The sequence below is a fragment of the Mesoplodon bidens genome, assembly GCF_964165515.1.
Source record: "Mesoplodon bidens genome assembly, contig: HAP1_SCAFFOLD_186, whole genome shotgun sequence".
NCBI classification, from domain to species: Eukaryota; Metazoa; Chordata; class Mammalia; order Artiodactyla; family Ziphiidae; genus Mesoplodon; species Mesoplodon bidens.
Window position 1 is genome coordinate 168,107 of NW_027671824.1, and position 288,358 is coordinate 456,464.

The 288,358-nt window shown below is 43.0% G+C and overlaps 3 pseudogenes across 3 annotated transcripts; 2 read left to right on the plus strand and 1 right to left on the minus strand.

Moving 5' to 3' along the window:
• Window positions 1-27,426: 27,426 nt before the first annotated feature.
• LOC308610970 (transcription termination factor 1-like) lies at window positions 27,427-49,460 on the plus strand (annotated as a pseudogene). Its single transcript has 11 exons — window positions 27,427-27,763; window positions 28,202-28,867; window positions 30,198-30,424; window positions 31,537-31,722; window positions 32,661-32,739; window positions 36,021-36,151; window positions 39,221-39,455; window positions 42,184-42,273; window positions 43,866-43,931; window positions 48,148-48,233; window positions 49,115-49,460. The product of its transcript is annotated as a transcription termination factor 1-like (transcript).
• An 8,075-nt stretch (window positions 49,461-57,535) lies between these two features.
• LOC308610971 (putative helicase senataxin) lies at window positions 57,536-127,369 on the plus strand (annotated as a pseudogene). The gene is made up of 25 exons: window positions 57,536-57,709; window positions 66,217-66,400; window positions 67,663-67,873; window positions 69,842-69,951; window positions 73,467-73,686; window positions 74,460-74,579; window positions 77,241-77,412; window positions 77,547-77,634; window positions 78,132-81,296; window positions 90,793-90,892; window positions 97,616-97,789; window positions 100,100-100,332; window positions 101,393-101,560; window positions 102,231-102,381; window positions 107,537-107,638; window positions 107,807-107,943; window positions 109,142-109,213; window positions 110,910-111,059; window positions 112,236-112,343; window positions 115,598-115,785; window positions 116,404-116,496; window positions 118,184-118,348; window positions 121,798-121,896; window positions 122,502-122,589; window positions 126,593-127,369. The product of its transcript is annotated as a putative helicase senataxin (transcript).
• A 12,739-nt stretch (window positions 127,370-140,108) lies between these two features.
• On the minus strand, window positions 140,109-197,880 carry LOC308610972 (ubiquitin-like modifier-activating enzyme 1; annotated as a pseudogene). The gene is made up of 23 exons: window positions 197,737-197,880; window positions 184,034-184,071; window positions 183,228-183,603; window positions 172,622-172,796; window positions 155,757-155,891; window positions 150,961-151,058; window positions 150,727-150,873; window positions 150,428-150,603; window positions 150,204-150,308; window positions 150,033-150,113; window positions 149,548-149,702; window positions 146,936-147,102; window positions 146,617-146,813; window positions 144,922-144,986; window positions 144,505-144,700; window positions 143,782-143,843; window positions 143,473-143,659; window positions 141,729-141,815; window positions 141,227-141,319; window positions 140,922-141,103; window positions 140,532-140,633; window positions 140,300-140,427; window positions 140,109-140,199 (listed from the first exon to the last, which is right to left on the minus strand). The product of its transcript is annotated as a ubiquitin-like modifier-activating enzyme 1 (transcript).
• Between the last annotated feature and the right edge of the window lie 90,478 nt (window positions 197,881-288,358).

Here is a 288,358-nt window from a genome sequence, read left to right on the forward strand (position 1 = left end):
TCACAAGGCTCCATGACACCTGTCATCACAATGCTCTGTGACACCTGTCATCACAATGTTTCGTGACCTTTCTCATCACAATGGTCCATGCCCTCGACATCACAAGGCTCTGTGACCTTTGTCACCACAATGATCCATGAAATTTTCATCACAATACTCTGTGACAAATGTCATCACAATACCCCATGCCTTTGTCAGCACAATGCTCCATGACCCTTGTCAGCACAATGCTCCATGTGCTTGTCAGCACAATGCTGAATGACACATGTCATCACAATATGCCATGCGCTTCTCATCACAATGCTCAACAAACTTGTCATCACAATGCTCCATAAACATTGTAATCACAATTCTCCAAGCACTTCTCATCAAAATGCTCTCTCACCTCTGATATCACAATGTTCCATCACTAGTCATCACAATACTACCTCACCCATGTCATCACAATTTCCCATGGCCCCTGTCATCACAATGCTACATGCCTTGATCATCACAATGCTCCATGATGCCTGACATCAAAATGCTCCATAAAACCTGTCATCAAAATGCTCCATGACCCTTTTCATCACAATGCTCCATGACCCTTGACATCACAATATTCCATAACCCCTGTCATCAAAATGTTCCATGACACTTTTCATCAAATTTCTCCATGACCCAGTCATCACAATGCTCTCTGCCCTTCTCATCACATTGCACCACGCCCTTGTCATCAAAATGCTCCATGACATTTGTCATCACAAAACTCCATGACCTTTGGCATCACAATGCTCCACGCCATTGTCATCACAATGCTCCATGAACACTCTCATCACATTGCTCCATGAACGTGTCATCTCAAAGCTCCATGACGCTTGTCACCACAATGCTTGATGCCCTTCTCATCAATATGCTCCATGCCATTGTCACTAAAATCCAACATGACCCATGTATCACAGTGTTCCGAGCCCTTGTCATCACATTGCTCCATACCCACTCTCATCACAGTAATACATGAAACATTATAGACAATGCTCCATGTCCTTGTCATCACAATGGTCCATTACCACTGTCATAACAATGGTCCATGACCCCTGCCATCAAAATATTCCACCACCTTTTCATCACAATGCTCCATGCCCTTGTCATCACAATGCTCCAAGACCCCTGTAATCACAATGCTCCATGCCCCTTTTCATCAGAATGCTCCATGAAAATTGTCATCTGAAGGCTCCATGGACTTCTCATCACAATGCTCCAGGGTCTTGTCATCTCAATGCTCTATTCCCTTGTCATCACAATACTCCCTGACCCCTGTCATCACAAGACTCCATGAACATTTTCAGCCCAATGCTCCATGACCTTCTCATCACAATGCTCCATGACCCCTGTCATCACAGTGCTCCATGACTTTTGTCATCACAATGTTCAATACAGTTGTCATCATAATGCTCCCTGACACTTCTCATCAGAATGCTCCTTGAAACCTGTCATGAAAAGGCTCCATGCCTATTTCATCACAATGCTCCATTCCCTTGTAATCACAATGCTCCATTACCCCAGTAATCACAATGCTTCATACCGCTTTTCATCTCAATGCTCCAAATCCCCAGTCATCACAATGCTCCATGCTCTTGTCATCACAAATCTCCATGACACATGTCCTCAGAATGCTATTTGGCCTTCTCATCACAATGCTCCATGCCCTTGTCATCACAATGCTCCAAGACCGCTGTCATAACAATGCTCCATGACATTTTTCATCTCAGTGCTCCATGAACCCTATCATCACAATGCACCATGCCCTTCTTCATAATGCTTCATGCTATTGTCATCACAATGAAATCAAAATGCTCCATGACCTCTGTCATCACAATGCTCCAAACCCTTGTGATCACAATCTTCCATATACTTGTCTTCACAAAGCCCCATGACGCTCGTCATCACAATTATCCATGGTCTTCTCATCACAATGATCCATGACCTTTGTCATCACAAAGCTCAATACACTTTTCATCACAATGCTCCCTGACATTTGTCATCAGTATGCCCCTTGAACCCTGTCATGACAAGGCTCCATGCCTTTGTTATCACAATGATCCATGCCCTTTTCATCAAAATGCTCCAACACCCCTGTAATCACAATGCTTCATGCCTTTGTCATTCACAAATCTCAAAGACGCATGTCATCAGAATGCTCCATAGCCTTCTCATCACAATGCTTCATCCCCTTGTCATCACAATGCTCCAAGACCCCTGTAATTACAATGGTCCGTGCCCCTTTTCCTCTCAATGCTCCATGAACCCTGTCGTCACAATGCACCTTGCCCATCATCATAATGCTTCATGCTATTGTCATCACAATGAAATCAAAATGCTCCATGACCTCTGTCATCACAATGCTCCAAACACTTGTGATCACAATGATCCATATCACTTGTTATCACAATGCCCCATGATGCTCGTCATCACAATTATACATGGTCTTCTCATCACAATGCTCCATGACCTTCGTCATCACAATGCTCAATACACTTGTCATCACAATGCTCCCTGACACTTGTCGTCAGTATGCTCCTTGAACATTGTCATGACAAGGCCCCATGCATTTTTCACCACAATGGTCCATGCCCTTTTCATCACAAGTCTCCAAGAACCTTGTAATCACAATGCTCCATGCAATTGTCGTCACAAAGCTCCAAGACCCCTGTAATCCCAATGCTCCATGCCTCTTTTCATTAGAATGTTCCATGACACTTGTCAACACAAAGTTCCATGGTCTTCTCATCACAATGCTCCATTCCCTTCTCATCACAATGTTCCATTCCCTTGCCATCACTGTGCTCCATGACACCTGTCATCACAATACTCCATGAACATTTTCAGTCCAATGCTCCATGACCTTCTCATCACAATGCTCCATGACCCCTCTCATCACAATGCTCCATGAGCACTGACATCACAACGCTCCATGCCCCCTGAAAACACAATGATCCGGGACTCTTGTCATCAAAATTCTCCATGACACATGTCATCCCAATGATCCATTCCCTTGTCATCCCAATGCTCCATGAATCTTGTAATCACAATGCTCCATGCCATTGTCATCACAATGTTCCATGAACCCGCTCATCACATTGCTCGATGTCCTTGTCATCACAAAGTTGCATGACACTTTTCATCAAAATGCTCGATGCCCTTCTCATCACAGTGCTGCATGCCCTTGTCATTACAATCCTCCATGACCCATGTATCACAGTGTTCCGGGCCCATGTCTTCACAATGCTCCATGCCCACTCATCACAGTAATCCATGAAATATTTCACACCAATGCTCCATGGCCTTTTCATCACAATGCTCCTTTATCACTGTCATAACAATGCTCCATGACCCCAGTCATCACAATGTTCCCCGGCCTTGTCATCAGAAGGCTCCATGACCATTGTTATCACAATGTTCCAAGACCCCTGTAATAACAATTCTTCATGCCGTTGTCATTCACAAATCTCCATGACGCATGTGATCAGAATGTTCCATGGCTTTCTCATCACAACACTCCATCCCCTTGTCATCACAATGCTCCAAGACCCCTGTAATCACAATGCTCCATGCCCCTTTTCATCAGAATATTCCATGACACTTGTCTACACAAAGCTCCATGGACTTCTCATCACAATGTTCCATTCCTTTCTAATAACAATGCTCCATTTCCTTGCCATCACAATGCTCCATGACCCCTGTCATCACAATACTCCATGAATATTTTCAGCCCAATGCTCCATGACCTTCCCATCACAATGCTCCATGAGCACTGTCATCACAACGCTCCATGACCCCTGACAACACAATGATCCGGGACTCTTGTCATCAAAAGGCTCCATGAAACTTGTCATCCCAATGATCCATGCCCTTGTCATCACAATGCTCCATGAACATTGTAATCAAAATGCTCCTTGACGCATGTCATTACAATGCTCCATGACACTTGTCATCACAATGTTCGATGACTTTGTCAGCAAAATGCTACATGACCTTGTCATCACAATGCTACATGTGCTTGTCATCACAATCCTCCATGAACCTTGGGATCCTATTGCCTCATACCTTTGTCATCACAATGCTCCATATCTCTTGAAATCAAAATGATCCATGACCTCTGTCATCACAATGCTCCAATCCCTTGTGATCACAATGTTCCATAACACTTGCCATCACAATTTTCCATGATGCCTGTCACCACAATACTCCATGCCCTTGTCATCACAATGCTGCATGACATTTTTCATCACAATGCTGAATACACTTGTCATCACAATGCACCCTGACACTTGTCTTGAGAATGCTCCTTGAGCCCTGTCATGAAAAGTATCCATGCCTTTTTCATCACAATGATCCATGCCCTTTTCATCACAATGCTCCATGCCATTGTCATCACAATACTCCAAAGGCTTGTCAGCAGAAAGTTCCATGACCTTTTTCATCACAATGCTCCATGAAACTTGTCATCACAAAGCTCCATGACACATTTTCTCACAATGCTGTCCCTTGTCATTACAGTACTCCAAGACACTCGTCATCAAAATTATCCATGGTCTTCTCATCAAAATGCTCCACGGTCTTGCCATCACAATGCTCCATTCCCTGGTTGTCACAACGCTCCATGACGCATGTCACCAGAATGCTCCGTGGCCTTCTCATCACAATGTTTCATGTTCTTTTCATCAACATTCTCCAAAATCCCTGTTATCACAATGCTACATGCTCCTTTTCATCTCAATGCTCCACGAAAACTGTCATCACAATGCACCATGCCCATCATCTTAATGCTTCAGGCTATTTTCTTCAAAATGAAATCAAAATGCTCCATGACCTCTCTCATCAGAATGTTCCAAACGTTTGTGATCTCAATGTTCCATAACACTTGTCATGACAATGCCCCATGACGCTAATCATCACAATTATTCATTGTCTTCTCATCACTATGCTCCATGATCTTTGTCATCACAATGCTCAATACACTTGTCATCACAATGATCCCTGACACTTGTCGTCAGTATGCTCCTTGAACACTGTCATGACAAGCCTCCATGCCCTTTTCATCACAATGCTCCAGGAACCCTGTAATCACAATGCTCCATGTCCTTGTCATCACAAAGCTCCATGATACATGTCATCAGAAAGCTCCATGGCCTTCTCATCACAATGCTCCATACATTTGTCATCAGAGTGCTCCCAGACCCCTGTAATCAATATTCTCCATGCCCCTTTTCATAAGAATGTTCCATGAGACTTTTCATCACAAGGCTCCATGGTCTTCTCATCACAATGCTTCAGGAACTTGTCTGCACAATGCTGCATTCCCTTGCCATCACAATACACCATGACCACTGTCATCACAATACTCCAGGAACAGTTTCAGCCCAATGATCCATGACTTTCTCTTCATCATGCTCAATGACCCCTGTCATCACAATGCTCCATGACCACTGTCATCACAACGCTCCATGACCCCTGACAACACAATGATCTGGGAATCTTGTCATCAAAATTCTCCATGACCTTGTCATCACAATGATCCATGACCTGGTCATCCCAAAGTTCCATGAACCCTGTAAGCACAATGATCCTTGATGCATATTATCACAGTGATCCATGACCCTTGTCATCACAATGCTCCATGCCTGTGTCAGCAAAATACTACATGACCTTGTCATCACAATGCTCCATGCGCTTGTTATCACAGTCCTCCATGAACCTTGGGATCTCATTTCTTCCTGCTCTTGTCATCACAATGCTCATGCTCCTTGAACTCAAAATGATCCATGATCTCTGTCATCACAATGCCCCAAACACGTGTGATCACAATGATCCTTAATACTTGTCATCACAGAATGTCCTCTAAGATTTGCACAAAATGAAATATTAATCAGCCAACAGCACTGACTGAACTAAACATGTCTTTTAAAGTATGTTTTGATGTAATAAATAAACTGAAGTGCCTATATCTTACAAACTTCTCATCACAATAAAAAAATATATAATACAATGCACGGTGACAGATGTTAACTAGATTTACTGAGGTGATCATTTCACAATACGCACAAATATCAAATCATTATGTCGTATACCCGCAACTAATATAATGTGGTCTGTCAATCATACCTCAATAAAAATAAATAAATAAATAAATAAATAAATAGATAAATAAATAAATGCCTGAAATGTCATTAGCACAGCTAAACAGCAAACCTACACTTTCAAGATTTGTAAATATAGATGGGTCTGATGGAATCCTTTGTATTCACTGGAATAACAATTTTGTCCAACTGTTTCACAAAGCTGTAATATTTATACATATACAATTACTCCTGTCAGCAAAAACTAAAAGGGTAGAAATGTCCCCTCCCATTCCTTGAGGGTGGGAAGCCCTGGTCTGAAGGTAACTGTCTAAGAACTGGCTCCACTGCCACTTCTCATCAGTGGCGCCAGACAGGGCCAACTAGGGTGGGAAGAATCGGGCTCTTGTTTCTGGAAATCAAAGGACTAAATAGGAGCTGTGCTGCTGTTTAACAGGCACGAGACCGTTCATCCCCTTACGGTGGATACAAGAGCATGTTGTTCGTTCTTAGATCACAAGGCTTATCCCTGACTAATTAGGCAGAGGAAGACATCCACTCCGTGCCCTACATCATTTTACTCAGAAAGAGAACACTATGCCTGAGTTACTCTTCTGCCTCTCCTGCTAAAATTATTCTACAAAACCAATATTGGAGTAAACTAGGCAATTAGATTTCTCAGTTCACCTGGAAAATAGACTGAAGTTTAAACTTAATCATATTTTCCTGAGATAATACTACTTCCAACATTTAAAAATTCCTATGAAAGGATTTTAGAAAATCTGGCCTAAACCTTCTTGTAAAAACTTGAAAACACCTGTTTACCATCTTCAGTCAAAGTCCCAAGAAACCTTCGAGTAATCTGATCTAATGAAACCAGAACTTTCTACCACTTAAACTTGTCCTTCCCTCTTCCATTGTACTTTGACGAAAATCCAGGGAAGAGCAAGAAAACCACTTGATATCAAGATTTGTAAGTAATGCTTTCAAAGGAACTGTCTTGTTTCTGTCACATTTCATCCGTCTTCCATGACCCCCAGGGCCGGCTTCTTGCGTGTGGGCCCGTGCTGTGTGGGACCTGGATTTACCCATCATTTAAATCTCAGGGCCTACCTAGCAGCCTACACAGCAGGCTTCCAACACAGGTTACTTAATTCTCTGGCCCCCATCCAGCAGTGCAGCCCACAGGCGGCCTCAGGAGAGCACCATGAAGAAGAGGCTTCTGCTTCTCACACCACTGCCTTGGGCGCTCTGTCAGCTCTTTCTCTCCCTCACTCCCTGACAGCACCGCGAGGAGGCGCGATGGAGCTTGCCTGTCATTTCTGGCCCTTAAAGAGCTCGGGCCAGTCTGATCGAAACCTAGACGCACTGTCTTCCCGCCCTTAACACACAGCTTCCCTCCCCCGGCCGTGCTGGCCTCAGCGGCGTGCTCTGTTCCTTGACTCTCCTGGCTCCACCCCTCCTGCGCTTCGCCCCTTACCTCCCCGCAGTCCTGCTCACTGGGGGATGGAAAAGGGAGGTGGGAGAGGGCGGGGATCCGACAGGAGAGAAAAAGGCAAGCTTCATTTTCCCAAGCCAGGCTCCTTGTGCTGCCCGCTGGCCGCTGGTGGCTCCTGTCGGGGCGGGTCCTCGCGTTCTCCACCCAGAGTGCACCCGGGGGGGCTCAGGAGACAGGTCTGGGGGCCTGCGCACTGCCCCTGCCCCTGAAAAGGACGACACAGTCTGGCCGAAGGCTTCCATCTCGCCCCTCCCTGCCCGCTCTGCCGCCTTCCTTCGGCCCTTCACTTGGCTCTCGGGCCCCACAGGCAGCGACTCGTGCAGCTCCCTCCGGAGGCCTCTGCTTGTCCCCGGGCAGCCATCCGAGTGCAGGCTGTTGGAAAAGCCGCCCTCTCTCACCCAGCCACGGAGCCTCAAGCCAGCCTTTGCCCTCAGACCTCTCCAGCTAAGAGCTAGGCGCCAGTTTCTGTTCCACCCACGGGATAGTCTCAGTGGCTGGGGACACCATCACGGTGGCTCGCGCTCCAGGTGCTGCTACTCTGGTGGCATCAGCTGGAAGTGGCCCTGGGAACGTCTGCAAGCTGGGGAGTGATGTGCCCCTCTCTCCTCTCACAGACGGCTCCTCTCTCTACTAGCAGCGCTGCCTGACCTGAGGTGGGCAGGAGAACACGCAAGGGGTCCACTAGTGTGGCCTGGGCGCTAACTCATCATATGGACCCAGCTTTCAGCTCCCAGCCGGCTGCGTGGTGCACCCACACTGGGGCCCATCCCCGCCCCTGTCCTGTGGGGAAGGCCGTGGACACACCACACCCTCTCTGCAGGGCCTCGCCCTCTGCTTCTCGGACCATCGACATTCTCTTCCACTAACCGCTTGGGGTCATGGTGACTGCACCCGTTCAGCTCTCCTGCAAGTCCTTCATGGATGTGGCCAGGACCTCGCTTTAGAAACAACACCCTCTTGCAGAGTCAATCCAGCTTATATTGGGTCAAGGGTAGGCTGGCGGTAGGTTCCCAAATATGCAGAGGAGACACTGAGCCCTGTGTCACTGGACGTCATCACGCTCGATAGGAGATACCATAGTTAGGACTGGGTGAAAGGTGGGACGGAGAGTCTTCATTACTCTGTTCATTATTTGACTATCTTTGGTGAGTTACTCTTTACATCTTCCACCCAGCGCATCTCAGTAGGTCTGAGTTTTCTGCAGTATCCATAGAATAAGCAGTGACAGGATAGGAAAAAATAGATGTAAAAAACGGCCAATGTTCAAGATTTGAATGTCTAAAGCCATCCTAACAGGCATTCTTCCCACTCTGTAGAATCCACTCTGCCTCACACTGGCACCAAAAGACCTCTGAAAAGCATGTTTAAAATCTGATCCATTTGCCAAGCTAGTGGTGTCTTTCTATTACCCACCACACTCGGGAGAGCCAGCCTGTCTGGGAAGCTGTTTCCAATTCATCTTGCATCCTGTGGTGCCCTTTCCCATAGAGGAAACCTGCTCATGTAAAGAAGCAGCCACTATTGGGGGGCAGCACGTGTACTGCATCTTAAACACATCCTGATTCATGAGGCAGCCCCCAGCCCCCTGAGCACAGTGCTGCTGGGACTCCAGCTGCCTGAGCGTTCGCAGGAAAACAATTTGTTGACCCCAATCTAGGTTTGCACTTTTCAATTTTTCAACTGACACTGGCAACAAAAGCCTCTATATAGCCTATGCACCCAGTTCCAATTAAAACACCTTTGCAAATAAACCAGATTACATATGCAAAGACTCCTACAATGTCTGGGTTCCGAAAAATAAAATTCCCGAAGTCAATTCCTCAAAACTAATCTGAAATGTTACATATTTAAATTAACTTTTACTAAGGATGGAAATGTGATATAACACAGTCAGTTACAAGGTGTAATTTAGGTACTAAGAGGAAGTAATAATACAATGAACACAGCAATGTATAAAATCTGTTGATCAAACATGACAATAAGATAAAAAGAGACTAGCTGAGGGGCTAGCATTGTGAGATGACCAGAGGCTTTTTTCCTTATATTCTTCTCTTTTTTTTTCATCTTTTAAAATTGAGGTATAGGTTTATGTACAATATTATATAAGTTGCAGGTGTACACCACAGGGATTTACAGTTTTAAAGGCTATAACTCCATTTATAGCTATTATAAAATACTGGCTCTATTATCTCTGCTGTATGATATATCTTTGTAGCTTACTTATTTTATATATAGTAGCTTGTACCTCTTAACCCCCTAACCCTATCTTGCCCCTCCCCCTTCCCTCTCCCCAGTGGGAACCACTGGGTTGTTCTCTATATCTGAGTGTGTTTCTTTTTCTTATACTCACTACTTTACTTTTTAGATTCCACATATAAGTGATAACATACAGTACTTGTCTTATTATTTCACTAAGCGTAATAGCCTCCCAAGTTCATCCACATTGTTGCAAATGGCAAGTTTTCATTCGTTTTTTTTTCGGTTGAGTAGAATTCCATTGTATTTGTATGTGTATGTGTGTCTCTGTGAGTGTGTGTGTGTGTGTTTGTGTGTACACCACATAATCTTTATCCATCCTTCTGTTGATAGACACTTAGGTGGCTTCCGTGTCTTGGCTATTGTAAATAACACCGCTGTGTACTTTGGGGTGCATGTATCTTTTTGAGTGAGGGATTTTCTTTTTTTCTGATATATACCCAGGAATGGAATTGCGGGGTCATATGGTAGTTCTATGTTTAGTTTTCTGAAAAACCTCCATACTGTTTTCCACACAGGCTGTACAATTTACGTCCCCACCAATGGTGTACATGGGTTCCCTCTTCTCCTTATATTTTCCCTTTCTCATTTCTTGGAAGGCAACCTTCTCATTTTTTATTTTTAAAAGGTTATTATAAATTGTTTTGGAAAGAATGCTTCTGTTTAAAGCATAAGATAAAGGCAAATATATCTTTTCTAAAAATCTATAAAACAGGAGTAAAGTTCACGTAGGGCATCATTTGTTTTTTTACCTTACACCTCCTTCTTTTAATTTTTTGAATCATGTGAGCATGTTACGTATCTTAAAATACATACATGTGCTGTGTATATATGTGTGTGTTTGTGTACACACAAATCCACATATCATATGTTTATATTGCTCCCCCAAATGTTACTCTTCTCTTTTATCCCTTATATTCACAGTCCATGCATGATACATTTTGAGTCTGAGGAAGACAATAAATAGAAACCCTCTTTGTCAAGTTCTCAATAAAATTAAGACAAAGAATGAAGCAGACAGGAGACCACAATAAAAGGCTGCGTGGGAGGATATGACTTTTATCGGGGGGCAAGTTTCCTTCTTAATTTTAAAAATATCCTGTGATGAGATAAATTCATCTACACTGACCCAAGCAGAGCTGAACCGAGGCAGGTATCACGATATTCTGGTGTAATATGCAAGATATTTAACACCTTAGGATCTGGCCCCTACCAATCTAAACAGTCTACAGCTACAGACAGCACGGACAACCATGTGGGTGTGTGAGCTTGCCCAGGCAGGGCTTGATTCTGTACTTAGTGTGGGGAGCAGCACAGAAAAATGTGTGCAGAGGGCAGGCCGTCTCCTAAAGAGAAGGGAACCAATGCCCCGTTTATCCTTCCAGCCCACCAATCAAATCAGTCATTTCACCTCTCAAGGGAAGAGTGAAGTAAGGGAGTAGAGAGAAACCAGGAGTGTTACCCTAATCACAAATGGAGATGGACGGAAACATCACAAATAGGGAAGATTCCTTCGGAAGAACAGATTCAAATGTAAAACTATTAAAAGTTGGACTAAGGCTCTGAAGAAAATAAACAAGGTGCTGTGACAGATACCAACAGTGCGGTGAACCAATACATATGTAAGTTATTTTCAAAAGGAGTGCTGTGCACTTATCCCCTTGGCCCCAAGTTCACATGTTGAAGTCTTAACCCCAAATGTGAATGTATTAATATTTAGAGATAGGGCCTATAAGGAGATAATTACAGTTAAATGAGGTCATAATGGTGGAGCCATGATAGAGAGGATTAGCACCCTCATCCAGAAAGGCACCAGAATGCTCACTCTCTCCCCTGTCACTTCCCCCTCAACAAAGGAGAGATCATGTGAGCATACAAAGATTTGGTGTTGCCTACAAGCTGAAAGAAGAGGCCCCAGAATGAAACCTACCTTGTCAGCATCTTAATCTTCAAGTTCCCAGCCTCCAGAACTGTGAGAAATAAATTTCTGTTGTGATAAATTTCTGTTGTGTAAGCCTCCCAGTCTGTGGTATTTGGTTATGGCAGCCAGAGCAGACCAATACAATGAGAAGCGAACTCTTTTCTTTCTATCTTTATCTATCTATCTATCTATCTATCGTCAAGAAAAAATATATATATATATTATATATATATATATATATATATATATAATACATATATATATATATATATATATATATATATATATATATATATATAATACACACACACACACATATATATAAATGTAGAAAGCTTATGACATGTAACTACAAATTTTTGTATTTATCTTCATAGTGCCTATTGAATGAAGATCATTGTTAGAACATGATATAAACTATAAGCTGAGCTAGATTATAAAGGTTCTTTTTAATGTTAAATTAAAAAGTGTGTCCCTAAAAATTTGAGGTATACATTATTTTCAAGATTGAGTTTTCAATCAACGTCCTGTCTCAAATAATGCTGCAAACAGTCAATTTAGACTTTTCATTGCTTACTTACTCAGTTGCTTCTCTGTTGGGAACTCTTCTCATGGAGAAAGACACCATCGCTTTGAAGAGATATTCTTCATTTGTATCCCAGGCCTACTGAAAGAGAAGTAAAACCGAAGGTAAAGTGAAGCGGCATGGGGTAAAAATTGGCCCATTGGGTTCTAAGTGTGGCCACACTGCTGTTGGTGTGTGTCAGTCTGTCTCTGTCTGCGTCTCTCTCTGATCTTCCTCATACAATAAAGACTGGAGACCATGATAAATCATGTCACCATAAAGTTCAGGATAGAGTTTCCTGGCTATTCTATCATTGTAAGTGTGGTGTGTTTCCCATGGCATTATCTTCTTCCAAATTTGCAGTATTAGTAGCCAGTCAACAAATAGGTCATTTGGACATCTCATCCTGGACATAAACAGTTGATTCCCTTCTTTCCTTTCACCTTTCCCTCATAAACTGACTCCCTTTCTCAGCTTCCTTCCCTTTATTAACACTGGTACAATTTTACTTTTTATATTCTTAGCTGAAAACTTGAGTGTACGTGTGTATATTATGGGCTGAATTGAACGCCCCCTGCAGAAAAATTCATATGCTAAATCCTACCCCCCCGGTACCACAGAATGGAACCATATATGGAGATAGTGTCTTTACAGAGGTGATTAGGTTACAATTAGATGACTAGGGTGGGCCCTAATCCAATATGACGGGTGTCCTTGTAAGAACAGGAAATTTGTCACAGACACATACAGAGGGAAGGTGTGTAGACACAGGGAGAAATCAGCCATCTAGAAGCCAAGGGGAGAGGCCTGAAACACCTCCCTCCCTCACAGAACTCAGAAGGAACCGACCCCGCTGACACCTTGATCTTGGACTTCCAGCCTCCAGAATGAGAGAAAATAAATTTCTGTTGTTTAAGCCACTCAATCTGTGGTACTGTGTTACAGCAGCCCTAGCAAACTGAAGTGGCTGACCCCATATTTTAGGTGGTAATCAAGTGTAACTGGAGAAAATCACAAAACAGCTTTTGTGGCTTAACTCTAAACTCATGATGACCTACTCCCAAATTTCTGGGATCCCCTTAGTAGTCTCCAACAGTTTTCTCGCTCTCATGAATCACAATGACTATTTCAAAGCTCCTTCAGGCCTCTCCAAATCTCAGTGCTGCCCTCAAACCTCACTCTCACTAGGCACTCTTGTTTTATAAGTTACTGATAACATCTCAAGCCATCCACTTACACTCCCCCGCCCTCCTGACACCAAGTACAAAACTTCCTCCATAGTCACATGTCTTATCCACACCCTCCCCCGAAGGGCCAGATGTGGTGTTTCTCGTCCTGTCAAAGGCTGTTCTGTCCACCTCTATTAGGAACACTTCCATTCGGCCCTTCCCGGGATCTAAACAATACAGTTTCGTCCTCTCTTCTGTGCATTCAGTGCTGACTGGAGGCTCTCCATTGACTCTGAACCATGCTCAAGTCTTTCCCATTAAAACAACAGCAAAACTAAATCACTTTATTCAGTCCTCCTTCTTCTACCCATTGCTGTCTCTCCCCTGCCCTTCACAGCCAAAATTCCCAAAGGAGTTATCCATCCTTCTGTCTTTACATGGTCACTGCCCACTTACTCTTTTTTTATATAAATTCATTTATTTTATTTATTTTTGGATGTGTTGGGTCTTTGTTATTGTGCGTGGGCTTTCTCTAGTTTCGGCGAGCAGGGACTACACTTCATTGCGGTGAGTGGGCCTCTCATTGCGGAGCACGGGCTCTTGTTGAGGAGCACGGGCTCTTCTTCTGGAGCACGGGTTCTAGGCACGTGGACTCAGTAGTTGTGGCACATGGGCTTCAGTAGTGGTGGCTTGTGGGCTCTAGAGCGCAGGCTCAGTAGTTGTGGCACACGGGCTTAATTGCTCCGCGGCATGTGGGATCTTCCCGGACCAGGGCTCGAACCCGTGTGCCCTGCATTGGCAGGCGGATTCTTAACCACTGTGCCAGAAGGGAAGCCCCACTGCCCACTTATTCTTACCCTCCTCCACCATCTGCCTTCCAATCCCTCCATTCCACAAAGCAGCTCTCTCACATTACCAATGACCTTCACGCTGCTCAACACAATGAGCAGTTTGCAGTCACGCCTCGCTTGGCCGGTCAACGGCATCTGATGCTCTTGAACAGTCCCTTCATCTGAAAGCGCTCTCTTCCCTTTCGTGATATACAGCGTCGTCCTGGTTTTCCTCCTGCCCCTCCGCCTCCTTTGCAGGTTCACCCTCCTCTACAAGGCCTTTAAGCTTTCGAGAATCACTAAGCTCAAGGCTAGCCCCTCTCCTCTTGCCACCCTCCGCTTTCTCCCTCAGCACCGTCATTACCACCTCAATGCAGGTGACACAGGAATGTGTATCTCAAGCCACTTCTCTCCTTGCCTGTTTGTCAATAATATGTCAAAGACAGTAAGTCCAAAATTAAAGCCATGATTTTCTTGTTGGTTCTTTGTTCCCTGACTCGTAAATGGGCCATTATGCATCCAGCTGCATAATTAGAAACCAAAGCTTATCCTTGACCCCTCGTCCTCTCTTCCTTGTCAACCCATCCCCGTGGCTCTCAAATCCTTTCACTGCCCCCTCTCTCCACCAACACACCGTACTCCAAATAGCCATCACCTCCCACCTGCACTACTCCAACTGCCTCCCAATTGGCTCCTCCTCTCTACTCCAGTCCCCTTGACTCTGTCTTCCACACTGTGGCCAGAGTGTCTTGTAAACACAAATTCTGTCATGACACCCCTCCCACGAAACTCCTCATCGCTTTAAAGATAATATCAAGGACTTCCCTGATGGTGCAGTGGTTAGCAGTCCACCTGCCAATGCAGGGGACACACGGGTTTGAGCCCTGCTCCAGGGAAACCCCACATGCCGTGGAGCAACTAAGCCTGTGCTCCACAACTACTGAGGCTGTGCTCTAGAGCCTGTGAGCCACAACTACAGAGCCCGCATGCCACAACTACTGAGCCTGCATTCTAGAGCCCGTGTGCCACAACTGTGGAAGCCAGCATGCCTATAACACGGCATGCCCGTATTCTGCAACAAGAGAAGCCACCACAATGAGAAGCGCGTGTGCAGCAACAAAGAATAGCCCTGGCTCGCCACAACTAGAGAAAGCCTGCACGCGGAAACACAGACCCAACGCAGCCAAAAATAAATAAATAAATATTTTCTTTTAAAAGAGAAAGAACTAGGGGGTTGAAATTTTGTCCGCAGGCCCAGTCATAAAGCAAGAAAACTTTGTCTTTCAAATACAGGAAAAGGGGCCTAAATTCTACTATGAGCAGCACTTGAGCCTGGAAGATTCTGGAAGGTCTGGAAGCCACTGCCGACTTGTTCATCGAGGACTCAGAATTCTTCCTGGAGGAACGGCCTTCCCACCACTGATCTGTGAGGAGTGTTCAAAAGGGGGCTGAGCTCATCCCCCAGGAACCCACATTCTGTGGTCTTCATTAACGTTGCAAAGCCAAAGCCCCCCTTTTTTAGAGAAACAAAGAGGAAGGTGGGCCCCTCCTCCAGCAGATCTTTCCCACCCCCCCACCCTGGCCAGTGGTAAAAAGCCTGGTAGGGAGCAGGTCTCCTTTCTGAACCGACCACAGGGCTGGGCACTGCTGCAGCCCCTGCTTGCTCACCCTTGCTCACCGAAGGATGTGCCTGGGCGCCAGGAAGCTGGAAGCTTTCATTTAAAAAGAAGAAAAAAGAAAAAAAAATGGACCGAGAGAGAAAGAGTTGCAGGGATCGACAACCACAAAGCTTTCCCTAGAGAAATGACAACTGCCCACCAGCCTGCCAAGACTGGGTCATTAAGGTGGGTAGCTCAGTTTCAGCCCCCCTTCCTTGTGTTTTACCTTCTCCAGTTACATTGTAAATTGAACATAAAAGGATCTGAGCAATCAAAGGCATATTCTCTGCAATACATAGCGGAATATAACGTTTTCCCATTTCATTCAAACATGATAAAAATACTGACCAACGGAGATTTCCCTGGTGGTGCAGTGGTTGAGTGTCCGCCTGCCTACCGATGGAGGTGACGCGGGTTCATGCCCCGGTCTGGGAAGATCCCACGTGCCACAGAGCAGCTAGGCCCGTGAGCCATGGCCACTGAGCCTGCGTGTCCGGAGCCTGTGCTCCGCAACGGGAGAGGCCACAACGGTGAGAGGCCCACGTACAGCCAAAAAAAAAAAAAATTACTGACCTATGATGGATTGTTTGCCCGACTGTGTGTTTGTCTGCCCACCTTCTTTGCATTTGTCTCTACCTATGTGCCAATGTTCACCAGCCTCAATATTTATTAGAGATGTTAGGCTCTTAGTGTGGTTGAGTGTGGTTGCCTAATTTTGTAGAGCATCCAATTTGGACACACTGGCTCTAAATAAATTCTTCCCCGTGAAGACGATGATAAGAATCCCAGCAGCGGTGCTGAGTCTTAGGAAATAGAACTCGGGTGGGGGTGAAAGTCTATGAAACCTTAGGATCTAAGGAGGGGCGAGTCATCTGGCCCCAGAGGGCTGAGTTTCTCCCAATCTCCATTCCTGATCAGAGTCTACATTTTCACCCTTCAAGGTCCAGTTTCAGGACTGTTCCTTTATAAAGCCTCCTGAGTCGTGCTCAGGGTTTCCTCCCCACAAATCTGAACCTTTCTGGGTAGTGCAGAAACTTGAAACTTACAGGGGGGTGACCCATGACATTGTTTGTCTTATCTGTGTGTGTGTGTGTGCACGCGCATGCACAAGAGTAAGAGCTAATGTTTCCTGAGAGCTTTCTTTGATGCAGGGGCTATGCAAAGCAATATATATGTCATACATATGAAATACATATATATAATGATATAGATAGATATTCTGTCTCCCCAGCTAGATAATTAATTCCTTATGGGAAAGAGCTAAGTTCTGAACTTGGTTCTATGCCCCCAAGAGAGCTTAGGTTGGTGCAGAGTACTCAGTAAATATTCAATAAATATTTCTTGGCTGTCAACCAATCCCAAGAAATTAGCAGTGTTCACTCTGGAAGGAATGTTGAGTGAAACAATAATGGAACCGGATTCAGCAATGAACATTTTTTTGACTGCCTGATGTAGAGATATAACCAATCTGGCTTGTCATTCATTAACTAATTGTGTATCGCGGCCAAAGAGCATGGGTCTGGAAGTCAGGTGACATAAATCTCACCCCACTTCTGTGACCAGGTCAGGGTAGTGCCTTGGGTGAGTCTCTTCCCCTCTCTGGGTCTTAATAGCCTCAAGCTTCCTTCCAACCCCAGAATGACGTGATTCTATAGCTCTATCTACAAATGTACACGCTTCTTGTTTGTGACACAAAGCCCCACCGAAAAACAGAGTCGGTGAGAAATTATGAAAAACATCGGGTGCCGTGATCATTTGCACACTCTAAGGATGCTCAATTCAATAAATTCCACCCCTGTACCTAGCCTGCCTCTCCAGGGCAACAGAAGATTCAAGGCTGTCAGTGGAGCAAACCAAACAGTCTCTCCCCACAATTGTATTGACAGGATATCAGTCGAGTTCTGATGGCAGGAACGGTGCACCCTGACAGGTTCTGTAAAGGAGCCTTGAAGGCGATTGTCGCAGAATCCTCTGTTGAGTCACAGAGTTCTGGGGAAATGAGAATCAGGCAGGGAGAAGCCTGGCTCTTTCTCTATTTAATTTTATTCTTCCCAGAGAGTCACATTTGAAGGAAAACTGGCTAACCACACGTCACTTTATACAATAGAATAGATGCCCTTTCTAATGGAAAACACCTGCATCTTCTTGTGGCCACATTAAAACATGCAGTTGTTTCAATCAGCCCCACTCAATAGCCAGCTGGCTTGGTTTTAAATGAGGCAAAGAGTTGTTGAGCTCTTGCTGATAAAATATCTGCTTGGATGTCTGAGGTTTTCACTTTTCACTTGGTTACAGTGACATCTGGCAGACATGTTCTTGAATAACTGATGTGTGTACGTCCCGGTAAATTCCATGGGTGTGAAACAGCAGTGTTGTGTTCGTTCAGGCAGTGTGTCTGCATTTTAAATGAAAAAGAAAATTGCAATCCTATTCACTGGAGAAAACAATCTGAGCAACAACCTCCCAACATGGGGGAGTCAATGACTCTTTCTCAGGTGCTATGTTCCCCCAATACAGATGCAACGTTCAGATTCAGACGGAGACAAAACCAAAATATACTTCAGTTCCAATCATTCTCCTGCAGACACCCCAGGCAGAGGGCACTCCCACCTCTGCTGCACACAATGAGAACTCGCACAGAAACAAGGGTTTGAAAATCTGGGATTGTGAAACTGACATGCCACAGTCAAGAAATCCACAAGCCATGCCTCAACAGAAATTTCAGCAATACATTATTGTTTAAAAAGATTTTTTTAAAGGCTCCACCATCTTGGATACTTTCAATCTTCCTTTCTTGAGAGCTGAAAACCTCAAAGTTTTTTTTCATAATTTAAATTTCCTTTAAAATAGAGGAAGCTTTTTGGAGTGGTAAAAGTAAAGCTGGGCTGGGAGCCAGTGAACGAAGCTTATACCACTGGCTCTGCCAGAACCTGGCACAAAGAACCCACCACAGACCTCCTCAGCGTCGCCAGTGTAAGGAGGGGTCTGAAGAAGGTAATAATCAAGGTTACTCCTTGCTCTCAATGTTTCTGCAGCTTTTACTTAGGCCAGATTTTAGTAGAAAAATCTGGTGGTGGTGGTCAGTATTGAAATGTGGACATAATCTTCACTGCTACTGAAACTACCTTATGGCCATTCAAGAACTGGAGGGAGAAAAGTAAGAAGGAAACACCTGCTTTCCTGACAGGAGACAAGCTGGGCACGATCACCAGGGCGCCCCCTGCTGCTTGAGCCGAGTCACCGCTGACGGGGCAGCCCTGCTCTGTGTCACATGCTCTGAAGACAGAACCCTCGGTGGTGGGTCAGTGTCTCCCGCACGTTTTCCAACCCAAAGTTCAAGTTCAGGAATTAGGACTGAATTCATCTGGAAGCTGTTCAGCTAGTGCCATCCAGAGGCCAAATACTGTCTTTCTTGATATGCAGCACGAGCAAAAGGAAAAATGGGAGGGAAAATGTTTACTTAGAGATGTATGTTATACATGTTAAACACATGTATATTGTACATACACATGTGTGTATGTGTGCATACATATGTGTATATACAAGGTGTATATATCTATGCATATACCTATATGTATGTATGTGTCTCTATGGCTATGTTATAGCTTGGGGTGTGCATCACACTTAATTCACCATGGAGAATAACTCCATTACACTGTCCATTTTGTATTTAACTAGGAAGGCGTTGGTCCCCCAGTAACTGCTTGAGTAAAAGCAATGATCAGAGGTGAGGAAATTGATTCTCCCCTTGATCCGAGTGGTGAACCCCATCTGTCTGTGCCATCTGTCCTCTGAGAGTGGCTCTTCTCACCTATAAATAAGTGAAGGATTTTGCTCCACTTTGGGAGGCCTAGGAAGGGGAGGTGTTAGATGGAAGGGTGCCTAGTGTGATAAGCCAGCTTCTCCCAGCTGCTGGTCCAGGAAACAGTTTGGGTAGGGCAAGAGCAGAGAATCCATGTTTTCACAGGAGCCAGTTAACTCAGCTAATTCTACCACGATGTTAAGAAAGCCCAGGTTCCCTGTACGAAACAAACAAAAAACTAACAACAACCAAAACCTCTGGGCTCTAAACAGCTCCTGGCGTTCAGATAAATAATTGTTACTGAATCCACGGTTGTCACCTGCGCCGTCCACCCCCGGAATCTGGGGAACTGCGCACATTTTTAAAGGCACACTGCCCTCCAGTGGCGCAAGGTAAAATTGCTCCATGACCAGCTTCCCAAGCGCCAAACTTCAACTTGACCTTCCCTGAGGCCCCGGAAAGGGGCGTAGATGCCACGCCAGCGTTGGGTGATCACCATTCCCAAAACGTGACTAATGTAAGGGAGCGTGCGATCAAAGAGGCGGCGACCTAGTTGGAAACGGCGGCTCCCTCGCTCGTTTGTGTCTGTGGGACCCCTGGGGCAGAGATTCGCGCTTTTTGTCTCTTAGGGTCGTAATTCTGGTTAAGAGTATGATTGGGTGGAAATTAGCGTGTGATGTGATGCTTCCAAGGGACGTACAGAACACTGGCTACATAACAGCAGCCCAGGCATGCAGGGGAATCGGGACAGGCGGCCTGCACCCTGCGAGGGCTGGCTGGTGGTAAGGAAGCTGGTGGTAAGGGTGCTGCTACCTGTCTGTCACCCTGGGGGTTCACCCTGCGTGAATACATATGCAAATAGCCGCCAACGTGGAGCACTTACCACGTGTCAGGGATCTCGCAGGGATTACCTTATACAATCTTCCCAGTCACTCCCTTTAATGTGTGCCATTATCCTCCCACTTTGAGGATGAGGAAACTGAGGCTCAGCGAGGTGATGCGGCCTGCCCATGACCGCCTGGGGGTCCAGGTCTGTCTGGACCACAGCTGGAGCTCCCAGTGCCAGGCTTGGAGCGGGGCGGTGGGGCTGGGGCAGGATGGGTGGAAACCCCCGGCCGCGTGGGTGCCCAGTGAGGGGACGAGTGCAAGAGGGTGAAGGGCGTGGGGGCGGCTCACCTTGACGATGAGCGAGCGGGTTCTGAAACATGGAATCCCGCACGACCCCCAGCCTCTCATTCTCCATGGCCGGTTGGATGTCGGCCACGGTCAGGGGCCGCCGCGGGGGCAGGCAGATCTGGCTGACGGTGTGGCGCACCGGCTGCTTCTTCTTCCGTCGCGTGAGGTCGTGGCAGGAGGTCCTGGCCTCTGGCATCCTGGGGATCGTGGCGAGTCGACCAGCCGGCTGGATCGAGCGGCCTTCCCAGGTGGGGGGCTGGTGCGGAACTCGGAGGGGCCCTCCGCCGGTCCCGGGACATACCACCCGGACGCCGGGGTGGACACCAGACGCCGGGCTCCCTCCGGAGCGAGGCACACCCACCTCGCGCCGCCCCCTCGTTGCAAGGAGCACTAAGACCTACAAAAGCCCCTCTGGCTCCTGAGAGCGCCTTCTGGGCTCTGCGCTGTGGATTCGAAAAGGAGAGAAAATCACGACCACCCCTTGAGGAAGAATGGAACCGTCCGTTTCCATGGTGACAGGGGACCAATGGCACTGGAACAGGGCTGGTCGATTTACTTTCAGGAAACTTTTTGGCGGCCACCTAAGTGGACGTGTTTTGAGTTTTCTTAAGTAGACCTGAGAAAAACCCAAGAATCACCACTGGGCTGTGTTAAAAGCGACGGAGTTCTAGAAGGCCAGCTACACTTGACTTCCAAGTCAAAGACACATACACCCCCCCACTCACCACGACCCCTCTCACCGCCCCTTCCCACTTCTCCCAGCGACACACACACACACACACACACACACAGCCCGGGGCGGAGCATTACGTGTTTCAGAATGAAATAGAAATCCGCATGCCAAGCCTGATGTTACAGCTAAACCACTGTGTGATCTCAAATTAGTCACCTTTTGGGTCCTCGGTATTTTCTTCTGTGAAATGTGTAGGGGGGGAAAGGCTAGAGTTGAATGAAATCAATGGTACCCAACTTTGTGCAACAGAAAAAAAGGAAGTTGAGAAATACAGATTCACTGAATCAGAATATCTGGAAATGGGATCTGAGAATCTGTATTTTAATCCTTCTTCCCCTTTGGATTTTTTTTTTAAGTTCAAAGCTATGGAAACTTTGAAAGAAGAGTACAAGGAAAACCCATATAGACTTCACCTAGATTGACTGGTCCTTAGTATTTGCCACGTTTACTTTCTGTGTGTGTGTGTGAACATGCACACACACACACTGCTAAACCATTTTGAAAAGATCTGCAGACAGCATCATATCTGACCCTAAATACATGTACCTGCCAAGAACAAGGACAGTCTCACACAGAACTACAATGCTATTATGTCTATGGATTTCAATGTCACAATAATGGTGCCTGGTATGCAGTCTGTATGCAAAGTGGGAAATCTGCACTTTTTAAGAGCTTCCCGAGTGATTGGTGCAGTGTTTTGGGAACCACTAGCCTGGATGATCCCTAGTCTGCCTTCTAGTTCCAGCCTTTAGTGCTGTCATTCACCCATCATTATCATCTTCATTAAATGTGCAGATATCCACAAGGCTCTGGGTAAAGGGTTCACCACAGAGAAGTTGCACAGACAACAAACCTTCACTGCACGGCCTTGCACAGCAACAGTGGACAACACCAGCACTGCCTTTCCAGAGCAAATCAGACAGACTTCCGACTGTCCATCCAAGGCCTGAAGAGGCCCTTGGGTGGTGACAGGTGTATGATGTACGCTTTATGGTTTCTCTAGTCTGCTTCACTTTCAGACTTTCACATAAGTGCGTGTTGTGCACTTTTTAATCAAAGCTGCTTGGCAGCTCACACAGAGGAAGTCAGGTGGTGCAGCAAGGCGCAGGATACTGCAGTAGTAGGAAGATCACAGGTTTGAATCCTAGCTGGGGCCACATAAGTTCCCCGGTGACAAGTTACATGAAGCCCTAGTTTTCTCATCCACAAAGTAAGGCTGATATTACCTAATAACGATTTCCTAAAACAGGGGGTTGTTATAGGATTCCATGAGAAATCTCTTTGCTGGTGTGATTGTCTTCACTATGCAGTAAGACTAAAAGTTTGGGTGGCATGTATACTGGCCTCGACTTGATGGCCTGCTTAAAGCTTTACTTTTAATCATAAGCTAAGTTTCTTCAGGACTCAGTGGAAATGGGAGAATCGGAATAGATCTACAAGGTTTCTTCTACCTCTAACCTCCACCTAAGTTCAATATGCATTAGACTCCACACCACTGACCCCCTGCCATCCCCTGACTTCACCCCTTACCTCTGTCCCCGTCACTCACGGTGCTCCCGCTACCCTGGCCTTCTTTCAGTTCCTGCAGCAACCAAGTTCAGGGCCCCTGGATTTGCTCCCAGCCTGGAACACTCTTCCATCGATTTTTTTCACCCTTTTCATTTAGAACTCAACTGTCACTCGTCCAAGGGCCTTCCTTACTATCTAACCTAGCTCTCACTGTCCCTAGTCGCTCCCTATCACATTACTCTGATCTATTTTCCTTAGAGGATAATCTGAAATTATCTTGGTTGATTAGTTTGTTTTCTGTCTTCCTCAGGTTAGCCCTCAGCATCTTGTTCACTCCTAGACTGCAGACGGACCTCAGCAAAAAAAACTGTTGAATAAATGGCATGCATGCACGAATAAGCAAGTCGGCGGAAGGGCTCTGTCCCACTTTCTTAGTTTTAGGATCCCGCTCTACCCTGTCCCACCCCACTCGCAACAAGCCCGGGAGCAAATTGGGCAGAAAACGACGCGAGTCACAGCCCCACAGCCAGCGAGCTGCTACGGCAGGGCGATGCCGAAGGGGGCGGGCCGGAAGTGACACACCCACTTCCGCTTTCGCCACACCAGCACTTCCGGATTGGAAGGCAGGTGGCCACGCGTTCGGAAGGTAAGTGAAAGCGCCTTATAGTTGCTCCGGCTTTTTTCCCAGTTGGCGTGTCTGAGCCGAGAGGTGTGTGGCTGCTGTCTTCACCTCCCCGGAGGCCTGCCTTTGGCCCAGGTCCCCAGGGATGAGGGTGGCGCCTGTTTTCTCCGCAGCCGCTCCAGGCCCCTCCACTCGGGAACCTCTCGTTCGTTCCTCCCTCTCAGCCCCGGAACGCCCACCTCGGGGCAGAGCAGCGTCTCCAGGGCACCCCAAAGTGGGGAGGGGATCGGGACCAGGCTTGGGCACGTCCCTGAAAGGCGGGAAGTGGTATGTTCCGAATAAGTGTGAATAAATGTATATCCATACATATCGAATGCCGGGGAATCATTTGGGAGCCAGACGGACGAGAAGATCCCAGCCCTTAGGAGGCCGGTTCTGTCCCAACGGAGCGAAGTGCAGTAGGCAAGCAGCTGGATTGTTGAGAAACATTGTAACGAGAAGGCGGGACCCAGAAGTGATGAGAGAAAGTGAGTTTCAAACTTAGACCAGTTATAGCGCAGAAAGGTAACGGAGGAAAGGCATTCCTGGGGAAATGAGGTGCTTTTGTAAAGTCCCTGATAACGAGAAGGATCACGGTGTATTCTGGGAACCGAAAGAAGACAGGATGTCTGAAACCCAGGGAGAAATGAGCGGTGGAGGGGTAGGCATGGACTAGACTAGCTCATGAAGGGCATGGTAGGTCTGTAAGGATTTGGAACTTTATTTTAAGAATAATGGAGGGACTTCCCTGGTGGTGCAATGGTTAAGAATCCACCTGCCGGTGTAGGGGACACGGGTCCGAGCCCTGGCCCGGGAAGATCCCACATGCCTCAGAACAGCTAAGCCTGTGCGCCACAACTACTGAAGCCTGCGCTCCTAGAGCCCGTGCTCTGCCACAGGAGAAGCCATGGCAATGAGAAGCCTGCACACCACAATGAAGAGTAGCCCCCGCTCGCGGCAACTAGAGAAAGCCCACACACAGCAACGAAGCCCCAGCACAGCCAAAAATAAATAAAATAAAATAAATAAACTTACAAAGAATAATGGAGAAGCCATAAGAAGGTTTTAGTGGGACGTGACTATATATTTAAAACGTGGTGCTGAGTTCAAGAGACCAGAAGGAGAAGCATAGAAGGTATTTACAAAAAGAAAGAAAGAAACTAATGGAAGGTAAAAATACTAAAAGGAATTATCTGCTCTGTTCATTGTTATTGAGAGATCCTGAGGGAATTCCCTGGTGGTCCATTGGTTAGGACTCTGTGCTTCCAGTGCAGGGGGCACGGGTTCGATCCCTGGTCAGGGAACTAAGATTCCGCCAAGCCTCGTGGCGCAGCCAAAGAGAGAGAGAGAGAGAGAGAGAGAGAGAGAGAGAGAGAGAGAGATCCTGAAAGATGGGCCAGGAAAGTATCTCTTGAATTTAGTGGCTCTAAGGTCATAGGCACTCTAACTGGAGCAGTCTCAGGGGGCGTGTCTTGGAGATGGAAGCTGCAAAGAAGTGGGTTAAGAAGGGGTTTCTGTGCATCTCTGGGTGACACCAGGGAGGAAGGCCTTAACCAAAGCTCCTGTTGCCTCCGTTGGAGGTGAGATCCTGAGGCTGGTAGTTTTGGCTTATAGGTATCAGTCCATATGTTTGTTATTCCCCATCCTTCCAGCTAGACAATTCTTATAGCTTCTTGACTACCGAGGAGAAAGTAGGTACCTTCTGGTAGAAAAGGTGCTTAAGCATTCAGACTTGAAAGACCACTGACACAGAGAGGTCTCCAGGATCTGTTGTTAAGTGAAAATAGCAAAATGCAGATCAGAATATACAGATGCTGCCTTCTCTGTGAGAAAGGAGGGAAAATAAGGACAGATTATTTTGATGTTTGAACCATGTAAACGTATTACCTTTAGTATTACTTTTAGTCGCAGAGAAATAAAATCTTAAAAATTGAAACCCAGAAGCAATACGGAGCAAGGAGAGTTGTAAGATGTGTTTGTAAAATTATATTTTTAACCATGTCTTTTGTGAAGTACATTTCTATTCCTGTACTTAAACTCCAGGATGCACATGCTCTGTATAAGAATTGACATTGGAGCCTTATTAAACTTCATTCCAACTTATTGCAGAACATGGACATTTTGTTGGACACTAACAAGGCCCATTCAGCCTCTTTCTCAAAGATGCGATCTACTAGTTTGAGGTCAGTGGATACTTGATGTTCCCGCTCTGAACCACAGCTGGGCTAAATGCTACAAAAGAAAAATAGTTTGCTATGAAAGTATAGCATTTGGGGAATGGACCAAGCTCAAAGGGTCAGGAAAGGTTTCTTTCTTTTCTCTCTCTCTCTCTCTTTTTGGTAAATACTTGAAACAGTATGTTTACATCCTTCAGTTGCTTGTTTTTACGCTTGTATTTTTTAAAAATAAATTTATTGATCCATTTATGGCTGTGTGGGGTCTACGTTGCTGCCCGCAGGCTTTCTCTAGTTGCAGCGAGCGGGGGGTTACTCTTTGTTGTGGAGCATGGCCTCTAAAGCAGAGGCTCAGTAGTTGTAGTGCAAGGGCTTAGTTGCTCTGTGGCATGTGGGATCTTCCTGGACTAGGGCTCGAAACCGTGTCCCCTGCACTGGCAGGTGGATTCTTAACCACTGCGCCACCAGGGAAGTCCTTAATGCTTATTTTTCAGTGAAAGGAGTCTGTATTCTTGTTCTGCCCCTTGCTTTTTAGAAAGTGAACTATTTCAGTTCACTTTAAAAGAGTAGACAAATAAGAGTAGACAAAAATATAACAAATACCCCTGTACTCGTTACTCCAGTTAAGAAATAAAAGATTGAAGATATAAGAGTAACTGGCTCTCTACTTGTCCCTAATCCCTGAATTTACCAGTTATATTCCCCATGCTCTATTCATAGTTTTACTACATATGTATCCATTCAGAAAAGATACATGAAACGATTTTGTGTTTTGAATGTAATATACATGGCATCATAATGTATGTATTCTCTTAACTCAATATACACGGCATCATAACATTTATATTGTCTTAACTCAGGATGCATGGTATCATAATGTTTATATTCTTTTAAAGCTTTCTGGAAGAAGCGATGCTCAAGCCAAGCTCTGAAGGATGAAAGGAGGCAGGGAGGGGTAGGAGACAGCGGAGAGCGGCCCAGAGTGAGGGAGTCGTGATTTATAAGACCTCAAGCCAGGGAAAGGAGTGGAGCATGTTTGGGGAACCGAAAAAAAAAATAGTCCCGTGTAGCTGGAGCAACAGAGTTTGAGAGGAGAGGTAGAAGATGAGGCCGTGGGGGAACAAGGGCCCGATCATGGCAGAGCACTGTTCTCAATTAACTATATTTTTTCCATATCATAAAGGCAATGGAACCAGACAAGTGAATTACAGTGAGCTTGCTACACATTTAGAATAATGGAAAACTTATAATCATGACTCCAGGCTTGCCATTTGTCCTGCAGTTTCGTTTTTGTGTGATTTTTTTTTTCCTCCTGAGGCTAATGTTTAAAATGCTCTGCGAAAAGAAACCATGTGGTTCTGTTTCCCTATAGGAGTAAAATGGAAGGAGGATCAAGCAGATTGGAAACCCACACTCCAGTTTTCGTCTAGAAAAAGATCAAGCATTCTGTACATAAGGAGAGACATGGGAGGCATCCCCATGAAAGATTCAGAGACTCCTCCCTGGCAAAGGAACCGGCTGACATAACTAAGGGTAAAAAAAAAGAGAAAGGATGCCCAGCATCTTGTTTCTTCTGCTTTGAAACAATCAGAAATGTGTGATGAGCCTGAAAAGACCACTTCTATACCGAAAAAGAATAAAAAGAGAAGAAAAGGTGCTTTGGGAGTCTATAAGGAAACAGGTATTGTGTACATCCTGGTGGATAAAGAAAACATTGTGGGGGCTTCCCTGGTGGCGCAGTGGTTGAGCGTCCGCCTGCCAATGCCGGACACATGGGTTCGAGCCCTGGTCTGGGAGGATCCCACATGCCACGGAGCGGCTGGCTCTGTAAGCCGCAATTGCTGAACCTGCGCGTCTGGAGCCTGTGCTCCGCAACGGGAGAGGCCGCGATAGTGAGAGGCCCGCGCACCGCGATCAGGAGTGGCCCCCACTTGCCACAACTGGAGAAAGCCCTCTCACGGAAACGAAGACCCAACCCAACACAGCCATAAATTAAAAAAAAAAAAAAGAGCTGGTGACACGTACGTGCGCCGAGACAGCGCAAATTGGAGGAAAAAAAAAAAAAAAAAAAACTCAATAGGTTACCAGAGTAATTCAAGGTAAACTACAAATAAAGGAAAATTGAGACAGAATTTTTAAAAAAAAGAAAACATTGTGAACACACCCAAGAATTTTAGAAAGCATGTCGATGTCATTTACATTGATGTAAGCAAGCGGCAAAAGTCAACAAAAGGGCCTGAAGCACATTTAGTTACTAAGTCACGTGAAAATGAATCAGAACTGCATGATAAAGTTCGGGGGAAAAAGCATAAAAAAACATCGGAGGAAAGTCACGTCCTGTGATGCTGTCCAGGAGAGTCTGGGTGCAAGCATCACCCTGCCCAGATCAGAATCCCAAGAGCAGGAACCCCAGCCTCCCATGGGCCAAGAAGGTGAAATCGCACAACTACCAGTGTCTGCAGATCAAAGCAAGTCTAAGACAAGAAAGAGGAAGCGTCCAAGTGACCAGGAATTCGAGGCCTTGCCTGCGCCTGAGAGCGCTGAGAACATATACTCAGAGGGATCTCAAGTGATTGGTGAGGTCGGGACTGCAGGGGGCAATCAGGAGTCCAGTGGCCTTAAGAAAAAGTCTAAGAAAAGGAAGAGAAGATCTTCTGTTGATACTGCCGTGGCACCTGCTGGTGAGTTTTCAGTGCTCAGGACGAGCTCTGAGGACACGCGCTTTGATTCAGTGGAAGGTACTGGTACCTTGATTGAAGAAAGTGTGAAACCCAGGCCACAAGAGGAGAAACCCCAGGCCTGTTCGGAATAGGTGCAGAGGTAACGTGTGGGTGTAGAGCCTTCTGATGGTGTGCGTCTTGGGTGTGAAGTCTGCCCGTTACCTCTTTGTTCAGCACGGCCATAGGAAGTGGCAGAAATCATAAAGAGATAGACCATCGAATGTATAGGATGTTGTGCACATTTAACTGAGTAACTTGGCAGGTACCTTGCGTTCTTCATGTACAAAATAAGGCAGTTACAGTCTGTTTTCACTAAGAATTATTCCAGCCCTGAAATTCTATGTATAAGTTTAAAAAGAATTTTAAGACCCCACAATTACCTTGTCTATATGTACAGAGAGAGGAGAAAGGATCAGAGAACTTAGAATGCTACAGAACAGGAAAAAAAACTTGACTTAGGGTTCTCCCTAATAAAAGAAACTTAGATATCGTTCTTTATATAATTATCATTTAAGTATACTGGCCGATGAATAGATGCAGGAATTTTTTTGAAGCACTTTATTTCAGTTCCTGGGAGTTGGGACAGGTTTTCTCCCCTTTTCTACTCTGTGATGTTCTTACATTTGCTAGATTGTCCTGGCTTAAAATAGTTTCACATAGAAGTTAAATGGCAGAGGGCCCAACTCACATCATCCTCTGTGCCCTCTCTTTGGGGACATTTTTAGATCACTGATAATGATGCAGGAATGTTCTCGGCCTGTGGTTCTTAACTTGTATGGGGCTGTGGACCTGTGAAAGCTGTTGACCCTTTGCGCAGACAAATGCGTACAGTTTTGTTTTTGTTTTTGTTTTGTTTCAGTTTCCTGTCTGGGTGGTTAGCTGATGCCCTTGGCTAAGAACACCTTTGCACATCTGGCAGAAAGTCTGTGGGAATGAATTAGTGATAGATACATAGAAGACTATGTTTTCTTTATACTGCCAAGGGGAAAATATGTGGCCATTGTTAACAGCAAGGAAGCAATTGTAACGATGTAAACCCTGAATATTGACTTAACTAATTAGTAACCATTATTATAAAACAACTCATTGGTGGGGGGGAGGTGTCTTGAGTATCCATGGGTGTAGAAGAGGGCTGAGCTTATGAGGAAGTCAATATCTGAAACAATACAGTTGAGAAATAGTAACATAAGCAATGCCTGGTGGAAATAGGGCTTAAGGCGACATGTTTACCTTCCAGGCAGCCTCTGAGGTGTATCCAAGTTAGTAAAGCTACATTAAAGAGTTCAGACATCACAGACGGAATCAACTCCAAGATCCCTTCCAGCTTTAATGCTGTCTTAGTCAAAGGGAGAGTCACTGTAAGGAAAGAATCTGAAAGCCATTAGGGCACGTGACCTGTCAGTGTTAATCAATCCACTTTTTCTCCTTAGATTAGAACCCACAAATGAAGAAGAAAGCAATTTGGAGTCGGCTATAGATCCTGAAACGAAATATTTATCTGAAGATTCGAGAGATTCAGATAATTCAGACGTGGATTTGGATTCCACTGTGAGGCAGCTCCAGGAGTTCCTCCCTGATATCAAGGAGAGGGCTGCCACTACAATTAAGTGAATATATCGGGATGACTTGGGACGCTTTAAAGAATTTAGAGCCCAGGGTAAGCTTGTGGGACTTGAATATTTGTTGAACTTTTCTATATGCGTAACTAGCCCTGACTTTCTTTTGTGAGTGGTTCATATTTATAGATTCACAAAGAGCATCCCTTAGCTACTTTCAGCTTTATCTCCTTCCAGAATCATTATCTGCACTGTAAAATTACCAAACTGAAGTGCACTAGTTTTCCTCCTCTGTGCCCAACTTCTGGTAGGGGAGGCGAGGAAAAACGGGACTAATGGATCCAGGTGATCCACAGACTAGAAGATCAAGCCCGGAAGAAGAGGGGGAGGAGGTTAAGTGGTTGAGACACTGGGAGGGGGGCACAAGTGAAATCAAATTAAAACACGCATATCAACATCATCAGCTTTGATGAGGTGTAATTTCAAGGATATTAATTTGAGGGTGAGCTGGTTGTAGTGGGCATGGCTTCAGGCAACACCCAGCTTGGTCTCCTTCTTGATTTCACTGTGTTACAAGAACCTCCCAGAAAGCTTATTGGGTTTCAGAATGAACTACAAATGTAAGGTTGTGTACTGCAAGTGATAAAAGATTTTTAAAATAAGTTTAAGATTAGGAAAATGTACTGTGTAATGCAGTCAATAATAATGAGACTTGAGTGCTTTGAGTTATGACGAGGATTAGAACGTAAATTGCAGTGACATTGTCCCCACCTCCCCCCAACATATATTCGTAGAGAATATACATGTTCATGTTTGTGCCAGCCAGTTCCCAGCACTGCCTTGGGGGGAGGAGGGGCAGAGGATAGTGAAGTGTGGGGGGGGCGCTTCTTTTAAACTTTTATTTCAACACTGTTTGAATTTTTAATGAATATCTATTACCGTTAATTTATTTCTTAAATAACTGTGTAAAAAGGAATTGATGACACAAGAAAGGTCACATTGGAGTAGGATGGCCAGGGAAGACTTTGGGAGGACAGTGTGGCTTTGGCCGAACTCTGCAGGAGAGCCAATGTCAAGGGCACAAGCAGGGGCTGCTCCCCGATAGGTGGGGAGGAGCTGACGGGTGCTGTTGTGATTGCTAAAGACAAAACGGTGGTTCGCTTTCATTCATTGTTGACAGTTGTGTACCTTTTTCTCCTTCCCCAAATCCTAGGTGTCGCTATTAAATTTGGCAAGATTTCCGTGAAGGAAAATAAGCAGTTAGAGAAAAATGTGCGAGAATTTCTGTCTCTGACAGGAATCGAGAATGCAGACATGCTGCTGTACACAGACAGATACCCAGAGGAGAAATCTCTAATCACCGACTTAAAAAGAAAATACTCGTTTAGATTGCACGTTGGTAAGTTTAGAACTGTGGCCTCTTTGACCATCTGCAGCCTTCCAGCCTTGCACAGATAACCATGGTGAGTATTGAACACAATGCCTGGCCTGTCCAGTACATGCAGTGCATGTTAGCCGCTGCTACGTTAATAGTATTTTTATTGCCAGCCTATACGTTCAGGGATTTGGAATGTGTTCACGTCTCCCAAGGATAGTGCTTTTACAGATTTTCTAACAAATTAGATGATCAGCTTCCAGCTTTCCTACTTGGTAACAATTACGGTTTTGGTTTCTCTTCTTGACCTCTATTGTGTATTTTTTGCATACACTGCACAAAGTACTCTGGTATACACCAGAGTCTCAGACGTTTTTTTAAGTAGAGCCATTTTTGCGCTTTGAGCTGGAACCCTCCTCTTGGAGGTATCCTGGGGAAGTTAGAAGGTCACGAAGCAATGTAGGTTTGGACTGGAAAAAAAAAATCTCTCTTGAATTTAAAGAGGATAATTTCTAAGGTGAAATGCACAAAGGAAAACAGAACAGTGAGCCCCTGCTGGGGGATCCTTTCATCTTTAGAGTGGCAAAGCAGGAAGAAGCTTATTCAATTGCAAAGTTTTTTTGTTTATCTTATGGGGAGCTGCTGGAGTGTGTCCTGCACCTCCAGATTACGGTAAAAGCTCTTTGCCTAATAAGGGTCTTTTCCGTGAATTTAGCAGAACAGAAGCTAGAGCCCCTACATACTAAGCATCTAGTTTCCAGAGATGGCCACGGAAACTGGGGATTTTGTATATCTGCTCCCCAAGACGGCTTTCTGCAGGACATAGGAAACCGCACCCTCCACCTGGGGTCTAGGATAGCGTGTGCTGTAAAAAGGGGCCCTTCTGGGTTTCTTTTATAATTGCGACTGTGTTTCATGCCACGCTCCGGTTGTCCCTCTGACCACCTCTCTTCCGACTTTAGGTAAGGGCATTGCCTGGCCCTGGAAACTCATATACTGTCGAGCAAAGAAGATGTTTGATGTCAACAATTACCAAGGCAGGTAAGAAAAAACTTGAGCAGAGCATTTCTCTAGTCTTTGCTGATACTGTAAATCAAAACGTACACAACAAAATCGTGAAGAGTTTCGTGTGTGAAACCAGATGTGCCGTCAGGTGTATGTCTCCAAAGTCCCTTTCAGTTTCCACATCTTGAATAAATCTTCTGTCATCTTCCCCTTTCTAAATCCCTGGCTTTTACTTTATGCTGTCAATTGTAGCATTCTCCACGCGCTGCCTCTTAGCGTCACCTGTGCAGTTTTCTCGGCAGTCTCCTAAGTTGTAAGCTCCTTGCGAACCCAGACGTTCCTTCTCAGTGTGATGTGTGCCCTTCAGCACTGAGCCCAGTGCTTTGGGTTTTCAGTAAATATTTGAAGGTGGGGGTGAGCATTTGTGTGAGGTCATTTAAGTGTGATTCGGTAACATCAATGCAGAGCTTCATGTGGCGGTAGCCTTTCTGTCCTCCCTTTTTTCCTAAATAAAATACCCAATTATGTTCTGTTTCCAACATTCCAAATAAATCAAATGTAGACTGAGCGTCAGTGGTGGGTAAGCACTCTGCTTAAGGACAAAGGGATGAGGGAGAAAGCATCAGCTCCTACCCTTGAGGGCCCAGACAGCCACCTAGGGCTCAACTACTGATCTCACTTCCAGGAGGCAGATGGAGTGAATCTGTCACGGCCAGTTGGGTCCTACTGAGCGCCGTGATCTTGAATCAGGACATAGGTACTATCAGAACGTAACATTGATATGACCTCGGCTTCTTTTTAAAAATTTTTACCAAAAGAAATAAACCGGAAGTAGAGGAAAGGCGCCTCCACACAGACTGAAACCTGCCCTCTCTTTTTCCCAAGCCCCCGCCATGTACTTTAAGGAAATTCACTAAGGGTGACATTTTAAGTGGGACCAAAATGATGCTTTTGGTAAATGAATGAGGTAACCTGTTTTTCTACCTGTTACATCACTGTGGGAAATGGCATTTTTCAAATAATGAAGGTCTGTCATTCTGATAATAAAGTTCATTCACTGGTACCATATTACTTGTGTTGTGCTGACCATTTACCCTTAAAGTATGTTTCCAACTTAAGGAACTCTTAAGTGAAAAAACCATAGAAAGTCAAAAATCAAAGAATTGTAAGGCTCCAAGGGGCCATGGAGGTCAGTACACCTGTTTCCTCATTTTCGTACACTCTGTTTTTCTCTCATGTCCTCTTTTTTGTTGCTTCAAGGGTACTTTTAAGTCTTGTTTAAATCTCAGGAAGACCCTGCTTGCCTTATAAAGGAAACTGCTAAAAAGCTTGATTCTTAATGGTGAAGGATTTCACATCTGTGTTCACCATGCTCTGCATTTTAGATCCATTTCTGAGAATGCTAGGATCTTACTGTCCCCCGGTAGTTGTGGATCATCCTCATTAGAAATGGTTAGTATTTTATTAGGGCTGCTTTTGTGTTGCATTAGTAATAACATAAACTACCACTTCTGACCCCTCTTCCTTCCCACCAAAAAGGAATTATAAAATGTCATAATGATGGCTTTTTTTCCCTTAAACATTTAAGATGTTTAATCTCAAAATCTGCATATATTATAGTGCACTTTAGTTCTTTTCTTTTAATGTATTTGCTTTTATGTGGGATTGCTGCCTCTTAACTTCCTTAAACTGTGACCGATTTGTGCTAAGGCATCTGTCACATCTTTTATTTTTGTCTGTGTTCGGTCTTTGTTGTTGCACACGGGCTTTTTCTAGTGGTGGCGAGCAGGACCTACTCTTCGTTGCAGTTTGTGGGCTTGTCATGGCGGTGGCTTCTCTTGTTGTGGAGCATGGGCTCTAGGCGCACGGGCTTCAGTAGTTGTGGCTCCCAGGCTCAGTAGTTGTGGTGCACAGGCTTAGTTGCTCCACAGCATGTGGGATTTCCCAGACCAGGGATCGAACCCATGTCCCCTGCATTTGCAGGCAGGTTCTTAACCACCGCGCCACCAGGGAAGTCCCTGTCTCATCTTTATTGAGCACCTGTTGTCTGTCAAGCATTACCGGGTTCCAAAGTGTAGAAAACTGACAGGGTCCCCACCCTCCGAGGACTTCCCCTCCAGAGCTGTGCTGTCCATCCATGTGACCACCAGCCTCATGTGGCCATGGAGCACTTGAACTGTGGTTAGTCCAAGCTGAGATGCGCTGAAGAGTGAAGTATACAATGGACTTAGAAGGCTTGGTGTGGAGAAGAGAGTGTAAAGTATCTCATTCATACTTTTAGGTTCTGATTACATGTTGAAATGGCTGCATTTTTAGTATATTGAGTTAAATAAGATATGTTATTAATTCATTAAAACTAAATAAAATTAGGGACTTCCTTGGTTGTCCAGTGGTTAAGACTCCGTGCTTCCACTGCAGGGGGTGTGGGTTTGATCCTTGGTTGGGGAACTAAGATCCCACATGCCGCATGCTGCCGCTAAATAAAACTCCCAAACACATGGAAGGCAGAGTGGAATGGTGGAAAGTGGTCCTTGGTGATTTGACTGAGCTCCTGGATTAAGCTCACCCTAGGGCCCACTTGTATCTGGACTTTTCAATTGCCTGAGCCAATAAATTATCTTTAAAAAAATTAATAAAATTAATTTTCACCTGACCACTAGAAAATTCTAAATGACATCTGTGGCTCATATTTCCATTGGCCAGTGGTGGCCTAGACGAAGGGTCAGATAAACCAGGGAAGCCACGAGCGTACAGTTGCCAGTGGTGACGGGGGCAGTGAGAGAGCAGCAGAGTGTCCTGTGGGAGAGGACAGCAGGACACCTCCAACCAGGTGGTCAGGGAAGCCCTCTCTGAAGATGCACCATTTAAGCTGCTTCTGAAGAGCTTGCAGGAGCTTTCCAGCAGTGGAGGGAGGCCATTCCCACCCAAGGTCCAGAGGCTTTGAGGTGAGAAAGGCCGATAAGACCAATAGGGTTGAACTTAGGGAGCACCGAGCTTTGCAGGCACAGTCAGAAGTTTGGGTTTTATTGTGTGAAGCCTTTATGGATTTGGCTGGGGAATAGCATGATCAGATTATTTGTCCTGGCCTCTGTGTAAGTGAGCCAGGGACTGCGGTGACTGACTTACAGGATGCTCATGGTTGTGATGCCGAGACAGGAAGTATCTGGGCTCAGGACCTTGGTAGGACTGCGCTGAGCAGGTTTCCTGACAGCCCGCCCTATACAGCTTCTCCCAGCGTCGCAGCATGCTGCAGTGAGAATAGTGGTTTTAAGCTTGTGGTTAACGCTTAGCTGTGATCTGTTTTCCCTTCCTCTAAGGTATAGCAAAGGAGATACCGAGAAGCTAAAGATATACCAGTCCCTCCATGGAAACGACTGGAGAAAGATTGGCGAGATGATGTCTGGAAGTAGCCTCTCTGTGGCCCTGAAGTTCTCCCAGATCAGCAGTTGTAAGTCGTGGTCTCTAGAGCCCACTTTGGTGAACAAATCAGCCCACAGTGGCCCAGGGCCCAGGCATCACTGCAGGCCTGTCTTCTGAGAGAGTCATCACTCTTTCAGCCATTCTCTTACTGATTCATTTATTTCTTCATGCATATTGATGCAGCCTTTATTCACCAGACTGATTTCTGCCACACGTTATGTCAGTAGCTTTCAGTGTGACTCCAACTGCCAGGTAAACTGAAACCCACTCAGCCGGTGGGCAGGAGAACCTGGGCCACCAAGGTCCTTTCCCCCAGGTGACCAGGGAAACCATCAAAGGGAGGGCCTGTTAGTCAGGGACGTTTCCCAAAGCCAGTGTCAGTCGTCTCTTGTCTGTTCTCTTCTTTCATAAAAAGCTTCCTTGGTTATATTCTTCACCTTAAAAAGTCCCCAGTTGCTTTCAGAAGACAGTCCTTAGTGGGTGTTAGCTTCAGCCCAGAGGCTCACATGCTCCGGCCCTGCAGGCAGAGCCGTGCAGCGGGTCCCAGCAAGGCGTCTGCATGTCCGCACGTGGTAAACTCTGAGGTGGTGGAGACCACGCCTTTTGTGCCACCAACTCTGGCCACCGGTGCCACGCGAAGACTCAGCACAGCCAATTCTGCCAGTTTCCAAGAAGTAAAGCAAACATCTGGATTTGCACGTGTGTGTGAAATCAAGGTCTTTTTTTTCTTGGGACTCTCTTTTTTAAAATAAATTTATTTATTTATTTATTTATTTATTTATTTATTTATTTATGGCTGTGTTGGGTCTTCGTTGCTGTGAGCGGGCTTTCTCTAGTTGCGGTGAGCAGGGGCTACTCTTTGTTGCAGTGTGCGGGCTTCTCAGTGTGGTGGCTTCTCTTGCTGTGGAGCATGGGCTCTAGGCGCGCTGGCTTCAGTAGTTGTGGCGCACAGACTCTAGAGCGCAAGCTCAGTAGATGTGGCACATGGGCTCAGTAGTTGTGGCTCGTGGGCTCTAGAGTGCAGGCTCAGAAGTTGTGGTGCATGGGCTTAGTTGCTCCATGGCATGTGGGATCTTCCCAGACCAGGGATTGAGCCCGTGTCCCCTGCGTTGACAGGCGGATTCTTAACCACTGCCCTACCAGGGAAAACCCTCTTGGGATTCTCTTGATTTTTAAATATTCATCCAAATTGTTATTGGGGAAATAGTAACAATAACATTCTGTAGGCCAGATCGAAGATATCTGTAGCCTTCCAGCTTGAGGCCTCTTCCTTAGCATGACTGTGAGCATGTAGACAAGAAGAGCGAATCATAGAAGCTTTTGATGCCCTGCACCAAGGACTGGCTTTAGGAATTTACAGGTGCTGGGACTTCCCTGGTGGTGCAGTGGTTAAGAATCCACTTTTCCACTTCAGAGGGCATGAGTTTGATCCCTGGTCAGGGAACTAGGATCCCACATGCTGCAGAGCAACTAAGCCCACTCTCTGCTTCTAGAGAGAAACCTGTGTGCCACAACGAAGGTCCTACGTGCTGCAGCTAAGGCCGAACACAGCCAAATAAATTTTTTTAATTAAAAAAATAGCTTAATGAGTGCAATATGTTAAAAAAAGAAAGAAAAAAAGAAATTCACAGGTGCCTTCATCAAGTACTGTGGTGACGCCATTGTAGCTGTTAATTTCACTCCAGAAACTCTTGGGGAGAGTTATTTATATAACATGAAAGTCGTTTGGTTATTCTCTTTCCACTAAATGTTTGGGAACCTCACAATTTCTTGCAGTAGGTATTACTCTTAGAAACAGGAAGAACAGCTTTCTCGAAGATAAAAAAAAAGGTTGCATTAAGAAAGGATTTGTTTTCTTTGCAGTTGGTTGTGTATGTGTGTGTGTGTGTGTATGTGTGTGTGAGTGTGATTGGTCCTTAAAAGGAATCTATGGCCACTTTTGTAGTTTCATTTTGATTTGCATGTAACTGATAGTTTTTTTGGTTTTGTTTTGTTTTGTTTGGCTGCGTTGGGGCTTCATTGCTGCGCGCGAGCTTGTTCTAGTTGTGGCGAGCGGGAGTTACTCTTTGTTGTGGCGTACGGACTTCTCATTGCCGTGGCTTCTCTTGTTGCAGAGCACGGGCTCTAGGTGCGCAGGCTTCAGTAGTTGTGGCATAAGGGCTCAGTAGTTCTGACACGCGGACTCTAGAGCACAGACTTAATAGTTGAGGCGCGTGGGCTTAGTTGCTCCCCGGCATGTGGGAACCTCCTGGACCAGGGCTCGAACCTGTGTCCCCTGAACTGGCAGGCGGATTCTTAACCACTGCACCACCAGGGAAGTGCATAACTGATAGTTTTATGTTTGTGTAATTGAGATGTTGCCCATTGTCTTCTGAAAAGTGTCTGATTTACCTTTTTGTTTATAAAGGCTTTATTTTGGGACTTCCCTGGTGGTCCAGTGGTAAAGAATCCTCCTTCAGATGCAGGGGACGCTGGTCGGGGAACTAAGATCCCACATACCGCAGGGCAGCTAAGCCCGTGTTCCACAGCTGCTGAGCTCACGCACCCTGTAGCCCATATGCCACAAACTACAGGGGCCATGCACCACAACTAGAGGGAGAAAATTCACACGCCACAACTAGAGAGAAGTCCGTGCACCATAACAAAGAGCCTGCGCTGCAACAAAAGATCCCACGTGCTTCAACAAAGATCTCATGTGCCGCAACTAAGACCCAACACAGCCAAAAAAATAAAGAAAATAAATAAATTAAGGGAAAAAAAAGACTATTTTTCTAGAGCAGTTTTGGGTTCACAGGTAAAGTGAGAGGAAGGTACAAAGACTTCCTACTTATCTCCTGCCCTACACATGCACGGCACACCCCCATTCTCAACAACCCCCAGCAGAGTGGTCCATTTGTTACAATCCGTGAAGCTACCTTGACACATCTTAACCCCCCAGAGTCCACAGTCCACATTAGGGTTCACTCTTGGTGTTGTAGCTTCTGTGGGTTTGGAGAGATGTCAAATGACAGATACCCCTTATCATCATTTTGTTGTTAATATTGTGTTTGAAAGCAAATAGATGAGCAACTTCAAGACCATCCTTTTATGTCAACAGAAAGAAATCATGGTGCTTGGAGCAAGACGGACACCCAGAAACTAATCAAGGCTGTTGAAGAAGTGATTCTAAAGGAAATGTCTCCCCAGGAGCTAAACGAGATGGATTCTAAACTCCAAGAGAATCCTGAAGGTCGCCTGTCAGTTGTTTGGGAAAAACTGTACAAAGGCATATCCTGGGTAGAAGTGGAGGCAAAAGTGGAAACCAGGAATTGGATGCAGTGTCAAAGTAAGTGGTAAGTTTGAGGCTTCTTACATAAATTTCAACAAGAAGCATTCCCTGCCCCTCTCTCAGCAACTTCCGGAGAGGGGTGGACTGCTGAGGTTACTAAGAATATCTGTAACTAACACGTGGAAAGCCTTACAGTAGGTCAAGAATGATCCTCTCTAATCCGCTGCTCCAACCACTTCAATATCGAAAGCTGATTTAAGTTAGCATTTAACCACCCCTGATTCATTGTGTGGCTTCTTCATAAAGAACTTGGACCTTTTTATTCTATTTATTTATTTATTTAATTGAAGTAGAGTTGATTTACAATGTTGTGTTAGTTTCTGGTGTACTAAGTGATTCAGTTGTGCATATATATTATTTTTTTTGATTCTTTTCCAATGTAACTTATTACAAGATAGTGAATACAGTTTCCTGTGCTGTACAGCAGGACCTTGTTGTTTATCTATTTTATATATAGTAGTTTGTATCTGCTAATCTGCAATTTCAAATTTATTCCTGCCCCCTTTCCCCTTTGGTAACCATAAGTTTGTTTTCTGTATCTGTGAGTCTGTTTCTGTTTTGTAAACAGAACTTGAATCTTTTTAATATTGAATATTGACTTCTGATTTCTTCACTCTGTCCCTTTCTTCATAAAACAAGATTGTTACCTATTTATAGCATGAAAGAAATACAAAATTAACGTCTGGATATTTAGGAGGGAAATCACAAGTGTAGTGATCAGTAATACCTCCACCTTTTTACTTTTGCTTTCTAATTCAGCAGTTCCTCTGTCTTCATCCAAAGCAGGGCAGTCATACTCTTTCATCCTAGAACATCTTTAGGTACATCCATCATGAAGAAGTAGTTTTGGTCCAGATGTTGCTGCATGTTCTTTGCCCAACGTAGCTTTTCCCAGCCCTGGAGGGATTCCGAGCTAACTTTCAGCTGCAACATGACAGCTTGAAGCAGTGGTTCTACAGCCCACGACCCAGGTCTCCTGTGTAAACGGGGCTCCATCATCCTGCATAAAGGGGGCTCCATCATCTTGACCATTAAAGAAGAATGAAATCCAGAGTGGGCATGTTGTACGTTAAAAGCAAACTGCTAGATTATACTGAGTATTGTTTATATACCTTACCGTTCTGCTGTAGAATATTTATCTTACTAGAAGACTACCCTCAGGAAATAAGGACAGATAATGTTTTGGGGGGGAAGTGTGTAATATGGAGGAACCAGAGCCCTTTCTACCCCTATATCTTAGGCTTAAAAAAAGGAGTGGGGACTTCTCTGGTGGTGCAGTGGTTGAGAGTTTGCCTGCCGATGCAGGGGACATGGGTTCGTGCCCTGGTCCAGGAAGATCCCACATGCCGCGGAGCGGCTAGGCCTGTGAGCCATGGCTGCTGAGCCTGTGCATCCAGAACCTGTGCTCTGCAACGGGAGAGGCCACAACAGTGAGAGGCCTGCGTACCGAAAAAAAAAAAAAAAAAAAAAAGGAGTGGGGGCTTCCCTGGTGGTGCAGTGGTTAAGAATCCGCCTGCCAATGGAGGGGACACGGGTTCGATCCCTGGCCTGGTAAGATCCCACATGCCGTGGAGCAACTAAGCCCGTGTGCCACAACTACTGAGCCTGCACTCTAGAGCCTGTGAGCCATAACTACTGAGCCTGTGTGCCACAACTACTGAAGCCCACCTGCCTAGAGCCCGTGCTCTGCGACAAGAGAGGCCACTGCAATGAGAAGCCCATGCACCGCAATGAAGAGTAGCCCCTGCTCGCCACAACTAAAGAAAACCCACGTTCAGCAATGAAGACCCAACACAGCCAAAAATAAATAAATTATTAATTAATTACTTTTAAAAAAAGAGTGGGTTATGAAGCCTCGGTTGGAAGATGATATGTCAGTGTCTTAAAAAGGAAATGATGAAGGGGAGCCGTGCTTCAGAATCAGCATAATTAAATAACATGCAAGGGTTCTTTTTTAATTTGAAGAAAAAAGTAGGAAACTTGAATGCTGAGCATAGGTTTACTTCATGAAACATTGAAATGGCATCAGCGGGTACATTTCAAACCAGTGAACATGGGCGGCTATTCGTAAAAACTGTCAGTTTCTCTGTGTGTGCCTCATGTACCTCCCTGCTCAAGAAAGTAAATGTCACAGCTCATGATCTGTCCATCAGATTGTGACAGATTTCACTCTTCAAGAGAAGCACTTTTTAAATATTTTTAATTGGGCTGCTTCTCTCATTAGGAACTTCAGGGAACCCTTTCCCTCAGCCTTGAACTTGGGGCCTTAGAGGAATCATGGAGTCATTGATCACTTTAGTAAATCTGTGTAGTTTGGTGTTTCAGCAGCTATAATGGTAATAAGAGCAATATCTCTCTGTTTGATAAACAAGCAAAAATAAATTGAGTCTACACAGCATCCTTTAGCACCTGCAAGCAGGCTTATTCTTTTTTTTTCCTCCCTTTTATTATACTGTTTATTATGGAAATTGTGTAACACACACCAACTTAGAACTCCTTGTATCCATCACTCATTTTCAATAACCATCAACTTTCTATCTCTTTATTTACCCTCTCCCACTTTAAAAAACTTTTAAAAAGGTATATTCTTGATGGTGGTAAATCTTAGCTGTGATGAGTTGCAAAAGTTATAAAGTGGTTCTGAATAAGGACAATTTAAATGAGGAAAACAAAGGACATTTTAATGGAAACTTTACCCCGAAAATAAACTGTTTTTCTTTCTTTCAATGTAGGATGGAAATTCTAACCAAGAAGAGGACAAATGGTCGGGACGTATACCGGGGACTTAATGCCCTACAGGCCAAGATCAACCTCATTGAAAGGTACAGAAATAGAAAGTGACGATATTTTACCCGTTTTCCTCTCTAGCCAAAGAGTAATTGTTAAACAGCAGAATCTGCAGTAAGATTACCACGGTTCATATTCCTGTTCCAGCTCTTTCTATGTGCATGACCTTGGATGTGTTTCCTGCCTTTCTAGTTCTTGGTTTGTTCATCTTAAATGAGGATGATAATAACAGTACCTGCCTCTTAGTGTTATTGGCCGAAGAAATGAAAATGCATGCAAAACGTAGCATGCACTCAATAAACATAGCTCTTTGAGTCTTTAAGGCTTTCACATAGACATTGCTTACTTCTGTCCATTGGAAAATGGAGGTAAATACTTCAGGCCGAGCCCTACTGCTCTCTAGCATGCATTAGTTGGCGTCACTGCTGCTTGGTCTTTAGTTTTGTCTTTGAGTTCCTGGTCCGTGCAGAGTCCTCCCTCCCCTGATCGACAGGGAGACACAGAACTGTTTTACAAAGACTGCGAGTCTAGTGGACCTGGCCTCATGTCCAATGAGGAACAGCAAAGAGCAGAAGAAACCTTTGGATTCTGGCCGCCCTGTCCAGCTTCATTATTCTTGCGCTCTGTCAGGAAGCCTGCTTCTCCTTCATTGGTGGGCTTCCTCGTTCTCCACGCTGGCCTGGCTGGGGTTTTTCTCCTCTACCAGAGACAGCAGAGACTAGCAGAGCCAAGGAGGGCATCTCACGTCAGGCAGGCCTGGGTTCCAATGTGGGTACCCCCTATGAATCATGAAACCTTGAGCCAATGACCCGAGCTCTCAACCCTGATTCCTGGCCTGTGGAAAGGACATAATCCCCTAGCTTCATCAGGTGGTGTTGAGGGTAAATGGATTAGTGGGTATCAAGGTCTTAACCCAGTGTTTGTCACTTAGTAAGTGCTGAGTACACATGTATACTACTCTTGTGTGTCTACATTGAATGGTGAAGTTGTGTTTTTGTTTGTTTGGTTGGTTGGTTTTTAATATTGTATTTATTTATTTGGTTGTGCCGTGTCTTAGTTGCAGCAGGCAGGTTCATTAGTTGTGGCATGCAGACTCTTAGTTGTGGCATACATGTGGGATCTAGTTCCCTGACCAGGGATCAAACCCGTGCGCCCTGCATTGGGAGTGTGGAGTCTTAACCACTCTGCCACCAGGGAAGTCCCTGTGTTTTCTTTTTTTTTTAATTGAAGTATAGTTGATTTACAATGTTGTGTTTAACCTTTGCTATACAGCAAAGTGACTCAGTTATACATATATATATTCTTTTTCATATTTCATTCTTTTCTATTATGGTTTATCACAGCATATTTAATATAGTTCCTTGTGAAGTTGTGTTTTTTACTAGGCTTGGTGGGAGATGCAAAGGGCTCAGGAGGAGGAAGGGTGATTTTTTGGTCTGTAGCTCACCCCAAGACCTTGGGCTGACCTTGGGTTAGCATGCCAGTGACACTGGGCCTGTGTAACAGGGGAGCTGGAGCAGGGGTGAACACGCTGAGGCCTTCCAGCTCTTAATATTCTGTGAGCCCATGAAGATGTGGATCCTGTTGATTTTTGGCTTGAAAACTTAATTTTTATTTTTTCTCATAGGTTGAATGAAATAAATGTGGAAGATGTTAATGAAATAGACTGGGAAGATCTTGCTAGCACCATAGGGTAAGGCCATTTGTTTAATATTAATCTAATGAAAAAATCAGAGAGGAGTTCTAATAAATGCCTCTCAGATTTGAAGAACAGGACTGAAATTCCTGCTGCTTATGGAACTCATCTATAAATTGTATTTGTGTATATATGTATTGGGAACACCCTGTCTACGTACCAGACCAGGTAAATCAGACCAGTCCTCCCTCCGCTCCAACCACCACCTCCACCCCAAGACACCTGAGAAGAGTGAATGAAATGTGTGCAGAGTCTCTTAAAAGCTTCATGGAGCACACCAGCTATGACTGGGATGAAGAACCCATGGTCCCTTTGCCCATAATTAGCCTTTTACCATTTGCCACATTGACTTTATCATCCCTCCCTTTCCCGCTCCCTTCTACAAGGGAATAGAATTCTTTCCCTTAACCGTTTCAGTGTTAGTGGTGGACGCCATGTCCTCAGCAAGGCTGTTATTCTGCATCAGCACAGTGATCGTACTGAGGGCACCTGACACTGATGCACTACTATTGTCTAAAACACAGCCCCCATGCAAATTTCACCCAGCGTCCCAGTCCTGTCCTTTATAACACTTTCCCCCTGATTTAAGATCCAGTCCAGGATCTGTCTCCTTAGAGTCTTCTAAACAGCAGAGTTGTTCTGCCTTTTCTTTTCTTTTTTTTTAATTATTGGAGTATAGTTGATTTACAGTGTTTCAGGTGTACAGCAAAATGATTTCTGTTATAGATTTTTTTAAATTTATTTATTATCTTATTTATTTAATTTTGGCTGTGATGGGTCTTGATTGCTGCGCGTGGGCTTTCTCTAGTTGGGGCGAGCAGGGGCTACTCTTCATTGCGGCTCGCGGGCTTTTCATTACGGTGGCTTCTCTTGTTGAGGAGCACGGGTTCTAGGCGCGTGGGCTCAGTAGTTGTGGCTCGTGGGCTCTAGAGCACAGGCTCAGTAGTTGTGGTGCACAGGCTTAGTTGCTCTGCGGCATGTGGGATCTTCCTGGACCAGGGCTCGAACTCATGTCCCCTGCAGTGGCAGGCAGATTCTTAGCCACTGCACCACCAGGGAAGTCCCTCCATTATAGGTTATTACAAGACATTGAATATAGTCCCCTGTGCTATACACTAGGTCCTTGTTGTTTATCTATTCTATATACAGTAGTGTGTATCTGTTAATGCCTTTGTCTTCTACGATGTTGAAATTGTGGGAAAATACAGGCTAGTCATTGTGGAGAACTTGCCTCAGCTGGGGAGTTTGTCAGACGCTTCCTCACTGTTAGATTCGGGTTTTGTATTTTACACGGGAATCAGTCACGGGGGAGGCTGTGTTTGTGTCACCAGGTCACATCCCATCATGAGGCATGTGGTTCTGATTTTGATCCCCTGGCTCTGGCGGCCTCTGCCACACTGCCCCACTGTAGAAAAGTAAGTTTTTCTCTTGGTGAAAAGAAACGGCCACGGGGAGATATTTTGAGACCACATCAAGCTCCTGTTCCTCTTCGGATTTGCCTCAGTGGTTTCGGTGTGCTGTTCCTTTGCATTTCTCCTCCGAGGAGTGAGATTTCATCGGTTGTCACTGTCTGTCTTCATTGCTATGGTCCTTGCATTTTCAATCAGTTCCTGCCACTGGAGGAGAGGCCATCACTCTGAAGACCTGAGTTCACTGCTGGCCAAGCAACAGAGAGCTGGCTGGCAAAGCACAGTCCCTCTAAGCAATGCAAACTGTTGAGCATCACAGGGCTCACGGGTTGGTGGGCTTTGGGAGGTGGGGATGTTGAGGGACTGTCTGGCCTTTAGTTCGGGAAGGGTGCTGAGGGGAACAGGGCTGCCACAACCTGGCTGCCTTTCAGAAACGTGGCTGCTGGCGTGAGGTTGTCACTGATCCATTAGGAAGGGTGTAAACTGGTTCTGCTGGTTAGTTATTTACACCTTGGGATTATGGACAAAGAACAATCAGTCCTTTTTTTTTAACTTGGAGAATTGGAATCTTTTCGTGGCAGGCCCTGTTGGGAGTCACAGACACATGCCCATGGTTCCAAACCCTTTCCTCTTCTAGCTCGTCTCAGGGGTGGGGCACCAGCTCTTGGGTGTGGGTCCCTGAGAGGGGAGGGTGTTAGGGGCTTTGAAGGAAGGCTGTCCTGCTGTGTACCCCACCAACTCCCATCCTAAGAAGTATTCATGTCGACAGGTCCCTCCCTTTGTAATATCAAACCCCTTTTGAAAAATCTGAGTTTTCAAATAAATGTTTGTGTATCTTGTGACATTGCCACAAATCACATTTCTTAAATTAAAATGGGTTTTTAATGATTTTAAGTAGAATTATATACTTAAATATTGATTGTTCTGGTTAAGGTTTAGAAATCTCAAAACTGTAAAACAGACATCATGGCATCCAGTCAAATACCATTGGAAATAGTACATCCTCAAAGTTTTAATAACGAATTAAAACAGTGAAAATAATTAAATTAGAAGTTCGGTCTCTTCAGGTTCTTTAAGCCTCCCTTGTGAATTGTTTAGGCAGGATTTTAAAGAAAGCATCTCCACCTAATGAGATGTAACACCTACTTCGTTTGAAAATGTCCAGGTCAGTTATTGTTGCTTCTTGAAGCCTGAGCTTTGATCTGCAGAACAACCTGGGTGTGGGGCGCTGTGGGAAGAGGGAAGGCATAGATGCCCTAGATCTTGGGCTTTGCAGTCAGGTGGACCGGGCGTCAAGTCCTGGGACTCTGCTCATAATTTAGCCAGCCTTGGGCAGGTCATTCCCTCACTTGCCTCTGCGTAACGGTTTCCTCATCTGTGCAGCTTTGTAACAGCACCGTGATGACGACGACAGCAAGGAGACAGTGCGTGTCATGCCATGCACACGCGGCGGGCAGCTGCTGCCATGAGGAGGCAGAGAGAGCCCAGCCATCTTGTACTTCCACATACCTAGCAGATCCAGTTATTCCCACTAATCATATAACAACTAGATTAATTAATTACTGAAACAAATATGCCACGCTTTTGTGGCTTAGGAAGTGAGTGCCCAGGAAGTGAAGTTAGTGATTTTCACTTTAAAAAAATATTTAAGATGTGGTTGTTTCTGTCCTACTTATTGTAAATGAAAAGTGGATTCGACTCACCAGAATATCGTAAGCATCCACTTTATTTAGCTTTGTAAAGTAAAAAATCCAGACCCCTGCCTTTGCATTGTGACAAATATATAGTTAGCCTGAAGGTAGTGGTTAAGAGTGTAGGATTTGTGAAATGTTGCCATTGGCAGCAACACGGATGGACCTAGAGATGATCATACTAAGTGAAATAAGCCACACAGAGAAAGACAAATAGCATAGGATATCAATTATATGTGGAATCTTTAAAAAACTGATACAAATGAACTTACTTACAAAACACAAATAGACTCACAGACATAGAGAACAGACTTATGGTTACCAAAGGGTTAGCGGGCGGGAGGTAGGGGGATAACTTAGGAGGCTTGGATTAACATATACACACTACAGTATGTAAAATACATAAACAATAAGGACCTACTGTATAGCACAGGGAACTATACTCAATATCTTGTAATAATCTATAATGGAAAAAAAATCTGAAAAAATTATATATATATATATATATATATATATGTACAACTGAATCTTTCTGCTGTACCCTTGAAAGTAACACAACGTTATAAATTAACTATACTTCCATTAAAAAACACTGATATCAAAAAAAAAGAAAGAAAAAAGTAGAATTTGGAGTGGACCCAATTGAAGTCCCAGCCCTTCCCCCCTATTCACTGTAAGATCTTGGGCATCTTCTCTTGGGTTCCCCATCTCCAAAACGAGGGATAAGCATAGGAGGCCCCACACAGAGTGGTCGTGAGGGTTATTTGTTGCTCTGCGGAGAGCCCTCAGGGTGGGGCTGAAGACAATGTTAGCATCAGCCCCTGTGAGCTAGTGTTACACCTTGTCTTCTCAACTGGTAGTTTAGATTATTCTAGTTTAGACAGAATCCGTGTTGTTGTACTTCTGTATTTCTTCCTTTTGTGTGTGTGTGTTTAACCAGATGAACAATAGCTTTTCATACGTGTCTTATTTTTCTCACATGTGTAGACATGAGGATTAAGAAAGCTGCTTAGGTCTGTAGACCACCCCTCAATCAATGCACTTAGTACACAGGACTGAAATGATTAATTTTTAAACTGCCACTAACTTTTTGACACCTTTTCCTTTCTAAAGGGGTGTTCCTCCATCTTACGTCCAAAGTAAATTTTATAAGCTGAAAGCTTCCTGTGTTCCGTTTTGGCAGAAGAAGACTTTTCCAGGTCAGTATTTTCGATATCTGAATAGTTAAAAACGCAGCATATGGGGACACACGCTGGTAGTGTGACCTTGGGTAGTGACTTTTGGGAACCTCAGATTCTTCAAATGGAAAATGGTAAAAATTGGCAAATTATAACCCCTACCTGACAGGACTTTCAAAAGTACTAAATGAGATAATGAGCTTGAGAAGTGTGGTCACCAGGCGGCCGGGCGTTTAGCAAGCACTGGGTGAGGAGCTGCGAGTGCTTCTGGATTGCACAGCACACATGCTTACACCACATGCCTGCACACACACTGATCCACAAAAAACTGGAGGTACAGTTTCTTCTCTGCAGCCATTTGTAGGTGGTTTACATATGTAATTCCCAAACCTGGACTATCGGAGTCAGGTGGGGAACTTGGGAAAAAAGATACATACCTGGGTCTCATCCCAGACCCAGTCGATCCTAGTCTCTAGTCTGGGTCCAGAGGCTAGATTTTTCTCTAACAAGCTCACAGATGAGTCGCCAGTGGCCTGCCCAGCATCATTGTTTGGGAACCACTGGTTCGGGTAACACTGCACCCTGCAGTGTGTGACAAAATGCTCCTTGCTTTCAGCGGACAGCACTTCCTGGGTTTGAATCCTGGCTTCGCCCTCCTGACTCTATGACTTTGGATGAGCTTCATGTCTTTATGCCTCATTTGAAACACGGGTGAACAATAGTGCCTACCTCATAGCATTTTTGAGAGGATTGAATGAGTGACTATGAATAAAGCAGTTAGAGCCAGGTCTTGCACACAGTAGTGCCAGTAACAATGCATTGTCATCATCTGTGCCATCCGTCCTTTGACCTTGGGAAGAGGCTTTGTCAGATCATCTCAAGATTCAGTTTCTTTTCTTTAGAGATTATAGACTACCTTCATGAGACTAGTCTACCGTTGCTTCAAGAAAAATTAGAGAAGAAGATGGAGAAAAACGGGACTGAGATCCAGACTCTGGCAACCCCCAAGCCAGTCTTCCTGTTTCGAGACATCTTTTGTTGTGACGATGACAGTGAGGGAGAAGACGGAGATGAACAATGTTAAGCGGCTGATACTCTCTTGTCCATTTTTCTAGGTCTGGTTGTGTTTATGTACGTGTCAATAATGCTATTTCCACTATTGATTTTACTGAAGAAGGTGCAACAGCCAAAGGAAGGGTATGAAAATAATAACATACTGTGGAACATTAAAAATTGATTCACATTTCATATTCAAGTTTGTCTGAATGTGAAAAGAAAGGCGAGTACATGAGTTGATTTAATATTTTCTGTGCTATTATATTGAAAATTATCATATTGAAAATACTTACAACTAATGGTTTTCATACAACAACAGGATCCCAAGTCCCTCTAATGGCAGCAGAGGGTAGTCATGTCCAAGGAACATTTTCTTTTTGTTTTTTTTTTATGGCTGTGCCACATAGCTTATGGGATCTTAGTTCCCCACCGGGGATTGAACCCAGGCCCTCGGCAGTGAAAACGCAGAGTCCTAACCCCTGGACCGCCAGGGAATTCCCCAATGAACATTTTCATGGTGTGGATTCAACTATACGTGCATTCAGCAAAACAGAGAATGTTAACAATTTTAATAATGCATGCCATTTTTTTCTGTGTTTCAGTTGTTTAGATGTATATTTTAGTGTGTGTGCGTATTAGGTAAGTGGTACAGGGACGTTTGTGTTCCTGGAAGCTGGTTTCGGTTCCCATGTGCCTGTCATGGTGTGCGTATCTCATCTTCCCGAGTGTGATTCTAGTGTTTAAAGATAAGTATTTTTCATACAAGATGCCCTCTCAAAGCCAGTCACAGAATTCTTCTGGTGTTTAACTGGAAAAAACAAAGAATCCAGCAGTCTCTTCCATTGCTTCTGGAAAAACTGCCTCTGTTAGACTTCCCTTGCTGGCAAGGGGAATAAAGTGCCCAGGCTTCTAGCCTCATCTGTACAGGGGAGAACATAGAAAGGAAGGTGTGGGTGAGCAATATCCCATACAGTGAGGCCACCCTCTGGGCCAAGGTGCAGCACCCTTGTCTCCTGAGTGTAGCATCATGCTGTGTGATGTTGGTTAATTCATCCACAAAGCTAGACATGTTTCCAAGCTTGCCGTCATCAGAGAAGGAAGAATAGAGAGAAACAAGTTTAGGAGTCCTCATTCACCAGTATATCCACAGCACCTATCATGGTGTTGTGCAAATAATAGACACTCGATAAATATTCAGGGCACAAATGAGTATTTTCTTTTTAAAAGTTAATTAATTACTTTATTTTTGGCTGTGTTGGGTCTCCGTTGCTGCAGAGGCTTTCTCTGGTTGCGGAGAGCAGGGGCTACTCTTCATTGCAGTGCACGGGCTTCTCACTCTGGTTGCTTCTCTTGTTGTGGAGCACGGGCTATAGGTATGTGGGCTTCAGTAGTTGTGGCCCATGGGCTCATTAGTTGTGGTGCACAGGCTTAGCTGCTCCGCAGCATGTGGGATCTTCCTGGACCAGGAGGTGAACCCATGTCCCCTGCATTGGCAGGCGGACTCTTAACCACTGCGCCACCAGGGAAGTCCCAGAACAAATGAATATTTTCTTTTTAATAAGCATCTTGCCTTTAGTCACCTCCTTCTATCTGTCAAACATACCAATCTTCAGGCTGATGGGAATATAAATTACATGTTCCTTTTGGAGGACAATCCGGTAGAATACATCAAAGCCTTAAGAATGTACATATTCTGAGGTCCAGCAATTTCACTTCTAGGACCTAAAGAAATAACAGAACTAGTGTAAAAGAATGGCACATTTATAATATGGAAACTAGAAAAATGAATGTTCTTTCATAAGAAATTTACTATATATGATGGTGTATTCCTAGAATGGAATATTAGGCAGTAATTAAAGAATGATAATGAGGGACTTCCCGGGTGATGCAGTGGTTAAGAATCTGCCTGCCAATGCAGGGGACATGGGTTCAATCCCCGGTCTGGTAAGATCCCACATGCCACAGAGCAACTAAGCCCATGCACCGCAACTACTGAGCCTGCACTCTAGAGCCCGCAGGCCACAACTACTGAGCCTGTGTGTCACAACTACCGAAGCCCACGCTCCTAGAGCCCGTGCTCCACAACAAGAGAAGGCACTGCAATGAGAAGCCCACGCACCACAACAAAGAGCAGCCTCTGCTCGCAGCAGCTAGAGAAAGCCCACACATGACAACAAAGACACAACACAGCCATGAATAAATAGATAAATTAAAAAAAATAATGATAGTGATAGATTTTTTTAACATACAAGGTAAACAGTATCATCAACTAAAATATATACTGTTTTTCATTCAGAAGTGTACATATTATCTTCTTAATTTTGTAACAGTAAAAAAAAATAGGGACTTCCTGGTGGTCCAGTGGTTAAGACACCTTGCTTCCAATTCAGGGGGCACAGGTTCGATCCCTGTTGGGGGAACTAATATCCCACATGCCGCGTGGTGCAGCCAAAAAAGAAAAAAAAAATGTGTAAATAGAGATGCATTACAGAGTAACGGAGGAATTAAACCCAAAGTGTTGACAGTGGTTCTCTCCGGGGAGTGGGATTGTGAGTTTATAGGTTAGAAGTCTTGACTTGCAAGTGCCAGAAAATGAGACTCAGATAGCTCAAAGGAATCTGGGGACTCTCAGACTGAAAATCCAGAGGGAGAGGATGGATCCAGCTACTCGGAGTCCCCAAAATGTGTTTTCTTGCTGATTCTCAGCTCTCCCTTCTCCAGAGTCCACTTCATCTTCAATCCACACAAGGGGCCCCTTGGTCCTGAGGGGTGCCTTCATAGAGCCCCATGTTATAGCATCCTTATTATTACTTAAATAGAGGATGCCATTCAGAGAAGAGAACAATAGCTCTTGCTTAAGTCCTGGGTTTCGTTCCTAGTGCCCAAGTTAGAGCTTGTGCCCAACTCTGAGCCATCACTGTAGCCACAAAAAATAGGATGGTCTTCAACCCATCTGGGCTCATGTCTGGAGCTCGGATTTAGCTCAACCTGCCTTAAATGGCTGAAAGGGTAAATACCCCTGTGGACAATTGTTCCCAATTGTCATCTCTATTCTGCATTGTTATCACCATACAAACAAGCCATGGTGTTAGCTATCTTTTTTATTTTTATTTTTATTTTTGCGGTACGTGGGCCCCTCAACGCTGCGGACCCTCCCGCCGCAGAGCACAGGCTGCGGACGCGCAGGCCCAGCGGCCATGGCCCACGGGCCCAGGTGCTCCGTGGCATGCGGGATCCTCCCGGACAGGGGCACGGACCCACACCCCCTGCACTGGCAAGCGGACCCCCAACCACTGCGCCACCAGGGAAGCCCAGTATTAGCTATCTTTGATTCTATACAGGTAGAATCAATTACCACTTTCTGCTACACTCCCCCAACTGCCCCCAACTTCTAAATGCTCATGTTCCTCGAGACTTTTTGGACTCTTCACATTCTCCCGGTGCCTCGAAATAACATCTATGTGCTGATGGCTCCCAAATGTGTAGTTATAGGTCAGATTCTTCCCCAAACTCCAGGCTAAAATATTAATCTACCTACCTGCTATTTCCATTCAAACGTCTGAGCTGTTTGACCATAAGGTTAAAAAGGACTTTAGTTTCTCAGAGCAGTTTTAGGTTCACAGCAAAATTCAGAGGAAGCTACAGAGATTTCTGATATACCCGCTGCTGCCCCCCGCCGTATGCATAGTATCCCCCATTACCAATATTCCCTACCAGTGTAGTACATTTGTTACAACTGAGGAACCTGCGGTGACACGTCATTATCACCCAGAGTCCATAGTTTTCATTAGGGTTCACTCTTGATATGTACATTCTATGGATTTGGACAAATGTATACTGACATGTATCAGTCCTTTAATATCAGAGTACTTTCACTGCCCTAAAAATCCTCTGTGCTCTGCCTGAAAGCTCAGTCAGTTCACAAAGAAGATACAATAATTCTCAATCTGCACATGAATAGATTTTCTAGGGCTTCCCCAGTGGCGCAGTGGTTGAGAGTCCTTCTGCCGATTCAGGAGACACGGGTTCGTGCCCCAGTCCTTGAAGATCCCACATGCTGCGGAACAGCTGGGCCCGTGAGCCATGGCCGCTGAGCCTGTGCGTCCGGAGCCTGTGCTCCACAACAGGAGAGGCCGCAACAGTGAGAGGCCCGCATTCCACAAAAGAAAAGAAAAGAAAAGATGTTCTACATCATTATTCATTAGGGAAATACAAATGAGGCACCATTTTAACCCATTGGGATGACTGAAATTTAAAATACTTACAATAGGGATAGTATTGACAAGGATGTGGAGCAAATGGCAGTCCTATACTTTGTTTATGGTAATTGAAGATGGTCAAATCACTTTGGAAATGGCTTGTAAATTCTTGTAATGTTAAAGACACACCTACCCTGTAATCCAGCAATTCCACTCCTGCATATTTATACATGTTAAATGAAAACATATGAGCATAAAAAGACTTGTACAGTAGTGTTCACAACGGCTTTATCTATTAACAGTGGAAAACTTGAAACCACCCAATATTCATCAGTAGATGACTAAAAGAAAAAAACCCAATCGTGGTGTATTCATTGAATGACACCCTTCTCTGCAATAAAAATGAATTGCTGATACATACAGTAACATCTGTGGACTTCATACACTTCCTGTTGAACAAAAGCAGATGGTCAAAAGAATACATAGTGTATAATTCCATTGATAGAGTTCTAGAATAGTCTAAATTAATCTATGATGATAGATATGTTGATAGAAGTCAAATCAATGTTTCCATTGGGTGAATGGGGAGAAGATTTTCTGCCAAGTGTCCCAAGGGCACTTTTCTGGCAGGAAGAAAATGTTTTATATCATGATTAGAGATGGTTACATGAAATTATGGAGTTGTTAAAATCTCTCAACCATACACCTAAAATGTGTACTTATTGTGTATAATTGTATATAAATTATATAAAGTTGACAGAATAATGGACTAAGAGGCTACAATGAAGGTTAATGATGATGAAGTCAATAGAAATTATAATATAACAAATATGTTAGTAATTCATTAAGAACAGATCCATTTCAAATAGAAATAATGTGTAACATGTTCTTGGAATGTTGATGATCCAAATAATGATGAGTAATGAGTCAAATGATCAAACTGGAAAAAGTACTGAAATTTTGACATAAAATACTGACATATAAAACTCACAATCTGTATCTAAAAATGAGAAAATCTATGACAACCTAGTAGTAATGTGTTATCAATTCCAAGTACTTAGGTTCAATCATTACACCAGAAACTTTATGTGTTCTGAATTCTTACAGCTTATCTGTGAAAAAAGGCTTGATCCAAATTTTTTAAACTTGACAATCCTAAAATGTGCATATTATCAAACGAAGTATTAATTTGAAATGTTCATAAACACAATAAAATTTCATCAATCTTACTAGAAAAGAGACTGAATTACATTTGTGTTCCTTGTATAGAAAATGATCTTCAACCTCATTGCTGAGATAAAAGTGTATGAAGCCCAAATATATAACTTTTATAGAGTTGTGTTTGCAGCTTAAATATTATTTTTTTCTGAATTTTTAGTATTTGTGGGGTTTGTCCATTTAAAAAATTTGTAATTTGTGCTATTCATTTCAAATAAATATTAAAGACACCCCTCAAGTTGTGTAAACTTTGGGCTCTACAACTCCTGAGCATACCTTGGGTCAATAAATCTCTGAGTATAAAAAGCAATTCACGGAAAAATGCATTCAGTCTAATTTGATAAAGCTCAAAAACACGCTAAGCTTCAAATATTTACAGATTAAAGACAAACGTGGTAATATTATAAGGAAAGACCCACAGCGGGCTCCAAAGCAGGATGAAATTATGGCTTCAGTGGCCCTAGGCACTTTTTGCCTTCAGGGGCACTCTCCTCCTTAAAAATACCAAAATTTATATTTTATGACTGTATTGGTATAAAGACAAATAAATGGTAAATATTACAAGATTTTCTTCAACGTAATATTCCACTTGTTTTTCTGATTTTATAAGAAGTTAAAACATTTCTGTGTGTCCCTAGCCCAAGCTACCCTGTAAAATGGAGGAGCCCCTCTGTTCAGGATTCACGGTAATATTCCGTTTCTTACACTGTGGTGAGTAGCTTAGCATTTTATAAATATCCTTTCATGGCTACTTTAATAAAAACGTATGTAATACATTCTTCAAGGATACACATTAAAATGGTTATCTCAGGGAAATAGAGATTCCGGTGATTTTTTTTCCATCTTCTCTTTCAGAAAAAGTTTTTTTTTTTTAATAGCCAGCCAGATCCCTATTTTACAAAAGTATTAATATTATTTTAAAAAGGATACCTACCCAATTTATAGTGCAATATAGTTCCGCACAGTTTTGTAACTTTCGTATTTAAACACTGGATTTGAATTTGGCCAACACAGTCCGCCTGACAGAGAAAAATCTAGAAACGAGAATAACAGTCTTTGCCTCCCGCTGGGATTGTTAAATTTCCATAACAGGCATCGGGGCTTTCCGATAAGCCACGCCCTCTTTCTGGAATGTTCTTCAGCAGGACCCTGCCCACTTCTTCCCTGGCTCACCCCTTCTCATTCTTTGGTTAGGGTTTTCTGCTCAGTAAGATCATCGCTGGCTGACCGGTCTGGATCGGGCCTAACTCAGCCTCTGCTTTCCTTTAGAGCCTTGATCAGAACTAGTAATTATTTGTTTTTCTGTCTCCTCTATTAGAGTATAAGCTAGTGGTGACGCCTCATCGTCGAAGTCAGCAGTAAGCGTTAAAAGAAAAAACAAAAAATGGGTAGGCTTCCCAGGGGGTTTTACTGTTATATTCTGTACTGTTTTTCCTCTTTCCAATACTTAATGTATCCCTTTTCTATGATACAAAGTATATACTTCCCCCAAAGTACGTGTTGATTACATATTATATTTTAGGTCTCTAAAGGAAATCGAAAGAGAAAAACAATTCCTTCGCAACCCGTAACACCCCTGCTGAAACTCCTGAGGCGTCTAAAAGGGAAGAAAAAGGACTGGGCAGAAAAGACAGCAGGGTAAGCGTCCAGGTCGAGCGGGGTGGGCGCATCGGTGGGCGGCCGCTACCGGAGAAATCCGGGTCAAGGCCGTGGTGGAACCTCGGCCTCAAGCTTTCCCCCAGACCCCGCCCCTCACGGACGCTCCTGATTGGGCGGCCCTGGGAGCCCGGAAGTGACGCCACGCCGGGCTTCCCGGCCTCCAGGCGGAGCCCGGGTGTGTCTCTTCCCACGCCCCGCCCCTCGGGGCACCAAAACAAGAAAGCGGCGGCCGGGGCGGGGCCTGCGGACGGCCGACGCCACGCAGAGGGCGGGTCCTGCGCTCGGGGCTTCTTCGGTTGGGTGGTCGGTTACGGATGTTGGCGACTGATCGCAGGCCCGCACTTCCGTTCTCGGCGGACTGTTGAGTTGAGGCACGGAGGCGGAGGCTGGTTAGCGGCCGGGGGGAGGCCGAGACGGGTGAGGAGAGCGTTGAACTCACGGCTGCTGGCCCGGTGAGCGTGGGAGTGCGCACGGTGTAACCGTCGCAGCGTGTGAGGCCCGGGCGGGTGGGGTAGGGGCGGCGTGAGCTCGGCCGCGTCCCTCAGGACAGTTGCGGCGCCCATTGGGGCGCCCTCCGGTCCTCTCCCTTCGCGTCGTCTGCAGTGCCGTCCCGTGTGAGCTCTTCTGAGTCTGGGCGCTGCGTAGTTTCTGTGGGAGTGAGTGGGGTGTCTCACTACAGAAAGTCTCTGTCCGCTCGGCGCCCCCTGCTTTCTCCTGCTGGGGTTCGTGCCTTTGGAGAGTGTGCCCCTCCCGAGTGGCCACCTGAGCCCTCCCTGCCCCACCTGAAGGCGATGGAGCGCTGACAGCCAGCCAGAGGGCCCTTTGCCGTCCTCCCCACCTTCCAGGAGCGACGATGTGCCAAGACCTGTGTGGCCCAGAAGGAATCGGGCCCGAGGCTCGAAGGAAGAAGAACCCTTGGCTGGTCAGTCAAAGCGGCAGAGGTGTTAGCTACTGACGATCGTAGGGCTGAACTCACCTGCTAATTGCGGGACTTAATGACAAAGTGCCTCGCTGTCCCCAGCGTGGAGACGAGGTCCCCCGTGGAGCCACTCCCCCTGTGGAGTCAGAATGGCAGTTGCACTGTTTCTTCATTCCTTGTTAGATCCACAGGCATGTTGTCTAACCTCTGGGAGCTTGAGCCCTGTCATCAAATGGTAATATTGGTGGTTCTTTATAAGGATTGATGTGAAGCCCAGGTGAGAGAGCGAGTCTAAAAACCACTTCCTCAGTTTTGTTTTGTTTTGCTTTTTCAGAAATGTTGGGGGCCAGAGTCTGGTTATATATGAATGCAGATCCTCACCCATTCTCAAATAAACCCAGGAATCTCGACTGAAAGGATGGCTTCGCTGTAGGCCATTACCCCAGGTAATTATTTGTTTTTTTTTAATTTTAAATGTTTACATGTTTTATTATTTATTTGGTTGCATTGGGTCTTAGTTGCAGCAGGCGGGCTCCTTAGTTGTGGCATGCGAAATCTTAGTTGTGGCATGCATGTTGGATCTAGTTCCCAGACCCAGGGATCGAACCTGGGCCCCCTGCATTGGCAGCGCGGAGTCTTAACCAGTGTGCCACCAGGGAAGTGTCGGCAGTTATTTGTTAAATAGACATTTAAGACTTTTTTTTTCAGGCACTTAATATGTGCCAAGCACTGAGAAGTAAGACAAAAGAAAAAAAAATACAGAACGGATCCTTGCCCCCTAACACACGCAGAATTGCTGAGGATGGAGCTTGTAGGTGGGAGACAGATAAGTAAACAGCTCAGCCTAACATGGTAAATGCAGTGATAGAGACCATGTACAAAGTCCTGAGGGGATAGAGAAAAAAGTCATCAAAGACAGATTGGAAGGGAGGGAATGAGTCAGACAAGCCTCCAGGCATGATGATGCTCAGAGGTAATTCTCAAATCTGGCTCCTCCCACCCCCGCCCCCGAAATATTTACTTATTTATTTATTTTGGCTGTGCTGGGTCTTAGTTGTGGCTTGCGAACTCTCAGTGGCGGCATGCATGTGGGATCTAGTTCCCAGACCAGGGCTCGAACCCCGGCCCACTGCATTGGGAGTGCAGAGTCTTACCCCCTGGACCACCAGGGATGTCCCCCAAATCTGGCTTTTTATCAGACGTACTGGTGGAGTCTTCTTTAGAACGCATCTGAATTTTCTCAGTGGTATCTCACCATGTGCCTTTGCTAATTTTTTTTGCCAAGTTCCTTTGGTGAGTCTGAGGCACATCCAGGGTTAAGAAGCAGGCAAAGGTATGAAGAGTAGGTGTCCAAGGCAGATGGAAGAGCTTCCATAAAGGCAGGTAATGCCAAACACCAGGAAGCATTTTAGGAAGTGCAAGTGAGGGGGAATGTCAAGAGATGATGCTGAAGCCAGGTCATGGAGAGCCTTGTGTGGTGAGGTCAGAAATTTTAATTTTATCGGCCAAAGGTAGAGGAGTCATTTGTGCTTTTAGAGTCTGGTTTTGGCTTTGGCCTTTGGCAGCACTTTGGAGGAAGAATTGATGGTGGATCAAACAAGAGGCAGATCATTTAGGTTTCTTCTGTAATCCAGACAAATAATGAAAATGTATTGAACTAAGGAAATGGCAGTCTCACTGAGAGTAAAGTACAGAGGTAATCAAGGTGGTAGACTCTATAGAACTTGTAGAGATGGGGGCTAAGGGAGGATAGCATAGGAGAATTCACAGGTTACTGGTTTGAAAAGTGAAGTCATGGTAATACCGTGGATACAGAGAATACAGGACAGATAACACATTGACGGGAAGGACTTTGTTCTGTTCTGGTCCTGTTTACTTTGAGGCAACTGTCAAGTGAGTATAGATTCACTGTACAGTTGGATATTGAGTACGGTCAGCCTTCCATATCTTTGGGTTTCCCATGTGTGGATATAGAGGGCCAACTGTGTTCCCTGTACTCCACTATTTTATGGAAGGGACTTGAGCATCTGCAGATTTTGGTGTGCATGGGGGGTACTCCTGGAACCAATCCCCTGCAGAAACTGAAGGGCAGCTGTATATCTTTGTGGAATTCTAGGCTAGGCTATCATTTATTGAGTAGCTGAAACACAAACATGGCATTGAGTTTTACCTACGTTCTCAGTCTTTGGGGAAGCTTCATTATAAATAGTAGTTGAAGAAATAGGTTGAATTGTCACCCACAAAGAGGATATTGAATGAAGGGTTAGAGTCCTGAGGACAAACCTTTGGAAATGTTGATATGAAGCAGGGGGAAAAGGAACAGATGATTATGGGGGCTGGGTAGAGGAAGTGAGAGAAGAATGCTGTGTTGTCGTAGCTAAGGAATACATGCTTAGCAGTTTCATATGCTTTAGAGGAGTCCATTAAAGAACCTACTGGATTTGGTATTAAAGAGATTATTAGGGACTTTTGTGAAAACATTCAGTGAAACATAAGGTAGAAGCCAGAGTGCAAAGGAGCTAAAGAAGTGAATCTAAATTATTTTTTCAAGGGGAGTTCCCTGGTGGTCCAGTGGTTAGGACTCGGCGCTTTCACAGCCGTGGCCCGGGTTCAATCCCTTGTCAGGGATCTAAACTAAGATCCCTCGAGCCGCTCAGCGTGGCCGAGGAAAAAAATAAATAAAAGCAATTGTGAAGAAGTTTAAAATAAATAAATTTTCAAAAAGTTTAGCTAGGAAGGATAGAAGAAAGTGATTGTTATTTGAAGTTTCTGGCCAGCTATTATTGATAAATGATATCCCCTGGATAAGTCAATAGAAAATTACAGTTATACCTCTGGTGAAGCATCCTATGTTATTGGCAAAAATACTGTCTCTCTGATGCACAGGAGCCGCTCTTACTTCTGTCATGCAGCTTGAGGATTCCCTGGACTCCCCCATTTGTGGTTCAGTAATGATTCCAAGCAGTAAAAACACTGATGAACTTAACAAAACTGTCCTCCAGAAGAACTGAATTGTACAAAAATTTGCAAGATTCATAGTCATCTACCAGCAGTTTTCCCTTAAAAGAAAAATTTCAGTATACCCTGTTCAGATTTTTTTGGGCTTAGCTATCAGGCCAATGATGATTTTAGTTTTAGGAACATAACCACACCCACTTATGGCCTTTGAGAGAACTATGGAAACATGTTTCTATTGTTGATTTGCTGTAGCACTGTTCTCTCTGTTTTCTAAATTCCATGGCACTTACCTGTTATATGGCAGTAACTCCTATCTACATTGAGAACATTTAGTTTGCTTTCTGGAATGTGGAAGTAAGCCAGCTCTCTGAGTGAGTGAAATAAAAAGCAGCCTCCATAATTTTTTTTTTTACTAGAAAGTTTATTTTGGTAACTAACTTCTCTGTTAATAATTATTTTAAAGTATACAACATTTTGGGCTTCCCCAGTGGCGCAGTGGTTGAGAGTCCACCTGCCGACGCAGGGGACACTGGTTCGTGCCCCAGTCCTGGAAGATCCCACATGCTGCACGGAGCGGCTAGGCCGGTGAGCCATGGCCGCTGAGCCTGCACGTCCGGAGCCTGTGCTCTGCGACGAGAGAGGCCACCGCAGTGAGAGGCACGTGTACCGCAAAAAAAAAAAAAAAAAAAAATGTATACAACATTTTATTTGTACTTCAGTACCTTGATTTTTTCAAAGTTGCAGTTGACTGCAGTCTTGTTTCCTGCTCAAGTCAAGCTTGAAACAACTGATGTTTGAGAAATCTTCCCTGAGTTTCATTTTCTGTCCTTGCATTGTCTAGAAGGGTGAAACTTGTTGAATTAGATTACATCACTGGAAAAACACAGCTTCTGCAGACTTTTAACTTCCTGGTATTATATTACTGGTTTTTCAAGTATGAGAAGTTCTTTGAGTGAAATTTATATTCTGCAGAAACATAGTGTCTATTCTGTTACTTCATATTCCCTAGTTTGCAGCACCCTTAAAAAATGTAATTGAATTAGAATTAGTGTTAGGAAAGGGCAGGTCTCTCCAGCCGAACTAGCATATTACTTTTTTTAATTTTTCACACAAGGACTGTGTAACTCTTACTATTTTTCTGCTCTACTTTTCAGGAAGCTCCTAAATTAGGCCTTACTGAAATTAAATTTCTTCTACATAAGTTTTGATTTCTCTCCCTTTCTAAATTGCCTTCGAAAATGTCTTTTTCTTTATACTTTAATGTTGAAAGCTGCCCTGAATTCTTTTCAGAAGCCTGAAGAAAGTATACAGTTAATATTTAATAAATTTTAAAAATCAGTTCACAAGACAAATCCATGTTTTTGATTGTACAGAAACTATAAATACTGTCAAGATGTGATCAGTTTCCCATTAGCAGAGCTTATTATGCACTCTGAATTTTTGGGTGGTAATGCATTCAAAAATGTAACATTGTCAAGTTTCTGTACCCAAGTATTCAATGACTTGGGTCATGTTTCTTAACCTTTTATTGTCCCTTCTCCCTCTCTGAAAGGAAACGTTTAAGACATTTCTTTCCTATGAATTTCCCGTGAATTTTAATCCCACCAATATATATTATATACTTCTTTACGTAATGTCCATATACCTGTGCTTTATATGTAAAAAGAGTAGGATGTGTTCCACTAACCAGTTTTCATCTCCTTGAGGATGATGTCACTCCTGATGAGAATGCATGGGTTAGGATCATCCAGTTAGGCAATGAACTTCATTGGGTTTACAGTTGGGTTTGTAACTTTTTTCCCATCAGGCTGATATACATTCATTAGATAATGAAGGTCAAGTTTTCAAGACCGGTTTTGTTGGGTAATTTCCTGGCCCAATTCCCAATAAAATGTTTCCATACGATAGAACACTTGGTTTGATTTCCCTTGGGTGTGGTTTTCTCCATTTTTGTCAAAGACTGGCTAATAGCTGTTTGGCTAATACATTGAGTTTGTCTGATGTTTTTCGCATGAATAGACTGGGGTTGTGGGTTTGGGGAAGCATACTGCAGAGTTGAAGTTCCTGCCTCATCACTTTGTGTCAGGGGTTACCAACATGACTTAACCACTGGTGATGTTAACCTTGATCACTTGGTTTGAGGTTGTGTTTGCCAGGTGTCTCCACCATAAGTGTGATTTTCACTTTGCATCCTTTCTTATTTGGAAGTGTTTCACCAAGTCCAGCCCTCGCTCAAGGTAGGGTGGGATTAAGCTCCACTTCCTGGAACGGGGAGTATCTGTATATATTATTTGCAATTCTTCCATAAGGAAAGTTTGTTCCTTCCCCCACATTTGTTTATTCATTCATTTGTATCAGTATGGATTCATGTATATTTATACTGTGGGTTATAATCCAATATTACATTATTTTGTTACTCAGATTGTTTCAGCTTTGGCCGCTGGGAGCTCTTCAGGTTGGTGTCTATTATGTCCCTTTGACATGCCCCCATCCTTTTGTGTTTTGTGCACGTTGTTTCTGTTCCGGGCTTCCCTGGTGGCTCAGTGGTTGAGAGTCTGCCTGCCAGTGCAGGGGACACGGGTTCGAGCCCTGGTCCTGGAAGATCCCACATGCTGCGGAGCAACTGGGCCTGTGCGCCACAACTACTGAGCCTGCGCTACAGAGCCTGCAGGCCACAACTACTGAGCCTGTGCTCTAGAGCCTGAGAGCCACAACTACTGAGACCGCATGCCACAACTGCTGAGGCCCACGCACCTAGAGCCCGTACTCCACGAGAGAGGCCACCGCAATCAGAAGCCCACACGCCACAACAAAGAGTGGCCTCTGCTTGCTGCAGCTGGAGAAAGCCAGCACGCAGCAACGAAGACCCAACACAGCCAAAAATAAATAAATTAACATTAAAAAAAGTCCCCCACTATTATTGTTTTACTGTTGATTTCCGCTTTTATAGCTGTTAGCAGTTGCCTTACATATTGAGGTGCTCCTATTTTGGGTGCATATATATTTATAGTTATTATATCTTCTTCTTGGGTTGATCCCTTGATCATTGTGTAGCATCCTTCCTTGTCTCTTGTAACATTCTTTATTTTAAAGTCTATTTTATCTGATATGAGTATTGGTACTCCAGCTTTCTTTTGATTTCCATTTGCCTGGAATATCTTTTTCCATCCCCTCACTTTCAGTCTGTAACTGTTCCTAGGTCTGAAGTGGGTCTCTAGTCGGCAGCATATATATGGGTCTTGTTTTTGTATGCATTCAGCGAGCCTGTGTCTTTTGGTTGGAGCATTTAATCCATTCATGTTCAAGGTAATTATTGATATGTATGTTCCTATTACCATTTTCTTAATGGGTATGGGTTTGTTTTTGTAGGTCGTTTTCTTTTGTGTTTCCCACTTAGAGAAGTTTCTTTAGCATTTGTTGTAGAGCTGGTTTGGTGGTGCTGAATTCTCTTTGCTTTTGCTTGTATGTAAAGCTTTTGATTTCTCCGTTGAATGTGAATGAGCTCCTTGCCAGGTAGAGTAATCTTGGTTGTAGGTTCTTCCCTTTCATCACTTTAAATATATCGTGCCACTCCCTTCTGGCTTGTAGAGTTTCTGCTGAGAAATCAGCTGTTAACCTTATGGGACTTCCCTTGTATGTTACGTGTCGTTTTTCCCTTGTTGTTTTCAGTAATGTTTCTTTGTCTTTAATTTTTTGTCAATTAGAGTACTGTGTGTCTTGGTGTGTTTGTCCTTGGGTTTATCCTGCCTGGGATTCTCTGCGCTTCCTGGACTTGGGTGGCTATTTCCTTTCCCATGTTAGGGAAGTTTTCGTCCATCATCTCTTCAAATATTTCCTTGGGTCCTTTCTCTCTCTCTTCTCCTTCTGGGACCCCTATAATGTGAATGGTGTTGCATTTAATGTTGTCCCAGAGGTCTCTTAGGCTGTCATCATTTCTTTTCATTCTTTTTTTCTTTATTCTGTTCCACAGCAGGTGAATTCTACCGTTCTGTCTTCCAGATCACCTATCCGTTCTTCTGACTCAGTTACTCTGCTGTTGATTCCTTCTAGTGTATTTTTCATTTCAGTTATTGTATTGTTCATCTCTGTTTGTTCTTTAATTCTTCTAGGTGTTTTTTCTTTAATTCGTGTAGGGCTTTGTTAAACCTTTCTTGCATCTTCTCGATCTTTGCCTCCATTATTTTTCCAAGGTCCTGGGTCATCTTCACTGTCATTTTCCTGAATTCTTTTTCTGGAAGGTTGCCTATCTGCACTTCATTTAGTTGTTTTTCTGGGGTTTTATTTTGTTCCTTCATCTGGTACAAAGCACTCTCTGCCTTTTCATTTTGTCTGTCTTTCTGTGAATAGGGTTTTCCTTCCCCAGGCTGCAGAATTGTAGTTCTCCTTGCTTCTGCTGTCTGCCCTCTGGTGGCTGAGGCTACCTAAGAGGCTTGTGCAGGCTTCCTGATGGGAGGGACAGGTGGTGGGTAGAGCTGGGTGTTGCTCTGGTGGGCAGGGCTCAGTCAAACTTTAATCTGCTTATCTGCTGATGGGTGGGGTTGCATTCCCTCCCTGCTGGTTGTTTGGCCTTAGGCGACCTAGCACTGGAGCCTACCTGGCTCTTTGGTGGGGCTAATGGCGGACTCTGGAAGGGCTCCCACCGAGGAGTACTTCCCAGAACTTCTGCCACCAGCGTCCTTGTCCCCACGGTGAGGCACAGCCACCTCCCCTCCTGCCTCTGCAGGAGACGCTCCAACACTAGCAGGCAGGTCTGGTTCAGTCTCCTATGGGGTCACTGCTCCTTCCCCTGGGTCCCAGTGCTCACACTACTTTGTGTGTGCCCTGCAAGAGTGGAGTCTCTGTTTCCCCCAGTCCTGTCAAATTCCTGCAATCAAATCCTGCTAGCCTTCAAAGTCTGATTCTTCAGGAATTCTTCCTCCCGTTGCCGGACCCCCAGGTTGTGAAGCCTGACATTGGGCTCAGAACCTTCACTCTAGTGGGTGGACTTTGTGGTATAAGTGTTCTCCAGTTTGTGAGTCACCAGCCCAGCAATTATGGTATTTGATTTTATTGTGATTGCGCCCCTCGTCATTGCAGCTTCTCCTTTGTCTTTGGATGTGGGGTATCTTTTTTGGTGAGTTCTAGTGTCTTCCGGTTGATGATTGTTCAGCAGTTAGTTGTGGTTCCGGTGCTCTCGCAAGAGGGAGTGATGCACATCCTGTACTCCGCCATCTTGAACCAATCTCTGAAATTAATTTCATTTAACCCTTTTTACTTGAGTTTGGATGGTGGAGGCTCTGATGGTAGTATAAAACCCCAAATTGGAGACAGTTGAAAACTGTACGTTTCAAACTTAGTAGGAATAGGTTTGTAGCTATTATATTTGCAGCCATTACAGTTTATACTGCCTTGACGAGCAGTGAGTTATGGGCAGCAGTTCATACACACATGTGCAAATTCATGTGTATATATACTTCCAAACCAAGAGAAAATTCTTCTCTATATGAGTTTTTCTTATTGGTATGGACTAATATTTGGGGATTTCTAAGGTTTTCAGGGATTTCTGGAGCAGGGCCTCAGGGAATGTGAAAGGTTTCCTGAGCTTTTTACTTGACTCCAGTACATGATTAGAACACTCCAAAATCTGTACTTTGAAAACATTGATAATTCTATGTCTCTGTGTATAATTTCCCATCAGTACTGTATAGTTTTGAGCCGGCTTTATAACACAGCTGTATGTTGCCTTATGATGTTTATTACTAACTGCTTTCATTTCATTATTTTTCATTATTTTTCATGTGTCACAGGTAAAGTTTTTACGAGTAAGCCCAGATTGAGTTTAGCCAGTGATTGATAAGCTGGCCAGCAGAATGTTCTGGATGTGGTCGAGGCACATTGTAAGTTGAAGACATGATCATTAGTAGGAAATGTACCCATTCTCCACCAGAATAGGCCTGAAGTGTTGTGTGTTTTTTTTTTTTCTTTAGTCTTTCCATGTCTTCTTTTCTGGATACAGGTACAGAATGAGCACATGTTGTTGGTGTACACCAGGTGGTATTTCCACCATTGACTTCCTGCAACGCTATGCATCCAAGACCCACTCCAGTGAATTTCAAACAGCTGATGAAGACCTCTGCTACTGCTTAGAATGTGTGGCGGAATACCACAAAGCAAGGGATGAATTGCCATTCTTACATAAGGTACTTTACATTAATTGGGCGGTATTTTTCAGAGCTTGATAACTAGGAAGAGAATAAATTTAAACTCTGTTGGAAGCATTCAGGGAACTGAAAACTTGATTTAAACTGTGAATGCTAATATACGTGTAGTATGTAACTCATAGCCTGGTAGATAGTAGGTGCTGAATAAATGCTTATTGATTGATGGAATTGAATTGAAATCTAAAGCAGAATTTTATAATCCTCCACTTTTAGACATTTTGATGTGAAACAGTTTCATGAAATGAAGTGACGTATGGGTTTTTTTTGGGTTCATGTTTTAATGTCGTTGTGTTTGACTTTCTTAACAGCCAGGTATCTGAATGGCTTGGGTTATTCTTTTATTGGCTAATAGTTCTTTTTTTCCCCTCTTTTCATTTTTTAATGTTAAGTGCTATAAATCAATAAAGACAAACATTTTTTTCATTCACAGGAACCAAAGTGAAACATATAATTTTAAATATGTGGCTTTGAATATTGGTTTATTATATTTATCTGATGAGAAATGGAATACAGACCATAGAGTTACGTATAATAATATAGAAGAGAGGAGGGGGATGATAAGTTATGAACCTTTTGAGGAAAACTTTACGTTTACAAAGTTGCCTAGCGATGAACCTAACCAATGCCTTTATGCTAAAGCTGATGTTTCAAGGTAATTACCTATGGCTGGAACGTAGGAGGGAAGTCAGAGAAGGCCCAGCTTGTGTAAAGAAGCTCCAACTTCTCATTTCCTTTTCAATAGAGTATAGTTGACAGTGCTGTTGATAACAAAACTCTGCAAGAGCAATGTTGTAAACATCTCATGCTCTATGTACTCATGTTCATGTATCATAAAAGCCACTTTTATGTTCAGTGACTGTTTTCTTTAAATCTAATATAAGAGGTTGAGTCGTTTTTTTTTTTTTTTTTTTTTTTTTTTTTTTTTTGGTACGCAGGCCTCTCACTGTTGTGGCCTCTCCCGTTGCTGAGCATAGGCTCCGGACGCGCAGGCTCAGCAGCCACGGCTCACGGGCCCTGCAGCTTTGCGGCATGTGGCATCTTCCCGGACTGGGGCACGAACCCGTTTCCCCTGCATCGGCAAGCAGACTCTCAACTGCTGTGCCACCAGGGAAACCCTGGTACTTCTTTAAACTTCTGAATTTTTATGCTTAGGAAAAGGCTTTCTAGAAGGATCGTCATATCCAGTATATTTTGTTGCTAATAAGATATAAAGCACACTGCCCGTTTTTCTTTTCCTGTAGGTTTTATGGGAATTAGAAACCTCACGTCTCATAAATCACTTTGAAAAGGCCATGAAGGGAGAAATTGGAGACGATGACGAGTTATATATAGTAGACAACAATGGAGAGGCACAGCTGTTTGACCTTACTGGCCAAGACTTTGAAAATAAGCTTCGAGTTGCTCTTCTTGAAATACTGAAATATCCTTATTTGCTTTTACATGAGCGTGTTAGTGAGTATCTTGGGTGTTTCACAGTTGTATCATTTTTATATTTTAAGAATTGTAAGAATTTGGGTTTATCTATATTGAAAATCTGTTTCTTAAACATATACTTAGGATACATTTTTTTCCAAACGTTTTATTTTGAGCATTTCCAAACCTAGAAAAGTGAATTACACAGTGAATACCATATACACACCACATAGATTGTACAGCTGCTGATATCTTGCTGTATTTGCTTTATCACATATTTATTCTTCTATCCATTCAATTAATTTTCATTCTTGGAATTTGTCTGTAGCAGGGTTTTTCATACTTGGAACTGTTGACATTTTGGACTGGATAAATCTTGGTTCCTGAGGGACATGCTGTTTATTGTAGGATGTTTAAAAGCATCCCTGGCCTCTCTCCACTAGATGCTGGTAGTGACTTGCTCTCCCCATTACCCTAGTTGTGACAAGCAAAATTGTCTCCAGATATTGCCAAACGTCCCTTGGGAGTTGGGGGTCAGGGCCAGTGGGGGACAAAATCGCCAGGTTGAGAACCACTGGTCTGTAGTAGTTTTCAGTAATCACAATGGCATAGCATATTATGTCTGCCTAGATTTTGGCCATTTATATTTGCATTTCTTAATATGAATCTCTTGAAGACATTTTCCTGATCTGTCAAATCTAACGAAATAACAGTACCTTTAAGGCACCCACTACTGTATCTAGTCCACATTCAGATTTTCCCAGTAGTTGCAAAATGTGTTTTTAGGATGATTTATTTAAATTAGAGTCCAATCAGGGACTGTGCATTTGGTTCCATTTGGTTCCATATTTCTTACATCTCTTTTAATCCAGAATAGTTTACTTTTACGTATGTGTGCACAGGTATAGATATAGTTAGGTAAATAGATAGATGGATAGATAGATAGATAGATTTTTTTTGTCATAACTTTGACTTGCTGAGACCAGATGGTTGCCCTAAAGAATAATGTGCTTCCTGGACTTTTCTGATTTCTTCCTTGTCATGTTATTTGACTTGTTTCTCTATCCTCTGTATTTTCAGTAAATTGAAAAGTATATCTAAAGATTTATTAGATAAATCAGTTCTTTCTAAATAAATTCAAAATAACTAGATTTTTAAATTCGAACAAGTCATTTTTCAAACATTTATTAAAGAGTACCATATCCAGAAAACTATATAAGCTTGATTTTTCATAAACTAAGCATACTTGTGTAGCTGGCACCCAGGTCAGAAACAAATCATCATCAACACACCAGAAGCTCTCCTCTTACTTTTCCAGTCATTGTCCCTCCTTCCCAAAGCTAACCACTGTCACTACAATATTCTTTGAATCTTGACAAAATAAAGTTGATTCATCTGATATGGTAAACGTATGAGTCTATTCAGTATACTTTTGAAAGAGTGATGTAGAAATTTCCATGAAGCAACAGGGATTAAGATAGTGCTGGTACAGATAGACTCATGGAGCAGTGTAGAGACTCCAGAAGTAAACCGAATATATTTGGGGAATTTACTCTTTGCTGATGATAGCATTTCAAACCAGTGGAGAAAATGGATTACTCAGTAACTGAGAGTAGGACAAAATAGCCATTTGTGGGGCAAAGCTGATTTTATCCCTGTGGTACAAGATAAAGTCCTCATGGATCAAAATGTAAAATGCTAATGGAATTGGACCTATAGCCATACTTCTAAGAAGGTGCTCTCTGGAGATAATTATGCCCAGTGTGAAAAAAGATGTTTGTACTAGGAAAGTCAGAGCAATTCATAGGCACACACTATGATCAACCTACCGGTCTTTCAGCAGCTAAATATCATTCCTACATTTACAGCATTTTTATGCCTCAGTTTAAAAAAAAAGGAGCAACTTTTCATTTACTTACAGAGCAACTGAAGGAGCCAAATTTAGGGAATCTTGATACGTTGATAAGATTTATGTCTTATGTTTACTGCCTTATTTTTTCTATTTAGATGAATTATGCGTTGAAGCACTTTGCCGGATGGAACAAGCTAACTGCTCCTTTCAGGTTTTTGACAAACATCCAGGGATCTATTTGTTTTTGGTCCATCCCAATGAAATGGTGAGTGTGAGTGTTAGGCAGTGGAAGAGGGGATATTTTATTTTTGCACCTATATTACAGATAACTATAATAGAGGTTTTTGATGTGTACTTTGTTTAAAATATTTGCCAAAGTTATTCTCTTGTTGTTGTAACATTACTGTAGTTCAGGAGGGGGTGCTGGGGGGCTCAAAGAAGAGGGTTAAAAGAGTAGGGAAACAGTTCTGACAGGTGATGCTTCAGTTTAAAAGACAAATGAGGGAATAATCTGAACTTTCAGTGTGTTGACCTGAACTAACGAAGAAGGAGAGTTCTCTCTTGCTTTTCTTGCTTGCCTGCCCCGCTCCAAGCACATGGAAATACCAGTTAAAACACTTGAAATAATTATTTTGCTAATAGATGAGATTTTTAACAGGTGATGGGGTAGAGGGGAGAACAAGGAGATTCAGTTCTTAGGTGCCAAACAGGAAGAGGAACATGAGAATCAGAACAGTAGGTAGACAGAAGCAGAGAGCAACACCAGAGGCTTGGAACCTGACTTTGAGCTGGTTGCTCGAGTTTGAGGACTTAACATCATGTGGCGAGGCAGCGTGTGCAGTAGGACCTGTGCACATTGGCCTCTAGAACTGAGTTACAACGTTAAGACAATAGCCACGAAGGGTTGCTCTGCCAATAGAAGGATAGTAAAGAGGCTTTTTTTTTAAGTGGCGAAGAAAGAACACGGTAATGGGGTTTCCAGTCAGAATGGTGGTGAATTTCTGTCTCCTTTGTGCCAAACCCAAACAATGATAGAAAAGAATTCAAAAAGTGGAATTCTAAAAGGTATAGTCACACTTTTTAAAGGGTAAATGTTTCTTTGGACCAGTAATGGAACAGAAATACAAAGTGATACATGGTGGAAACCTGTATGTCGGCCTGGGTAGCTGTAGGTAGCAGGGGACTGAGTTTGTGCATGATAATAAGAATTACAAGTCTACTCCAGGCAAGGGTAGAACCAGAGTCGAGGCCTGTGCTTAAAATAAGGGTGGGGCTTTCCTGCCTGTGAAAGAAGACTGACAGAAAGTACAGCCAGCTGCTCTCCGGGACTGGCTTTCTTAAAGCTGCAAAGCAGTAGAGGAAGCAGGTCCAGCTGAGCAACCAGGACCTGGGCCAAGCACTTGCAGACTGGGTGACTGGGTCTGCAGGGCCAGGAATGACTGTATTCTTCATTATATATGTGTTTTTGTAGGTGAGGAAACTGAGTCAGGAGACTTAACCACAGTTACACAGGGTAGTATGGTGACTGGGATTTGTATATAGGCAGCCTGATCCAGAGCCCTAATGCTTTTTTTAAAGTTTTTATTTGAAAATACTTTAAAATTTTCAGAAAATTCTCAAAAATAAAAAAAAGTAGAAAACACCTGTATATTCTTTAGCTGTATTCACCAATTACTAATGTTTCACTCCATTTGTTCTATCATTTGCTTTCAGTTAACTACAAAGCTGTTTGTTTTCTGACCATTTGAGAGTAGGTTGCATGTATCATAGCCTTTTGCCCCTAAATACTTCAGTGTATATTTCCTAAGAATAAGTATATTCTCACAATATTATAAACTTCAGTGACTTTAACATTGACACAGTAAGGTCTGTTTTCCAGTTGTGTCGTGTGATCCAGTGTACTTTGTAGCATTTTCCCCCTGTACTCCAGTATCCAGACCAGGATCAGGATTTACATGTAGTTGTGTTACTTTAGTCTCTCTTAATCTGTAACATTTCCGCAGCCTATCTTTGTCTTTTATGACAATTACATTTCTGAAGAATAGTCATTTCTGCCTCCCTCCCATTTACAAAAAATAGAATGCTTTTCATTTTGGGTTTGTCTGATGCTTGCACATGGTTAGGCTTCGGTTATACGTTCCAACTGGAATACTACATAAGTGAAGGATGCTATGTCCTTCTCAGGCTGTCAGATATACGGCATGCCATATCATCCGGCCTCTCATGGTGATGTTAATTTTGATCATCTAGTTGAGGTGTTGTCCAGTTTCTTCACTGTACAATGTCTATTTCTTAAGTACTCTAAGATCACATAAATACCTTACTCCTCACCAAAATGTTCTCCTAAATTTAGCATTACCTGATGGTTCTTCCCTGAGCCAGTTTTTCTAAGATTGCAAAATAGTTTCAACCCCAGCACTTTACACGTTTACCAGTCAGCACTTGACATTGATTATACTATAATCAAGAGCCATTTTCCCTGCTCTTCATTTATTCATCTGTTTATCATAAGTTATAGACTCATTGATTCCTTTGTATTTTTTTTCGATAGCTTAAAATCCATTACTTAATTATGTTGGCATAGAGCCCATTCTTTTGTCCACTAGTTCTATGTTTTGCAAACTTTTCTGCCCATAACCTAAGTAAAAATATTCTTCATCGAGTTCACACACATATAGACATACGTGACCTAAACATTTCACAAAACAGTACTTACTGTTACTATGAAGGACGCCCACTGATTTTTTTTTAAAATTTTATTTAGTTTTTAAGGTTGGTTGTGATCACTAAATTCAGTTTGTAGTGCAGAATAAATTTAAAATCACTTCCCTATGCTATATCGCCATGTAGAGGTGACCTTTGATTTCTTCTGAGGTTTCTCTTTTCATTTTTCCTTTTTTAACTTTCTATTATGGAACATTACAAACATACAAAAATAGATTGGTGTAGTGAACCCCCACATATCCATCACTGTGCTTCATCTGTTATCAATATGTGGTCAATATTCTACTCCTGTTTAGTTACCACAAATCTTAGACATCAGAGCATTTCATCCATAAAATACTTTAGTTCGTGTATCAAAAAGGTAAGTGCTCTTTTAAAAGAACAATTACATCGACACACTTATAATAATAATAATAATATATTTCTAGTCAGTATTTGAGTGGAAGTTACTCTCTCAAAAATGCTTTATCAGGGTTAGATCAAATCAGGATCAAGTAAGGTTCACATGTCGCATTCCAGTTGACCCTTGAGCAACAGGGGTTTGAACTGCATGGGTCCTCTTATACACAGATTCTTTTTAATAGCATGTAGTATAGTACTACACAGTTCGAGGTTAGTTGAATCCATGATGCAGAACCAGGATATGGAGGGCTGCCAACTATGTTATATTCGAATTATATTAGTGTATTCAACTACGCAGAGGGTAGGTGCCCCTAACCCTTGTGTGTTGTTCAAAGTTCAATTGTAATTAGTATCTTCCGTCTTTTTTTTTTTTCTGTCATCATGGACCTTTTGGTTTATTTCCTTTAAATGTCTGAAAATCATGTATTTTTCCTAAAGTACTTTATTCTATATGATAGTTTTTTTCTTCCAGTTTTATTGAGGTATAATTGACATACAGCACTGTATAAGTTTAAGATATACGGTGCAATGATTTTTTTAAAGTATTTGATGTATCTTGTGTCCTCTGTAATCTGTAGAGAATCTTATTTTAACTGTATTCTTTCTGTAGACAATTGTGTGTTAAATGAAGTAATGAATGTGTTACACTTTTAGGTTTCACGTTGGGCTATCCTGACAGCAAGAAACTTGGGGAAAGTGAACAGAGATGATTATTATGACTTACAGGAGGTTTTGACTTGCCTTTTTAAAGTTATTGAGTTGGGGCTTTTCGAAAGTCCAGACATTGATACTTCTTCTGTCCTTGAGAAGGGTAAACTGATTCTTCTGCCTTCACACATGTATGATACTGCCAACTACAAAAACTATTGGTTAGGTGAGTATTGTTCCTACACACATATAATTAGTATTTTCCAATATTTCTTACGATTATCCTGCAAGGGAAGGGATCTCTTCTGGTAATCTGATCAAAATTGCTAAATAAAGGATTTCATAGTTCACAATTCTTGTTCTGTCATTAAATTGACTATTACAACATCTTGTCTTTAAACATTTCTTATCCTAGAAATCATCTGTGTAAGAGGTACATTTTCAAGTATGGCAAATAGATCTTTTATTTAAGGCAGTATTAGATGTTACCGTATTAGCACAGCAGCTGAACTTAATAGGGTTTTGATCTCTTGAAACAGAGGTTTAATACCTCTTTTCCCATCTGTAAAATATTTCCTGGGAGAAAGCGATACTAACTTTGGTTTTCATCAAGTTGTATATTGACTTAAAGTAGTTCTGTCCTACTTCATTGATTCAGAGTCTTACAGTCATGTGTATATTTGGCAGTGACTGGTACTTGAAATATAGTGATCTTAAAATTTAAGGGGTCTTTGATATTATGAGATGCAAATTGTGTGGTAGTCATTTTGGAAATGGTTTTCTAACCAGGTTCGTGCCATTTTCCCTTTTTATTCAATCTAAAGTTCTGTTCTTAGGAGGAGGAGTTGTATATGAATATCTCAGACTTCAATGTCTGAGGCACTGGATACTGTTTGGTTTCATCTTACTGCCTTGTTATTCTTTTTGCCAACTAAACTGGAGAAGACATTAGAACAGTTTTATTTAATCAATTCAAGAAAACTATACGTGATCTTACAGGTATCTGCATGTTGCTGACCATTCTTGAGGAGCAAACCATGGATTCACTGTTGTTGGGCTCAAACAAACAGAATGATTTTATGCAATCAATACTTCACGCCATGGAGAGGCAATCAGATGGTAATAAACTTTATTTGCTGACTATTGTGATGATGGTGCACTTTGAAAATACTAGTGTCACGGTAAGAACTTGGGTGTATGATGTGGAGGAAAGAAAGAATGACCGTTTTATGGTTTTGGTCACAGAGTCAGAATTTTTAATTGGAAAGGACCTTCAGAGTTTAACTCAGCACGTTACTTTCATAAAAGAAGAAACTGAAGCCCAAGGAAGTTAACTTACTTTTGAAAAAATTAATTAATTAATTTTTGGCTGTGTTGTGTCTTTGGTGCTGTGCATGGGCTTTCTCTAGTTGCAGCGAGTGGGGTCTACAGATTCCTTCTTTAACATCTTTATTGGAGTATAATTTCTTTACAATGGTGTGCTAGTTTCTGCTGTATAACAAAGTGAATCAGCTACACATATACATATATCCCCATGTCCCCTCCCTCTTGCGTCTCCCTTCCACACCCCCATCCCACCCATCTAGGTGGTCACAGAGCACCAAGCGGATCTCCCTGTGCTCTGTGGCTTCTTCCCACTAGCTATTTTACATGTGGTAGTCCATGCCACTCTCTCACTTCGTCCCAGCTTACCCTTCCCTCTCCCCGTGTCCTCACGTCCATTCTCTATGTCTGCATCTTTATTCCTGTCCTGCCCCTAGGTTCTTCAGAACCTTTTTTTTTTAGATTCCATATGTAAGTGTTAGGGTACAGTATTTGTTTTTCTCTTTCTGACTTACTTCACTCTGTACCACAGACTCTAGGTCCACCTACCTCACTACAAATAACTCGATTTCGTTTCTTTTTTATGGCTGAGTAATATTCCATTGTATGTATAGCCACATCTTTATCTGTTCATCTGTCGATGGACACTTGGGTTGCTTCCATGTCCTGGCTCTTGTAAATAAAGCTGCAGTGAACATTGTGGTACATGACTGTTTTTGGATTATGGTTTTCTCAGGGTATATGCCCAGGAGTGGAATTTCTGGGTCGTATGGTAGTTCTATTTTTAGTTTCTTAAGGAACCTCCATACTGCTCTCCATAGTGGCTGTATCAATTTACATTCCTACCAATAGTGCAAGAGGGCTCCCTTTTCTCCACACCGTCGCCAGCATTTGTTGTTTGTAGATTTTTTGATGATGGCCATTCTGACTGGTGTGAGGTGACACCTCATTGTAGTTTTGATTTGCACTGCTCTAATGATTAGTGGTGTTGAGCATCCTTTCATGTGTTTGTTGGCAAACTGTATATCTTCTTTGGAGAAATGTCTGTTTAGGGCTTCTGCCCATTTTTGGATGGGGTTGTTTATTTTTTTGATATTGAGCTGCATGAGCTGCTTGTAAATTTTGGAGATTAATCATTTGTCTGTTGCTTCATTTGCAAATATTTTCTCCCATTCTGAGGGTTGTCTTTTCATCTTGTTTATATTCTCCATTGCTGTGCAAAAGCTTTGAAGTTTCATTAGGTCCCATTTGTTTGTTTTTATTTCCATGTCTCTAGGCGGTGGGTCAAAAAGGGTCTTTTATGTCATAGAGTGTTCTGCCTATGTTGTGGCAGGCGGATTCTTTACCACTTCACCACCAGGGAAGTCCCCTCTTTAAGAAACATTCCATAATTGTCTTCACCTAACTAATGACTTTCTTCCTTATTTGAGAGCTTCCTAGACATAAGACAGCTTCAGTAGAGGATAAAAAAGTATATGAGCAGTTCTACACGAACGACTATGATAAAAAAAAAGTAGACTCTAAGAGCCCTGAGGGAAATAAAGCAGAAAGTTCTAAGGCTGACAGTAATTGGGTGAGTTAGAGCACTTGCCCCCTAAGAATACTGCGGAAGATGACAGGTGGTGCTAACAGTGAAGCCATTCTGGTTCTCACTTGGAAAAAGCCAGCTATCTGTTTTTTTCTGTAGGTGGTGTATCTTTATGTGAGTGTCAAAAATAAATCTGGAAAGAAAGAATAGAGTAAGATCTTACAGATGCTTGACTGAGGGCTTCTAATTTCCTTAGAAGACATTAAGGAGCAAGTGAAGGTCTTTGAGCAGGGCAGTGTTTTGCCCCTGCATGTAGAGAAGAGGGGAAGGACCGGGCATAAGAGTGTGTGAGTAATGGGAATTCCTGCCAGTTGGATGGAATGGAGATAACAACAAAGCCATGTTGAGAATGGATGGATAAAGAGTATGTATCTCTGCTTATCCAGTGGATGAGGGGTTCAGTCCTTTATTCCAACCGAATGACACACACAATTCAGGATTTCTCATATCATGGACTTTGTTTAGATCTGAAAATACCAAGTTTTTCTTTCTCTCCCTTTTTTTTTCTACTTTACCTCTGTTATTTATTGAAGGATGGGAGTATAAAGGTCTGGAAGAAGCAGAGGAGGAACGATTCTTTCAGGTTGGCAAATAGGGTGAGAAAGTTGAGTTTATCTGGACTATCTCAGTTTGTTCCACACTACAAGATTTCTTAACAGAGGTGTATTGCTTTAAAAAAAAATGCAGACATTATTTAAAAGTTTGCCAGGTTTCTAAAACCTGTAGTTGACAACACTTTACTTTAAATTACTTCCTGCTTTGCTTTCAGTTTTGTTGCTACCCAGGTAAAGAATGCTTAATTCTCAATATATTTTAGTCCCTTTCTCTAATTGTGTTGTAATTTGGCAAATTACTCCATTGTGTTTCAGATGATAGTGTGGATCCTTTCTGGCCAGCGTTACACTGTTTCATGGTGATTCTGGATCGTCTTGGATCTAAGGTCTGGGGTCAACTGATTGATCCTATTGAGGCATTTCAATCCATTATCAACAATGTGAGCTACAGGAAAGAGATCCAGAACATACGGAACAGCTCTGTGAGGTTCGTTCAGTTCCTGTGTCAGGATTTCCGACAATCTGTATGAGGAAGTCTACTATAATTGACTTTAACAGTAGGATTTTTCTCTTCTTTTTACCCTTCATTTCAGTAATTTCTATTTGTTCTTAATATTTAAGGACCAAGTCAGAACCGGAGTCATATTTAGATGATATGGTGACTTGCAGCCAGATGGTATACAATTATAACCCTGAAAAGACCAAAAAGGTATAAAACATTTTGAGAATTCAGATGATATTGTATTGCCTTTATATTGTATAGTCAGTGTTTTACGTGGTTAGTTGCATTGCTGATTTTATGATATGTAGCTATTCTGAATCAACTGTTGCATAAAACAGTTTCTGATTGAACAGTAGCTCATGAGGAAAAATGGTCTGTAATGAGAGCATGCACAGTTTGAGAGATTAATTTTTAAGTACATTTTGGAAGGGTAGAACATTTATGGCATGAGGGAGATAAATCACATGACTAGAAATCAAAACCAACTGAAGGAAAGAGGTCCAGAGTACATGGAGGTTTTGTAAATTTAACCTTTTCATGAAAGCTTCACCTCAAAATTGGACTGTTTTCAATTTCTTGGGGGTCCATATATGTACATCAACACAAGAAAGTTGAGCAGTGTATTTTCTTGTTGGCAACTATTGTGTTAAACCTGTCATGAATGGTGCTTGTTTATCTGAATGTCAGTATCTCTTTCATTTTAGGATTCAGGGTGGAGATCAGCCATTTGCCCAGATTATTGTCCTAACATGTATGAAGAAATGGAAACATTAGCTAATGTGCTTCAGTCAGATATCGGTCAAGACATGCGTGTTCATAACAGCACGTTTCTGTGGTTCATCCCCTTTGTGCAGTCCCTCATGGATCTTAAGGATCTGGGTGTGGCCTATATAGTGGAGGTTATTCATCATCTGCATTCTGAAGTCAAAGACGTCCTCAACCAGACGGACGCCGTGTGTGACACAGTCACTGAGTTTTTCCTTCTGATTTTGGTGTCAGTGATTGAAGTGCATAGAAATAAAAAGTGTTTGCATTTGCTGTGGGTTAGTTCCCAGCAGTGGGTGGAAGCCATCGTAAAATGTGCCAAGCTTCCCACCACCGCGTTTGCTCGGAGTTCTGAGAAGTCATCTGGAAACTGCTCCAAAGGCACAACAATGATATCTCTGTCACTGCATTCAGTGCCATCTAACTCTGTACACCTTGCTTGTGTGCAGCTGATCAGAAGTCTCCTTAAAGAAGGCTATCAGCTTGGGCAGCAGACTCTTTGTAAGCGATTCTGGGATAAGCTCAACTTATACCTACGAGGAAATATATCTTTAGGTTGGCAGTTGACTAGTCAGGAAACCCATGAGTTACAAACTTGTTTAAAGCAAAGTATTAGAAACATAAAATTCAAAGTGCCTCAGTGTAGCACTTCTGTGGATCTGACTCCTCCATGTAAAACACCTCCTGCATCTTACAATAAAGAAGAAAGTGAACAAACAGGGAAGAAGTCTAAAAAACAAAGGCACTGTCTGGAAAACTCCAGCCCAACATTCTCTAAAGAACCGATGAAAGCTGATGCATGTCAAGTGAAAGAGAGTATTTTCAGCAAGGCACATAATGCCATAGAAGAGGATAATGAGCAAACTTATCTAAAAGATTTGAAACTCAAAGACCATCTCTCAGCTGAGTTGTGCTTGAAGCCGAGTAGTAAAAGGCTTGTGAATGAAAGAGCTCGAGGCCAAGTTAAAATAAGTACAGGGAAGCATAAGTCTGTAAAAGAGAATTCCTCATATACCCCACAGAATTGTACTTCAAGAAATGGTCCAGAAAAGGTATTTGACAGAGGAATAATCACATCAACAGGTTTGTTGACTGATTCTAGCAATGACTCTCTGGAAAAAGTGTCCACATCAGATGAGGATTTCTCTTTAAAGGATGATGCTCTTGGCAAAACCTCAAAAGCAAACACTAAGGCACATAAAGATGAAATCTGTGCTAAGTTATTGCATGTAATGAAAAAGCAAGACAGGAAAAGTACCACTTTAGAGGAAAACCTGACTGTATCTAGCATTGAAAGTTTCTGTTCACAGAAAGATACAGGAGCTCAGAAAGGAGATGGCTTCATACACAATCTCTCTTTAGGCCCTAGTGGTGTTCTGGATGATAAAAATGGACAACAAAAACCTGAAAACAGTTTACTGCTGAAAAAGAAACAAGTACAGGAAGAAGAGTTGGGCATTTTCTCCACCCCTGATATCAGTTGTCAAATACTAGAATGTCATGTTGGTAATAAAGATTTGGTCTCATTCACAGAAATGACCGATATTTTTGTGGAGAAAACACCTCCCTTTAAAGATCCTGTGACTGGACTTGAATCAAGAGATACGGGAATTAGCAAGAGTACTGTTGAGTTTTCTTCTGATTTAAGAGAACAGGTCCTTAGCATCAGTCCTAAGTCTGACCCTTTAACAGATTCTCAGATAGACAGAGACCTCCACATATTATCTTTAATAGCTCAAGCCAGTGTTATTAAGTTCCCATCAGGTTCAACCCAAAGAAGTTTATCCCAGCTACAAAGAAAAGTTAAAGATGATAGAAGATGTTTGACAGCCAACCAAAATAGTGTCAGGGAAACCTGCTCTGGACACGTCATTATTATTTCAGAATCTGATGAAGATGATGATGATGATGAAAGAATTGTGGGTTTTAAGAAACACATTAAACAGGGTAAGACATGCATTGAGAAAGGATGTCCAGAGCATCATACTTCAATAGCTAACACAAATGTGGAACAGAATGTAATAAAGGAAGAAAATACAAGGTCCCTTTTGCGGTTTGAGGAATCGGATTCTCATTTTTTTGAGTTTGAAAGTCCATGTGAAGTGTTTTCAGTTCGGCAAGATCAGAGACCAGACAACAAGAATTCAGTTCAAGAGAATGAAGAGAATTCGTGCTTGACTCATGTAGGGGATATCACAGATGATTGGGGTTATGGTCCAGCTTATGTACCTGAAGAGGTCATTAAAAAAGCAGCAGAGGCAGCTTTGAAGGAGGGAGAACCTGAATGCAACAGTGACATAGAGGAGGATAATATATTTTTAACACAATGTGATCCAGAAGATATGGATTTATGTTGACAAATGGAGAAAGAGAATGATGAACTCATTGAAGTAGTTCATGGAAGAGATACAGTCCAGGTAGAAGAAGATTCTGTGAGTCGGCCTCAGTTGGAATCTTGGAGTAGCACAAAATGTAAATACAAAGATTGTGTGGAAACACTGGAAAACCAGGGTGAATACTGTTCCAAACACTCTGAAGCTAAAGCAGCAGATGAAGATACATTTCGTAGACCTGGCTTGCCTCTCTCTTCATCTAAACCTTCGAGACCTCCCACTGCTAAGATATTTACCTCCAGTAGTACTTCACGAATTGCTGGTCTTTACAAGTCTTTGGTAAATACGTCAGCGCTCTTACCAACTCTGCAAAATAAGTCAAGTGGGGTACAATCTGCTTTGAAAGTACCACAGCCAGTCTCTGTGGTGTCTCAGAAGCCAGTGGCTGAAATGAAGGGTTTGTGCAACGTTCTCCAGTGTCATACTCCAAATAATTCCAACAGGCAAGGCTACAAAGTTCCATTTTGTGAAAACAGATCTTTTTCACCTTCCTCTCCGGTAAACATTTTCTTGTCAGCACAGTCCATCTCTGACACCTTCGTTAAAGAGGTCTTAAAATGGAAATACGCAATGTTTGTGGACTTTGATCAGTGCGGACCCCCTTCAACTCTTTGTCAGTCCATCACAAGACCTGTGCCTGTGAGATTTCAAGATGGTAGAGAATATTTTAATGTGTTTTTCCCTTTGATGATCCTGAATACTTTTGAAACTGTAAGTATATGTTCTAATCGTATACCTTCAGACTTTGAAATTACGTTTCTTTACCATGCTGAGTACGGCTAAAATAACTGATCGCATTTTGATTTAGATGTAGCTTGTAGATTTCATGTTGAACAGACATTGTGCCCCACAGTGTTCTAGATGCCGGTGATACAGAGGAAACCCTTAAACTCTGCCCTTCTGGAGCTTACAGACACAATTCAGAGTGCTAGTTTACCAAGTCCAGAGGTGGCACAGGAGGAGGAAACGTTTTTCGGTGTAAAATAAGGGAAGACTTCTCAGAGGACATAGTCTCTCATCTGCGTTTATTTTTTTGAAAAGTAGTGTAAACCTTTACTGAAGTTTTCTTGAGGAGGTAGCAAAGGGCAAGTTACACTGGTCAGCACAAAGCAGTAAATCCCAAATTTCTCATCTGTCTTCCCAACTTCTTAGGCCTCATAGCAGCCTTTAGCTGCCCCCCTACCCCAACACATCCCATTCTGGTTCTTCTCTCTTTCTTACTGCCTGACTGGGATTGCCAAGAAAAATATAGGATTCCCAGTTAAATTTGAACCTCAGAAAAACAGTAATTCTTTAGTGTAAACATCCACCTGCACTTTGAAGGATGTTTTTGGTGTTCTCACAGCAGGTCGATTTTTCCTTTTTTTCAAATTGGTTAAAAAACAAAAACCCAAAAGGTGAGTGTGCAACAAGACTCTTCAAAACCAAGAGCACTGAGGTAAATACCCACGTATTCAGTCAGCAGATCCTCGGGTGCCTGATACTTGCCCAGTACTATCACAGACCTGGCGGGGGTAAAGTGGTGAACACGACAGACAAGGCCTCTGCCTTCTGGGAATGATCATTTCAGATCGGGACAAAAGGCTCTAGAGTGCTCTAGAATGATCTAGAACAAAAGGGAGCAGGCACTTGAGACTGAAAGGTGAGACGGCCTCTGTGAGCGATGGTATTCACACCGAGACCAGAGTGAGCAGAAGGAGTTGGCCATAGGAAGTATATCACAGGCAGAGAGACTGCAAAGATCCAGCTTAGAATTGTTAAAGGCAAAGGAGATGTACTGCACAAAGAGGCAAGTTGGTGTCAATTTATGCCCTAAATTTCAGCCATTGTCGTAAGAATTATTTTACTAGTGTTTCAGAACCATTAGAAACAACTAACTGATAAAGGCTCTTCAGTCTCTCTCCTTAAGAACAATGTGAAATAGTATTACAAGAATGATTTTCTTACCTTACAAAATCGTTAGTTCAGTGAACAGTGTATACAGTTAAATAAGCTGGGGAATATACAGAGATTTTCTTCATCTTGGAGCTTACTTTTTTCTTGAACGTTTATCCTTTCCAGAAAACACTAAATTGCTTAGAGGCCATTCATAGCCCTTAAATTTAGGACACATTTGTGATTTTATTTTTCCCTTAGTTCAGAAGTATTTATATGTTTATCTTTAAGATTTCTTCCTTCAGGACATTTCTGTAGCTAGAACTTTTTCAAAGCAGAATGAGCACAAGTTCCGTTTGTATATACACAAAGTTTAAGATAGTCAAATACTTGTGGAAGGCCCATTATTAAAAAAAAAAAATCAGCCACTCTCACCTCCCCAAGTAATTATTTTTGATCCTTGAGGGATCCTTTTGTTATTTACTTCCATATTTCTAAATAACATGCCACTATTTTGACTTGTTAATTTTTCAGTACTAGACATTTTCTGTAATTACCCACTACAGGAAGTACCCTCTCTTCCCAGCCCTGTGTTCACACACACCTCTCCTGTTTTCCCATCCTCACTATGGAGTAGTCTTGTAATTTTTAGGTCAGTATTTGTTATTATTTTGACGATATAAAAGGTGTCCACTGGGCTTCCCTGGTGGCGCAGTGGTTGAGAATCTGCCTGCTAATGCAGGGGTCACAGGTTCGAGCCCTGGTCTGGGAGGATCCCACGTGCCGTGGAGCAGCTATGCCCGTGAGCCACAAGTACTGAGCCTGCGTGTCTGGAGCCTGTGCTCCCCAACTAGAGAGGCTGCGATAGTGAGAGGCCCACGCACTGCGATGAAGAGTAGCCCCCGCTTGCCGCAACTAGAGAAAGCCCTCGCACAGAAACGAAGACCCAACACAGCAAAAATAAATTAATTTAAACAAAAGAGAATAAGGTCTTTGAATTAAAAACAAAAGTGTCCGCGACTAAGTCATGTGGTAGTTGTAACTACTTTTCGTTTCCGACTCTTTGCTTTCTCTGGATTTATTGTTTACTTAATTTTCTATGTACGTATTACTAATTTAGCTTCAGGCTGTCTCTTGGATGTTTAGGCCTCTCAGTATGATCAGGCACATCAGATAGTTGATAAATTTCATCTTCTTGGTTTAGGATGGTTAACCTGAAATGCTCACCATCCTCATCCTAGGGCTTGCATTTCCTTCTTTCCTGTGTTGGATCTTTGTCTCCTGTACCCAGGGTTGTCTGTTTTTGTCACCCTCTCATTTTAGTAAGGCACATCCTTCAAGCTTCCTGAGAAAAGAATGTGTAGGAGATAAATTTTGAAACTTTGCATGTCTTAAAATTTCTTTCTATTTTGCCATCTCTGTCTTTGTTGTTGTCATCGTCATTCTCCTTCCTTGGAGACTTTCTCAGCGTCCAAGTCTATTGAAACAATTTTTGAGCATATTTTTAGTTTCACAGTACTCTTGTCCTCTCATTATTCCTTTTTATAGGATTGTGTGCTTTCTTCATGTGCACAGTATTTTTTACTACCTGAAGTTAATTAATGATAAGTTTAAAGTTAGTTGAATGTTTTGTTCTCCTTTCATTGTCCCTGTTTTCCCAGTTGCTTTTTTCCTATTCATTTTAGTGTCTACAGACCTTTCATGTTAACTCCTTTCTTCACATGTCTAATGATTTTTGTTGGTTTACTCACATTTAAGAACAGGATACTAACAAGCAGATTGGAGCATTGTTCATAATAGCCAAAAGTTGTAAACAGCCGAGATGTCCATCAGGAGATGAATGGGTAAACAAAACATGGTATATGCCTACAATGGAATATTAGTCTACTATTAAAAGGAATGACCCGTTCTATGTACTTTTACCTGTTCTTTGATGAGCCTGGAAAATATTATGCTAAGTGAAAGAAGCCAGGTACAGAAGGCCACACATTGTGTAATTCCATTTATACGAATTTTCCAGAATAGGCACATCCGTAGAGACAGAAAGTGGATTAGTAGTCGCCAGGGGATGGGTGAGGGAGGGGTGTGGGAATTAGGACTGACTGCTAATAGGTATAAGGCTTGTTTTGGGATGGTGGGAATGTTCTGGAATTAGATAATGGTGATGGTTACACAAAATAGTGAATGTACTAAAAACACACTGTAGTGTGCACACTTTAAAGTGGTGAATTTTATATTGTGAACTATATCTCAACTTTTTAATGCTATAAGAAAAGAGGATGCATTTAAATAATGACAGGTCAAAAGAGATGCTTAGGAAAAGAGATACTTGTACTAAAATGGTCCTTTATTATTTGCACTGTGGAAGTCAAATGTGATCTGAAGGACACCATCACATGGTGAAATCCAAATTAGTTTCATTCTTTATATTAAGATTACATGCTTGGGTATAGTTATAATCTATATTTTGTTACATGTAAGATTTTAAAACAGATTAGAAGCTCTGAGTGAAAGGGATAGGCTTGTTGACCATTTGGCATTTTATTGGGAAGCCTCATCCCCACCCTCATGTCACTGTTTTTAGTCTTTTCTTTTCCCCTCTTAGGTCAGATTTCCCCAAGAAGAGTCTTCAGATCGATTGCCTGGAAAGCATAGGCTTGATGGGGAGCTGACTGTGGGGTGAGGGTGGGGGCAGAGGGAAAGGTCCAGGCATTCAGTATCTAAATATTTGCTTAATTCCCTGTTTAAAAATTATTTTATTTTTAAAATTATTTTATTTATTTTTGGCTGTGTTGGGTCTTCGTTGCTGCACGTGGGCTTTTCCCTAGTTGTGGCGAGGGCTTCAGTAGTTGTGGCTCAAAGACTCCAGAGCGCAGGCTCAGTAGTTGTAGTGCATGGGCTTAGTTGCTCCACGGCACGTGGGATCTTCCCAGACCAGGGATAGAACCCGTGGCCCCTGCATTGGCAGGCAGATGCCTAACCACTGTACCACCAGGGACGCCCCCCCCCACATTTTTTTTTTTAAGTACAGTATCCCCTCTCTATCTGCTGCCCCACAGGCAGAGACGGTCACACTTTATAGAAGTGAAACCACTCTAGCTTTTTGCTAGGAACAGGGATGGGCAGTCTCCCTTCAGCCCTCCTCCTCCTAGAGGTGTATGTCAGACACTTCCTTCTTAGAGTTCAGCTTCTTGGACTTGCTGAGTTAGTTAACCATTCATCCATCTGCTTACCAGCTTCCCAGATTTTGATACTCTTGCCTCGTCTTCTGTTCTCTTCATCCTAATGAATTAATCCTGTTGTGAAAAATCCCTTGGGTGTTTTAGTGGGGTTTCAGGGGAATGAAAGGAAATGCCTGTGTTCAATCTGTCATCTTTACCGTGAAGTTTTATCTTGTTCTTTTTTTCTTATTTTTGCAATCTTGTTCTTTTTCTTTAACCATGTAGTGAAACAGCATTGTTTTAGCATTTGTAGTTTATATAGGCCAACATTTATTAATGGTATTATTAATATACCTTGATTCCTTTTTTTTTTCCCACTGTAACGTGTGGCTTGTGGGATCTTAGTTGCCTGACCAGGGATTGAACCTGGGCCCTCAGCAGTGAAAGCACTAACAACTGAACTGCCAGAGAATTCTCAGATACCTTGATTACTTTTAATGTTTATTCTTTCTTATAAGCCAGAGACTGTGGCATCAACCACAGTCTTGGGCCAAGGCTTCTTATCCTCATTTGGATGTAATTTGACTTCGTAATATTGTTTGTTAATGGAATGCTGAAGTGTGTTTAGAGTCCTTTGACAGAAATGTGGTTGGTATCCTATTTAGGACATGAAACGCAGTGTTTGGTTATCCAGTTCTTATGTCTTATTGCAGGTGGAATGCAATGACATTGCGTAGAATTATCCCTTGCCCCAAAGGGCAAACGAGCAAATTCAACTTTTAGAAATATGAGTCTCTTGAATAAAAAAAAAATCCCACAGGACTCAGAGGCAAAAAGTATACAAGTCAATTTTCACAACAAAGTAAAGGAGCTGTTACAGTGGAGGATTCCTGGACTGAATGTCAATATTATGACATAGTATGAGTCTGTTTCGTGTTTGGTAATTGCAATCATTGTTGCTTTTGTTGTGGTCATCCATTTGCAATGCTTGGTGTCAGTTTATTTATCTCTTGTAAAAATAAAATACAGTGTGTGGGGGGAAAAAAGAAATATGAGTCTTTTGTGTACTGATGTGACTGATAGAGGATATATTAGTTTTTAATCCTTACGTTTAACACACAAAAATATTAGATAAATGTGCACTATTTTGACAGGGACCAATTTTTTGGGTCAGTTTTGGCAAATACTCTATTTTCTTAAAGTTTTGGTTTGCTGGCTCTGTCTGCAGTCCCCTTCGGTTACCTGTGTGTGCATGCACGTGTATGCAGAGTGTAATTGGCAGCTGCTTTTTAGGTTGTGTAGACAAGGAGCAGGCAGAAAGGGGGCCCTTCTGGAGTACCAGCTGTGATTCTTAGTGCCCACACCCCTTATAGGGAGAGTGCACCATTTTTAGCTAATTTCCTGTTATAATTTGTTCTGTGAAGGAAACAAAACAGGTTGATATGATGAGCGACATTGGGAGGCTGCTTTTGAGATCGGGCTGAGAGCCAGGAGAGGAGGGTTTTGTGCAGAGGAGGGGGGAGGGTCAAGACTATAATGCTTTGAAGTAGGCCTAACTGAGCATATGTGAGCAAAGAGATTAGGCTGATGTGACTGGAGTGAGGTAACTTAGAGGTAAAGGGAAATGAAGTAAGATTGCAGAAATCAGTCAAGAGCTGGATGGTATACAACCCTGTAAGTGCAGGTTGGGGTTTCATTCTCAGTACAGTGAGAAGATGTTGGAGGATTTTTAGTTGGTTGGTGTTTAGGCTGGGGGAGTAGCAATATGTAATAGTTTACTTTTTTGTTTTAAAGAAAACATTCTTAGTTGCTCATTAGAGAATAACTGTAGAAAGGTAAGCATAGATGCAGTAGACCTGTCGGGGGCTATTATAATAGCCCAGGAGAAAGATGATGGTAGCTTGATCTAGGTGGTAGCTATGGAAATAAAGAGAAGTGAATTCATTGGGCGTAAATTTTGGAGATAGTACTCAGTACTTATCTTTTTTAAATATATATAGAAATTTATGTGATTCATTTTTGGCTGGGTTGGGTCTTGGTTGATGCACACAGGCTTTCTCTAGTTGCAGCGAGCTAGAGGAACTCTGCATAGCATCCCCCATTATCAACATCCCCTACCAATGTAGTACATTTGTACAACTGATGAACCTACATTGACACGTCATTACCACCCAGAGTCCATAGTTTTCATTAGGGTTCACTCTTGATTTGTATATTCTAAGGGTTTGGACAAACGTATAATGACATGTAGCAGTCCTCTAATATCAGAGTACTTTCACTGCCCTAAAAATCCTCTCTGCTCTGCCTGTTCACCCCTCCACAGTCTCAACCCTGGCAATCACTCATCCTTTTACTGTCTCCATAGTTTGCTTTCTCCAGCATGTCAAATAGTTGGAATCACACAGTATGTAGCCTTTCCAGATTGGCTTCTTTCACTTAGTAATGTGCATTTCAGTTCCTTCTGTGTCTTTTCATGGCTTCATAGCTCATTTCTTTTTAGCACTAAATAATATTCCATTGTCTGGTTGTACCATAGTTGGTTTATCCGTTCACCCACTGAAGGGCATCTTGGTTGCTTCCAAGTTTAGGCAGTTATGAATAAAGCTGCTATAAATATCCATGTGCAGGTTTTTAACATAAATGTAAGTTTTCAGTTCATTTGGATAAATAGTGAGGGCACTATTGCTGGATCCTACAGTAAGAATATGTTTAGTTTCATAGGAAACCACCGAACAGTCTTCCAAACTGGTGGTACCATCTTGGGAATTTCCTGGTGGTACAGTGGTTAGGACTCTGCACTTCCACTTGCAGGGGGCACAGGTTCGATCCCCGGTCAGGGAACTAAATCCCACAAGCCACGTGGCTCAGCAAAAAAAAAGAAAAAAAAAAAAAGGTGATGGTGCCATTTTACATTCCCACGAGCAATAAATGAGAGTTCCTACTGTTCCACATCCCCGTCAGCATTTGGTCCTGTCAGTGCTCCAGATTTTGGCCATTCTAATACGTGTGTAATAGTATCTTGTTGTTTTAATTTGCATTCCTTTGATGACATAAGATATGGAGCATTTTTTCATATACTAATTTACGGTCTGTATATCTACTTTGGTGAGGTGTCTGTCCAGGCCTTTTGCACATCTTTTTCATCAGGTTGTCTGTTTTCTTACTGTTGAGTTATTTTTTTCTTTTTTAAATAAATTTAGTTTATTTATTTTTGGCTGCATTGGGTCTTCATTGCTGTGCACAGGCTTCCTCTAGTTGCAGCGAGCAGGGGCTACTCTTTGCAGTGTGTGGGCTTCTCATTGCAGTGGCTTCTCTTGTTATGGAGCACGGGCTCTAGGCATGTGGGCTTCAGTGGTTGTGGCATGCGGGCTCAGTAGTTGTGGCTCACGGGCTTAGTTGCTCCGTGGCATGTGAGATCTTCCTGGACCAGGGATCGAACCTGTGTCCCCTGTGTTGGCAGGCAGATTCTTAACCACTGTGCCACCAGAGAAGCCCTTCTCCTTCACTATTAAAGGATAATTTTTCAGCATTCCGAATTCTAGATTGGTAGGATTTTTTCTTTCAACAGTCTAAATATTTCACTACTCTCTCCTTGCTTGCATGGTTTCTGAGGAGAAGTTAGATGTAATTCTTATCCTTCCTCCTCTATAGATAAGGTGTTTTTTCCCACAGGCTTCTTTCATGAATTATTTTTCCTTTATCTTTGATATTTCATATTCCTGAAGGTTGAATATGATATGCCTAGGTGTAGTTTCTGGCATTTATTCTGCTTGGTCTTGGAGCTTCCTGGATCTGTGGTTTGGTGTCTGATGTTAATTTTGGAAAACTCTTGAGTCATTATACCTCAAATACTGCTGCTTTTTCGCTCTCTCTTCTTCTCGTATCTCCATTATGTGTATGCTGCATCTTTTGTCATTATCTCACAGTCTTGGATATTCTGGGGTGTGGTTTTTTTTACCCATTTTTTTCTCCTTGTTTTTCAGCTTTGGTACCTTCTATTGCTGTAGCCTCAAGCTCAGAGATTGTTTCCTCAGCAATGTCCAGTGTACTAATGAGGCCATCAGAGGCATCCTTCATTTCTGTTACAGTGTTTTTGATCTCTGGCATTACCTTTTGATTCTTTCTACTTTCCATCTCATTCATTACATTACCCATCTATTATTTCATGGCCTCCTTTTTTCATTAAACTCTTAGTATATTAACTATAGTATAAAAAAAATCCTGGTCTGATAATTCCAGTATTCCTGCCATATCTGACAGGTTTTAGTGCTTCTTTATTCTGTGCAAACTGTGCTTTTTGCCTTTGAGTATGCCTTGTAATTTTTTGTTGCAAGGCAGACGTAATCTACTAAGTAAAAGGAACAGCAGTAAATAGGCCTTTAGTGATATAGAAATGAGGTATGGGGGAAGGAAGACCATTCCATAGTCCTATGATAAGGTGTCACTCTTTTAGTGAGCCTTTGCCTCTGGACTAAGAACTTTACACCACATGCTTCTTAGTTTCCCCCCACCTCCTTGGGTGAGACAGGATGGTTAGAATGGGCTGGAGCTGGTTTTCTTCCCTCAAGTAGTTTAAGCTCTGATAAAATCCCAGCAACTTTGACTCCGGAAAAATAGCATCTCATAGATCAGGCCTTGTTAAGAAGGTCAAGAATGCTCTGGTGTATTACACAATGGTTCCTTTACCCCAGTCCCCACCAACCCCCCACCCCCGCTGGAAGCACACAGGGAATTTTCTCCAGTGTTCACTGTGAGGGCCTGTTCGAGCTCCTAGAGGTAAGACTCACCAAATTGTGGAGTCCCTTTTATGACTGGGTCCCCCTAGAGTTTTTAAGAGAGGTCATGCTGAGCCTCCAACAGTTTGTCGCATCCAGTTCAGGATTTCCTCCTGGCCTGGAGGTTTCTACTTCAGAGTTTTCTGCGCTGGCAAGTTGTGATTGTCTGTATCCACCTTTTTGTCTCTTTTTACTTGTTAGGATGGAGTGGCGACTTCTAAGTTCCTTACATGCCAAGCTGGAAACCAGAAGTCCCAAATTAATTTTTAATGTTTGTGTCACACAGGAGTTCTAGGTTCTGGATTTTATGGTTGCTTACTTTGGAAAATTTTGCCGTTTAACATTGGCTTTTCAGATGTTTTTGCTCTCTTAAGTTGCTTTTTTTGCTTTGCGTAGGTGGCACAGGAATGGAACAGCTCTCCAAACAAAGAGAAATTCCATCAGTTGCATTTACGAAAATTTCCTGCTGATTATAAAAAATACTGGGAGTTTGTGGGTAAGTTCTTTTTTATGTAACTTGGGCTCTATCATATAATAATTGGAGATTGCTATTTGAGGGAACATAATAATTGCTTGAATTTTCTGGGATATAGGTTTCCTGAGGTGAATTTGTAAGCTCTTACAAAGAGTATGTTTAAAGTCTTTACTTAATGAGGATAATTACTGGGACAGTTATAAAATTCATGGTTTTAACCATTGTGCTAGCAGAATACCACAGGCCAAAGTGTCCCTAGATGCTGGGCAAGGGAGAGAGAAGGTGAGTGAGGGAGTTTGATTGGCGGGGGCGGAGGGGGTGTTGACATGGTCGTGCGTACAGATTCTGAGTAAATCTCTCTGCCGTCTCTGCTCTCACTTCATGAGTTGTCTGGAGCATGTGTCACAGTTATGTCTTAGTTATAAATAAACCAAGCATTTAGAACCCTTTAAAATAAAAAGTATAAATTCTCCGTCTGTCTCCTTCCCCCTTGCAGTCCATCCCACTCCATAGATTCACTTAAGAAAAAAAGCGTGTACATATATTTGGGGGGGAAGGTATTATATGTTCACTGTAGATTATTCAGATAATATTAGCCAATAGTAAAATAAACATCACTCACAGTTCCCATCATTCAGAGATCATCTTATGAACATAGTAGTGTATATCTTACTGCTAGACTTTCTATTCATCTGAGTGAAGGGTGGGTGGGTAGGGTTATTTTACCTAAGTGACTTTTTTCATGTATTTATTCAGCAAATATTTACTGACTTTATACTACCTGATAGTGTATGATTCTAGATGCTAGGTATGTAGCTGTGATGAAAACATAAAATTCCACCTTCGTGAAGCTTACATTTGACTTATTTTCATTTAGTCTATTATAAATGTCTTTTCAGAGATAAATAATAATAGCATGTTCAGTGTTTGTAGTTATTCCATTGTAAGTGTATTCCATAGTTCTCTTTAACCAGTAATTTCTAGTTAGACATGTACATTACTTATGATTTTTTACTGTTACACTGAATAAATCCCTTTGCTAGATCAAACAGTGTGTGCATTTTAAGACTTTCGGTTCATATTGCCTCTGTCTACCAAAAAGAATACCATTTTCACTTCTGACATAAGAATGTAAGAATGTATCTCTTCTCATTTGCTAGTTTAAACTTATCCCCCAGTTTTATATGGAACATGTATCTCATTTGAAGTTGTAGTTTTTGTCCTCAAATCTTTATTGGTCTTTTATATTCTTGGGGGGGGGGCGGATAATTGTCTGTTCATGCCTTTTGTCCTTTTTTTTTCTCTTAGGGAGGTTATTTTCTTACTTGTATGCATTGTTAATTTTTTTTCAATTTCATTATTTGCTGTTCAGTTTCACATGCAGTTTTTGAGGCAGACAATTTTTATCTTCACATGTTCAAAAATACCGTATTTATTTCTTTACTGTTCAGTTGGTTTTAGAAATCAGATAAATACTTCCATATTTTCTTGTAGTAGTTTTATATTTCTTTCTAATATTTAAATCACTGATTTATCATCCATTTATCTTGATGGTATGATAGAATCACATAGCATTTACTCTTGTGTCTGACTTCTTTCACGTAACATGTCTTCGTAATTCATCAATTTTGTGTGCATCTTTGGTATTTTTTTCTTTGCTGTGGTGGTATTTCAATATGTGACTGTGTCACAATTTTACTGTTGATGGACATTTTTGTTATTATTATTTTAAAGAAGTTTTTTTTTGTCAGTGCCATGCAGCTTGTGGGATCTTAGTTCCCCGACCAGGGATTGAACCCGGGCCACAGCAGTGAAAGCGCCGAGTCCTAACCACTGGATCGCCAGAGAACTCCCGTTAATGGACATTTTTTCAGCAGTTTAGGCCTGTGTGTCAGGGCTCTCCAAGTCCATGCCCAAGTTCAGTGATTCGCTAGGAAGACTCACAGGAATTATATTCCTGCTCATGGCTGTGACTTACTATGGCAAAAGGATACAAAGCAAAATCAGCAAAGGGAAAAAGGAAACCAGGAGCAAGTTTCCAAGAGTCATTTCCCAGCGAAGTCACACAGGACACACTTAATTTTCCCAGTAGTGGGCTGCGACAACCCATGTGACACATTATCTACCAGGGAAGCTTAGAGACCCAGTGCCTAAAACACCCTCTGCCTAGCCCACATTCATGACTTTCACAAGTAAAGTGGGTGTTTGACATAAGCTGTAGAGAAAAAATTTGGCAAACAGGTAAGGTACAGTGAGCCATTGTCATCAGCAAATGATGAGAGCTGTCTGGAAAACCAAGTTCCCAGATTCCAAGGGGGCCAACCTTGTAAGCAGGCCTTTCTAATGATAGCAGCCTCAGGCCTTCTTCTACACACAGCATTTTATGAATAATGCTACTATGGTCATTCATGTGTCTCTTCGTGTTATGCGAGGGCATTTTTGTGGAGTCTGTCTCCTGAAGTGGGTCTCAGAGTCTCAGGGTATTATGCATGAGCTTAACATGAGTAGATAATGCCAAGCTAGTCATGCAGAATGACACACCCCACCAGCGTATGGAAGTCACGTTGCTCCATGTCTCTGCCAACACATTTGTGTTGATTGTGCTGTTCATTTTAGCCATTGTAGTGTGTGTGTATTGATGGCCATTTGTGGTTTTATTTTGTAATATCCTGGCTATCAGTGAGATTGAGCACCTTCTCATATATTTAGTAGATGCTCAAGTAACCTCTCTAGGGAAGCACCTATTAAAGACTCTTGTTCATTTTCTGTTAGTTGTCTTTTCCTTACTGATTTGTAGCAAGTTCTTTATGCAATCTGGATATAAACCATCCTCCCACTTTGGCTTGCATTATGTCTCTCTTAGTGATGTCTTTAAAATTCTTATTTTATTCTTGTTTAGACTTTATTTTTTAACATAACAAATGCATCTGTGTATTTTTTATGGTTAATGGTCTGTGCCAAAGGTTTAAGAAACCTTTCCCTGCTGCAGGTCATAAATATATTATCTTAACATCTAGAACAGGTGTCAGCAAACCACAGCTTGCAGATCTACCCTGTATCCTGTTTTTATACTGCCCAAGAGTAAGGTTCTTACATTTTTTTAAGCTTTTGAAGAAAAGATGATGATGAATATGCAACAGACACCATGTGTAGCCTGCAAAGAAAAATCTGGCTCTTTACAGAAAGTTTGCCAATCCCTTTTCTAGAGGCTTCGCTGTTTTGCCGACCTGGAATGGATTTTGTACACGAGTAAGATGTAGGGGCCATGTTTCATTTTTTTCTCCCTAATGGAGATGTAATTACCCCAGTAGTGTTTATTGAAAAGATTATCCTTTCTCCATGGTCTGCAGTGTCATATTTGTTACAAATCTAATGTCCATTTAATGCACTCGCCTTTTTCTGGACTCCTTTCTTCTTTGTTGGATCATTTGCCTACCTTTCTGCCCATATCACATTGCTTAATTTTACTTAATTAAGCTTTATTATAAACATTAATGAGCAAGTCTGCTTACCTTGTTTGGCCTTAAGAGTACGTTGGCTATTCTTGTCCCTTTGCATTACCATGTAAGTTTTAGAGAAAAAAAAGATGTGGACATTTGTTAAGAATTGACATCTTTCTAATACTGATTTGAATACGATACATACTGTCAGTTATTTAGGTTTACTTTCAGTAATGTTTTACAGTTTTCTAGGGAGAGGTTTTGCAGATCATCATTGGTTAGATTTTTTTTCTTTTGGTGTCATAATTATTTAAGTGACTATCTCTAATAGAGATGGACCTAAAAATTCATAGTATTTTTGCTGATAATTCATTATTTTGTTGCTAAAGTATGAACCATGATTTCTTAATATTAGATAGCTAGACAGTGTTCAAGTTTTCCGTTTCCTCATAAAGAACAATTTATTTCAGCCTGCTTGAATTAAGATCCAAGTTAGGTCCACTCACTGACATTGTTAATATGTCTTCTTCAATTACAATTGTCTCCTTCATGGATCCCTCCCGCTTTGTAATTTATTTTTTGAAGAAATTGTGTTGTTGACCCTGTAGAATTACAGGGTCTGTGTCTGTGTCTTGCTGATAGCATCCCCCTGGTGGTGTTTAGTATGTTTTTCAGTCCTTTGTACTTTTTGTAAATTGATAGTTGGATCTAGAGGCTTGATCAGTTTCATTGGACCTAATATTTTTGGCAAAACTAGTTCATAGCTGAGGTTGGTGTGTTCCTTTATCAGGAGGTGCTTGATCTCTAATTTCTCTTTTTGTAATACTTATAACCGTTGATCCTTAATGCCTAGATTAATTATTTTACTAAAGGATACAAAATGGTGATATTTTTATTTGATCATTTCTTCATTTATTTGCTATTGTAGTTCTGTAAAGAAAAAGTGCTCCATTTTATTTGATTACTCAGTAGTATACTTTATAAAGAAGGGTAGAATAAGTATTGATACTTGACTCCTGACCAGTTTTCAAAATAATGACTTAATTCTCTGCAAGTGCTGGGTTGACCAGTGAACTTTAAAAAAATGTTTTTTCGTTATGAACACATGGCCTTAAATACACTTGTTTCAAGTCTTTGTAATTGGTTTCTTCAAGTTGGCTCCTGAGCCCTTTAGACAGGCTAGTCTTTGAGAGCTTTCTTGCTACCTGATGTAACCGATACCATCTATATGTTTTATCCTGTATGTGAGCTTTCAATTTTCTAACTAGCCGTAGTATCTTTGGGTAGAAAAAGTTATTTCAAGATCAGTATTGGCATGTTATATGCTGTTTACAAGTAATACATGTAAACATAAGGATACAGAAAGGTTAGAAGAGGAAGATTGGAGAAAGCTACTCATGCAAACCCAACTAAAAGAAACTTGTTTTGCTCTGTTAATACCAGACTAAATAGACTTTACGGCAGAAGAGCATTATTTGAGATTAAAAGCGAGTATTTCACAATGATAGCAAGTTCAGTGAACAGAAGATAGGACCATTTTGAATACCTAATAAAATATATAAAGAAAAAACTGATAGAACTAGAGTGTACTCTTTACATATATGTGAGACCTTTGAACCATTCATTTTTTCTTTTCTTTTAGTTTGGAAATTATACGTCAACTTGTACCTCTTTTGCCATTTAGTAGTTTAGGTGAACACTTAGAGCGTACATGATTCAAAGTTTACAGATTTCATCGATACTTTAAGTGTCTCCATAGATAAGGCAAAATCTTAAAAAACTTTAACCCTGTTTATCTGTTCCACTTTGTATATTATTATTGTTACGTATTTTAACTCTATATTTTAAACTGTGTTATACATACAGTTGGTCCTCTGTATTTGCGGGATTTGCGTCATCGGATTCAAGCGTGGATTGAAAATATTCAGGGAAAAAAAATTCCAGAAAAACATGTTTGCTATGCACCAGCACCTATTTACATACCACTTATGTTGGATTTACAACTATGTCCATAGCGTTTGCATTGTATTAGGTATTATAAGTAATCTAGAGATGATTTAAAGTGTACTGGAGGATGTGCGTGGGTTATATGCAAATACTATGCCGTTTTACATAAGGGACATGAGCATCTGAGGATTTTGGTGCCTGCGGGAGTCCTAGAACCAATTCAAGGACTGTACTCTGTGTAGTGCCTTGTGCAGCCCTTTTTTGTTTGTTTGTTGATTCTAGTAGTTCATGTATTCTCTCCTGGTGCTTTGCTTATTTCTAATATGTTGGTCATTGTCTTTGGAAAGCTATTTAAAAAATAATCAGGGGCCTAGGATGATAGGATGTCCTCTTCCAGAGAGGATTTTTCTTTGCTTCTGCCAGGATTCTGGGAGTACTAGCAATGTGGGATCAGCTTAAAGGATTGAGCTTTCCTGAAGTACTCGGGTGAATTGAAGCTGCCTTCATTGTTGGGTGTAGTCCTTCATGGTCCCTACCTGAAGCTTGAGGGCTACCAGGATGCCTACTTTATCTATGCAGGCCCTGGACTCCAGTTTTTGTCTCTTTTTTTGTACAAGGCTATCCCAGGTACTGCTCAAATTCCTGGCTGCCACTCCCTGAAGAGTTCAGATGTTTCTAGGTAAAATACTGGGCTGACCCTTACGGATCTCCACCTTGTTCTGGATCTCAACAGAGTGATTCTTCATTGTTGTATTTGCTCTCTGATGCCTTCAAATAGACATTTCTTACATGATGCATTTTTAAAATTCTTTTTTGACTTAGTAGTTCAGTCTACTTAATCCTAGTACTTCGTGCTTTGGTTCAATATGTTGCTGCTGGATTTGGCAGTTGGTACTGAACTTTTTTTTAATTTTAGAGCTTGCTCTGTTTTCCCAGCCCCATTTATTTTACTACTGTCCTTTCCCCCTTGTTTGAAATGCCACTAGTAGGCTCAAAATTCTTACGTGTACATGGATCTGTTTCCAGATTTTCTCTCGGGATTTTGAAAGCAGGGCACAAAAGTGAAAATTCCTTGATTAAAAACTAAGGTAAACTTCAAGGAAAAGAAATGTATTAGCTACTTTTGAATATTATGACTTCATCTATTTTGGCTTTGTAGCAGGTTTTAAGAAGACTTTTATAATGCTGTGTGATCAATATTTGTCAATGCTGACTAGCTTAGACTATCATTTTGAAGTATGTACAAAGTCCGCTAGTGCTGTATACTTGCTTGAATTTAGTACAAGCGTTTAATATCCTTTAATCTCATGTAAAATAATTCTGTTAGAATAAATGCTGGCTTCTTCTTGTGTTATAGTTTATCTTGAGGAATGTGAACTAGCTAAACAGCTTCATCCAAAGGAAAATGATTTGGTGTTTTTGGTTCCTGAAAGACTAAATGGAGAGAAGAAGGATATAGAGAGACATCGCCTGCAAGTTCCCCGTGAACATTACTGTGGCTATGTTCATACGTTCCGCCGCACTTCAGTCAGTAAGTACCTAATGAGACATGGAAGAGAAATCTGTCAGCAGCTCATCTTTTCATCTCCCTCTAAATTAGGCTTTACTAGCCATGTATTTGCTATACATTTACCAGCCCTCTATTTGCTGTCCATTTACCAGATGTATGTTTGCTCTATGTTTACCAGACTGTATTTGCTAGGTTGATTACTTACCATTCAGAGTCCTCTTTTAGTTTTTCTAGACTCAGCTGGAAAAGGCCCAGCACGTATTGCTTTAGACTTAGGATTTTAAAGCTTTCTTTTGTAATGTCTTCTCCTTCTAGTAAATGCCTTCATCTGTCAGTGTGTTTGTTATAAAACAGACAGTTTGCAAACCATCTGTTTGTTAAATCACATTCCAGCCTTGGTTTGGGGGCTAATTATTGATGAGCAGACCAAACACAGAACTAATTGTAAGGCAACTGGAGGGGTTTACTGTTTCATCACTCCCATCCACTGTGGTGTAGGGACTTCTCTCCCTAAGGTAGCATAACAAAAATAATGTTAGCTTGAATTTAAGGACTACTGACTGTGTGCCAGCCAGTGTGCCCTGTCCTTCCTGTACACATTTATCATCTTTTCCCAGAGCCCTGCAAAGCAGAATGGTTTGTTCCCTGCTCATTGGGAAATCAGAGTTCAGGGATGTTAAGTAACATATCCAAAGGCATCCTTACTATTAAAACACTCGGTCCAGAATTGAAACCTAATTTTGTTTGACTACGAAGTCCACATGCTTGATATATGCCAAGCTGCCTTTTTGACATTGCTGCTCTCTTAGTCTCTGTTACGGGAAGAGAATATGTGATCATTATTCCTTCCCCTTTTTGTATCATATCTTAAAAATAGCAACAAAGCTCTTAGAGTTTAACATCGTGCCGCATCATAACTGGTGTGCCATGTCCACTATTGTGTGGTCAGAGCTCAGTTCTTTGTGCAAGATGCATTGAGCACTAGCTTCATCTGTGCTTTCAACTCTTACAAGTGGTTACATTTGCCAAAGTTCTGTTTCTAAGATTTAGCAATGGTTTCTGTCTCCTTCCCGGAACTCCTCATGCATCCAACTACCTGACGTCTCCATTTGGAGATTATTAGACATTTCAAACCTACTCCAAAAGGAAGCACTTGATTTACTGCCTGACACCTGCTGTTGCTCCGTTTTTTCCCAACTCAGCATGTGGGACCTCCATCCCATTCTTCCAGTTGCTCAGCCCAAAACCTCAGAGTCATCCTTGAGTCCTGCTTTCCCTCGCATGCTCCATCTAATGCATCAGGAAGTCCTGTCGGATCTTCCTTAGCCATATATCCTACATCCAAGTGCCACCTCTCCTGCTGCCTCCTGGCCCACGTGACCATTCACTTTTACCTAGATTTTAGCCTCTTAAGTTGTCTTCTTGTGCTTTTTCCATTGCAGTTTATTCTTCATTTGCGATAAGTGATTCTTTTAATGTGTGACTTAGCGTGTGTCACTTACCTGCGCGGAGCTGTCCTGTGCTCTTGACCTGACTCAGAGTCATGTTCAGAGTGGTTAACTGCAGAGCCCTCTGAAGTGTAGCTGCATTTACCGTCTTGGTCTTCTAGCTCGCTTCTCCCTGCTTTTCCTTCTAGCCATTCTGGCCTTCTCCCTGTTGTGAAAATAATCCAGGCACCTCGCTGCCCCATTGTCTTTGCAGTTGCTGATTCTCTGCCTGTAACCCACTTTCCCCGGTTACGGGCATGGCTCACTCACTTAATGCCATGGCTCTGCTCAAATATCATATCAGGAAAACCTCCCCTGACTCTCCTGTCTACAACAACACTCCCTCACAACCCTCATCACTTCCTCATCCCCCTTCTCGGCTTTCTTCCTAGCACTTACCATCACCTGACATGTTTATTTGCTTATCTGCCCCCTTCTTCTAAAAAATAAGCCTCCAGAGGACAGAAATGTTGCCTGGTTCTTAGGAGGCAGTCAGTAGATACTTACTGAGAAAATTATTTAAATGATGTATAAAAAACATGTTACAGGGCTTCCCTGGTGGCGCAGCGGTTGAGAGTCCGCCTGCCGATGCAGGGGACATGGGTTCGTGCCCCGGTCTGAGAAGACCCCACGTGCCACAGAGCGGCTAGGCCCGTGAGCCATGGCCGCTGAGCCTGCGTGTCCAGAGCCTGTGCTCTGCAACGGGAGAGGCCACAACATTGAGAGAGGGCTGCATACCACACACAAAAAAAAGTTACAAAACACCTTGTTCTGAATAACCTTTTTAACTGGACACTGTTATTCACTGGTAACTGAAATTGCTTTTTCTCCTTCTTGATAATAGTGCGTAATGGGAAATCTGAGTGTTCCCTTTCCATCCAGACTCAACATAATTTACCCGTCAATTTAAATGAATTCGTGAAATGTCTTGTAATCAGCTCTCTGGTGACTACACAGAGGAAGTTGAAAGCCATGTCTTTGCTGAGTGGTCGGAACCAACTGGCCAGAGCCGTTCTGAATCCAAACCCCATGGACTTCTGTACAAAAGATTTACTAACTACAGCATCTGAGAGAATTGTGAGTGACAGTCATTTGATAACAGGGAAAGTCAGAACATTTCATGTCAAGATGTTAAAGCATGTTATTTTTATCTGTCACACATTCCCTGTTGTCTACAACAAAGACATAGTCACCATGTGTGCCCAGTGACGTTTTTAGTGCTTAGTTTTCTTTAATATTGCAAAGTAGTTCTTTGTGTTAAGTTAGTCAGCTTACCTCAGGAAAAAAGGTAGAGTCCAAAAGGGAATTGAAAACATGCTTGCAGAGCAGCATTAAAATGTGAGGTGAACATCCTACTTAACTGTTTGTTAGGTAATTAAATACAGGAGTAAGAGGAGGTTTAATGGAATGACTTTTGCATTTGAATGATCAGTGGAGCATTGACTGGTACTGTTGTCAGTGCGACGACGAAGTTGTGATTTTTGTGTGAACACATATTTCTCATTGTTGTAAGAGTTGGGTGTAAGTTCCAGGAAATTAACACAGAGACAGGCGGAAGGAAAGGAATGTTATTTGAACCCCTGTCTTGTGTTAGGACTTTCATATGCATTTTCTCAGTCAGTTCCCACCCTCTAAGGAATCCCAGATTTAATGATTGTCAAAGCCTGAAGCCCAGAGAGGTTAGGAGTTTAGAGACCTAGCGTTTGAGTGAATCTGAGGTGTAGATTCAGATCTGACCCCAAATCCCTGTTGTTTTGACTGTATCACTTGTGTTAGGAAAGGAAGTCTTGGAATGTTTTTACTGTCTAAAGAGAGGATTGACTAAAATGGGAAGAACCACGGAATAAAAAGAAGAAAAGTACAAAACAGTTTATTGTGATCATCTTTATAAGAATCACAAATAAAAATATAGTTGTTGTGGTTGTAGGTGGACTGAGGCCTGTAGACTCATCAGTAGCTCTTTCCAGTAGTGAAAGTGGTTCTTAGATTAAGGGTCATTTTGGGGTTTTGCCTGATCATCACCAAAGCTTCTGTCTGACAAAGGTCAGCAGCAGTTCAAACAGATGTCTTCCACTCTCTCGCTCTCCTGTGCCATCCCAGGAAGAACCGCTCGTTTTCACTAGTGTCTTTTGTATAGATTGCCTACCTAAAAGATTTCAATGAAGACCAAAAGAAAGCGATAGAAACTGCATATGCCATGGTGAAACACTCCCCAGCAGTTGCCAAGATCTGTCTGATTCATGGACCACCCGGGACAGGAAAATCAAAAACCATTGTGGGCCTCCTGTACCGCCTACTGACAGAGGTAGAGTGTGCACGAGGGCATCGGTGCCCTTAATTGAGTATGTTGTTTTACTTTACCGTGTAAATAAGTACTAAAGTGTGTTTTTCCCTTCACTTCTGTGTATCTTTTTGATACTGTGTGGAACTATATCAGATAAAGCGGTAGCAGAGGTAGAGAAGGTTATAAGAAATAAAAGGAACAGAAAATGTTATCTTGTGTGAAACTAATTCTAAGGGCTAGAATAGTGGTCTTCGGGCTTTATTATAGGTCACGGCTAATCCCAGGAGACAATCTTGAATGTATTCCTGGGTTACATTTTGGATTGAACATTGAATAAAATAAGTGGATAGTAAGGTAAGGCTCAGAGAAGTTAGATTTTATGCCAGAGTAATTTATTTTTTCGGGCACACCATGCGGCATGTGGGATCTTAGTTCCCCGACCAGGGATCAAACCTGGGCCCTTGGCAGTAAGAGCACTGCGTCCTAACCACTCGTTGGCCAGGGAATTCCCAGCCAGGTTAATTTTTTAACATCAGTGTAAGATGTAGGTGCTTTTATTTACTTTTAACTAGTTATTAGGGGAACTTTCAAATATATGTGACAGTAGAGAAGAACTATAACACTGCACAATAGAGCTTATCAGTATTGTTTGTTTTCTTGTTTGTTTATTTGTTGCAAATTGTCGAACCAGAGGAGGGGGCATTCAGATGAGAACTCCAATGCCAAAATCAAACAAAACCGTGTCCTTGTGTGTGCACCTTCCAATACAGCTGTTGATGAACTTACGAAAAAAATTATGCTTGAATTCAACGAGAAGTGTAAAGACAAGAAGAATCCTTTAGGTATGATACTTATGTGGGCTTTTCATTTGTTTTTGTTTTCAGTGTTTAGTGTGGTAACTTTGAATGACAAAGAGCAAGCCAGTTCTGGTCATTTTTTCTACTTGAGGCTGTGGCCCATGTGTACTTACTGCTTTGTTTACTGAATATTTTGGAGCATTTATTCTGTGCCAGGCCCTGTGCCGTTTGAAACACCTTAGAGCAGCCCTTGATTCAGTTGTGTAGGGGTTAGGGAAGACTTTTAGAGGAAATGATATCTAAGATGAAACGTGGAAGAGCAATGAGGAAGTGAAGTGGGGAGAGGACTCTGGTGGAACTTACTGTACATAAAAAGGACCAGAAGCCAGAGAACCGTGGATGGTTCAGTCTAGCTAGAATATAACGAGGTCCACCAAGGCAAGGGCTTTTAAAAATGTGTTCATTGTAGTAACCCCCGTGCCTGGAACAGTGCCTGGCACTCAGTTGGGACTTAGTAGATGTTTAGTGACACAAAAGCTAGAGCAGTCATCACTTATGGTTACCGAGTGCTCACTATGTGTCAGTACTCAGAGTAATGCTCTGAGCCATGCAATAAATAACCTATCTACATTTTATAGGCGGAGAAGCTGAGGAGTTGAGATGTAAAGTATACCACAGGGACAAGTCTTTTCAGTACAGTTGACAGATTGAAGAGCATTGCCACCGAGGATTCGGAATGCTTGAGCGAATGTGTAAAGTCATTTCTGTGCACTTAACCTTAACACCTCCTCTCACACCAGCCATCCTGAGTGGCATGGTTATGGCTCTGGGTCGGGCTGCTCTTCTAAGCACATGTATCTCGTCTTCCCTAAGCAAATTTTATTTTCCTTGATGTTACCTGGCAGTGACCTAAATCAGTTAAGATTCAATTGGGTTGCAAATAATAGACACTCCAACTACAGTGGCTTAACTATGATAGAAGTTTATTTCCTTCTTACTCAGAAGCCCAGAGATGGGCAGCTGAGGGATGATACTGGCGTGATGACTCTACTTCCGAGTCTTCAGAGACCTAGGGTCTTTCTACCTTGTTGCTGCACTACGTGGGACCCCCCACTCCTTAGTGCACCTCATGGTCAGAAACAGCTGCTCCAGCACCAGTATTCCCATCTAGCAAGTGCAAGGAAAAAGGGACAGATATACTAGCTGTGCTTTAAGGAAAGTTCTGAGACGCTGCCAGTAGCACCTCTGCTTATTTCCTTTTGGCCAGAACTTAGTCCCGTGGCCACACCAGCTGCGGAGCAGCCAGGATGTGTCGTCTGTCTTCGCAAGGATCACACATATTTCCCCTTTTATTGCACATGTATTAGCTACATCTAGAGGTCATTTGCTTTTAAAACTGAAAATGCATTGTGAACGGCAACTTTTCTACTCACCATTATGTTTGTGAGAACTATGACTTTATGTATCGCTGTATATGGATACGGTCATTCATGTTAACTGCTATAGGGTGTCTCATCTATGAGTGCACAGTTCATTCGTTATCCATTGATAGAAATGTAAGTTCTTTCCCTTTTTTTTTTTGTTATTTCAAACTTAATTCCTGTACTTGTGCCTGTTTCTCCAGTGCAGGATGAAAACGTTTACTGCAGTGACTGAGTTGTATTGTGTTGTACTGTACAGCAGCTGAAGGGAGTACACTGGAGTACTGTGTTCTTACTCACGTCTCCTGAGTATTCATACAGGCTGCTAGGGCAGTGCTTTCACACTGTGGCTTGTGACCAGTTAGTGGATTGTGAAATCAGTTTAGGGAGATCAGAACCAGCATACTTACACAAGATAAGATAGAACAGAAGAGAACAGAAAAGATTAGAGTGTAGGTAGTGAGGGGTAAAGTATTGTTTTGTGAAACCTGTTTTATTGGTGAGGTATGAGTGTACTGGCTTTCAATGTGAAGTGTACCTCATACTATAGATCACGGTCAAAAGAGTTTATAAAAACACTGGTCTACTGTATATATACCTAGAAATGAGAATGCTGGGTTGAAGGATTTGTGCTGATTCTAGATAGTGCCCGGTTCTGCTCCAAAGTAGTTGTATCAAATTATACAACCGAGAACAGTTCCCGCGTGGTTTTCACTTTCCTTTCCCTGAGGGAGGGTAATAAGCCCTTTTTCAGGTGTGGGCTGACAACACGAGAAGGCTGGGATGAAGGTGGCACAAGTGTAGTGTCTAGGTTGGATTTTTAATATTTTTGTTAGAGAGAAAATGACATCTCTTGTCAGTAAAGACGGCTTTTTTCTTCTTATTCAGTACTTTCGTTTTTGCTTCTTTTCACTATGTTCAGTGGTCCTGGGTGTCCTTTACAGAAATACCTTGGACATCTCACCATTAAGTGTGATGTTTGTTCCTGGGGTTTGGTATATACGCTTTTATCAGGTTAAAAAAGTCCCCACCTAATTATAGTTTTTTAATTAATGGGTGTTGAATTTTACTGCATGCAGTATTTTTTCATTCATATAACCCTCCCCCTCATCATATGGCAGTGCAAGCACAGAGTCCTAACCAGGGAATTCTGCTTTTCTTTTCTTTGTTTCTTTCATTCTTTCTTTTCTTTCCTTTCTTTTCCTTTCCTTTTTTTTTTTTTTGTGTGTGGTACGCTGGCCTCTCACTGTTGTGGCCTCTCCCGTTGCGGAGCACAGGGTCTGGACGCCATGGCTCCCGGGCCTAGCCGCTCCACGGCATATGGGATCTTCCCGGACTGGGGCACGAATCTCTGTCCCCTGCATCGGCAGGCAGACTCTCAACCACTGCGCAACCAGGGAAGCCCCTTTTCTTTTCTTTCTTTCTTTCTTTTCTTCTTTCTTTCCATACCCTGAGGCTTAAGGGATCTGAGTTCCCCGACCAGGGTTTGAAACCAGGCCCATGGCAGTGAAAGTGCCGAGTCCTAACCACTGGACTGCCAGGGAATTCCCTACAATGCTTTACTAATTTGAAAATATCTTTGATTCCTAGAATAAGGTCTGCTTGGTTGTGTACTATTATTTTTTTACCACATTGCTGGATTGCTATTGATTTTTTTAACTGACGGCAGCCTATAATTTTTCTTTGTCATATCTTTGGTTTTAGTATTGAAGTTATACAGACTTTAAAAATGAAGTTTTCAGGGCTTTCCTGGTGCCATAGTGGTTGAGAGTCTGCCTGCCGATGCAGAGGACATGTGTTCGTGCCCTGGTCCGGGAGGATCCCACGTGCCACAGAGAGGCTGGGCCCATAAGCCATGGCTGCTGAGCCTGTGCGTCTGGAGCCTGTGCTCCACAACGGGAGAGGCCAGAGCAGTAAGAGTCCCGTGAACCACAAAAAAAAAAAAAAAGGAATTATACAGACATTTATTTGGGATGTTTCATATATGACAGGGAATTACCTGTTATTTGAAGGTTAATTTGTTTTTAGTGTTGTTTTTTGGGGGGCTTCTTGTTTGTTTGTTTTTTGTCTGTTTTTTGACAGATGGGTAAGTTTCTGTGTGCTGAATGTCTTTAATTGTTGGTTTATTCAAGTTTTCTACATTTGAGTGAGTTTTGCTAATTCATATTATTCAAGAAAAATCTCCACTTCACCTTAGGTTTTCAAATATATTGGTATAACATTGTTCACTGTATTCTCATTTTTAAAATCTCAACTGTATTTTGGTTGGGTCACCTTTGTCATTCTCTGTATTATGTGTTTAAGCTCTAAGTCCACATGTGGCATGGGCCTATAGTTGGAAAGTCCTAGAAGAGAGTTTTTTTTCCCAGCTAAGCCCAGGCCAATATAGATTCATGTCTTTTTCATCCCTCCAGCACTTGCATGCCCTCTTGCTTTCTAGTGGACGTTAAAATCCAAGCCCCCATTATACAATTTCTATATGTTGATTGGAATGGTAGTTTTGCTGATGTAGATATTTGTCAAACTCTGTAGAACTAAGGATTTTTAAATCTCTGCATTTGATTGTATGTAAATGAAAAAACAAACACCTAAGCATCTAGAGAGTGACCAGCCCTCACCCTGTTCCCTCCAGGGAAGCCACAGCAGCTCAGGGGCTTTCACCTCTGTTTTTCACCTTTCTCTTTGTTTTTGGCCCCTAGGAATTTCTCTTACATCCTTCTGAGCTCACCCTGCAATTTAAAGGATGTCTGTTTTAATTTCTAGAGCATTTTTAGATGCTTATAGTGGCTATAAATCTCATCCACCTTTCTGGCAGAAACACAAGTTAGCAATTTTGACACCTTCAAGTAAATGTTGGTCAGAGAAGATGGCTTCAAATTTTAGAAGAATGAGCTGAACTAGGAACAAAAATATGTGTGAACAGTTGTATAATGAGTTCATTTATTCATTCAGTGTATGTTTATTGTACTTACGTGCCAGCTGCGCTTCTAGGCTGTGACCAAAACAAAACCTGGTTCTTATGGGACTTGGATTCAGTGGAAGGAGATAGCAATCAAGTATGTGATGTGTCAGATTGGGATAAGTGCTAATAAACGCTGCATGATTGCTATAGTTTAGTAGTTCAGTGAAGCATTGGGAGACTTTTAGATTAAATAATATCTGAAATGTGCTAACCTAAAATTAAAATGTGGTTAATAAACCAGTTAAATGATGCTGACAGTTTTTGGAATTACCATATTCCAGAATTTCCAGCATCTTGTGTCCCTTAGATCCTGGAGTGGCATTGTGATGTGGAACAGTGTTTCAAAACCGTGGTTCTCAGTATTCTGCAGAAAAGCATTTGATGGTCCTGTAAGATTCTGTTTGGGGAATTCAGACCTGCATTAATAGAGAAAAGTCTTCATCTTCGAAATATCCTATGGTCAAGAAATTTGTTTTATTTTCACTCGCCATTTCCCAAATACATTTTACCATGGAGTGATGTATAGAACATAGTTTGAGAAGCATTAGTGTAATAGAATCTCAACTCTGCAGTGTACTGCTTGTGCAACCTCAGTAGCTTTTATTAGGTGGAAATAAATCCTTGCCTTATAGGATTCTTATGAAGCAAATCTAAAAGAATGTGTGTGGAACCTCTAGCGCAGTTCCAGGTATTTGGTTGATTAATAGTTCATGTTAGCTCCTTTCTCTGATTGTTAATATATTTGCTTAGAAATAATTATTATGTACAGAAATTGACAGCATTCTTATTAACCTCTAAGTGTGACTTCTATCAACAGGAAACTGTGGAGATATAAATTTAGTACGTCTAGGTCCAGAAAAGTGTATTAATACTGAGGTCCTAAAATTCAGTTTGGAGAGCCAAGTTAACCACAGAATGAGTAAGTACTGAATAAAGGTATATATAAATCGATTTCTGTTTCTTTTTGTATGGTAGAAAATGGCATGGGCATTAAAGGTAATTTGGAGACCCTAGAAGTAGTCTAGTTTTGAAAGCTAGTTTTCCTTCTCATTTGTATGCATATGTGTGTATTTGTTAGAATCAACAGCTTTTTATCTTTTTTTTAATGAAAAAGACTTACCTTCTCATATTCATGAGATTCACAGAAGAAAGGAATTTCTAGATCATCAACTAGATGAACTTTCTCGCCAGCGTGCTTTATGCCGAGGTGGAAGGGAACTACAGGTATCTAAACATGTCTTGATCAGTGTTTTTTAAAAGCTCATAGATAAACTAGTTGGTGAGTATTTGATGCCATTCTTTCATTGTGGAATAGCATAATTTGTGTACAAAAATGTACACAGAGATGGTATGCCTTACATTAGGGGTTAACCTTTTTTTAAAAGAACAAGATAGTAAGTATTTCAGACTTTGCAGGCCACGTGCAGTCTGTTTTAGCCACTGAACGCCACTGTTAATAGCATGAAGGCAGAGTAGATAACACGTAAGTGATGCCCCAAGGGTTGGCCTGCTTAAGCAGAAAGCGTACCTGCAGTACTCTGAACAGAACTGAATCATACACACTATTAAGAATTTATTGGACTTCCCTGGTGGTCCAGTGGTTAAGAATCTGCACTTACACTGAAGGGAGCTCAGGTTTGATCCCTGCTCAGGGAACCCTAGTTCCTCATGAGCATCCCTCATGCTGCACAGGGGGGCCACAAAAAATAAAAGAATTTATCAAATTAGCACCTACTGATTGAAGCATGGGGTGCTGGTTGTCGGGTTGCTGGACAATGAGCTGATGTTTAAAAACAGACCACAAGAGAAAGCGAAATAGAGAAGTTTATTTTCACAGGTCTTGAGGAAGGTATAAGGCATGTCTCGTGGGGCATGACAGGCAGGTCAAGGGAGAGTGCAGACAGAGAGAGGCAGGCCCTGGCGCACATGTCATTATCAGAGTCCATGCGTGGAGTACTTTGGGGTTCCCAGGCTAGGGCTGGATTGGCCAATTTTAACTGAAAGAGCAGGGTTTTGGTAAGTAGCTTAGAGGGTCTCTTATCTAAAGGGCATATAAGGGGAATGCACTGGATGGCAGAGGAGACTGTTGATCACAAGAGCTTATGTTGGCTGGTGGGCCGGTGACTCCACGGGCTGCCATCTAGGGCGTGCATGTGTGTGAAGGGGCCTAGTGTTAGTTTGGGGTCTCTGCAGGCTGCTTGGCCAAACAAAATGGATGCCAGGGCATCAGTACCATGGAGTAGCTTAGCTAAACTCTGACACACAGCAATACAGAAAGACTGGTATAGAGAAAACACACTGGGCGAATCAGTTTTTCATTGGTAAAGTACTGGCTCACCCTTTTGAAATGTGAGGCAGTCCATTGGAAAGCATTTTAAAATGCTTAATTTAATTTTAATGATGGCATTCTGATTTTTTCCAGAGGCAAGAATTAGATGAAAAAATGGCCAAAGTTTCACAAGAAAGGCAGGAGCTTTCTTCTAAAATTAAAGAGGTAAGTAGTTCACCTGTAGCACTTTACTGGTATTACTTTTTCTTTTTTAAAATTATGAAATAGTTCAGACAACCTGTGGTCTTTTCTCAATTACATTTAAAAATTTGGGGGAATTCCCTGGCTGTCCAGTGGTTAGGACTCTGCTTCCATTGCAGGGGGTGTGGGTGTAATTCCTGGTCAGGGAACTAGATCCCATGTGCTGCAACTAAGAGCCCGCATGCTACAACTAAAAGATCCCTCATGCTGCAACTAAAAGATCCCACACGCTGCAGGGAAGATCCCACATGCCACAACTAAGACCCAGCGTAGCCAAATAAATAAATAAATAAGTAACTATTTGAAGATACAGGAAAAAAAAATACACATCTGAATTCAGGTAGAGTGACAGTGGCTGGGATGTGGCCCAAGAAATATAAGCACCTTTTTTCTCAGTTTTTGGCTGAAAGCATACACTCCTTTTACTTGTTTCTGATCACAAAAAATCCTTCTATAACATGTATAACTTTTCCCAGTTTTCTTTGGATATAAAAATATCAACTAACATTTATATTGGTCAAAGCTAGAATGAGCCAGGTGTGTACCCCATCACCAGTATGCAGCCCTTAATGAAATGAATTAGCAGTCAGGGAAAGAGAGGGTAATACTCAACCGGTAATGGTATTTGTATATTTGAGCTGAGGTTTTCCTCTTGAATGTATTATTGACTTCTCTGTGTGACTAAATAAATATAATTGAACTTAATGTGTATTTCCACTAGCAGTTTGTTTATTTAAATCAAAAGTTATGTGGAAAGCTTTTTAATAAAACTTTAAGCTGAGCCCAAAATTAATCTTCCCACATTTAAGGATGAAGTCCATGTTTACAAGTATTATGGTTTTTGCCGCTGATCACATTGTTCTGTGGGCCATTAAATTAATTGTACTTGGCAGTTTTACTCATTAGATAGCTGAGAGGAGAGGTATGTGACAGTTAACATGTGAGCACCAGAAGGCCACAGTTGCCACCCTCTCTTCACATACATGCCTTGGCATCCATGGTTGAATCTATCACATGTTCAGGGATGATTCACGACAGCTTTTTCAGGAGGGGAGATAGGCTACCTGAATCTATGATGAGAGTACTAGTTTATTAATTTGAACACTGAATGATATGCATTGTGAGGTGTCATTCATACTGTTAGTCTCCATCACAGTTTATTCCATTATAGTCTGGACCAAGGTTGTTGGATTTCACTGTGGAACTAGAATGCTTGTCAGTTTCACAGGCGTTTTTGTTGGTACTATCCCTTATAAAAGAACAATATTACATACTTAAAAACTAACAGCAAAGTGTATGTTCAGGCTTAGTTCTGATCCTGGTTTTACTCAGATAATTGCTTCACAACTCAGTAGAATTACTTAATCTTTGCTTATTCTGATACCTTCCCTCATACGTCAGGCTGTAAGAATTGTAATCCACTTCGACCAAATTAAACCTGAATAAATTTTTCTTAAAGTGCTTATTATTAACTCATGTTCTGAGATTAGACTCCACTGCAAAGTGTTCTTTCTGGTGGCTCCTGATTATCTTGAATGTTTCTTCTCTTTTCTAGGCTTGAGGTTCCTACCTAACATTTACTAGACATTATTCTGCCACATAATAAGTGTAGTTAAGAATTTATATACAACTGAATGTTGATGAACTTTTATTCTCTTAGGTTCAAGGATGCCCACAAAAGACACAGAACATCATCATCTTAGAGTCCCACATCATCTGCTGCACACTGAGCACGAGTGGTCGTTTGCTGCTCGAGGCTGCTTTCCGTGGGCAAGGGGGTGTCCCCTTTAGTTGTGTCATTGTTGATGAGGTCAGTAAGCAGTCGGCCATACAGCTTTGCTAGGAGTAAAGAGTAAGTCTTAGATGAAGAGTGGCTGCCGAGATGTTGACAAAGTGGTCTTTGCATCTGATTTTGACCTGCCATTACATATGTATTCTCTTATGTTGAAATACGCTGCTAATGACCCACCACGATGAAAATTGCTTTTTCAGTATTGGGACTGTAGTCTTAGAGATTCCTGATTGTTCTTCATAAAATCCCTCCCAAGGATTATTCTAGCTCCTGCTTGGGATATCTCTGGTTACCTTTTGTTTTTTTTTTTTTTTGCGGTACGTGGCCCTCTCACTGTTGTGGCCTCTCCCGTTGTGGTGCACAGTCTCTGGACGCACAGGCTCAGCGGCCATGGCTCATGGGCCCAGCTGCTCCGCGGCATGTGGGATCTTCCCGGACCGGGGCACGAGCCCGTGTCCCCTGCATCGGCAGGCGGACTCTCAACCACAGCGCCACCAGGGAAGCCCTCTGGTGACCTTTTGAAGCATTTTTAATATAACTCTGGACAGCTCTGAGCCACCGTATTTTCAGCTAACATCTTTATTTCTACTTCATTCATTGAGCAAACATTTATTGGGTACCTACTGTTTGCCAGAATGTAGAGCCAGAAGACAAAAGAGATGGAAAATGAGGTACAGAGAACCCATCCAGGAGATCCAAGATCCAGTATTCACCAAAACGAAGGAATAGAAAAGATGGAAGTGATGAAATAATTGAAGGAAATGTCATTGAATTGAAAAGAAGCTTGAGTCTTGCAACTGAAGTGGCCTACTGAGGAGCAAGGAAGAGAGAGGGGGTGGGGCACACAGACACACAGTCCCCCCAGCCATGTACCCAGCAGGGACAAAGAAGACAAACTGGGGACATGACATGGCCCTTCTTGCTTATGGGCTGCTTCCCAGGTGGTAGTGGCACCTGAGTGGTGGCTGACTTCAAAACGTGTGTGGGTTTTTTTCCCCCGCTTCGGCATTTAGAATGTTTTTGTTGTTTTGTTTTCTAACCAAAGGAAGTTCTTATTTTTGATCTTTGGTGCAGAAGGAGAAACTGTATGTTTCTGAATGGTTAGGACACTTGTGAATTGGATAGACTGTATATGGATAAATAAATAATAGAGATAATTCTGATTATGTCTCCATTCTGTACTCTCTTACCAAGGCCGGACAGTCTTGTGAAGTTGAAACTCTTACTCCACTCATACATCGTTGCAACAAGCTCATCCTTGTAGGAGATCCTAAGCAGCTCCCTCCCACAGTCATTTCTATGGTATGTTTTTTCACATTCGTGTTGCTTTAAAGTGGAAGGGGCTTGTTTGGGTTTTTTTTTTTGTTTTGGGCGGTGGGGCGGTCTTTCTTGGATCATCATCTCTTATTTGCAAGGATAAATAGGGAATGGCTGAGAAAAGAGAACCACTGTTGAGAGCCTTCATAGTGAAAGTCTCCAGAAATGTTCCTTTGTTCATAATGTGCTTATGTGTGTGTGACAGGAGCAGTGTGAGTGTCACAGACCAGAAGTTTAGGAGGAGGATGTCCCATGTGCAGTGGGCTGTTCCTTTGGGAAAGGCAGTGTGCAGCTGTTCTAAGGGCTGTATCTGATTTATTTTAGTAACATAAACACCAAAACAATAATAAAAGAAAAACTTTAAAAGCAGGGAATAGAATCCAACCTCCTGATTTATCTTTCAATATGTGCAAATTTGAGGAAAACAGTATAAAGAGAAATTATTCTTACAGTAACGTTTTCAATTTTAGGATTCTGTATCCTATAGCACAGGAAAATGCCGGTGTCCCTCACATCCTCTGAAAGGGAAGGTGGTGAAAGGAAAGAGGTTGTGGGCTGTGCTTGTGGGAAGATGAGCACCAAAGTTGTGGTTCCCTTCACTTCGTTTCTTAAATCTCACTAAAGATGGCTCCTAGAAATGCACAGCAGAATCAGGATTCAGATGTTTTGGGTAATCTTCATAGGTCTAGATGACGGTTTTGAAGTTTAATGAAATTTGAGCATTTTACTGATACATAGATTATTTGTACAAATATAGAGTAGTGGCTGCATAAACTGTCCCAGAGAACAGACCATTTTCACAGCATTTCTGTTACGTTATGGAAAGAAAGCAGGTTTTTTTGGTTAGTATTGTTTTTGACTTTGGAATCATCAAAATGATAGTGCAGTTCTTTGACGTCTGGACACTCGTGCGTGACTGTTCAAGGGAGTAGCCTAGGAGCGCCCATGTCCCTGAGTGAAAACCTTGTCCATAGGACAGAGCTGCTGTGGGGGGTTCTGCTTGTGGAGACCTAGGAGGAGCCAGCTCTGCCCTGCATTCTTTGAATAGTGGCAGTATTTCAGAAACCTACTGATTTAACTTCCTGAAGGGCCTTAGCACGTGGTTAGTGAAAAGGGTTGTCGATAGGCCTCAACTTCACTGTCTCCTTTGGTGATTGATTAAGAACAGCAGAAATGAGAAAAATCCATTCGGGCTTTTCTTACTGTTTCAAAAATAATAGAGGCTTATTGAGAAGATTCAGAAAATAATTACAAAGTTAATTTTCTCAGCATGCCTTTCTAACCCTACAGATAAGTACTATGAACAGTTTAGTGAGTATTTGAACAGTTTGTGGGCATGTGTGTTGACTTTTTTTCAGTCTGTGTTCATTGAGTGCCAGGCTAATTCAAGCACTGTTTTTAAGTTCTGGCGTCATGACAGTGACGAAAATTGACAAAAATCCCTGGCCTCTGGCTTCCCTGGTGGCACAGTGGTTGAGAGTCCGCCTGCCGATGCAGGGGACCCGGGTTCGTGTCCCAGTCCGGGAAGATCCCACAAGCCACGGAGCGGCTGAGCCATGACTGCTGAGGCTGTGTGTCCAGAGCCTGTGCTCCGCAGCGGGAGAGGCCACAACAGTGAGAGGCCCGCATACCACAAAGAAAAAAAAAAAATCCTTGCCCTCATGAAGCTGACATTCTAGTGGGTAACAGACAGTAAATAAGTTACTAGATTCAGAATGTCAGATGGCTATAGGGAATGTATAAATTTGTGTATATGTATGTAGTTTTTTTTTTTTTAATTTATGGCTGTGTTGGATCTTCGTTGCTTTGTGATTGCTTTCTCTAGTTGTGGCAAGTGTGGGCCACTCCACATCACGGTGCGTGGGCCTTTCACTATCGCGGCCTCTCTTGTTGCGGAGCACAGGCTCCAGACGCGCAGGCTCAGTAATTGTGGCTCATGGGGCCAGCTGCTCCGTGGCATGTGGGATCTTCCCACACCAGGGCTCGAACCCTTGGGTCCTGCATCGGCAGGCAGACTCTCAACCACTGTGCCACCAGGGAAGCCTTGTATGTAGGCTTTGACCTTGTTTAAAGGTGGAAGAATCAGTCTGTACCAAATTACCTTTTTTTCCAGTCAGTAAATAGATCAGGGATATATGTTCATGTCAAAACATAAAAATCTCCATCATTTTGTAGGATGGACTCAGGTTTTTTTTCTGGAAGTAGATGTGTTACCTCATATAAACCTCTTTCTTTTTTCACAGAGTGAAATAAATGCGGTTTTTTAGCTAACTTGAATAGATAAACTTTGGGGGGTATAGATGAAATTGCCAAATGTCTACTAAAATATTCTCTTTAATTATACAAACCTATTTAATATCACATATGTAAATAATCACATATATAACTAATATAAATAAGAAGTAACGCCTGTTTTCTCCACTCTGATAGTTTGTGAAACAGGTTTATTAAAACTTTGCACATACATCTTCAACGCTCATATTGTCAACGTCACTCATAAAGATTGCATCATCCTAGTGGGTTTTCCAGAGCACATTTTTTGCTTCTAGATTATTTAAGACGTAATACTTTTTGAATCTTGATATGATGCTACCATTGAAAAGTATATCCCGAGGCACGACCGTGATAACTTTAAGACAGTTTTCTTCGTTTGTCAATTAAGTCACTGTGTTTCAGATCACAGGTTTGTAACCCTTTCTTGGATTTATGAAATCAACTTAATTGCCTGTGTCCTCCACTAGAATGTAAGCTCTGTGACATTTGATCTTCACTGTAGACTGACAGCACCCCAAATTTTAGCTGCTTGGTATATGATGGATGGATGAAGAAAGTGGTCTTTCAGAGGCTTATTTACAATGGCATTCATTATTTCTAGTTGTGATAGCATAGCCCAGAAATAATTGTTAAAATCTGGGTTACAGTTCTTTGCTGCTTTTATCATTGATTCTTTCAGGGGACCCCTGTTAGCACCTATAAAATAGCGAGAGTTGTGGTCATTCACAAGATCACATCTCGTTCATAAGCAGTATGTGGGTTTTCTAAATAAGGGGAAAATACCTTAACTTTTGTAGTCAAGCTACATGGCTTTTCTAGGGCTGGAGTCGGAAATATCTTCTCTCTCTGAATCTTTGGTTGTTGGTAATACCTTGTATATTTGAGAGGTCAGTGATTTTTTTTTTAATAGTGGGAAAAGTACACATGAATTCTTGCAGATTATTGTTTTGTTTTCCTCCTTTCAGAAGGCCCAGGAGTATGGCTATGACCAGTCGATGATGGCCCGCTTCTACAACCTTCTGGAAGAGAACGTGGAGCACAACGTGATTGGCAGGCTGCCTGTCTTACAGCTCACCATTCAGTACAGGATGCACCCAGACATATGTCTCTTCCCTTCTAATTACATTTATAACAGGAACTTGAAAACAAATAGGTGAGCTCTGTTCATTGCATGTTCACCTGTTTTATTTGTAGGTTTGGCTGCTTAGGAAGAATAGCTCTTTTGTTGTGCTTTTAGGTCTTGTTATTAAAAACACAAAGGTTTAATAATTTTAATTACAAAAGTCCTATTGATTGTAGCAAATGCAGATAAATGAAAAGAAAGGGATAAACCCAACCCCTATTGATACTACCCAGAAGTAATCACTGGTAACATTTTGTTATATCTACTTCCAGTCCTTGTACTATGCACATCTTTTTTTTACTTTTTCTCCTTTTTTTGGAGGAAAAAAGCACACCATGCTCTACATAGTATACTGTAGCATGCTTTTTTCACTTACTGTATTATGAGTAACTTTCCAATCATGATTGTTATATTTTAATTTACATGGGTCATTCTCCCTAGTACTAGAATAGAAATGAAATTCACCTGCTACCTCTCACTAAAATATGTTATTTACAAGTATTTAATTTTATTTAAAAAGAAGGTCCTTCTTGTCCTCTTAACTTTCCCTTGCTCTCTTCCACAGAAAGAACAAATAGTAATAATAATTCTAAAACATTTTCTCTTGTAATTTGACTTGCATTCTAAATGGTGGCTGCTCTTTTGTAGAATGACAGAGACCATTCGGTGTTCATCTGACTGGCCATTTCAACCCTACCTCGTGTTTGATGTTGAAGATGGTTCAGAAAAGCGGGATAATGAGTAAGTTCTCCTTTTTCTTCAGTCCCCACTGATGGTCCCAGAATTTTTGTATTGTTTCTGTTCATATTTAAATTCAAAATACTTTCCATATAAATCTCTCTGCCTAGTGCCAGTGCACAATCATTTTCTTTTAGCTGGGTTGATAACTTCACCTTTTCAATCATAAATTACTGATGTCTTTATATATTTCAGTCTTGATTTTTTTTTTCTTAACTGGGTAATGGGGGTTATGTTACCTAAAATGCGGTCAGCACTTCAGTAGATCCATGCTGAGATCCCAGCTGTGAGTAAAACAGACGTGGCCCCAGTGCAAGGCTGCTGTGGTCCAACAGGCGAGACAGACATTAACCAGGCCATCACCGTGGTGATTAATGGTTCCAGTTGGGTTAAGTATTGTGACGGATAAGTACAGATACAGTTGAATCAAGGTGTGAGGCAGAGGGTGGACAATACTTCCAGCATGTTGGATTGTGAATCAGGTGGTTTGTGAATGACAGCACAAAAGGAGCAGTGGTTGCTAATTAGCAAGCACCTCAGAGGAGCCGGGGCTTCTTGTGAGAGAATAAAGGAGGAGGAGCCCGGAGGCTGCATTTGTTAGCACAGATAGAAATGCCACCCCTGCATCATGACGTATGAAGAAATAGAAATTCCACCTCTGTGTCAAGAGAGAGCTGCAAAGCAAGTGGTGTCCTCCATGAGAATAAGATATTAGTTAATAGTGGTGGAAGGAGGGGCCCCTCAGTGAAGAAGTTAGAAATACGGAGCAGTTGGCTGGGGGGTTGCTATTCCAGAGGGACTGTGGAAGTTGTAGTGGGGTCTGTTGGAATGGAGCAGGGGATTGAGAGTTTACCGCATAAGTATTATGGAGATGGATGTTCACGGGAAGAGAGTTGGCCTGAGAGGTGACCAAATAAAGCTTTCAGGTATGGAAAAGAAAGCTAGCTGACTGGCTTGTCCGTATAGTAAGTCTTGAAATTAGAATAGTGAATATTTAAGGCTTTAAAGTGAGACAGATAAGGTAGCCTCGGGAATAAAGTTGCGCGTGCAGGGCATCCCCCAGTGTGCACACATGTTGCATTTGGTATGGTGATGAGGGAACGCATTGTAGTTCAGGAGATGAGTTGGGAGTGCAGGATGAGGCCAGCAAGGACAGAGGACGTGATCCTGCTGTAGGGCCCCGTGTTTGTTCATCTCTGGGAGCCGGGTCACATTTAGTCCGTGTGGCTGCCATTCTCTCGGTCATGTGGTGCATGATCTGCATGACCTGTGGTGGGGAATGCAGGAAGGTAGTACATCTGAAGCACTTTTCTCAGTGTTGGGAAGATAGTCAATCCTTAATGTTAGCTATTCATTAGTCATATCTTCATTATTATTATGAATACTTTCGTTCTCACTGTGGCTATCCCTGTTTTAATAAGTGAAGAAACTGGTGCCTTAACATCACGTAACTCGAACCACTTTTCTCTCCTACAACTTTGTGTTTCACTGGGCAGTTATTTTTATATTTATTCATATGTACAATATTAATGGTCATTATAACAGCCTCTTTGAATCACTGCTGACTGAATAAAGATGAAACCTACCTATGTACCCTTTACTGTAGTGGAAAACCAAGTGGAACTTAACTTAGCAATTGGACTGCTATTAGTTTTGATGTGTTGTATTTTTTTGTTTTCATCTTATTTAGCTCATATGTAAATGTTCAAGAAATAAAACTGGTAATGGAAATAATTAAACTTATGAAAGACAGAAGAAGGGATGTTACTTTCCGAAACATTGGCATAATAACCCATTACAAGGCTCAGAAGACGATGATTCAGAAGGATTTGGACAAAGAGTTTGATAGAAAAGGGTGAGGCATCTCTATTTTTACAGAGATTTTGAGTTTTTCTGTTGAATTAAAAAGAAGAAAGAGGGGATAGAAGGAAAGAAGCAAAGGAAACTTAACTCTAGGGAGTGGTCTTAGACCCTGGTAGTATAGAACAAGGAGACTAGGACCCTGGCTCCATAGACTTGTGCTGGGAGGGAGTGTGGTTACACGTGTAGCCCCTGCAGATGGAGTGCCTCCTGCCAGTTCAAATGTCATCACCGTTACACTTGACAATGGAAGTGACTGAGAAATTCTTCAGGCCTTTACCTTTAGTTGGATGACTTGTTATCTGAATTCTAACTCTACTGAGAATCATGTATTCACATTTTCACTTACAATAAATTATTTAACCCTTTTAGTGCCTTCATGTATAGGGTGAAGATCATGTTTTTGTCTCCTTTATGCCTCAACAGTAAAATAAAAAAATTAAATATTAGAAATCCATTAACTCAAAAGTTTCTGCACCTAGAAACACACAAAGTACCAAAATTGACTCTAGGAAAAGCCAGAAACTTTGGATAGACCTATTAAATGTAAAAAGAGTGAGTTAGTAATCACTTTCCAACAGAGAAAAACAGAGGATCAGGCTTCACAGGTGAATTCTGTCCAACATTAAGAATTAGCACCAGTCCTATGCAAATGCTTCCAAAAAATAGAAGGGAACACTTTCTAACTCATTTTATGGGGCCATTATTACCCTGATACCAAAGCCATGGAGACATCACCAGAAAAGAAAACTATGGACCAATATCCTTTATGAATATGGATGCAGAAGTTCTCAACAAAATAATGGCAGCTGAACTCAACAGCATATTAAAAGGATTATTTACCACAGCCAAGTGGAATTTATCTCAGGAATGCAAGGTTGGTTCAACATATGAAAATCAGTCAGTGTGATATACCGTATTAAAGGGGGAAACCCCACATGATGGTGATCATCTGAATAAATGTGGAAAAGACATGTGACTGAATGCAGCAACCTTTCATGATAAAGATACTCAACAAACTAGGAAGAGAAGGGAACTTCCTCAACCTAATAAAGAGCATCTATGAAAAACCCACAGCTAACACATCATACTTGATGCTAAGATTGAAAGCTTTCCCCCTATGATGAGGAAGGATGCCACTCTCTACTCTCTCTACTTGCACTACTTCTGTGCAGCACTGTATTAGAAGTTCTATGCAGAGCAATTAAGCAAGAAAAGGAAATAAATGGCATCCATATTGGAAAAGAAGTAGTAAAAGTGTCTCTTAACAAATGGCATAATCTGGGACTTGCCTGGTGGTCCACTGGTTAAGACACCATGCTTCCACCGCAGGGGGCATGGGTTTGATCCCTGGTCAGGGAACTAAGATCCTGCATGCTGTGTGGCCACAAAAAATCCAAAAACCAAAAAAAAAAAAAAAACACAAAAAACTAACAACAACTACAAAAAAAAACAAATGGCATACTCTTACATCTAGAAAAACCTAAAAAAAATCTATGCAAACTACTGGTCCTTATAAACAAGTTCAGCAGAGTTGTAAGGTACAAGATCAGTATACAAAAATCAGTTGTATTTCTTTACACTCTAGAGAAGTCTGAAAAGGAAAATTTCTTAAAATTCCATTTACACTAGCATCATAAAGAACAAAATACTTCGGAGTAAATGTAACCAAAGAAGTGTGAGCTCATACACAGAAGGACAAAACGTTGTTGAAAGAATTTAAAGTACTAGATAAATGTAAAGACATTTCATGTCCATGGATCGGAAGACTTAATATTGTTAAGAGGGCACCATTCCCCAGGTTGATCTACAGATTCATTGTTACCTCTGTCAAAATTCCAGCTACCTTCTTTTACAGAAATGGACAAGCTTATTCTAAAATTCACATGGAAGTGCAAGAGACCCTAAATAGCTTGACAGAGAACAGTGTTGGAGGGCTCACACTTCCCTCTTTCAAAATTTACTACAAAGCTATCAACACTGGTACTGTCATAAGGGTAGACATATATAGACCAATAGAATAGAAGTGAGATTCCAGAAATCAGTCCATACATTCATGGCCAGTTGATACTCAACAAGGGTGCCAAGCCTACTCATTGGGGAAATAATAGTTTTTCAACAAATGGTGCTGGAATAACTGGATATCCACCCGCAAAAGAATGAATTTAGACCCCCGTCTCACACTGTATAGAGTAATTAACTCAAAATGAATGAGTGCTCTGAGTCTAAGAGACAAAACTATAAAACTTACAAGGAAACAAAGGTAAATTTATATGACCTCAGATTAGGCAACAGATTCTTAGATATGATACCCAGGCACCAGTAACCAAAGGAGAAGTAAATCGGCCTTCATAAAAATTAAAAACTTACGTGTTTCAAAGGACACACTATCAAAAGAGTGAAAAGACAACACACAGAGTGGGAGAAAATACTTGCAAAATATTTATCTGACAAGTCATATCCAGCATATATAAAGAACTCATACAACTTAATAAAATGATAATCTAACTTTTTAAGCGGGCAACGGATGTGAAGAGCATTTCTCAAAAGAAGATAAACAGAAATCCAACAGACACATGAAAAGCTGCTCCACATCATTTGTCATGAGGGAAATGCAGATCAAAACCACAGTGAGGAGATATCATTTCACACCCACCAAGATGACTATCATTACAAAAAAAAAAAAAAACAATAACAAGTTTTGGAAGGGATGTGGAGAAATTAGAATACTTACACATTGCTGATGAGAAACTGCAGAAAACAGTTTGGCAGTTCCTCCTAAAGTTGAACATAGAATTACCACGTGACCCAGCAATTCCACTCCTAGGTACATACCTGAAAGAATTGAGAAAGGGTTCACACAAAAGCTTGTACATGAATGTTCGTAGCAGCATTATTCATGATAGTCAAAAAGTGGAAACAACCCAAATGTCCCAAAATGGTACCTAGGTAAGAAGTAAATTGTGTATCTGTACAAGCGAATAGTCAGTCGTGGAAGGAATGAAGTACTGTTACCAGTCTACGACACGGATGAACCTTGAAAACATTATGCTAAGTGAAGGAAGCCCAACACAAAAGGTCCCATATTTTATGATTCCATTTATATGAAATTTCCCATGTAGAAAATTCCATAGAGACAGACAGTAGATTAGTGGTTGCCAGGGCCTGGGGAGGGGGAGATAGAGACTGATGGCTGATAGGCACAGGGCTTCTCTCCTGGGTGATGGACATGCTATGAAATTAGATAGCGGTGATGACTGCACACTGTAGTGAATGGACTCAACACCACCAAATGGTGTGCTTTAAAATGGTGAATTCTGTGTTATGTGAATTCTACTCCAGTTTTAAAAGATAGCACTACAAAAGTAAGAAATACTACTGTATAAATATGTATATTTAATAATTATCTTTTTTCAGCAAATATGTTTCTCTCTTCGTAAATAGGCCAGCAGAAGTAGATACCGTGGATGCCTTCCAGGGTCGTGAGAAAGACTGTATTATTGTTACATGTGTCAGAGCAAATGCCATGCAAGGCTCAATTGGGTGGGTAACTGTCATCATTGATTCTTTGCTTGTTTATGATCCAGAGTTAGATCTTTTTAATCACTGTTAGAGAATACCATCATTTGCTCTATTTTCTTATATAAAAAATTGAGTAATATCATGAAGGTTTCTTTTTTAAGTAGTGAAGTTGATCCACTGTTAGGTCTGCTTCTCTTGGTACCTTGTGTATTAACCCATGTCACAGTGTGAATCTGTTGTTTCACTTGATAAGAGTGAAACAGATTATTGAATCCAGTATATTTTGCAGGGGCATGCTCCTCTCCATGGTATGTGTCATAATTGATCTACTATCATATTTTTAGGATCTTTGAAGGCTTAAAAATCATACCATTAAAATTTCCAATATCTCATCCAAGTCAAAATAGGAAATCGACAGACAGATGCATCACTTTGAAGGAAAGCACTGGGCCTCTTGTTTGTTTGCTGTCCTTAATGGGAATTGCTTCTGTGTCGGATCCTGCACCACGAGCTTAAAGCAGGAGCCCAAGAAAAGCTGTCTGAAATGCCTGTGTCTCACCTACACTGACATGCCGAGTCTTTCTGAAGAAAGAAGTAACTCTTTTTTTTTTCCTTCTATTGCTTAGGTTTCTGGCAAGTTTGCAGAGATTGAATGTCACCATCACACGAGCCAAGTACAGCCTCTTCATCCTGGGACATTTGAGGACCCTGATGGTAGGTACATTCTAGAGGACCGGGGAACTCCAGAGTTTGCTCATGATGACTGATACCGGGTTGAGGTTTTGTTTTTATTTTTCATCAAAGTGGAAATGATTTTGAGGCTACAAACAATAATGAGCCTCTTCCCACTGGTTGTTTTGTCCTCCAGCAGCTTCTTCCTGGGAGCTTTTATAATGCCTAAACCGCTCACCCTTTCTTAGCCCAAGACCCAGGTATCCGTAGTGTACTCTCAAGATGAGCTTTAAAAAAATTGTATCTACATCGTAGAATTGTTAAGAAGACATGTAAACCCATATATGTAAAGTGCTAGAAGATGGGTTAGCACTTAGTAAACACTCAGTAAATGTGGCTATTAGCCTAGCTTAATGCCAGAGAGAGGGGGAATTTGCAGGAAAGTGCTTGGATCTTCATTTCTGTCTTGGCACTTAGAGCAGCACTGCTTGCTGTTTCCCTTGAGGGGTGAGTGGCATCAGAGCTCATCCATGCGTACAGATACTCCTGTAGAAGGAGGGGCAAGTTTACATGTGTAGTCGACAAATAGTAATAGTACAGCTTAATTTGGTGAACCACAGCTAGATAAAGCATGTATTTGCCTGCCTCATTAGGTGTAATAACTCAGTTTCTCTAATTTCTGTATTTAACAGAGTCATTGTTTTATCTCAGGAGAGGTGCCAACTCAGTAGGATTTTCCCCTGTTTTGGTTAGTTCCACCAGAGGGCGCCCAAATACAGTCTTTCTCATTCAGCTCTTACCTAGATTTGTGGTCTTCAACCTTTGTTGTTTGTGTACCCCCTTGAAAGAATGTTTAAAAGCTGTGTATCCTCCGCTTTTAAGTTTATATTGAAAATGTTTCATCGTTAAGTGTTGATAAAGATTTTGTTTCTAATGTATTGTAAATATTTGACATTTTAAAAGAAAGCTATTAAAAATAAATCCATTATGCCACTCTTAAATATATCCAGTGGAATAGAGAGCAGTGCTATTCTTTCTGCTCTTTAAAATTGAATTACCATTTATACTGTTTAGGATAAAATTCAGTGGGGGTAGTTTATATATTTTCATAATTAAAAGGCTTTCTGTTAATATGACTATTAGGCTTTTCTGCCACAAAAACTTTACATGTAAATTTGAAAATTTAAAGAATTGGTTTTCATAACGATTTGGGGAAACTGTGTGAAGGGTGTGTGGAACCTCTGGACTGTTTTGGTAACTTCCTATGAATGTATAGTTACCTCGAAGAGTTTTTTTAAAAAAATATATTTTTCCTGTGACCATAAGGATCTGAGTATTAACAAATGATATCTTGTCAGTTGAGTAACATATTAACAATTACTCTTTTCACACAGTTGAATTTTGATAATGTTCAAACCCGAAAAGTAAAATGTTTATAGAGTTGTGTCTCTTAGATGCCCTGATTGCAGGAGCCTTCATGGGCACCCCTCTGTTTACCACCCCCTCTATTTGACACCCAGGCGTGTTTACCTCCCCTAGCTGTGTGCCCTGTGGTCAGATTTGGGACAGGTGAGACTTGTGGTTGTGAAGGATGGAGTGGAAGGGCAGAAAAGCCCCAGGAGGACATAGGGAACTGGGGTTTGGAAGCTGAGGTTTGGAAATTGATTCCCAGAAAACGTGCTCACATCCCCCCGAGTAAGTCTCTGTGAGCCCCAGAGTCACCGTCACGCAGATTTGAAGACCACTGACGTCTAGCTGCAGTATAGACGTTATTATCTTCACTCTGGGAAGCCAGTGTGACAAAAAGAGACTGACAGAACAGAGTAGAAAAACTTCCACTTTATCATTTGGACTTCGCAATCCAACTTGCGTATTTGTCCTTGGGCTTCCCCCTTCCCGAGCCTCTTTTTTTTTTTTTTTTTTTTTTTGGTTTTTCAGCCCAGTTTCCCTTATGGAGATAGAATCAGTGATTAAGGCACTCGGTTTCCTCTGAGAAATCAAGACTAATAGCCCCTTCTCAGAACTGTTTTTGTGATCTAGGGATTGGATTAAACAGCAAGTTTAGGTGCAGTAGAATTGGCAGAAATAGCAGCAAGGCCATCTGCTTTACATCTGCTTTCCAGCCACAGGGTAGGACTCTCAAGAGCTCTCCTGAGTCAGGGAGATCTGAGCCTGGTACTGCTTACATGCACCTTCCTGATGCATGCGGTCACCGTACCGTGCACTTGATTTACGTGACTTACTTTAAAAGGCCCTGTGAGGTCTGCATTGCCACCATAGTTTATCAAATCCAAGAAGCCAATAGTTATATAATGTGCGTCATTATTTTATGCTCCACTATTGAACTGTGACACTTTATTTTCACTTAGAATTTTTGTCTTATAGTGACTGAAAGAACTCTTTAAGACTTTAGACAGATTTTTTTTGGGTTGGCCAGAAGGTTCATTTGTTTTTTTTTCTGTAGCATCTGAATGAACTTTTTGGCCAACCCAGTGTCATACCACTCTTGTTCATACCTAGGAAAAACAGCAAAATAGGTAGACTAAGATACCCCTGAAAGCATCTCACTCTCAGACTAACACTCTGGTCGTCCCCATTCACCATCCCATGTACCCTTGCTGACGCTCGAACCATTCCCTGTGCAGTCAGAGGCGTGTCATGAGAGGGCCCCACTGTGGTCCCGGGGTTTTTTCCAACTTCTGATCTCTATTCTCCAAGTTGTAGTGCTGGTACTTTCTTGTCTTATCAGAGGATGTCTGTGGAAAGATTTTTCAGGCAAGAGCCAGGACTCATTCTTTTTAGAAGTGGTTTGTTGACTAAAAGTCAAGCGGTTGTAGTCGCCCAGCCATGAATTCCTCCAGGATTACATACATGGAAACTGCTGTCTGGCCTAGAGGCACCCTAAAGTCAGAAATGGTAAAATGTGAAAATAAAGTGCATTTTATTTATTTTATTTTATTTCAACGCACATTTTAGAGTCATTTAAATAAAATACTATTCATACCTTACAATGAGGAAACAGGCTCAGAGAGGTCAAGTGATTTGACCAAGGTCACACAGCAGGTCAGTACTATGTATGCAGCTTCACTGCTATACCCTTACCCACCTTCATGAATAGTGCAGGAGCCCCCATGAGGGGAGCTATCCTTTCCTTCTCTTTCCTTCAGTCTCTGTCTTTTTTTCCTCCCTCATACTCTCTCTTTCTTCTGTCTAAAGAGGCCCAAGTTCTGATGGTTGTAAAGAAGCAATTTATTGCTGAGGAAACTCTAAAAGGAAGAGAGGAGAGATGCGTGAGTTGGGTTTTTGTTTTGTTTTTCCGTTTAGATGTGCTTTTCATAATTTAAGCTCTTCTAGAAAAGAGACACAAGTGAGACATCTTTGGAATAGTTATCTCAGCAGATTAAGATGGTTTAGCCCTTGGGAGTTTGGGAAGCCTTTGGGAATTTGATGCAAGCTGTGGTCCTCTTTTTAGAACAGTCAGCATGCACTCAAGAGTTAGAGCTTTCTGAAACCAAGCCTTCCTCTTCCAGAATGTTAGCCTTGGCCGGAGACAGGCAAGACTCTAGGGTCAGCAGTGTCAAAGGGAACTTGGTGGGATGACGGAGCCCTTCTGTGTCTGTGTTGTCCAGGATACTAACCGTAGTCACATGTGTCTGCTGAGCACTTGAAATGTGGCTGGTGCAACTGAGGAAATGAATTTTTAATTTTATTTAATTGAAGATTAAAGAGCTACATGAGGCTACCGGCAGTTGGTACAGATTTGCATGACAGCTAATTCACCACGTGGCCTGAGTATCAGTGGTAAAATGATGGAAGTACTTTCTTAGAGGTGGTTCCCAGTGTTCTGTTCTAGCAGCATGGCTTTATAGTTTTGTATTCGACCTTATTTTTCCTTTCAGCCTTGTCTGAAAAGTAATGGATTCTTGAGAATCTGTTCACGAAAGTATACTTACTATTTGTTCAGAAGTGAAAGCTGGAACCTCTGCTTCCCAAGCATATGAGTGTTTCTTTGGGATGTAATTTTCTTCCTTCTCTTTGTTTCAAGGAAAACCAGCATTGGAACCACCTGATTCAGGATGCGCAGAAGCGTGGTGCCATTATTAAGACTTGCAACAAAAACTATAGACACGATGCAATGAAGATTCTGAAACGCAGGCCCGTACTGCAGAGAAGTCTGACTCACCCTCCTGCTATCACCCCAGAGGTGTCCAGACCCCAGGGCAGAGTGCCCAGCAACAAGCTAGACAGTGAATTTGCCAAGATGTCTCTTGCTTCTTCCCTGTACCCCTCACCCTCTGAGTCCAAAGAAGCCACTGTCACTGTTACTGCAAAGGACCCTGAAAGGCCACCCCTTCAGGACTGGCTTCGGGACCCACGACTGCTTAGGAGGATGGGCTTGGGCTGTGAAGCCAAAGGGAAGTGCCTCTGTGAGCTGCAGCCCTCGAGCCCCCGGTATCCTGGAGCAACGCCTCCCTCTGGAGAGCCAGGCTCCCCCGGAAGTCACCAGGATCTGACCAGTATCAGGCAGCAGGCCCCCGCCAAGGGAGCTGCTGTGAACAACCACAGACCTCATATGCAGTGTGATCCTCCAGCTGCTAGTACCAGTACTTCCACGAGTGAGAGAAGATGTGCCCAGGAAGGGGAGGCACTCAGCCACAGGAGGGAGACCAGGGCCTTCACCAAGGGGGATCAGGAGAGGCGTGGCTCTCTGAGCCACCACACAAAGAGGAACTCAGGCTGGGACGAGAGGGGACTGGAGGAGGAGGACAGTAGCTTGAAGAAGAGGAAGCTTTTGTAGTGGAGCCAAATGAGACTGTCAGCCACAAGCATTACTGCACATTTCAGATGACCAGCTAGTAGGAATGTCCAGATAAGATTATATTTTTTTCCTTAAAGGAGTTTGTGTGCTGTTGGAAAACAGAAAATGTATCCTAACACATGGGCCTCTTGGTCATCTTCAGTACATTTTGTCAGTTGCAAAAGCTTTCACAAGGCATTTGTGTATCAGTAATAATGTCCTCGAAGTCGAAGACTTAAAATGTTGATCTCTTGTTCTTCTGTAGGAAAGGTCAGACTGGAGGATTTTAAGAGGATGCTGTAAAAGTTGGAATGTATATTTGTATAGCAAATAACAGAATCCTCTTAAAATTTAATCTGGTAGACAGCTTTTCTTTCCCCTGCTTAAAATGTTAATCATTTTCAACGGAACCAACCTTATATTTAAAAAAAAAAAAAGATGGGAGCAGGGCAGTTCCTTTCAGAGATTGTTGTAGCAAACAGATGTTTTTAACAGCCCAGGTGGCCTGAGAGAAGTGAGTCAATGTGTTGAGTCAGAGTCCTGTTAAACCAACTGGAGTGTCCTGGGCAAGACCCTGGGAAGCAGAGCTCTGTTAGGTGAAGTTCCACTCCTGCACCTTTTTAGACGAGGCACCTTGGCACAGGATGTTACATTTCTGTGATGAGTTTGTCTGCCCATTGTAGTCAGCACGTAGTTCTCTAGCTAAAATTCTCATTCTTCGTGAGATAGAAGAATGTGAAATGAAAGAATAATTCTTGAAATGTCATTCAGATCCCCCCAGCATATTGTGAATTTCCTGCAACTGGTGGGTTACAAATCCAGTGGTTGCCAAGTATTGGAGCAGTGCTGGGGTGGCTTGTGGAAGCCTGGGGATCACCAAGAGAATCCAACTCATGAAAATCTGGATGTTTAACATCTTCCCAAGGGATACTGGTCACCAGGCAGCTTGAGAACCAGTTAGGGCAGACCAGATACAATATTATAGGCAGGAGAGAAACATCCTCTAAGAAGCGAAGGATGGGAGAGGAGTGCAAATGCTTGGGAGTTGAGAACAGGGAGAGAGTTGACAGATTGCCTGTCATCTTTGGAAACCATCGTAAGTGACGCAAATACACCGCTGTGGTGGAAGATCTGGTTAGAGGGGTTGTGCTTCTGTGAAAGGAAGTGGCCATGGTGGGTGGTGATTTGAGAGACTTGATGGAGGGCAGGGCTGCCTAATGTCAAAGTCCAGTTTTCCAAGCGCACACACACTGATGTTGAGGTATCACAGACTGAGAATCTGTGTTAGTAACAGTTGACCATTGTTTGAACTAGCGGTTTGTAGTGAATGCTTTGCAGCCCTAGTTAATTTGGGGGAGAAAGCATGCATTCCTGAAGACGAATGTGCACCATTTGAAACTTTTTCAGTCATCTGCTTTTTAAGCAAAAAGGGCTTTGTGTTCATCAGGAATTCTACTGAAGCAGGTTATTAAGAGCTTTCAAAAAAAAACATTTGGTTCCCAAAGGTTTAAGCATGCTACTTCTTTGTTACCCTTGTCCCTCCCTCTGGTTTCCAGACCTCTGCTGATGGGATTGAACAGTCCTGTCACTCGGGGAGCACGTGCTCTGTCCCCACAGTTAGCCCCTGCTCCCTGTTGACAGAGGCGGGCTGAGCCCCACTCTGGGTAGGGGCTTCGTAAGCTTCCTGCCTGGCCTTTGGCAAGAAAGCTCATTGTTTCTTTAAGTTTACTTTCCTGCGATCTTGGTAAAATGCTTCATTTAGCAGACACTTGTAGTGACAATGTAGAGAATCTAAAACCTGTAAGCTTAGAGAAGAGGCATGCTGGAAAGAGCTGGGGTCAGGAACTTCTCCCACTCCGCTCACACAACACGTGAAGTAAGTGCTCCCCACCGTACGTACTTTGCTGCCCCACCCAAACGATGTTATTTCCAGTTAAGTTTGGTGCCTGTTCTCACACGTTGTGTTCACTTTTGGTCCACCTTCCACCTGGTCTGGCAACGTGAGAATTAGTGCATCATCTCTGGTAATGAGCAAGCCTGTGTCCTGACAGCCTCTCCCAGCAGGAAACAGTCATACCTGACATTGCATTGGAATCGATTGGTGGTTCCTGTTGATGTATGTATTTGCATGAAGCATTTCATATGTACAGTGTGGCCTTTCCTGATGTGGCTGTCAGTGCAGTGTTGTTGATTGGTGGTTAACCTTACTGCAGGTGAAAAATGCAGCTGTTAGTTTCGTCCTTGCCCTGGCGTTAAAGAAAGTGGCCTTCTTTCAGTCTTAGTTCTTTGAACATGCATATATTGTACTTAAAAATTTGTTTTGCTTCTTTGTATATAATTTGCTTTGGATTTACTATGCATAGTTTATTGAGTTTTTGTTTTCATGTATTATCAGGAGGAAATTTGATAAGTACATGTGATTAACCTGTAAATGAGTTATACAACAAAATTGTACTAAACTATTTTCTAAAGTTAGTTGTACAGATAATTTTTTGGCTGTAGTTTTGATTTGTTCTATGCTCTGAATTCCTAGCTGGGATTTGGCAAGCAATAGCCCTGTTGTCTTTGTTAAAACCTGAACATTAAGGGAAAATGGCAGAATTAAAAGTGGAAACAAGAAAACTGACGTGGTTTAGGAGTTATGTGTTTTTGAATGAAGGTTCAAGGTACTTCCCAGATACTCCATTTAGTCTGCCATTAGATTTATTTTATGCCACAATTATCTGGTGGGGATTTGTTTTATTCAGATTTCTCATCTAGTCCACAACCCCAGCTCTCCTTGCTTCTCAGCTGTTCTTGGAATCTTACCCGTAAGGTTGCAGGGTGCACTGTGGCTAGTTGTGGTGTCAGTTACACGTTGACGTTTGGTCCAGAAACGCACGCTCACCTCCAGGCTAAGATTGGGGAGCGGGTGAGAGAGGAGGGATGGATGAACAGTGACCCACGAAAGGAGCTCCCGGGGCACCAATGGGGGCGCAGGGAATAGATGGCCAAGTTGGGGTCACCACTGCTGGTTACAAAAGTACAACTCGTTTTATAAAAGCAGTGGCTTCAGGGGGTGCAGTCAGATGTGCTGTGCTCCGCCAGGACATGGGCACCATCAGCTTCGCTGTGCCTCCCACTCATTCCGGATGGAGGCACCAACCACCCACGAGCGTAAAGTGACATACGTGTTCTGGGGCGAGATCAGCTTGCCAAGTGACCTGATGGGAGGTGAGCGCTCTGCGATGGCCATTTTATTTGTGGAATTTGTTACTGCAGCAGCTGGAGCAGTGATTTTTAAAGTCCCTCCTGACCAACACGCGCTGTCACCACCATCTCCTGGGGTTCACCATTTATTTTTTGAGGAATAAATAATTCAGGGAGGAAACTAAAATTTAGCTTCAGCTTAAATAGAATTCCCAATGTTCTGCAGCACCGTGAAGGCTGGTTCTGTACACAGGGGGTCCCTCCATAACTCTGAAAGGACCTGAGTTATCGTCACCCTGTCCTGCTGTACAGAAGGCATTTGCCAAGTCAAATGGCATAAATGGTGTCTGCAGTTGGAAGGTGCTCGGAACCACAGGAGCTGCCTTTGTGCTCTCTTCGTTAGAGCTTGGGCCCAGCCGTGCTGGTGGACACTGTTGCCTTTGGTCTAAGGAGTCTTGCTGCAAATCAAATTGTTAGTAGTTTTCAGCCTGGGAGGTGCACTTTGGAGTCACCTGGGGGAACTTCAGAAAAATTCCCACTCCCGGGCCCTACTGTAGAATTCCTGATTTCATGGGTCTGGGGGCAAGTACTTGTCGCCTTTTCCTTTTTTAAACTTAAGCTTAAACTCACTCCCAGGTGTTTCTGTCGAGTGACCAGCCTTGCGGCCTGGCTCCTAAGGGTTCAGGAGGGAGGGGGAGCAGCCTTGGGGCCCATCAGGGTCACGTCTGCCTTCCTCAGTAATGGTCCCCCCACGGGCCCTGAGTGGGGCGAGGCCCACCACCAAAAACCATCTGGCCATCTCTGCTTTTGTTCAGAAGGAGATTCCCAAGGGCCGCAGAGTGGGGCTGGGGAAGGAGGTCTGGGAATATATCCAGAGAAAACCATAATTTGAAAAGATACGTGCACCCTGATGTTTATTGCAGCACTATTTACGATAGCCAAGCAACCTAAATGTCCATCCCCAGAGGAATGGATAAAGAAGATGTGGTACATATATACAATGGGATATTACTCGGCCATAAAAAAGAACAAAATAATGCCATTTGCAGCAACATGCGTGGACCTAGAGATGGTCATACTGAGTGAAGTAAGTCAGAGACAAATATCATATGATGTCACTTATATGTGGAATCTAAAAAAATGGTACCAATGAACTTATTTACAAAACAGAAATAGAGTCATAGATGTAGAAAACAAACATGGTTACCGGTGGGAAGGGGAGGGGGAGGGATAAATTGGGAGATTGGGATTGACATGTACACACTACTATGTATAAAATAGGTAACTAGTAAGGACCTACTGTATAGCACAGGGAACGCTTCTTGTTAGTCTGTAACGGCCTCTATGGGAAAAGAACCTAAATCAGAATGGATATATGTGTATGTATAACTGATTTGTTTTGCTGTACAGCAAAAACTAACACAACATTTAAAATCAACTATACTCCCATAAAAATTATTAAAAAAAAAAACACAAAACAAAAACCACACTGCCACCATTCAGGTCACAGGGACATCTTATTTGGGTTCCTCTGGTCAGAGGGATGGGTTTTCTATGAGGATTTTCCCACAGTCCCCGCTCACACGGGCCTCTTTTCCTGGTCCTCCAGAAAACTACAAAACATTGCTGCTGCTTCCTTTACCAAATACCCACCCTGGTCATTGCAAGTATCTGAAATAGTTAATTCTGATCTTTTTTTTTATCGTCTACTGCCATAAAAAGGCATAAGGGCATCACTGTTTTTTTTAAGTGCATTTATAAATTAAATCTTTTATTTTTTTAAATTAAACTTTTTTAAAGAAAAAATTGGAAAATTTTATTTGAGCCAAATTTGAGGATTCTAACCCAGGAAGAGCATCTCAGAAAGCTCTGAGAACTGTTCCCTAATTTTCTTTTTAAGCCCTTTAATTGCCACCTCTTCTAGTATTTAACCTGATCTAGTGAATCTAATAAACTCATAAACACGGTGAATCTCTAGTTCTTTTAAAAATACCATTTACATACGTACACTAATATGTATAAAATGGATAACTAATATGAACCTGCTGTATAAAAAAGTAAAATAAAATTCACAATATAAAAAAAGAAACCAGAAAACCTGAGGTTTCTTTTCCTCACATCAAAAAATAATAATAATAAAACAAATAAATATCATTTAATACAATGTTCTTAAATTTTCCATTTAATCCTAAACTGAGTTATTTAGTAGGTTTCTAATTGAAATAACAAAACTAATCTGAGATGAATATGCCAAATTCTCTTCAATGTTAAAAACGAGCCATCAAACACACTTTAACACATACAATTTGATCTAAAAACATCACTATCGTTTTAATTTACTACATCATCTCAGATTTAATTTTCAGTCTTTACAAAGTTAGAAAGCAGCCACTAAGGGAAGTTTTTATCTTCCTGCGTGAATTAAGGTTGGCATCCAAAGCAAGTTAAAAAACAAATATGTGACCTGGGAATGGTGTATGTCCACAGTGATTCTCAGACCACTGATTGGCACAGACCTGGCTCTTAAAACTTTTGTGAAATAAATCATACACATCAGAGTGTATATAAGTGATGTAAAAGGAAAGACATAATAAAATAGACACTCGTGTACCCCCCACCCCATCGTAAGTAACGGCACTGCTGACATCTGGAAAGGTCACTCCGTGTTTCTTCCAGACACTCCGCCCCACCACCCCCTTCCACCTAGTTGTAACCCGAATTCTGAATTCTGTAGTTTGTATAAAGTTTCACTGCACACCCCCAAATTATATTTACTTAATTTTGAAGTTTATGTGTTATATACAATGGGTATTCTGGAGCTGACTTTTCTCCCCCTCATCCTTATATTTCTGAGATGACTAGCCGTTATCCACTCTTTTTGGGTGGAGGGTAGTATTCCATTTTAGGAACACACCCCAGTTAGCCCGTTCTACTCTGATGGACTTTGGGGTTGTTACTGCTTTTCCTGTCACATTCCTCTGGTACCCACGTAGAAGAGTTTTCCCAGGCAGTGTTCAGACCTTTGTCACGTAGGGACACAGGACAGGAAGGCACTCCAGAGCACCCAGACGTGGATGTTTCTGGGCTTGAGGCTGTGACATCAGAGCTCCAGACAGCAGCACGGTCAGATGCTCCCTTCCCCAGGAAGCAAGCCAGGAGTACTGCATGCCAGATGGGGACTGATTGGAGCCCCGCCCTTTGCATCATAATCCCCTTATCCCACCAGTAAACCCCTTGGTCACAGGAGCCAGACTTTGTGGGTTCCATTCTTAGTAACATAAGTGCCTTGATTGGAGTACTCCTTACCTAGCAATCTAAGGTAGTTAGGGGTCTAGAGACACATCCTGTGGTCCTAGCGATGTTGGAGTTACACCCACCTCTCTGGGGCAGAGTTTCAGCGCCAGATGTAAATAGATCCCGGTAGCTGGGAACTGTCCACAATGTTATGGCTAGGTGGGGGTTATAGTTTTTTTTTCTGTATACGTGTATATATGTGTGTGTGTGTGCGTATATTTGAACAGAGTAAAGAGGCAATGGAACAGGAAGCATAGGAATTCTATGGAATGGGAGAAAAGATTTGCCAACTACATGACAGCTAAGGGACTAATGTCCAAACATAAAAGGACACAATTAAAACAAAAGCTGAATAATCTAATTAAAAAGTGGGCTGAACACTTTAGCAGATATATTCCTCTCATAGGAGACCTATGAATGACCAACAGACACATGAAAATTTGCTCAAGTTCTGTACTAGTAAGAGAAATGCAACATAAAACCACAAAAAGATATCGACTCACACATTTTATAGTGGTCATTATGAAAAAGACAAGACATAAAAGTGTAGTCAAGCATGTAGAAAAAAAGAGAACACTTACAGACTGTTGGTGGGAATGTAACTTAGTACAACCACTATGGAAAATAATTCGGATGTTCCTCAAAATAGTAAAAACAGTACCACCATATAACCTAGCAATTCCATTTCTGAATATACATATTTGAAGGAAATGAAATTAATTACTTTACTGAGATATTTGCACTCCCTTGTTCACTGTACTAATATTTACCTAAAATATGCAAGGCATAGTCATTAACTATGTCATTGTTTATCAATGGTTAAATGAATCCTTTTAATGTGCTGTTGCATTCTCTTTGCTAGTATTTGGTGGAGGATTTTTGCATCTATGTTCATCAGTGACATTGGCCTGTAGTTTTCTTTCTTTGTGACATCCTTGTCTGGTTTTGGTATCACGGTGATGTTGGCCTCCTAAAATGTGTTTGGGAGTGTTCCTCCCTCTGCTATATTTTGGAAGACTTTGAAAAGAATAGGTGTTAGCTCTTCACTAGTTGTTTGATAGAGTTCGCCTGTGAAGCCGTCTCGTCTTGGGCTTTGTTTGTTGGAAGATGTTTAATCACAGTTTCGATTTCAGTGCTTGTGATTGGTCTGTTCATATTTTCTATTTCTTCCTGATTCAGTCTTGGCAGGTTGTGCATTTCTAAGAAGTTTTCCATTTCTTCCAGATTGTCCAATTTATTGGCATAGAGTTGCTTGTAGCAATCTCTCATGATCTTTTGTATTTCTGCAGTGTCAGTTGTTACTTCTCCTTTGTCATTTCTAATTCTATTGATTTGAGTCTTCTCCCTTTTTTTCTTGATGAATCTGGCTAATGGTTTATCAATTTTGTTTATCTTCCCAAAGAACCAGCTTTTGGTTTTCTTGATATTTGCTGTTGTTTCCTTCATTTCTTTTTCATTTATTACTCATCTGATGTTTTTGATTTCTTTCCTTCTGCGAACCTTGGGGGTTTTTTGTTCTTCTCTCTCTTATTGCTTTAGGTGCAAGGTTAGGTTGTTTATTTGAGATGTTTCCTGTTCCTTAAGGTAGGATTGTATTGCTATAAACTTCCCTCTTAGAACTGCTTTTGCTACATCCCATAGGTTTTTGGTCATCATGTCTCCATTGTCATGTGTTGCTAGGTATTTTTTGATTTCCTCTTTGATTTCTTCAGTGATCACTTCGTTATTAAGTAGTGTATTGTTTAGCCTCCATGCGTTTGTATTTTTTTACAGATCTTTTCCTGAAATTGCTATCTAGTCTCATAGCATTGTGGTCGGAAAAGATACTTGATAGAGTTTCAATTTTCTTAAATTTACCAAGGCTTGATTTGTGACCCAAGATATGATCTATCTTGGAGAACGTTCCATGTGCATTTGAGAAAAATGTGTATTCTGTTGTTTTTGGATGGAATGCCCTATAAATATCAATTAGGTCCACCTTTTTTAATGTATCACATAAAGCTTGTGTTTCCTTATTTATTTTCATTTTGGATGATCTGTCCATTGGTGAAAGTGGGGTGTTAAAGTCCCCTACTATGAATATGTTACTGTCGATTTCCCCTTTTATGGCTGTTAGTATTTGTTTTATGTACTGAGGTGCCCCTATGTTGGGTGCATAAATATTTACAATTGTCATATCTTCCTCTTGGATCGATCCCTTGATCATTATGTAGTGTCCTTCTTTGTCTCTTGTAATAGTCTTTATTTTAAATTCTATTTTCTTCTGATAAGAGAATTGCTACCCCAGCTTTCTTTTGAATTCCATTTGCATGGAATATCATTTTCCATCCCCTCACTTTCATTCTGTATGTGTCCCTCGGTCTGAAGTGGGTCTCTTGTACACAGCATATATATGGGTCTTGGATTTGTATCCATTCAGCTTGTCTGTGTCTTTTGGTCGGAGCATTTAACCCATTTACCTTTAAAGTAATTATCAGTATGTATGTTCCCCTTCCCACTTCTTAATTATTTTGTATTTGTTTTTGTAGATCTTTTTCTTCTCTTGTGTCTCTTGCCTAGAAAAGTTCCTTTAGCATTTGCTGTAAAGTTAGTTTGGTGGTGCTGAAGTCTCTCAGCTTTTGCTTGTCGTTAAAGTTTTTAATTTCCCCATCAAATGTGAATGAGATCCTTGTTAGGTAGTGTAATCTGGGTTGTAGATTTTTCTCCTTCATCACTTTAAATATGTCCTGCCACTCCCTTCTGGCTTGCAGGGTTTCTGCTGAAAGATCCACTGTTAACCTTATGGGGAATCTCTTTTGTGTTGTTTGTTTGTTTGTTTGTTTTCCCCTGCTGCTTTTAATATGTTTTCTTTGTATTTAATTTTTGAGAGTTTGATTAATATGTGTCTTGGCGTGTTTCTCCTTGGATTTATCCTGCATGGGACTCTGTGCTTCCTGGATTTGATTAAATTTTTCCTTTCCCATATTACGGATATTTTGAACTATAATCTCTTCAAATATTTTCTCAGTCCCTTTCGTTTTCTCTTCTTCTTCTGGGACACATATGATTCGAATGTGGTGCATTTAATATTGTCCAAGAGGTCTGTGAGACTGTCTGCAGTTCTTTTCATTCTTTTCTCCTTATTCTGCTCTGCAGTTTTATTTCCATTATTTTACTTCCAGGTCACTTATCCATTTTTTCTGCCTCAGTTATTCTGCTACTGATCCATTCTACAGTATTTTTAGTTTCATTTATTGTGCTGTTCATCATTACTTGTTTCTTCTTTACTTGTTCTAGGTCTTGTGAAATGTTTCTTGCATTTTCTCTATTCTATTTCACAGATTTTGGATCATCTTCACTATCATTATTCTGAATTCTTTTTCAGGTAGACTGCCTATTTGCTCTTCATTTACTAGGTCTGGTGGGTTTTTACCTTGCTCCGTCATCTGCTGTGTGTTTTTCTGTCTTCTCATTTTGCTCATCTTTCTGTGTTTGGGGTCTCCTTTTTGCAGGCTGCAGGTCCGTAGTTCCCATTGTTTTTGGTGTCTGTCTGCAGTGGCTAAAGTTCATTCAATGGGTTGTGTAGGCTTCCTGGTGGAGGGGACTCTGGTGCCTGTGTTCTGGTGGATGCAGTTGGATCTTGTCTTTCTGGTGAAAATTTCCAGGTCTAGTGTTGTGTTCTAGGGTGTCTGTGGCCTTATTATGATTTCAGGAAGCCTCTCTGCTAATGGGTGGTGTTGTGTTCCTGTCTTGCTAGTTGTTTGGCATATGGTGTCCAGCACCATAGCTTGTTGGTTGTTGAGTGAAGCTGGGTCTTGACATTGAGACGGAGATCTCTGTGAGATTTTCACCATTTGATATTATGTGCAGCTGGGAGGTCTCTTGTGGGCCAGTGTCCTGAATTTGGCTTCCCCACCTCAGAGGCACAGCACTGACTCCTGGCTGGAGCACCAAGAGCCTTTCATCCACATGGCTCAGAATAAAAGGGAGAAAAAGTAGAAAGAAGGAAAGAAAGAAGGAAGGAAGGAAAGCAAGAAAAAAGAAAAGATAGATAAAATTTAAAAAGTTATTAAAACAAAAATAAAAAATAATTATTAAGGAAAGAAATATTTTATAAGTAAAAAAAAAATTGACAGACAGAACCATAGGACAAATTGTGAAAGCAAAGCTATACAAACAAAATCTCACACAGAAGCATACACATACACACTCACAAAAAGAGGAAAAGAGGAATAAATAATATATCTTGCTCACAAAGTCCACCCATCAATATGGGATGAACCATTGTCTATTCAGGTATTCCACTGATGCAGGGTACATGAAGTTGATTGTGGAGAATTAGTCTGCTGCTCCTGAGGCTGCTGGGAGAGATCTCCCTTTATCTTTTTTGTTTTTGTTGTCTGTGTTTTGTTGTTTGTTTTAGTTTTTGACCCTGGTGTGAAATATCTTTTAAAAATATATTTTTTAATTAAGTGTACTTTCATTTATTTATTTATTTTTAACTGTACTTGGTTTTCATTTCTGTGTGAGGGCTTTATCTAGTTTTGGCAAGCAGTGGCCACTCTTCATTACAGTGTGCAGGCCTCTCACTGTCGTGGCCTCTCTTGTTGTGGAGCTTAGGCTCCAGACGTGCAGGGTCAGTAGTTGTGGCTTACGGGCCTAGTTGCTCCACGTGGCATGTGGGATCTTCCCAGACCAGGGCTCGAACCCGTGTTACCTGCATTAGCAGGCGGATTCTCAATGATTGTGCCACCAGAGAAGCCCCCCTTTCTCTTCTTTGCTCGCACAGCTCCTGTGTTTCCGCTATGAATTTGGCCCTGCCTCTGCATGTAGCTTGCCTGAGGGTGTCTGTTCTTCGCTCAGACAGGACAGGGTTAAAGGAGCCACTGATTCAGTGGCTCTGCCTCTCTCAGGCCGTGGGGATGGAGGCATATGGATGCAGGTCTGGCCTGTGGTGTCCAAATCTGGCGTGACTTTGCAGCAGCCTGAGGTGCACAATTAATTCTCCTGGGGAAGTTGTCCCTGGATCTCGGGACCCTGACACTGGCGGGCTGCTCTGCTTCCTGTTCACGGAGGCATGAGGAGGGACCTGTGCTTCTACACAGGATTCTAGGTGGTGGCAGCAGCAGCCTTAGCATCTCATGCCCATCTCTGGGGTCACGCTGATAGCCACAACTCTCACCCTTCTCTGGAGCTCCTTTAAGTAGCGCTCTCCTCGCGCACCAGGAATCAAAGAGGGAAGAAAATGTCTCTTGCCTCTCTGGAAGCTCCAGACTTCTTCCCGGACTCCCTCCCGGCTAGCCGTGCTGCACTAACCCATTCAAGCTGTGTTCACATCGCCAACTCCAGTCCTCTCCTTGCGCTCTGACCCAAGCCCGAGTCAAAGCTCCCAGCTCCTGCATGCCCAGGGCATTGAGCAGACCAGCCTCTTGGGCTGGTGAGTCCCAGTCATCACCGATACTCTGTGTGGGAACCTCTCTGCTTTGCCCTCCACACCCGTTGCTGTGCTCTCCTATGTGGTTGCAAAGCTACACCCCTCAACCACCAGCAGTCTCCGCCCACAAAGGGGCTCCTAGTGTATGGAAGCCTTTCCTCCTTCACAGCTCCCTCCCACTGGTGCAGGTCCCATCCCTATTCTTTTGTCTCTGTTTTTTCTTTTTTTCTTTTGCCCTACACAGGTACGTGGGGAGTTTCTGCCCTTTTGAGAGGCCTGAGGCCTTCTGCCAGTGTTCATTAGGTATTCTGTAGGAGTTGCTCCACGTGTAGATGTATTTCTGATGTATCTGTGGGGAGGAAGGTGATCTCCGTGACTTACTCTTCTGCCATCTTCCTGAACTCCCCCTCTATTTCTTTTTAAACAGAGAGGACAAAGGAAAAAATAGCAAACCAATGGTTTACCAGAACAGGTGGATTTAATCTTTTCTCATAAGCTTGGATGTGAGGCAAATACCATGCTGGTGGGAGGGGCTGAGCCTTTCATACTATCACCTGAACCTGCAGAGCTAAAGAAAGGCTGGTCTTTCCCACAGACAACAGGGTACAGGCCTTTGACAAAAGAATGATATGACACACTTGGATTAATAACTCTTTATTAAGAATTCCAACTCCAAACAGTAGAAAGCAGCAGCAACAACAAAAAGTCCTCAGAAGAACTTAAGGCTCAGCATTTGCGACAACTATAAGAGAAATGGAAATAGATTGATTTGACTGAGAATGAGGTAGATGGGTGTAGAGGGAATAGCGAATGGTGTATCGTACATAGGGGACATCCAAATCATTGCCGCTCTAGTTGCAGCACAGCTCAAGAAACAGTGCTTGAATGTGGTGTCCCAGCTTTTGCTTTGATACTCGTTTCACTATTGCCGACATCCTGGGGTGAGGAGAAAGAGAGTCTGTGAAGTAAACAGAGAGGAAAGACTTACAGAGACAAATTTAAGAGAACAGTGAAGATGAGTTGCATAGCTAGCTGATGTTTCCCACCCCAGGCAGGACCTGTTTCTGTTTGCACACTGACCCAACTCAAGCCTGAGTTGATCTTTGATCTTACTTGCTGTCTTGATAAAGGAGTAGAACATAGATACACCCTGGAACAGCATGATGATCTCTAACTTGTACTCTGTCTGAAGAGGGTGGAAACGAGGAGGGGCAACAGGGTCACTGGGATGGACAGTACCAGTAACCTGGGCAACCACCACCACAGGTGCAGTGAGTGAAAGGGTCTTACCTTAAAATAGTCAAGGAACTGCTTGAGGGGCATCTCTTCACCATTAGGCTGCAGCCACTGTACCTCAAAGCAATCCCACAGTGACCACTGCTGGTTGTAGTATTATGGGACAAAGCACAGAGTAAAGCACAAAGAGTAAAATGGGAGCAAGCCCTAATCATACGCTCCTCTTCATTTCACAAACATGCCAGTTCCATTCCTACTTTGCACAGGTTCAAACAATGAACAAAGGATACACAAAATTAAAAAAGCCTCTCACCAGGTATGATGAAAACTAGAGCCTGTTCTACCGAAATAAGATACACACAACTTCTACGCATGCACACACACACACATAGCATCAATCACTGATGGGCAACACCAAAGGTTTCTATAAAAGCAAGCCCTTACCTGGTGATGGTGTGGGGCAAGAGGCTCAGAGAAACGGAAAAAAAAGGAAGGGCCAAGTTGATGAAGCTGTTCTTATAGGACTCAAGCTGTTGGTGTCCCTGAACTACCTTGTACAGCTCCAGACCTGCAAGGCCAACTATAGCTGCTATGGCTGGAATGATCTTCCCTGCAATCAGCTTGATCTGTAATACAGAAGGTGATGAGAAGACATAGTTGTTAGAGACGTTCAAGGTCTACAGAAGACTTCAAATGTGGCAGAGTTAAACTTGGAAAAGGATGCAAGGTTAGGTATAGAGTATTGTAACCTTATGCCGGTCAGCAGGGGGAATGTTATAGCTCTCTGCCCGGAGACTCAATACAGCCACAATGAAATGCATATGAAAGTTGCTGTCATCATCCTGTTGTGAGTGGGGACAGAGGAAGAACAGGAGAGACAGAGTTAAAGAGAAAAAGTTTTCCTGGATACTGGGAACTGAGGTATATTCACCTCAATTACCTGCCAGACCAGCCAAATACTAGCCCAGACCACAAAAGATACTTGGGTCATCCAATGCAGGAGAAACGGGTCCGTGCACCAGTCGGGGAAGATCCCACATGCCAGGGAGCGGCTGGGCACAGGAGCCATGTTTGCTGAGCCTTCACATCCGGCGCCTGTGCTCAGTAATGGGAGAGCCCACAAGAGAGAGAAAGCCACGTACCAAAAAAAAAAAAAAAATTAACATAATTACAGTCAGGCCTGTAATCCCCAAAAATGCTTAGGGTGGCTCAGCCATTTCTCATACACGGTTGAGGTCCCCATCACAGCACCTTCTCAAAGTTGATGGGGTAGATCTTGAACCCAGGGAGGCTCTCTGGTTGGTCAGCATGGCTCGAGCTCCTGCAGGTGATTATCCACTGCGGAAAGGGAGGAAGTACACGTTAGTCCTTAGATACATGTTAAATCCCTGTTCACGGTCTGAGGTGCCAGCAGGAGTCCAGGGTGGGGCAGAGATGTTCAGGCAGATAAAGGATTTGAAAAGGAGAGACATCATGGGAAAGAGAAAAGAAGGGGGAAAGATAGGGCAGAAAACATGTCAGAAAAGAAAAAGGTAGACAGGTGTGTGGGACATGGAGATATGTAGAGACACTGAGGGCAACAGGTAAAGCCACTAAGAAAGGATATAGACAGCAGCATTAATCATGACAGATAAGAGGTGAAAGCACAGAAGTTGTTCACTGCTGAATGAGTGGACAGAAAAATGTGATCTATCCATCCAATGAAATATTAAGCCTTAAAATCCATTCCATTAAATAGTAAGCCTTCCAAACTGGAAGTCTACTATATTTAAAGATGGTAAATCCTTTGTGTTTCTTACCACAATTAAAAAAAAAAAAGGGAGTCAATGAGAACATACTTCAAGAGAAAGACATAGAGAGAGATGGGGAGACATGAAGGAAGATACGAGGGAAAACAAGAGACAGAGGGATAAGAGATACAGAAAGGAACATAGGGGGAAAGTGTACAGACAGCAAAGAAGAGAGTAATATGAAATGGGAGAGACGTGAAAAAAATCTGAAGAGGGAGACCAAGGAGGATAAATGTGAAGATTATGAGAACGTTCAGAGAATGGGAAAGTTCAAAACACCTGAAAGGGAGACACGTAGGGAGATAAAGAAAGAAAATATACAAAGAGGAGCATGAGAGAGTAGTTATTTCGGAAGGGAAATGCGGGGGATACATCAGGGGGGGAGAGATATACAGAGGAAGAAATTGAAGGATATATACAAAGAAGATGAAATGTACAGGAAGACTTACAGAGCATGAGACAGAATACGGTAGAGGGGGGGAAATTTGAGTTGGGGGGTAGTTAGAGATCGGGAGATGAGGAGGGCTATCTAGATAGGGAGATGAGGAAAGATATATGGAGGTTAAAAATAGGTTAGGCCTTCCCTGGTGGCCCAGTGGTTGAAAATATGCCTGCCAGGGCAGGGGACAGGGGTTCGAGCCCTGGTCTGGGAAGATCCCACATGCCACAGAGCAAGTAGGCCCGTGAGCCACAAGAAGTGAAAGCCCTCACACAGAAACGAAGACCCAACACAGCCTAAATAAATAAATAAATCAGTAAATAAATAAATAACAATAGGGTAAACAGGCATACCAAAGAAGGGGGGAGGTGGATGAGGAGATCTATAATGAAATGAATCAAGGAAGAAATCAAGGCAGAGAGCCTACTGGTAAAGATCATATCCATTTGTCCCTGCATATGGACACAAAAAGAAACAGAGAAAGAACAAAACAAAGCAAACATACACACAGAAAAGAGCTGGACAACTGGTGCACCTGAGGGAGAAACAGTGGGAAGAACAAAGTAGTAGGGCATCAGAGAACTTGCCTCAACCAACCAACCTTATTTTAAATTGGAAGAAGCAAGGACCAAAGGACAGTGTGGATTAATCTCAGGCCTGAGATCTCAGAGCAGAGCCAGTGGCAAAACACAAGTACAGGGGAGGCTTGCATAGGTAGGTGATAAGTAGGATGCTAGCTCTAGGCCAACTAGATAAACATCCTCACCAACACACGAAGTGGTCTGCAGCTCCTGGTCAGAAACATGGATCTTGACACCAGACTTCGGGGTGAACTCAAGGACCTGCACAGACTGAATGAGTATGATCACAGAAGCTCGGTCCTGAGAGCCCCTCAGCCCATAGGCCTGGGCAAACAGGTTGGCAGCAGCTATCACCTAGTCCAGATGCAGGGGCTAAAAGAAGGCAAGGTATGGAGGGGTAAGCATATCAGTACTCACCTAAGGAGCTGCAGCCTCCTTCCCATCCACGTACCCCCATTTGACCCGACTGTAGGAGACCTGAGGGAGGAGACTTCATTGCTGACATCAAAGATGAGCGTCTGTGCACAGACCAGAAAGGGGCTCCTGAGCTTGTAAGCTAGGAAAACAGAAAGATGTGGGAGAGTGGGACCTGAGAGGAGAGGTCTTTCTCATAATTGTGACTCCTCATTTTCAAGCCCGGAAGTCCCAAATTAGTATATCGCTGGGCACCCCCTTTGTGCCAGACACAGAGCTATTTATGAAACTTTTATGGATTGCCAGTCGTGTAGTAACATATTTAATTTATTAACTTAGTAAATAGAAATCAACCCTCATAGAACTCTCATGAAATTAGGTCACCATTATTCCAACTTCCTACATGAGGCTACTAAGGCACAGAGAGAAAATACATGATTAGTCCCAATATCAAATGCAGTTGAGATTTGAAGCCACCTAGGTCCCGTGCTCTTAACACCAAAATTTCTCTTCTACAATCTCTATAGCCCTGACAGGGAATCTGGAATGACTCATGTCATATCTAAGGGAAATAGGTACCAAGTATGTTGCTTGAGAGAACAGGGCTGGGCAGGTAGAGGAGAGAGGTTGGGAGGAACAGGTCTTTGACTTCAAAAATCACTCACTTAATCATTTAATGAGATCTCTGGGACTTGGTGGTCTTGCCACAAATGGATGAACTGCAATGAACCATGTCAAAAGCGTGTAACAAACTGCTTCCAGTAAGCCTATTCTGACAAATGGAGCCCAGAAGAGTGTAATACCTGGTTCGGAGGAAAGCTGCGCAGCAGCTGTCTGATGTTGTTGGAGCACTGGTTGTGCCAGTGCTAGTAAGCCCACGTCACACAGTCAGCCCATGTATGTGGCCGCTGAAGCACCAGGCTGAGCTGCACAGCCTGCAGCACCTCTAGGGTTTGGATGCCTGCCAGGTGCAGTGTTTGCTCCACAAACTTTGAATCCCTATCAAGAATTAGAGAGGACAAAAACTCAGAGTTACACAGTGATCCCAGGGGGAGCTTAACAGCATGAAAAGTCAGTGCTGACTCCCAAATGTATAAGGCCCAAGGAATCATTAGATTATTTGAAAAGTAGACCATGTCCTAAGTGTTACACTGGTTACAGAATGCTTTGACTGACAGGCAGCAGACACGGTGAGCGAGGATTTGGACAGAATTACTCACATTACGTACTGGTTGACGTTTTCTGCTGGTTGCTTGAAGAGACCTTCAAACTCATCCATGGCAGACAGAGCAAATCAACACTATGTGGGTTACGGGAAACAAATAAGTTTCTGTAGGCCTTAGGACCACCATCAGGAAATACAGCAAATAGGAAGAGCATGGCTGTTATGGGAGAACAGAGGAAGAAAACCCTCCCAATCTGTCTCGTCAAACTTGTCAAGCCCTCACCACTTCAATGTAAAAACCTATGATCTTAATCTGGGAAGAGGTTTACACACAAGTGTACATTCATGCAGAATTTATTAAGATGTACACATTACCCTAGGTATGTCATGCATCAATTCAAGAAAAAGTTCACACCAAGAATAAAACATGAACGATCTCTATGCAGGTTCTGGGGACTGGGAAGAAAGTAAGATAGAGGTTTGACCCCTGTGAATTCGGAGGTCGATAAATAGTCACTGGTGAAGTGATCTGGAGCACCTTGATGCTCGAAATCCAGGTTCAAAGGCCAGCTGTGCCACAGTCTTGTGACAATCAGGCATATCTTTACTTGTGTTTCCTCATTTTAAAGACAAACACTGTAACAGTAAAACTACACCTCATGGAGTTAATAAGAAATAAGCAAACATGTACACATTTAAAGCTTAGTTTGAAAGTCACAAGGGCATATTAAGTATACATGATTTTCTGAATTCAAGTGAGAGTTACTACTGTCATTCCAATTTTACAGATAAGGAATCTGAAGCATGAAGTGGTTAAGTCCAAGGGCACATAGTATATTAGTTTTAAAATCCTTTTTATTGGCCTTTCTGCATACTGGGTAGAGAGAAACACAATAATAGAACCATAACCTAGGAGAGGATTTATATGTATAGAAATGAACACACACACACCCAAACACATCTCTTTCTCCGTCTCTCTGTATCTACACACACACACACACACACACACACACCAACATGGGATGCATGGAAAGGGAGAAAGACACATACTGAACTGACTCCACAAGTATAAACTCATCCCTTCTGGAAGGAAAAGTGACAGACTGAACTGTTACTGCTCATTTTCTTCCTGTTCCCATACTTCCTAAACATAGCCTCAAAGACTGGGTTAAGAATCATTTTGATAAAAGGATGGTTATTTGTGGTTTGAAAGGGGACTGTAATTAGGGCCAAGTTCTGAGGACCAGTTAATGGGGTGCTTTTACTTTGTCAATGTACATGAGAGTTATGCTCTTTTGTATGTATGTGTACTATATAAACACAACTATGCTGACAAACTACTAAACATATTTTGGGAAACAATTAGAAAATTATTCCTAAATATGGACTTAATATTAGAGATATCTAAATAACTAGCAGAGATGATATTAAGTTAATTTTGTTCAACAACAAAATAGTATCCTGTACACAAAGAAACATATCCTCACCGTTTAGATATACACTTCTCACATAAAGTATTACACATGGTATAAATAATACTTCCCTGTATGTTTGCAAAATAAAAATTTCAAGTTAAAAAATAATTATGAAAAGCATTAGGCTCCTAGGTTTAAAGTGAGTGAAGGAGAGTTAAAGAGAGGGCAGATATTACATACACTGAGTCTTCATCATCGGAATAACAAGTTTGGCAACTGAGACACTGTCCCAGTACATATCTGTTCCACCTCTTTCTCCCTGCAAGGCTGATCACCTGCAAAGTGTGCTCGATGACATTCGGGAAGTTCTTCAGTGTGCACCTGGGATTGGACTTGTCAGGAGGGTCCTGGCTGGAGCTGTATGACTCTGTCAGGAAGGGGATAAACCCTTACACATTACCCTTGGTACCCAGTGTGCCTGACTCCAGAAGAGGCTTTCGGTACAACACACAGCAGCAGTCCATATACATGCCTGTGAGAAAGTTGCAGCAGGTGAGGGTGGGGAAAATAACATCAGGATAGGACACGGTGACACACACTCCCAAAAACACACACATTACTCTCGCCTCGTCCTCACCCATCCCCAAAACTCACGGGCATCCACATTGTCCGAGGCATTGTCCACACCATCCAGGTTTTGGAGGAATTTATCAATCATACACATGCTCTGTGTGAGGGCCCACACAGTTCTGATGGCTCATCACACGGATGTGTGCGTTTATCTGGTTCACAGCTGCAGCATCTGTATCAGACTTCAATTTCTGGGTAGTGATGGAGAAACAGAACTGTCATTCACATAATCACCCAACAAAACTTTACAGAGCTGTTCTGAAAACTGATTTAAGTAATGATGCACAAGACCTAGGCTCTGAGGTCAGGAGGCTCTGTGGTCTATGACAAATGCCACACAGATTGGGCTGGGACAAATGAGGAATGGTGTGATTAAAAAAGGAAAACAGTGATACAATAGGAGACAATGGGTTGAGTATCTGTTCTTTTGTCTACCGAACATCCACTGTTTTTCGTTACTAGCACACCGAGTTGGAGTGCATTCACGCAAAGAAAACCAAGGTCCTCTGAACTTACAAAAACAAAAAGGATCCTCTGAAAGTCCAAGTCAGATCACATTCCTCTCCTCAAAGCCCTCTATTGATTCCCACTTTCACTAAGGGTGAAATGAGCTGGTCCCTATTCCTTTGACAACCTTCTCTCTTACCATGATCTATCTCTGTCTCTACTCCTTAAACATAGCAGCCATATTCCAAACTCAGGGTTTTGCTCACACTGTTAACTTCACCTGGCATACTCTTCCCTGAGATTTCTTCCTGTTCTCGTATACCATCTTTAATTCTCTGCGGTTATACCACCTTTCCAATGTGGATTTCCTTTACCACACTGCAAACCACCCTCTCATGGCACTTCCAGTTCTATATCTTGATTTTCATTCTTGCCCCTACACAGTATGTTTCAACTTGTTATGTTCTAACCACATACAGTGTTATTGTATTTATTATTTGCTCTAGCAGTTGTCCAAAATGAAGTTAAAACAAAGTTTGTGGTTTCTTTTTTATCTGATGCACAGCTATCAGGATTTCCTACGTTTGATATTTAATCTGAGAACATTTTAAAATATTATTACTCCATTTAAAATTGGAGGGGCTTCCCTGGTGGCACAGTGGTTTAGAATCTCCCAGCTAATGCAGAGGAAATGTTTTTGAGCTCTGGTCTTGGAAGATCCCACATGCAACGGAGCAACTAGGCCAGAGCCACAACTACTGAGCCTGCACGTCTGGAACCTGTGCTCCACAAAAAGACAGGCTGCACTAGTGAGAGGCCTGCACACTGCGATGAAGCATGGTCCACGCTTATCACAACTAGAGAAAGACCTCACATAGAAAGGAAGCCCCAACACAGCCAAAAATTAATTAATTAATTAATTAATAAATATGGAATAATTCCATTATATACTACAAACACTATGAAAGAAACTCCAATACAAAGCGTTAATGACAGGAGTCAATCTGTATTTACAGTTTTACAAATTTTACTTATATAATGTCTTAGAAGATAGCTGAATTTTCGTTATTTACTGACTTTAATGTATTACATGTTTTGCTTGAAAGATGTCAGGGATATCCAGCCTCACAGAAAAAAAATCAATAACATTTTCAGATGACTGTTGATATTTAAAATTATATATATATCAAAACTTGACAAGCGATATTTCTTTAAAGTTTAGTTGAAAGGTAAAATACTGATCCACATCAATACCCACTGTCTTTCTCTGTATTTTGAATGGCTCTTTAGTTAATGCACAGTTCTGTATCATCATGAATTGGTCTGGTCATTTGGAAAATACTGTGTTTTTGGGTTATGGACAGCCTCCTAGAACAGAGTGGAAAATTACCCTTTCACCTGATAAAATGAGGATAAAAAGGACATAATGTCTTAGTATTCTTAAAAGAGTTGTGATCTTTTGGACTTGAGGAAAGAGTGCTGCCAACCTCCACTGCATTAGAGAATCTCTCATTTACTATGTCTTCTCACTAGACAAAAGCAGAAACCTTTCATTTGCTATCTTATATATTCTAACTACTTAAGTAGTACCTAGTATTTGCATGATAAAATGAAAGGAAAGATAAACACTGGGCAGGCAAAATAACACTGAACTTTACAGAGACGCCCCAGATAGATCCCTCTATAATCTAGCTTCCAGAGTTCCACATTAGCTGTAACCAAAAACCAAAGAAAAAAAAAAAAGATGGCTGGGGACAGGTTTAAACACACAAATGAAAGATGTAATAAGTTTTCAGTAAATATCTCCTGGAAGAAAGACTGAGTGGTAGAGAAAAGAAATAAGGTAAGAACTGAAGGAAAGAGACAAACAAAAAGTCCTAAGGTGGGCTTCCCTGGTGGTGCAGTGGTTGAGAGTCCACCTGCCGTTTCGGGGACATGGGATCGTGCCCTTGTCCAGGAAGATCCCACATTCCATGGTGCGTCTGTGCCCATGATCCATGGCCGCTGGACCTGAAGGTCCCGAGCCTGCGCTCCACAATGGCAGAGGCCACAACACTGTGAGGCCCGTGTACCAAAAAAAAAAAAAAAAAAAAAAAAAAAGTCCAAAGGCAATAAGACAGATAACCAGAAAAAGACAGGAGAAAAGTGAAAAACAAAGCTGAACCACATACCATATCCATTCCACTCACCTTGATATCACAAGGTCGGAACAGAAACTGTCGATTCAGATTGGATTTTACTATGGTGTCCATGTCTGTAATGGTGATTGCCACACCCTCCCACAGCCTAGCCCAGTCATGGCAAAGGTCTTGAGTAGCTCACAGCCAACGGCCCCTGCACCCACCAGGGAGGTGGCCAAGAAGAGAGACACAAGATGGTTAGGGTCACTGGGTAACAAAACCACTCCGCACTCCTCACTACCCCTGCAGATGGCAAGAGAGTGTAAGAGGATCTATGACTGCATATTTAAGTCACAGTGCCATAAATATCCATGGTCCTCTAAGGAAAGAGGCACAAGACCAGGATATAAAGGACCTGGTGTGAAGAAAATGGAAGAGGGATGAGATGAGGGTACAAGCCAACACCATCCCTTGTACACCACGAGGAGACTCCAGAAGAGGTGGCCAGTGGCTAGGGGACCTAAAGGTAGCTTTTGACCACAAGGTTCTCTCACCAAGATGTATCTCTGCTTACCCAGCTTCTCTTGCAGGTCAGAGCCAAATACAGCCACCTGCCCATCATAATGGTTCTGGCACTGAGTCATGTGAAGGGAAGAGAGGGTTAGGGAAAAGCCACGTTAAAAAGATCCACAATAATGTCTTCTCCATGGGCCCAAATCACATACTGGAAGGCACGTGTCCTCTGTAAAGGCCTCTTTTTCCACAGGGAGACACTCAATGGCATCAAAGTACAGCTACTGTATAACAGGCATAAACTTTCCAGAGCAGCCCTGAGGAGTCGGTTAGAAAGAGAATGTGATCACTGGTTAATCAGAGCTGGAAAGCAAGCAGCAGGGCAGGAAAGGAACCTGGCCCACGCCCAGCACTGTCCGTCTCCACTCACGCTGACCTTCATATACTCCTGGGCAGCCACGCAACCAGTGAAGGAGTTGATGGGTGCCAGATCCCCAGGGGCCATATAAGCCGGCTTCTGGATGAGGTCTTCATCCAGACTGTTTTGCTACACTGCTGGCAGAGCTTGAGAATTCAAGCCTGTGCTAGGGTCACCAGTTCTGTTGCGTCCTCCTGGAAGGAGTAAAAGAACAATCACACCACTGTGGGGAGAGGGAGAGGGAGAAAAATTAAATAGATGAAAAGGCATAGAGCAGCTTTGGTTCAAGGGCCTGGTTGGCTTGCCCACCCATCTACCTCATTGTGAGGCCGAGAGAGCTGGCCATGCTGGGCACGGAACTGGTGCAGGACCCGGAAGCCAATTTGTGGCTGAGGAGGGCCAGAATACTTGACAAAATTTGTTATCACAAAGTCCGGCTCTGCCTGTCAGGTAGGCAAGGTTTTCTGTGAAGAACAAGATATCAGAACCAAAAAAGTAAAAAACGTGGAGATGCCTGGAACCCTACAACACACCCTCCTGCTCATAGTCACAAAGCTTATCCTCTTAGTTACTTTGACTTGACTGACAATGCCTCCACAGATGTAGTCAGAGAAATTGGAGGTATCACAGATACTAAAGGTGTAGGGACCTGGGGGATGAAAAGAATGAAGGGTTATCTGTCAATTCATTCCCTCCCAAGATCAACAGCACTATCAAAACAGGAATATGAAAACCTCCCACCTTCTTCCTCACCTAACACCCTCCCCCATACAGTGGGAGTTTGGAGTTAACAGATATAAGCTATTATATATAGAATGGGTAAACAACAGGGTCCTACTGTAGAGCACACAGAAATCTATTCAGTATCCTGACATAAACCATCATGGAATAGAATATGAAAAAGAATGTATATATAGATAACTGAGTTACTTTGCTGTAAAGCAAAAAGTAACTAATTTTTAAATCAACTATACTTCAATTAAGAAATAAAAATAATGTATCGTACATCATAAAACAAAATCAAAAACGAAAACACAATGCTGATTTCTTCAGACAACACAGGTATTCTATGCCTAAATGCCACTCTAGAGAAAAAGAAGTAAGGCCTGAAAGGATCAGATGGCAACTACATAATTTCTCTAGAACAGACTCAAAAATATTAAAGGAACACAAAACACAACTCCAAAACGCTAACATTCACAATTACCTTCCTTCCATCAACACTTACCAGAAACTTACCAGCAACATCTGTGGTTTTGGTTTTCATTAAATTTGTAAATTTTTTGTCCATTATTTCTTCAAAAACTCTTTTGGCCCACCCCTTTCTTGGGAATTTCTTTGACATGTGAAATATATTTATAATAGATGTTTTAATGTTCTTAACCTGTGATTTTACATAACAGATGTGATTAACAAATTAACACACAAGAAAAAATTAGGAAGTTTAACAAAGTAGAAGAAACTATGCAAAATACAAAAGGTGTGTGTGTGGGGGGAAAGTCAAAAAGTCAAGTGCCTTAATACTCATGTAATTGGAGTTCTGGAAAGAGATAATGATATGGGAGTGAGCTCCGAAAGTAATAGTTTCAAAAAACATGTGGGCAGAAATTTTCCCAATTTCATAAAACTATAAACCCATATTTAATAAATATTTAATAAACTGCAAAAGAGACATGGAGAAAACTATACAAATGTATATAATGTATTTTATATATATATATATATATATATATATATATATATATATATATATATATACATACATACATACATACATACATACATACATATATACATATATACATATATACATATATATATATATATATATATATATATATATATATATATATATATATATATATATATATATATATATATATATATATTCCTCTGTGCTCTGTTTTTGCCGAATCCCATGTTTTGGTATGTTGTGTTTACATTTTCATTCACTTCAGAGTATTTTCTTATATCTCTTGGACACTGTTTGACTCTTTTATTACTTAGGAATGCATTGTTTAATTTCCACATATTTACAAGTTTTCACAAGTTACTCCTATTACTGATGCCCATTATTCTTTCCTTTGTGGTCAGAGAACAATTTGGTGTGATTTAAATTATTGACACTTGTTTTATGGCCTAACGTGAAGTCTATCCTGGAGAACATTCCTAGTTCAAGTGAAAGGAAATTGTATTCTTCTGTTCTTGGGAGGAATGTTGTGTACATGTCTGTTAAGTGCACTCGGTTTATATCATAGTTTTGTTTAGGTCTTCTCTTCCCTTGGTGATCATATGTTTTGTCATTCATTTGGATATGCTGTTGAACCTATTTATCTCTCTCTCAAATTTTGTAAGTTTTTGATTCAGGTATCTGGAACTTTTTTGTTAGGTGAGCATTTGTTTATAATTCTTGTGTATTTCAACAGATTTACCCTTTTATCAATAATATATTATTAATCTAATATAATAATACAGTAATATATACTGTCCATTGTCTCATTTTTTTATTTAAAATCTGTTTTGTCTGTTGTTAGTATAGTCACTATAACTCTCTTTCGAGTTTTCTTGGCATGAGACTTATCTTTGCAACATTTTACTTAAAATCTATTTGTTTCACACTAAGATTTGTCTCTTTAACAACATATACGTGGTCATGTTTTTAAAAAATCCATACTGACAATCTGCTTTTTAATTGGACATCTTCTAGTGTACCACTTTTATGGTTATTTGTTATTTCTTTTACTATATACATTTTAGAGCCATTTTATTAGTTGTTGCTCTGGAGTTAGGTTGTTATAAAGTAAACTGACAGTTTCTAACAACCTAGTTCACATTAATACCAACTTAATTTCAATATATGAATTTTTTCTTTTATCTAGTTTATCCTTTTTCTTGTGTTGTTCTTATCATAAATTACATCTTTATACACTTTTTACATCAGCACCAATTAATTTTTTTTTCCTGTGGAGTAATGCTTTAAATCAGGTAAGAGAAAAAAGTAACTGCATTTGTTTACTATTGTTGCTTTAACACATTTTCAGGAATTCAATTGTTTAAAACTTTACAAATTGTTCTCATAAAATACTACATGTTACAAGTCCCAAATCCATTTTACTGGGCTAAAGTCAATATGTTGGCAGGATTGGGTCCATCTGGAGGCTCTGCTGGGAGAATGTATTTCTTGCCCTTTTTTTTTTTTTTTTTTGCTTAGTGGTTGCTAGTATTCCTAGTCTAGTAACCCCTTCTACTACCTTCAAATACATCAGTTCATTATCTACTTCTGTCATCACATTAACTTGTCCTCTGTCACCGACATCTCCTTCATTCCTCTTATAAGAAATATTTTGATTAGATCCACCCAAGGTAACCCAAGAAAATTTCCCATCTGAAGACTCTAATATAATCATATATGCAAAGTTTTCTGCATAAAATAACATACATGTCCTGGGGATTAAAATGTGGGCATATTGGGGGACTATTATTCAGACTACAATCATACACACAAAAAATCGTTTAAATTAACCTCTATATTTACCTATATAATTACTTTTACTGATTTTCTTTCTTTCTCTGGATTTGAGTTATCATCAAAGTGTCTTTCATTTTAGTTTGGACACTCTCCAAGAATTATCTCATCTTGTAGGGCAGATAGTTAGCAATAAATCTTCTCCGTTTTGTGCTTATCTGGAATTGTCCTAATCCTGTCCTCAGTTTCAAAAGATGGTCTTGCTGCATATAAAAATCTTGGTTGACAGTTTTTGTTTTTTTTTTCTTTTAGCACTATGAATGTATCGAAGTGTTTTCTGCCCTGCATGTTGTCTGATGAGTAGTCTTGTTTTTTTTTTTTTTTGGCTTAATTGAGAATCTCTTACATGTCATGGGTTGCTACACAGTGCTTTCACAATTCCCTCTTGGTTTTTGGCTTTCAGTAGTTTATGATATGTGTTGCTATGGATCTCTTTGAGTTTAACCTGCTTTGAGTTTGTTTAGCTGGGCGAATCTGTATAATGATGTTTTGCATCAAATTTGGGATCTTTCTTGGCATTAATTCTTAAAACTTTCTTTCTGCCCCCATAATTATTTTGACAACTCCCCAGGTTAAAGTACATTTGCACTGGGTGACCTCCAAATTATGTCAAATATAGACAGTCTTGAAAACGCAGAATTCCAAGGAACATCTCAGTCACATCAGATAATGATAAATCTTTGGAGATGAGGTTCTGAAAGAATTCTCACTTTGTTTTTCTCCTTCTGGTGGCTACTCGGATGCAAAAGGAATGCATACTCTTTCAATATGTACTATTATTAAGCTGGAAAAAAGGAGGATGGGATTGTGACCATTTTAAGTCTCTAGAGCTTGCTGATCTTACCAAGATTCAGTCATTTTTAAACACGTAAATACTTCCCTAGTTCCTGTGAAACTTTGTCAATTTCCAGAGTTCTGAAAAAGTTGAGTCTGACAACTTTGTAGGTTTGTAATGTAAAGAATTTTTGGAGGGCCTTACACTATCATCTTCTGACATAACTCATTAGCTGTCCTTTCTGAGGAAGAAACAATGATCCTTTCGTGTTCCAGCCCACAGTTGGCACAAGAGAAGTGTTGGACCCTTACAGTAATTCTTTCCATGATTATCAGCTGTGTGACCTGAAGACAGGGACCTCACTTCTCTGGGCCATCTATAAAATGAGGATAATGATTGTAACTTTCCCCATTGGTAGAGTTTAAAGGACTAAATATGAATAAAGGGCATAAAAAAGAGTGTGACACACAGTACATCCTACCTAATTAACATTAGTAGCTGGAATACTATTAAATTACCTGGTGTATTATGACACCTGATAAAGACTTACATTCACCACACTGTAAAGATCATGTAAGTATTTGCTGTTCTTCTTATCATCACCTTCATACCACCAATGGATGCTGAAAAGAAATTGCCTGTGATCACACAGCTGGGAGAGAACAATGCTGGATTTTTCATTTAGAAACTTTGCAGGTAACTGACATACTGGACCAGAAGGCTTTCCCTTCCTCATATACAGAAGTATGTACTTCTTCGCTAGACACAAGGCTCACAACTCTATAACCCGCTAGGGAAAATTATACATAGTTTATGTACATGAATGAGCAAAGGCCATACTCTTCATGATAGATGTACATCTGTCCTAAATAGAGCCTCTCTAAATTGGGACTATACTTTCCCTCATGAATAACCAATGCATGTAATTTTGCATGATAATATCTGTGTCCCAGCAGCACAACTGTTCTTTCTCCATTCCTGACAAGAAGGGCGCCATATGTTCATGAATGGTAGTAAAACTATAGAAAATGAAGTCCTAATGGTACCCTGTTTCTCTCCAGATCCCAGTTGACTATCTCCAGTATCCTTTCTTAGCCTGATTTGAAGACTATCTTTACGAGAAAAGTGATTTCCGATGAATCGAATCTTATTGACACAGATCTCCAAATGCTTGGAGGACCCTATAATGGAACTTGGGTCACAAAAGTCATTCTGGCAAGATCCCAACACTTGTACTAGGACCCTTACTTAAACAATATTCCTCAAAACCTGCCTTGATTAGAAATCTCCAATTTTACCCATATCCACCTCCCTTTGGAGAACGTTGCAAATACCATGTGCTATCGAAACATGGCCACCAATGACCATCTGCCAAATATTCCTAAGCCCTGGCGCAAAATGATATGCTCCCAAAGAGACATCCAAATCCCTCCCCTCAGTCCCTAAACACCACCTCTATAGGTCCCCTCCAGAATAGACATCCCCTAAATGGCACCATGGGCCATAGATGCAAAGACATACCTCAGGGTATACCTGAAGTTTAGATCCTTTCTACAAATGACATGTAGGCTTTTAGACAACTTGAACTCCTCTTGACTCATGAAACACTCTTATTTACCATTGCAACAAAAGGTATAGGAATAAACATACCCGGGGAGAGAAAAGAGTTGTATGCAGAACACTATAAGATGCTGATGAAAGAAATGAAAGGTGATACAGATGGAGAGATATGCCATGTCCTTGGGTTGGAAGAATCAACATTGTAAAAATGACTATATTACCCAAATCAATCTACAGATTCAATGCAATGCCTATCAAACTAGCAATCGCATTTTCCAGGGAATCAGAAGAAAATATTGCACAATGTGTATGGAAATAAAAAGACACCGAATAACGAAAACAAACTTGAGAAAGAAAAACGGATCTGGATGAATCAAGCTCCTGCACTTCAGACTATACTACAAAGTTACAGTCCTCAACACAGTATGGTACTGACAGAAAAACCGAAATATACATCAATGTAACAGTATAGAAAGCCCAGAGATAAACCCACTCACATATAGTCATCTTATTTTTGACAAAACAGGCAAGCATATACAATGGAGACAAGACATACTCTTCAACAAGTGGTGCTTGGAAAACTGGACGGATACATGTCCAAGAATGAAATTAAAACACTCACTAACACCATACACAAAAATAAACACAAATGGATTAAAGTCCTAAATGTAAAGTCAGACATGACCAAACAATTAGAGGAAAACTTAGGCAGAACACTCTATGACATAAATCACAGCAAGATTCTTTTTGACCCACCTCCTAGAGAAATGGAAGTAAAAACAAAAATAAACAAATGGGACCTAGTGAAATTTAAAAGCTTCTGCACAGCAAAGGAAACCATAAACAAGAACAAAAGACAACCCTGAGAATAGGAGAACATATTTGCAAATGAAGCAACTGAAAAATGATTAATCTCCAAATTTTACCAACAGGTCATGCAGCTCCAAACCAAAAACACAAACAACAATCCAAAAATGAGCAGAAGATCTAACTATACAGTTCTCCAAGGATGATATACAGATTGCCATAAAACACATGAAAGGTTGCCCAATATCATGAATCATTAAAGAAATGTAAATCAAATCTACACTGAGGTATCACCTCACATTAGTCAGAATGACCATCAACAAAAACGGTACAAACAATAAATTCTGTAGAGGGTGTGAAGAAAAGGGAAACTTCTGGCACTGTTGTTTGGAATGTAAATTGTTACAGTCACTACGGAGAAAAGTATGGAGGTCATAAGAAACTACTACTAGAAATAGCATATGACCCAGCAATCCCACTACTGTGCTTATACCCTTAGAAAACCATAATTCAAAAGGAGTCATGGAACACAAAGTTCATTACAGGTCTATTTACAATAGCCAGGACATGGAAGCAACTTATGTGTCCATGGACAGAAGAATGGATAAAGAATGTGTGGCATATATATATATAAAATGGAATATTACTCAGACATAAATAGAAATGAATTTGAGCTCTTTGTGGTTAGTTGGATGGACTTAGAGTCTGCCATATTTCGTGAAGTAAATCAGAAAGAAAAAAGAAAAAACTGTTTGCTAAGACTTATGTACGAAATCAGAAAATAAAAAGGTTCTGATGAACGTAGGGGCAGGAGAGGAATAAAGATGCAGATGTAGAGAATCGACTTGATAACACTTGCAGGGGCAAGGATAAGCTGGCACGAAGTGAGATAGTCATATAGACGTACGTACACTACCAAATGTAAAATGGATAGCTAGTGGAAAGCAGCTGCATAACACAGGGAGATAAGTTCAGTGCTTTGTGACCACCTAGCTGGGTGAGATAGGGATGGTGTGAGGAAAATGCAATAGGGAGTGGATAAGGTAATATATGTATATCTATAGCTGATTCACTTTGATATACAGCAGAACCTAATGCAATATTGTAAAGCAATTATACTCCGATATAGGTGTTAAAAAAAAAGGAATATGCTGTCTATAAGAGCCATTTTAACTTTAAGGACACACATAAGCTAAAGGTGTGGGAATACAAACTGATAGTGCAAACACTTTGCAAACAAGAGCAGGACTGGCTCTCCCAATCTCATGTAATACAGACTTTCAGTCACAGTAAATAAGGTCAGTATAAAATAATAATGGATCAATTTATCAAGAGGTTATAATAATTGTAAATATATATGTACTGAATGTTGCATGATTAAACAAATATTTAAATCAACCATTAAGAGATCTGATAGGAGAAAACAACAGTAAAAATAATAATACTAAGGAACTATATTATCCCACTTTCTACCTTAGAAAATTAATAAAGACACAGAAGGTACCTAATAAACTTATAGAGAACTTCCATTCATCAGAACCAGAATCCACATGTTTCCTAAGTGCTGGTGGAACATTCCCCCTGATAGTCACTGCCTTGGTACATAAAGCAAGCCTTAACAAATTTAAGAAGATCAAAACCACATTGAGCATCCTGTTTTATCATAACGTTATGAAGCTAGAAATCAGTAACAAGAGAAAAAGTGAAAAATTCCTAATATGTAAAATTATACAGCACACACTGGAAAAATCTATGGGTCAAGGAAGAAGTCAAAAGGGAAATCTGAAACTATCTTCACATAAACAAAAATGACAACATACCAAAACTTTGGGGATGTATCATAATCAATCTAAGGAGTGAAGTTTTAGCATTCATAACTTCTTTTATTAAGAGAAAAGAATGATCTTAAATAAACGACTTATCCTTATACATGAAGGCCTAGGAAAAAGGAACAAATTAATTTCCAAGAATAAAAGGAAGAAATATGAAATTTTCAAATGGAAATCAATAAAACGATAATCATATAATTATTTAAAAACTGAATCCAAGAGCTGGTATTTGTAAAGCATAATAAAATTGACAAAGCTTTAGCTAGACTAATGAAGAGAAAAAAGAACTTAATAAATAAAACTTTAATTGAAAGAGGAGAAATTGTGACTGACACCATAGCATACAAATCATAATAAAGAAAGCTAAAAAACACGGTCACACAAATGCATAAATCTCCACTAACTCTAATGTACCATGTTGCAAGACCATCATGAAGAAGACAAAAAAAAAAGTATGTCTTGATCATACAAATGATGAATTAGAAAATTGATTCAGTATTCAAAACTCTCCAAACAAAGAGAAGTCGAGGATCAGATCATTTCATGGATGAATTCTACTGAACATTTAATGAAGATTTATTCCCAGGCCTTCCCAACCCTACCAAATAACTAAAAAAGAGGAAACATTTCCAAACTCATTTTATAAAACCAGCATTTATCTGATTAACAAACCAGATAAAGATATAACAAGGGAATCACAAAACAAAACAAACAAAAAACGCAGAACTTACAGGCCATTATACTTGTACATATTGGTCGAAAAATTCTCAAGAAAATTCTAGCAAACCAAATTCAATAGCACACTAAAAGGATCAACATGATAAGGTGGGATAACTCCTAAGGATGTAAGGGTAGTTAACATATTAAAATCAATACTTTTAATTAACCACAGGAACAGCATGCAGAAGAAATGTTTGAAAGTATTTTTTAGACTTTCTTGATTAAAGCTCTCAACTAACTGTGTAGCGAAGAAACATTTTAAATGTAATAAAGGTCATATATTAACAAGCCCACAGCTAACATCATATTCATGGTGAAGAGTTGAAAACTTTTCCTCTCAGACAGGAACAAATAAAAAATGCCCACTATCACCACTCCTATTCAACATAATATTAGAATACCTAGCCAGAAGCATTAAGCAAGAAAAAGAAAAGAAAGGGATCATAAGTGGAAAGGAAGAAGTAAAAATGCCTCTGTTGGAAGATAAAATATGCTGTATGAAGGAAATCCTAAAGTCTCCACCAAAAACCGCATGAAATTGTTAGAACTAATAAACAAATTCAGTAATGTTGTTGGCTGTGAAACAAAAATACCAAATTAGTTGCATGTGTATACACTAACAAGAAAATAGCTGACACAAAAATAAATAAAACACTTCCATTTACGGCAGTACCAAAAACAATAAAATGTTAGGACTACATTTAAGCAAGGAGACAAAAATATCTGTACACCTAAAAATATGACATTTACAAAAACTGAAGAAGACACAAGTGAATAGAAACTTATCCCATGTTTCTGAATTGAAAGAATGAATACTGTACAAATGTTCATGCTACCTAAAGCCATCTATAGTTTCATTTGAAACCCAATAAATTTTCAATGGCAATTTTCCTAGAAATAGAATAAAAATCCTAAAAATTGTACAAAACAACAAAGGAACCTGATAATAGCCAAAACAATTTTCAGCAAGATAAACAAAGCTGGTTGCAACTCACTTTCGGGTTTCAAACTATTATACAAAGTTATGGTAATCAAAATAGTGTGAAATTAGCATAAAAAAGACAATAGACCAATAGAATAGGACTGACAGCCCAGAAATAAACTCAGTCATGTCCAGTCAACTAACATTTGACAAGGACGACAAGAATAAACAATGGAGTAAAAATAGACTTTACACTGAGTGGTGTTGGAAAAACGGGATATCCACACAGAAAAGAATTAAATTGAACACCCATCTTAGACGGTTCAAAAATTAACACAACATGAACAGAAATCAAAACATGCCTAGAATTAAACAGAAAAAAAATCTCCAAGGCATTTGTCTCAGCAATGATTCTTTTGGGTATGATACCAAAAGTAGAAGGAACAAAAGGAAAATTCAACATGTGTGACAACATCAAATTTAAAAGCCTCTGCACAAAAAGAAACTTGAACAGAGTGAAGAGGCATTGAACAGGAGGCATAAGAATTCTCCTATGGAATGGGAGAAAAGATTTGCCAACAACATGCCTGCTACGAGACTAATGTCCAAACATAAAAGGATTCAATTAAAAAAAAAGCTGAATAATCTAATTAAAACGTGGGCTGAACACCTTAGCAGATATACTACCTTCATAGGAGACCTACAAATGACCAAGAGACACATGAACATTTGCTCAACATCTGTAATAGTAAGAGAAATGCAAAATAAAACCACAAAGAGATGTCAACTCACACATTTCCTAGTGGTTATTATGAAAAAGAAAAGACAGAAAAGTGTAGTCAAGCATGTAGAAAACTGGGAAAACTTACAGACTGTTGGCGGGAATATACCTTAGTACAACCACTACATAAAATAATTAGGATGTTCCTCAAAGTACTAAAAATAATACCACCGTATAACCTAGCAATTCCTTTTCTGAATATACATATTTGAAGGAAATGAAATCAGTTACTTTACTGAGATATTTGAACTCCCATGTTCACTGTATTAATATTTACCAAAATATGCAAGGCATAGACACTAACTGTTTATCAATGAATAAACGGATTAAGAACTGTATATATTACCACAATGGATATTATACAGCCATATAAAGAAAATCCTGCAATTTGTGACCACATGAAATCAACTTGTGGGCATTATGCTTAGTGAAACAATCAGAGACATAAAGACAAACTGTGTGGTCCCACTTATTTATTAAATCTAAATGGCAGAGGTCATCAAAACAGAGAGTTGATATGTATTTAATAGGTGTGGGTTTGGGAAAAATAAGGAGATGAGAGTCAAAGAGTACAAATGTCCTGGTATAAAATATGTAGATTCTTGGGATCTAAGTTACAGCATAGTGACTTAGTTACCAACACATTATTGCATATTTCAAGGTTACAAGGAAAGGAGATCTTAAATGTTCTTACAGCACACACACAAAAATGGTAACTATGTGAGGTGATAGAAGTATTAACTAACATTATTATCACATTATTTCACAACATAGATGTAAGTCTAATCATCATGCTGTGTACCTTATAATTACCAAGGTTATATGTCAATTATATCTCAATAATGTTGGGGAAAATGTATTAAAGATAAGACCTAAATGTTTCAAAGCCTTTGAGTAAAGATAAGGAACAAACTTCTCAAGATTGGCCTTGGCAATAATTTCTTGACAATGACAGCAGGAGAGAAGGCAACAAAATCAAAAGTTAAGTGAAGTGAAATTGACCTGAAACATTCCTATATAATAAAGGAAACAATCAACAGAATTAACAGGCCATCTATAGAATAGTATAAAATATTTACAAACACGTACCTTAGAAGTGGCTAATATCCAACATACATAAGAAAAGTGCAAAACCTCAGTAGTGGGATATCACCTCATATCTGTTAGATTGGCTATTATCAAAAAAGAGAAGACAGCAGGCATGACAAAAGGGAACCACCTTACACTCTTGTTGGGAATGCTGTTTGGTGTAGCCACTCTAGAAAAGAGTTTGGAGGTTCCTCATAAAACCAAAAATTAGAACTACCAAATCATCCAGAAGAAAATCTTTGGTTATTTATAAAATGGAAGGAAAAATGCCGACTCTAAAAAACACCTGAATACCATGTACACTGTACCATCATTCTCAAATGTCATACCAGGATAACTACACACTTAGCCTGAATAGATGGATAAAGGAAATGTGCCCCAGCAAGTTATTTTGTGTGGCAGGAAAAAAAAGTGGCACAATAAAAATATATTCAGGCATACTAGAAATAAAATGGTGCCTTTTTGTAACAAAATGGGTGCACCTTAATGGCACTATGTTAAGTCAACATCTCTAATAGTAAGAGATATTGAGAAGAAGTATGATGAAATAAGAAGTAAGAAGTACTTAAGAAGTAAATCAGACAAATAAAAACAAAAATGGTGTAATCTCACTTATAGGAAAAAATAATAATCTTCGTGGAAGGTTTTTCTCCTTCATCACTTTAAATATATCCTGCCAGTCCATTCTGGCTTGGAGAGTTTAACAACTGTCCTTCACAATCTCTTCCAAAATATAGCAGAGGGAGGAAGACTCCAAAACTAATTATATGGTGCCACAATCACCCTGATACCAAAACCAGGCAAAGATATAATAAAAAAAAAGAAAACTAGAGGCCAATATCACTGATGAATATAGATGCAAAAATCCTCAACAAAATGGTAGCAAACAGAAGCCAACAGCACATTAAAAGGATAATACACCATGATCAATTGGAGTTTATTCCAGGAATACAAGGATTCTTCAATATATGCAAATCAATCAACGTGATACTTCATATTAACAAATTGAAGGAGAAAAACAATATGATCATCTCAATGGATGCAGGGAAACTTTCAAAAAAATTCAAACCCAATATGTGATAAAAACCCTCCACATAGTAAGCATAGAGGGGAGTTTCCTCAACATAATAAAGGCCATATATAACAAACCCACAGCAAACATCATCCTCAATGGTGAAAAACCAAAAGTATTTTCATTAAGATCAGGAACAAGACAAGGATGTCCACCCTCACAGCTCTTTCTCCACATAGATATGGGCGTTTCAGACACAGCAATCAGAGAAGAAAAGGAAATAAAAGGAATCCAAATCAGAAAAGAAGAAGTAAAGCTGTCACTCTTTGCAGATGACTTGATACTACACATAGAGTATCCTAAGGATGCTACCAGAAGATGAATAGAGCTAACCGATAAATTTGGTAAAGTAGCACAATAAAAAATTAATGCACAGAAATCTCTGGGATTCCAATAGGCTAATGATGGAAAATCTGAAAGAGAAATTAAGGAAACATTCTCATTCACCATTGCAACAAATAGAATAGAAAGAAACATACCGAGGTAGACAAAAGACCTGTATGCAGAAACCTATAAGATGCTGATGAAAGAAATGAAGGAGGATACAAAGAGATGGAGATATATACCATGTTCTTGGGTTTGAAGAATCAACATAGTGAAAATGACTGTATGACATAACGCAATCTACAGAGTCAATGCAATCCCTATCAAAATACCAATGGCATTTTCGAGGGAACTAGAAGAAAAAAATTCACAGTGTGTATGGAAAAAAAAAAAAAAAAACATGCCGAATAGCCAAAACAATCTTGAGAAAGAAAAACAGAGCTGGATGAATCGGGCTCCTGGACTTCAGACTATACTAAAAGCTACAGTAATCAAGACAGTATGGTACTGGCACAAAAACAGAAATATAGATCAATGGAGTACAGTAGAAAGCCCAGGGGTAAACCCACAGATATATGGTCACCTTATTTTTGATAAAGGAGGGAAGAATATACAATGGAGATAAGACATCCTCTTCAACAAGTGGTGCTGGGAAAACTGAATGGCTACATGTACAAGAATGAAATTAGAACACTCCCTAACGCCATACACAAAAATAAACACAAATCGATTAACGGACTAAATGTAAGGTGAGACACTATCAAACACTTAGAGGAAAACATAGGCAGAACACTCTATGACATAAATAATAGCAAGATTCTTTTTGACCCACTTCCTAGAAAAATGGAAATAAAAACAAAATTAAAGTAATGGGACATAGTGAAACAAAAATTTTTCACAGGAAAGGAAACTATAAACAACACGAAACGACAACCCTCAGAATGGGAGAAAATATTTGCAAATGAAGCAACTGAAATAGGATTAATCTCCAAAATTTACCAACAGCTCATGCAGCTGTAAACCAAAAAACACAAACCATCCAAAAATGGGCAGAAGACCTAAATAGACATTTCTCCAAAGATGATACCCAGATTGCAATAAAACACATGAAAGTTGGCTCAACCTTTCATGTTGAGCATGAATCATTATAGAAATATAAATCAAATCTACAATGAGGTATCACCTCACCCTAGTCAGAGGAGCCGTCATCAAAAAATCAATATACTATACATTCTTGAGAGAGTGTAGGGAATAGGAAACCCTCCAGCACTGTTAATGGGAATGTAAATTGTTACAGTCACTATAGAGAACAGTATGGTGGTCATTAAGAAACTAAAACTAGAACTAATATATGACCGCATAATCCCACAACTGTGCATATACCCTAAGAAAACTATAATTCAAAAAGAGTCATGGACCACACAGTTCATTACAGGTGTAATTACAATAGCCAGGACAGGGAAAAAGCTAAGTGTCAATCGACACATGAATGAATAAAGAAGGTGTGGCATATATATACAATGGAATATTACTCAGAGATAAAGAGAAATTAAATTGAGCTATTTGCAGTTAGGTGGATAGACTTAGAGTCTGTCATAATGTGTGAAGTCAGAAAGAGAAAAAGAAAAAACACTTTGCTAACACATATATATGGAATCTAAAAAAAAGTTTCTGATGAAGGTAGGAGCAGCACAGGATAAAAGATGCAGATGTAGAGAATCGACTTGAGAACATGGGGAGTGGAAAGGGTAAGCTGGCACGAAGTGAGAGAGTGGTATGTACATATATACACTACGAAATGTAAAATAGATAGCTAGTGGAAAGCACCTGCATAGCACAGGGAGATATGTTCAGTGCTTTGTGACCACCTAGCTTGGTGGTATAGGGAGGGTGGGAGGGAGATGCAAGAGGGAGTGGATTTGGAATATATGTATACCTATAGCTGATTCATTTTGTTATACAACAGAAACTAACACAACATTGTAAAACAATTAAATTACCATATAAATGATAAAAAAAACCCAATATGTTGTCTACAAGAGCAATTTTAACTTTAAGGACACACATAAGCTGAAGATGAGGGAATAGAAACTGATAGTCCAAACAGTTTCCAAACAAGAGCAGGACTGACTCCCCCAATCTCAGGTAATACAGACTTTCAGTCAAAATAGTTCACAATTGATAAAGAAGGTCAGTATACAATGATAATAGATCAATTTATCAAGAGATTATAATAATTGTAAATATATATGTACTGAACGTTGCAGGATTAAACATATATATAAATTACCCATCAACAGATCTGATAGGAGAAATCAACAGTAAAACTAATAATGGTAAGGGACTATATTCTCTCACTTTATACCTTAGGATATTGATAAAGACACTGAATGTACCCAATAAAATTATATAGAAGTTCCATCCAACAGAATCAGATTCCACATTATTCTTAAGTTCAGATAGAGCATTCCCTAGGATAGATGCTGTCGTGGAATATAAAGCAAGCGTTAACAAATTTAAGAAGATCAAAAGCACATTAAGCAACACTTTTGATCATAATGTTATGAAGATAGAAATCAATAACAATAGAAAAAGTGAAAAAAAACTAATATGTAGAATTATACAGCACACACTGGAAAAACCTATGGGTCAGGAAAGAACTCAAAAGGGAAACTTGAAACTACCTTCAGATAAACAAAAATTACAATATACCCAAACTTTGGGAATGTAGAAAAATCAGTCTAAAGAATGAATTATTTTTAGCAATCATAAATTCTTATATTAAGAGAAAGGAATGATTTAAATAAACAACTTAAACTTATGCCTGAAGGATAGGAAAAATGAACAAATTAAGCACGAGGAATAAAAGGAGAAAGTAAGAAAGATTCAAATGGAAATGAATAAAATGAATATCAGATAATTAGGAGAAAATGAATCCAAGTGATGGCATTTGGAAAGGATAATAAAATTGACAAGCTTTAGCTAGACTAACAAAGAGCAAAAAAGAGCTTAATAAATAAAACTTTAACTGAAAGAGGAGAAATTGCAACTGACATCATAGCACACAAATCATTATAAAGGATGATAAAAAACCGGGTCACACAAATGGATAAATCTCCAACAACTCCTATATAAAATGAAGCAAGACAATCATGAAGAAGCAAAAAAAACAAACAAACAAAAAATATCTTGATCATACAAATAATGACTTAGGAAATTGAAGCAGTATTCAAAACTCTCCCAACAAAGAGAAGCACAGGATCAGTTAGTTTCACTGGTGAATTCTACTGAACATTTAATGAAGATTTATTGCCAGTCCTACCCAAACTCTCCCAAATCACTACAAAAGAGGAAACATTTCCAAACTCATTTTATATAACCAACATTTTCCTGAATAACAAAGCCAGATAAGGAAATAACAAGGGAAACACAAAACAAAAGAAAACAAAACAAACGTACAAACAAACAAGCAAAAACCACAGAACATACAGGCTAATATCCTTTTATATATAGATGCAAAAATTCTCAACAAAATTCTAGCAAACCTAATTCAATAGCACAATAAAATGTTCAACGTGATAAGGTGGGATAATTCCTGGGGATGCAAGGGCAGTTAATGTTTTAAAATCAATAAATTTAATTTATGACACGAATAGCATGCAGAAGATATGTTTGAAAGAATTTTCTAAATTTTCTTGATTAAAGCTTTCAACTACCTGGGGAGAGAAGAAACATTTTAAATGTAATAAAGGTCATATATTATCAAGCCCACAGCTAACATCATATTCATGGTGTAAAGCTGAAAACCTTTCCTCTAAGACAGGAACAAATAAAAAATGCCCACTCTCACCACCCCTATTCAACATAATACTAGAAACACTAGTCAGAACCTTTAGGCAAGCAAAAGAAATAAAAGGGATCAAAAGTGGAATGGAAGAATTAGAAATGTCTCTGTTTGAAGATGACATATTACGTATGCAGGAAATCCTAAAGACTCCACCAAAAACCCCGTGAAACTGTTAGAACTAATAAATGAATTCAGTAATGTTGTTGGATATGAAATAAAAATACAAAATTAGCTGCATTTCTATACACTAACTAGAAAATAGCTGACAGAAAAATAAAGAAAACACTTCCATTTACAGCAGCACCAAAAACAATAAAATCTTAGGAATACATTTAAGCAAGAAGACAAAAACATGTGTACACCTAAAAATATGATATTCACAAAAACTGAAGAAGAAACAAGTGAATAGAAACTTATCCCATGTTTCTGAATTGAAAGAATGTATACTGTTAAAATGTTCATGCTACCTCAAGCTGTCTATAGTTTCAATGGAATCCCAATCAACTTTTCAATGGAAATTTACCTAGAATAGAATAACAGTCCTAAAAATTGTACAAAACAAGAAAGGACCCTGAAAATAGACAAAGCAATTTTCAGCAAGATAAACAAAGCTGGATGAAACTCACTTCGTGGTTTCAAAGCATAATACAAAGTTACAGAAATCAAAATAGTGTGAGACTAGCATAAAAACAGACAATAGACCAATAGAATAGGACTGAGAGCACAGAAATAAACTCAGCCCTGTCCAGTCAACTAACATTTGACAAGGATGACAAGAATAAATAATGGAGTAAAAATAGGCTTTACAGTGAATGGTGTTGGAAAAACTGGATATCCACATGGAAAACAATAAAATTGAACATGCATCTTAGACAATTCAAGAATTAACACAACATGAGCAGAAATCACAAAATCCCGAGAATTAAAAAAAAAAAAAATCTCCAAGACATTTGTCTCAGCAATGATTCTTTTGGATATGATACCAAAAGTAGAAGGAACTAAAAGAAAATTCAACATGTGTGACAACATTAAATTTAAAAGCCTCTGCACTAAAAGAAACTTGAACAGAGTGAAGAGGCACTGAACAGGAGACATAGGAATTGTCCTGTGAAATGGGAGAAAATATTTGCCAACAGCATGCAAGCTACAGGAGAATGTAGAAACATAAACACTCTCAGTTAAAAAAAAGCGAAAAATCTAATTAAAACGTGGACTGAAGATGTTAGCAGATATATTCCCCCCACAGGAGACATACAAATGACCAAGCAACACATGAATATTGGCTCAATATCTGTAATAGTAAGAGAAATGCAAAATAAAACCACAATGGGATATCAACTCACACATTTCCTGGTGGTTTTTATGAAAAGGAAAAGAGAGAAAAGTGTAGTCAAACATGTAAAACACAGGGAACACTTACAGACTTTTGGTGGGAATGTAACTTAGTACAACCACTATGGAAAATGATACGGATGTTCCTCAAAATACTAAAAATAATACCACCATATAACCTAGCAATTCCATTTCTGAATACACATATTTGAAGGAAATGAAATCAGTTAACTTACAGAGATATTTGCACTCCCATGTTCACTGTATAAATATTTATCTAAAATGTGTAAGGCATTGTCACTAACTGTTTATCAATGATAAAAAGGCTTAAGAAATGTATGTTACCACAATGGGTATTATACAGTCATATAAAGAAATTCCCGCAATTTGTGACCACATGAAATCAACTTGCAGGCATTATGCTTAGTGAAACAATCAGACATTAAGACAAACTGTGTGGTCCCACTTATTTATGAAATCTAAATGGTGAGTTCATCACAAAGAGAGTTTATACATATTTAATAGGTGTGAGGTGGGGAGAAACAGGGAGATGATTGTCAAAGAGCACAAATTTCCTGTTATAAAATGTGTAAATTCTTGGGATCCAAATTAAAGGATAGTGACTTAGTTACCAATACTTTATTGCATGTTTAAAAGTTACTGGGAATGTATATCTTCAGTTTTCTTACAGAACACACACACAATTGGTAACCATGTGAGGTGATAGAAGTATTAACTAACATTATTATCATATTATTTCTCAACATAGATGTAAATCTCATCATCATGCTGTGTACCATAAAACTACCAACGTTATATGTCAATTATATCTCAAAAGTGTTGGGGAAATTGCTTTAAGATAAGACCAAAAAGTTTCAAATCCATTGAGAAAAGATAAGGAACAAACTTCTCGAGATTGGCCTTGGCAATAATTCCTTGGCTATGACAGCAGTAGAGCAGGCAACAAAACCAAAGTTAAGTGAATTGAAATTGAACTGAAACATTCCTATATAATAAAGGAAACAATCAATAGAATTAAGAGGCAATCTACAGAATAGCATACAATATTAGAAACAAATACCTGATAAGTGGTTAATGACGAACATATATTAGGAAAGTGCTAAACCTCTGTAGTGGATTATCACCTCATATCTATTAGATTGTCTATTATCAAAGAAGAGAAGATAGCAGGCATGACAAAAGGGAACCCTCCTACATTATTGTTAGGAATGCTGAATGGTATAGCCGCTCTAGAAACCAGTTTGAAGATTCCTCAAAAAGCTAAAAATTAGAACTACTAAATCATCCAGAAAAAAAACTCTTTGGGTATTTTTATAAAGAAAAGAAACACACAAAATCATAAAGACACCTGCATCCCATGTACACTGCACCATCATTCTCAAATGCCATAACAGGAAACAACAAACTTGGGCTAAATAGATGGGTAAAGAAAATGTGGCACAGAAAAGTATTTTGTGTGGCAGGAAAAAAATGTGTCACAATAAAAATATACTCAGGCATAGTAGAAGGAAAATGCTGCCTTTTGTAACAAAATGGCTGCACCTTGAGAGCACTATGTTAAATCAACATCTCTAATAGTAAGAGATTTTGAGAAGAAGTATGACGAAGAAAGAAGCACTTAAGAAGTAAGTCAGACATATAAAAACAAACATAGTGTGATCTCACATATTTAAAAAAAAATATCTTCGTTGCAGGTTTTTCTCCTTCATCACTTAAGATGTCCTGCCAGTCCTTCCTGGCTTGGAGTGTTTAACACCTGTCCTTCTAAAACTCTTCCAAAATGTAGCAGAGGGAGGAAAAATCAAAAACTAATTCTATGGAGACACCATCACTAATACCAAAAGCAGACAAAATATCAAAAAAATAAATGAATAAATAAAACTGCAGGCCAATATTACTGATGAATATAGATACAAAAATTCTCAACAAAATAGTAGCAAACAGAATCCAACAGCACATTAAAAGGAAAATACACCATGATCAAGTGGGATTTATTCCAGGAATACAAGGATTCTCCAATATATGCAAAGCAACCAATGTCATACACCATATTAACAAATTGAAGTAGAAAACACATATGATCATCTCAATAGATGCAGAGAAAGCTTTCGAAAAAAATCAACACCAGTTTATGATAAAAACCCTCCACATAGTAGGCATAGAGGGAAGATTCCTGAACATAATAAAGGACTTATATGACAAACCCACAGCAAACATCGTCCTCAATGGTGAACAACTGAAAGTATTTTCACTAAGATCAGGAACAAGGCAAGTTTGCCCACCCTCTCAACTCTTATTCAACATAGTTTTGGATGTCTCAGCCACAGCAATCCGAGAAGACAAGGAAATAAAAGGAATCCAAATTGGAAAAGAAGAATTAAAGTTGTCACTCTTTTTTTTTTAATTAACTATACAGCAGCTTTAATAGGGTAACAGTCCAGAGAAAAATGTTACATTAGGCACTTGACATCTCATATAAATTTTTTTCTTAAAACTAAAAGGTTTCATTTTAACAGATAAATTTCAATGTACTTTTTAAAACTGATTGTTAATTAAAGCCTAAGCAATTATAAAGAAAATACACAATGATATTCAACCAGAGGTTAATTTTCTGGTCATACTGACATGTTAAAGTACTTTTCTTAAAATTTAATTTACCTGAGACTGAGTTCTCAGGTATCTTTTTGGTTAAAAATATTTGATAAGATAGGTGATAATTGGACTATTTTTATATTGACAACTGAAATAAAGCTATATACTGTCAGTCAGTGTTTAGGGACCCAGAACCAACTTGTCAAAAAAGTACATTTTATACCCATAATATCATCATTTTCACATGATTATCCTTTCAAGTTATCATAATCTGTTACTGGCTTCTTGTCTAAGAATTTACAGGCCTAAGGTGAGGCTGTCAGGTAAATGACTGGCATATACAAATCAAAGACTGTGTTCAGGACAAGAGAGCCACACCCAGTGCCTGATGGACAGGATTCACCCATTAACCCGTCACTTTGGAGTCTGCCTAACAGGAGCAAGTCCTCCGAGTTCTGACAGCCACATACGGACAAGAAAGGCTGCTGAAACTTATTTAATTAGACTTAGAGGTACTACTGCTGTTAGGAGTCTGTTTATAAAGATTTTTAATCATACGTTATAATTTTTTTTCAAGTAAAAAACTTGGTTCCAACTGTTACAGGCATAAAAGTATTTCCCCTGGGATTTCCTCCACATCGAGAAGGTACCCATATATTTTTAAATAGTCTTCCTAACTTTGGGAAAACGTTGCCCTCCCTCCAACACCCCCCCCACATGAACATAACCAAATCAGTTGTAATAAAGTACAGCACACAGAAATGACTGTCGGCCTCCTATGAGGACACTGAATGCCATCCATCCCACAGGTTCACTCAACAATCTGCATGTGTTCCTGAGGAGAAATCCATCGAGTCCCTTTGCTGTTGTGACATCTCCAAAGTCAGCTTTTCCCGTATCAATCGTTCTGGACTTCACCCACCATGCTCATCTCATTTGGATTTCAATGCTTCCTCCCATTCAACAGCCGATTCAGAGTTCTTGGGAATTGCTGGAAATATTGATTGCATTTTACTTCGAAAGTCTTTTATACTGTGAACTCCTAAAGCCTTCCAGACTGCGAAGCTGATCACACCAACCCCACACCAGGCGTAAAGTGAGCCCCACCCCAGGGCTCGCAAGGCAAGGGAAGACCCGCTCTCCGGTAAGGCAGCCGTGGCCACAGTTCCCTGCGAATGTTGGAGGGTCTCCTGCAGAGGCGGGGGGCTGTTGTGGCTCACCATAGGGACAAGGACACTGCCAGTAGAAGTTCTGGGAGGTACTCTAAAGTTGTCACTCTTTGCAGATGACCTGATACTACACAGAGAGAATCCTAAAGATGTTACCAGAAAATGCCTAGCGCTAATCAATGATTTTGGGAAAGTAGCAGGATACAAATTTAATGCACAGAAATCTCTGGGATTCCTATAGGCTAATGATGAAAAATCTGAAAGAGAAATTAAGGAAACACTCTCATTTAGCATTGCAACAAATAGAATAGGAACGAATATACCAAGGTAGACAGAAGACCTGTATGCAGAAACCTATAAGACGCTGATGAAAGAAATGAAAGAGGATACAAAGAGATGGAGAGATATATTATGTTCTTGGGTTGTAGGAATCCACATAGTGAAAATGACTATATGACCTAACGCAATCTACAGAGTCAATGCAATCATTATCAAATTACCAATGGCATATTCCAGGGAACTAGGAGAAAAATTACACAGTGTGTATGGAAACAAAAAAAGACACTAAATACCAAAAGAACTCTTGAGAAAGAAAAACGCAGCTGGATGAATCAGGCTCCAGGATTTCAGACTATACTACAAATCTACAATAATCAAGATAGTATGATACTGGCACAAAAACCGAAATATAGATCAACGGAACAGGATAGAAAGCCCAGAGGTAAACCCATGCACATATGGTCACCTACTTTTTGATAAAGCTTGCAAGAATATACAATGGAGATAATACATCCTATTCAACAAGATGTGCTAGGAAAACTGAACAGCTACATGTACAAGAATGAAATCAGAACACTCCCTAACACCATACACAAAAATAAACACAAATGGATTAGAGTCCTAAAAGTAAGTTTCCACACTATCATACACTTAGAGGAACACATAGGCAGAACACTCTATGACATAAATCACGGCAAGATTCTTTTTGACCCACTTCCTAAAGAAATGGAAATAAAAACAAAATTAAACAAATGGGAACTAATGAAACTTAAAACATTTTTCACAACAAAGGGAACCACAAACAAGACCAAATGACAACCCTCAGAATCAGAAAATATTTGCAAATGAAGCAACTGACAAACGATTAATCTTCAAAATTTACCAGAAGCTCATGCAGCTCTAAACCAAAAAATACAAACAACAATCCAAAAGTGGGCAGAAGACCTAAATAGACATTTCTCCAAAGATGATACACAGATTGCAATAAAACACATAGAAGTTGGCTCAATATCATGAATCATTAAAGAAATATAAATCAAACTACAATGAGGTGTCACCTCACAGTAGTCAGAATAGCCATCAAATTCAAAATTCTACAAACTCTAAATTCTGAAGTGGTGTATGGAAAACAGTACCCTCTTGCACTGTTAGTGGGAATGTAAATTGTTACAGCCACTATGGTGAACAATATGGAGGTCATTAAGAACCTAAAACCTGAACTAATATATGACCCCACAATCCCGCTTCTTTGTATATACCCCGAGAAAAGCATAATTCCAAAAGGGTCATGGACCACAAAGTTCATTACAGGTGTAATTACAATAGCCAGGACAGGTAAACACCTAAGTATCAATTGACAGAAGAATGGATAAAGAAGGTGTGTCATATATATACAATGGAATATCACTGAGCCATAAATAGAAATAAAAATTGAGCTATTTGCAGTTAGGTGGATAGACTTAGAGTCTGTCATACTGTGTGAAATGAGTCAGAAAGAAACAAAAGACAAACTTTTTGCTAATATATATATATATATATGGAATTAAAAAAACATTCTGATGAATGTAGGTGTAGGACAGCAATAAAGATGTTGATATAGAGAATTGATTTGAGAATATAGTGAGTGGAAAGGGTAAGCTGGCATGAAGTTAGAGAGTCGTCTGTACATATATACACTACGAAATGTAAAATAGATAGCTAGTGGAAAACAGCTGCATAGCACAGGGAGATACGTTCAGTGCTTTGTGACCACCTAGCTTGGTGGGATAGGGAGGGTGGGAGGGAGATGCAAGAGGGAGTGGATATGGAAATATACCTATAGCTGATTCACTTTACTATACAGCAGAAACTAACACAACAGTGTAAAACAATTATATTGCCATATAAATGATAAAAAAAACAATATGCTGTTTAAAAGAACCATTTTATCATTAAGGACACACATAAGCTGAAGGTGAGGGAATAGAAATTGATAGTCCAAACAGTTTCCAAACAAGTGCAGGACTTGATCTCCCAATCTCAGGTAATACAGACTTTCAGTCAAAGTAGGTCACAAGTGATAAATAAGGTCAGTATACAATGATAATGGATCAATTTATCTAGAGAAAATAATAATTGTAAATATATATGTACTGAACGTTGCGGGATTAAACATATATTTAAATCAACCATTAAGAGATCTGATAGAGGGCTTCCCTGGTGGCGCAGTGCTTGAGAGTCCACCTGCCGTGCAGGGGGCATGCCTTCATGCCCCGGTCTGGGAAGAACCCACATGCCGTGGAGCGGCTGGGCCCGTGAGACATGGCCGCTGAGCCTGCACGTCCGGAGCCTGTGCTCTGCAGCGGGAGATGCCACAACAGTGAGAGACCCGTATACACCCCACCCCACAAAAAAAAAAAAAAAAAAAAAAAAAGATCTCAGAGGATAAATCAACAATAAAACAAATAATAGTAAGTGACTGTATTATCCCACTTTCTACATTAGAAAATTAATAAAGAAACAGAATGTACCTAATAAACTTATAGAAAACTTCCATTCAACAATACCAAAATTCATATTCTGCTTAAGTGCTGAAGGAGCATTTCCCAGAATGGACACTGTCTTGAAACATAAAGCAAGCATTAACAAATTTAAGAAGATCAGAGTCACATTAAGCATCTTTTTTGATCATAATGTTATGAAGCTAGAAATCAATAACAAGAGAAAAAGAAAAATCCCTTATATGTAAACTTATACAACGCACACTGGAAATATATATGGGTCAAGGACGAAGTCAAAAAGGAAATCTGAAACTACCTTCTGATAAACGAAAATGACAACATACCAAAACGTTTGGAATATAGAAAAATCAGTCAATGGATGAATTAATTTTAGCAATCATAGATTCTTCTAAAAGAGAAAAGAATAATCTAAAATAAACCACTTGTGCATATACATGAAGGACTAGGGAAAATGAACAAATTAAGCACCAGGAATAAAAGGAAAAAAATAAGAAAGATTCAAATGGAAATGAATAAAACAAATATCAGATAATTAGGAAAAAATGAATCCAAGTGTTGGAATTTGGAAAGGATCATAAAATTGACAAGATTTAGCAAGACTAACGAAGAGAAAAAAAGAGCTTAATAAATAAAACTTTAACTGAAAGAGGAGAAATTGCAGCTGACACCATAGCATACAAATAGTTATAAAGAATGCTAAAAAACTGGGTTACAAAAATGGATAAATCTCCAAAAACTCCTATATAAAACATAGCAAGACAATCATGAAGAAGCAAAAAACAAGCAAACAAAAAATATCTTGATCATACAAATAATGACTTAGGAAATTGAAGCACTATTCAAAACTCTCCCAACAAAGAGAAGCCCAGGATCAGTTAGTTTCACTGGTGAATTCTACTGGACATTTAATGAAGATTTATTGCCAGTCCTTCCCAAACTCTCCCAAATAACTACAAAAGAGGAAACATTTCCAAACTCATTTTATAAAACCAGGATTTTCTTGATTAACAAAGCCACATAAGGAAATAGAAGGGAACACAAAACAAAACAAAACAAAACAAAAAGCACAGAACTTACAAGCCAATATCCTTGTACATATAGATGCAAAAATTCTCAACAAAATTCTAGCAAACCAAATTCAAAAACACACTAAAATGTTCAACATGCTAAGGTGAAATAATTCCTGGTGATGCAAGGGCAGTTAACATTTTTAAATCAAAAATTTTAATTTACGACACGAATAGCATGCAGAAGAAATGTTTGAAAGAATTTTCTAAATTTTCTTGATTAAAGCTTTCAACTACCTGGGGAGAGAAGAAACATTTTAAATGTAATAAAGATCATATATTATCAAGCCCACAGCTAACATCATATTCATGATGAAAAGCGGAAAACTTTTCCTCTAAGACAGGAACAAATAAAAAATGCTCACTATCACCACTTCTCTTCATCATAATAGTAGAATCCCTAGCCAGAATCATTAGGCACGGAAAAGAAATGAAAGGGATCCAAAGTGGAAAGGAAGAATTTAAAATGTCTCTGTTTGAAGATGACATATTCTGTATGCAGGAAATCCTAAAGACTCCACCAAAACCCCATGAAACTGTTAGAACTAATACATGAAATCAGTAATTTTGTTGGATTTGAAATAAGAATACAAAATTAGTTGCATTTCTATACACTAACAAGAAAATACCTGACAGAAAAAAAAAAAAAAAAAAAACACTTCCATTTACCGCAGCACCTAAAACAATAAAATGTTAGGAATACATTTCAGCAAGGAGACAAAATCATCTGTACACCTAAAAATATAACATTTACAAAAACTGAAGAAGATATATGTAAATAGAAAAGTATCCCATATTTCTAAATTGAAAGAATGATTACTGTTAAAATGTTCACGCTACCTCAAGCTATCTATAGTTTCAATGGAATCCCAATCAACATTTCAATGGCAATATTCCCAGAAATAGAATAATAATCCTAAAAATTGTACGAAACAACAAAGGACACTGAAAATAGACAAGACAATTTTCAGCAAGATAATCAAAGCTGGGTGCAACTCACTTCCTGGTTTCAAACTATTATACAAAGTTATGGTAACCAAAATAATGTGAAATTAGAATAAAAACGGACAAAATACCAATAGAATAGGACTGAGAGCCCAGAAATAAACTCAGCCATGTCCAGTCAACTAACACATGACAAAGAAGACAAGAATAAACAATGGAGTAAAAATAGACTTTACACTAAGTAGTGTTGGAAAAGCTGGATATCCACATGGAAAAGAATAAAATTGAACACCCATCTTAGATGACTCAAAAATTAACACAACGTGAACAGAAATCACAAAATCCTTAGAATTAAACAGAAAAAAATCTCCAAGGCATTTGTGTCAGCAATGATTCCTTTGGATATGATACCAAAAGTAGAAGGAACAAAAAGAAAATTCAACATGTGTGAAAACATCAAATTTAAAAGCCTCTGCACCAAAAGAATCTTGAATAGAGTGAAGAGGCAATGGAACAGGAGGTATAGGAATTCTCCTACGGAATGGGAGAAAATATTTGCCAACAACATGCCAGCTACAGGACTAATGTTGAAACATAAAAAAGACTTAGTTTTTTTTACAAAAGTTGAATAATCTAATTAAAAGGTGGGCTGAAGATCTTAGCAGATATATTCCCCCCATACGACACGTACAAATGACCAACTGACACATGAACATTTGCTCAACCTCTTTAATAGTAAGAGAAATGCAAAATAAAACCACAATGAGATAGCAACTCACGCATTTCATAGTGGTTATTATGAAAAAGAAAAGACATAAAAGTGTAGTCAAGCATGTAGAAAACAGGGAACACTTACAGACTTTTGGTGGTAATGTAACTTAGTACAACCACTATGGAAAATAATATGGATGTTCCTCAAAATTCTAAAAATAATACCACCATATAACCTAGCAATTCCATTTCTGAATATACATAATTGAAAGAAATGAAATCAGTTAACTTACAGAGATATTTGCACTCCCATGTTCACTGTGTAAATATTTATCTAAAATATGCCAGGCATAGTCACTAACCGTTTATCAATGATTAAATGGATTAAGAAATGTATATATTACGACAGTGGATATTATACAGTCATATAATGAAATTCCTGCAATTTGTGACCACATATAATCAACTTGCAGGCATTATTCTTAGTGAAACAATCAGAGACATAAAGACAAACTGTGTGATCCCACTTATTTATGAAATCTAAATGGATGAGGTCTTCAAAAAAAAGAGTGTATACGTATTTAATAGGTGTGAGGTTCGGAGAAATAGGGAGATGATAGTCAAAGAGCATAAATTTCATGTTATAAAATGTGTAACTTCTTGGGATCTAAATTACAGGATAGTGAGTTAGTTACCAATACGTTATTGCATGTTTAAAAGTTACTCGGAAAGTAGATCTTAAATGTTCTTACAGCACACACACAAATTTGGTTACCATGTGAGTTGATAGAAGTATTAACTAACATTATTATCACATTATTTCACAGCATAGATGTACATCTAACCATCATGCTGTGTACCTTAAAACTGCCAATGTTATATGTCAATTGTATCTCAGAAATGTTGGGGAAATTGCTTTAAAGATAAGACCAAAATGTTTCAAATCCATTGAGAAAAGATAAGGAACAAATTCTCAAGATTGGCCTTGGCAATAATTCCTTGGCTATGACAGTAGTAGAGCAGGCAACAAAATCAAAAGTTAAGTGAAGTGAAATTGAACTGAAACATTCCTATATAATAAAGGAAAGAATCAACAGAATTAACAGGCAATCTACAGAATTGCAGAAAATATTAGAAACACATATGAGATAAGCAGCTAATAACAAACATACATTAGGAAAGTGCCAAACCTCTGTAGTGGAATATCACCTCATATCTATTAGATTGTCTATTATAAAAAAAAGAGAAGATAGCAGGCATGACAAAAGGGAACCCTCCTACATTCTTGTTGGGAAAGCTGATTGGTGTAGCTGCTCTAGAAAACAGTTTGAAGATTCCTCAAAAAGCTAAAAATGTAGAACTACTAAATCATCCAGAAAAAATCTTTGGATATTTTTATAGAGGAAGAAAAATCACCGAGTCATAAAGATACCTGCATCCCATGTACACTGCACCATCATTCTCAAATGCCATAACAGGAAAACAACACACTTAGGCGGAATAGATGGAAAAAGAAAATGTGGCACAGAAAAGTATTTTGTGTGGCAGGAAAAAAATGTGTCACAATAAAAATATATTCAGGCATAGTAGAAGGAAAATGCTGCCTTTTGTAACAAAATGGGTGCACCTTGAGGGCACTATGTTAAGTCAACATCTCTAATAGTAAGAGATGTTGAGCAGAATTACGACGAAGTGAGAAGTACTTAAGAAGTAAGTCAGGCATATAAAAACAAACATGGTGTGATCTCACATATTTCAAAAAAAAATAATCTTAGTTGCAGGTTTTTCTCCTTCATCACTTAAGATGTCCTGCCAGTCCTTTCTGGCTTAAAGAGTTTAACATCTGTCTTTCTCAAACTCTTCCAAAATATGGCAGAGGGAGGAAAAGTCCAAAACTAATTCTATGGAGACACCATCACTGATACCACAACCAGACAAAGATATCACAAAAAAAGAAAACTGCAGGTCAATATCACTGATGAATATAGATGCAAAAATCCTCAACAAAATAGTAGCAAACAGAAGCCAACAGCACATTAAAAGGAAAATACACCATGATCAAGTGGGGTTTATTGCAGGAATAAAAGGATTCTTCAATATATGCAAATCAATCAATGTGATACACAATATTAAAAAATTGAAAGAGAAAACACATGTGATCATCTCAATAGAAGCAGAGAAAGCTTTAGAAAAAATTCAACACCAGGTTATGATAAAAACCCTCCACACAGTAGACATCGAAGGAAGATTCCACAACATAATAAAGGCCATATATTGCCAGAGTCCAGCTCTAGTGAGTCTCGGGATACCCGAGGGATGGATAGCGTCAGCAAAGGAAATAATTCTATTACACTTCTTAAAGTATCAGCATTGCATATTTCTCTTTCTCATGTCTTTATTCTTCATTCTTCCTCTATTGTTTACAATCACAGGTTTATATGTCGTAGTTGATTACATTACCAGGTACGTGGCCAAACAGTCTTAGCACAATCAAACCTGAAAATATTCTATAAAGATTTTTTAAAACAAACATCCCCTAGTTTCTAGATGTCCTATTAAAATATTTCCCCAAGTTCCCATTAATCACAGGTTGTTTCTTAGTAACCAAGCCAAGCAGTTCTATGATTATTTCAATTGTAAAATTTGGAGCTACTTGTTCCTATTTTTCTTCTTGCATGTGCATCCTTTTACAATGGTTCCAGGAAAATATTTACAATGTACCTGCATGCTCTTTCTCGTTGTTTCCTTCAACTGAGACAGCGTTTTCTCCCTATCCGGGCAACGAATTCTGCTCTAGTCATTTGTTTTTCTATAATTAATTTTCCTTTATAATAGAACCATAAATTTCCTATGTCATCATCAGGAACTCCAGCCCATGGCCGTAACTCCATACTAGAGGGTGTTTTTCACAAAAACATCCCCTTAGCTCCAGGCTCTTAATTCTTTACCATTTACACAGGGCCTTAGTGGGTACTTCCCATCCTATGATAGTTTCAGGAGGGGGAGTCCTAGAGGAATTTTTTTTCACCTGGAGCAACATCCCCCAAAATTGCCCCTGTATGTAAAGTTATTATCATAAAACATAACAACGGAGCTGTAGTCCACCTTACTGACACGGCACTGCCTTGCAGTGCCTTCCGTTGCTCATGACTTTGTCATGGTGCAATGCCTCCAGGATGGCTTCCGACATCTCCCCCTTTTTTATTTTTTAAAAGTGCAGTATGGAGCTCCACGGAAAGTTGTTTGATGCTTTTAATAATTATTCTAATGATGACTGGAAGTAAAAATATCAGAATTAGTACAACAACTGTCATGATTCCTCCATTAATGAGCATTGAGAATAAGGTTTTATGTGACACCAATGACTTAATACTTTCAAAAAATTTCTGAGCAGACTGTGCCGGAGATAAACCTAAGTCTGTATTTCCTATGTCATGAATCTCTTGATGTAATTTAGTAGGGTCTAAACTAGCATCTGTTTGGTTCCAAACTCCCATAATATGAGTACGAATTTATTCCCAAAAATATGATTCATTCACTTTTAGAGGAGTAACACAAATCCATCTATATTTTTTATGACACCTCAAAGCTAATCTTACTTTGAGCGCTGTTAATTCATCCCCTATGTGTAAAATTGCTTCTTCTAAGGCATCCACCTTTGCTTCTAACTTTCTGTCTATAACTTCCTGAGTAGCCAGAGCTAAAGATACATTTTTTGAAAGCTCATTTACATGTTGAGCTGTATGTACATGTTGAGGTAAGGAACTTATTGAAAGAGAAAGTGATGCTATTACATCTATAAATGTAGATATTGCTAGAATTAAAGCTGCAACAAGTCTCTTTGAATGTAATAAAAGTTCAGTTTCATGCAAAACTTGTAAGCCATAATCATCATACGAGGCAGAGGATAATTTTACAGGCAACATAATGTATGGCGGTCGTTTAAGAATCATTAAAACTTGTACATTCATAGAGGGATTTATACAACTTGTCGAAATACAATCAAAGCAATGTGTCCAAAATGTAGAATCAGAAGCATTATAATAAATATTTAGATCCACATATTTTGGGGCTACCAAGAATACATAAGGTGCTGACACACAAGCCTGCATAGAATAAATGCCCATATTTTTAGGTCTATGAAGAATAACTGGTGGTGGTGCAGCAATAGCTTTCCAAAGCTGGGTCTGTGCATAATACATACTCTCTTGAGCCATAGTTAGTATAGGAGGCACACATCCTCCAGTGTGCCATCTATTAACAAGCATAGAAGCAGGAATGAGTGAATTATTCCAATCATAATGTGCATGATGTTGTAAATAAGATCTATAATCCTTACATGGATCAGGATTACTCCAATCATGCACATTTTTTTGTGGTGTCCTCTATGGGAATATCAATTCTTGAAGAATATATACAATAATTCCATGTAGGAAATCTGGTATTGGTATCTACAGCGTCCCAGTTACTATCCAATTGGTCTTCCGGAGATTGTAATATAGATGATTGTACTCCTGTATGGATACCTTAAGGAGGATTACAAGGAAGAAATTTTAAAGATGAGAGGAAGGTTGATTATAAGTTGGATCTTCTCCAGGTGCTAGGTAAATCAAAGACCAAAGAAGTCTCTTATTAGATTGACTCAAAGGAGAAGCAGTAAGCTGTCCTTTAAGAAAAACCGGTATACATCCATCCTTACGAGAGGCTAGAGAGTTATTAATTGATGGAAATATAAAACATATAGTATGGAACCCTGATTTTCCATGAAGTATAAAATTATTATTTGTTTTAAATTTATTATATGGATAGGAGCTTATGGCTCCTCCCATTAACCTGGGCATAGTAGTAGACACTGGTATACCCTCATTATCCCAGGCTACAGTTTGTAAAATCGGTGGATCAGGGAGATATGTCCAATAAGATTTATCCAAAGCATTTCCCCTAGTTACCTGGCAGGCCAATATAGCAAGCATAGCAACAAAAAGATTTCCAGGTGATAAGGTAGCTCCCTGGTCTGTTACCACTTTCTTGGCGTCATCAGCAAGTTGTTTAATCTGACCCCAATTTGGTGGATTTGAAGTTCCTGTTGAGATGGCTTGTGTCTTGCGAGGTCTTGGGTGTGGATGCGGAAGACAAAGAATTGGTCTCTCTCCAATGGTGAGCTTTTGTATCTGCTGCAGCAGTGGTTCTTTAGCTGATGGTGATTCATTAGCTGACGTCTCCGGCTGTGGTGCCTTGTGCCTGACTGGGAAGTGGTAAGGCGGGGTCGGAGGGCCCGACATGTCTGATGAGACGGTCAGGCACCCACAACGGCGAGTCAGCGTCCTGTGGAAATACACAAGCATACCCTCAGCCGGTGGTTAGAAAATATCAGGTCCTTTCCATTGACGAGTGAGCAGATCCTTCCATTTCACCCTATGTTTAGGTTTATTAATATCAGGATTCCAATGCCTCATCATGGCAGTATTACCTTGTGAATCAGTATTCAAATTATTTAATACAAATAGTGTGTGTTGAAGATGTGATGTGGAGAAGTGTATTTGAATTCCCCTTGCTGTAAATTTGTAATGTGAACTTTTAAAGTATGATGGGCTTTTTCCACTATTGCATGAACCTGAGGATTATAGGGGATTCCCATAGAATGGGAAATATTAAATTTTTCACAAAAGTCTTTAAAAGACTTAGAAATGTAGGCAGGAGCGTTATCATTTTTTAGAGCTTTTGGAATGCCTAGAAAGGCAAAACAGAAAAATACGTGTTGCATAACATCCTTAAAAGCTTTCCCGGTTCTTGCTGAGGCAAGAATTACATGAGAATAGGTATCCACAGAACCATGTACATAAGATAGCTTTCCAAAAGTTGGCACATGAGTTACATCCATTTGCCATAACATATTAGGTAATAATCCTCTAGGGTTGACCCCCATGGGCAAACTGGATGAATAAGTTGGACAATGTGGGCAATTTTTAATTATAGATCTGGCTGTCTCCCGGGGCAGTTGAAATTGATATCACAGAGCTACGGAATTTTGATGATGCAAATTATGTGAAGCTTGTGTCTCCTCAATACAAGGGAAAGCGACAATTCGTGTCAAAAGTTCAGCTTGGTGATTACCTTCACATATGATTCAAGGCAAGTTAGAATGTGACCTTACATGACCGACATAATAAGGTAAAGAACGTGCCCAAACTTGTTTTTGTAAAGAAGCTCACAGTGATAGTGCCAATGGTGGCGGTGCCCACGGTGACAATGCCCATGATGACAGTGCACATGGAGACAGTGCCCACGGTGCCATTGCCTATGGTAACAGTGCTCACAGTGACAGTACCCATGGTAACACTGACCACGGTGAGAGTGCTCATGTTGATAATGTCCATGGTGAGAGGTCTCATTGTGACAGTCCGCATTGTGCCAGTACCCATAGTGACAGTGCTCATGGTGACAGTGCCCATGGTGACAGTGACCATGGTGAGAGCGCTCACGGTGGTAGTGCTCACAGTAATAGTGCTCATGGTGAGAGTGCCGATGGTGACAGTGCTCACAGTGACAGTGCCCATGGTGATAGTGCCCATGGTGAGAGTCCGCCCATTGATAGTGCCCATGGTGGCAGTTCCCATTGTGAAAGTGCTCATGATGACATTTCCCATGTTGGTAGTTCCCATGGTGACAGTGCTCATGGTGATAGTGACCATGGTAACAGTGTACATGGTGGCTGTGCCCTTGGTGACAGTGCCCATGATGACAGTACTCATGGTGACCGTTCTCACGGTGATAGTGCCAATGGTGACATTGAACATGGTGGCAGTGAAAAACGGTGACAGTGCCCATGTTGACAGTTCTCATGATAACAGTGCACACGGTGACAACCAAAGCAGACAGTACTCACGCTGACAGTTCTTAGGGTTGCAGTACACATGGTGACAGTGATCATAGTGATAGTGCCCATGGTGGCAGTGCCCACAGTCACAGTTCTCATGGTGTAGTGCTCACAGTGACAGTGCCCATGGTGAAAATACCCAGGGTGACAGTACTCATGGTGAGAGTGCTCATGGTGATAGTGCCCATGGTGACAGCGCCCATGTTCACAATTTTAACAGTGATAATGCCTATGGTGAGAGTACCTAGGGTGACAATGCCCATGGTGACAGTGCCCATGGTTTCATGCCCATGGTGACTGTGCTCATGGTAACAGGGCTCATGTTGGCAGTGCCATAAATAACAGTGTTCATTGTGGCAGTGCTCATGGTGACCATGCTCATGGTGACAGTGCCCATGTTTACAGTGTTTATGATGATAGATATCACAGTGTCAGTGCCCAAGGGGACACTGTCCAGGATGACAAAGCACATGGTGATACTTCCCATTGTGACTGGCCATGGTGACATGGCCCATGGTGACAGCATCCAGTGTGACAAGGCCCATGGTGACAGTGCTCATGGTGACCATGCCCATGGTGACAGGGCCGATAGTGAGAGAACCAATATTGACAGTGCTCATGGGAAAATTGCCCATGGAGACATTAGCCATGGTGATAGTGCTCATGCTGACAACCCCACGGTGACAGTGCCAATTTTGATGGTCCCCGTGGTGACAGTTCTTATGTTGAATGTGACCTAGGTGACAGTTCTCATGGTGACAGTGCCTATGGTGAAAATTCTCATAGTGACAATGCTCACGGTGAGAGTGCCCATGGTGTTATTACCCATAGTGAGAGTACTCATGGTAAAAGTGCCCATGGTTACACTGCACATGGTGGCAGTGCAAAATGGTGACAGTGCCCATGGTGATATTGCTCATGGTGACACTGCTTATGGTGATAGTTCTTATGGTGATAGTGTGTATGGTGAAACTTGACACAGTGACAGTGCTCATGGTGACAGTGTTCACGGCGATAGTGCCGATGGTGAAAGTGCCCATGCTGACAGTGCCCATAGTCACAATTCTCAAGGTATAGTGCTCATGGTGACAATAGCAGGGTGACAGAGCTCATGGTAAAAGTGCTCATGGTGACAGTGCCCATGGTGACAGTACCTAAGGTGACAATTCCCATAGTGAGAGTGATCATGGTGAGAGTGCTCATGGTGACAATACACAGGGTGTCCTGCCCATGGTGACAGTGATCATGGTGAAACTGCTCATGTGGACAGTGCCATAAATGACAGTTCTCATTGTGGCAGTGCTCATGGTGACTGTGCTCAGAGGGACGGTGCCCATTGTTACAGTGCTTATGGTGATAGATGTCACGGTGGCCGTGCCCACGGTGACAGTGCCCACGCTGACAAAGCCCATGGTGATACCTCCCATTGTGACAGTGCCCACAGTGAAAGAGCCCACGTTGACAGTGCCCAAGATCACAGTGCCCATAGTGAGAATGCTAATGTAGACTGTGCCCTTTGTGACAGTGCCCACTGTGACAATGCCCATTGTGACTCTGCTCACGGTGACCGTACTGATGCTGACAGTGCCGATGGTGATAGTGCCAATAGTGAGAGTGCTCACAGTGAAACTGCCCATGGAGACACTGCCCATGGTGATAGTGCTCATCGTGACATCCCCTCGGAGGCAGTGCCAATGGTGAGAGTCCCCGTGGTGACAGCTCTCATGGTGAAAGTGACCCTATTGACTTTGTTCATGGTGACAATGCTCAAGGTGATAGTCTCCATGATGACAGTGCCCATGGTGACTGTTCACATGGTGACAGTGCCTATGGTGATAATGCAATTAGTGACAGTGCTCATGGTGAGAGTGCCCATGGTGATAGTGCCCATGGTGAGAGTCCTTACGTTGATAATGCCCATGGTGGTAGTTCCCATTGTGAAAGTGCTCACGATGCTGGTGACCATGATAACAGTGCACGTGGTGGCAGTGCCCTTGGTGACAGTGCCCTTGATGACAGTACTCATGGTGACAATTCTCACGGTGATAGTGCCCATGGTGACATTGCACATGGTGGCACTGAAAAATGGTGAGAGTGCCCATGTTGACAGTTCTCATGGTGACAGTGCACATGTGACAACCCATTCAGACAGTACTCACGGTGATATTTCTCATGGTTGCAGTACCCATGGTGACAGTGCTCACAGTGATAGTGCACATGGTGGCAGTGCCCATGGTGACACTGCCCATGGTGACACTGCCCACAGCACTATTGTCTATGTTGACAGTGCTCATGGTAACAGTGCCCATGAGACAGTGAGTAAGGTGAGAGTGCTCACAGTGATATTGCCCATGGTGACAGGGCTCATGGTGACAGTCCGAATTGTGTCAGTACCCAGGGCAACAGTGCTCGTGGGGACAGTGACGACAGTGAGAGTGCTCACGGTGATAGTGCTGACGGTAATAGTGCTTATGGTGACAGTGCAAATGGTGACAATACACATGGTGAGAGTACTCATGTTGAAAATACCCATGGTGGCAGTTCTCATAGTGACAGTTCTCATGGTGACAGTGCTCATAATAGCAGTTCCCAAGGTGGCAGTGCTCGTGTTGACAGTGCTACTGGTGACAGTGCACTTGGTGGCAGTTCCCATGGGGACAGTACCGATGGTGACACTGTGCATTGTTACAGTGCCCATGGTAACCGTTCTCACGGTGATAGTGCACATCGTGACAGTGCCCCTGGTGGTAGTTCACCTGGTGACAGTGCTAAATAGTGACAGTGCACATGCTGACAGTGCTCATGGTGATAGTGCCCATGGTGACAGTGCATACGGTGATAATGGATATTGTTACAGTGTTCATGGTGACAGAGCCCAAGGTGGCAGTGGCCATGGTGACAGTGCCCACAATGACAGTGCCCTTGGTGACAGTGCCAACACTGACAGTGCCCATGCTGACACTTCTAACGGTGGCAGTACCCATTGAGACAGTTAGCATGGTGAGATTTGTCACAGTGATAGTGCCCATTGTGACAGTGCTCACAGTGACAATGCCCATGGTGCCAGGTCCCATAGAGACATTCCACATGGTCACATTTCTCAGAGTGCATGTGCCTATAATGATATTACCCATCTTGACACTGCACATGGTGGCAGTGCAAAATGGTGACAGTGCCCATGGTGACATTGCTCATGGTGACTTGGCTTACACTGATAATCCTTATGGTCACAGTGTGCATGGTGACACTGCACAGAGTGACAGTGTTCATGGTGACAGTGTTCATGGTGATAGTTCCCATTGTGAGAGTGTCCATGGTGACAGTGACCATAGTCACAAATCTCATGCTGTAGTGCTCACAGTGACAGTGCCCAAAGTGAAAATGCCCAGGGTGACAGTACTCATGGTGAGAGTGCCCAAGGTGACAGTGCCCTTGGTGACATTGCCCATGTTCACAATTCTCACAGTGATAATGCTTATGGTGAGAGTACCTAGGGTGACAATGCCCATGGTGACAGTGCCCATGGGGTCATGCCCATGGTAGAGAGCACTCATGGTGACTGTGCCATGTTGGCAGTGCCATAAATAACAGTGCTCATTGTGGCAGTGCTCATGGTAACCGTGCTCATGGTGACATTGCCCTTGTATACAGTGTTTATGGTGATAGATGTCACGGTGTCAGTGTCCACGGGGACAGTGCCCACGCTGACAAAGCCCATGGTGATACTTCCTATTGTGACAGAACCCACCCTAACAGTGCCCATGGTGACAGCGCCCAGTGTGACAAGGCCCATGGTGACAAAGCTAACGGTGACCGTGCCAATGGTGACAGTGCTGATGGTGAGAGTGCCAATAGTGACAGTGCTCATGGTGAAACTGCCCATGGAGACATTGCCCATGGTGATAGTGCTCATTGTGGCAGTGTTCATGGTGACCACGCTTATGGTGACAGTGCCCCTGGTTACAGTGCTTATGGTGATAGATGTCACGGTGGCCATGCCTATGGTGACAGTGCCCATGCTGACAAAGCCCATGGTGATACTTCCCATTCTGACAGTGCCCACTGTGACAGAGCCCATGGTGACAGTGCCCAATATCACAGTGCTCATGGTGAGAGTGCTAATGGTGACTGTGCCCATGGTGACAGCGCCCATTGTGACAACACCCATTGTGACAGTGTTCACGGTGACCATGCCGATGATGACAGTGCCGATGGTAATAGTGCCAATACTGAGAGTGCACAGGGTGACACGGCCCATGGAGACCACTGACAATGGTGATAGTGCTCATCGTGACAACCCCTAAGAGGCAGTGCCAATAGTGAGAGTACGCATGGTCACAGTTCTCACGGTGGAAGTGACCCTGTTGAAATTGCTCATGGTGACAGTGCTCAAGGTGATAGTCTCCATGTTGACAGTGCCCATGGTGACTGTTCTCATGGTGACAGTGCCTATGGTGATAATGCTCTTAGTGACAGTGCTCACAGTGACAGTGCCCATGGTGACAGTGACCACGGTGACTGTTCTCACCGTGATAGTGCCCATGGTGACAGTGTTCATGATGACAGCCCGCATTGAGGCTGTGCCCGTGGTGACAGTTCTCAGGGTGATAGTGCTCATGGTGATAGTACTCACGATGACATTGCCCAAGGAGACAATACTCACGGTGTCAGTAATCATGGTGAAAGTGCCCATGGTGGCAGTTCTCATAGGGACAGTTCTTGTGACAGTGCTCATGGTGGCCGTGCTCGTGGTGACAGTGCTCATGGTGGCAGTGCCCATGGTGAGAATACCAATGGTGACACTGCACATGGTGACAGTGCACATAGTCATGGTGCCTCTGGTGGCAGTGCAAAATAGTGACAGTGCCCATGGTGATATTGCTCATGGTGATAGTGCCCATGGTGAGAGTGCCCATGGTTATCATGCTCATTGTGACAGTGTCCATGGTGACAATGCCCCTGGTGACAGTGCACACCGTGAGAATGCCCATGGTGGCCGTGCCCATGGTCAAAGTTCTTATCATGATAGAGCTCACGGTACCAGTGTTCATGATAATAGTGCCCACGGAGGCAGTGCCCACAATGAGAATGCCAAAGATGAGAATACTTACTGTGACAGTTCCGCTGGTGACTTTTCTCTCTGTGATAGTGCCCTTGGGGAGAGTTAGCATGGTGAGATTTCTCACGGTGATAGTGCCCATTGTTTCAGTGCTCATAGTGACAAGACCCATGGCTCCAGTGCCCATCATGGCATTGCTCATGGTGACAGTTCTCACAGTGACAGTGCCCATGGTGATATTACCCATGGTGACAGTACTCAGTGTAAAATGCTCATGGTGACAGTGCCTAAGGTGATAGTGCACATGGTGGCAGTGCAAATGGTGACAGTGCCCATTGTGACATTGCTTAATGTGATAGTTCTTGTGGGGATAGTGCACATGGTGACACTGCCCACCATGACAGTGCTCTTGTTGACAGTGCTCACAGTGATAGTGCCAATGGTGGAAGTGCCCATCGTGAAAGTGCCCATGGTGACCTCTCTTATGGTGAGAGTGGTCAGAGTGTCACTGCTCATGGTGAAAGTGCCCATGGTAACAGAGCTCACGGTGACAGTGCCAATAGTTATAGTGTCCATGGTGACAGTACTAACAGTGAAATTGTCCATGGGAACCTTGCCCATGGTGACAGTGTCCATGGTCACAGCCCTCATGGTGAAAGTGCTCACGGTTACAGTTCCCATTTTGACAGTGACGACCGTGACAGTTCTAACAGTGATTGTGCACATGATGACAATGTTCATGGTGAAAGTTCACATTGTGCCAGTGCCCAAGGTGACAGTGCTCATGGTGAGAGTGCCCAAAGTCACAATACACATGGTGACAGTGCTCAGGCTGACAGTTCTCATGGTGATAGTGCCCATGGTGACAGTGCACATGGTGATACTGAGAATGGTGACAGTGTTTGTGGTGACAGTGGTCATGGTGGCAGTACCCATGGTGATAGTGCTGAAACTGACAGTGCCCTTGGTGATAGTGCCCATGGTGAGAGTGCTTACATTAATAGTGCCCATGGTGGCAGTTCCCATTGTGAAAGTGCTCATGATGACAGTGCCCATGTTGGTAGTTCCCATGGTGACAGTGCTCACGTTGATAGTGACGATGGTAACTGTGCACATGGTGGCCGTGACCTTGGTGACAGTGCCCATGATGATAGTACTCATGGTGACAGTGCTCACCGTGATAGTGCCCATGGTGACAGTGCCCATGGTGGTAGTGCACACGGTTGCAGTGAATAATGGTGACAGTGCCCATACTGACAGTTCTCATGGTGACAGTGCACATGGTGACAGTGTTCATGATGACAGTGTTCATGGTGGTTGTTCCCATGGTGAGAGTGTCCATGGTGACAGTGCCCATAGTCACAACTCTCATGGTGTAGTGCTCACAGTGACACTGCCCATGGTGAAAATACCCAGGGTGACAGTACTCATGGTGACAGTGCTCAATGTGATAGTGCCCATGGTGACAGTGTCCATGTTCACAATTCTCATGGTGATAATGCCTATGGTGAGAGTACCTAGGGTGACAATGCCCATGGTGACAGTGCTCATGGTGTCATGCCCATGGTGACAGTGCTCATGGTAACAGTGCTCATGTTGGGAGAGCCATAAATAACAGTGCTCATTGTGGCAGTGCTTAAGGTGAGCATGCTCATGGTGACAGTGCCCATGGTGACAGCGCCCAATGTGACAAGGTCCATGGTGACAGTGCTCATGGTGACCGTGCTCATGGTGACAGTGCCCACGTTTAAAGTGCTTATGCTGATAGATGTCACGGTGTCAGTGCCAATGGGGACAGTGCCCACGCTGACAAAGCCCGTGGTGATAATTCCCATTGTGAAAGTGCCCATGGTGACAGTGCCCAGTGTGACAAGGCCCATGGTGACACTGCTCATGGTGACTGTGCCCATGGTGACAGTGCCGATTGTGAGAGTGTCAATAGTGACAGTGCTCATGGGGAAACAGCCCATGGAGATATTCCCCATGTTGATAGTGTTCATGGTGACAAGTCCACAGTGACAGTGCCAATGGTAATAGTCCCCGTGGTGACAGTTCTTACATTGAATGTGACCATAGTGACAGTTCTCACGGTGACAGTGCCTTTGGTGAAAATTCTCATAGTGACAGTGCTTATGGTGAGAGTGTCCATGGTGATATTACCCATGGTGACAGTACTCATGGTAAAAGTGTCCATGCTGACACTGCACATGGTTGCAGTGCAAAATGGTGACAGTGCCCATGGTGATATTGCTCATGGTGACATTGCTTACGGTGATAGTCCTTACAGTGATAGTGTGTATGGTGAAACTGCACACGGTGACAGTGTTCATGGTGACAGTGTTCATGGCAATAGTGCCGATGGTGAGAGTGCCCATGGTGATAGTGCCCATGGTGAGAGTCCTTACGTTGATAATGCCCATGGTGGTAGTTCCCATTGTGAAAGTGCTCACGATGCTGGTGACCATGATAACAGTGCACGTGGTGGCAGTGCCCTTGGTGACAGTACCCATGATGACAGTACTCTTGCTGACAATTCTCATGGTGATAGTGCCCATGGTGACATTGCACATGGTGGCAACGAGAAATGGTGAGAGTGCCCATGTTGACAGTTCTCATGGTGACAGTGCACATGGTGACAACCCATTCAGACAGTACTCACGGTGATATTTCTCATGGTTGCAGTACCCATGGTGACAGTGCTCACAGTGATAGTGCACATGGTGGCAGTGCCCATGGTGACAGTGTCCATGGTGACACTGCCCACAGCACTATTGTCTATGTTGACAGTGCTCATGGTAACAGTGCCCATGAGACAGTGAGTAAGGTGAGAGTGCTCACAGTGATATTGCCCATGGTGACAGGGCTCATGGTGACAGTCCGAATTGTGTCAGTACCCAGGGCAACAGTGCTCATGGTGACAGTGACGACAGTGAGAGTGCTCACGGTGATAGTTCTGACGGTAATAGTGCTTATGGTGACAGTGCAAATGGTGACAATACCCAGGGTGACGGTACTCATGTTGAAAATACCCATGGTGGCAGTTCTCATAGCGACAGTTCTCATGGTGACAGTGCTCATAATAGCAGTTCCCAAAGTGGCAGTGCTCGTGGTGACAGTGCTACTGGTGACAGTGCACTTGGTGGCAGTTCCCATGGGGACATTACCGATGGTGACACTGTGCATTGTTACAGTGCCCATGGTAACCGTGCTCACGGTGATAGTGCACATCGTGACAGTGCCCCTGGTGGTAGTTCACCTGGTGACAGTGCACATGCTGACAGTGCTCATGGTGATAGTGCCCATGGTGACAGTGCACACGGTGATAATGGACATTGTTACAGTGTTCATGGTGACAGAGCCCAAGGTGGCAGTGGCCATGGTGACAGTGCCCACAATGACAGTGCCCAAAGTGAAAGTGCCGACAGTGACAGTGCCCATGGTGACCCTTCTCACGGTCATAGTGCCCATGGGGATAGTTAGCATGGTGAGATTTCTCACGGTGATATTGCCCGTTGTGACAGTGTGCTCCGTGAGAAGGCCAATGATGACAGTGCCCATAGAGACATTCCGCACGGTCATATTTCTCATGGTGAAAGTGCCTTTGGTGATATTACCCATGGTGACAGTGCACGTGGTGGCAGTGCAAGAAGGTGACAGTGCCCATGGTGATATTGCTCATGGTGACTTTACTTACAGTGATAGTCCTTATGGTGACAGTGCACATAGTGACAGTGCACACAGTGACAGTGTTCATTGTGACAATGTTCATGATGATAGTTCCCATGGTGAGAGTGTCCATAGTAACAGTACCCAGAGTCACAATTCTCATGGTGTAGGGCTCACAGTGACAGTGCACATGGTGAAAATACCCAGGGTGAGAGTACTCATGGTGACAGTGCTCATGGTGATAATGCCCATGGGACAGTGCCCATGTTCACAATGCTCAGAGTGTTAAAGCCAATGGTGAGAGTACATAGGGTTACAATGCCCCTGGTGACAGTGTCCATGGTGTCATGACCATGGAGACAGTGCTCATTGTGACAGTGCTCATGTTGGCAGTGCCATAAATAACAGTGCTCATTGTGGCAGTTCTCATGGTGACCGTGCTCATGGTGACAGTGCAAATGTTTACAGTGTTTAAGGTGACAGAGGTCACGGTGTCAGTGCCCATGGGGACAGTGCCCTTGGTGACAAAGCCCTTGCTGATTTTTCCCATTGTGATAGTGCCCACGGTGACAGCTCCCATGGTGACAGCACCCAGTGTGACAAGGCCCATGGTGACAGTGCTCATGGTGACCATGACCATGGTGACAGGGCCGATAGTGAGATGGCCAATAGTGACAGTGCTCATGGTGAAACTGCCCATGGAGACATTGCCCATGGTGATAGTGCTCATGGTGACAACACCACGGTGACAGTGCCAATGGTGATAGTCCCCGTGGTGACAGTTCTTACATTGAATGTGACCATGGTGACATTGCTCATGGTGACAGTGCTCATGGTGACAGTGCTCAAGGTGATGGTCTCCATGTTGACGGTGCCCATGGTGACATTTCTCATGGTGACAGTGCCTATGGTCAAAATTCTCATAGTGACAGTGCTCACGGTGACAGTGCCCATGGTGATATTACTCAAGGTGACAGTACTCATGGTGATAGTGCCCATGGTGACACTGCACACGGTGATAATGGGCATTGTTACAGTGTTCATGGTGATAGAGTCCAAGGTGGCAATGGCCATGGTGAGAGTGCCCACAATGACAGTGCCCATGGTGAAAGTGCCGACAGTGACAGTGCCCATGGTGACACTTCTCACGGTGACAGTTCCCATGGGGACAGTTAGCATGGTGAGATTTCTCACGGTGAGAGTGCCCGATGTTACAGTGCTCACAGTGCCAATGCCCATGGTACCAGTGCCCATAGAGACATTCTGCATGGTCACATTTCTCACGGTGATAGTGCCTATGGTGATATTACCCATGGTGACACTGCACATAGTGGCAGTGCAAAATGGTGACAGTTCCCATGGTGATATTGCTCATGGTGACATTGCTTACGGTGATAGTTCTTACGGTGATAGTGTGTATGGTGAAACTGCACACAGTAACAGTACTCATGGTGACAGTGTTCATGGCGATAGTGCCGATGATGAATGTGCCAATGGTGACAGTGCTCATTCTCACAATTCTCACGGTATAGTGCTCATGGTGACAGTGCCCATGGTGTCAATACACAGGGTGACAGTATTCATGGTGACATTGCTCATGGTGATAGTGTCCACAGTGAGATTGCCCATGTTCACAACTCTCACGGTGATAGTGCCCATGGTGACAATACCCAGGGTGACAGAGCTCATCGAAAAAGTGCTCACGGTGACAGTCCCATGCTGACAGAGCCTAAAGTGACAATTCCCATGGTGACAGTGCTCATGGTAATACTGCCCATGGAGACATTGCCCATGGAGATAGTGCTCATGGTGACAACACCACGGTGACAGTGCCAATGGTCATAGTCCCCGAGGTGAAAGTTACTACATTGAATGTGACCATGGTGACAGTTCTCAATGTGACAGTGGCTATGGTGAAAATTCTCATAGTGACAGTGCTCACGGTGACAGTGTCCATATTGATATTACCCATGGTGAGAGTACTCATGGTAAAAGTGCCCATGGTGACACCGCACATGGTGGCAGTGCAAAATGGTGACAGTGCCTACTGTGACATTGCTCATGGTGACATTGCTTACCGGGATAGTCCTTACAGTGACAGTGCGCATGGTGACAGTGCCCATGTTCACAATTCTCACAGTGATAATGTCTATGGTGAGAGTACCTAGGGTGACAATGCCCATGGTGACAGTGCCCATTTTGTCATGCCCATGGTGACAGTGCTCAGGGTCACAGTTTTCATGGTGGCAGTGCCATAAATAACAATGCTCATTGTGCCAGGGCTCATGGTGACCGTGCCAATGTTTACAATGTTTATGGTGATAGATGTCACGGTGTCAGTGACAACGGGGACACTGCCTAGGTTGACAAAGCCCATGGTGATACTTCCCATTGTGACAATGCCCAGGGTGACAGTGCCCATGGTGACAGAACCCAGTGTGACAAGGCCCATGGTGACAGTTCTCACGGTGATCGTGCCGATGGTGACAGTGCCGATGGTGACAGTGCTCATGGGGAAACTGCCCATGGAGACATCGTCCATGGTGATAGTGCTCATGGTGATAACCCCACAGTGACAGTGCCAATGGTGATAGTCCCCATGGTGACAGCTCTTACGTTGAATGTGACCATGGTGACAGTGCTCATGGTAACAGTGCCCATGGTGACAGTGGCCACGGTGAGAGTGCTCACAGTGATAGTGCCCATGGTGACAGGGCTCATGGTGCCAGTCCGCATTGTGCCAGTACCCGTGGCGACAGTGCTCATGGTGACAGTGATCACAGTGAGAGATCTCACGGTAATAGTGCTCATGGTGATAGTGCAAATGGTGACAATACCCATGGTGACAGTTCTCATGTTGAAAATACCCATGGTGGCAGTTCTCATAGCGACAGACCCATGGTGACAGTGCTCATAAAAGCAGTGTCCAAGATGGTGACAGTGCTAATGGTGACAGTGCTCTTCGTGGCAGTTCCCATGGGGACAGTACTGATGGTGACACTGCACATTGTTACAGTGCCCATGGTAACTGTGCTTACGGTGATAGTGCACATCGTGACAGTGCCCATGGTGGTAGTTCACCTGGTGACAGTGCTAAATAGTGATAGTGTACATGCTGACAGTGCTCATCGTGATAGTGCCCATAGTGACAGTGCACACGGTGATAATGAGCATTGTTACAGTGTTCATGGTGACAGAGCCCAAGGTGGCAGTGGCCATGGTGACAGTGACGACAGTGACAGTGCCCATGCTGACACTTCTAAGAGTGAGAGTGCCCATGGGGACAGTTAGCATGGTGAGATTTGTCACGGTTATAGTGCTCGTTGTGACAGTACTCACAGTGACAATGCCCAGGGTGCCAGGGCCCATAGAGACATTCCGCATGGTCACATTTCTCATGGTGAATGTGCCTATGGTGATATTACCCATGGTGACACTGCACATGGTGGCAGTGCAAAATGGTGACAGTGCGCATGGTGACACTGCACACAGTGACAGTGTTCATGGTGACAGTGTTCCCATGGTGAGAGTGTTCATGGTGACAGTGCCCATAGTCACAATTCTCACGGTGTAGTGCTCACAGTGACAGTGCCCATGGTGAAAATACCCAGGGTGACAGTGCTCATCGTGACAGTGTTCATGGTGATAATGCCCATGGAGACAGTGCCCATGTTCACAATTCTCACAGTGATAATGCCTGTGGTGAGAGTACCATGGGTGACAATGCCCATGGTGACAGTGCCCATGGTGTCATGCCCACAGTGACAGTGCTCATGTTGGCAGTGCCATAAATAACAGTGCTCATTGTGGCAGTGCTCATGGTGACCGTGCTCATGGTGAAAGTGCCCATGTGTACAGGGTTTATGGTGATAGATGTCACGGTGTCAGTGCCCACGGGGACACTGCCTATGTTGACAAAGCCCATGGTGAAAATTCCCATTGGGACAGTGTCCACGGTGACAGTACCAATGATGTTAACGCCCAGAGTGACAAGGCCCATGGTGACAGTACTCACGGTGACAGTGCCCATTGTGACAGTGCCAATGGTGAGTGTGTCAATAGTGAAAGTGCTCATGGTGAAACTGCCCATGGAGACATTGCTAATGGTGATAGTGCTCATGATGACAACCCCATGGTGACAGTGCCAATGTTGATAGTCCCTGTGGTGACAGTTCTTACGTTGAATGTGACCATGGTGACATCGCTCATGGTGACAGTGCTCAAGGTGATGGTCTCCATGTTGACAGTGAGGATGGTGACAGTTCTCATGGTGACAGGGCCTATGGTGAAAATTCTCATAATGACAGTGCTCATGGTGAGAGTGACCATGGTGATATTACCCATGGTGACAGTACTCATAGTGAAAGTGTCCATGGTGACACTGCACATGGTGGCAGTGCAAAATGGTGCAAGTGCCCATGGGGATATTGCTCATGGTGACATTGCTTACGATGATAGTCCTTACAGTGATAGTGTGTATGGTGAAACTGCACACAGAGACAGTGCTCATGGTGACAGTGTTCACGGCGATAGTTCCAGTGGTGAATGTGCCCATGGTGACTGTGCCCATTATCACAATTCTGACGGTGTAGTGCTTACGGTGACAGTGCCCATGGTGACAATACAGAGGGTAACAGTATTCATGGTGACATTGTTCATGGTGATAGTGCCCATGGTGAAAGTGCCCATGTTCACAACTCTCATGGTGATAGTGCCCATGGTGACAATACCCAGGGTGACAGAGCTCATGGAAAAGGGATCATGGTGACAGTGCCCATGGTGACAGTACCTAAGGTGACAATTCCCATGGTGAGAGTCCTCATGGTGACAGTGCCCATGGTGACAATACCCAGGCTGTCCTGCCCATGGTGACAGTGATCATGGTTTCACTTCTCATGAGGACAGTGCCATAAGTGACATTGCTCATTGTGGCAGTTCTCATGGTGACTGTGCTCATGGTGCCAGTGCCCATGGTTACAGTGCCTATGGTGATAGATGTCATGGTGACCTTGCCCACGGTGACATTGCTCATGCTGACAAAGCCCATGGTGATACTTCCCATTGTGACAGTGCCAACGGGGGCAGAGTCCATGGTGACAGTGCCCAAGATCACAGTGCCCATGGTGAGAGTGCTAATGGTGACTGTTCCCATGGTGACAACAAACAGTGTGACAATGCCCTTTATGACAGTGCTCATGGTGACCGTGCCTATGCTGACAGTGCTGATGTTGATAGTGCCAATATTGAGAGTGTTCACGGTGACACTGCCCATGGAGACACTGCCCATGGTGATAGTGCTCATCATGACAAACCCTCGGAGGCAGTGCCAATAGTGAGAGTCCCCGCGGTGACAGTTCTAACGGTGAAAGTGATCCTGTTGTAATTGCTCATGGTGACATTGCTCATGGTGATAGTTTCCATGTTGACAGTGCCCATGGTGACTGTTCTCACGGTGACAGTGCATATGGTGATTATGCCCTTAGTGACGGTGCTCACGGGGACAGTGCCCATGGTGACAGTGACCATGGTGACTGTTCTCACCATGGTAGTGCCCATGGTGACAGTGTTCACGGTGACAGTCCGCATTGAGGCTGTGCCCATGGTGACAGTGCTCAGGGTGATTGTGCTCACGGTGATAGTACTCACGTTGACAGTGCCAAAGGTGACAATAACCACGGTGACCGTAATCATATGAAAGTGCCCATGGTGACAGTTCTCATAGTGACAGTTCTTGTGACGGTGCTCATGGTGGCTGTGCTCATGGTGACAGTGCTCTTGGTGACAGTGCTCATGGTGGCAGTGCCCATAGTGAGACTACCAATGGTGACACTGCCCATGGTGACAGTGTACATGGTCATGGTGCATCTGGTGGCAGTGCAAAGAGTGACAGTGCCCATGGTGATATTGCTCATGGTGAGAGTGCCCATGGTTACATTGCTCATGGTGACAGTGCCCCTGGTGACAGTGCACACCCTGAGAGTGCCCATGGTGGCCGTGCCCATGGTGACAGTTCTTATCATGCTAGTGCTCACGGTAGCAGTATTCATGGTAATAGTGCTTACGGAGGCATTACCCACAAAGAGAGTACCCATGGTGAGAATACTGACTGGGACAGTTCTCATGATGACTTTTCTCTCTGTGACAGTGCCCTTGGGGAGAGTTAGCATGGTGAGATTTCTCACGGTGATAGTGCCCATTGTTTCAGTGCTCATAGTGACAAGACCCATTGCGCCAGTGCCCATCATGACATTGCTCATGGTGATAGTTCTCATGGTGAGAGTGCCCATGGTGATATTACCCATGGTGAGAGTACTCAGTGATAAAGTCCTCATGGTGACAGTGCCTAAGTTGATAGTGCACATGGTGGCAGTGCAAAATGTTGACAGTGCCCATCATGACATTTCTTAATGTGATAGTCCTTGCAGTGACATTGTGCATGCTGACACTGCCCACGGTGACGGTGCTTTTGTTGACAGTGCTCATGGTGATAGTGCCAATGTTGGAAGTGCCCATCGTGAAAGTGCCCATGGTGACAGTTCTTATACTGAGAGTGGTCAGAGTGGCAGTGCTCATGGCAAAGTGACCATGGTGACAGAGCTCACGGTGACAGTGCCCAAAGTCACAATACCCATGGTGACAGTGCTCAGACTGACAGTTCTCGTGGTGATAGTGCCCATGGTGACAGTGCACATGGTGATACTGAGAATGGTGACAGTGTTACTGGTGACATTGGTCAGGGTTGCAGTACCCATGGTGATAGTGCTGAAACTGACAGTGCCTATGGTGATAGTGCCCATGGTGAGTGTGCTCACGTGAATAGTGCCATGGTGGCAGTGCCCTTTGTGAAAGTGCTCATGATGACAGTGCCCATGTTGGTAGTTCCCATGGTGACAGTGCTCACGGTGATAGTGACCATGGTAACAGTGCACAGGGTGGCCATGCCCTTGGTGAGAGTGCCCATGATGACAGTACTCATGGTGCCAGTGCTCATGGTGATAGTGCCCATGGTGACAGTGCACATGGTGGTAGTGCACATTGTGGCAGTGGAAAATGGTGACAGTGCTCATGTTGACAGTTCTCATGGTGACAGTGCAAACGGTGACAACCCATACTGACATTGCTCACAGTGACAGTGCACATGATAGTAGTACCAGTGGTGACAGTGCTCACAGTGGTATTGCCCATGGTGGCCTTGCCCATGGTGACACTGCCCACGGTGACAATACCCATGATGACAGTGCCCGTGGTGACAGTGCCCACGCTGCCATTGCCTATGGTGATAGTGCTCACAGTGACAGTACCCATGGTAACAGTGATCACGGTGAGAGTGTTCATGGTGATAGTGTCCATGGTTACAGTGCCCATGTTCACAATTCTCACAGTGATAATGCCTATGGTGAGAGAACCTAGGGTGAAAATGCCCATGGTGACAGTGCCCATGGTGTCATGCCCATGGTGACAGTGCTCATGGTGACAGTGCTCATGATTGCAGTGCCATAAATAACAGTGCTCATTGTGGCAGTGCTCATGGTGGCCGTGCTCATGGTGACAGTGTCCATGTTTACAGTGTTTATGGTGATAGATGTCATGGTGTCAGTGCCCACGGAGACAGTGCCCACACTGACAAAGCCCATGGTGATACTTCCCATTGTGACAGTGCCCATTGTGACAGTGCCCATGATGACATTGCCCAGTGTGAGAAGGCCAATGGTGACAGGGCCCACAGTGACCGTGCCTGTGGTGATAGTGCCAACAGTGAGAGTGCAAATAGTGACAGTGTTCAGGGTGAAACTGCCCATGGAGGCAATGCCCATGGTGATAGTGCTCATTGTGACAACCCCTCAGTGACAGTGCCAATGGTGATAGTCCCCGTGCTGACAGTTCTTACATTGAATGTGACCATGGTGATATTGCTCATGGTGACAGTGCTCATGGTGACAGTGCTCAAGGTGATGGTCTCCATGTTGACAGTGCCCATGGTGACACTTCTCATGGTGACAGTGCCTATGGTGAAAATTCTCATAGTGACAGTGCTCACGGTGAAGTGTCCATGGTGATATTACCCATGGTGACAGTACTCATGGTAAATGTGCCCATGGTGACACTGCACATGGTGGCAGTGTAAAATAGTGGCAGTGCCTATGGAGATATTGCTCATGGTGACATTGCTTACGGTGATAGTGTGTATGGTGAAACTGCACACAGTGATAGTGCTCATGGTGGCAGTGTTAAAGGCGATAGTGCTGATGGTGAATGAGCCGATGGTGACAGTGCCCAGAGTCACAATTTTCACGGTGTAGTACTCACGGTACAGTGCCCAGGGTGACAATAAACAGGAAGACTGTACTCATGGTGACAGTGTTCATATTGGCATTGCCCATGTTCACAATTCTCACAGTGATAATGCCTATGGTGAGAGTACCTAGGGTGACAATGCCCATGGTGACAGTGCCCATGGGGTCATGCCCATGGTGACAGTGCTCAGGGTCACAATGCTCATGGTGGCAGTGCCATAAATAACAGTGCTCATTGTGCCAGTGCTCATGGTGACATTGCCCGTGTTTACAGTGTTTATGGTGATAGATGTCACGGTGTCAGTGCCCATGGGGACAGTGCCAAGGCTGACAAAGACCATGGTGATACTTCCCATTGTGACAGTGCCTACGGTGACAGTGCCCATGGTGACAGCACCCAGTGTCACAAGGCCCATGGTGACAGTGCTCACGGTGATGGTGCCCATGGTGACAGTGCCGGTGGTGAGATTGCCAATAGTGACAGTGCTCATGGTAAAACTGCCCAAGGAGACATCGCCCATGGTGATAGTGCTCATGGTGACAACCCCATGGTGACAGTACCAATGTTGGTAGTCCCCGAGGTGACAGGTCTTACATTAAATGTGACCATGGTGACAGTGCTCAAGGTGATAGTCTCCATGTTGGCAGTGCCCATGGTGACAAATCTCATGGTGACAGGGCCAATGGTGAAAATTCTAATAGTGAGAGTGCTCATGGTGACAGTGACCATGGTGATATTACCCATGGTGACAGTACTCATAGTGAAAATGCCCATGGTGACACTGCACATGGTGGCAGTACAAAATGGTGAAAGTGCCCATGAGGATATTGATCATGGTGACATTGCTTATGGTGCTAATCCTTACAGTGAGAGTGTGTATGGTGAAACTGCACACAGTGATAGTGCTCATGGTGACCGTGTTCACGGCGATAGTGCCAATGGTGAATGTGCCAATGGTGACTGTGCCCATATTCACAATTCTCACGGTGTATTGCTTACGGTGACAGTGACCATGCTGAAAATACACAGGGTGACAGTATTCATGGTGACATTTCTCAAGGTGATAGTGCCCATGGTGAGAGTGCCCATGTTCACAACTCTCACGGTGATAGTGCCCATGGTGACAATACCCAGGGTGACAGAGCTCATGATAAAAGTGTTCACGGAGACAGTGTCCATGGTGACAGTACCTACGGTGAAAATTTCCATGGTGAGAATGCTCATAGAGACAGTGCCCATGGTGACAATACCCAGGGTGTCCTGCCCATGGTGACAGTGACCATGGGGACACTTTTCATGAGGACAGTTCCATAAGTGACATTGCTCATTGTGGCAGTGCTCATGGTGACCATGCTCATGGTGCCAGTGCCCATGGTTACAGTGCCTATGATGATAGATGTCATGGTGGCCTTGCCCACGGTGACATTGCCCACGCTGACAAAGCCTATGGTGATACTTCCCATTGTGACAGTGCCAACGGGGGCAGATCCCATGGTGACAGTGCCCAAGATCACAGTGCCCATGGTGAGAGTGCTAACGGTGACAGAGCCCATGGTGACAATACACATTGTGACAGTATTCATGGTGACATTGCTCATGGTGATAGTGCCCATGGTGAGAGTGCCCATGTTTACAACTCTCATGGTGATAGTGCCCATAGTGACAATACCCAGGGTGACAAAGCTCATGGTAAAAGTGTTCACGGTGCCAGTGCCCATGGTGACAGTACCTAAGGTGACAATTCCCATGGTGAGAGTGCTCATGGTGACAGTGCCCATGGTGGCAATACCCAGGGTGTCCTGCCCATGGTGAGAGTGATCATGATGACACTTCTCATGAGGACAGTGACATAAGTGACAGTGCTCATTGTTGCAGTGCTCATGGTGACCGTGCTTATGGTGACAGTGCCCATGGTCACAGTGCCCATGGTGAGACTGCTAATGGTGACTGTGCCCATTGTGACAGCACCCAGTGTGACAACACCCATTGTGACAGTGCTCACGGTGACCGTGCTGTCGTTGACAGTGCCAATGGTGATAGTGCCAATAGTGAGGGTGCTCATGGTGAAACTGCCCATGGAGACACTGCCCATGGTGATAGTGCTCATCGTGACAACCTCTCGGAGGCAGTGCCAATGGTGAGAGCCCCGGTGATGACCGTTCTCATGGTGAAAGTGGCCCTGTTGAAATTGCTCATGGTGACAGTGTTCATGGTGATAGTGCTCAAGATGAGAGTCTCCATGTTGACAGTGCCCATGCTGACAATTCTCATGGTGATAGGGCCAATGGAGAAAATTCTCATAGTGAGAGTGCTCATGGTGACAGTGACCATGGTGATATTACCTATGGTGACAGTACTCATAGTGAAAATGCCCATGGTGACACTGCACATGGTGGCAGTACAAAATGGTGACAGTGTCCATAGTGATATTGCTCATATTGATAGTGCCCATGGTGAGAGTGCCTATGGTTACACTGCTCATGGTGACAGTACCCATAGTGTCAGTGCCCCTGGGGACAGTGCACACCATTAGAGTGCCCATGGTGTCTGTGCCCATGGTGACAGATCTTATTGTGAAAAATCTCACCCTGCTAACTCTCCCCAAGGGCACTGTCACACAGAGAAAAGTCCCCATGGGCACTGTCACAGTCAGTATTCTCCCCTTTGGCACTCTCATTGTGAGCACTGCCACCATGAGCACTCTTACCATAAACAATGCTACCGTGAGCACTATGATGATAAGAACTGTCACCATGGGCACAGCCACCATGGGCACTCTCACGGTGTGCACCGTCACAAGGGGCACTGTCACCATGGGCACTGTCTCCATGAGCACTGTAACCATGGGCACGCTCACCATGGGCACAATCACCATGAGCAATATCACCATGGGCACTGTCACTATGCGCACTGCCACCAGATGCACCATGACCATGTGCACTGTCACCATGGTCAGTTTTCACCATTGGTAGTCTCACCATGGGCACTGCCACCATGAGCACTGTCACAAGAACTGTCACTATGAGAACTGCCACCATGGGCACTTTCACCATGATTACTGTCACCGTCGGTATTGTCACCTTGGACACTGTCAACGTGAGTACTATAACTCTGGGCACTATAACCCTGAGCACTGTCACCATGGGCACAGCCTCAATGCGGACTGTCACCACGAACACTGTCACCATGTGCACTATCATGGTGAGAACAGTCACCGTGGTCACTGTCACCATGGGCACTGTCCCCGTGAGCACTGTCACTAAGAGCATTATCACCATAGGCACTGTCACCATGAGAAGAGTCACCATGGGCACTGTCAACATGGAGACTATCACCTTGAGTACTGTCACCATGAGCACTGTCACCATGAGCAATTTCAACAGGGTCATTTTCACCGTGAGAACTGTCACCACGAGGACTCTCACCATTAGCACTGCCTCCGAGGGGTTGTCACGATGAGCACTATCACTATGGGCAGTGTCTCCATGGGCAGTGTCACCGTGAGTACTCTCTCAATTGACACTATCACCATCGGCACTGTCAGCATCGACACAGTCGCTGTGAGCACTTTCACAATGGGTGTTGTCACACTGGGTGCTGTCAACATGGGCACAGTCACAGTTATTACTCTCACCTTGGGTACCGTTATCTTGTGCACTGTCACCGTGGGCACTGTCACAATGGGAAGTATCACCATAGGCTTTGTCATCGTGGACACTGTCACCGTGGGCACAGCCACCGTGACATTGATCACCATAAGCACTGTAACCTTGGGCACTGTTCAGCATGAGCAAGGTCACCATGAGCATTGACACAATGAGCACAGTCACTTATGGCTCTGTCCACATGAGCAGGGTCACCATGATCACTGTCACCATGGGCAGGACACCCTTGGTATTGTCACCATGGGCACTGTTACCATGAGCACTCCTAGCATGGGAATTGCCACCTTAAGTACTGTCACCATGGGCACTGCCACTGTGAGCACTTTTACCATGAGCTCTGTCACCCTGGGTAAAATCACCATGGGAACTGTTACCGTGAGCATGGTCACTATTAGAATTTTCACCATAGGCTCTCTCACCGTGAGAACTGTCACCATGGTCACATTCAATGTAAGAACTGTCACCACGGGGACTATCACCATTGGCCCTGTCACTGTGGGGTTGTTACCAAGAGCAGTATCACCATGGGCAATGTATCTATGGGCAGTTGCACCATGAGCACTGTCACTATTGGCACTCTCACCATCGGCACTGTCACCATGAGCAGTGTCACCATGGGACTTGTCACACTGGGCGATGTCACCATGGGCACTTTCACAATGGGAAGTATCACATGGGCTTTGTCAGCATGGGCACTGTCCCCGTGGGCACTGACACCGTGACATCTATCACCATAAACACTCTAAACATGGGCATTGTCACCATGAGCACGGTCACCATGAGCACTGCCCCAATGAGCACTGTTATTTATGGCACTGCAAACGTGAGCACTGTCACCATGAGCACTGTCCCCATGGGCATGACACCTTGGGCACTGTCTCCATGGGCATTGCCACACTAGGTACTCAAACCATAGGCATTATCACTGTGAGAATTGTGAACATGGGCACTGTCACCATGGGCACTATAACCCTGAGCACTGTCAACATGAGTACTGTCACCCTGGGTATTTTCACCATGGGCACTGTCACTATGAGCACTACACCATGAGATTTGGGACTATGGGCACTGTCACCATGTACACACAATGTGAGCTATCACCATAAACACTGTCACCATGAACACTGACACTGCGTGCAGTGTCATCATGTGCACTTTCAGCGTAATGACTATCACCATAAGCAAAATCACCATGAGCAATGTCACCATGGGCACTATCACCCTTTTGCACTGCCACCATGTGCAGTGTCACCATGGGTAATATCACCATAAGCAGTTTCACCGTGAAAAATGTGACCGTGAGGAATGTCTCTATGGGCACTGGAACCATGGGCATTGTCACTGTGAGCACTGTCCCAACAGGCACTATCACCATGAGAAATCTCACCATGCTAAGTGTCCCCATGGGCACTGTCACCATGCGAAGTGTCACCATGCACATTGTCACTGTCGGCACTCTCACCACGGGCACTGTCATTGTGGGCACTGTCACCATGGCCACTGCCACCTAGAGTTCTGTCACCATGAACACGGTAACAATGCCTATTATCACCATGTGCACTGTCACCATGGCACTATCACCATGAGCACTGTCAGCAAGTGCGCTGTCACTATTTAGCACTGTCACCAGGTGACCTACCACCATGGGCACTGTCACGATGTGCACTATCATTGTGAGCACAGTTACCATAGGCACTGTAACAATTCCCAGTGTCACCATCAGTACTGTCCCCATGGGAACTGCCACCAAGAGTACTGTCACCATTAGCACTGTCACCACGAGCACTGCCACCTTGGGCACTGCTATTATGAGCACTGTCACCATGAGAATGGTCACTATGAGAACTGCCACCATGGGTATTTTCAACATGAGTACTCTCACCATGGGTACTGTCACCATTTGCACTGTCACCATGAGAACGGTCACTATGAGAACTGACACATGGGTATTTTCAACATGAGTAGTGTCATCATGGGTATTGTCACCATTTGCACTGTAACCATGAGCACTATTACTGTGAGCAGTATCACCGTGAGCACTCTCACTATTGGCACTATCACGATCGGTACTGTCAGCATCGACACGGTCACCGTGAGCACTGTCACAATGGACGTGGTCACACTGGGCACTGTCACCATGGGCACAGTCACCATTAGCACTCTCACCATGGGAACTGTGATCTTGGGCACTGTCACCATGGGCTCTGTCACCGTGAGCCCTGTCAAAATGGGAAGTATCACCATAGGCTTTGTCAGCGTGGGCACTTTCACTGTGGCACGGCCACCGTGACATCTATCACCATAAGCACTGTAACCATGGGCACTGTCACCATGAGCACTGCCACAATGAACAATGTCACTTATGGCACTGTCCACAAGAGCAGTGTCACCATGATCACTGTCACCATGGGCAGGACACCCTGGGTATTGTCACCATGGGCACTGTCACCATGAGCACACTCACCATTTGAGATATCACCTTAGTTACTCTCACCACGGGCACTGTCACCGTGAGCACTTTTACCATGAGCTCTGTCACCCTGGGTATTGTCACCATGGGCACTATCACCTTGAGAGTTGTGAACATGGGCACTCTCACCATGAGCAATGTCACCATGAATACTGTCTCCTTGTGTATTCTCACTATGGGCACTGTCACCGTGAGCACTACACTGTGAGAATTGTGACTATGGGCACTATCACCAACGGCACATTCACCATCGGCACTATCGCCGTGAACACTGTCACCATGAGCACTGTCACTGTTGCAGTTTCACCATACACACTATCACTATAAGGACTATCACCGTAAGCAATGTCACCATGATCAACATCACCATGGGCACTGTCACCATTTTGCACTGCCACCATGTGCAGTGTCACCATGGGCACTTTTACCAAGAGTACTGTCACCATGGGTAATATCATCATGGGCACTGTCACCGTGAAAATGGTCATTATGGTCGCACTCAATGTAAGAACTCTCACCACGGGCACTATCACCATTGGCACTGTCACTGTGGGGTTGACACCAGGAGAACTATCACCATGGTCAATGTTACCATGGGCAGTTTCACCATGAGCACTCTCACTATTGGCACTCTCACCATCGGCACTGTCACCATGGGCATGGTCACCGTGAGCACTGTCACCATGGGCCTTGTCACACTGGGCACTGTCACCATGGGCATTCTCACCATTAGCACTTTCACTATGGGTACGGTCACCAGGGGCACTAGCACCATGGGTAATGTTATCAGGGACACTTACCAGGTGAGCACTTTCACCATGGGCACTGTCACCATGAGCACGGTCACCGTGAGCACTGTCACCATGGGCCTTGTCACACTGAGCGCTGTCACCATGGGCACTGTCACCGTGGGCACTATCACAATGGAAGTATCACCATGGGCTTTGTCAGCCTGGACACTGTCCCCGTGGGCACTGACACCGTGACATCTATCACCATAAACACTGTAAACCTGGGCACTGTCACCATGAACACTTTCACCATGAGCACTGTCACCATGGGCATGCCACCATGGGCATTGTCACCCTAGTTACTCTCAGCATAGGTATTATCACTGTGAAAATTGTGACCATGGGCACTATCACCCTGAGCACTGTCACCATGAGTAATGTCACCCTGGGTAATTTCACCATGGGCACTGTCACTGTGAGCAATACACCATAAGAATTGTGACTATGGGCACTGTCACCATGGACACTCTCAACATGGGAACTATCACTGTGAACACTGTCACCATGAACACTGTTACTGGGTGCAGTGTCACCATGCGCACGGTCACTGTAAGGAATATCACTGTAAGGAGAGTCACCGTGAGCAATGTCACCATTGGCACTGTCACCATTTTGCACTGCCACCATGTGCAGTGTCACCATGGACAATATCAACATAGGCACTTTCACCATGAGAAATGTGACCATGCGGAATGTCTCTATGGGCACTGGCACCATGGGAATTGTCACTGTGAGCACTGTCACAACGGGCAGTATCACCATGAGAAATCTCACCATGCGAACTGTCCCCATGGGCACTGTCACCGTGAGAAGTGTCACCATGGGCATTGTCACTGAAGGCACTGGCACTAAGGACACTGTCATTGTGGGCACTCTCACCATGGCCTCTGCTACCTTGGGCTCTGTTACCATGAACACTGTAACAATGCCCATTATCACCCTGTGCACTGTCACCATGGGCACTATCACCATGAGCACTGTCAGCATGTGCACTGTCACTATTTAACACTGTCACCAGGTGAACTACCACCATGGGCACTGTCACAATGTGCACTATCACCATGAGCATGGTTACCATGGGCACTGTAACGATGCACAGTGTCACCATCGGTATTTTCCCCATCGGAAATGCCACCAAGAGCACTGTCACCATTAGCACTGTCACCACGAGCATTGCCACCTTGGGCACTGCTATTATGAGCACTGTCACCATGAGAACTGTCACTATGAGAACTGCCACCATAGGTATTTTCACCATGAGTACTCTCACCATGGGTATTGTCACCATTTGAACTGTCACCATGAGCACTATCACCATGAGCACTCTCACTGTGGTCACTGTCACCATGAGCACTGTCTCCATGGGTACTGGCACAATGCGGACTGGCACCATGAGCCCTTTCACCATGGGCACTATCACTGTGAGCACTCTCACTATGGTAACTGTCACCATGGGCACTGCCACCATAGGCAATGGCGCCATGGGCACTGTCAACATGGGCACTGCCACCATCGGCACTATCACTTTGATCACTGTCACCATGCGTACTGCAACCATGAGAACTGGCACAGTGTGTATTGTCTGCATGGGTTGTCACCATGTGCACTGTCACCATGAGAACTGTCAACATGGGCACTGTCACCATTTTTCACTGCCACCATGTGCAATGTCACCATTGGCACTATCACCATGAGAACTGTCACCATGAGTACTGTCCTCATGGGCACTGTCACCAAGGGAACAGCAACCATGTGCACTGTTACCATGGTCACTATCACCATGAGCACTCTCACCATGGGAACTACCAACATGAGCAATGTCATCCTGTGCACTTTCACAATTGGAACTGCTACCATGGGCACTATTAACGTGCGGACTCTCACCATGGGCAATATAACCATGGGCACTGTCACTGTGAGCACTGACACCATCAGCACTGTCACCATGAGCACTATTATTGTGAGCACTACCACCGTGAGCACTCTCACCGTGGACACTGTCACCATGGGCACTGTCAGTGTGAGCACTGTCACTAGGGTTACTGGCACAATGCAGACTGTCACAATGAGCCCTGTCACCATGGACACTGTCACCATGAGCACTCTCACTGTGATCACTGTTACTATGGGTACTGTCACTGTGAGCAATGTCACCATAAGCAATGGCACCATGGGTACTGTCACCATGGGCACCGTCATCATGGGCATTGTCACCATGGGCTGTGTCACCATGGGCACTGCCACCATGGGCACTATCACTGTGAGCACTGAAACCACGGGTACTGCTACCATGAGCACTGTCAGCATGGGTTGTCACCGTGTTCACTGTCACCATTCCTCATATAGAAACCATTGCTGCAGCAGATACAAAACCTCACCACCGGAGAGAGATCAATTTTTTGTCTGCCACGTCCGTGCCCAAGACCTCACAAGAGACAAGCCATCTCTACGAGAACTTCAAACCCACCAATTTGGGGTCAGATTAAATGACTTGCTGATGATGACGAGAAAGTGGTAATAGACCAGGGAGCTACCTTAACACCTGGAAATCTTTTTGTTGCTATGCTTGCTATATTGGCTTGCCAGGTAACTAGGGGAAATGTTTTGGGTAATTCTTATTGGACTTATCTCCCTGATCCACTGATTTTACAAACTGTAGCCTGGGATAATGAGGGTATACTAGTGTCTACTACTATGCCCAGGTTAATGGGAGGAGCCATAAGCTCCTATCCATATAATAAATTTAAACAAAGAATAATTTTATTTTTCAAGGAAAATCAGAGTTCCATCCTATATGTTTTATATTTCCATCAATTAATAATTCTGTAGCCTCTCGTAAGGATGGTTGTATACTGGTTTTTCCTAAAGGACAGCTTACTGCTTCTCCTTCGAGTCAATCTAATAAGAGACTTCTTTGGTCTTTGATTTATCTAGCACCCGGAGAAGATCAAACTTAGAATCAACCTTCCTCTCATTCTTTAAATTTCCTCCTTGTAATCCTCCTTAAAGTATTCGTACAGGAATACAATCATTTATATTACAATCTCCGGAAGACCAATTGGATAGTAACTGGGATGCTGTAGGTACCAATACAGGATTTCCTACATGGAATTATTGTATATATTGTTCACGAATTGATATTCCCATAGAGGATACCACAAAAAATGTGCATGATTGGAGTAATCCTGATCCATGTAAGGATTATAGATCTTATTTACAACATCTTGCACGTTATGATTGGAATAATTCATTCATTCCTGCTTCTATGCTTGTTAATAGATGGCACACTGGAGGATGGGTGCCTCCTATCCTAACTATGGCTCAAGATAATATGTATTATGCACAGACCCAGCTTTGGAAAGCTATTGTTGCACCATCGCCAGTTATTCTTCAAAGACTTAAAAATATGGGCATTTATTCTATGCAGGCTTGTGTGTCAGCACCTTATGTATTCTTGGTAGCCCCAAAATATGTGGATCTAAATATTTATCATAATGCTTCTGATTCTACATTTTGGACACATTGCTTTGATTGTATTTTGACAACTCGTATAAATTCCTCTATGAATGCACAAGTTTTAATGATTCTTGAACGACCACCATATATTATGTTGCCTGTAAAATTGTCCTCTGCCTGGTATGATGATTATGGCTTACAAGTTTTGCATGAAACTGAAGTTTTATTACGTTCAAAAAGATTTGTTTCAGCATTAATTCTAGGAATATCTACATTGATAGCTGTAATAGCATCATTTTCTCTTTCAATAAGTTCCGTAGCTCAACAAGTACATGCAGCTCAACATGTAAATGAGCTTTCAAAAAATGTATCTTTCGCTCCGGCTACTCAGGAAGTTATAGACAGAAAGTTAGAAGCAAAGGTGGATGCCTTAGAAGAAGCAATTTTACACATAGGGCAAGAAGTAACAGCACTCAAAATAAGATTAACTTTGACGTGTCATAAAAAATATAGATGGATTTGTGTTACTCCTTTAAAAGTGAATGCATCATTATATTCTTGGGAACAAATTCGTACTCATATTATGGAAGTTTGGAACCAAACAGATGTTAGTTTAGACCTTACTAAATTACATCAAGAGATTCATGACATAGGAAATACAAACTTAGATTTATCTCCAGGATAGTCTGCTCAGATTTTTTTTGAAAGCATTAAGTCATTTGTGTCACATAAAACCTTATTCTCAATGCTCATTAATGGAGGAATCATTGCAGGAGTTGTACTAATTCTGATATTTGTACTTCCAGTCATTGTCAGAATAATTATTAAAAACATCAAACAACTTTTCGGGGAGCTACATACTGCACTTTTAAAAAAAATGAAAAGGGGGGAGATGTTGGAAGCCATCCTCGAGCCACTGCACCATGACAAAGTCATGGAGCAATGGAAGGCGAAACTGCATGGCAGTGCCATGCCAGGAAGGTGGACTACAGTTCTGTTGTTATGTTTTATGGAAATAAATTTACATATAGGGGCAATTTTGGGGGATATTGCTCCACGTGAAAGAAAAATTCCTCTAGGACTCCCCCTCCTGAAACTACAACAGAATGGGAAGTACCCACTAAAGCCCAGGGGAAATGGGTAAAGAATTAAGAGCCTGGCACTAAAGCGATGTCTTTATGAAAAACACCCTCTAGTATGGAGTTATGGCCATGGGCCAGAGTTCCTGATAACATAGGAAATGTATGGTTCTATTATAAAGGAACATTAATTATAGAAAAGCAAATGACTAGAGCAGAATTGGTTGTTAGGATAGGGAGAAAACACTGTCTCAGTTGGAGGAAACAACAAGAAAGGGCATGCCGGGTATATTGTAAATGTTTTCATGGAACTCATGTAAAAGGCTGCCCATGCAGGAAGAGAAATAGGAACAAATAGCTCCAACTTTTACAATTAAAATTATCATATAACTGCTTGGCTTAGTTACTAAGAAATAACCTGTGATTAATTGGAACTTGGGGAAATATCTTAGTAGGACATCTAGAAACTAGGGGATATTTTTTTAAAAACAATCTTTATAGAACATTTTGAGGTTTGATTGTGCTAAGACTGTTTAGCCACGTACCTGGTAATGGAATAAACAACAATATATAAACCTGTGATTGTAAACAATAGAAGAAGAATAAAGAATAAAGACGTGAAAAAGAGAAACATGCAATGCTGATACTTTAAGAATTTTAATAGAATTATTTCCTTTGCCGACACTATCCATCCCTCGGGAATCCCTGGACTCAATGGAGCTGGACTCCGTCAAGTGCACATGGTAATACTGCCAATGGTGACAGTGCTCATGGTGATATTGCCCATGGTTGCAGTACCCATAGTGACAGTGCTCAAACTGACAGTGCCCATGGTGACAGTGTCCACAGTGACCATGCCTTTGATGACAGTGCCCAAGGTGACAGTTACCATTGTGACATTGTCTATGGTGACAATGTTCACGGTGAGATTGCCCATGGTGACAGTGACCACGGGAAAAATGCTCACGGTGATAGTTCCCATGGTGACATGGCTCACGGTGAGCCTCCACATTGTGCCAGTGCCCATGGAGACAGTGCTCATAAAGAAAGTGCTCATGGTAACACTGCTAACGGTGACAGTGCCCATGGTGAAAATACCCATGGTGATAGTACTCATCATGAGAGTGCCCCTGGTGGCCATGCCCATGGTGAGAGTGCCCATGGTGAAAGTACTTATGTTGATATTTCTAACGGTTACAGTGTTCATGGTAATAATGCTCACAGTGGCAGTGCCCACAGTGACAGTGCCCATGGAGAGTGCCGACAGTGACAGTGTCCATGGTGACAGTTATCATGGTTACAGAGCCCGTGGTGACAGTTAACATGGTGAGACTGCTCACTGTGATAATACCAATTCTGACAGTGCTCATAGTGCCAAGGCCCATGGCGCCAGTGCCCATTATGACATTGCTCACGGTGATAGTTCTCATGGTGACAGTTCCCATGGTGATATTATCCATGGTGACAGTACTCAATGATAAAGGGCCCATGGTGACAGTGCCCATGGTGATAGTGCACATGGTGGCAGGGCCAAATGGTGACAATGCCCATGGTGACATTACTCATGGTGACATTGCTTACGGTGATAGTCCTTAGGGTGATAGTGCACATGGGGGACACTGCACACAGTGACAGTGTTCATGGTGACAGTGCTCATGGTTGCAGTACCCATGATGACAGTGCTCACAGTGACAGTTCCCATGGTGGCAGTGCCAATGATGACAGGGCCCATGGTGATAATGCCCACGGTGACATTGCCTATGGTGACAGTGCTCATGGTGACAGTGCCCATGGTGACAGTGAACACGGTGAGAGTGCTCACAGTGATAGAGCCCATGGTGATTGGGCTCATGGTGAAAGTCCGCATTGTACCAGTGCCCATGGTGACAGTGCTCATGGTGATAGTGCTTGCGGTAATAGTGCTAATGGTGACAGTGCAAATGGTGCCAATACCCATGGTGGCAGTACTCATATTGAAACTACCCAAGGTGGCAGTGTTCGAGGTGACAGTGTTCTTTGTGTCAGTTCCCATGGGGACAGTACCGATTGTGACACTGCACATTGTGACAGTGCCCATGGTAACTATGCTCACTGTGACAGTGCCCATGTTGAAAATGCCCATGGTGAGAGTATTCATCGTAAAAGTTCCCATGTGGCAATTCTAATAGTGACATTTGTCACAGTGACAGAGCTCATGGTGACACAACAAATGGTGTCAATACCCATGGTGACAGTACTCATAGTGAAAATACCCATGGTGGCAGTTCCCATGGCGACAGTTCTCATGGTAACAGTGCTCATAATAGCAGGGCCCAAGGTGGCAGTGCTCATAGTGACAGTGCTCTTGGTAACATTGTTCACGGTGAGAGTTCTCATGGTGACAGTGTCCATCGTGATATTGTGCATGGTGACATTGCTTAAGGTGATAGTCCTTGCGGTGATAGTGCACATGGTGACAGTGCAAAAGGTGACAATACCCATGGCGACAGTACTCATGGTGAAAATAACCATGGTGGCAGTTCTCATAGTGACAATTCTCAGGGGGACAGTGCTCATAATAGCAGGGCCCAAGGTGGCAGTGGTCGTGGTGACAGTGCCCATGGTGACAGTGCACTTGGTGACAGTCCCCATGGGAACAGAACTGATGGTGAAAATGCACTTTGTGACAGGGCCAATGGTAACCTTGGTCTCGGGGATATTGCACATGGTGAGCGTGCCCATGGTGACATTGCCCATGGAGACAAAGCTCAGTGTGACAATGCTCATGGTGACAGTGCTCATGGTGGAAGTGACCATGGTGACACTGCTCATTGTGGCAGTGCTAATGGTGACAGTGCGGATGATGACAGTACTTGTGGTGATAGAGTTCACAGTGGCTGTGGTCATGGTGATAGTGCTCACGGAGGCAGTGCCCTCAGTGATACTGCTCATGCTGGCAAGGCCCATGATGATAGACGTACGGTGACAGTGCCCACCATCGCAGTGCAATGGTGAGAGAGCTTACCATTGAAACTGGTGACAGTGTCCAAGAAGACAATGGCCATGATGACAGCACCCATGTGCCAAGGCCCATGGTGACAGTGCCCACGGTGACAGTGTCCATGGTTACAGTGCTCATGGTGACCTTGCCCATGGTGGCAGTGCCCCTGGTGACAGTATTTATGATGTTGCTGCTCACGGTAGCAGTGTTCATCATTATAATGCTCATGGTGGCAGTGCCCACAGTGACAGTGCCCATGGTGACAATGCCCATGATGACAGTGCCCATGGTGAAAGTGCTTACCTGGAAAGGGTCCATGATAACAATACCGATGGTGGTAGGGACCCTGGTGACAGTGCCCATAGTGACAGTGCTAATTGTGAGAATGCCCATGGTGACAGCACCCATGTGACAAGGCCCCTGGTGACAGTGCCTACAATGAAACTGCACATGATGTCAGTGCCCATGGCGACAGTGCCCATGGTTACAATGTTCATGGTGACACTGGTCATGGTGGCAGTGCCCCTGGTGACAGTGCACACCATGAGTATGCATATGATGGCCATGCTAATTGTGATAGTGCCCGTGGTGACAGTATTTATGATGATACTGCTCACAGTAGCAGTGTTCATTGTAATAATGCTCATGGTGGCAGTGCCCACAATGACAGTGGCCATGGACATTGCCAAAAGTGACAGGGCCCATGGTGACACATACCACAGGGAGACTGCTCATGGTGATAGTGCCCATTGTGACAGTGCTCAGAGTGACAAGGCCCATGGCGCCAGGGCCAATCATGTTATTGCTCACGGTGATAGTTGTCATGGTGACAGTGCCCACGGTGATATTACCCATGGTGAGAGTACTCAATGATAAAGTGCCCATTCTGACAGTTCTCATGGTGATACTGCCCATGGTGAGAGTGCACAGGGTGATAATGCCAATGGTGACAATGCTCATGGTGACAGTGCTCATGGTTGCAGTATCCATGGTGACAGTACTGAAACTGACAGTGTCCCTGGTGACAGTGTCCACAGTGATAATGCTCGTGGTGATACTGCCCATGGTGACACAGTGCTAATGGTGAAATTGCCCTTGGAGAGAGTACCCATGTTGACAGTGCGCTTGGTGACGTTCTCATGTTGACAGTGCTCACAGTGATAATGCCCATGGTGACATTGTGCATGGTAGCAGTGCCTAAGGTGAAAGTGCTGACAGTGACAGTGCCCATGGTGACAGTGTTCATGGTGACATTACAAATGGTGACAATACCCATGGTGACAGTACTCCTGGTGAAAATACCCATTGTGGCATTTCTCATAGTTACCATTCTCATGGGGACAGTGCTCATAATAGAAGTGTGCAAGGTGGCAGTGCTCATGGTGACAGTGCTCTTGGTAATATTGCACACGGTGATAGTTCTCATGGAGACAGGGCCCATGGAGATATTACCCATGGTGACAGTACTCAATGATAAAGGGCCCATGGTGACAGTGCCCAAGGTGATAGTCCACATGGTGGCAGTTCAAAATGGTTACAGTGTCCATGGTGACATTGCACATGGTGACATTGCTTAAGGTGATAATCCTTGCGGTGATAGTGCACATGGTGACAGTGCAAATGGTGACAGTACCCATGGCGACAGTACTCATGGTGAAAATACGCATCATGGCAGTTCTCATAGCGCCAGTTCTCAGGGTGACTGTGCTCATAATAGCATGGAACAAGGTGGCAGTGGAAGTGGTGACAGTGCTCATGGTGACAGTGCCCTTGGTGAAAGTTTCCATAGGAACAGTACTGATGGTGACACTGCAATTTGTGACAGAGCCAACGGTAACCTTGCTCGCAGTGATAGTGCACATGGTGAAAGTGCCCAATGTGACATTGCCCATGGAGACATGGCTCACTGTGACAGGGATTATGGTGACAGTGCTCATGGTGGAAGTGCCCATGGTGACACAGGTCATTGTGGCAGTGCACATGAGGACAGTGCCGATGATGACAGTGCTTAAGGTGACAGAGTTCACAGTGGCTGTGCTCATGGTGATAGTGCTCATGGAGGCAGTGCCCTTAGCGACAAAGCTCAAAATGGCAATGCCCAGGTGATAGACGCATGGTGACAGTGTCTACAATCACAGTGCAATGGTGAGAGAGCTCACGGTGACAGTGTAAATGCTGACATTACCCACGAGGACAATGGCCATGGTGGCAGTGCTCATGGAGACAGTGCCCATGATGACAGTGTCCATGGTGCAAGTGCTCAATTGGAAAGGGCCCATGATGTCAATACCCATGGTGGTAGTGCCCCTGGTACAGTATCCATAGTGAAAGAGCTAAAGGTGAGAATGCGCATGGTGACAGCACCCATGTGAAAAGGCCGCTGGTGACAGTGCCCATGGTGACACTGCCCATGATATCAGTGCCGATGGTGAGAGTGCCCATGGTTACAGTGCTCATGGTGACATTGCCCATGGTGGCAGTGCCCCTGGTGACAGTGCACACCATGAGTATGCACATGGTGACCGTGCCAATTGTGACAGTGTCCATGGTGAGAGTATTTATGATGATAGTGCTCACAGTAGCAATGTTCATCATAATAATGCTCACGGTGGCAGTGCCCACAGTAACAGTGCCCGTGGACAGTGCCAAAAGTGACAGTGCCCATGGTGACAGTTCTAAGGGAGACAGTGTCCATGGTGACAGGTACCACAGTGAGACTGCTCACGGTGATAGTGCCCATTGTGACAGTGCTCATAGTGACAAGGTCCATGGCGCCAGGGTCAATCATGATATTGCTCACAGTGATAGTTGTCATGGTGACAATGCACATGGTCATATTACCCATGGTGAGAGTACTCAATGATAAAGTGCCCATGGTGACAGTGCCTATGGTGATAGTGCACATGATGGCAGTGCAACATGGTGACAGTACCAATGGTGACATTGCTCATGGTGACATTGCTTAACGTGATAGTACTTGCGGTGATAGAGCGCATGGTAACACTCCCCACCATGACAGTGCTCTTGGTGAAAGTGCACAGGGTGACAAACCATACTGACAGTGCTCATGGTGACAGTGCCTATGGTGGCAGTGCCCATGGTGACATTGCCCATTGTGACACTTCCCCACAGTGACACTGCACATGATGACAGTGCCCACCGTGAAAGTGCCCACGCTGACGTTGCCTATGGTGTCAGTGCTCATGGTGATAGTGCCCATGGTGACAGGGCTCTTGGTGAGAGTCCGAATTGTGCCAGTGCCAATGGTGAAAGTGCTTACGGTGATAGTGCTCACCATAATAATGCTCATGCTGACAGTGTAAATGGTGACAATACCTATGGTGAGGGTACTCATGGTGAAAATACCCATGGTGAGAGTTCTCATAGCGACAGTTCTCATGGTGACAGTGCTCCTAATAGCAGTGCCCAAGGTGGCAGTGCCCGTGGTGCCATTGCTAGTGGTGGGAGTACACCTGGTGGCGGATCCCCTGGGGACATTACCGAAGGTGACTCTGCACATTGTGACATTGCCCATGGTAACCATGCTCACAGTGATAGTGCACATGGTGACATTGCCCATGATAGTATTGCACCTGGTGACAGTGCCCATAGTCACAATTCCCATGGTGTAGTCCTCACAGTGACAGAGCCCATGGTGACAATACCCAGGGTGACATTCCTCATGGTGACAGTGCTCACGGTGACAGAGCCCATGGTGAGAATACCCAGGGTGACATTACTCATGGTGACTGTGTTCATGGTGATAGTGCCTATGGTGACAGTGTCCATGATCATAATTCTCACGGTGATAGTGCCCATGGTGACAATACCCAGGGTGAAAGAGCTCATGGTCACAATGCTCACGGTGAATGTTCCCATGGTCACAGCACTTAAGGTGTAATGCCCATGCTGAGATTGCTCATGGTGACAGTGCCCATGGTGACAATAACCATGGTGTCATGACCATGGTGACACTGCTCGTGTAAGCAGTGCCAGAAGTGACAGTGCTCATTGTGGCATTGCTCATGGTGACAGTGCTCACTGTGACAGTGCCCATGGTGGCAGTGCCCTGGGTAACAGTGCACACCTTGAGAGTGCCCATGATGGCCATGCCAATCGTGACAGTGCCCATGGTGACAGTACTTATAAGGAGAGTTCTAACGGTTGCACTGATCATGGTAATAATGCTCATGGTGGCAGTGCCCACAGTCACAGTGCCCATGGTGACAGTTATCACGGTGACAGTGCCCATGGTGACAGTTACCATGGTGACACTGCTCACTGTGATAAGACCAATTCTGACAGTGCTCATAGTGACAAGGTCTATGGCGACAGGGCCCATTATGACATTGCTCAAGTGATAGTTCTCACGGTGACAGTTCCCATGGTGATATTAACCATGTTGACAGTCCTCAATGATAACGGGCCCATGGTGGCCCTGCCCATGGTGATAGTGCACATGGTGACAGTGCCACTGGTGACAATACCCATGGTGACAGTACTCATGGTGAAAATACCCATGGCAGCAGTTTTCATAGTGGCAGTTCTCAGGGTGACTGTGCTCATAATAGCAGGGACCAAAGTGACAGTGCTCATTGTGACAGTGCTCATGGTGACAGTGCACTTGGTGACAGTTTCCATGGGAACAGAACCGAAGGTGACACTGCACTTTGTGACAGGGCCAATGGTAAACTTGCACTCGGTGATCATGCACATGGTGAGAGTTCACATGGTGACACTGCTCATTGTGGCAGTGCTCTTCGTGACAGTGCCCATGATGACAGTGCCCATGTTGAAAGTGCTCACCTGGAAATTGTCCATGAAAACATTACCTATGGTGATAGTGCCCATGGTGACAGTGCCCATGGTTACAGTGCTAATGGTGACACTGCCCATAGTGGCAGTGCCCGTGGTGACAGTGCACACCATGAGTATGCACATGGTGGCCGTGCCAATTGGGACAGTGCCCATGGTGACAGTATTTATGATGATATTGCTAACAGTAGCAATGTTCATCATAATAATGCTCATGGTGGCAGTGCCCACAGTGACAGTGCCCATGGACAGTGCTGAAAGTGACAGTGCCCATGGTGACAGTTCTCACTGTGACAGGGCCTGTGTTGACATTGCCCATGATGACAGTGCCCATGGTGAAAGTGCTCACTTGGAAAGTGCGATGATAACATTACCCATGGTGATAGTGCCCATGGTGACAGTGCCCATGGTTACAGTGCTCATGGTGACACTGCCCATGGTGGCAGTGGCCCTGATGACACTGCACACCATGAGTATGCACGTGGTGGCCATGCCAACTGTGACAGTGCCCATGGTGACAGTATTTATGATGATACTGCTCACAGTAACAGTGTTCATCGTAATAATGCTCACCGTGGCAGTGCCCACAGTGACAGTGCCCTAGGCACAGTGCCGAAAGTGACAGTGCCCATGGTGACAGTGCCCATGGTGACAGATACCACAGTGAGACTGATCACGGTGATAGTGCCCATTGTGACAGTGCTCATAGTGACAAGTCCCATGGCGTCAGGGCCAATCATGATATTGCTCACGGTGATAGTTGTCATGGTGACAATGCCCATGGTGATATTACCCATGGTGAGAGGACTCAATAATAAAGTGCCTATGGTGACACTGCCTATGGTGATAGTGCACATGGTGGCAGTGCAAAATGATGACAGTGTCCCTGGTGATATTGTGCATGCTGATATTCCTTAAGGTGATAGTCCTTGCGGTGATAGTGCACATGGTGACAGTACAAATGGTGACAATACCCATGGTGACAGTACTCATGGTGAAAATACCCATTGTGGCAGTTTTTATAGCGACAGTTCTCAGGGTGACAGTGCTCATAATAGCAGGGTACAAGGTGGTAGTGCTCGTGATGAGAATGCTTATAGTGACAGTGCAGTTGGTGACAGTTCCCATGGGAACAGTACTGATGGTGATTCTGCACTTTGTGACAGAGCCAATGGTAAGCTTGCTCTAGGGATAGTGCACTTGGTGAGAGTGCACAGGTTGACATTGACCAGGGAGACATGGCTCACTGTGACAGTGCTCATGGTGACAGTGCTCATGGTGGAAGTGTCCATCATGACGCTGCTCATTGTGGCAGTGCTCATGGGGACAATGCTGATGATGACAGTGCTTATGGTGATAGAGTTCACATTGGCTGTGCTCATGGTGATAGTGCTCATGGAGGCAGTGCCCTCAGTGACACTGCTCATGCTGGCAATGCCCACGTTTATAGATGCATGGTGACAGTGCCCACCATAACAGTGCAATGGTGAGAGAGCTTACGGTGACAGTGGAACTGTTGACAGTGCCCACGAAGAAAATGGCCCATGTTGACAGTACCCATGATGACAGTGCCCATGTTGAAAGTGCTCACCTGGAAATTGTCCCTGATAATATTACCCATGGTGTTAGTGCCTCTGGTGACAGTACCCATAGTGAAAGTGCTAATGGTGAGAATGCCCATGGTGACAGCACCCATGAGACAAGACCCCTGGTGGCAGTGCCCACGGTGACACTGCCCATGATGTCAGTGCCCATGGTGAGAGTGCCCATGGTGGCAGTGACCCTGGTGACAGTGTACACCATGAGTATGCACATGGTGGCCATGTCAATTGTGACAGTGTCCATGGTGACAGTATTTATGATGATACTGCTCACAGTAGCAGTGTTCATCGTAATAATGCTCATGGTGGCAATGCCCACAATGACAGTGCCCTTGGCACAGTGCCAAAAGTGACAGTGCACATGGTGACAGTTATAAGGGAGACAGTGTCCATGGTGACAGATATCACAATGAGACTGCTCACGGTGATAGTGCCCATTGAGACAGTGCTCATAGTGACAAGGTCCATGGCGCCAGGGCCAATCATGATATTGCTCACAGTGATAGTTGTCATGGTAACAATGCCCATGGTGATATTACCCATGGTGAGAATACTCAATGATAAAGTGCCCATGGTGACAGTGCCTATGGTGATAGTGCACATGATGGCAGTGCAACATGGTGACAGTACCAATGGTGACATTGCTCATGGCGATATTGCTTAACGTGATAGTACTTGCTGTGATAGAGCGCATGGTAACACTCCCCACCATGACAGTGCTCTTGGTGACAGTGCACATGGTGACAACCCAAGCTGACATTGCTCATGGTGACAGTGCTCATGGTTGCATTACCCATGGTAATAGTGCTCACAGTGGCAGTGCCTATGGTGGCAGTGCCCATAGTGACATTGACCCTTGTGACACTTCCCCACGGTGACACTGCCCATGATGACAGTGCCTGCGGTGAAAGTCCCCACGCTGACATTGCCTATGGTGTCAGTACTCAGGTTGATAGTGCCCTTGGTGACAGGGCTCTTGGTGAGAGTCCGAATTGTGCCAGTGCCCATGGTGAAATTGCTAATGGTGATAGTGCTCACCATAATAGTGCTCATGCTGAGAGTGCAAATGGTGACAATACCTATGGTGAGAGTACTCATGGTGAAAATACCCATGGTGACAGTTCTCATAGCGACAGTTCTCATGATGACAGTGATCCTAATAGCAGTGCCCAAGGTGTCAGTGCCCGTGGTGCCATTGCTAGTGGTGACAGTACACCTGGTGGCGTATCCCCTGGGGACATTACCGAAGGTGATGCTGCACATTGTGATATTGCCCAAGGTAAACTTGCTCACAGTGATAGTGCACATGGTGACAGTGACCATGGTGGTATTGCACCTGGTGACAGTGCCCATAGTCACAATTCCCATGCTGTAGTCCACACAGTGACAGAGACCATGGTGACCATACCCAGGGTGACATTACTCATGGTGACAGTGTTCATGGTTATAGTGCCTTTGGTGACCGTGTCCATGTTCATAATTCTCACGGTGATAGTGCCCATGGTGACAATACCCAGGGTGACAGAGCTCATGGTCACAATGCTCACGGTGAATGTTCCCATGGTCCCAGTACCTACCTAGGGTGTAATGCCCATGCTGAGAGTGCGCATGGTGACAGTGCCCATGGTGACAAGAAGCAGGGTGTCATGCCCATGGTGACACTGCTCATGTAAGCAGTGCCAGAAGTGACAGTGCTCATTGTGGCATTGATCACGGTGACAGTGCTCACTGTGACAGTGCCCATGGTGGCAGTGCCCTGGATAACAGTGCACACCTTGAGAGTGCCCATGATGTCCATGCCAATCGTGACAGTGCCCATGTTGACAGTACTTATGAGGATAGTTCTAACGGTTGCAGTGATCATGGTAATAATGCTCACGGTGGCAGTGCCCACAGTCACAGTGACCATGGTGACAGTTATCATGGTGACAGTGCCCATGGTGACAGTTAGCATGGTTAGACTGCTCACTGTGATAATACCAATTCTGACAGTGCTCATAGTGACAAGGCCCATGGCGACAGGGCCCCTAATGACATTGCTCACGGTGATAGTTCTCACGGTGACAGTTCCCATGGTGATATTACCCATGTTGACAGTCCTCAATGATAACGGGCCCATGGTGGCCCTGCCCATGGTGATAGTGCACATGGTGACAGTGTCGATGGAGACAATGTTCACGGTGATATTGCTTACGGTGATAGTCCTTATTGTGATAGTGTGTATGGGGACACTGCACACAGTGACAGTGCTCATGGTGACAGTGCTCACGGTGACAGTGCTCATCATTGCAGTACCCATGGTGACAGTGTTCACAGTGACTGTTCCCATGGTAGCAGTGTCAATGATGACAGGTCCCATGGTGACAATGCCCACGGTGACAGTGCTCATGGTGACAGTGCTCACAGTGACAGTGCCCATGGTGACAGGGCTCATGGTGAAAGTCCACATTGTACATGTGCCCATGGTGACAGCGTTCACAGTGATAGTGCTCGCGGTAATAGTGCTCATGGTGACAGTGCCACTGGTGACAATACCCATGGTGACAGTACTCATGGTGAAAATACCCATGGCAGCAGTTTTCATAGTGACAGTTCTCAGGGTGACAGTGCTCATAATAGCAGGGTCTAAAGTGACAGTGCTCATTGTGCAGTGCTCATGGTGACAGTGCACTTGGTGAGAGTTTCCATGGGAACAGAACCGATGGTGACACTGCACTTTGTGACAGGGCCGATGGTAAACTTGCACTTGGTGATCGTGCACATGGTTAGAGTGCACATGGTGACACTGCTCATTGTGGCAGTGCTCTTCGTGACACTGCCCATGATGACAGGGCCCATGTTGAAAGTGTTCACCTGGAAATTGCCCATGAAAACATTACCTATGGTGATAGTGCCCATTTGGACAGTGCCCATGGTTACCGTGCTCATGGTGACACTGCCCATGGTGGCAGTGGCCCTGGTGACAGTGCACACCATCAGTATGCACATGGTGGCCGTGCTAACTGGGACAGTGCCCATGGTGACAGTACTTATGATGATATTGCTCACAGTAGCAATGTTCATCATAATAATGCTCACGGTGGCAGTGCCCACAGTGACAGTGCCCATGGACAGTGCTGAAAGTGACAGTGCCCATGGTGACAGTTCTCACTGTGACAGGGCCTGTGTTGACGTTGCCCATGATCACATTGCCCATGGTGAAAGTGCTCACTTGGAAAGTGCCCATGATAACATTACCCATGGTGATAGTGCCCATGGTGACAGTGCCCATGGTTACAGTGCTCATGGTGACACTCCCATGGTGGCAGTGGCCCTGATGACACTGCTCACCATGAGTATGCACATGGTGGCCATGCCAATTGGGACAGTGCCCATGGTGACAGTATTTATGATGATACTCCTCACAGTAGCAGTGTTCATCGTAATAATGCTCATAGTGGCAGTGCCCATGGCACAGTGCCGAAAGTGACAGTGCCTATGGTGACAGTGCCCATGGTAACAGATACCACAGTGAGACTGCTCACGGTGATAGTGCCCATTGTGAAAGTGCTCATAGTGACAAGTCCCATGGCGTCAGGGCCAATCATGATATTGCTCACGGTGATAGTTGTCACGGTGACAATGCCCATGGTGATATTACCCATGGTGAGAGGACTCAATAATAAAGGGCCTATGGTGACACTGCCTATGGTGAGACTGCACATGGTGGCAGTGCAAAATGGTGACAGAGTCCCTGGTGATATTGTGCATGGTGATATTGCTTAAGGTGATAGTCCATGCGGTGATAGTGCACATGGTGTCAGTACAAATGGTGACAATACACATGGTGACAGTACTCATGGTGAAAATACCCATTGTGGCAGTTTTTATAGCGACAGTTCTCAGGGTGACAGTGCTCATAATAGCTGGGTACAAGGTGGCAGTGCTCGTGATGAGAATGCTCATAGTGACAGTGCACTTGGTGACAGTTCCCATGGGAACAGTACCGATGGTGATACTGCACTTTGTGACAGAGCCAATAGTAAGCTTGCTCTAGGGATAGTGCACTTGGTGAGAGTGCACAGGTTGACATTGACCGTGGAGACACGGCTCACTGTGACAGTGCTCATGGTGACAGTGCTCATGGTGGAAGTGCCCATCGTGACGCTGCTCATTGTGGCAGTGCTCATAGGGACAATGCCGATGATGACAGTGCTTATGGTGATAGAGTTCACAGTGGCTGTGCTCATGGAGGCAGTGTCCTCAGTGACACTGCTCATGCTGCCAATGCCCACGTTTATAGACGCATGGTGACAGTGCCCACCATCACAGTGCAATGGTGAGAGAGCTTACGGTGACAGTGAAACTGTTGACAGTGCCCACTAAGACAATGGCCATGGTTAGAGTGCTCATGGTGACAGTGCCCATTTTGACAGTGCCCATGATGACAGTGCGCATGGTGAAAGTGCTCACCTGTAAAGTGCCCGTGATAACATTATCCATGGCGGTAGTGCCCCTGGTGACAGTATCCATAGTGAAAGTGCTAATGGTGGGAATACCCATGGTGACAGCACCCATGTGACAAGGCCCCTGGTGACAGTGCCCACGGTGACACTGCCCATGATGTCAGTGCCCTTGGTGAGAGTGCACACCATGAGTATGCCCATGGTGGCCGTGCTAATTGTGACAGTGTCCATGGGGACAGTATTTATGATGATACTGCTCACAGTAGCAGTGTTCATCATAATACTGCTCACAGTGGCAGTGCCCACAGTGACAGTGCCCATGGCACAGTGTCGAAAATGACCGTGCCCATGGTGACAGTGCCCATGTTGACAGATACCACACTGAGACTGCTCATGGTGATAGTGCCCATTGTGACAGTGCTCATAGTGACAAGTCCCATGACGTCTGGGCCAATCATGATATTGCTCATGGTGATAGTTGTCACAGTGACAATGCCCTTGGTGATATTAACCATGGAGAGAGTACTCAATAATAAAGTGCCTATGGTGACACTGCCTATGGTGATAGTGCAAACGGTGGCAGTGCAAAATGGTGACAGTGTCTATGGTGATATTGTGCATGGTGATATTGCTTAAGGTGATAGTCCTTGCTGTGATAGTGCACATGGTGACAGTACAAATGGTGACAATACCCATGGTGACAGTACTCATGGTGAAAATACCCATTGTGGCAGTTTATATAGCGATAGTTCCCAGGGTGACAGTGCTCATAATGGCAGGGTACAAGGTGGCAGTGCTCGTGATGACAATGCTCATAGTGACAGTGCACTTGGTGACAGTTCCCATGGGAACAGTACTGATGGTGACACTGCTCTTTGTGACAGAGCCAATGGTAAGCTTGCTATCGAGGATAGTGCACTTGGTGAGAGTACACAGGTTGACATTGATCATGGAGACACGGCTCACTGTGACAGTGCTCATGGTGACAGTGCTCATGGTGGAAGTGCCCATGGTGACACTGCTCATTGTGGCAGTTCACATGGGGACAGTGCAGAATGATGACAGTGCTTATGGTGATAGAGTTCACAGTGGGTGTGCTCATGGTGATAGTGCTCATGGAGGCAGTGCCCTCAGTGACACTGCTCATGCTGCCAATGCCCACGGTTATAGACGCATGGTGACAGTGCTCACCATCACAGTGCAAAGGTGAGAGAGCTTAGAGTGACAGTGAAACTGTTGACAGTGCCCACGAAGACAATGGCCATGGTGACAGTGCCCATGTTGACAGTGCCCATGATGACAGTGCCCATGTTGAAAGTGCTCACCTGGAAAGTGTCCCTGATAACATTACCCATGGTGGTAGTACCCCTGCTGACAGTACCCATAGTGAAAGTGCTAAAGGTGAGAATGCCCATGGTGACAGCACCCATGTGACCAGGCCCCTGCTGACATTGCCCACGGTGACACTGCCCATGATGTCAGTGCCCATGGTGAGAGTGCCCATGGTTACAGTGCTCATGATGACACTGCATATGGTGGCAGTGCCACTGGTGACAGTACACACCATGAGTATGCAATTGGTGGTCATGCCAAATGTGACAGTGTCAATGGGGACAGTATTTATGATGATACTGCTCACAGTAGCAGTGTTAATCGTAATAATGCTCATGGTGGCAGTGCCCATGGTGGCAGTGCCCGTGGTGCCATTGCTAGTGGTGACAGTACACCTGGTGGCAGATCCCCTGGGGACATTACCGAAGGTGACTCTGCACATTGTGATATTGCCCATGGTAAACTTGCTCACAGTGATAGTGCACATGGTGACAGTGCCCATAGTCACAATTCCAATGGTGTAGTGTTCACGGTGACAGAGCCCATGGTGACAATACCCAGGGTGACATTACTCATGGTGACAGTGCTCATGGTGATAGTGCCTATGTTGACAGTGTCAATGATCATAATTCTCACATTGATAGTGCCCATGGTGACAATACCCAAGGAGACAGAGCTCATGATAACAATGCTCATGGTGAATGTTCCCATGGTCCCAGTACCTAGGGTGTAATGCCCAAGCTGAGAGTGCGCATGGTGACAGTGCCCATGGTACCTTTTTCCAGGGTGTCATGCCCATGGTGACACTGCTCATGTAAGCAGTGCCAGAAGTGACAGTGCTCATTGTGGCATTGCTCACGGTGACAGTGCTCACTGTGACAGTGCCCATGGTGGCAGTGCCCTGGGTAAGAGTGCACTCCTTGAGAGTGCCCATGTTGGCCATGCCAATCGTGACAGTGCCCATGTTGACAGTACTTATGAGGATAGTTCTAACGGTTGCAGTGTTCATGGTAATAATGCTCACGGTGGCAGTGTCCACAGTCACAGTGCCCATGATGACAGTTATCATGGTGACAGTGCCCATGGTGACAGTTAGCATGGTTAGACTGCTCACTGTGATAATACCAATTCTGACAGTGCTCATAGTGACAAGGCCCATGGCGACAGGGCCCCTAATGACATTGCTCACGGTGATAGTTCTCACGGTGACAGTTCCCATGGTGATATTACCCATGTTGACAGTCCTCAATGATAACGGGCCCATGGTGGCCCTGCCCATGGTGATAGTGCACATGGTGACAGTGTCGATGGAGACAATGTTCACGGTGATATTGCTTACGGTGATAGTCCTTATTGTGATAGTGTGTATGGGGACACTGCACACAGTGACAGTGCTCATGGTGACAGTGCTCACGGTGACAGTGCTCATCATTGCAGTATCCATGGTGACAGTGCTCACAGTGACAGTTCCCATGGTGGCAGTGCCAATGATGACAGGGCCCATGGTGACAATGCCCACGGTGACAGTGCTCACGGTGGCAGTGCTCATGGTGACAGTGCCCATGGTGACAGGGCTCATGGTGAATGTCCACATTGTAGAAGTGCCCATGGTGACAGTGTTCACAGTGAGTGTGCTCGCGGTAATAGTCCTCATGGTGACAGTGCAACTGGTGACAATACCCATGGTGACAGTTCTCATGGTGAAAATACCCATGGCGGCATTTTTCATAGTGATAGTTCTCAGGGTGACAGTGCTCATTATAGCAGGGACCAAAGTGACAGTGCTCATTTTGACAGTGCTCATGGTGGCAGTGCACTTGGTGAGAGTTTCCATGGGAACAGAACCGATGGTGACACTGCACTTTGTGATAGGGCCAATGGTAAACTTACAGTCGGTGATAGTGCACATGGTGAGAGTGCACATGGTGACACTGCTCATTGTGGCAGTGCTCTTCGTGACAGTGCCCATGATGACAGTGCCCATGTTGAAAGTGCTCACCTGGTATTTGCCCATGAAAACATTACCCATGTTAATAGTGCCCATGGTGACAGTGCTCAAGATGACAGTGCTCAAGGTGATAGTCTTCTCCATGTTGACAGTGCCCATGGTGACTGTTCTCACGGAGACAGTGCCTATGGTGATAATACCCTTAGTTACAGTGTGCACGGTGAGAGTGCCCATGGTTACAGTGAACACGGTGACTGTTTTCTCCGTAATAGTGCCCATGGAGACAGTGTTCATTGTGACCGTCTTCATTGAGGCTGTGCCTATGGTGACAGTGCTCAGGGTGATAGTGCTCACGGCGATAGCACTCACGTTGACAGTGCCCAAGGTGATGATACACACGGTGACAGTAATCATGGTGAAAGTGCCCATGGTGCCAGTTCTCATAGTGACAGTTCTTTTGACAGTGCTCATGGTGGCAGTGCTCGTGGTGATAGGGCTCTTGGTGACAGTGCTCATTGTGGCAGTGACCATGGTGAGACTACCAATGGTGACACTGCCCATGGTGACAGTTCACATGGTGAAAGTGACCACAGTGACAGTTCTAACAGTGATAGTTCACATGATGACAATGCTCATGGTGACAGTCTACATTGTGCCATTGCTCAAGGTGACAGTGCTCACAGTGAGAGTGTCCATGGTGACAGTTAACACGGTGAGAGTGCTCACGCTGGTAGTGCTCACAGTAATAGTGCTCATACTGATAGTGCCGACGGTAACAGTGCTCACAGTGACAGTGCCCATGGTGATAGTGACCATGGTGAGAGTCCGCACGTTTACAGTACCCATGGTGGCAGTTCCCATTGTGAAAGTGCTCATGATGACATTGCCCATTTTGGTAGTTCCCATGGTGACAGTACTCACGGTGACAGTTCTCACAGTGATAGTGCCCATGGTGACATTGCACATGGTGTCAGTGAAAAATGGAGACCCTGCCCATGTTGACAGTTGTCATGGTGACAGTGCACATGGTGACAACCCATGCAGAAAGTACTCATAGAGACACTTCTCATGGTTGCAGCACCCATGGTGACAGTGCTCACAGTGATAGCACCATTGATGCTAGTGCCCATGGTAACAATGACCATGGTGACAATGCCCATGATGAGAGTGCCCATGTTGCCAGTTCCCATGGTGCAATTGCCTATGGTGACAGTGCTCATGGTAACAGTGCCCATGGTGACAGTGACCACGGTTAGAGTGCTCACAGTGATAGTGCCCATGGTGACAGGGCTCATGGTGCCAGTCCGCATTGTGCCAGTACCCATGGTGACAGTGACCACAGTGAGAGTGCTCACCGTCATAGTGTTCAAGGTAATAGTGCTCATGGTGATAGTGCAAATGGTGACAATACACATGATGACAGTACTCATGGTGAAAATACACATGATGGCAGTTCTCATAGCGACAGTACTCATGGTGACAGTGCTCATATTAGCAGTGCCCAAAGTTGGAGTGCACATGGTGATAGTGCTAATGGTGACAGTGCTCTTGGTGGCAGTTCCCATGGGGACAGTACCGATGATGACACTTTGCATTGTTACAGTGCCCATGGTAACTGTGCTCACGGTGATAGTGCACATTGTGACAGTGCCCATGGTGGTAGTTCACCTGGTGACAGTGTTAAATAGTAACAATGCACATGCTGACAGTGCTCATGGTGATAGTGCCCATGGTGACAGTGTACATGGTGATAATGGGCATTGTTAGAGTGTTCATGTTGACAGAGCCCAAGGTGGCAGTAGACATGGTGACAGTGCCCACAATGACAGTGCCCATGGTGACAGTGCCGACAGTAACAGTGCCCATGGTGACCCTTCTCACAGTGAGAATGCCCATAGGGATATTTAGCATGGTGAAATTTGTCATGGTTATAGTGCCCATTGTGACAGTTCTCACAGTGACAATGCCCATGGTGCCAGTGTCCATAGAAACATTCTGCATGATCACATATTTCACGGTGAAAGTGTCTATTGTGATATTACCCATGGTGACAATGCACATGGTTGGAGTGCAAAATGGTGACATTGCCCATGGTGACATTCCTCATGGTGAATTTGCTTACCATGATAGTCCTTACGGTGACAGTGCGCATGTTGACACTGCACAGAGTGACATTGTTCATGGTTACAGTGTTCACGGTGGTAGTTCCCATGGTGAGAGTGTCCATGGTGACAGTGCCCATAGTCACAATTCTCATGGTGTAGTGCTCACAGTGACAGTTCCCATGGTGTGAATACCCAGGGTGACAGTACTCATGGTGACTGTGCTCATTGTGATAATGCCTATGGGAACAGTGCCCATGTTCACAATTCTCACAGTGCTAATGCCTATGGTGAGAGTACATAGGGTGACAATGCCCATGGTGACAGAGCCCATGGTGTCATGCCCATGGTAACAGTTCTCATGTTGACAGTGCCATAAATAACATTGCTCATTGTGGCAGTGCTCATGGTGACTGTGCTCATGGTGACAGTGACCATGTTTACAGTGTTTATTGTGATATATGTCAAGGTGTCAGTTGTCCACGGGGACAGTGCCCACGCTGACAAAGCCCATTGTGATACTTCCCTTTGTGACAGTGCCCACGGTGACAGTGCCCATGGTGACAGCACACAGTGTGACAAGGCCCATGGTGACAGTGTTCACGGTGACAGTGTTCATGGTGAAACTGTCCATGTAGGCGTTTCGCATGGTGATAGTGCTCATGGTGACAACACCTCTGTGACATTGCCCATGGTGATAGTGTTCATGGTGACAACCCCATGGAGACAGTGCCAATGGTAATAGTCCCCGTGGTGACAGTTCTTATGTTGAATGAAACCATGGTGACATTTCTCATGGTGACAGTGCTCATGGTGACTTTGCTCAAGGTGATGGTCTCCATGTTGACAGTGCCCATGGTGACTGTTCTCACGGTGACAGTGCCTATGGTGAAAATTATCATAGTAACAGTGCTCACAATGACTGTGCCCATGGTGATATTACCCATGGTGACAGTACTCATGGTAAAAGTGCCCATGGTGACACTGCACATGGTTGCAGTGCGAAATGGTGACAGTGTCCATGGTGATATTGCTCATGGTGACATTGCTTATGGTGATAGTACTTACAGTGATCGTGTGTATGGTGAAACTGCAGACAGTGACAGTGCTCATGGTGACGGTGTTCACGGCTAGAGTGCCGATGGTGAATGTGTCCATGGTGACAGTGCCCATAGTCACAATTCTCACGGTGTAGTGCTCATGGTGACAGTGCCCATGGTGTTAGTGCCCATGTTTACAGTGCTTATGGTGATAGATGTCAGGGTTGCATGGCCCACGGTGACAGTGCCCAGGCTGACATAGCCCATAATGATATTTCCCATTGTGAGAGTGCCCCGGTGACAGAGCCCATGGTGACATTGCCCAAGATCACGGTGTCCATGGTGAAACTGCCAATGGTGACTGTGCCTATGGTGACAGCGACCAGTGTGACAACACCAATTGTGAGAGTGCTCACAGTGACCATGCCGATGTTGACAGTTCCAATGGTGATAGTGCCAATAGTGAGGGTGCTCATGGTGAAACTGCCCATGGAGACACTGCCCATGGTGATAGTGCTCATCGTGACAACCCTTCGGAGGCAGTGCCAATAGTGACAGTACCGGTGATGACAGTTCTCACGGTGAAAGTGACCCTGTTGTAATTGCTCATGGTGACACTGCTCATAGTGACAGTGTTCAAGGTGATAGTCTCCATGTTAACACTGCACATGGTGACTGTTCTCACGGTGACAGTGCCTATGGTGATAATGCTCTTATTGACAGTGCTCACAGTGACAGTGCCCTTGGTGCCAGTAACCACGTTGACTGTTCTCACCGTGATAGTGTCCATTGTGACTCTTCATGTTGACAGTCCTCATTGAGACTGTGCCCGTGGTGACAGTGCTCAGGGTGATAGTGTTCACGGTGATAGTACTCAAGTTGACAGTGCCCAAAGTGACAGTAATCATGGTGAAAGTGCTCATGGTGGCAGTGCTCGTGGTGACAGTGCTGTGGGTGACAGTGCTCATGGTGGTAGTGTCCATGGTGAGACTACCGATGGTGACACTGCCCATGGTGACAGTGCACATAGTCATGGTGCATCTGGTGGCAGTGCAAAATAGTGACAGTGCCCATGGTGATATTGCTCATAGTTATAATGCCCATGGTAAAGGGCCCATGGTTACAATGCTCATGGTGACAGTGCCCATAGTGACAGTGCCCCTGGTGACAGTGCACACCGTGAGAGTGTGCTTGGTGGACGTGCCCATGGTGACAGATCTTATCATGAGAAAGCTCACCATGCTAACTGTCCCCAAGGGCACTGTCACAGAGAGAAATGTCACCATGTGGACTGTCACAGTCAGTATTCTCCCGTTTGGCACTCTCATTGTGGGCTCTGCCACCGTGAGCACTATTACCATGAACACTGCTACCGTGAGCATTATCATGATAAGAACTGTCACCATGGGCATGGCCACCATGAGCACTCTCACGGTCTGCACTGTCACCAGGGGCACTGTCAGCATGGGCACTGTCACCATGAGCACTGTAAACATGGGCACTCTCACCATGGGCACTATCATCATGAGCAATATCACCATGGGCACTGTCACTATTTTGCACTGCCACCAGATGCAGCATGACCATGTGCACTGTCACCATGGGCAGTGTCACCATCGGTAGTCTCACCATAGTCACTGCCAACAAGAGCACTGTCACAAGAACTGTCACTATGAGAGCTGCCACCATGGGCACTTTCACCATGATTACTGTCACCATCAGTATTGTGACCTTGGGCACTGTCAACGTGAGCAATATCACTGTGAGCATTATCACCCTGAACACTGTCACCACGGACACAACCTCAATGCAGAGTGTCACCGTGAACACTGTCACCATGGGCACTATCACAGTGAGAACAGTCACCGTGGTCACTGTCTACCATGGGCACTGTCACCGTGAGAACTGTCACTAAGAGCATTATCAACATAGGCTCTGCCACCATGAGAACAGTCACCATGGGCACTGTCAAAATGGAGAGTATCACCTTGAGCACTGTCACCATGCATACTGTCACCATGAGCAATTTCAACAGGGTCACTTTCACAGTGCGAAATGTCACCACGAGAACTCTCACCATTGGCACTGCCTCCGAGGGGTTGTCACGATGAGCACTATCACCATGGGCAGTATCTCCATTGGCAGTTTCACCATGAGCAGTCTCACTATTGGCACTATCACCATCGGCACTGTCAGCATCGGCATGGCCACCATGAGCACTGTAACAATGGGAGTTGTCACACTGGTTGCTGTCACCATGGGCACAGTCACTGTTATCACTCTCACCATGGGCACTCTTATCTCGGGCACTGTCACCATTTGCTCTGTCACCGTGGGCACTGTCACAATGGGAAGTATCAAAATGGGCTTTGTCATTGTGGGCACTGTCCCCATCGGCACAGCCACCGTGACATCGATCACCATAAACACTGTAACCATGGGCACAGTCACCATGAGCACAGTCACCATGAGCACTGCCACCATGAGCACTGTCACTTATAGCACTGTCCATATGAGCAATGTCACCATGATCACTGTCAACATAGGCAGGACACCCTGGGTTTTGTCACAATGGGCACTGTTACCATGAGCACTCTTAGCATGGGAATTTTCACCTTAGGTAATGTCACCATGGGCACTGTCAACGTGAACACTTTTACCATGTGCTCTGTCACCCTGGGTATTGTCACCATGGGCACTATCACCGTGAGAGCTGTGAACATGGTCACTTTCACTATGGGCACTATCACCATGAGCAATGTCCCCATGAATACTGTCACACTCTGTTTTTTCCCCATGGGCACTGTCACCGTGAGCACTACACCATGAGAATTGTGACTATGGACACTGTCACCATGGACACATTCACCATCGGCACTCTCACTATGAACACTGTCACCATGAGCACTGTAACTGTGTGCAGTTTCACCATACACACTATCACCGTAAGGACTCTCCCCGTACGCAATGTCATCATGATCAATATCACCATGGGCACTGTCACCATTTTGCATGGCCACAATGTGCAGTGTCACCATGGGCACTTTTACCATGAGTACTGTCACCATGGGTAATATCACCATGAGCACTGTTACCATGAGCACTGTCACTATGAGAATTTTCACCATAGGAACTGTCACCATGAGAAATCTCACCATGGTCACATTCAACATAAGAACTGTCACCACTGGGATTATCACCATTGGCACTGTCACCGTGTGGTTGTCACCATGAGCACTATCACCATAGACAATGTGTCCATGGGCAATTTCACCATGAGCACTGTCACTCTTGGCACTCTCACCAATGGCACTGTCACCATGAGCAGTGTCACCATGGGACTTGTCTCAATGGGCGCTGTCACCATGGGCACTTTTACAATGGGAAGTATCACCATGGGCTTTGTCAGCATGGGCATTGTCCTTGTGGGTACTGACACCGTGACATCTATCACAATAAACACTGAAAACATGGGCACTGTCACCATGAGCATTGTCACCATGAGCACTGCCACAATGAGCACGTTTATTAGTGGCACTGCCAACGTGAGCACTGTCACGATGAGCACTGTCACCATGGGCATGGCCCCTTGGGCACTGTCACCATGGGCATTGTCACCCTAGGTACTCTCACCATAGCCATTATCACTGTGAGAATTGGGAACATTGGCACTGTCACCATGGGCACTATCACCATGAGCACTGTCACCATGATTACTGTCACCCTGCATAACTTCACCATGGGCAGTGTCACTATGAGCACTACACCATGAGAATTGTGACTATGGGCACTGTCACCATGGCCACTCTCACCATTGGAACTATCACCGTGAACACTGTTACCATGAACAATGACACTATGTGCAGTGTCATCATGGGCACTTTCAGCGTAAGGATTATCACAGTAAGCAAAGTCACCATGAGCAATGTCACCATGGGCACTGTCATCATTTTGCACTGCAACCATGTGCAGTGTCACCATGAGTAATATCACCATAGACACTATCACCATGCAAAATATGACCGTGCGGAATGTCTCTATGGGCACTGGCACAATGGGCATTGTCACTGTTAGCACTGTCACAACAGGCACTATCACCGTGAGAAATCTCACCATGCTAACTGTCCCCATGGGCACTGTCACCGTGAGAAGTGTCACCATGGGCACTGTTACTGTCGGCACTGTCAGCATGGGCAATGTCATTGTGAGCACTGTCACCATGGACACTGTAATAGTGCCCATTATCACCCTGTGCACTGTCACCATGGGCATTATCACCATGAACACTGTCAGCATGTGCACTGTCACTATTTAGCACTGTCACCAGGTGAACTACCACCATGAGCACTGTCACGATGTGCACTATCAACGTGAGCACGGTTACCATGGGCAGTGTAACTATGCACAGTGTCACCATCAGTACTGTCCCCATGGGAACTGCCACCAAGAGCAGTGTCACCATTAGCACTGTCACCACCTTAGGCACTGCTATTATGAGCACTGTCACCATGAGAACTGTCGCTATGAGAACTGCCACCATGGGTATTTTCAACATTAGTACTGTCACCATGGGTATTGTCAACATTTGCACTATCACCATTTGCATTATTACCATGAGCTCTATCACCGTGAGCACTCTCACGGTGCTCACTGTCTCCATGAGCACTGTCGCCATGGGTACTGGCACAATGCGGACTGGCACCATGAGCTCTCTCACCATGGGCACTTTCACTGTGAGCACTCTCATCGTGGTCACTGACACCATGGGCACTGGTACCATGAGCACTGTCACCATAAGCAATGATGCCATGGGCACTGTCCCCATAGGAACTGTCATCATGGGCAGTGTCACCATGGGCACTGTGACCATGGGCATTATCACTGTGAGCACTGTCACCATGGGCACTGCACCCATGAGAACTGTCACCGTTAGTACTGTCTGCATGGGATTTCACCATGAGCACTTTCACAATGAGAAGAGTCAACATGGGCACTGTTACCATTTTTCACTGCCACCATGTGAAATGTCACCATGGGCACTTTCAACATGAGAACTATCACCATGAGTACTGTCATCATGGGCACTGTCACCATGGGCACGTCCACCATGTGCACTGTGACCATGGTTACTATCACCATGAGCACTGTCACCATGGTAACTACCAACATGGACAATGTCATCATGAGCACTTTCACAATAGGAACTGCCACCATGGGCACTATCAATGTGCAGACTCTCACCATGGGCACTATCGCCATGGGCACTGTCACCATGAGCATTTTATCACTGATTACTGTAACCGTGGGTAATATCACCATGGACACTCTCACCGTGAAAACTATTACTGTGAGCAATGCCATGATGGACACTGACGCCATGGATCTTGTCACTATGAAAACTGATACAATGGGCACTATCACCTTGAGAAATCTCACCGTGCTCACTTTCCCCAGGGCACTGTCACAGAGTAAAAAGTCACCATGGGCACTGTCAAAGTCTGTATTCACACCCTTGGCACTCTCATTGTGGGCAATGCTACCATGAGCACTATTAACATGAAACCGGTACCTTGAGCACTATCATGATAAGAAGTATCACCAAGGGCCTAACCACAAAGGGCAGTAACACAGTGTTCACTGTCACCATGGGCACTGTCACCATGAGCACTGTAACCATGGGAACACACCATGGGCACTATCACCATGAGCAATCTCACAATGAGGACTGTCACTATATTGCATTACCACCAGATGCACCATGACCATGTGCACTGTCACCATGGAGAGTGTCACCATTGGTAGTCCCACCATGGGCACTGCCACCATGAGCACTGTCACCAAGAACACTGTCACCACTAGCACTGCCAACATGAGCACTCTTACAAGAACTATCATTATGAGAACTAACACATGGGAACTTTCTCATTGATTACTGTCACTGTGGGTCTTGGAGCATTGTTATGACAAGGGTCATGGAGCCATGTGAGGAAAAGGGTACGGAACACTCTCATACATGTGTCATGGAGGATTGTAATGACAAGGTCATGGAATGTTGTGATGAGAAGGGCATCGAGCATTGTGATGACAAGCGTCATGGAACTATGTGAAGACAATGGCATGGAGCAATGTGATGATAGGGTTCATGGAGCATTGTGATGACAAAAGCATGGAGCATTGTGATACCAAGGGTCATGTGGCTAAGTGATGACAAATGTTATGGAGCATTTTGATGAGAAGGGCATGGTGCATTGTGATGAGCAAGGCAGGGGGCATTGTGATGACAGGGTCATGGAGCAATTTGAAGAAAAGGGTCAAGGAACATATTGAAGACAGGGGTTATGGAACATTGTGATGTCAGGGGTCATGGAGCATTGTGATGATAAGGGTAGGTAACATCGTGATGAGAGGGGTCATGGAACATAGTGATGACAGGGGTGAGGGAGAATTGTGAAGACTAGTGATGGAACATTTTGATATCATTGGTGAGAGAGCATTTTGATGAGAAGTGCATGGAGCATTGTGATGACAAGGTTTATGGAGCATTGTGATGACAAAGTTGTGGAGCATTGTGATGACAAGATCATGGCACATTGTGATGACATGGGTCATGGAGCATTGTGCTAACAAGTGCATGGAGCATTGTGATGACAAGGGTCAAAGAGCATTGTGATTAAAGTTCATGGATTTCGTGGTGACAAATATCACGAAGCATTGTGATGACTGGAGTCACGGAGCATTGTGATGACAGGCGTCATGGAGCATTGTGATGACAAGGGACAGGAGCATTGTCATCACAGGGGCATGGAGCATAGTTCTGACAAGTTTCATGGATTATTGGGATGACAATGGGCATGGCACATTGTGATGTCAAGGTCATGGGGCATTGTGATGACAAGGTCTTGGAGTTTGTAAAGACAAGTGTCAGGGAGCATTGTGATGACATATATCATGGTCCATTTTGATGACAGTGACGTGGAGCATTGTGATGCCAAATGTCATGGAGTATTGTGATTAAAAAAGTAATGGATAATTGTGATGACAAGTGCTTGGAGCATTGTGATGACAAGGGTCATAGAGCATTGAGATGACAAGGGCATGGTGAATTGTGATGAAAAGGGCCATTGAGAATTTGGATGACAAGGTCGTGAAGCATTGTCATGACAAGCGCATGGAGGTTCCTTTGACAGTGGTCCTGGAGCACTGCGATGACAAGTGAATGAAGAAATATGATGACAAGAGCATGTAACGTTGTGATGAGAAGTGTCATGGAGCATTGTGATGACCAGGACCTGGAGAACTAAGATGACAAGGGACATGGAGCATTGTGATGACCAGGGCATGGAACATGGTGATGGCAAGACAGTGGAGCATTGTGATGAGAAGATCATGGATAATTGTGATGAGGAGCGTCATGGAGCACTGTAATGACAAGGGGCATGGAGCATTTTGATGACAGGTGTCATGGAGCATTGTGATGACAGAGGTCATGGAGCTTTGTGATGCCAAGGGTCATGGAGCATTCTGATGACAAGCTTGTGGAGTATTGTGCTGACAATGGCATGGAGCATTGTGATGAAAAGTACATGGAGCATTATGATAAAAAAAAGGCATGGAGCCTTTCCATGACAATGTCAAGGAGCATTTTGATGACAAGTGTCAGGGAGCATTGTGATGACAAGTGTTTTGAGCATTGTGATGACAAAGTTCATGGAGCATTGTGATGACTAGGGCATTGAGTATTGCGATGACAGGCTTCATGAAGCATTGTGATGAGAAGTGTTATGGAACATTGTGATCACAAGGGTTTGGAGCATTGTGATGATAGAGTGCATGGAGCATTTTGATTTCAAGGAGCATGGATAAATGTGATGACATTGGCATGAAGCAATGGAATCCCAAGGTTCATTGAGGATTGTGATGACAAGGGTAATGGAGGATTGTGATGACAAGCACATGGAGCATTGTGATGACGAGGTCATGTAGCATTTTGCTGACAAAGGCATGGAGTATTTTGATGACAAGGGACATGGAGCACTGTGATGGCTAGCGTTACGGAGAATTGTGATTACAGGGGTCATGGAGCATTGGGATGACAAGGGCATGGGTCATTGTGATGACAAGTGTCATGGAGCATTTTGATGAGACGAGTCCCGGATCATTGTGCTGTCAGGGGTCATGGAGCATTGTTATGACTCTGGTCATGGAGCATTGTGATGAGAGGGGTAATGGAGCATTGTGATGAGAAGGTCACGGAACATAGTGCTGAACATGTTCATGGACTATTGTGATGACAGCTATCATGGAGTATAGTGATGACAACAAAATGGAGCATTGTGATGACAAGGTCCTGTACCATTTTGATGAGAAGACCATGGAGCCTTGAGATGACAAGTCTCATGGAGAATTCTGATGAAAAGCGGCATGGACCATTGTGATTACAGGGGTCTTGGAGCATTGTGATGACAAGGGCCTCGAACATTTTGATGAGAAGACCATGGAGCATTCTGATGACATGCGTCTTGGAGCTTTGTGATGACAAGTGAATGGAGCATTGTGATTTCAGTGGTCTTGGAGCATTGTGATGAAAAGGGCTCGTATCATTGTGATGAAAAAGGCATGGAGCCTTGTCGTGACAGGGTTCAAGGAGCATACTGATGACAGTTGTCAGGGAGCATTGTGATGACAAGTGTATTGAGCATTGTGATAACAAAGGACATGGAGCATTGTGATGAGAAGGCCATGGATAATTGTGATGACGAGCATCATGGGACGTTGTGATGAAAAGTGTTATGGAACATTTTGATCAGAAAGGTTTGGAGCATTGTGATGACAGAAGTCATGGAGCATTCTAATTTCATTGTGATGACATAGCATGAAGCATTATGATGATGGGCATGGTGCATTGTGATGACAGGGTTCATGCAGCATTGAGATGAAAAGTGGCATGGAACATTGTTCTTACAGTGGTCTTGGAGCATTGTGATGAAAAGGGCATGGAGCATTGTGATGAGAAGTCCATGGAGCATTCTGATGACATGCGTCATGGAGTTTTGTGATGATAAGGCCTTAGAACATTGTGATATCAGGGGTCATGGAGCATTGTTATGACAGGGGTAAAGGAGCATTGTTATGACAAGGGCATGGAGCATTGGTCTGAACAAGTTCATGGATTATTGTGATGAGGGTGGGCATGGAGCATTGTGATCACAAGGGAAAGGAACACTGATGCATGGTTTATGGAGGATTGTAATGACAAGGGCATGGAGCAATGTGATGAGAAGTGCATTGAACATTGTGATGACAAGTGTCCTGGAACTTCGGAATGACAAGGGCATGGAGCAATGTGATGAGAGTTTTCATGGAGCATTGTGAGGACAATGGCATGGAGCACTGTGATGCCAAGGGTCATGGAGCTTTGTGATGAGAGTGTCATGGAGCATTTTGATGAGAAGGGTGTGGTGCATTGTAAGGAGAAGGGCAGGGAGCATTGTGACGGCAGGGTCATGGAGCAATTTGATGAAAAGTGTCATGGAACATTTTGATGAGAGTTGTTATGGAACATTGTGATGTCAGGGGTCATGGAGCATTGTGATGATAAGGCATGTAGCATTGTGATGACCGGGGTCATGGAACATAGTGATGACAGAGGTGAGGGAGTATTGTGATGACTAGTGATGGAACATTGTGATATCAGTGGTGAGAGAGCATTTTGATAAGAAGTGCTTGGAGCATTGAGAAGACAAGGTTTATTGAGCATGGTGTTGAAAAGGTAGTGGAGCCCTGTGATGACAAGCTCATGGCGCATTGTGATGACAAGGTCATGGATCAATGTGGTGATCATCGCATGGAGTATTGTGATGACAAGGAACTCGGAGCATTGTGCTGACAAAGGCACGGAGCATTGTGATTACAATGGTCACAGGGCATTGTGATGAAAAGTTCATGGAGCATTGTGGTGACAAAGGTCACAGAGCCTTGTGATGACAAGGGCATGGAGCAGTGTGATGACAAATGTCATGAAGCATGGTGATGACTGGAGTCAAGGAGCATTGTGATGACAAGGGCATGGAGAATTTTGATGACAGGGGCATGGAACATTGGTCTGACAAGTTTCATGGATTATTGGGATGACAAGGGGCATGGTGCATTGTGATGAAAAGGGCATGGAACATTGAGAGGAGATATGTCATGGTCCTTTGTGATGGCAATGGCATGGAGCATTGTGATGCGAAGTTTCACGAAGGATTATGATGACAAAGGTAATGGGGTATTGTGATGACAAGGGCTTGGAGCATTGTGATGACAAGTGCATGGAGCATTCTGATGACAAAGGCCTTTGAGAATTTTGATGACAATGTCATGAAGCATTGTGATGACCAGCGCATGGAGCTTTCTATGACAGTGGTGATGGAGAATTGTGATGACAAGTGCATGGAGAATTGTGATGTCAAGAGCATGTAACATTGTTATGAAAAGTGTCATGGAGCATTGTGATGACAAGGACGGGGAGAATTGTGAGGACAAGGGACATGGAGCATTGTGATGACCATTGCATGGAGCATTGTGATCGCAAGACCGTGGAGTATTGTGATAAGAAGACCATGGATAATTGTGATGACAAACCTCATGGAGCACTGTAATGACAAGGGGAATGGAGCATTGTGATGACAGTTGTCTTGGAACATAGTGATGACAAGTGTCATGGAGAATTGTGATGACAAGGGTCTTGGAGAATTCTGATGACAAGCTTGTGGAGTTTTGTGATGACAATGGCATGGAGCATTGTGATGAAAAGGGCATGGAGCATTGTGATGAAAAAGGCATGGAGCCTTTTCATGACAGGGTTCAAGGAGCTTTGTGACGACAAGTGTCAGGGAGCATTGAGATGACAAGTGTATTGAGCATTGTGATGACAAAGGTCATGGAGCATTGTGATGGCAGGCATCCTGGAGTATTGTGATATCAAGTGTTATGGAATATTGTGATCACAAGGGTTTGGAGCATGGTGATGACAGATTTCGTGGATCATTTTGATTTCAAGGATCATGGAGCATTTTGATGAAAAGGGCATGGAGCATTTTGATCCCAAGGGTCATGGAGGATTTTGAAGACAATGGTAATGGAGTATTGTGATGACAAGCACATGGAGTATTGTGATGACACGGTCATGTAGCATTTTTCTGAAAAACGCATGGAGCATTTTGATGACAAGCGTCATGGAGCACTGTGATGACAAGCTCACGGAGCATTGTGATTACAGAGGTCACGGAGCATTGGGATGAAAAGGGCATGGATCATTTGGATGACAAGGGACATGGAGGTTTTTGATGCCAAGAGTCTGGGATGATTGTGTTGTCAGGGGTCATGGAGCATTGTGATGACAAGTGTAATGGAGCATTGTGATGAGAATTTCATGGATCATTGGGCTGAACATGTTCATGGAGTATTGTGATGACAGGGGTCATGGAACATTGTGTTGACAAGGTCTTGGAGCATTTTGATGAGAAGACCATGGAGCCTTGTGATGACAAGTCTCATGGAGCATTCTGATGAAAAGGGGCATGGATCATTGTGATTACAGGGTTCTTGGAGCATTTTGATTACAAGGGCATGAACATTGTGATGATAAGGCCATGGAGCATCCTGATGACATGTGTCATGGAGCTTGGTGATGACAAGGGCATGGAGCATTTTGATTACAGGGGCCTTGGAGCATTGTGATGAAAAGGGCATGTATCATTGTGATGAAAAAGGCATGGAGCTTTGTCATGCAAGTGTTCAAGGAGCATACTGACGAAAAGTGTCAGGGAGCATTGTGATGACAAGTGTATTGAACATTGTGATGAAAAAGGTCATGGAGCATTGTGATGAGAAGACCATGTTTAATTGTGATGACAACCGTCATGGGGCATTGTGATGACAACTGTTATGGAACATTGTGATCTCAAGGGTTTGGAGCATTGTGATGAAAGAGGGCATGGAGCATTTTGATTTCAAGTAGGATGGAGCATTGTGATGAAAAGGGCATGAAGCAATGTGATCCCAAGTTTCATGGAGGATTGTGATGATAAGCTCATGGAGCATTTTGTTGACATAGTCATGGAGCATTTTGCTGACAAAGGCATGGAGCATTGTGATGACAAGGGTCATGGTGCACTGTGATGACAAGCATCAAGGAGCTTTGTGATTACAGAGGTCATGGAGGATTGTGATGATAAGCTCATGGAGGATTTTGTTGACATAGTCATGGAGCATTTTGCTGACAAAGGCATGGAGCATTGTGATGACAAGGGTCATGGTGCACTGTGATGACAAGCATCAAGGAGCATTGTGATTACAGAGGTCATGGAACATTGGGATGACAAGCGCATGGATCATTTTGATGAAAAGTGTCATGGAGCATTTTGATGAGAAGAGTCCAGGATCATTTTGTTGTCAGGGGTCATGGAGCGTTGTGATGACAGTGGTCATGGATCATTGTGATGACAGCCTCATGGAGCATTTTGATGAGAAGGTCATGAATCATAGGGCTGAACATGTTCATGGAGTATTGTAATGACAGTGGTCATGGAGCATTGTGATGAGAAGGAAATGGAGCATAGTGATGACAATGTCCTGGAACATTTAGAAGAGAAGACCAGGGAGCCTTTTGATGACAAGTTTCATGGAGCATTCTGATGAAAAGTGGCATGGACCATTGTGATTACAGGTGTCTTGGAGCATTCTGATGACAAGGGCATGGATTATTGTGATAACAGGCATCATGGAGCGTTGTGATAACAGGGGTAATGGAGAATTGTGATGACATGGGTCATGGAGCATTGTGATGAGAAGCCCATGAATAATTGGGATGATGAGCGTCATGGAGCACTGTAATGACAGGTATCATGGAACATTGTGATGACAAGGGCATGGAGCACTGGTGTGAAAAGTTTCATGGATTATTGTGATGAGAGTGGGCATGGAGCATTGTGATGACAAGTACACGGTACACTGTGATACATGGGTCATGTAGGATTGTAATCACAAGGTCATGGAGCATTGTGATGAGAAGGGCATTGAGCATTGTGATGACAAGTGTCATGGATCTTTTTGATGACAAGGGCATGGAGCAATGTGATGAGAGTTTTCATGGAGCATTGGGATGACAATGGCATGGAGCATTGTGATAACAAAGGTCATGGAGCATTTTGTTGACAAGGACGTGCTGCTTTGTGATGAGAAGGGCAGGGAGCATTGCAATGACAGTTTCATGGAGCAATTTGATGAAAAACGTCATGGAACATTTTGATGAAAGGGTTTATGGAAAATTGTGATGTCAGGTGTCATGGAGCATTGTGATGAAAAGAGTCATGGAGCATTTTGATGAGAGGGGTTATGGGACATTGTGATGTCAAGCGTCATGGAGCATTGTGATGATAAGTGTATGTAGCATTGTGATGACAGGGGTCATGGAAAATTTTGATGACAGGGGTGGGGGTGTATTGTGATGACTAGTAATGAAACATTGTGATATCAGTGGTGAGAGAGCATTTTGATGAGGTGTGCATGGAGCACTGTGATGACGAGTTTTATGGAGCATTGTGATGACAAATTTGTGGAACATTGTGAAGACAAGCGCATGGAGCATTGTTGTGAAATGGATCATGGAACATTGTGCTGACAAGCGCATGGAGCATTTTGATTACAAGGGTCATGGGGCATTGTGTTGACAAAGGCATGGAGCATTGTGATGAGCAGGTTCACAGAGCTTTGTGATGGAAATTACATGGAGAATTGTGGTGACAAGAGTCACAGAGTCTTGTGATGACGAGGGCATGGACCACTGTGATGACAAAGGTCATGAAACATTGTGATGACTGGAGTCACGGAGCATTGTTATGACAGAGGTCATGGAGCATTGTGATGACAATGTTATGTAGCATTGCGATGACAGCTGCATGGAGCATTGGTCTGACATGTTTCATGGATTATTGTGATGACATGGGCATGGCACATTGTTATGACAAGGGCATGGAACATTGTGATGACAAGCTCATGGATTATTGTGAACACATTGGTCAAGGAGCATTTTGATGACACATATCATGGTTCATTGGGATGACAATGGCATGGATCACTGTGATGCCAATTGTCATGGAGGATTTTGATGACAATGGTAATGTAGCATTGTGATGACAAGAGCATGGAATATTGTGATGACGAGGGCCATTGAGAATTTTGATGACAATGTCGTGAAGCATTATGATGAAAAGCGGATGGAGTTTGCTATGACAGGTGTCATGGAGCATTGCGATAACAAGTGCATGGAGAATTGTGATGACAAGAGCATGTAACAGTGTGATGAGAAGTGTCATGGAGCATTGTGATGAGAGGGTCATGGAGCAATTTGATGAAAATTGTCATGGATCATTTGATGACAGTTTTAATGGAACATTGTGAGGTCAAGCGTCATGGAGCATTGTGATGAAAAGGGTTACGGAGCATTTTGATTACAGGGTTTATGGAACATTGTGATGTCAGGGGTCATGTAGCATTGTGATGATAAGGGCATGTAGCATTGTGATGGCAGGGGTCATGGAACATTTTGATGACAGGGGTGAGGGAATGTTGTGATGACTAGTGATGGAACATTGTGATATCAGTGGTGAGAGTGTATTTTGATGGGAAGTGCATGGAGCATTGTGATGACAAAGTTTATGGAGCATTGTGATGACAAGCTTGTGGAGCATTGTGAGGACAAGCACATGGCGCATTGTGATGACATGGGTGAAGGAGCATTGTGATGAAAAGGGCATTGAGCATTGTGATGAAATGTCATGGATTATTGTGAAGAGAGTTGTCAGGGATAATTGTGATGACATATGTCATGGTTTATTGTGATGAAAATGGCATGGAGCATTGTGATGCCAAGTGTCATGGAGGATTGTGATGACAAAGATAATGGAGCATTGTGATGACAAGGGCTTGGAGCATTGTGGTGATAAGTGTCATGGAGCATTGTGATGACAATGGCATGGAGTATTGTGATGACATGCATCATGGAGCGTTGTGATGACAAGAGTTATGGAAAATTGTGATCGTAAGTGTGTGGAACATTGTGATAAAAAAAGCATGGAGCACTGTGATGACAAGCGTCACGAAGCATTGTGATTATAGGGGTCATGGAGTAGTGGGATGACAAGGGCATGGATCATTGTGATGCCAAGTGTCATGGAGCATTTTGATGACAAGAGTCCCGGATCATTGTGTTGTTAGGGTTCATCGAGCGTTGTGATGACCATGGTCCTGGAGCATTGTGATGACAGGTGTCATGGAGCATTGTAATAGGAAGGTCATGGAGCATTGGGCTTAATATATTCATGGAGTATTGTGATGAGAGGGGTAATGGAACATTGTGATGACAAGTGAATAGAGCATTGTGATGACTAGTTCCTGGAGCATTGTGTTGAGAAGTCCACGGAGCCTTGTGATGACAAGTGCCATGGAGCATTCTGATGAAACCGGGCATGGAGCATTGTGATTACAGGGGTCTTGGAGCATCGTAATGACAAAGGCATGGAGCATTGTGATGAGAAGTCCATGGAGCATTCTGATGACATGCGTCATGGAGCTTTGTGATGACAAGGGCATGGAGCATTGCGATTACAGGGTTCTTGGAGCATTGTGATGGAAAGGGCATGGATCATTGTGATGAAAAAGGCATGGAGCCGTGTCATGACAGGGTTCAAGGAGCATAGTGACGACAAGTGTCATGGAGCATTCGGATGACAGCTGTATTGAGCATTGGATGACAAAAGTCATGGAGCATTGTGATGATAAGACCATGGATAATTCTGATGACGAGCGTCATTGGGCATTGTGATGACAAGTGTTATGGAACATTGTGATCACAAGGGTTTGGAGCATTGTGATGACAGAAGTCATGGAGGATTTTGATTTCATTGTGGTGACAATAGTATGAAGCATTATGATGATGGTCATGGTGCATTTTGATGACAGGCTTCATGGAGCATTGAGCTGAAAAGGGGCATGGAACATTGTGATTACATGGGTTTTGGAGCATTGTGTTGACAAGGGCATGGGGCATTGTGATGAGAAGGCCATGGAGCATTCTCATGACATGCATCATGGAACTTTGTGATGACAAGGGCATGGAGCATTGTGATTACAGGGTGCTTGGAGCATTGTTATGACAAGGGTCATGGAGCCTTGTGATGACAAGGCCGTGGAAAATTGTGATGGCAGGTGTTATGGAGCGTTGTTATGACAGGGGTAATGGAGCATTGTGATGTCAAGCGCATGGAGCTTGCTATGACAGCGGTCATGGAGCAATGTGATGACAAGTGCATGGACAATTGTGATGACAATATCATGTAACAGTGTGATGAGAAGTTTCCAGGAGCATTGTGATGACAAGGACGTGGAGAATTGTGATGACAATTGACATGGATCATTTTGATGAACAGGGCATGGACCGTTGTGATGGCAAGACCATGGAGCATTGTGAAGAGAAAACCATGGATAATTGTGATGACATGCGTCATGGAGCACTGTAATGACAAGGGGCATGTAGCATTGTGAGGGCAGGGGTCATGGAGCATTGTGATGACAAGGGTGATGGAGCATTCTCATGACAACTTGTGGAGTACTGTGATGACAATGGCATGGAGCATTGTGATGAAAAAGGCAAGGAGATTTCTGATGAAAAAGGCATGGGTCCTTTTCATGACAGGGTTCAAGGAGCATTCTGATGACAAGTGTCACGGAGCATTGTGATGACAAGTTTATTGAGCATTGTGATGACAAAGGTCATGGAACAATTTGATGATAAGACCATGGATAATTGTGATGACGAGCGTCTTTGGGCATTGTGATGAAAAGTCTTATGGGACATTGTGATCACAAGATTTTGGAACATTGTGATGACAGAGGTCATGGATCATTTTGACTTCAAGGAACATGGAGCATTATGATGACAAGGACATGAAGCAGTGTGATCCTGATGTTCATGGAGGATTGTGATGATAATGGTATTGGAGTATTGTGAGGACAAGCGTATGGAGCATTGTGATCACAAGGTCATGTAGCATTTTGCTGACAAAGGCTTAGAGAATGGTAATAACAATTGTCATGGAGCACTGTGATGATAAAAGTCATGGAGCATTGGAATGACAAGGGCATGGATCATTGTGATGATAGGGGTCATGGAACATTTTGATGACGAGGGTTCCTGATCATTGTGTTGTTATGGGTTATGGAGCACTGTGTTGACAGTGGTCATGGAGCATTGCGATTATAGGTGTCATGGAGCATTGTGACTGAAAGGTCAGGGAGCATTGGGCAGAAAATGTTCATGGAGTATTGTGATGAGAGGGGTCATGGAGCATCGTTATGACATGGGAATGGAGCATTGTGATGACAAGGTCCTGGGGCATTGTGATGAGGATACCATGGAGCCTTGTGATGACAATTCTCATGGAGCATTGAGGTGAAAAGGGGAATGGATCATTGTGATTACAGGAGTCTTGGAGCACTGTGAAGACGAGGGCAATGAGCATTGTGATGAGAAGGCCACGGAGCATTCTAATGACATGTGTCATGAAGTTTTGTGATGACAAAGGCATGGAGCATTGTGATTACAGGGATCTTGGAGAATTGTGATGAAAAGTGCATGGATCATTGTGATGAAAAAGGCATGGAGCCTTGTCATGACTGGGTTCAAGGAGCATACTGATTACAAGTGTCAGGGAGCATTGTGATAACAAGTGCATTGAGCATTGTAATGACAAACGTCATGGAGCATTGTGATGAGAAGACCATGGAAAATTGTGATGATTATTGTCAAGGGACGTTGTGATGACAAGGGTTATGGAACATTGTGATCTCAAGGGTTTAGAGGATTGTGTTGACAGTGGTCATGGATCATTTTGATTTCCTTGTGATGACAATAGCATGAAGCGTTATAATGATGGGCATGGTGCATTGTGACGACAGGATCCATGTAGCATTGAGAAGAAAAGGGGCATGGAGTATTGTGATTACAGGGGTTTTACAGGATTATGATGACAAGGGCATGTAGCATTATGATTACATGGGTCTGGGAGCATTGTGATGACAAGGGTCATTGAGCCTTGTGATGACAAGGCCGTGGAATATTGTGATGGTAGGGGTCATGGAGCATTGTTATGACAGTGGTAATGGAGCATTGTAATGACATGGACATGGAGCATTGGTCTGAAAAATTTCATGGATTATTGAGATGCGAGTGGGCATGGAGCATTGTGATGACAAGGGCACAAAACACTATGATACATGGGTCATGGATATTTTTAATGACAAGGGCAGGGAGCATTGTGATGAGAAGAGCATTGAACATTCTGATGACAAGCGTCATGGAGATTTTTGATGACAAGTGCATGGAGCAATGTGATGAGAGTGTTTATGGAGCATTGTGATGAAAATGGCATGGAGCATTGTGATGCCAAGGTTCATGGAGTTTTGTCATTACAGAGGTCATGGAGCATTTTGATGACAAGGACATGGTGCTTTATGATGAGAAGGGCAGGGAGCATTGTGATGACAGGTCATTGAGCAAGTTGATGAAAATTGTCATGGAACATTTTGATCACGGATTTATGGAACACTGTGATGTCAGGGGTCATGAAGCATTGTGAAGAAAAGGGTCATGCAGATTTTGATGACAGGGGTCATGGACCATTGTGATGTCAGGGGTCACAGAGACTTGTGATCATAAGGGCATGTAGCATTGTGATGACAGGGGTCATGGAACATTGTGAAGATAGGGGTGAGGGAGCATTCTGATTACTAGTAATGGAACATTGTGATATCAGTGGTGAGAGAGCATTTAGATGAGAAGTCGATGGAGCATTGTGATGACAAGGCTTATGGAGCATTGTGATGACATGGTTGTGGAGCATTGTGATAACTAGTGCATGGTGCATTGTGATGACATGGGTCAAGGAGCATTGTGCTGACAAGCGCATTGAGCGTTGGGCTGACAATGGCATGGAGCATTGTGATGACAACGGTCAGAGAGCATTTTGATGAAATGTTCATGGAGCTTTGTTGAGACAAAGGTCACAGAGCCTTGTGATGAAGAGGGCATGGACCATTGTGATGACAAAGATCATGAAGCAATTTGATGACTGGAGTCATGGAGATTTGTGATGGCACGGGTCATGGAGAATGGTGATGACAAGGGCATGGAGCATTGTCATGAGAAGGTCATGGAGTACTGTGAATACAGGTGTCAGGGAGCATTGTGATGACATATGTCATGGTCCACGGTGATGACAATGTCATGGAGCATTGTGTTGTCATGTGTCATGGAGGATTATGATCACAAAGATAATGGACCATTGTCGTGACAAGGGCTTGGAGCATTGTGATGACAAGGGTCATGGAGCATTATGATGACAAGGGCCATTGAGAATTTTAATGACATGTTCGTGAAGCATTGTGATGACAAGCACATGGAGTTTGCTATGACAGTTGTCAAGGAGCATTGCGATGACAAATGCATGGAGAAATGTGATGACAAGAGCATGCAAATTGTGATTAGAAGTGTCATGGAACATTGTGATGACAAGGGACATGCAGCATTGTGATGACTAGGGCATGGATCATTGTGATGGCAAGACCGTGGAGCATTGTGATGAGAAGACCATGGATAATTGTGATGACGAGCGTCATGGACCACTGTAATGAAAAGGGGCATGGAGCATTGTGAGGACAGGTGTCATGGAGCATTGTGATGACAAGTTTGTGGAGTATTGTCATGACAATGGCTTGGAGCATTGTGATGAAAAGGGCAACGATCATTGTGATGAAAAAGGCATGGAGCATTTTCATGAAAGGTTTCAAGGAGTATTCTGATGACAAGCGTCACGGAGCTTTGTGATGACAAGTGTATTTAACATTGTTATGACAAAGCTCATGGAGCATTGTGAAGAGAGTCAACATGGAGCGTTGTGATGACACGTGTTATGGAAGGCTGTGATTACAAAGTTTAGGAGCATTATGATGACAGAAGTCATGTATCATTTTGACTTCAAGGAGCATGGAACATTGTAATGACAAGGGCATGAAGAAATGTGATCCCAAGGTTCATGGTGGAATGTGATGACAACGGTAATGGAGAATTGTGATGACCAGTGCATGGAGCATTGTAATGACAAGGTCATGTAGAATTTTGCTGACAAAGGCATGGAGCATTGTGATGACAAATGTCATGGAGCACTGTGATGACAAGCATCACAGAGCATTGTGATTACAGGGGTCATGGAACATTGGGATTACAAATGCATGGATCATTGTGATGAGAAGTGTCATGGAGCATTTTAATTACAAGAGTCAAAGATCATTTTGTTTTCAGGGTTCATGGAGCGTTGTGATGACAGGGGTCATGGAGCATTGTGATGATAGGGGTCATGGAACATTGTGATACGAAGGTCATGGATCATTGGGCTGAAAATATTCATGGAGTATTGTGATGACGAGCGTCATGGAGCACTGTAATGACAAGGGGCATGGAGCATTGTGATGACAGGTGTCATGGAACATTGTGATGACCGGGGTCATGGAACACTGTGATGACAATGGCATGGAACATTGTGAAGAAAAGCGCATGGAGCATTGTGATGAAAAAGGCATGGAGTATTGTGATGACAGGCATCATGGAGCGTTGTGATGACAAGTGTTATGGAACACTGTGATCACAAGGCTTTGGAGCATTGTGATGACAGAGGTCATGGAGTATTTTGATATCAAGGAGCATTGAACATTTTGATCACAAGAGCATGAAGCGATGTGATCAGAAGTTTCATGGAGGATTGTGATGACAAGTGAATGGAGCATTTTGTTGACAAAGGCATGGAGCATTGTGATGACAAGGGTCATGGAGCACTGTGATGACATGCTTTATGTAGCATTGTGATTACAGGTGTCATGGAACATTGGGATGACAAGGGAGTGGATCATTGGGATGACAATTGTCATGAAGCCTTTTGATGACAATAGTCCCGGATCATTGTGTTTTCAGGGGTCATGGAGCGTTGTGAAAACAGTGTTCATGGAGCATTGTGATGACAGGGGTCATGGAGCATTGTGATGAGAAGGTCATGGATCATTGAGCTGAAAATGTTCACGGAGTATTTTGATGACTGTGGTCATGGAGCACTGTGATGACAAGGGAAAGGGGCAATGTGATGACAAGGTCCTGGAGCATTGTGATGAGAATACCATGGAGCCTTGTGATGACAAGTCTCATGGAGAAATCTGATGAAAAGGGGCATGAAGCATTGTGATTACAGGGGTCTTGGAGCATTGTGATGACAAGGGCATGGAGCATTTGGATGAAAATGCCATGGAGCATTCAGACGACATGCATCATGGAGCTCTGTGATGACATGGGCATGGAGCATTGTGATTAGAGGTGTATTGGAGCATTGTGATGAAAAGGGCATGGATGATTGTGACGAAAACTGCATGGAACCTTGTCATGACAGGGTTCAAGGAGCATACTGATGACAAGTGTGAGGGAGCATTGTGACGACAAGTGTATTGAGCTTTGTGATGACAAAGTTTATGGAGCATTGTGATAAGAAGACCATGGATAATTGTGAGGACGAGCATCATAGAGCGTTGTGATGACAAGGGTTATGGAACATTGTGATCACAAGGGTTTGGAGCATTGTGATGACAGAGGTCATGGAGCATTTTGATTTCATTGTATGACAATAGCATAAAGCATTTTTATAATGGTCATTATGCATTGTGATGACAGGGTTCATGGAGCATTGAGATGAAATGGGGCATGGAGCATTGTGATTACAAGTGTCTTGGAACATTGTGATGAGAAGTGTCATGGAGCCTTTTGATGACAAGGCCGTGGAATATTGTGATGGCTGGGGTCATGGAGCATTTTTATGACAGGGATAATGGAGCATTGTGATGACAAGGACATGGAGCATTGTTTGGAAATATATCATGGATTACTGAGATGAGAGTGTGCATGGAGCATTGTGATGACTAGGGCAAGGAACACTGTGATACAAGGGTTATGGACGATTGCAATGACAAGGGCATGGAGCATTTTAATCAGAAGGGCATCGATCATTGCGATGACAAGCGTCATGGAGCTTTGTTATGACAAGGGCATGGAGTAATGTGATGAGAGTTTACATGGAGCATTGTGATGACAATGTCATGGAACATTTTGCTGCCAAGGGACATGGAGCGTTTTGATGACAAAAGTCATGGAGCATTTAGATGACAAGTGTGTGGCGCATTGTGATGAGAATGGCAAGGAGCATTGTGATGACAGGGTCATGGAGCAATTTGATGCAAAGAGTCATGGAACATTTTGATGACAGTGGTTATGGATCATTGTGATGTCAGGGGTGAGGGAGTATTGTGATGACTATTGATGGAACATTGTGATATCAGTGGTGATAGAGCATTTTGATGAGAAGTGCATGGAGATTGTGATGACAAAATTTATGGAGCATTGTGATGGCAAATTTGTGGAGATTGTGATGAGAATCGCATGGCACATTGTGATTACATGTGTCATGGAGCATTGTGCTGACAAGCGCATGGAGCATTGTGAGGACAAGGGTCATGGAGCATTGTGTTGACAAAGGCATGGAGCATTGTGATGACAAGGGTCACAGAGCTTTGTGACGAAATGTTCATGGAGCATTGTGGTGACAAAGATCACAGAGCCTTGTGATGACGAGGGAATGGACCATTGTGATGTCAAAGGTCATGAAGCATTGTGATGACTGGTGTCACAGAGCATTGTGATGACAGGGGTCTTGGATCATTGTGATGACAAGGCCATGGAGGATTGTGATGACAATGTCATGGTTTATTGTGAAGACAGATGTCAGGGAGCATTGTGATGACATATGTCAAGGTCCATTGTGATGGCAATGACATGGAGCATTGTGATGCCAAGTGTCATAAAGGATTTTGATGACAAAGGTAATGGAACATTGTGATGACAAGGGCTGGGAGCATTGTGATGACAAGGGCATGGAGCATTGTGATGACAAGGTCCATTGAGAATTTTGATGACAATGTCGTGAAGCATTGTGATGACAATTGCATGGAGCTTGCTATGACAGGTGTCATGGAGCATTGCAATTACAAATGAATGGAGAATTGCGATGACAAATGCATGTAACATTGTGATGAAAAGTGTCATGAAACATTGTGATGACAAGGATATAGAGAATTTTGATGTCAAGGGACATGGAGCATTGTGATGGCAAGACCGTGGAACATTGTGATGAGAGACCACGAATAATTGTGATGACGAGAGTCATGGAGCACTGTAATGACAAAGGGTATGGAGCATTGTGATGACAGGTGTCATGGAGCATTGTGATGACAGGGGTCATGGATCATTGTGATGACAACCTTAATCGAGCATTCTGATGACTAGCTGGGGGAGTATTGTTATGACAATGGCATGGAGCATTGTGATGAAAAGGGAATGGAGCATTGTGAAGAAAAAGGCATGGAGACATTTCATGACAGGGTTCAAGGAGCATTCGGATGACAAGTGTCTGTGAGCAATGTGGTGACAAGTGTATTGAGAATTGTAATGACAAAGGTCCTGAAGGATTGTGATGACAAGGTCATGGAGTATGGTGATGACAGGCATCATGCAGCGTTGTGATGACAGTGTTATTGAACATTGTGATCACAAGGGTTTGGAGCATTGTGATGACAGAGGTCATGGATCATTTTGATTTCAAGGACCATGGAGCATTGTGATGACAAGGGCATGAAACAATGTGATCCCAAGGTTCATGGAGGATTGTGCTGACAATGGTAATGGAGTATTGTGATGACAAGTGCCTAGAACATTGTGATGACAAGGTCATGTAGCATTTTCCTGACAAAGGCATGGAGCATTGGGATGACAAGTGTCACGGAACACTGTGATGACAAGCGACACGGAACATTGTGATTACAGGGAACATGGAGCATTGGGCTGACAAGGGCAAGATCATTGTGCTGACAATGGTCCTGGAGCATTTTGATGTGAAGCGTCCCGGATCATTGTGTTGTCAGGGGTCATGGAGTGATGCGGTGATATTGTTTACGGAGCATTGTGATGACAGGAGTCATGGAGCATCATGATGAGAAGGTCAAGGAGCATTGGGCGGTAAATATTCATGGAGTATTGTGATGACACGGTTCATGGAGCATTGTGATGACTTGGGTCAGAGAGCATTGTGATGAAAAGTTTATGGAGCATTGTGATGACAAAGGTCACAGAGCTTTGTGATGATGAGGGCATGGACCATTGTGATGACAAAGGTCATGAAGCATTGTGTTGACTGGAGTCACAGAGCATTGTGATGATAGTGGTCATGAAGAATTGTGACGAAAAGTTCATGGAGCATTGTGGTGACAACTGTCACAGAGCCTTGTGATGACGAGGGCATGGACCATTGGGATGACAAAGCACATAAATCATTGTGATGACTGGAGTCACGGAGCAATGTGATGACCGGGTTCATGGAACATTTTGATGACAAAGGCATGGAGCATTTTGATGTTAAGGGCATGGAGCATTGGTCTGAGAAGTTTCATGGATTATTGTGATGAGAGTGGGCATGGCACATTGTGATGACAATGGCATGGAGCATTGTGATGACAAGGTCATGGAGTATTGTGAAGACATGTGTCATTTAGCATTGTTTTGACATATGTCATGGTCCATTGTGATGACAATTGGAAGGAGCATTGTGATGCCAGGTGTCATGGTGTATTGTGATGACAAGGGCTAGGAGCATTTTGATGACAAGGGCATGGGGCATTGTGATGACAAGGGCCATTGAGAATTTTGATGACAAGCTCGTGAAGCATTTTGTTGCCAAGCGCATGGAGCTTGCTATGAAAAGGGTCATGGGGCATTGCAATGACAAATGCATGAAGGTTGTGATGACAAGAGCATGTAACATTGTGTTGAGAAGTGTCATGGAGAATTGTGATGAGAAGGACCTGGAGAATTGTGATGACAAGGGACTTGGAGCATTGTGATGACCAGGGAATGGAGCATTGTGATGGCAATACCGTGGAGCATGGTGATGAGAAACCCTGGATGATTGTGATGAGGAACATCATGGAGCGCTGTTATGACAAGGGTCATGGAGCTTTGTGATGACAGGTGTCATGGAGCATTGTGATGACAGGGTTCATGGAGCATTGTGATGACAAGGGACATGGAGAATTCTGATGAAAAGCTTGTGGAGTATTGAGATGAAAATGGCATGGAGCATTTTGATGAAAAGAGCATGGAGCATTGTAATGAAAAAAGCATGGAGCCTTTTCTGACAGGTTTCATGGAGCATTCTGACGACAAATGTCAGGGAATATTCTGATGACAAGTGTATTGAGCATTGTGATTACAATGGTCATGGAGAATTGTGATGACAAGGGGATGGATTACTGTGATGACAGGCATCACGGAGCGTTGTGATGACAAGTGTTATGGAACATTGTGATCACAAGGGTTTGAAGCATTGTGATGACAGAGGTCATGGATGATTTTGATTTCAAGGAGCATGGAACATTGTTATGACAAGGGCATGAAGCAATGTGATCCCAAATTTCATGGAGGATTGTATGACAATGGCATGGAGCATTGTGATGATAACGGCATGGAGCATTGTGATGAAAAAGGCATGGAGCCTATTCATTACAGGATTCAAGGAGCATTCTGACGACAAGTGTCAGGGAGCATTGTGATGACAAGTGTATTGAGCAGTGTGATGACAAAGTCATGGAGCATTTTGATGACAATTGCGTGGATTATTGTGATGACAGGCATCATGGAGCATTGTGATGGCAAGTGTTATCAAACATTTTGATCAACGGTTTGGAGCATTGTGATGACAGAGGTCATGGATGATTTTGATTTCAAGGAGCATGGAGCATTGTGATGAGAGGGTCATGAAGCAATGTGATCCCAAGTTTCATGGAAGATAGTGATGACATTGGTAATGGAGTATTTTGATGACAATGATAATGGAGCAATGTGATGACAATTGCAGGGAGCATTGTGATGACAAGGTCATGTAGCGTTTTGTTGAAAAAGGCATGGAGCATCGTGATGACAAATGTCATGCAGCACTGTGATGACAGGTGTCACGGAACATTGTGATTACAGATGTCATGGTGCATTGGGATGACAAGGTCATGGATCATTGTGATGAAAAGGGTGATGGAGCATTTTGATGACTAGAGTCCCATATCATTGTGTTGTCAGGGGTCACAAAGCGTTGTGATGACAGTGGTCATGTAGCATTGTGAAGACAGGTGTCATGTAGCATTGTGATGAAAAGGGTCATGAAAATTCTGATGACTAGCTTGTGGAGTGTTGTGATGACAATGGCATGGAGCATTTTGATGAAAAGAGCATAGAGCATTGTGATGAAAAAGGCATGGAGCCTTTTCATGCCAGGTTTCTAGGAGCATTCTGATGACAAGTGTCATGGAGCATTGTGATGACAACTGTATTGAACATTGTGATGACAAAGGTCAGGAAGCATTGTGATGACAAGGGCATGGAACATCGTGATGACAGGTACAGGGAGCATTGGTCTGACAAGTTTCATGGATTATTGTGATGACAGTGGGTATGGCACATTGGGATTACAAGGGCATGGATTACTGTGAAGACAGGTGTCAGTTACCATTGTGATGACATATTTCATGGTCCATTGTCATGACAATTGCATGGAGCATTGTGATGTCAGGTGTCATGGAGGACTGTGATGACAAGGGCTTGGAGCATTGTGATGACCAGGGCATGGAGCATTGTCATGGCAAGGCCGTGGAGCATGGTGATGAGAATACCATGGAAAATTGTGATAACAAGCGTTATGGAGCACTGTAATGACAAGGGGCAAGGAGCATTGTGATGACAGGTGTCATGGAGTCTTGTGATGACAGGAGTCATAGAGCATTGTGATGATAAGGTTCATGGAGTATTCTGATTACAAGCTTGTGGAGTATTGTGATGATAATGGCATGGATCAGTGTGATGAAAAGTGCATGGAGCATTGTGATGAAAAAGTCACAGAGCCTTTTCATAACAGGGTTCATGGAGCATTCTGATTACAAGGGTTAAAGAGTATTGTGATGACAAGTGCATTGAGCATTGTGATGATAAAGGTTAAGGAGCATTGTGATGACAAGGGCATGGGGTATTGTGATAACAAGCATCATGGAGCATTGTGATGACAAGTGTGATGGAACACTGTGATCACCAGGGTTTGCAGCATTGTGATGACAGAAGTCATGGATGATTTTGATTTCAAGGAGCATGGAGCATTGTTATGACAATGGTAATGGAGGATTGTGATGACAATGGTAATGGAGTATTGTGATGAGAAGTGCAACGAGCATTGTGCTGACAAAGGCATGGAGCATTGTGAAGACTAGGGTCATGGAGCATTGTGATGAAAAGTTCATGGAGCATTTTGGTGACAAATGTCAGTGCCTTGTGATGACGAAGGCATGGACCATTGTGATGACAATGGTCATGAAGCATTGTGATGCCTGAAGTCACGGAGCATTGTGATGACAGTGGTCATGGAGCATTTTGAGGACAAAAGCATGGAGCATTGTGATGTCAGGGGCATGGAGCATTGTTCTGAAAAGTTTCATGGATTATTGTGATGACAGTGGGCATGGCACATTGGGATTACAAGGGCATGCAGTACTGTGAATAAAGGTGTCAGTTAGCATTTTGATGACATATTTCATGGTCCATTGTGATGACAATTGCATGCAGCATTGTGATGAGAAGGCGATGGATCATTCTGATGACATGCGTCAAGGAGCTTTGTGATGACAAGGGCATGGAGCATTGTGATTACAGGTGTCTTGGAGCATTGGGATGACAAGGACATGGAGCATTGTGTTGAGAATGCCATGGATCATTCTGATGACATGTGTCATGGAGCTTTGTGATGACAAGGGATTGGAGCATTGTAAATACAGGGTTCTTTGAGCACTGTGATGACAAAGATTATGGAGCCTTGTGATGACATGGGCGTGGAAAACTGTGATGACAAGTGTCCTGGAACATTGTGAATACAGTGGTGTGGAGGACCATTTTGATGATAAGGGGCAATGAACATTGTGATGACAATGACATGAAGCATTATGATGATGGACATGGAGCATCGTGATTACAGTGTTCTTGGAGCATTTTGATGAAAAGGGTCATGGAGCATTGTGATGAGAATGGCACGGAACATTTTGACACATGGTTCATGGAACATTGTAATGACAGGTCATGGAGCATTGTGATGAGGGCATTGAGCATTGTGGTGATAAGAGTCATGGAGCTTTGTGATGACAATGGCATGGAAAAATGTGATGAGAGTGGTCATGGAGCATTTTTATGAGAATGGCATGGAGCATTTTGATGACAAGGGCATTGATCAATGTGATGAAACAGGCATGGTGCCTTGTCATGACAGGGCTCAAGGAGCATTCGGACAAAAAGTGTCATGGAACATTGTGATGACAAGTGTATTGTGCATTGTGATGACAAAGTTCAGAGAGCATTGTGATGACAAGTGCATGAAGAAATGTGATCCCAAGATTCATGGAGGATTGTGATAACAATGGTAATGGAGGTTTGTGATGACAATACTAATGCTGTATTGTGATGACAAGCATCATGGAGCATTGTGATGACAAGTGTTATGGAACATTGTGATCACAAGGGTTTGGAGCATTGTGATGACAGAGGTCATGGATCATTTTGATTTCAAGGAGCATGGAGCATTGTGATGACAAAGGTAATGGAGCATTCTGATGTCAAGCTTGTGGAGTATTGTTATGACAATGACATGGAGCATTGTGAAGAAGAGGGAATGGAGCATTGTGAAGAAACTGGCATGGAGACTTTTCGTGAAAGGTTTCAAGGAGCATTCTGACGACAAGTGTCAGTGAGAATTGTGATGACAAGTGTACTGAGCATTGAGATGAAAAAGGTCATGAAGCATTGTGATGATAAGGTCATGGAGTATGGTGATGACAGGCATCATGCAGCATTGTGATGACAAGTGTTATTGAACATTGTGATCACAAGGGTTTGGAGCATTGTGATGACAGAGGTCATGAATCATATTGATTCCAAGGAACATAGAGCATTATGATGAAAAGCACATGGAGAATTGTGATGACAAGGTCATGTAGCATTTTCCTGACAAAGGAATGGAGAATTGTGATGACAAGGGTCACGGAGCACTGTGATGACAAGCGACACGGGGCATTGTGAATACATGGGTCATGGATCATGGGGCTGAAAAGGGCAAGATCATGGTGATGACAAGGGTCCTGGAACATTTTGATGAAAATCGTCCTGGATCATTGTGTTGTCAGGGGTCATGGAGCGATGTGATGACATTGGTTATGGAACATTGTGACGACAAGAGTCACGAGCATTATGATGAGAAGGTGATGGAGCATTGGGCTGAAAATATTCATGGAGTATTGTGATAACAGGTTTCTTGGAGCATTGTGATGACAAGGGAATGGAGCATTGTGATGAGAAGGGCATGGAGCAATGTGATGAGAGGGTTCATGGAGCATTGTGATGACAAGTTCATGGAGTATTCTGAAGACAGGTGTTAGTTAGCATTGTTTTGACATATGTCATGGTCCATTGTGATGATAATTGCATGAAACATTGTGATGCCAGGTGTCGTGGAGGATTGTGATGACAAGTGCTTGGAGCATTGTGATGACAATGGCATGGAGCATTGTGACCATAAGGGACATTGAGAATTTGATGACAAGGTCGTGAAGCATTGTGATGTCAGTCGTATGGAGTTTGCTATGAGAAGTGTCATGGAGCATTGCGATGACAAGAGCATGGAGAATAGTTATGACAAAAGCATGTAACGTTGTGATAGTAAGTGTCATGGAGCATTGTGATGACAAGGACCTGGAGATTTGTGATGACAAAGGACTTGGAGCATTGTGATGACCAGGGCATGGAGCACTGTGATGGCAATACTGTGGAACATGGTGATGAGAAACCATGGATGATGGTGATGATTAGACTCATGGAGCACTGTACTGACAAGGGCATGGAACATTGTGATGACATGTGTCATGGAGAATTGTGATGACAGGAGTCATGTAGCTTTCTGATGTCAAGCTTTTGGAGTATTGTGATGTCAAGGATATGGAGCATTGTGATGAAAAGAGCATGGAGCATTGTAATGAAAAAGGCATGAAGGCTTTTCATGAGAGGATGCAAGGAGCACTCTGACGACAAATGTCAGGGATCATTGTGATGAAAAAGTCATGGAGCATTTTGATGACCAGGGCATGGAGTATTGTGATGACAGGCATCATGGAGTGTTGTGATGACAAGTGTTAAGGAACATTGTGATCAACGGTTTGGATCATTGGATGAGAGAGGTCATGGATGATTTTGAGTTCAAGGAACATGGAGCATTGTGATGACAAGGGCATGAAGCAATGTGATCCCAAGTTTCATGGAGGATTGTGATGACAATGGTAATGGAGTATTTTAATGACAATGATAATGGAGCATTGAGATGACAATCACAATGAGAATTGTGATGACAAGGGTATGAAGCAATGTGATCCCAAGGTTCATGGGGGATTGTTTGACAATGGCATGGAGCATTGTGATGAAAAGGGCATGGAGTATTGTGATGAAAAAGGCATGGAGCCTTTTCATGACAAGATTCAAGGAGCATTCTGAAGACAAGTGTCAGGGAGCATTGTGATGGCAGTGTATTGAGCATTGTGATGACAAAGTCATGGAGCACTTTGATGACAAGGGCATGGAGTATTGTGATGACAGACATCATGGAACATTGTGATGACAAGTGTTATGGAACACTGTGATCAAGGCTTTGGAGCATTGTGATGACAGAGGTCATGGATCATTTCGATTTCAAGGTGCATGGAGCATTGTGATGACAAGGGGATGAAGCAATGTGATACCAAGTTTCATGGAGGATTGTGATGACAATGGTAATGGAGCATTGTGATGACAAGGTCATGTAGCATTTTGCTGAAAAAAGCATGGAACATCGTGATGACATGTGTCATGGAACACTGTGATGACATGCATCACGGAACATTGTGATTACAGGTGTCATGGAGCATTGGGATGACAAGGGCATGGATCATTTGATGACAGGAGTCCTGAATCATTGTGTTGTCAGGGGTCATGAAGCATTGTGATGACTGTGGTCATGTAGAATTGTGAAGCCTGGGGTCATGTAGCATTGTGATGACAAGGGTCATGGAGCATCCTGATGACAAGCTTGTGGAGTATTGTGATGGCAATGGAAAGGAGCATTGTGATGGAAACTGTATAGAGCATTGTGAAGAAAAATGCGTGGAACATTTTCGGGACAGTGTTCAAGGATCATTGTGATGACAAGAGTCAGGGAGCATTGTGATGACAACTGTATTGAGCCTTGTGATGATAAAAGTCAGGAAGCATTGTGATGACAAATGCATGGAACATTGTGATGACTGGGACATGGAGCATTGTTCTGACAAGTTTCATGGATTATTGTGATGACAGTGGGCATGGCTCATTTTGATGACAAGGGCATGGAGCATTGTGATGACAAGGTCATGGACTATTGTGAAGACAGGTGTCATTTAGCATTGTGATGACATATGTAATGGTCCATTGTGATGACAATTGCATGAAGCATTGTGATGACAGGTGTCATGGAGTATTGTGATGACAAAGGCTTGGAGCATTGTGATGACAAGCACAGGGAGCATTGTGATGACATGTTCATGTAGCATTTTGCTGACAAAAGAATGAAGAATGGTGATTACAAGGGTCACGGTGCACTCTGATGACAAGCGTCACGGAGCTTTGTGATTACAGGGCTCATGGAGCATTGGGCTGACTAGGGCAAGGATAATTGTGATGACAAGGGTCATGGAACTTTCTGATAAAAAGAGTCTCGGATCATTGTGTTGTCAAGGGCCATGGAGCGTTGTGATGACAGTAGTTATGGATCATTGTCACGACAGGGGTCATGAAGATTTATGATGAGAAGGTCATGGAACATTGAGCTGAAAATATTCATGCAGTATTGTGATGACAGGTGTCATGGAGCATTGTGAATACAATGGAATGGAACATGTTGATGACAAGGGCCTGGAGAATTGTGGTGAGAAGACCATGAAGCTTTGTGATGACAAGGGCATGGAACAATGTGATTAGAGTGTTCATGGAGCATTGAGATGACAATGGCCTGGAGCATTGTGATGCCAAAGGCTAGGGAGCTTTGTGATGACAAAGGTCATGGAGCATTTTGATGACAAGGGCATGGTGCATTGTTATGAGAAGGACAGGGAGCATTGTGACAGGGCCATGGAGCAATTTGATGAAAAGGGTCATGGAATATTTTGATGACAGTGGTTATGGAACATTGTGATGTCAGGGGACATGGAGAATTGAGATGAAATAGGTCATGGAACATTTTGATGACAGGGGTTATGGAACATTGTGATGTCAGGGGACATGGAGCATTGTGATGATAAGGCCATGTAGCATTGTGATGACAGTGGTCATAGAACATTGTAATGACAGGGATGAGGGAGTATTGTGATGACGAGTCATGGAACATCGTGAGATCTGTGGTGAGAGAGCATTTTGATGAGAAGTGCATGCAGCATTGTGATGAAAAGGTTCATGGAACATTGTGATGACAAGTTTGTGGAGCATGGTGATGACAACCACATGGTGCATTGTGATGACATATGTCATGGAGCATTGTGCTGACAAGCTCATGGAGCTTTGTGATGACTAGGGTCATGGAGGATTGTGCTGACAATGGCATGGAGCATTGTGATGGCAAGTGTCATGAAGCATTGTGATGACTGGAGTCACGGATCATTGTGATGACAGGGGTCATGGAGCATGTGATGAAAATTTCATGGAGCATTGTGGTGACACAGGTCACAGAGCCTTGTGATGACGAAGGCAGGGACCCTTCTGATGACAAAGGTCATGAAGCATTGTGATGACTGGAGTCAGGGAGCATTGTGATGACAAGGGTCATGGAGCATTTTGTTGACAAGGGCATCGAGCATTGTGATGAGTGGGGCATGGAGCATTGGTCTGACAAGTTTCATGGATTATTGTGATGACAGTGGACATGGCACATTGGGATTACCAGGGCATGGAGTACTGTGAAGACATGTGTCATTAAGCATTGTGATGACATATTTCATGGTCCATTGCGATGACAATTGCATGGAGCATTGTGATGTCAGGGGTCATGGAGGATTGTGATGAGAAGGGCTTGGAGCATTGTGATGACCATGGCATGGAACATTGTGATGGCAAAACCGTGGAGCATGTTGATGAGTATACCATGGAAAATTGTGATGACGAGCATCATGGAGCACTGTAATGACAAGGGGAAAGGAGCATTGTGATGACAGGTGGCAAGGAGCATTGTGATGAAAAGTGCATGCAGCCTTGTATTGGAAAAGGCATGGAGTCTTTCATGACAGGGTTCATGGAGCATACTGACGACAAGTGTCAAGGAGCCTTGTGATGACAAGTGTATTGAGCATTGTGATGATAAGTGTCATGGAACATTTTGATGACGAGGTCATGGAGTATTGCGATGACAGGCATCATGGAGCTTTGTGATGACAAGTGTTATGGAACATTGTGATGACAAAGGTTTGGAGCATTGTGATGATAGAGGTTGTGGATCATTTTGATTACAAGGAGCATGGAGCATTGTGATGACAAGGGCATGAAACAATGTGATTCCAAGGCTCATGGAGGATTGTGATGACAATGGTAATGTAGGATTGTGATGGCAATGGTAATGGAGTGTTGTGATGACAAGCTCATGGAGCATTTTGCTGACAAAGGCATGGAGCTTTGTGATGACAGTGGTCATGGAGCATTGTGATGAAAATTTCATGGAGCATTGTGGTGACAAAGATCACAAAACCTTGTGATGACGGGGGCATGGACCACTGTGATGACAAAGTTCATGAAGCGTTTGATGACTGGAGTCACGGAGCATTTTGTTGACAGGAGTCATGGAGCTTTGTGATGAAAAAGGTCATGGAGCATTTTGATGACAGGGGCGTGGTGCATTGTGATGAGTAGGGCAGGGAGTATTGTGGTCACAGTGTCATGGAGCAATTTGATGAAAAGTGTCATGGAACATTTTGATGACAGTGGTTATGGAACATTGTGATGTCAGGGGTCATGCAGAATTGTGATGCAAAGGGTCATGGAACATTTTGATGACAGGATAATGGAACATTTTGATGTCATGTGTCATGGAGTATTGTGATGATAAGTGCATGTAGCATTGTGATGACTGGGGTCATGGAATATTGTGATGACAGTGATGAGGGAGTATTGTGATGACTAGTGATGGAATATTGTGATATCAGTGGTGAGAGAGCATTTTGATGAGAAGTGCATGGAGCATTGTGGTGACAAGTTTTATGGAGCATTGTGATGACAGAGGTAAAGGATCCTTTTGATTTCAAGGAGCATGGAGCATTGTGATGACAAGGGCATGAAGCAATGTAATCCCAAGGTTCATGGAGAATTGTGATGACAATGGTAATGGAGGATTGTGATGACAATCGCATGGAGCATTGTGATGACAGGGGCATGGAGCATTGTTCTAACAAGTTTCATGGATTATTGTGATGACAGTGGGCATGGCACATTGGGATTACAAGGGCATGGAGTACTGTGAAGACAGGTTTCAGTTAGCATTGTGATGACATATTTCATGGTCCATTGTGATGACAATTGCATGGAGCATTGTGATGCCAAGTGGCAGATAGGACTGTGATGACAAGGGCTTGGAGCTTTGTGATGACCAGGGCATGAAGCATTGTGATGGCATGACCGTGGAGCATGTTGATGAGATGATCATGGATAATTGTTATGACGAGCATTATGGAGCCCTGTAATGACAAGGGGAAAGGAGCATTGTGATGACAGGTGGCATGGAGCATTGTAATGAAAAGCTTGTGGACTATTGTGATGACAATGGCATGGAGCATTGTGATGAACAGTGCATGGAGCATTGTGAAGAAAATGGCATGGAGCCTTTTCTTGACAGGGTTTATGGAGCATTCTGATGAAATGTGTCAAGGAGCATTGTGATGACAAGTGTATTGAGCATTGTAATGATAAATGTCATGGAGCATTGTGAAGAAAAGTTCATGGAGTATTGTGATGACAGGCATTATGGAGCCTCATGATGACAAGTGTATGGAACATTGTGATCACAATGGTTTGGAGCATGGTGATGACAGAGGTCATGGATCATTTTGATTTCAAGGAGCATGGAGCATTGTGATGACAAGGGCATGAAGCAATGTGATCCCAAGGTTCAAGGAGGATTGTGATGACAATGGTAATGGAGGATCGTGATGACAAGCGCATGGAACATTGTGATGGAAAGGTCATGTAGCATTTTGCTGACAAAGGCATGGAGCATTGTGATGAAAAATATCATGGATCACTGTGATGACAAGCATCACGGAGCATTGTGATTATATGGGTGATGGAGCATTGGGCTGAGAAGGGCCAGATCATTGTGATGACAAGTGTCATGGAGCATTTTGATGACAAGAGTCCCTGATCAATGTGTTGTCAGGGGTCATGGAGCAATGAGATGACTGTTGTTATGGAGCATTGTGACAACAAGTTTCATGGTGCATTATGATGAGAAGGTCATGGAGCATTGGTTTGAAAATATTCATGGTGTATTGTTATGACAGTGTTCATGGAGCATTTTGATGACAAGGGAATGGAGCATTGTGATGACAAAGGCATGGAGCAATATGATGGCAGGTTTCATGGAGCATTGTGATGACAATGGCATGGAGTATTGTGATGCAAACGGTCATGGAGTTTTGTGATGAGAAAATAATGGAGCATTTTGATGACAAGGGCATTGTGCAATGTGATGAGAAATGCAGGGATCATTGTGATGACAGTGTCACGGAGTAATTTGATGAAAAGGGCCATGGAACATTTTGATAACAGTGGTTATGGAACATTGTGATGACAAGGGACTTGGAGCATTGTGATGACCAGGGCATGAAGCACTGTGATGGCAATACCGTGGAGCATGGTGATGAAAAACAATGGATGATTGTGATGACGAGCCTCATGGAGAACTGTAATGACAAGGACATGGAGCATTGTGATGACAGGTGTCATGGAGCACTGTGATGACAGGGGTAATGGAGCATTGTGATGACAAGGTTCATGGAATATTCTGATGACAAGCTTGTGGAGTATTGTGATGACAATGGCATGGAGCATTGTGATGAAAAAGGCATGGAGCCTTTTCATGACAGGGTTCATGGAGCATTTTGACGGCAAGTGTCAGGGAGCATTGTGATGACAAGTGTATTGAGCATTGTGATGACTAAGGTCATGGATCATTGTGAGGAAAAGAGCATGGAGTATTGTGATGACAGGCATCATTGAGCATTGTGATGACAAGTGTTATGGAACATTGTGATCAATGGTTTGGAGCATTGTGAAGACAGAGGTCATGGATCGTTTTGATTTCAAGGAGCATGGAGCATTGTGAAGACAAGGGCATGAAGCAATGTGATCCCAAGGTTGATGGAGGATTGTATGACAATGGCATGGAGCATTGTGATGATAACTGCATGGAGCATTGTGATGAAAAAAGCATGGAAGCATTTCATGACAGGTTTCAAGGAGCATTCTGACGACAAGTGTCTGGGAGCATTCTGCTGACAGGTGTATTGAGCATTGTGATGACAAAGTCATGGAGCATTTTGATGACAAGTGCATGGAGTATTGTGATGACAGGCATCATTGAGCATTGTGATGACAAGAGTTATGGAACATTGCAATCAATGGTTTGGAGCATTGTGATGACAGAGGTCATGGATGATTTTGGTTTCAAGGAGCATGGAGTACTGTGATGATAAGGGCATGAAGCAATGTGATCCCAAGTTTCATGAAGGATTGTGATGACAATGGTAATGGAATATTTTGATGACAATGATAATGGAGCATTGTGATGAAAATCGCATGGAGCATCGTGATGACAAGTGTCATGGAACACTGTGACGAGAGGCATCACGGTTCATTGTGATTACAGGTGTCATGGAGCATTAGGTTGACAAGGGCATGGATCATTGTGATGACAAGGGTCATGGAGCATTTTGATGACCAGAGTCCCAGATCATTATGTTGTCAGGGGTCATGAAGCGTTGTGATGACAGTGGTCATGTAGAATTGTCAAGACTGGTGTCATGTAGCATTGTGATGACAAAGGTCATGGAGCATTCTGATGACAAGCTTGTGGAGTATTGTGATGACAATGGCATGGAGAATTGTGATGAAAAGGGTATGGAGCATTTTGAAGAAAAAGGCATGGAGCCTTTTCATGATAGGGTTCAAGGAGCATTCTGATGACAAGTGTCATGGAGCACTGTGTTGAGAACTGTATTGAGCATTGTGATGACAAAGGACATGAAGCATTGTGATGACAAGTGTATGGAGCATTGTGATGACTGGGATATGGAACATTGGTCTGACAAGTTTCATGGATTATTTGATGGCATTGGGCATGGCTCATTTTGATGACAAGGGCATGGATCATTGTGATGACAAGGTCATGGAGTATGGTGAAGACAGGTGTCAGTTAGCATTGTGATGATATATGTCAAGGTGCACTATGATGACAATTGCATGGAGCATTGTGATGCCATGGGTCATGGAGTATTGTGATGACAAAGGCTTGGAGCATTGTGAGGAGAAGCACATGGAGCATTGTGATGACAAGGTCATGTAGCATTTTGATGACAAATTCATGGAGAAGTGTGATAACAATGGTCACGGAGCACTGTGATGAAAAGCATCACGGAGCTTTGTGATTACAGGGCTCATGGAGCATTGGACTGACAAGTGCAAGGATAATTGTGATGACAATGGTCATGGAGCATTTTGATGAAAAGAGTCCCGGATCATTGTGTTGTCAGGGGTCATGGGGCGTTGTGATGACAGTGGTTATGGAGCATTGTCACGACATGTGTCATGGAGCATTATGATGAGAAGGTCATGGAGCATTGGGCTGAAACTGTTCATGGAGTATTGTGATGACAGTTGTCATGGAGCATTGTGAAGCCAAGGGAATGGAACATTGTTATGACAAGACTATGAAGCCTTGTGATGACAAGGGCATGGAGCAATGTGATGAGAGGATTCATGGAACACTCTTATGACACTGGCATGGATCATTGTGATGCCAAAGGTCATGGAGCTTTGTGATGACAAATGTCATGGAGCATTTTGATGACAGGGGCATGGTGCATGTGACGAGTAGGGCAGGGAGTATTTTGGTCACAGGGTCATGGAGAAAGTTGATGAAAAGGGTCATGGAACATTTTGATGACAGTGGTTATGGAACATTTTTGATGTCAGTGGTCATGCAGAATTGTGATGAAAAGGGTCATGGAGTATTTTGATGACGGTTATGGAATATTGTGATGTCATGGGTCATGGTGCATTGTGATGATAAGTGCATGTAGCATTGAGATGACTGGGATCATGGAACATTGTGATGACAGTGGGGAGGAAGTATTGTGATGACTACTGATGGAACATTGTGATATCAGAGGTGAGAGAGCATTTTGAAGAGAAGTGCATGGTGCATTGTGATGACAAGGTTTATGGAGCATTGTGATGACAGAGGTAAAGGAACCTTTTGATTTCAAGGAGCATGGAGCATTGTGATGACAAGGGCATGAAGCAATGTGATTCGAAGGTTCATGGAGGATTGTGATGACAATGGTAATGGACTATTGTGATGACAATGGTAATGGAGTATTGTGATGAGTATCGCATGGAGCATTGTGCTGACAAAGGCATGGAGCATTGTGATGACTGGGGTAATGGAGCATTCTGATGAAAAGTTCATGGAGCATTGTGGTGACAAAGGTCACAAAGCCTTGTGATGACGGGGGCATGGACCATTGTGATGACAAAATTCAGGAAGCATTGTGAAGACTGGAGTCATGGAGCATTGTGTTGACAGGGGTCACGGAGCATTGTGATGAAAAGTTCATGGAACATTGTGGTGACAAATGTCACAGAGCCTTCTGATGACAAAAGCATGGACCATTGTGATGACAAAGGTCATGAAGCATTGTAATGACTGGAGTCAGGGAGCATTGTGATGAGAGGTGTCATGGAGCTTTTTGATGTGAAGGGCATGGAGCATTGTGATGACAGGGTCATGTTGCATTGGTCTGACATGTTTCATGGATTATTGTGATGACAGTGGGCATGGCACTTTGGGATTACAAGGGCATGGAGTACTGTGAAGACATGTGTCAGTTAGCATTGTGATGACATGTTTCATGGTCCATTGTGATGACAATTGCATGGAGCATTGTGATGCCAGGTGTCATGGAGGATTGTAATGACAATGGCTTGGAGCATTGTGATGACCAGGGCATGGAGCATTGTGATGGCAAGACAGTGGAGAATGGTGATGAGCAGACCATGGATAATTGTGATGATGAGCGTCATGGAGCACTGTAATGACAAGGGGCATTGAGCATTGTGAGGACAGGGGTCATGGACCATGGTGATGACAGGGGTCATGGAGAATTGTGATGACAAGTGTCATGGAGCATTCTGATGACAAGCTTGTCGAGTATTGTGATGACAATGGCATGGAGCATTGTGATAAAAAGGGCATGGAGCATTGTGATGAAAAAGGCATGGATCCTTTTCATGACACGGTTCAAGGAGCATTTTGACGATAAGAGTCATGGATCATTGTGATGACAAGTGTCTTGAGCATTGTGATGACAATGGTCATGGAACATTGTGATGACAAGGACATGGAATATTGTAATGAAAGGCATCATGGAGCGTTGTGATGACCAGGGTCATGGAGCATTGTAATGACAATGGCATGGAACATTTTGTTGAGAATCCCCTGGAGCATTCTGATGTCATGTGTCATGAAGCATTGTGATGACATATGTCCGTCCATTGTGATGACAATGGCATGGAGCATTGTGATGCCAAGGGTCATGAAGAATTATGATGACAAAGGTAATGGAGCATTGTGATGACAAGGGCTTGGAGCATTGTGCTGACAACGGCATAGAGCATTGTGATTACAGAGTCATGGAGCATTGGTCTGACAAGTTTCATGGATTATTGTGATGACAGTGCGCATGGCACATTCTGATTTCAAGGGAATTGAGCACTGTGATGACAAGGTCATGGAGTATTGTGTAGAGAGGTGTCAGGGAGCACCGTGATGACATAACATGGCCCATTGTGATGACAATGTCATGGAGCATTGTGAGGCCAAGAGTCATGGAGGATTGTGATGGCAAAGGTAATGGAGCATTGTGATGAAAATGGCTTGGAGGAGTGTGATGACAAACGCATGGAGCATTGTAATGACAGGGTCATGGAGCATTGGTCTGACATGTTTCATGGATTATTGTGATGACAGTCGACATGGTTCATGGTGATGAGAGGGTGATGGACTACTGTGAAGACAGGTGTCAGGGAGCATTGTGATGACATAAGTCATGGTCCATTGTGATGACAAAGGCATGGATAATTGTGATACCAAGTGTCATGAGGGATTGTGATGACAAAGGTAATGGAGCATTGTGTTGAGAAGGGCTTGGAGCATTGTGATGACAAGGTTCATGGAGCATTTTGATTGCAAGTGCATGGAGCATTGTGATGACAAGGGCCAATGAACATTTTAATGACAACGTCGTGAAGCATTGTGATGACAAAGTGCTTGGAGCTTGCTATGACAGGGGTCATCGAGCATTGCGATGAGAAGTGCATGGATAATTGTGATGACAAGAGCCTGTAACATTGTGATGACAATTGTCATGGAGCATTGTGATGAAAATGGAATTAAGCATTGTGATGACAATGTCCTGGAGCATCGTGATGAGAGGACCGTTGAGCCTTGTGATGAGATGTCTCATGGAGCTCTTTGATGAAAAGGGGCATGGAGCATTGTGATTACAGGGGTTGGAGCATTGTGATGACAAGGGCATGGAGCATTGTGTTGAGAATGCCATGAATCACTCTGATGATATGCGTCATGGAGCTTTGTGATGACAAGGGCATGGATCATTGTGATGAAAAAGGCATGGAGCCTTGTCATGACTGGTTTCAAGGAGCTTAAAGATGACAAGTATCAGGGAGTATTGTGATGACAAAATTAATGGAACATTGTGAGTAGAAGACCATGGATAATTGTGACGATGAGCGTCATGGGGCGTTGTGATGACAAGTGTTACGGAACATTGTGATCACAAGATTTTGGAGCATTGTGATCACAAGGTCTTGGAGTATTGTGAAAGAAGGTATCAGGGAGCATTGTGATGCCATATGTCATGGTCAATTGTGATGACAGTGGCATGGAGCATTGTGATGCCAAGTGTCATGGAGGATTGTGATGAAAAGTTAATGGAGCATTGTGATGACAAGGTCTTGGAGAATTGTGATGACCTGGGTATGCAACACTGGTCTGAAAATTTTAATGGATTATTATAAAGAGAGTGGGCCTCGAGTATTGTAATGAAAAAGGCACGGAACACTGTGATACGTGGGTCATGGAGGATTGTAATTAAAAGTGCATCGATCAGTGTGAAGACAAGGGCATCCAGGATTGTGATGACAAGCGTCATGGAGCTTTGTGATGACAAGGGCATAGAACAATGGGATGAGACGTTCCATGGAGCATTGCGATGACAATGGCATCGAGCATTGTGATGCCAAGTGTCATGGAGCTTTGTGATGACAAATGTTGGAGCATTTTGATGACAAGGGCATGGTACATTGTGATGAGAATGGCAGGGAGCATTGTGATGACAAGTTTTAAGGAACATTGTGATGACAAGGTTGTTCAGCATTATGATGACAGACGCATGGCACGTTTTGATGACATGGTTCATGGAGCATTGTGATGACAAGTGCATAGACAATTGTGACGAAAAGTGTCATGGATTATTGTGCTGACAAAGTCATGGAGCATTGTTATGACAATGATCAGGGAGCATTGAGATGAGAAGTTCATGGAGCATGTTGGTGACAAAAGTCACAGAGCCTTGTGATGACGAGGGCATGGACAATTGTGATGACAAATGTCATGAAGCATTGTGATGACAGGAGACAAAGAGAATTTTCATAAAAGAGATCATGGAGCATTGTGATGACAAGGGAATGGAGTATTGTGATGACACGGGCATGGAGCATTGGTCTGACAATTTTCATGGATTATTGTGATGAGAGTGTGGGTGGCACATGGTGATGACAAGGGCATGGTGCACTGTGATGACAAGGTTAAGGAATATTGTGTAGAGAGGTGTCAGGGAGCATTGTGAAGACATATATCATGATCCATTGTGATGCCAGGTGACATGGAGGATTGTGATGACAAAGATAATGGAGCATTGTGATGACAAGGTCTTGGAGCATTGTGATGTCAAAGGCATAGAACATTGTGATGACAGGGGAATGTAGCATTAGACTGAGAAGTTTCATGGAATATTGTGAGGACAGTGGGAATGACACATTGTGATGACTAGGACATGGAGAACTGTGAAGATAAGGTCATGAAGTATTGATTAGAGAGTTATCAGTGAGCATTGTGATGACATGTATCATGGTCCATTGTGATGACAAGGGCTTGGAGCATTGTGATGGCAAGGGCATGGAGCATTGTGATGATAAGGGAATGGAGCATTGTGATGAAAAAGGCATGGAGCTATTTCATGACAGATTACAAGGAGTCTTCTGACAAGTGACAGGGAGCATTTGGATGACAAGTGTTTTGAGCATTGTGATGACACATGCCATAGAGCATTGTGATGAGAAGGGCATGGGATATTGTGATGACAGGCATCATGGAGCATTGTTATGACAAGGGGCATGGAGCATTGTGATGACAATGGCATGGAGAATTGTGATGAAAAAGGCATGGAGCTATTTCATGACTGACTTCAAGGAGACTTCTGACAATTGTCAGCGAGCATTGTGATGACAAGTGTATTGAGAATTGTGATGACAAATGTCATGGAGCATTGTGATGACAAGGGCATGAGATATTGTGATGACAGGCATGATGGAGTGCTATGATGACCAGTTTTATGGAACATTGTGATCACAAGTGTGTGGAGCATTGTGATGACAGAAGTCATGGATCATTTTGATTTCAAGGAGCATGGAGCATTGTGATGACAAGGGTAGAAAGCAATGTGATCCCAAGTTTCATGGAGGATTGTGGTCACAATGGGAATGGAGTATTGTGATGACAATCGCATGGAGCATCGTGATGACAAGGTCATGTAGCATTTTGCTGATGAAGGCTTGGAGCATTTGGATGACAAGTGTCATGGAGCACTGTGATGACAAGCGTCATGGAGCATTGTGATTACAGTGGTCATGAAGCAATGAGATGACAAGGGAATGGATTATTGTGATGGCAAGGGTCATGGAGCATTTTGATGACAGGCGTCATGGAGCATTTTGATGACAGGTGTCATGGAGCATTGTGATGAGAAGGTCATGGAGCATTGGGCTGAAAATGTTCATGGAGTATTTTGATGACATGGTCATGGAGCTTTTTTTATGACAAGTCAATGGAGATTGTGATGAAAAGTTCCTGGAGAATTGTGATGAGAAGACCTTGGAGCCTTGTGATGACAAGTCTCATGGAGCATTCTGATGAAACGGGTCATGGAGCATTGTGATTACAGGTGTCATGGAGCAATTTGAAGAAAACGGTATTGATCACTGTGATGAAAAATACATAGAGCCTTATCATGAACGGGTTCAAGGAGCATACTGAGGAAAAGTGTCGGGGAGCATTGTGATGACAAGTATATTGAACATTGTGATGACAAAGTTCATGAAGCATTGTGATGAGAAGAACATGGATAATTGTTATGACGAGTGTCATGGGGCGTTGTGAAGACAAGGGTTATGGAACATTGTGATCACAAGGGTTTGGAGCATTTTGATGACAGAGGTCATGGAGCATTCTGATTTCATTGTGATGAAAATAGCATGAAGCATTATGATGATGGGCATGGTGCATTGTGATGACAGAGTTCATGGAGCATTGAGATGAAAAGGGTCATGGAGCATTTTGATGACAGGGGTTATGGAACATTGTGATGTCGGGGGTCATGGAGCATTTTGAAGATAAGGTCATGTAGCATTGCGATGACAGGGGTCATGGAACATTGTGATGACAGGGGTGAGGGAGTACAGTGATGACTAGTTATGGAACACTGTGATATCAGTGGTGAGAGAGCATTTTGATGAAAAGTGCATGGAGCATAGGGATGACAATGTTGTGAAGCATTATGATGACAAAAGCATGGCATATGGTGATTACATGGGCCATGGAGCATTGTGCTGACAAGTGCAAAGACAACAATGATGAAAAGGATCATGGAGCATTGTGATGACAAGGGTCAGAGAGCATTGTGATGAGAATTTCAAGGAGCATTGTGGTGACATAAGTCACAGAGTCTTGTGATGACGAGGACATGGACAATTGTGATGACAAATGTCATGAAGCATTGTGATAACTGGAGTCACGGAGAATTTTCATAAATAAGGTCATGGAACATTGTTATGACAAGGGCATGGAGCATTGTGACGACAAGGTCCTGGAGCATTGTGATGAGAAGTGCATGGAGTTTTGTTAAGACAGTTGTCATGGAGCATTGTGATGATATATGTCATGGTCCATTGTGATGACAATGGCATGGAGCATTGTGATGCCAAGAGTAATGGAGGATTGTGATGACAAAGGTAATGGAACATTGTGATGACAAGGGATTGGAGCATTCTGATGACAAGCGTCATGAAGCATTGTGATGACAATGGCATGGAACATTGTGATGATAAGGGCATGGAGCATTGTGTTGAAAAATGCATTGAGATATGTCATGAAAGAGTTCAAGGAGACTTCTGACAAGTTTCAGGGATCATTGTGATGACAAGTGTATTAAGCATAGTGATGACAATGGTCATGGAGCATTGTGATGACAAGGACATGGAATATTGTGATGACAGGCATCATGGAGCGTTGTGATGACAAGGGTAATGGAGCATTGTGATGACAATGGAATTGAGCAATTTGTTGAGAATCCCCTGCAGCATTCTGATGTCATGTGTCTTGGAGAATTGTGATGACATAAGTCCGGTCCCTTGTGATGACAATGGCATGGAGCATTGTGATGCCAAGTGTCATGGGGGATTATGATGACAAAGGTAATGGAGCATTGTGATGACAAGGGTCATGGAGCATTTGATTTCATTGTGATGACAATAGCATGAAGCATTATGATGATGGACATGGTGCATTGTGATGACAGATTTCATGGAGCATTGAGATGAAAAGGGACCATGATCATTTTCATGACAGGGGTTATGGAACATTGTGATGTCAGGGGTCATGGAGCATTTTGTTGATAAGGTCATGTAGCATTGCGATGACAGGGGTCAAGGGACATTGTGATGACAGCAGTGAGGGAGTATAGTGATGACTAGTGATGGAACACTCTGATATCAGTGGTGAGAGAGCATTTTGATGAAAAGTGCATGGAGCATTGTGATGACATCATTTATGGAGCATTGTGATGACAATGTTGTGGAGCATTATGATGACAAGCGCATGGCATTTTGTGAGGACACTTGTCATGGAACATTGTGCTGTCAAGTGCATAGACAATTGTGATGACAAGGGTCATGGAGCATGGTGTTGACAACGGCATGGAGCATTGTGATGACAAGGGTCAGAGAGCATTGTGATGAGAATTTCATGGAGCATTGTGGTGACATAAGTCAAAGAGTCTTGTGATGATGAGGACAAGGACAATTGTGATGACAAATGTCATGAAGCATTGTGATGACTGGAGTCACGGAGAATTTTCATAAAAAAGGACATGGAGCATTGTGGTGACAAGGGCCCGGTGAATTGTGATGACAAGGTCATGGAGTTTTGTGAAGACAGTTGTCAGGGAGCATTGTGCTGATATATATCATGGTCCATTGTGATGACAATGGCATGGAGCAATGTGATGCCAAGGGTCATGGAGGATTGTTATGACAAAGGTAATGGAACATTGTGATGACAAGGGATTGGAGCATTCTGATGACAATGATCAAGAAGCATTGTGATGACAATTGCATGGAACATTGCGATGAAAAGGCATTGAGCTGTTTAATGACAGAGTTCAAGGAGACTTCTGACAAGTGTCAGGGAGCATTGTGATGACAAGTGTATTGAGCATTGTGATGGCATTGGTCATGGAGCATTGTGATGACAAGGATATGGAATACTGTAAAGAAAGGCATCATGGAGCGTTGTGATGACAAGGGTCATAGAGCATTGTAATGACAATGGCATGGAGCATTTTGTTGAGAATCCACTGGAGCATTCTGATGTCATGTGTCATGGAGCATTGTGATGACATATGTCCGGTCCATTTTGATGACAATGACAGGGAGCATTGTGATGCCAAGTGTCATGGAGCATTATGTTGACAAATGTAATGGAGCATTGTGATGACAAGGGCTGGGAGCATTGTGATGACAACTGTATTGAGCATTGTGATGACAAGTGTCATGGAACATTGTGATGACAAGGACATGGAATATTGTGATGACAGGCATCATGGAGCGTTGTGATGACAAGTCATGGGGCATTTTGATGAGAATGGTATGGAGCAATTTGTTGAGAATCCCCTGGAGCATTCTGATGTCATGTGTCATGGAGCATTGTGATGACATATGTCCGGTCCATTTTGATGACAATGACAGGGAGCATTGTGATGCCAAGTGTCATGGAGCATTATGATGACAAAGGTAATGGAGCATTGTGATGACAAGGGCTGGGAGCATTGTGATGACAACGCCATAAAGCATTGTGATGACAGGGCAAGGAGCATTGGCCTGAGAAGTTTCATGGATTATTGTGATGACAGTGCGCATGGCACATTGTGATGACAAGGGCATGGAACACTGAGATTACAAGGTCATGTAGTATTGTGTAGAGAGGTGTCAGGGAGCATTGTGGTAACATATATCATGGTCCATTGTGATGACAATGGCATGGAGCATTGTGATGCCAAGTGTCATGGAGGATAGTGATGACAAAGGTAATGGAGCTTTGTGATGACATGTGCTGGGAGCATTAAGATGACAAGGACATTGAGCATTGTGATGACAGTGTCATGGAGCACTTGTGTGACAAGTTTCATGGTTTATTGTGATGACAGTGGGCATGGCACATTTTGATGGCAAAGGCATGGTGCATTGTGATGACAAGGTCATGGACTATTGTGAAGACATGTGTCAGGGAGCATTGTGATGACATATGTCATGGTCCATTGTGATGACAATGGCATGGAGCATTGGTGATGGCAAGGGTCACGGAAGATTATGATGACAAAGGTAATGGAGCATTGCGATGACAAGGGCTTGGAGCATTGTGATGACAAGGATCATGAAGGAATGTGATTACAAGGGCATGGAGCATTGTGATGACAAGGGCCATTGAAAATTTTAATGACAACGTCGTGAAGCATTGTGATGACAAAGCGCATGGAGCTTGCTACGACAGGGGTCATGGAGCATTGGGATGACAAGGGCATGGAAAATTGTAATGACAAGAGCCTGTAACTTTGTGTTGAGAAGTGTCATGGAGCATTGTGATAACAAAGACGTGGAGAATTGTGATGACAAGGGACATGGAGCATCGTGATGGCCAGGGTATGGAGCATTTTTATTGCCAGACCGTGGAGCATTATGATGAGAAGGCCATGGATAATTGTGATGACAAGCTTCATGGATCACTGTAATGACAAGGGGCATGGAGCATTGTGAGGACAGGTTTCATGGAGCATTGTGATGACAGGGTTCATGGAGCATTGTGATGTCGAGGGTCATGGAGCATTCTGATTACAAGCTTGTGGAGTATTGTGATGACAATGGCATGCAGCATAGTGATGACAAGGGCATGGAACATTGTGATGAGAAGGTCTTGGAGTTTTGTGAAGACAGTTATCAGGGAGCATTGTGATGACATATGTCATGGTCCATTGTGATGACAATTGCATGGAGCATTGTGATGCCAAGTGTCATGGAGGATAGTGATGACAAAGGTAATGGAGCGTTGTGATGACAAGGGCTTGGATCATTGTGATGACAAGGTCATGGAACATTGTGTTTATAAGGGCATGGAGCATTGTGATAAAAAAGGCATGTATCTATTTCTGGACAGAGTTCAAGGAGCCTTCTGACAAGTGTCAGGGAGCATTGTGATGACAAGTGTATTGAGCATTGTGATGACAATGTTCATGCAGCATTGTGATGACCAGGGCATGGAATATTGTGATGACAGGCATCATGGAGCGTTGTGATGACAAGGGTCATGGAACATTCTGATGACAATGGCATGGAGCATTGTTTGAGAATGCCCTGGAGCATTCTGATGACATGAGTCATGGAACACTGTGATGACATATGTCCGGTCCATTGTGATGACAATGGTATGGGACATTGTGATGCCTAGTGTCATGGAGGATTCTGATGACAAATGTAATGGAGCATTGAGATGACAACGGCTTGGAGCATTGTGATGACAAGGGTCGTGGAGCATTTTGATTTCATTGTGATGACAATAGCAGGAAGCATTATGATGATGGGCATGGTTCATTGTGAAGAAAGGGATCATGGAGCATTAAGATGTAAAGGGTCATTGAGCATTTTGATGAGAGGGGTCATGGAACATTGTGATGTCAGGGGTCATGGAGCATTTTGATGATAAGGTCATGTAGCATTGCGATGACAGGGCTAATGGAACATTGTGATGACAGGTGTGAGGGAGTATAATGATGACTAGTGATGGAACACTCTAATATCAGTGGTGAGAGAACATTTTGATGAATAGTGCATGGAGGATTGTGATGGCATGGTTTATGGAGCATTGTGATGACAAGGCTGAGGAGCATTATGATGACAAGCACATGACATATTGTGATGATATTGGTCAAGGAGCATTGTCCTGACAAGTGCATAGACAATTGTGATAACAAGGGTCATGGAGCACTGTGGTGACAAAGGCATGGAGCATTGTGATGACAAGGGTCAGAGAGCATTGTGATGAGAAGTTCATGGAGCATTGTGGTGACATGAGTCACAGAGTCCTGTGATGACGAGGGCATGGACAATTGTGATGACAAATGACATGAAGCATTGTGATGACTGGAGAAACGGAGAATTTTCATAAAAAGGTCATGGAGCATTTTGATGACAAGGGCATGGAGCACTGTGATGACAAGATCATGGAGTTTTGTGAAGACTGTTGTCAGGGAGCAGTGTGATGACAAGGTAATGGAGTTCTGTGAAGACAGTTGTCAGGGAGCATTGTGATGATATATGTCATGGTCCATTGTGATGACAATGGCATGGAGCATTGTGATGACAAGACTCATGGAGGATTGTGGTGACAAAGGTAATGGAGCATTCTGATGAAAAGGGATTGTAACATTCTGATGACAAGGGTCATGAAGCATTGTGATGATAATGGCATGGAGCATTGTTATGACAAGTGCATGGAGCATTGTGATGAAAAACACATTGAGCTATTTCATGACACAGTCGAAGGAGACTTCTGGCAAGTGTCAGGGAGCATTGTGATGACAACTGTATTGAGCATTGTGATGACAATGGTCATGGAGCAATGTGATGACAAGGACATGGAATATTGTGATGACAAGCATCATGGAGCGTTGTCATGACAAGAGTCATGGAACATTGTGATGACAAGGGCATGGAGCATTTTGTTGAGAATCCCCTGGAGCATTCTGATATCATGTGTCATGGAGCATTGTGATGACATATGTCTGGTGCATTGTGATGACAATGGCATGGAGCATTGTGATGCCAAGAGTCATGGATGATTATGATGACAAATGTAATGGAGCATTGTGATGACAAGGGCTTTGAGCATTGTGATGACAATGGCACAGAGCAATGTGATGACAGGTGCATGGAGCATTGGCCTGACAAGTTTCATGGATTATTGTGATGACAGTGGGCATGGTGCATTGTGATGGCAAAGACATGGAGCATTGTGATGACAAGGTCATGGACTATTGTGAAGACAGGTGTCAGGGAGCATTGTGTTGCCAAGTGTCATGGAGGATAGTGATGACAAAGGTAATGGAGCTTTGTAATGACAAGGGCTTGGAGCATTGTGATAACAAGGGCATGGAGCATTGTGATGACAATGGCATGGAGCATTGTGATGATAAGGGCATGGAGCATTGTGATGAAAAATGCATGGATTTGTTTCTTGGCAGAGTTCAAGGAGCCTTCTGACAAATGTCCGTGAGCATTGTGATGACAAGTGTATTGAGCATTGTGATGACAATGTTCATGCAGCATTGTGATGACAAGGGCATGGAGTATTGTGATGACAGGCATTATGGAGTCGTTGTGATGAGAAGGGTCATGGAACATTGTGATGACAATGGCATGGAGCATTGTGTTGAGAATGTCCTGGAGCATTCTGATGACATGCTTCATGGAGCATTGTGATGACATACGACCAGTCCATTGTGATGACAATGGAATGGAGCATTGTGATGCCTAGTGTCATGGAGGATTGTGAAGACACAGGTAATGGAGCATTGTGATGACAAGGGTCATGGAGCATTTTGATTTCATTGTGATGACAATAGCATGAAGCATTATGATGATGGGCATGGTGCATTGTGATGACAGGGTTCATGGAGCATTGAGATGAAAAGTATCTTGGAGCATTTTGATGACAGGAGTTATGGAACATTGTGATGTCATGGGTCATGGAGCATTTTAATGATAATGTCATGTAGCATTGCGATGACAGGGGTCATGGAACATTGTGATGACAGGGGTGAGGGGGTATAGTGATGACTATTGATGGAACACTCTGATATCAGTGGTGAGAGAGCATTTTGATTAAAAGTGCATGGAGCATTGTGATGACATGGTTAATGGAGCATCGTGATGACAAGGTTGTGGAGCATTATGATGACAAGCGCCCGGCATATTGTGATGACATTGGTCATGGAGCATTGTGCTCTCAAGTGCATAGACAATTGTGATGACAAGGGTCATGGAGCATTGTGGTGATAAAGGCATGGAACATTGTGATGACAAGGGTCAGAGAGCATTGTGATGAGAAGATAATGGAGCAATGTAGTGACATAAGTCACAGAGTCTTGTGATGCCGAGGGCACGGAGAATTGTGATGACAAATGTCATGAGGCATTGTGATGACTGGAGTCACGGAGAATTTTCATAAAAAAGGTCATGGAGCATTGTGATGACAAGGGCCTGGAGCAATGTGATGAGAAGTTCATGGAGTTTTGTGAAGACAGTTGTCAGGGAGCATTGTGATATTTTATGTCATGGTCCATTTTTATGACAATGGCATGGAGCATTGTGATGCCAAGGGTCATGGAGGATTGTGATGATAATGGTAAAGGAGCATTGTGATGACAAGGGTTTGGAGCATTCTGATGACAAGGGTCATGAAGCATTGTGATGATAATGGCATGGAACATTGTTATGACAAGGGCATGGAGCATTGTGATGAAAAACACATTGAGCTATTTCATCACACAGTCCAAGGAGACTTCTGGCAAGTGTCAGGGAGCATTGTGATGACAACTGTATTGAGCATTGCATTGTGATGACAATGGTCATGGAGCATTGTGATGACAAGGACATGGAATATTGTGATGACAGGCATCATGGAGCGTTGTGATGACAAGGGTCATAGAGCATTGTGATAACAATGGCATGGAGCAATTTGTTGAGAATCCCCTGGAGCATTCTGATATCATGTGTCATGGAGCATTGTGATGACATATGTCCGGTCCATTGTGATGACAATGGCATGGAGAATTTGATGCCCAGTGTCATGGAGGATTATGATGACATAGGTAATGGAACATTGTGATGATAAAGGCTTGGAACATTGTGATGACAATGGCATAAAGCATTGTGATGACAGGGGCATGGAGAATTGGCCTGATAAGTTTCCTGGATTATTGTGATGACAGTGCACATGGCACATTGTGATGACAAGGGCATGGAACACTGTGATTTCAAGGTCATGGAATATTGAGTAGAGATGTGTCAGGGAGCATTGTGATGACTTATATCATGGTCCATTGTGATGACAATTCCAAGGAGCATTGTGATGCCAAGTGTCATTGAGGATAGTGATGACAAAGGTAATGGAGCTTTCTGATGACAAGGTCTTGGAGCACTGTGATGACAAGGGAATGGGGCATTGTGATGACAGGGTCATGGACTATTGTGAAGAGAGGTGTCAGGGAGCATTGTGATGACATATGTCATGGTCCATTGTGATGACAATGGCATGGAGCACTGTGATGCCAAGTTTCATGGAGGATTGTCATGACAAAGGTAATGGAGCATTGTGATGACAAGGGCTTGGAGCATCGTGATAGCAAGGTTCATGGAGCATTGTGATGACAATGGCATGGAGCATTATGATGATAAGGGCATGGAGCATTGTGATGAAAAGGCATGGATCTATTTCTTGAGAGAGTTCAAGGAGCCTTCTGCCAAGTGTCAGGGAGCATGTGATGACAAGTGTATTGAGCATTGTGATGACATTGTTCATTTAGCATTATGAGGACAAGGGCATGGAATATTGTGCTGACAGGCATCATGGAGCGTTGTGATGACAAGGGTCATGGAACATTTTGATGACAATGGCATGGAGCATTGTGTTGAAAATGCCCAGTAGCATTCTGATTACATGCGTCAAGGAGCATTGTGATGACATATGTCCGGTCCATTGTGATGACAATGGCATGGAGCATTGTGGTGCCTAGAGTCATGGAGGATTGTGATGACAAAGGTAGTGGAGCATTGTGATGACAAGGGCTTGGAGCATTCTGATGAAAAGGGTCATGGGTCATTGTGATGACAATGGCATGGAGCTTTGTGGTGATAAGGTCATGGAGCATTGTGATGAAAAAGGCACGGATATATTTCATGATAGGGTACAAGGAGCCTTCTTCCAAGTGTCAGGGAGCATTGTGATGCATGTGTATTGAGCATTGTGATGAAAATTGTCATGCAGCATTGTGATGACAAGGATATGGAATGTTGTGATGACAACGGTCATGGAACATTGTGATGACAGTGGCATGGAGCATTGTGTTGAGAATGCCCTGGAGCATTGTGATGACATGCGTCATTGAGCATTGTGATGACATATGTCCAGTCCATTGTGATGACAAGAGCCTGTAACTTTGTGTTGAGAAGTGTCATGGAGCATTGTGATAACAAAGACGTGGAGAATTGTGATGACAAGGGACATGGAGCATCGTGATGGCCAGGGTATGGAGCATTTTTATTGCCAGACCGTGGAGCATTATGATGAGAAGGCCATGGATAATTGTGATGACAAGCTTCATGGATCACTGTAATGACAAGGGGCATGGAGCATTGTGAGGACAGGTTTCATGGAGCATTGTGATGACAGGGTTCATGGAGCATTGTGATGTCGAGGGTCATGGAGCATTCTGATTACAAGCTTGTGGAGTATTGTGATGACAATGGCATGCAGCATAGTGATGACAAGGGCATGGAACATTGTGATGAGAAGGTCTTGGAGTTTTGTGAAGACAGTTATCAGGGAGCATTGTGATGACATATGTCATGGTCCATTGTGATGACAATTGCATGGAGCATTGTGATGCCAAGTGTCATGGAGGATAGTGATGACAAAGGTAATGGAGCGTTGTGATGACAAGGGCTTGGATCATTGTGATGACAAGGTCATGGAACATTGTGTTTATAAGGGCATGGAGCATTGTGATAAAAAAGGCATGTATCTATTTCTGGACAGAGTTCAAGGAGCCTTCTGACAAGTGTCAGGGAGCATTGTGATGACAAGTGTATTGAGCATTGTGATGACAATGTTCATGCAGCATTGTGATGACCAGGGCATGGAATATTGTGATGACAGGCATCATGGAGCGTTGTGATGACAAGGGTCATGGAACATTCTGATGACAATGGCATGGAGCATTGTTTGAGAATGCCCTGGAGCATTCTGATGACATGAGTCATGGAACACTGTGATGACATATGTCCGGTCCATTGTGATGACAATGGTATGGGACATTGTGATGCCTAGTGTCATGGAGGATTCTGATGACAAATGTAATGGAGCATTGAGATGACAACGGCTTGGAGCATTGTGATGACAAGGGTCGTGGAGCATTTTG